Raw genomic sequence first — 229,251 nt, forward strand, 5'->3', positions numbered from 1 at the left:
TGCAGTCCCTATACGCTCTCCTATAAATGCAGCACACTTCATGTAGGCCCCATGCACTCTCCTATAAATGCAGCACACTCCATGCAGTACCCATTTACTCTCCTGAAAACACAGCACACTCCATGCAGTCCCCATACACGCTCCTATAAACACAGCACACTCCATGCAGTCTCCATATACTCACAGCATACTTAATGCAGTCTCCATACACACCCCTATAAACACTGCACACGCCATGCAGTCCCCATACACTCTCCTATAAATGCAGCAAACTCCATGCAGTCTAGACATGTGCAATACGTTTCGTAATGAATCCAAATTCGGCCGAATTTTGCATCTTTCGGACATTCGGATGCATCCGAATGTCCGAATAAAAAAATAACGAATTTCAACTAATACGAAAGAAATTATAGTGAATATAACAAATGAATTCGACATTATTTGGTAGTTCGTTAAAGATCTAATGAAACAAAAGGTCAACTCAAAGTAAATCTTACAGTCTGATCAGCTGATTAATTTTTTGCTGGAGGTTGGATTACTGGCAAAGTGCATTCCTGAAAACTGAGTGAGAAGGGTGTTGTATTGTATTTGAGCAGAGGAGAAGAGATATTGTCATTGTGTGTGTTAATAGATTCAATAAACAAACGACTTTCCAAACTACGAATCATTATCAGGAATATATATACATACATAAATATCAAATTTCAACTGATACGAAAGAAATTATAGCGGATATAACAAATGAATTCGACATGATTCGAGATTCAGTATAACGAATATCGTCACTCTACGAATGATAACAAATTATCCGAAAACGAATTAACATAACATAACAAATATAACAGAACGAAAGTATGTATTTTACGAATGACAACGAACCGAAACTAAACAAAATTTCCCATTGTGCACAAGTCTAATGCAGTCCCTATACAACCTTTTGAGCACAGTGTGCCGAAAAATATTTTCAAAGAAATTGAGAGTGCCGATTTTATAACAAAATGTCAACTTCACACTCAATCACGAAAAGGATTTTTTATAAAGTAAATGCTGTAAACTACTTGAGTAGTAGTGATAAATTAACATCCTGCACTCACGCCTCAGATCAGCCCCAATTCCTGCACCTTTACACCTCAGATCACTGGCCCCCTGCTAATCTACTCAACCACTGTAATGCCCCGTACACACGGTCGGACTTTGTTCGGACATTCCGACAACAAAATCCTAGGATTTTTTCCGACGGATGTTGGCTCAAACTTGCCTTGCATACACACGGTCACACAAAGTTGTCGGAAAATCCGATCGTTCTGAACGCGGTGACGTAAAACACGTACGTCGGGACTATAAACGGGGCAGTGGCCAATAGCTTTCATCTCTTTATTTATTCTGAGCATGCGTGGCACTTTGTCCGTCGGATTTGTGTACACACGATCGGAATTTCCGACAACGGATTTTGTTGTCGGAAAATTTTATATCCTGCTCTCAAACTTTGTGTGTTGGAAAATCCGATGGAAAATGTGTGATGGAGCCTACACACGGTAGGAATTTCCGAAAACAAGGTCCTATCACACATTTTCCGTCGGAAAATCCGACCGTGTGTACGGGGCATAACACCCTGCTCTTCTGTCCCACCACTGTAACCCCCTGCTCATCTGCCCCACCAACGTTCCCCCTTTCTCATCTGCCCTACCACTGTACCTCCCTGCACATCTGCTCCACCGTACCCCCATGCTCTTCTGTCTCACCACTAAACTAAACATCTTCTCATCTGTCCTAACACCAGTGTTGCCAACCGCCCGTAGATTTAAACCCTTTTTCGGGGCGCCCGTAAAAGTCCGTTACAGGCACCGGTACCCATAAAAATGATGGCTGCGAGCCAACCACGCAACTGCGCATGCGCCGTTCCGAAGCCGGCCTGGCTCGGGAAAGCTCTACGCTCTCGGCTGGGCGGCGCATGCGCAGTAACGTAATAGCGCCGCCCGGCGCCATTTTCTAATCGATCGAGAGAGACCACGGCAGCCAGTTGAGCCAGGCGACTCTGTCCTGTCATGCAGTGCATGACTGCACACACAGGCGGAGATACGGAGAGTGAAGCTGTGGGGGGGATAATATCCGTAGTAAAAGGAGGACAGTACTGGGACTGGAGCCGGGAGAAGTAATATGATGGTGAATAGAACACATCAGTCTCTGTCCCTGGGCCCTGGCTGCATGGCATATGCAGGGGACAGAGACTGATGTGCTCTATTCACCATCATATTACTTCTTCAGTCCACATCATCAGTGTGCTGTGTCCTCCTCCTGTGCCCCTTTCATCCCTCCACAGGTCAGGGCAGCACTGTGCTGCCCTGACCTGTGGAGAGGTGAAAGGGGTACAGGAGGAGGACACAGCACACTGATGATGTGGAGAAATAATATGATGGTGGGCAGTGGAGGTGGCAACTGTGAGGATGTATCATGTCCGCGGCCTCTGTCCACCTCCTGTAGTATGTCCGTGGCCTCTGTCCACCTCCTGTAGTATGTCCGCGTCCTCTGTCCACCTCTTGTAGTATGTCCATGGCCTCTGGCCTCTGTCCACCTCCTGTAGTATGTCCGCAGTCTCTGTCCACCTCCTGTAGTATGTCCACGGCCTCTGTCCACCTCCTGTAGTATGTCCGCAGCCTCTGTCCACCTCCAGTAGTATGTCCGCAGCCTCTGTCCACCTCCAGTAGTATGTCCGCAGCCTCTGTCCACCTCCTATAGTATGTCCGCAGTCTCTGACCATCTCTTGTCTTTTATCATGTCTGCAGTCTCTGAGGGGATCCCAGAAGGGAGTCAAGAGTGGGAGCGTCGCTGGGATGAGGGTTACGGGAAGAGACAAACGTGTAGACTGTGGAGAGGAGACTATAGAATAGCCGCCAAGCTGGAGCCATCTGACTGAGCCCTGCAAGATGCACCTGAGAGGAGGTCAGTGACAGCACCGCCAGGCCAGTCTGGGGGGGTCACTGATGTAAGGGTGGAGTGAATACAATAATGTAAGGAGGCACTGATATAAAGATTCCCCCTTATATTAGTAATCCCCCCTTACCTTAGTGTATTCACTCTGCGGAAGTAGGTCTCTGGTCACCATCCTGCACCATCTGATATAAGGGGGAACTCTCTGCTGGCCGGGTTATAGTAACCTGACCTTCATGTAAATTGAGAAATATGTTTTTTTACTTTTGTTTAACTTAAACACATTGCTAATAGCACTAGCTATGTGTTTATAGTTCAAATATTGATATTTGCACTGTTTAGCACTAAAAACATTAATTTTAGGCACTTTTTTGCAGTGGCAGTAAAAATGTGGATCTGCCAGTAAATTTCATGATTTTTTGCCAGCAAAAAAAAATTGGTGTCGTTTGTAAATTTTGGCGTTCTGCCAGTAAATTTCACTTCGGGGGCAACACTGCCTAATGCCCTGTACACACGGTCGGATTTTCCGACGGAAAATGTGTGATAGGACCTTGTTGTCGGAAATTCCGACCGTGTGTGGGCTCCATCACACATTTTCCATCAGAATTTCCGACACACAAAGTTTGAGAGCTTGCTATAAAATTTTCCGACAACAAAATCCATTGTCGGAAATTCCGATCGTGTGTACACAAATCCGATGCACAAAGTGCCACGCATGCTCAGAATAAATTAAGAGACGAAAGCTATTGGCTACTGCCCCGTTTATAGTCCCGACGTACGTGTTTTACGTCACCGCATTCAGAACGATCGGATTTTCCGACAACTTTGTGTGATCGTGTGTATGCAAGACAAGTTTGAGCCAACATGCGTTGGAAAAAATCCATGGATTTTGTTGTCGGAATGTCCGATTAATGTCCGACCGTGTGTTCAGGACATTACACTGTACTTATCTGCTCATCTGCTCCACCATTCTAACCCCCTTTCTCATCTGCCCCACCACAGTACCTCCTGCAAATCTGTCCCACCTCTTTTCCGTCTGCTCATCTGTCCCACCAATGTACCTCCTTTCTCCTCTGCCCCGCCACTGTACCCCCTGTACATCTGCCCCACCTCTGTACCCCCTGCTCTTCTGCCCAACCACTGTAACCCCCTGCTCATCTGTCTCACCAATGCACCTCCTTTCAAATCTGCCCCACCGCTGTACCCCTCTGCTCTTCTGTCCCACCTTTGTACCCCTCTGCTCTTCTGTCCCACCGCTTTACCCCTCTGCTCTTCTGTCCCACCACTGTAACCTCCTTCTCATCTGGCCCAACACTGAACCCCCCCTTTTATCTGTCCCACCACTGTAACCCCCTTCTCATCTGGCCCAACACTGAACCCCCCCTTTCATCTGTCCCACCGCTGAACCCCCTTCTCATCTGCCCCAACACTGAACCCCCCCCGCTCATCTGTCCCACCACTGTAACCCCCTGCTCATCTGCCACATCACTGTACCCACCTGCTTTTCTGTCCCACTGCTGAACCCCCTTCTCATCCCTCCCACTACTGTACCTCCTGCACATCTGTCCAACCACTGTACCCCCTTGCTCTTCTGTCCCACCACTGTAACCCCGCTGCTAATCTGCCCCATCAATGTACCACCCTGCACATCTGCTCCATGGACACAACTTCATGCTCTTCTGTCTCACAACTGAATCACCTTCTCATCTGTCCTAACACTGAACCCATCCGCCCCACCACTGTAACCTACTTTCTCATATGCCCCACCAATGTACCTCCTGCACATCTGTCTGACCTTTGTACCCCCCACTCTTCTGCCCAACCTCTGTTCCCCCTGCTCATCTGTCCCACCAATACACCCCCTTTCACATCTGCCCCACTTCTTTTCTGTCCCACCACTGAACCCCCTTGTCATCTGCCCCACCACTGAACCCTCCTGCTCATCTACCCCATCACTTTACCCCCCTGCTCTTCTGTCCCCCGCAGTTGGGCCCCTGCAGCTGAGAAAAAGTGCAGCGCTCTGTGCCGCAGCAAAAGTTGGGTGTGATTTTCATTGCACTGAATATTGGCTGTGGCTTAAAGGGACACAGAGTACAGGGGTTCAGTGATAAGTGACACAAAGGTTCAGGAATAATTTCAACAAAGTTCCCAGAAGCTCAACAGTAATTCCACAAACTCCTGGGCTGCTTTCATCTCAGATGCGAGTAAGGTGACTCTCTCCGTGTCTTTTCTCTGCTTTTCCTTCTGTAGACTTGACACTGTTCCCTTATCAATAGCGGGATCTTTATCTTCTGCTCTTCCCACTTTCATCTCTTCTTTACTCCGTGGATGTTCTGGAGCGAGGCTGTCTAGCACCTTGCTGCTCCTGGAGGATCTCCACGTGCTGCTCCTTGATCACAGCCAACAGCTTTTCCTGCTGATCCAGAAGACTTTTCTGCTGCATCTGTTACTCTTTAATGACTTGTAACAAGATGGCATGATCCAGCATCTCCACCTTCCGAGCGTCTGTTTCCAGTGGTAGGGCAGGTTCTGTTTGGTCATGGTCAAAGATCTTCTGCATAAACCCCACAACATGTTCTTTCATCTCAGGTTGTCCTGGCCAGGACGGAGCTGACAGCACGGAGTTGGATCGAGGAGAGACGCATACCATACCACACGCCATACCGGTAATTTTTATCATTTGGAAGCCTGATATAGAGTGGTGCACTCACGCACCTGTGTAATGTGAGTACCCCAGTGTGGGGAGTGTGTTTTTTAAATAAATCTTTACGGTATCACACTATTGAGTTTTTCTTGTTTATGGCTTGGAGCTGTATTGACTGAACCAGCTGGAGATCGGCACCTGCATTTCATTATAGAGCCCAGGGGTGGCTCCAAAGCGTGTTTGGACGCAGTTAGCAACTGTGTCACACGCTCTGAGGTGAGCGCAACAGCTTTGGGGGGGTCACTGGAGTGCACCGGAGCATGGTTTTGCAGCACCACAGATTGGATGAGCATGTTGGATGACACTACATATGGACACTGTTTTATACGTTTCATTTGACATTTATTATTTATGATTTTTTACTCATCACATAGGAACTTTTAATAGAATTTTTTTATGTATATGTAGAGCACTGTGCACTTCTATATTCTATGTATGCATTTTGGATCTATTGATATTGTATATGCACATTGCACTTAAAAAAAATTTTTGTCACGGATTGTCACTTATAAATTTATCACATATCACTTTATTTATTTTTATTTATTTGATTGATATTTGACGTTTATGAATTTGTCACATACGTTTCTGTATTTGATTGATACACATTTGATGCAAATTTACATTTAGGTATATATTTATTAAGATTTTTTCTAGCGCAACGCACTTATTTCTTTACATCATTATTGCACGGTTATGAAACGTGATCTGCGTCTGCAGCTGGGTATTATTATCATTTCCACTTTATAGGCATTGGACTGTGGCTCGCTAGGTCTTTTTTCTATTGGACACGAATGTGGTGGGGATCCTCTATCCCTTAGTGTCTGGAAGAATGGGGCCCCTGGTGTCCTTTTCTTCCCCCTATGGTTTCCTCTGTGATACGCAGCAGCAAAGGATAAGGACCCTTCCTTCTTTTAACCATTGATGAGATTTCATGCCTTTTTTTCCCCTTGCCTTAAATGGGTCAGTGGATATATTTATACTCTTACTTTGTTACTGTGAAAAGAAAAAATATCAAGTTTCTAAAATCATCTTCACTATTGTTTTTAAATTTTTTTGCCCCTGAAGAAGAGAAAGCTATAATGTGTTAAATCTCGAAACGTGTTGGGCTGTCATTGTCTTCATCAGATCTGTATGTCAACTGTCTAAAATGGTTATCTGTATTTCAATCACATCCAATTCCTTTTAACTAATTTTGTGTATAGAATATTTTAAACTGTTTGAAATAAAATGATATTTTTTTATATATATTTACTCTTTAAGTTGTGAATGCCCTTTAACGTCCCATAGAGAGGGGTTTGTAGTTTGGGACAGGCAAGGAGAGGGAGAGACTCTGAACACAGCGTGATGACAGAGGCATGTAAACTGACCAGGGTATCATGGATCAGCAGCCATGATTATGGTAGTCAGCATACACAGAGGGACACAAGAACAGGCAAGAGTAACCAGGTATTTTACAGTATAGGATGGGACAAATGACACTACAGAAGCACTATGCTGTTTACGGCGCTTTAAAGGAACGGGATCTTGTTACCCCAACATTTCATATTCCTGTTGTGTGCCTGTTTTACCATGTAGTTGTGTTAAAAAGTATCCAGTTCTCTTTATATTGATTCTTTTGTGTGAAATACATGGTGATCCTGCCAGTTCCTCTGCTTTCCTATTGCAACCTGACCACGCTAGGCATGGTAGCACATCCATCCCAGTGTGGTCAGTTTTCTGGCTGTGCTTGGTGTACAGCCTGCTTGTCCTCTGATGACCAAGTATTTATAATGTGTGTGTGCACCAGTATACAGTTGTGCTCATAAGTTTACATACCCTGGCAGAATTTATGATTTCTTGGCCATTTTTCAGAGCATTTGAACACAAAAACATTTCTATCACTCATGGTTAGTGTTTGGCTGAAGCCATTTATTATCTATCAACTGTGTTTACTCTTTTTAAATCATAATGACAACAGAAACTACCCAAATGACACTGATCAAAAGTTTACATACCCCAGTTCTTAATACCGTGTATTGCCCACTTTAACATCAATGACATCTTGAAGTCTTTTGTGCTATTTGTGGATGAGGCTCCTTATCTTCTCAGATGGTAAAGCTGACTATTACTCTTGGCCAAAAGCCTCCAGTTCCTGTAAAATCTTGGGCTGTCTTGCATGAACTGCACGTTTGAGATCTCCCCAGAGTGGCTCAATGATATTGAGGTCAGGAGACTGAGATGGCCACTCCAGAACCTTCAATTTATTCTGCTGTAGCCAATGACAGGTCAACTTGGCCTTGTGTTTTGGATCATTGTCATGTTGGAATGTCCAAGTACGTCCCATGTGCAGCTTCCTGGCTGATGAATGCAAATGTTCCTCCAGTATTTTTTGATAACATACTGCATTCATCTTGCCATCAATTTTGACCAAATTTCCTGTGCCTTTGTAGCTCACACATCCCCAAAACATCAGCGATCCACCTCCGTACAAGGCACTGGTGAAAACATTCTGGTAAACAATGATATCCATGATACTTTACAGCAGATAACAGCACCATACTCAGGCCTCTGGCAAATGATTGTGTGTGCTAGATGTAGAGCAGGCAAACCACAATCTAATTCATGCTGTAAATTTGTAAGTCTGCAATTGTGTCAGGGTTATTAGAGTTTAGGCCTGGATGACTCATCTCAGCAGCTCCCTGGTGCCTCCCCCTGTTTCCAGAGTTTTTGGAGAACGTTCTGGAAGATAGTAGGAGGATATTAGGAAGGGCTGCTCTGCATATTTGGAAGTCTCTGGCCAATCCCTGGGAGTGGGCCTGGCAGCAGGGAGCCTTTAAATTTTAATGAGTCATGCCAGCAGGGGCAATTGGTTGGAAAGTGGAGATACACTGTTGAGCAGGCTGTCAGTAGCCCTGAGGGATACCCCCTAGTCTGGGGAGGGGGGAGGGTGTCCTGCCTTGGGCTTGGGTGCTGGAAGTATCCTGCAAAAAACACAAAGGGAGGAGACTTTTCTGGAGGAATGGGAGCAAAGAGAGGACAGAGTGAGTAATTCAACACTGGTGGGGACTTCCCTGCCACATGTAGCCAGTTTCCCTTGAAGACAGCGGTGTGCTTAAAGTGGAACTTTAGTCCGAAAATTAAGTCCTTTTAGATCACTTCAGGCTGGCCCCTTTTGCAGGCATAGCCACATTATGCATACCTCCCAATCGTTCCAGATTCTGCTGGATTTTCCAGCGATTTCATGTAAGTCCGGGGTCCCGTGGATCAGGGCTAGGGTCCTGGATTCACCCCTCAGCGTATCATCAGTGTGGGTGCTTTCATTTATTTCCTTTCAGCAGGGCATCCTTACGCGCTGCGCTTCTGCCCCTCCCCTCCTCAATCTTCTGTGCAAGAATCGCTATGTAGGTGCACACAGCAGGAGGAAACCTCTGTCTAGAGTGGCTAGTCCTCCCAGGTCCCTCCCCCCAACTCTGTTTCCTGCTTCCTGTCTCTCCCCATGTGGCTTCTAATCTACACTGCAAGGTAAGAAAGACTCATGATTGTCAGTATAGTCTGATTAATGTATATTCTGTATATCCGTCTTGTATACTGGAACTACAAGTCCCAGTATTCTGTATATCTGTCTTGTATACCGGAACTACAAGTCCCAGCATTCTGTGTATCTGTCTTCCATACAAAAAAATACTAGGAATACAGGGGGGTATAGGGGGTCTGGTGTTATCTAGGAGTATAGGGTGGTCTGGTGTTATCTAGGAGTACAGGGGGTATAGGGGGGTCTGATGTTATCTAGGAGTACAGGGAGTATAGGGGGTCTGGTGTTATCTAGAAGTACAGGGGGTATAGGGAGGTCTGATGTATCTAGGAGTACAGGGGGATCTGGTGTTATCTAGGAGTACAGGGGGTATATCAGGGTCTGGTGTTATCTATGAGTACAGGGGGTATAGGCGGTTCTGATGTTATCTAGGAGTACAGGGGGTATAGGGGGGTCTGGTGTTATCTAGGAGTACAGGGGGTATAGGGAGGTCTGATGTATCTAGGAGTACAGGGGGATCTGGTGTTATCTAGGAGTACAGGGGGTATATCAGGGTCTGGTGTTATCTATGAGTACAGGGGGTATAGGCGGTTCTGATGTTATCTAGGAGTACAGGGGGTATAGGGGGGTCTGATGTTATCTAGGAGTACAGGGGGTATAGGGAGGTCTGATGTATCTAGGAGTACAGGGGGATCTGGTGTTATCTAGGAGTACAGGGGGTATATCAGGGTCTGGTGTTATCTAGGAGTACAGGGGGTATAGGGGGTTCTGATGTTTTCTAAGAGTACAGGGGGTATAGGGGGGTCTGGTGTTATCTAGGAGTACAGGGGGTATAGGGGGGTCTGGTGTTATCTAGGAGTACAGGGGGTATAGGGGGGTCTGGTGTTATCTAGGAGTACAGGGGGTATACGGGGTCTGGTGTTATCTAGGAGTACAGGGGGTATAGGGGGTTCTGATGTTATCTAGGAGTATAGGGGGGTCTGGTGTTATCTAGGAGTACAGGGGGTATAGGGGGGTCTGATGTTATCTAGGAGTACATGGGGTATAGGGGGTTCTGATGTTATCTAGGAGTACAGGGGGTATAGGGGGGTCTGGTGTTATCTAGGAGTACAGGGGGTATAGGGGGGTCTGGTGTTATCTAGAAGTACAGGGGGTATAGGGAGGTCTGATGTATCTTGGAGTACAGGGGGTATAGGGGGATCTGGTGTTATCTAGGAGTACAGGGGGTATAGGGGGGTCTGGTGTTATCTAGGAGTACAGGGGGTATAGGGGGGTCTGGTGTTATCTAGAAGTACAGGGGGTATAGGGAGGTCTGATGTATCTTGGAGTACAGGGGGTATAGGGGGATCTGGTGTTATCTAGGAGTACAGGGGGTATATCAGGGTCTGGTGTTATCTAGGAGTACAGGGGGTATAGGGGGGTCTGATGTTATCTAGGAGTACAGGGGGTATAGGGAGTCTGGTGTTACCTAGGAGTACAGTCAGGGGGTATAGGGGGGTCTGATGTTATCTAGGAGTACAGGAGGTATAGGGGGTCTGGTGTTATCTAGGGGTACAGGGGGTCTGATGTTATCTAGGGGTACAGGGGGTATAGGGGGGGTCTGATGTTATCTAGGAGTACATGGGGTATAGGGGGTCTGGTGTTATCTAGGAGTACAGGGGGGTCTGATGTTATCTAGGAGTACAGGGGGGTCTGATGTTATCTAGGAGTACAGGGGGTATAGGGGCTCTGGTGTTATCTAGGAGTACCGGGGGTATAGGGGGTCGGGTGTAATCTAGGAGTACAGGGGGGGGGTCTGATGTTATCTAGGAGTACAGGGGGTATAGGGGGTCTGGTGTTATCCAGGAGTACAGGGGGGTCTGATGTTATCTAGGAGTACAGGGGGTATAGGGGGTCTGGTGTTATCTAGGAGTACAGGGGGGTCTGATGTTATCTAGGAGTACAGGGGGTATAGGGGGTCGGGTGTAATATAGGAGTACAGGGGGGGGGTCTGATGTTATCTAGGAGTACAGGGGGTATAGGGGGTCTGGTGTTATCTAGGAGTACAGGGGGGTCTGATGTTATCTAGGAGTACAGGGGGTATAGGGGGTCGGGTGTAATCTAGGAGTACAGGGGGGTCTGATGTTATCTAGGAGTACAGGGGGTATAGAGTGTCTGGTGTTATCTAGGAGTACAGGGGGGTCTGATGTTATCTAGGAGTACAGGGGGTATAGGGGGTCTGGTGTTATCCAGGAGTACAGGGGGGTCTGATGTTATCTAGGAGTACAGGGGGTATAGGGGGTCTGGTGTTATCCAGGAGTACAGGGGGGTCTGATGTTATCTAGGAGTACAGGGGGTATAGGGGGTCTGATGTTATCTAGGAGTACAGGGAGGTCTGATGTTATCTAGGAGTACAGGGGGTATAGGGGGTCTGGTGTTATCTAGGAGTACAGGGGGGTCTGATGTTATCTAGGAGTACAGGGGGTATAGGGGGTCTGGTGTTATCTATTAGTACAGGGGGGTCTGATGTTATCTAGGAGTACAGGGAGTATAGGGGGTCTGGTGTTATCTAGGAGTACAGGGGGGTCTGATGTTATCTAGGAGTACAGGGGGTATAGGGGGTCTAGAGTTATCTAGGAGTACGGGGGGGTCTGATGTTATCTAGGAGTACAGGGGGTATAGGGGGTCTGGTGTTATCTAGGAGTACAGGGGGGTCTGATGTTATCTAGGAGTACAGGGAGTATAGGGGGTCTGGTGTTATCTAGGAGTACAGGGGGGTCTGATGTTATCTAGGAGTACAGGGGGTATAGGGGGTCTAGTGTTATCTAGGAGTACAGGGGGGTCTGATGTTATCTAGGAGTACAGGGGGTATAGGGGGTCTGGTGTTATCTAGGAGTACAGGGGGGGTCTGATGCAGGGGCGGACTGACCATTGAGCCACTCGGGCACTGCCAGAGGGCCCTGGGCCACTAGGGGGCCCCATCAGGGTTGCCAGCCTCAGTAAAACCAGGGACAGTATGTATAAATCTGTGTTTTTTTTACATCTGTCTGTGTATACTGTGTGTACATGTATGTGTATACTGTGTGATTGTATACTGTGTGTGTGTGTGTGTGTACTGTGTGGCCCCATAATCTCTGATTGCCTGGGGGCCCCATAATCTCCTATTGCCCGGGGGCCCCATGAGTTATCAGCAGTCTGCCCCTGGTCTGATGTTATCTAGGAGTATAGGGGGTCTGGTGTTATCTAGGAGTACAGGGGGGTCTGATGTTATGTAGGAGTACAAGGGGTATAGGGGGTCTAGTGTTATCTAGGAGTACAGGGGGATCTGATGTTATCTAGGAGTACAGGGGGTCTGGTGTTATCTAGGTGTACAGGGGGGTCTGATATTATCTAGGTGTACAGGGGGGTCTGATGTTATCTAGGAGTACAGGGGGTATAGGGGGTCTAGTGTTATCTAGGAGTACAGGGGGGTCTGATGTTATCTAGGAGTACAGGGGGTATAGGGGGTCTGGTGTTATCTAGGAGTACAGGGGGGTCTGATGTTATCTAGGAGTACAGGGGGTCTAGTGTTATCTAGGAGTACAGGGGGGTCTGATGTTATCTAGGAGTACAGGGGGTATAGGGGGTCTGGTGTTATCTAGGAGTACAGGGGGGGGTCTGATCTCTGATGTTATCTAGGAGTATAGGGGGTCTGGTGTTATCTAGGAGTACAGGGGGGTCTGATGTTATGTAGGAGTACAGGGGGTATAGGGGGTCTAGTGTTATCTAGGAGTACAGGGGGATCTGATGTTATCTAGGAGTACAGGGGGTCTGGTGTTATCTAGGTGTACAGGGGGGTCTGATATTATCTAGGTGTACAGGGGGGTCTGATGTTATCTAGGAGTACAGGGGGTATAGGGGGTCTAGTGTTATCTAGGAGTACAGGGGGGTCTGATGTTATCTAGGAGTACAGGGGGTATAGGGGGTCTGGTGTTATCTAGGAGTACAGGGGGGTCTGATGTTATCTAGGAGTACAGGGGGTATAGGGGGTCTGGTGTTATCTAGGAGTACAGGGGGGTCTGATGTGATCTAGGAGTACAGGGGGTATAGGGGGTCTGGTGTTATCTAGGAGTACAGGGGGGGGGGGTCTGATCTCTGATGTTATCTAGGAGTACAGGGGGTATAGGGGGTCTGGTGTTATCTAGAAGTACAGGGGGGTCTGATGTTATCTAGGAGTACAGGGGGTATAGGGGGTCTGGTGTTATCTAGGAGTACAGGGGGGGGGTCTGATCTCTGATGTTATCTAGGAGTATAGGGGGTCTGGTGTTATCTAGGAGTACAGGGGGGTCTGATGTTATCTAGGAGTACAGGGGGTATAGGGGGTCTGGTGTTATCTAGGAGTACAGGGGGGGGGGGTCTGATCTCTGATGTTATCTAGGAGTATAGGGGGTCTGGTGTTATCTAGGAGTACAGGGGGGTCTGATGTTATGTAGGAGTACAGGGGGTATAGGGGGTCTAGTGTTATCTAGGAGTACAGGGGGATCTGATGTTATCTAGGAGTACAGGGGGTATAGGGGGTCTGGTGTTATCTAGGAGTACAGGGGGGTCTGATGTTATCTAGGAGTACAGGGGGTATAGGGGGTCTGGTGTTATCTAGGAGTACAGGGGGGTCTGATGTTATCTAGGAGTACAGGGGGTATAGGGGGTCTGGTGTTATCTAGGAGTACAGAGGGGTCTGATGTGATCTAGGAGTACAGGGGGTATAGGGGGTCTGGTGTTATCTAGGAGTACAGGGGGGGGGGGTCTGATCTCTGATGTTATCTAGGAGTACAGGGGGTATAGGGGGTCTGGTGTTATCTAGAAGTACAGGGGGGTCTGATGTTATCTAGGAGTACAGGGGGTATAGGGGGTCTGGTGTTATCTAGGAGTACAGGGGGGGGGTCTGATCTCTGATGTTATCTAGGAGTATAGGGGGTCTGGTGTTATCTAGGAGTACAGGGGGGTCTGATGTTATCTAGGAGTACAGGGGGTATAGGGGGTCTGGTGTTATCTAGGAGTACAGGGGGGGGGGTCTGATCTCTGATGTTATCTAGGAGTATAGGGGGTCTGGTGTTATCTAGGAGTACAGGGGGGTCTGATGTTATGTAGGAGTACAGGGGGTATAGGGGGTCTAGTGTTATCTAGGAGTACAGGGGGATCTGATGTTATCTAGGAGTACAGGGGGTCTGGTGTTATCTAGGTGTACAGGGGGGTCTGATATTATCTAGGTGTACAGGGGGGTCTGATGTTATCTAGGAGTACAGGGGGTATAGGGGGTCTAGTGTTATCTAGGAGTACAGGGGGGTCTGATGTTATCTAGGAGTACAGGGGGTATAGGGGGTCTGGTGTTATCTAGGAGTACAGGGGGGTCTGATGTTATCTAGGAGTACAGGGGGTATAGGGGGTCTGGTGTTATCTAGGAGTACAGGGGGGTCTGATGTTATCTAGGAGTACAGGGGGTATAGGGGGTCTGGTGTTATCTAGGAGTACAGGGGGGTCTGATGTTATCTAGGAGTACAGGGGGTATAGGGGGTCTAGTGTTATCTAGGAGTACAGAGGGGTCTGATGTGATCTAGGAGTACAGGGGGTATAGGGGGTCTGGTGTTATCTAGGAGTACAGGGGGGGGGGGTCTGATCTCTGATGTTATCTAGGAGTACAGGGGGTATAGGGGGTCTGGTGTTATCTAGAAGTACAGGGGGGTCTGATGTTATCTAGGAGTACAGGGGGTATAGGGGGTCTGGTGTTATCTAGGAGTACAGGGGGGGGGTCTGATCTCTGATGTTATCTAGGAGTATAGGGGGTCTGGTGTTATCTAGGAGTACAGGGGGGTCTGATGTTATCTAGGAGTACAGGGGGTATAGGGGGTCTAGTGTTATCTAGGAGTACAGGGGGGTCTGATGTTATCTAGGAGTACAGGGGGTATAGGGGGTCTGGTGTTATCTAGGAGTACAGGGGGGGGGGTCTGATCTCTGATGTTATCTAGGAGTACAGGGGGTATAGGGGGTCTGGTGTTATCTAGAAGTACAGGGGGGTCTGATGTTATCTAGGAGTACAGGGGGTATAGGGGGTCTGGTGTTATCTAGGAGTACAGGGGGGGGGGGTCTGATCTCTGATGTTATCTAGGAGTACAGGGGGTATAGGGGGTCTGGTGTTATCTAGAAGTACAGGGGGGTCTGATGTTATCTAGGAGTACAGGGGGTATAGGGGGTCTGGTGTTATCTAGGAGTACAGGGGGGGGTCTGATCTCTGATGTTATCTAGGAGTATAGGGGGTCTGATGTTATCTAGGAGTACAGGGGGGTCTGATGTTATCTAGGAGTACTGGGGGGTATAGGGGGTCTGGTGTTATCTAGGAGTACAGGGGGGTCTGATGTTATCTAGGAGTACAGGGGGTATAGGGGGTCTGGTGTTATCTAGGAGTACAGGGGGGGGGGTCTGATCTCTGATGTTATCTAGGAGTATAGGGGGTCTGGTGTTATCTAGGAGTACAGGGGGGTCTGATGTTATGTAAGAGTACAGGGGGTATAGGGGGTCTAGTGTTATCTAGGAGTACAGGGGGATCTGATGTTATCTAGGAGTACAGGGGGTCTGGTGTTATCTAGGTGTACAGGGGGTCTGATATTATCTAGGTGTACAGGGGGGTCTGATGTTATCTAGGTGTACAGGGGGGTCTGATGTTATCTGGGTGTACAGGGGGGTCTGATGTTATCTAGGAGTACATGGGGTATAGGGGGTCTGGTGTAATCTAGGAGTATAGAAGGTATGTGTTTGTGAGACTCCAGCTTGTGGTACAGCAATCAAAGTATATTTTATAGGTACAAGGAAGTCCAGGTTTTGTTGCGCATAGCGTGCTGCAGGACACTATCTCCCTAAAATGACCCTCATTCTCAAGTTCCAAAGTTGGGAGGTATGCATTATGTAAACAATTAAAAATAAGTGTCTACTCTATACCGTTTAAAATCCTGTAATATGTGGTTTCACCCTGCTCTGCACATGCTCAGTTGTTCTCCATTTTTGGGCACTGGCGAGTTTGTAGAGGCCAATCTGCTGACATCCCTAAAGTGGAATTAACCACTTGCTTACTGGGCACTTAAACCCCCCTCCTGTCCAGACCAATTTTCAGCTTTTAGTGCTGTCGCACTTTGAATGACAATTGCGCGGTCATACAACACGGTACCCAAATGAAATTTTTATCATTTTTTTCCCACAAATAGAGCTTTCTTTTGATGGTATTTGATCACCTCTACGGTTTTTATTTTTTGTTAAAAAAAATTTAAAAAGACAGAATTTTTTTAAAAAAATTATATTTTTTTTAATATTTTGTTATCAATTTTTGCAAACAGTTAATTTTTCTCCTTCGTTTATGTACGCCGATGAGGCGGCACTGATTGGCACCGATAGGTGGCAGTGATGGGCACTGATGGGTGGCGGTTATGGGCACTGATGGGTGGCAGTGTTGGGCACTGATTGGGCACTGACTGATGGCAGCACTGCTAGGTGGCACTAATAAGTGGCACTTTTGGGCATTGATAGGTGGCACTTGTGGGCTTTATTAGGTGGCACTTGTGGGCTTTATTAGGTGGCACTTGTGGGCTTTATTAGGTGGCACTTGTGGGCACTGTGGGCACTGGTAGATGGCACTTGGAGGCACAGATGAGGCATCTGTGCCTCCTTCCTCTTCGGGACCGATGTCCCTTTGACATGAGCCGGTGATCGGCTTTTTTTTTCCTCCTCACGCTGTCAGCGTGAGGAGAAAACGAAACCGATCACCGAGCTTTTGTTTACATCATGTGACCAGCTGTCATTGGCTGACAGCTGATCACATGGTAAGGGGCCGGGACCGGCCCCTTACTCGGATCTGTGATCACCCGAGTCTCCGTGACTCGGTGATCACAGCGCGCACACCGCGCGCCCTGCAGGGTGCGCGTGCATAGGGGAGGACGTCATATGACGTCCTCCCGGAGATTGAGGTCCGCGCAGTAGCCGTCATTCGGCTATGGCCCGGACCTCAAGTGGTTAAACCCTCCGATCCTTTACAGCCAAGGAAGCTGCTTCTGTTTTATTTGCAACTGTCATGGATCTGCACGTGTGATCAGTTATGACACCAGCTATTTGATGGTTTGACAGTTTGGTTGAGGACACAAACAAATGTGACAGCAACCCTGGCATTCCAGGAATGTAACTGTCTTTTGAAACCGTTAAATCAATGGGTTAGTTCCACTTTATGATTTACTGCTGTTTAGGGGCTCTGGGCTTCAGTAAAATGGTAGCCTCCAGGAAGAAGAAACAGGAACAATGCTGGAGGCAATTTACAGCACACACTAATTTTGGTAGCCTAATTATTAATGTGGAATGTATGTTCATTGCTAAAGAACATTGTTTTCTTAAATCAAGTTGTTAAAGGTAAAGTTTCACTTGAAGTCTGCCTTTTCCCTGAGAGATCTCCAGTGAGTCAGCTGGGTGGGCTGGAGTAGAGGCAGCTGCAGCCAGGTGGCCTAGCATTGACTGAAGAAGTAGTGCTGGGATCGGTGGCCACAGAGGAAGCGAAAGGAAAGGTTACACGCTGTTTCACTCCACATGTGCTATTCTAAGGGACTGTAAGTTCCTGCCTGTAAAGGGCTGTTACTGAACTGACAAGGAGTCTGCGAGTTCCATCTGCGAGATTCAGTAGAAGTTCTGCTAGAAAGGAGCAAAGTGTGTGCAGGAGGAAGACTGAAGAGGAGTCTGTATATAGGAAGTCCCTGAAGTTCTTGTCAAAGTCAACTCCCATCCCTATTCAAGTTGTTAACCCCCTAATAAACAACAAAAAACAAAGCTACGGACTGTTTTCTGACTTTGTGTGGCCTGTGAAGATTCTGTGTGCCTGGCTGTGCAGGAGTGGGAGGTCCCTGTTCATCTGCAGCTCCTACGTTGGATGTGCTGCAGGATAATAGGCCGATGGATTTCGTTTTTTTTGCATAAAACAGTAATGTCCAAAGTATTGTGGTCTTTCATTTTTTGTTTCTTAACCCAGCACCTTGCATACATTTGGAAAAATGAATATTCACTGGAGATAAGGTTTTACAGATGGCTGTTGGTATAGCATAAGGCTGGCCATACATTATGCAATTTTCTTATTCAATTTCCTTTAGATTTACATTTAAGTAGGTAGTGCAAGGGGCTTCCCGATTGCATACAAATTGGAAGTGTTTAGGTTTGACCTTATAATATATGAGTTTGGTAAATCTAAAGGAAATTTGTACAAAAAAAAAAATTGTATATTGTATGGCCAGCCTAAAGCCTAGCACACACCATTAGTTTTTTTTTCAGCCCCCCCACCAGAACACTCTATTCAGTGCCCTCAGCCAGTGGCTGAGATCGCTGATCAGAAGCCGGTCGGCTGCTGGTTTTCAAGCATGCACGTCTGACAGAAGTCAGCCAAATGGCTGGCTTCTGTAGGACCGGCTGCCATACACACTGGCTGAATGTTGGCTGTTTTTTATTGAACCGGCCAATGTTGCCCGACATTTGGCCCATGTGTAGTAGGCTTTAGTGTTATAAAAGCAATATAAAAGTTTTGCTAAAAGGATTAGTAAGACCTTTAAGGACCTTTTCCAAAAACAAATTCCTATGCATTTCAGCATCTGTCAAGTAAACCTGCTCTCGCTCCGCAGCTTTGGGAGTAAAAAAGAGGAGACAAGAGCATGCGTGGGTAGAGAATAAGGCTCCATGCACACTAACTTTTTTTTATAAGCTAAATAAAAATTTTAAAAAACACTGGATCAAAAACACTGATATAGTTTTTGTGCTGGCTTGTAGTAGCGTTTTAGGAGCGCTAGCGTTTTTACAGTACATGAAGGGAAAAAAAAAAAGGCTATTGGGAGTGTTTTTGCAGCGTTCAGGGTTTTTTTTTTTCTGCCAGGAAAATGCTCCCAAAAATAGGTTTTTCTGCTCCTGAACACTGAAGCTTGAACAACACTTCTAGCAGAAAAGTTTGCGCATGGACCAATAGGATAACTCGATTGGCCTCTAGGAGCAGAAAAAAATGCCAATAGCAGCTTCTAGGAACTTAAAAGTAATTAAGATCAGGCAAATCAGATCACATTAAATTGAAAATAAAAAATAAATAAAAAAGAAGATTTAGATAATTAAAATATTAAATATTTTTTATTTGTTGGTCTAAGTGAAATATAAAACATGCCTTTATAGGACTATTCACTACCTACAAAAGTCTACTACATGTATACAGTCAGATGCAGGTTATTACAACCCTTTCTATTGGTTAAAGCTCCAACAGCAGCTTCAGCTATGCAGCTGCAGCACATTCAACACATGCAGGAATCACTATGCAGTTTAGGTCCACAGCACTGCTTTGTGGAAAAACCAGGGAAGCATTCTTCCGGAAGGCGAAGCCGGCGTCTCTCAATTCACAGAACATCAAACATCAGAGGCAGGTCGAAAGGAGTTTGAGCACAAGTCAAATACCTGGAAGAGAAAAAGAAGCTTAAAAGCAAATTTAAACCCAATCAGTAAAATCCTATATACTGCAATTTAAAGCTGAATTCTATTGATGATTTTATAGTATACTGTAGTTATATTGATTATACTTGGACCAGTGCAAGTACGCATAAGCCCTACCTGTGGAAGCTGGAAATTGCTATAGTAGTCTCTGCTACTACAGTGATCACTACTATCTTCCGGGTCCTTTGCCAAGTGGCTGCCTTACTGTATAGTGAACACGGGGGGGGGGGGGGGGGGCATTCTATGAATCGCACCAGCGTTAAGTGAACGACCCCCTGTGGTTACTATGCAGCAAAGCAGTTGTTCGGCACAGGACCCAGAGGATAGCAGGGACTACTGAAGTAGCGGAGGCTACTGTAGTGATTTTCAGCTTCCACAGGGATCCCATAGGTATGGCATATGAATATTTTTTCAAATTTAATGTCAATGAATTGTGTTAGCTACACTTATACTATGAAAATCCCAGCGCAGGTGGTATCTTAAAAGACAATATGTAAACACTTGCACAAGACTATTATTACTATTATTTTGTGCTCAGGAAATCCAGCAGCAAGGATTCTTTTCCTTGGGTTCCAAGTTCGGCATGCCAATTATGGCTGGTACGAAGGGGTCCTTCTTCTGCTGGAAAGTGGGCAGAAAGAGTTAGGAAATATAGGATGGAGATCAGTGTTGGAATCCCCAAACAGTTTAAGAACCTGCAGATCCTTTTAAGGTCCCAGGTCATGAAAAATATGGTATTCTGATAACCATGTGACTGTCACATGAGAATGGTTGTGGCTTCAAGGCCATCTGTGTCACGAGCATGAACAAGCATACAGATAGGGACTTTTGACACCCATTTACAGCATGCATATTCTCGATCTGTGACTCAAAAGTACGGTACTTAAGTACTTTGTTGTAGTGGCGTCACTAGGGTTGGTGTCACCCGGTGCGGAAAAAATTGGTGTCACCCCCCCTCCACCAACTATAGTCCCCCCTCAGCACAGACCCCCTCTCTCAGTATAGACCCCCCCCCAACTAAGTACAGATACCCCTCCTGCAGTATAGATCCCCCTCCCTAAGTACAGACTCCCCTTCCTCAGTACAGACCCCCCCTCCCTCAGTACAGACCCCCCCTCCCTCAGTACAGACCCCCCCTCCCTCAGTACAGACCCCCCCTCCCTCAGTACAGACCCCCCTCCCTCAGTACAGACCCCCCTCCCTCAGTAAGTATAGACCTCCCCCCTCAGTACAGATCCCCCTCACTAAGTACAGACCCCCCACTATGTACTGATCCCCTCCCTCAGTACAGACCCCCCTCCATCAGTATAGACCTCCCCCTCAGTACAGACCCTCCTCCCAAAGGTCAGACCCCTTTCTTCAGTACAGACCCCCCTTTCCTCAGTACAGACCCCCCATCAGTATAGACACCCCCCATCAGTGCAGACCCTCCCCCCATCAGTATAGACCCCCCCTCAGTGCAGACCCCCCCATCAGTATAGAGACCCCTCCTCAGTGCAGACCCCCCCATCAGTATGGACACCCCCCTCAGTGCAGACCCCCTCCATCAGTATAGACCCCCCTCTCCCCTCCCATAGCACCCCCCTGCACATGTCAATCTACATATAGTAAAGTGTATATGTAGATGGACATGTGCGGGGGGGTGCTATATACACAGTGGTATGTGTCCCTCGGACTCCTCCTCCTCCTGTGTGGGTGTTAACAGGGGGGGGGGGGCGGCTTCGGTCCGCTCTGCTGAGGGACACAGCTGTGAGACCCGAGAGGTGCAGATCAGTGTAGGGCAGCGGGCGGTGTTAGTGGTGCCGCTACCCACAGGTGTCACCCCTCTGGGGGGTGTCACCCGGGGTGCGGCCCGCACCCCCCGTCCCCCCTCCCCCCTCCCCCTAGTGATGCCACTGCTTTCTTGCCTCCCCTCTCCCCATAGCTATGCTGCCTACCATTTGTTAGGCCTGATTCACACCTATGCATTTTTAGCATAGCTCCCAACTGACCCTGCTTTCGAGGTACTGTCCCTCTTTCCTCCTCAATGTCCTTCATTTTGGTCAGATCTATATAGTTGTATATAAAATGCACTATTTATCTATCCAAAAGTGTTTTACAGTGCTAAACCTTTAATCCAATTTCTAAATTGCTGCTGCATTTGTAAGTTTCAAAAACCAATATAAAGGAATAGTAGTGGTAAAAAAGCACTTGTTGGTTTACCCAATCATTTATTTTTCTACAATTCTCCTTTAAGGGGGTGTGGCAGGAGGTGTGCCCTATGACTAAATAACTTTGCTAATAGATGTCCCTCATTCCCATCTCAAAAAGTTGTGAGGTATGTTTTAGTGCTTTTTGCATTTTGCAGATTTGCTCTACAGAACGTGATCCATATGAAACCATGTTAAATGGACTGTAATGCACATCTGCAAAATGCAAAAAGCACTAAAAATGCATAGGTGTGAATCAGGCCTTAGAGAGCAGCGCAAATGCTCCTCTGTGTCAGTAAGCAGCTGCTGCAGGAGATGGGAGGGAATGTTGACCAGGGAGGGGCAATGGAAGCTGGTGGGTGACATCACGGTCCCCTGAATTCGGCCTCATTGTCAAGCGCTCCCTGACACGGGAGCCACTGCTTCTGGATCATATAACTGTACCTATTGGAGAAAAAAAAAAAAAGGTATGCAGTATGGGGAGGGGTAAGGCAACATTTTTAAGCAAACTAGAGGTTAGATACTGCCATGCAACTAGTATTTTCTACAGGCCAACAATGGCCCACCCACTATAGTAAAAAATATTTAATTCATATACTGAGTTTTATTTTATTTTTTTCACAGGCCTTTATTTTTCTACACTTTACATGCAGGCCAAAGTGCCTGGAAAAAGTGACAGTTGCAATAAGCTATTATATTGACAGGGGTGCATACAACAGTCAGCTGTCCATTATAGGTTTCTTTCCTGAAAAGGAAATTACTAGGTTGCTGTGACTACTCTTAAGGGTCCATGCACACTGGGTTTAAAAAAACTCCAGTTCTTTTGGCAGAAGAAAAAACACTTGTAAAGAGAATTTTTGTACACACGTTTAAATTTCTTCATAAATGTATGTATTCTGCTACGTCTTTGGTAAAAAAACAAAACAAAAAAAAAAAACAATAAGTGTATATTAACTGGTTTGTGCGAAAGATATAGCATCTACAAACTATAGTATATATACTGGAATTTACGTAGCTATAGACACTATACTGTAATGGCAGTGATCAGCAACTTATAGTGGGACTGAGATAGTGTCTGTTAGCGCCAGATTGCCTGCCACCAGATCTGGGAGGGTCACTAATTGACAATGACATCGCTAGTGACACTAATACAGTGATCAGTGATACTGTACATTGACTGTACTGACACTGGCTGGGAAAAGGTTAACATTAGGGGCAATCAAGGGGTTAACTGTGTCTAAATGTGTAATGTGTGCTGCTTTTACTTTACCGTCTGGCTGTTTTTTCTTCCTGCTTTGCATGGAGAAGAAATAGACAGATGGCTGTTTCCTATACAGAGTTCTGTGTTTTTGTAAACACAGAACTCTGTGTGTGATTGGACACAGCCAATCAGCTGACTTCAGTCAAAAATCATTGGCTGAAATCAGCTGCCAAACTCATGCTGTGTCCAATCACAGCATGGTGCTGTGGTGCTCCTGTGTGGTAACATGTGGTGCCTACCTGTGTGCTGTGGTAAAATGCAACATGTCTATATTTTACTGCACCTCACTGCACTGCACCTTTGAATATGTGTGACTGGGACACAGGAGAAAATGGCTTTCTATGTGGCCTTGTGGTAACTGGCTATTATCCAGTGCACACAAACACCAGTCCCCACACTGTGTGAACATGTCCTCCGACACTGCCTCAGCAAAAGAAGCTGCCATGTTTCTACCCTCACTGGTTTTGTTAAAATGTTTGTTAAAGCAAAAAAAAAAAATGCAGATCCTGGTCCCTTACAGATTACATAGCACAGTGCTTGTGCCGTGTAATCTGCCCCCCCCTCTAAACTGTAAAAAAAAAACCTTGAACTTGCCACTTCCTGTATGCCCTCTCTAAACAGACCATGAAAATAAGGGCTGCTCCGCCCTTATCACCATGGTCTGATTGCGTCCCTGCATCATACGTATCTGTCCCCTCCGCTCTCCTCTCTCCCCCTCTCCTTCCTGCCTGTCATCCCCCTCTGTGTCTGTCTCCAGCCCAGCCCCGTCCCCCCCGCCGCTATTTTTGTAAAATAAAATCCAAAAATTTTCACTGCAAGCCTCTCTATTATAGGCTGGCATAGCACACTATGTCAGTAGTTTTAAAAAACAAGTATTCTAAATCACTAATTTGAGCTGTCTTAAGGCCGGTCACAGAGCTTCTGCGGAGGAGACGAACGGCCACGTGATCTCCCGGCTGACGTCACGGCCCCTCCCGCAGAAGCCATCCATTGGAGCTTTAAAGTGGCCGCCAGTCACGTGACCGGCTTGAAGACAGCTCAAATTAGGTATTTAGAACATTTGTTTTTTAAAACTACTGACATAGGGGGTTATTTACGAAAGGCAAATCCACTTTGAAATTGCACTGAAAGTGCACTTGGAAGTGCAGTCATTGTAAATCTGAGGGGTAGATCTGAAATGAGGGGAAGCTCTGCTGATTTTATCATCCAATCATATACAAGCTAAAATGCTGTTTTTTATTTTCCTTGCATGTCCCCCTCGGATCTACAGCGACTGCACTTCCAAATGCACTTTCAGTGCAATTTCAAGTGCAGTTTGCACTTGTAGTTTGCACTTGTAGTGCAAAGTGGATTTGCCTTTCGTAAATAACCCCCATAGTGTGCTATGCCAGCCTTCAATAGAGGGGCTGGCATTGTTCTATATAGATGGGTTAACAAACCCTTTAATGCAAACTCGTACTTTGGTCATTCAGGTCAAAATGATGGGCGTGTTTAAAATTCTGCTCTCGCTATCTAGGTTTCCTGGCCTTCTGCTGGTCTGTCTGCCCACTAGAGTCCAACAAACATCCTGTGCAAACTGATATGTAATGGGAGAAACTCAAATGTTCTACCCTATAATTACAAAGTATTTGAGGAGTCTCCAGTGGAGAAATCACAAGGGAAGCAAGTTCCTGTAGGCTATAAAGAATACCTGTTACCATATAAAAGTCCAACGGAATAGGAGCTACAGGACCACGATACCTAATTCAACAGCTTATACTGAAACGCATCAACATATTGCTTCTAGTTCCTGTGCTGTTCTTTGTGGATTATACTTCATTACACCATATTTTAAGGAAAAATTTGCAAGCGATTGTAAAAGTTTTTTTTTTTTCTGAAATAAACAGGTTATACTTAGCTGCTCTGTGCAATAGTTTTGCACAGAGCAGCCCAAATCCTCTTCTTCTGGGGTCCCCCGGCAGTGCTCCTGGCTCCTCCTGCCATCCAGGTTCCCCCGTAGCAAGCCATTAGCTATAGGGGCACACGTGCAGACTTGATCCTGAGCTGGGCTGTGCGCATCTATGGACACGTGCAGCGTGGCTCAGCCCTGCTCCTGCTCTCAGGATTTGATTGACTGCCAGGCCTCCTGTGAGAGGAGGGGAGAGAAGGTCAGCACTGCTGCAAATGAGCACAGTGCTGTATCGCGATCAGGCTCGGTTAACTATTTAGGGGGCTGGGGGGAAGCTGAAGTGGAAAGGTTTCTTATCTTAAAGCAGAGTTCCACCCAAAAGTGGATGCTCCGCTTATCTGACTCCTCCCCCCAACCTCTGGTGCCACATTTGGCACCTTTCCGGGGGAAGCTGGTACCTGTTTTTGACAGGTACCCGCCCCCACTTCAGATAGATCTCGCTGCGGCGAGATCACTCGGAAGTTCGCCCCCCCCCCCGCCGCTGGGCCATTTAGAAAGCGCAGCGCACTTCACACATGCGCAGTAGGGAACTAACTGTGAAGCCCCAAGGCTACACTGCCGGTTTCCCTTACAGGCAATGGCAGCGGCAGCACCAGAGAGAAGATGGATGGGGTGCCGACATTGCTGGATTCCAGGACAGGTAAGTGTCCTAATATTAAAAGTTAGCAGCTAAAGTATGTGTAGCTGCTGACTTTTAATTTTTTGCTGGGGGGTGGCGGAACTCCGCTTTAATGCAGAGAATGCATTCATTAAAAATAATCTTTTACCTTTACAATCACTTTAAAGAGAAATCTAACCAAAATGTTTTTTTGGTCTATTTTTTAGAAAAAAAGAGTTATTAAATACCACTAAAAGAAAGCTCTGTCTCAAAAAAAGGATCCAAAATGAATTTAAGTGCAGTGTTAACTGAGAATTTGTCAGTCAACATATACCGGCACTGAAAACTGTGGTTTGGTACTTAAAGTGGTTGTAAACTTCAGGCATGAAATATGAACAAAGCATATCCCTCTACAGTGTATACTTGTCTCAATCCAAAACACTAAGTGTCATTTCTGTCACCAGCCTCATTTCTCTGCTATCAGCAAGAATCACTTCTGACCAGTTTGTCTGACACCAAGAGAACAAAGATGATAGGGTAGGAATCTCCAGCACACAGCCTGTGATTGACAGCCTCAGCTCTGTTCCAATGTTATGTGTGAAGGGGTGTGTCCATTCCCTCCAATCAGGTCTCAGAGCTCTCCTCAATCACAGAGTGTAATTCAGCTCCCTGTCCCCTCTTTTCTGACAGCTCAGACATGCTTTATAAATTGCATATTATGTAAGAGGATCTTTTTCATCTCTGTGTATCACAGACATGCATAATTAATTTAGTTACGAATTGAAATTCGGACAAAATTTACGTTATTCAAGGATTCGGATGTATTCAAATTTCCGAATCACAATAGTAACAAATTTCAACGAATCCAAAATAAATTAGACCGAAACAAAATTATCTGAATTCGAAAATAAAACATACTGCAATAAATACAGTAAGGTAAAAAAGTGAAAAAAGGATGAGGATTCATACTTAGGCTGCTTTATAACACAGAATAAACTAAAATAGAATAGAAAGTAAAGGACTAGAATAGAAAATAAAGGAATAAAATAGAAGAAAATATAAAATATAGAAAAGAATAAAAAAAAATAGAAAGAATATAGCTGTATTCCAAAATCCAAAATTCAAATAGATTTAAAAATAATGAATTTACAAAATAAATCTGAATATACGTATCAAATCACTCTAACATAACAAACATGACTAAACTAAATTTTTAACTTAAAGGGTAACTCCACTTTAGTGGGAAAAAAAAATAGCAAATAAAAAATATAAATATAGCGTATACAATTGCAACTCAAATCATATTGGAACTGAATATTATTAAAAATTACCAATCTGCAGCGCTGTAATGTTCTGTAAAATGCAATATGGCTACCTGAAGGAGTCCTGTACACAGATGGTATACAGAACGGCCCCCAGATATGTCACTTCCTGTTAGTGTGATTGGCTTACTGATTTTCCCAGAAGTCTGCACTAAGATACGAATTTGATTATTGGCATCCCCTGCAACAAAAATGCTTTTGGTGAGATACTCCCAAAGGGAAATCATGTCTAAAGGGATGCAAACCCTGCCAATTTCCTCACTAGAGCCTTGCAGGTGCAGCAGCTGATTGATAATTATAAAACCACTCCCATTAGATTCACTTACCACAAACAAACAGCTATTTCTTCAGAATAACAAAAGGTAGGATTCTGCAACAACATTTGGTAAAGTCCTTGTAATGTACATAGATCACCCAGAGGGGAATGTTTTTTTTTTTCTCAACAAAAGTGGAGCTACTCTTTAATGAGCAAATCTGAAATGAAACAAATGTTTCTGTTGTGCACATCTCTAACTGAGGCCAGTCACTTCACTGGGTATATTTACAACCACTTTAAAGCCTTCATGCTTAAGCCTTTGTCTGACACTTGTTGCTTACAAGTTAACCACTTGCCGACAGCCGAACGCTGATGTACGTCCTTACTTTCGTTGTTATGGCAGCAGCTAGCTGCCATAACCCCAGTATCCCCGTGTTCGGCCAGCGGTCGGCTACAAGATAAAAGTGGTCTCTGCGCTTGTAAGACCGCTGCGCTAATACAGTGTGACAGAAAGTAACGCAACAACTGCCATTTTATTCTCTAGGGTGTTAGAAAAAAAGTGTATAATGTTTGGGTAGTAATTTTCTAGCAAAAAAAACTTTTTTTTAACTTGTAAACAACACATCTAAAGAAAAAGGCCCAGTCCTTAAGTGGTTAAAATCAGTATTTTTTGCTAGAAAAATTACTTAGAACCCCAAACATTATATATATATATATATATATATATATATATATATATATGTATGTATTTCAAACAAATACACTTTCACGAATTAAAGAAAAAACAAAAACAGTAAAGTTAGCCCAATTTTTTTTTTTTATAATGTGAAAGATGATGTTACGCCGAGTAAATAGATACCTAACATATCATGCTTTAAAACTGCGCACGCTCGTGGAATGGCAACAAACTATGGTACTTAAAAATCTCCATAGGCGACACTAAAAAATTTTAACAGTATAAAAACCGTTTGTAAACAAACAAAAACATTTTTTAGAGTTTAGAGTTACAGAGGAGGTCTAGCGCTAGAATTAGAATGATTGCTCTCGCTCTAACGATCGTGGCGATACCTCACGTGTGATTTGAACACTGTTTACAATTGTAGGCGCAACTTACGTACGCGTTTGCTTCTGCGTGTGAGCATGGGGGGATGGGGAGCTTCACTTTTTTTTTTTTTAATGTGATCACTTTTTTTGCTGTCACAAGGAATGTAAACCCCTCCTTTGCACTTAAAAGCATTCAAAACGCCAAGTTTGGCAGTTTTGAATACTGTCATTTATTAAATCTGGCGCCTTTAAGGCTTCAGTAAACCAGAAGTGATGTCATGACATCGCTTCTGGTTTACTAGATCCGAGACCTGATCAAAGCCGATTTGTGGCATTGTTTGGGTCTCCAACCAGCCCGTGTCCTGTCAGAATACCGCTACCTATCAGAAAATGTAACGGAAGTAACATTCTGAGCAAAAAATGCTTACTGCGCATGCACCATGTGGTGAAATAGTCTATTTCAGTATATAAGGCGAGTTAACTGCTAAAATAAGTGTGAAATTGAATACTTGCCTGGGTGTAAGAAGATGTCCGCTGCCACCTTCGTCTTCTGTCACATTAGAAAACCTATTGAAACACATATTGGCTATGCTGGAATGCAAGGCGCATGCGCAATAAGCAATTTTGTTTGCAACATCACTTCCGTTGCATTTTCTGATGGGTAGCGATATTCTGATAGAACACCGGCAGCTATGCCAGCTGTTCGCTTGGGCCTCCCGATGTGAAGAGAGAGCCCGGGCGAGCCGCGGAAGGCAGCGGGAGGGAGACGTTCCCTCCTACTGCTTTTGATAACGATCGAGCGGCTGCTTAGCCGCATCGATTGGTATCATAAGAAAGCCAACCGTCGCCTAGAAAAAACGGTAACTCCTCTCTCCATCCAGCAACCTAAATAAAAAGAAATCTCTCTCTAATAAATGTATATATATATATATATATATTTGCCTCTGACCCTCAATTGTTCAAAGATCAAGTAAACCTATTTCAAAGAGGCCTCATCTAACGGTTCAAAGGGAGCTCTGGTAAAAACCGTAAAAACTAACGACAGATACCAAGGGGGGGGTATGTCTAGTTCTTGCTGAGAGAAATCTTTTAAGTCAAAGGCTCCTCAGCTCTTCTGTCCATGAACAGAGACAGAGCCACCACCTGAACCCTAAGGGTGCTGACAGAAAGCCTTCTTTCCACCCCTTGCTGTAAGAACGCCAGTATACAGGTGATAGAAAAGGAATCAACTCTTGCTTTCTTCTGCCAGGAAACAAAAGTCTTCCAAACTTTCCCATAAATCTTTCTAGTGACTAACTTACGGCTATTATGAATAGTCTCACTAACTTTAACTAATCGCCCCTTTAGTTGTAGGATGCACCGCTCAGCCTCCAGGCCATCAAACAGTAGGTCTGAGGGATTCGATGGAGTAGTGGCCCTTGACAGAGAAGGTCCCTTTGCTCCGGCAGGGGCCAGGGGGATCTATTGAAAGTGCTCTCAGTGCGGAGAATTAACTCCTCCTGGGCCACCAAATCCTGGAGCAAATCAGGACAACTTATGCTTGTTCCTGAATAATCTTCCGAATTACCAGACGCAACAGAGGGAATGGAGGGAAGGCATAGGCTAGAGTGAAATCCCACGAGAAAGAGTGCATCTGTCCCTAAGGACCCCGCCTCTCTCCCCAGTGAGAAGAAAGCTGAAAGCTTCCTGTTGATACTGGCTGTCCAAAGATCCACTTTGGAAACACCCCACTCCAATATGATCTCCTGGAAAGTTTCTTGGTACAGTTCACAGTTGCTGCAGCAGATACTTATTCTGCTCAGAAAGACTGTCAGAACATTTGCAGTCCCACTGATGTGAACTACCCTGGCCAAAGAAACATTGTTCTCTGTTCAGGTAAGAATCTGCTGGCTCAACAATAGAAACCTGTCCGAGTGAGTGCCCCCCTGCTTGTTGAGGTATGCCACGGTTGTGGCATTGTCTGAAAAAAACAGGTTTCTTGCATTGGCTCTCATCTCCAGAGCTACTAAAGCCTTCCCTATGGCAAAAAGATCTCTGAAGTTTGACTGGGCTGCCTCCTCTGGCAGCCAGGAGCCCTGAGCCTGCCAGTCTTCTGAATGAGCTCCCCACCCCCACAGGCTGGCATCTGTGGTAATTTATATTGGGGAATGCTGTGCCCAAGTTTTCCCTCCTTGCAGATGTTCCAGCTGCTCCCACCAAGACAGACTGAGAATATCTTCTCCTGGAAATTGAACAAGCTGATTCAAGGTGTCTTTCCTGCAATCCCAATGATGCAGAAGACAAGCCTGAAGGAGCCTGGAATTCAATCGGGCCCGTGGCACCCCTGGAATTGCTGCAGACATCAAGCCCAATAACTGCATTATTTGATGAAGGAATGCCTGTGGTAGTAACCTGAAACTCTGCATGGAGTGAAGAATGTTTGCTATCTTTTCCCCCGGAAGAAAAAACCTTTGGGCGACTGAGTTTATCAGGTAACCCAAAAAAGAGAACATTCTGGGAGGGAAGCAAGCAAGACTTCTTCAGAATGACCTTCCAGCCCAACTTCCAAAAGGTCTGCTAAATCAACTGTAGATCCTGTAAAATCGAAGATCAAAAAATCGTCCAGATACAGAAGGCTTGAGATCTTTTGTATCTGAAAATAGACCATGATCTTGGTCATGATTTTCGTGAAAAATCTTGGGGCTGCAGAGAGACCAAAAGGTAGGGCTCTAAACTGGCAATGTTGTGGACCATTCTCCGCGAGGATCGTAAATCTCAGAAATTACTGCCGATTCCGGGAGATTGGGATATGAAGTTAAGCGTCCTGAAGATCCAGGGTTACCATGAACACTCCTGGAAGCAACATATATCTGACTGAGTAAATACTTTCCATCCGGAATCATCTGTAAACTAAGAACCTGTTTGGGACGCTTAAATCGATGACCATTCGAAAGCCGCCGGACATCGGTCTTAAAATTAGCTTTGTTCTGGAAGCTATGAAAAGTCCTCTTACTCTGAGGCCTTCCAGAAGATGGGAACCGTTTACTCTTCTCTGAGTAACGAGCTAAGACTTCTCCCTTGGGGAATCGAATAAAAGCTTGCCCTCAAAGGAAATCCCGCACAGTTTATCTTTGGAGGTTAGATGCCATGTCACTGGACGTGCATCATTCTCGCCCATCCTCTCCTCAGTCCACCCTAACAGGACGTACTCCAGATCCAAGGACGCTCAGGAGTGGGAGTCGCCAGTTTAAAGTAAAAACGGCAAGTAACCCACAATAAAACAGAAAAAAGGGAACCTTTTTTGGTATAAGAAAAAATATAGCAGACATAGCCACAACTTAGTCTAGCCATATATCAAAAGAGTGGGTCTGCTAACCACAGTTACCAGACCAATGGAAAAAAAAACGTTTTGGTGTGCACTCCTGTAGGGTCTGGAAAAACAAAACAACTGAGGGTCAGAGGCAAGGGAGGAGCCTTTTAAATTGTGTCTGATTTGTGTTTCCTGTAAAGGGCGGAGCCAATCATCTCTCAAGTAGCTGTCCTGGAAGATGAAGGAGGAAAAAGGGAGTTCCCCTTAAAATCCATACCAGACCCGAAGGGCCTAGTATGGATTTTGGGGGGGGGTTCATTTTTTTTTTACAATAAGAAATAAAAAATTAAAATAAATTAAAAAAAAGGAAAAAAGTTATATTATATTATTAGTTAAAAATAATAAATATATGTATAAGCACATACTTTCATTTGCTGCTACAGTAGGATTATGTTTTTTCTTTTTTATTAATTTTATGAAAACTGTCCCAAGATTACAGGTCCCAGAATGTCACTGTGATAATGGCATTCCATGGGGACACAGCCATACCTTACCATCTGGAAACCTTTCCTCTAGTGTCAGAACACACGCTAATTAGCCCAGGAGGAGTTTCCAAACATTCCCTGTAATTATTTATTTCTCTCTATGGGAATCCCCAGAGCTGTTCACATTCTCACAGTGGTTACTACCAAATATAAAAGCCTGCAGGAATCCACTGCATGATGGAAGAACTCAACTACCAGTGCAGTGCTACAAATCAGTCACTTACCCACTGATCTAAAAACATGGGACTCTTACAAATCTACAACCCCCCCCCCAGATTTCTGTCCATGAACTACATACATAAGCCATATAGTATGGAGTATAGACAGGGACACCGCAGTCATGTATAAACATATGACTCTGTAGAAGACCATTTATGAAGGAGGAGCTTTGTCGCCCCCTGGTGGCCTGCGGTAAACAGATGACTCCGTAGAAGACCATTTATGAAGGAGGCGCTTTGTCGCCCCCTGGTGACCTGCGATAACAATGACACACGGGCAGTCACCTGAGTAAATATCATGTCTAGTTGGAGGAGCTCCGGCTCCTGCTCCGCTTCACTTCGCTGTTGTGCAGCTTCTCTTCGATCTTCCTCTCGTGTCCGGCTGGTACGTGGCGGTTTCCGTTCTGTTCGATCTCCTTCTTGGTCCTGCCTTTGCCCCCAGCCCCGCAGCCGTATTCCTTCAGGTTGTAGTATTCGTACTGATCATAGTGATTCCGCTCAAACGCGGCTAGACTCTCTACATCGGCGGACATGATCGCTGGATACCCGTCGAAAACACTACAGCAAAGCCTGGAATCTGTGACAGCTGTTAGTCGCACTGTAAACATACCACCTTGATCGGTGATTGGCCGGCGCTGACGTTTCCAACCCATAAAGGCGGGATTTCTGGTTCTCCTCGCCAATCAGCTGGCAGATTTGGGAAGCACGCCCCCAGTGGCCGGGAAAGGCGGGGTCTTGTCGGTGGTCAGATGACTGCGGTTAGACGGTCTGTGCAGAGAAAAATTATATTTGTTGTGCACTGTAGAGCTCACATGATCACTGGGGGAGTGGCGTATACCGGATCATGTGACCTTGCTATTATTTTTACATACAGAAATTTTCACTATAGACCTGAAAAGCTGGAGCTTAATCCTGCTGTCAACACCCTCTTACCTTTTTTGCTGGGTTATGCCCTAATATTATACTCATGTCCATTGTCCTGCTGTAATTTGCCTTTCCCTTGCTGCACAATCATGTCATGGGGAGCCAGCTCTCTCTTCCATGTTCTTGCAGCCAGCCCCCAATAAGCCCCCCTTCCTTCACATGCATACCGTCAGCATAGCTGCCAACTGTCCCTGATTTCGAGGGACCATCCCTCATTCAGCACAATGTCCCTCTGTCCCTCATTCCTCATTTGTCCCTGATTTTGGTCTGATCTATATAGTTGTATATAAAATGCACTATTTATCTTTCAAAAAGTGTTTCCCAGTGCTAAACCTCCCATCCAAATTCTAAATTGCTGCATTTGTAAATTCCAAAGGCCAGTATAAAGGAAAAGTAAGGGTAAAAAAGCACTTGTGGGTTTAACCAAGCAATTTTTTTTGGACAATTCTCCTTTAAGGGAGGTGTGACAGGGGGCGCATCCTATGCCTACATACTTTTGCTAATAGGTGTCCCTCATTCCCATCTCAGAAAGTTGGGAGGTATGCCCAACTGTCCCTGATTGCGAGGGACTGTCCCTGATTCTGAACAAAGTCCCTCTGTCCTTCTTTCCTCCTCAATTGTCCCTCGTTTTGGTCTGATCTATATAGTTGTATGTAAAGTTCACTTTTTATCTTTCAAAAAATGTTTCCCAGTGCTAAACCTTTCATACAATTTCTAAATTGCTGCATTCGTAACTTTCAAAAGCCAATATAAAAGAATAGTAGTGATAAAAAGAGCACTTGTGGGTTTAACTAATTTTTTTTTGTATAATTCTCTTTTAAGGGGTGTGTCCTATGCCTACACACTTCTGCTAATAGGTGTCCCTGTTCCCATCTCAAAAAGATGGGAGGTATGCATCGTGCCCCTTATTTGTGCTTGGAATGTTCTCACTGACAGCTCCCAATCACTGTTAATGATCGGGAGCAAGGGGTTAGGCTCTGATCACACAATCACAGTGACAGCTAATCACCGTGATCACATGACCCGGAAGCCCATGTAGCACTTGTAGGAACTTTTAAAGGGCTGCCGCCTGCTAGAAAGGGTTAAAGTGATTGTAAACGAAGAAGAAGAATGCCCTGCAAGCCCCCCCCATACTTAACTGAGCACAATCTCGATCCAGCACTGTGCCCAAGAGCAGCGGCTCTCTCTTCTCTCTCTCCTCTCACAGGGTAGATTGACGGCAGTGAGTACCATTGGCGCCTGCTGCTGTCAATCAAATTCTATGATAAGAAGGGTCAGGGCCGAGCCATGCTGTCTGTGTCTATGGACAAAGGTAGCATGGCTCGGAATCGAGTCTGCACGAGAGCCCCCATAGGAAGCGGCTTCCTATGGTTGCGTACCAATAAAAGGAGGAGCTAGGAGTGCTGGGGTAGCTAGTATTACACAGACCAGGTAAGTATAACATGTTTAATGTTAAAGAAAATGTACCCTTTACAATCACTTTAAACCCTTCCCTACTCTATCCTATCTAAAACTAAAACAACGTTTTGGCTAAAGATGCACTTTATTGCATGTTGAGCTATGCTGATATCTAGCTAAGGTTACATACAGTTTATACAGCACACAGTGGGCACATCTAGAAGCAAAGGTAATAGTTTGTTTGGACCAACTTCACAAAAAGCTGGAGATCAGTCTTAATAATCACTTTTCCTGCTGCCCATGCTACTACTCACAAAGTATTGCTGAAAAAGTGCCTCTTGAAGAATCTTCTGAATCGGACACTTCCAGCAGTGTCAGATTCCTTGTACCTTGCTGTGACCCCCCCCGCTGGCTCCTATGTCACTACAGGATACAGTAGGGGTTGGTGGAAGGAACCACGGTGTGTGGTGAAGGACCAGGAATCTGTCAGATTCTGAAGATTCTTTCAGAGATAGCTTCTCTGAACTACATGGGTGATTGGCTGAATGGGCATCAAGAGAGGTAAATATTAAACACCTTCTTTACAAAGGCCCTGTTTTTTAACCGCTTCAGCCCCGGAAGATTTTACCCCCTTTCTGACCAGAGCGTTTTTTGCGATTCGGCACTGCGTCGCTTTAACTGACAATTGCGCAGGCATGCGACGTGGCTCCCAAACAAAATTGACGTCCTTTTTTCCCCACAAATAGAGCTTTCTTTTGGTGGTATTTGATCGCCTCTGCGATTTTTATTTTTTGCGCTATAAACAATATAAGAGCGACAATTTTGAAAAAAACGCATTATTTTTTACATTTTGCTATAATAAATATCCCCCAAAAATATATAAAAAAACATTTTAGGCCGATCGTATTCTTCTCAATAAATAAATCTCAATAAGCGTTTGGTTTGCGCAAAAGTTATAGCGTTTACTAAATAGAGGATAGTTTTATAGCATTTTTATTTAAAAATTTTTTTTTACTAGAAATGGCGGCGATCAGCGATTTTTATTGTGACTGCGACGGTATGGCGGACATGTCGGACATTTTTGACACATTTTTGGGACCATTGTCATTTATACAGCGATCAGTGTGATTAAAAATGCATTGATTATTGTGTAAATGACACTGGCAGCGAAGGGGTTAACCACTAGGGTTGGGGAGGGGTTAAGTGTGTCCTAGGGGAGTGATTTTTAACTGTCAGGGGGATGGGCTGGTGTGTGACGTCACTGATCTCTGCTCCCAATGACAGGGAGCAGAGATCGAGTGACACTTGTCACTAGGCAGAACGGGGAGATGCTGTTTACATCAGCATCTCCCCGTTTGTCCTCTCCATGAGGCGCTCGCGGGTATCTACGCGGCGATCGAGTCCGCGGGACCCGCGAACCGACTCACGGAGCTCCTGGCCGGCACGCCGCCGGCGGCACGCACGCAATGGCACGGCGGGGAATTTAAATGGACGTACAGGTACGCCCATTTGCCCAGCCATGCCATTCTGCCGACGTACATCGACGTGCGCCGGTCGGGAACCAGTTAAAGTTTTTGTTTTAGCACTAGAGTCACTTTTTAAAGCGGACCTTCAGTCATTTTTTAATCTTTCCATCTATTAAATCATCTGCCTTTGTTGTTTTAACCTTGGATAGTAAAAAAAATTCTGCCAGTAAATATCTTATACAGCCACTTCCTTTTTCTTGTCTGGTTATTAGCCTAGGCTTATGACATCATGCACAGCTCTCTCTCTCCTCTTTAATATCTGTGCTTCCATAACCCTGAGGATATGACATAAAATGGTGCCTGGGGATCAGACTCAGATATTGGCCACAATAAGGCCACACTTATACAAAGTGAACCTCAGTGACTAATTTCAGCCATTCTGTATTTGCAGCTATGACCTGCCACACTAGTTACAGAACATGGTGGAGATGGCTACTGCCTGCAGAATGGGGTCAGCTCAAGCCAAACCCGTACGGGCCACTACTTGCAGCAACAAACACCTGCACCTTCTTCCACCTTGGTGCTTGGAGCCAGCTAATAACCCTTAAAGCAGAGTTCCACCCAAAAGTGGAACTTTTGCTCATTTGTCTCCTCCCCCTCTGGTGCCACATTTGGCACCTTTCGGGGACAGCGGATACCTGTCTTTGACAGGCATCCTGTCCCCACTACCGGGAGACCGGGCCACAGCACATTACATCAGCAGCTCGGCTTCCTCCTCCTTCCCCCGCCGCCGGGCCAGTAGGAGAGTGCAGCAGTGCCTTACGCATGCACAATAGGGACCCGGTGTGAAACTGTAATGCTTCACTACCGGGTTCCCTCACCGGCAATGGAAACATCACCTGCGGTGCCGACATCGCTGGACTCCAGGACAGGTAAGTGTCCTATTATTAAAAGTCAGCAGCTGCAGCATGTGTAGCTGCTGACTTTTAATTATTTCCGGGTTGGGCGGACCTCCGCTTTAAGGACAGTTTTTTTAACAGTTAGGACTCATGCACATGGGTGCATTCACTCAGAGTAAACAAAGAGTGCATTTTACTGCCTGGGGGTCCCTGGTGCTGTATACAGGTGCCAATAGACATGAATGGGTGAAGGGGGTTGTGCGCAACTATGCACTGCTACAGTAAGTCCCCTACATAAACCTTTGAGTTGCACAATTTCAAAGATGTGAACATGTTTGCATAGTTTGTTTTCATTCAACCCAGTGGGCTAAAAGAAAAAAAAACCTGACAGATCGCCGTACCAACACAGTCAATGTTGGTGCAGTGATTTCCCCTGCTGTGCTACTGTGTTCTGACAGGGGGACTCCACCCCACCAGAACACACTGATCAGTGCTCACAGCCTTTGTCTGCAAGCACTGATCTTTAGTGGACTTACGAACAAGTTGGACTTACGAATGAGTCCTAGAAACAGAACTCGTTTGTAAGTACAGGACTTACTGTACTTGTGTAAAGTGGTGCATGTGCACCACTTGAGTTCAGGACAGGTCTTCCATTTTAGGCAAGTAGTAGCACAAAGCTGTGTACAGCTGCCTTCACCCATTCATGTCTGTGGGCAGCTGTACACGGCACCGGAGGCTCACGGGCACTAAAATACGCCTGTTTGTTTATGAATATGCATGAGCCCTTACAGCACTGCTACTGCTTGCATACATTTATGTATCAGCTTGCATTCTGCTGAAACCAGTTCAAGTTACTGCCTGCAGCAACAACAACAATGATGTGCACTTCTACATCATGGTCTTGCCCTTTGGAACCCCTCACTTCAAGGCAATGCAATGCAAGTCAAGGCAATGTGAAGTAATGAGGACTGTGTTCCAGTATCTACAGCTAAGTACACACTTCTGTATTTGTCTGGTGTTGCCACCAATGTTTGAGTTGCACCATCCCGCTGATATCAAGTACTTGCCCTGCTCCGCCCTTCAGCAGCAGGCCATTCAGGGAATACAGAGTCTGCATTGCATGGGTGCTGGATGTACTTCTTCTTTGCACTATCCCTTCAAATATCACAGATGTCCATCAATTCATTGAGCTATAATTTCCCTGCTATTCAATAACGCTCCAAATGTAAGTTTATCGCAGGACAGTAAAAGGACTAAGCCAAGGTTTACCTCTAATGTAAAGACAGCATTTTACTAAGGTATATATCACAGAAGTGAGTACACCCCTCACATTTACTGTATGTACATATTTTATTATATCTTTTCATGTGACAACACTGAAGAAATTACACTTTGCTACAATGTAAAGTAGTGAGTGTACAGCTTGTATAACAGTGTAAATTTGCTGTCCCCTCAAAATTACTCAACACGCAGCCATTAATGTCTAAACCGCTGGCAACAAAAGTGAGTACACCCCTAAGTGAAAATGTCCAAATTGGGCCCAAAGTGTCAATATTTTTTGTGGCCACCGTTATTTTCCAGCACTGCCTTAACCCTCTTGGGCATGAAGTTCACCAGAGCTTCACAGGTTGCCACTGGAGTCCTATTCAACTCCTCCAAGACGACATCATGGAGCTGGTGGATGTTAGAGACCTTGAGCTGCTCCACCTTCCATTTGAGGATGCCCCACAGATGTTCAATAGGGTTTAGGTCTGGAGACATGCTTGGACAGTCCATCCCCTTTATCCTCAGCTTCTTTAGCAAGGCAGTGGTCGTCTTGGAGGTGTGTTTGAGGTCGTTATCATGTTGGAATACTGCCCTGCGGCCCAGTCTCTAAAGAGAAGGGATCATGCTTTGCATCAGTATGTCACAGTAGATGTTGGCATTCATGATTCCCTTAATGAACTGTAGCTCCCCAGTCAATCATGCAGCCCCAAACCATGACATTCCCACCATGCTTGACTGTAGGCAAGACACACTTGTCTTTGTACTCTTCACCTGGTTGCCGCCACACACGCTTGACACCATCTGAACCAAATAAGTTTATCTTGGTCTCATCAGACCACAGGAAATGGTTCCAGTAATCCATGTCCCTAGTCTGCTTGTCTTCAGCAAACTCTGCAGGCTTTCTTGTGCAACATCTTTAGAAGATGCTTCCTTCTGGGATGACAGCAATTCAGACCAATTTGATGCAGTGTGCGGCGTATGGTCTGAACACTGACAGGCTGACCTCCCACCCCTTCAACCTCTGCAGCAATGCTGGCAGCACTCATATGTCTTTTTCCCAAAGACAACCTCTGGAAATGACACTGAGCACATGCACTCATCTTCTTTGGTCGACCATGGCGAGGCCTGTTCTGAGTGGAACCCGTCATGTTAAACCGCTGTATGGTCTTGACCACTGTGCTGCAGCTCCGTTTCACGGTCTTGGCAATCTTCTTATAGCCTAGGCCATCTTTATGTAGAGCAACCATTCTTTTTTTCAGATCCTCAAAGAGTTCTTTGCCATGAGGTGCCATGTTGAACTTGCAGTGATCAGTATGAGAGAGTGAGAGCGATAACACCAAATTTAACACACCTGCTCCCCATTCACACCTAATGTAACACTAATAAGTCACATAATATTGGGGAGGGAAAATGGATAATTGGGCCCAATTTGGGCATTTTGACTTAGGGGTGTACCCACTTTTGTTGCCAGTGGTTTAGACATTAATGGCTGCGTGTTGAGTTATTTTGAGGGGACAGCAAATTTACACTGTTATACAAGCTGTCCACTCACTACTTTACATTGTAGCAAAGTGTCATTTCTTCAGTGTTGTCACATGAAAAGATATAATAAAATATTTACAAAAATGTGAGGGGTGTACTCACTTTTGTGAGATACTGTATGTAACCATCTTGGTCCCTAGTGCCCAACCTGTGGCTCTGGATTGCATGTGGCCCTTTGGAACTTATTGTCCTCACAGACCCTGCAGACCTATAGTCAGTTTTCCTTACTAGGTCAGTGGAATACAAATACTCTTTAGACTTTCTTGTAGTAGAATAGTTTATCCTACTATAACACTATGTTACTTTTTTCTCTGCTGTCCATTTCTTGTTCTCCTTTTCCCTCTGATCTTTTATAAAGGATCTTATAGAAGGAAACATTAAATGTTGGACAGGTAAGTTTTAGGGGTTTGTAGGTAGGACCATACCTAGGGTAATTGTCACCTGAGGTGCCCATTTTCACCTTCTTGCTAAGCTGCTGGCACAGAAATCAATGACGATGTGGGCTGCACATTGTCATTGATTGTTAGGACACAGCCAGATGAGCTGTACAGTGTCATTGGTTATTATAGTGCGCCAGTGCCCTAAGGTTTTCACACAGGGCGTACAATACCACACGCCCATGCAGGGGCATGTTTACCCACATGGGGATGTGCAGCTGTTCCCATTAATGTCTATGCACATGGGTGTACGGATACCTGAATGCACAGTGGGAGCTTGGGGACCCACACATGGATGTCATATTAGGACAGCTGCTGTATCTGTGCAGTGGCTATGTCGCAATAGACTTTAAATGGACAGCCTGCATCAGGAAGCACTAAACACTTGTGCATCTCCATGCAGGTAAATGTGGCCCTGCATGGGTGTACGGTACTGTGTGTCATGTGTGAACGAGTCCTAACGACCATCTCAGCAACACTGTCCTGTGTATACGAGACAAGTAAGCTGCAATGAGAACAGAGTGTGAGGTATGGACAGTGTGTCCTCAGTGTTATCTGTGGTGGTTTCCTGACTGGCTGTATGGAGCGCACACATGTGGAAGCATTGACTTGTAAAAGGGCTTGTTTACAGTTGCTTCAAAATGTGGCATTGAACACACTTTTTTAAAGCTTTCTGAATGCCAATCAAAGCACCTGTTACAAAATAAAATGGTAAGCTTACAGTCCTGTTTACATGTTGTGTTTACCTTGCTTCAAAAATTATACCCAATGCTGCTTTCTTGGTGCTTCAATGTGTCTCTAAAGCATCCATAGAAGTCTATGACAAAGCTTGCTAGCAGCAACTCCAGCTTTTGAGAGGCATTTATTCAGCTTTAGCTCCGCTTTGTTTTGTAGGTATTGCAGGTATGAGCTATCCAAGGATGCACTGGTAAACCAACAAGCAAACCAGAAAGACGTAATCAGTAGTCACTTCCGGTTCATATGTATGTATTCTGAAGGCGTCTGGGGCAGATGTCACATCTGGTGTGCAGCGGGGTCCGGACTGGAGCGAAGCAGCTAGCAGACAGCACACATGGTGTGCATCATGGGAACACTATAGCGGAAGGTGAGTGGGGACCAGAGAAAGAGGACTGAGCAACAGAGGATCAGCAGAGCTGGGAGACCGAAGCAGGAGAAACTAGCAATATCACACGTGGTGCACAACATAGGAGCAATATAGTGGGTGGTGAGTGGGGACCAGAGAGAGAGGAGGATCAGCAAACCAGAGGATCAGGGGAGCTGGGAGTTACTACTGAGTGGGAGATCAGCAGAGCTGGGGGTTACTACTGAGCAGGGGCTCAGCAGAGCTGAGGGTACTATGGATCGGGGGATCAGCAGAGCTGGGGGTACTACTGATCAGGGGATCAGCAAAGCTGGGGATACTACCGAGTGGGACATCAACAGAGCTGGGAATATTACTGAGCAGCGGATCTGCAGATCTGGAGGTACTACTGATCAGGAGATTAGCAAAGCTGGGGATACTACTGAGTGGGACATCAGCAGAGCTGGGAGTACTACTGAGTAGGGGATCTTCTAAATGAGGATAATAATAATAATAATAATAATAATAATAATAATAATAAGCTAGGGATCTGCTGAACGAGGGTACCAATGAGCTGGGGATCTACTGAACAGGGGTAATAATAAGCTGGGGATCTACTGAATGAGGTAACTAATAAGCTGGGAATCTGCTGAATGAGGGTACTAATAAGCTAGGGATCTTCTGAATGAGGGTACCAATGATCTGGAGCTCTACTGAACAGGGGTAATAATAAGCTGGGGATCTGCTGAGTGAGGGTACTAATAAGCTCGGGATCTTCTGAATAAGGGTACCAATGATCTGGAGCTCTACTGAACAGGGGTAATAATGAGCTGGGGATCTGCTGAGTGGGGGTACTACTGAGCTGGGGATCTGCTGAATGAGGGTACTAATAAGCTAGGGATCTTCTGAACGAGGGTACCAATGATCTGGAAATCTACTGAACAGGGGTATAATGACCTGGGGATCTGCTGAGTGGGGGTACTAATAAGCTGGGGATCTTCTGAATGAGGGTACCAATGATCTAGGGATCTACTGAACAAGGGTACTACTGAGCTGGGAATCTGCTGAGTGGGGGTACTACTGAGCTGGGGATCTGCTGAATGAGGGTACTAATAAGCTAGGGATCTTCTGACTGAGGGTGCCAATGATCTAGAGATCTACTGAACCGGGGTAATAATGACCTGGAGATCTGCTGAGTTGGGGCACTACTGAGCTGGGGATATGCTGAATGAGGGTACTAATAAGCTAGGGATCTTCTGAACGAGGGTACCAATGATCTGGCGATCTACTGAATAGGGGTAATAATGACCTGGGGATCTGCTGAGTTGGGGTACTAATAAGCTGGGGATCTTCTGAATTAGGGTACCAATGATCTAGGGATCTACTGAACAGGGGTACTGCTGAGCAGGGGTACTACTGAGCTGGGGATATGCTGAGTGGGGGTACTAATCAGCTGGGGATCTTCTGAATGAGGGTACCAATGATCTAGGGATCTACTGAACAGGTGTACTGCTGAGCTGGGAATCTGCTGAGTGGGGGGTACTACTGAGCTGAGGATCTGCTGAGTGGGGGTACTACTGAGCTGGGGATCTTCTGAATGAGGGTACCAATGATCTAGGGATCTACTGAACAGGTGTACTGCTGAGCTGGGGATCTTCTGAATGAGGGTACCAATGATCTGGCGATCTACTGAATAGGGGTAATAATGACCTGGGGATCTGCTGAGTCGGGGTACCAATAAGCTGGGGATCTTCTGAATTAGGGTACCAATGATCTAGGGATCTACTGAACAGGGGTACTGCTGAGCGGGGGTACTACTGAGCTGGGGATATGCTGAGTGGGGTACTAATCAGCTGGGGATCTTCTGAATGAGGGTACCAATGATCTAGGGATCTACTGAACAGGTGTACTGCTGAGCTGGGAATCTGCTGAGTGGGGGGTACTACTGAGCTGAGGATCTGCTGAGTGGGGGTACTACTGAGCTGAGGATCTGCTGAGTGGGGGTACTACTGAGCTGGGGATCTTCTTAATGAGGGTACCAATGATCTAGGGATCTACTAAACATGAGTACTAGTGAGCTGGGGATCTACTGGACCCCTTTAAACCAAATAGAAAAATAAAACACATACAGGGCATTTGCCAAGCTAAAAGCATCACTGAAGCATCAAAACACATGAAAAAAGGCATGGTGAAGGGGTAGGCTCTTTAATGTGTGTTGGAGTGGAAGCGAGTGTAAATGAGCTCTAATAGTAAACTCTATCAGTGTCATAACTTGTCCCGTCTCAGACAACAGCTATTATACGTCTACTGATATTTTTTTTCAGGAGCCATAGTTGTGATAGTTGTGGTACTTGGTCACCATTTATTGATAAGCTTCACACACCCCTTCCCACTCACGGAGTCTCTTACCTCTAACAACCACGTCACTACCACTCTCGGTGACCTCACAGAAACCTCCTTGCCTGATTGGTTCGCTTCCGTAGAGGCACTCCCCCGAATTCCACGCCTACCCAGACCGAGCAACCCCCCCCCCCCCAGCTCTCGTTTGACGTCACGGAACACTCTCCCCCGGATTGGTTCCCTTTAGAAGAGGGCTCCGCCCGAGCTCCCCGCCAGGCCCCTTTGTCCACTCGCCTGAGGGAACGTCACTGCTGCGGCTGGAGCGAGCGCTGAGTGTATCTCGCTCCCGCGCGAGATTAGAGCAGGCCGGGGTTAAGATGGCGGCGCCCGTGCTCCGAGTGTCTGTGCCGCGGTGGGAGAGCGGGGCCCGGTACGCGGTGTGCGTCCTCGGCATCGTCCTGGCCCTCTATGCCTTCCACGTGGAGAGGGAGAAGGAGAGGGACCCCGGTTACCAGGCCATGTGTGACATCAGCGAGTGGGTGCGCTGCTCCAGTGTCCTCTCCTCCAGGTACCGGCCGGGGAGTATAGTGAGGGCTATGGGCTGAGTGAGCACACACCTCCCTGGGAAGGAGGAGAACTCCCCACACACATAGTATACAGTCCTATGTGAGGTGTGGGGCTCCTCATTACTTCACCTCCTCCATAGATGACTGCTGGGTAGGGCTGGGGCCACGTAGTCAGAGCTGTGATTGGTGTCAGCCTATGTCATAGTGATTAGATTAGGACCTATCCTGACCTCTGCACTCCCTCCTAGGATCTGTCCTCCCTTCCTATGTACCCACATTCCACACATAGCTTTTCATGTGTCATCCACCACTGGCATTAAAAAGCTGCCAGGCTGGTTTGGGCAGGGGGCCATTGACAACCACACCTGTGCACTGCCTGATCATTTCAGGTGGCTGCATTCCTATACAAGGGAAGACGTGTCTCAAAGAGGAGGGGATCACTAAGGGCAAGGAGCTGGCTGCTCATTGTTGACAAGCCGCTGCACCTGTCACCATAGACACTAATGGACTTTTCATTGTAGGATAGCCTAGACCAGCCTCACGTATCCCATAATTGTCACCTGTCCTGCAATCCATACTGCCAATGTTGTCCGATTCTTAACTGGATGAAATTGAAGTGTTTGGCCTGACCTCATTCAGGGCTCATTCACATTCCAACATGGTGCGTTCTGTGCACGTTTCCCACACTGTGTTTAAGGCCGTTTCACACAGGTTCGCGCTGTGCGATTTCAGCCTGTTCATTTTGACTGGGCTGAAATTGCACCAGATTAAAAGCAATGCGTACATTACTTTTGGAAACGCAACTGCATCTAAAGCTACATGAAGGGTGGAGAGGTATATAAATCTTCTTTATTGAAGTAGTACTAAAGGCTGGGACTTTTTTTGTGCATGGATATACTGTAATCATTTACTTTCAACATTTTATTTTATGTAAATGCAAAGCCAACGATAGTAACAAAAAGTACATTCACAGTACTGGCAAATGATTTGTAAGGCCTTAGGCTGCATTCACACCTGAGCGTATCGTTTTAGGGAGTAAAACACCTGTAATCTGCCCAAAAAGCTCATGTACTTTTTTTTTTTTTGCGCTTCAGGTGTTTTGCTTCAGGTGACAGAACGCTCAGATGTGAACGGGCCATTGAAATGAATGGGATTTTGCTTGTTGGGTGTTTGGGAACTTTTGAGATGAGTGTTTTAAGAGCTGAAAATGCTCAGGTGTGAATGCAGCCTTATATTGCATTTTGTATAGAGCTGCGCAAACGGTTGACTCTATAAATGCTATAAATCTTGTATTATAATACCTCCAGTCTATCGGCCTCTGTTTTCAGATGCTGATCTTCCCTTCACAGAGCCCTTAACCACTTCCAGCCCAAGGACATCATATGACGTGATTGACTCAGTGGGGATATCTGATTGATGCCTGCAGCTGCAGGCATCATTCAGATATCATTCTTTTCTGACGGCAATTCTGCGCACCATAAGAATTATCAGAGCAGCAGTTCAGCTGCTTGATCATTCTTACAGGCGACGGGAGGGGACGTCCCCGCCCTCCCGTGCTTCTCCTTGCTCTCCTGTGCCATCGGGGACCCAGAGAAAGAATCTGCCACCGCTGGATGAAGAGCATAGAGACTTCCGGTGACCAGATGGTCACCAGACATCTCCATGACCGTCAAAAGCCTGGACGCGACGTTATGGGCCACGGATGTCTATAAAGCAGGGATCTTGGCTGGAAAGCATCAGATCTCAGATCTGTAATTTTTTTTTTTTTGATCTGATGCTTTCCAGCATGGAGGAGAGATGTGGGGTCTTATAGACCCAATATCTCCCCATAGACAGGACTGTAACACACCATTCCTATTACAAGGGATGTTTACATTAAAAAAATAAAAATAAAACAAAGTATAAAAAATTTAAATCACCCCGATCCCTGTGTGCTCGCGCACAGAAGCAAGCGCACTCGTAAGTCCTGCCCACTAATGTAAACTCCGTTCAAACCACACATATGAGGTATCGCCTTGTGCATTAGAGCAAGAGCTACAATTCTAGCACTAGACCTCCTCTGTAACTCTAAACCTGTAAAAATTCTTAAAGCATTGCCTATGGAGATTTTTAAGTACTGAGGTTTGGTACTATTCCACGAGTGTGCGCAATATTAAAGCGTGACATGTTTGGTATCTATTTACTCGACGTAACATCATCTTTCACATTTATACTAAAAATTGGGCTAACTTTACTGTTTTTAATTCATGAAACAGTTTGTTTCCCAAAAAAACACGTTTAAAAAATTGTTGCGCAAATATCGTGTGACATAAGGTTGCAACAACAGCCATTTTATTCCCTAGGATGCTAAAAAACCATATATGATATTTGGTGTTCTGAGTAATTTTCTAGCAAAAAATCATATTTTTTTTTGCTAGGTTGATTTTTACAGCAAAGGGAGTTTTTGTATGTGACAGATGTTATCCCGAGTAAATAGATACCTCACATGTCACGCTTGAAAATTGCACACACTCGTGGTATGGGACCAAAACTTCGATAGTGTTTTTTTGGTACCTCACATGTGTAGTTTGAACGTCGTTTAAATATGCGTTCGCTTCTGCGTGAGAGCTTGCGGAGGGTGCTTTCATTGTGTTTTTGTCTTTTTTTTTGTTTGTTTTTTTTTTTCTTTAAATTTACACTTTCCCTTTTAAAAAAAAAAAAAAAAAAATGTGATCACTTTTATTCCTATTGCAAGGAATGTAAAGATCCCTTGTACAACCCCTGGCAAAAATTATGGAATCGCCAGTCCCTGAGGATGTTCCTTCAGATGTTTATTGTTGTAGAAAAAAAGCAGATCACAGACATGGCCAAAAACTAAAGGCATTTCAAATGGCAACTTTCTGGCTTTAAGAAACACTAAAAGAAATCAAGAAAAATAATTGTGGTCACCAGTAACAGTTAGATTTATAGAACAAGCACAGGGAATAAATTATGGAATCATGAAAAACAAACAAAATAACACTCCAACACATCGCTAGTACTTTGTTGCACCACCTCTGGCTTTTATAACTGCTTGCAGTCTCTGAGGCATTGACTTAATGAGTGATAAACAGTACTCTTCATCAATCTGGCTCCAGCCTTCTCTGATTGCTGTTGCCAAATCATCTTTGCAGGTTGGAGCCTTGTCATGGACCATTTTCTTTAACTTCCACCACAGATTTTCAATTGGATTGAGATCCGGACTGTTTGCAGGCCATGACATTGACCTTATGTGTCTTTCTTCAAGGAATTTTTTCACAGTTTTTGCTCTATGGCAAGATGCATTATCATCTTGATAAAAGATTTCATCATCCCCAAACATCCTTTCAATAGATGGGATAAGAAAAGTGTCCAAAATTTCAATGTAAACCTGTGCATTTATTGAAGATTTAATGGCAGCCATCTCCCCAGTGCCTTTACCTGACATGCAGCCCCATATCATAATTGACTGTGGAAATTTGCATGTTTTCTTCAGACCGTCGTCTGCATAAATCTCATTGGAACGGCACCAAACAAAAGTTCCAGCATCATCACCTTGCCCAATGCAGATTCGAGATTCATCACTGAATATGACTTTCATCCAATCATCCACAGTCCACGATTGCCTTTCCTTAGCCCATTGTAACCTTGTTTTTTGTGTTTAGGTGTTAGAGATGGCTTTCTTTTAGCTTTTCTGTATGTAAATCCCATTTCCTTTAGGCGGTTTCTTACAGTTCGGTCACAGATGTTGACTCCAGTTTCTTCCCATTTGTTCCTCATTTGTTTTGTTGTACATTTTCTGTTTTCAAGTCATATTGCTTTAAGTTTTCGGTCTTGACACTTTGATGTCTTCCTTGGTCTACCAGTATGCTTGCCTTTAACCACCTTCCCATGTTGTTTGTATTTGGTCCATGTTTTAGACACAGCCGACTGTGAACAACCAACATCTTGTGCAACACTGCGTGATGATTTACCCTTTTTACCTACATACTAACAAGCAGATTTAATCTGATGCAGGTGTTAGTGTTTGTAATGAAAATTTACAGGGTGATACCATAATTTTTTCCTCAGAATTGAGTGATTCCATAATTTATTCCCTGTGCTTGTTCTATAAATCTAACTGTTACTGGTGACCACAATTATTTTTCATGATTTCTTTTAGTGTTTCTTAAAGCCAGAAAGTTGCCATTTGAAATGCCTTTAGTTTCTGGCCATGTCTGTGATCTGCTTTTTTTTTTTTTTTTTTTTTTTTTCTACAACAATAAACAACTGAAGGAACATCCTCTGGGACTGGTGATTCCATAATTTTTGCCAGGGGTTGTAATAGTGCGTGAAAGGTCCTCTAAGACCCCACATCTCTCCTCCAGACTGGAAAGACTGAGATCATAACATCACGCCCGGACCTCCGAGAGCCATAGAGATTGCCGGGGACCATCTGTCCCTTGGTTTTCTCTATGGCTTCGCACAAGGCGGATTCTTTCTCTGGCTCACCAATCGCCCGGAGAAGCACCGAAGGTAAGAACGATCAGGTGGCTGATCAGTCGCTATGATTGTTTTTGTGGTGTAGGGAATCGTTGCTGAAAAAAAAAGTATCATTCAGATATCGCCACTGAAAGCCGAGTGGTTAAAGGACACATGACTGAAAAAAACATCTCCAAAAACCATTTGAGGTGCTTTCTATTAATTTCAATCCAGAGGGGAATTTTCAAGGCTTTTTTAGCTCTCTAAAGATGCTGCATGCTTGGGTTTTTCACCACACTGCCAGCGCACCAGTGATTTTTTTTAATGGGAAGCCTTTCATGAGCTTTTCAGGCGTGTGTATGGTTTTTTTATTATTTTTTTTATTTTTTTTATTTTTTTATTTTTTTTATACCAAAGCACTTGGAAAAACTCCTCAGTGTGAAAGGGGTCTTAGAATCACTTTAAACTAATTATAAAGCTTTCATTTTTATATTTTTTTTAAAAATATAACAAACATGTCTATACTTGCCTGCTCTGTGCAATGGTTTTGCACAGAGTAGCCCTGATTCTCCTCTTCTGGGGTCCCCTGCCGACGATCCAGACCCCTCCTCTTCATCGGGTGCCCCCCAGGGAAAGCCGCGTTCTCTGTGGGCATCTGTGCATCCTCGCTCCCGAGTCCCACAGTGTCTATTGACAGAGCTTGGTGTCACTGGATTTGATTGACAGCAGCGAGAGCCAATTGCTCCTGCTTGTATCAGTCTATCTAATGAGAGAGACGGCGGTGAGAGCCGCTATGCTAGTGCACATCTATGGATCAGGCTCAGGTAAGCAAAAGGGGGAGGAGGCTGGGAGTAGCTGGTTTTTCACCTTGGTGCATAGAATGCATTAAGGTGAAAAACCTTAAGGCGTTAGAACAACTTTAAACTACTTCCTTCTCCCCAGGACTACATGTCCTATGAGGCCTTGATCCTCACATTCACATGTTCTCAGGCACTTACTGACATGTATTGAACGATGTACTGTGCTGCACTGTTTCCTGAAATGTAAACAAATGCATTCTGTATGCAGGTCAACTAATCAGTAATGGAAGGAGTTGACAACTATTTTAATTATTGATAGTAATCGATTATGTTGATTAGTTGTTGCAGCTCTAATCTGTTAACTGATCTCTTCTGTGAGGCAGATGTGGTTCCATAAACAGCTGATGGGGGGACTTGCTCTCTGAAGTGAAGAGAATTCCTCTTACCCCGTTGTCACTGAAATAGTTGCCCTAATTGGGAGCTGATTCACCCTCGCCTCTTTTTTTGGCGTCCATTCTAAAATTTTGAAATTCTCATCACCCAGTGATTTGTCAATAGGACCCCCAGCAGAGACCACAATAAAAACTAGCAAGTGTTCTAATGCTTCTCTACTCTATCCCAAAACGTTTTTGCTTTACATTATTTATTTACAGTGGTAAATATAAGAAAATATAAAAACTTCCTACTATAATCCTGCAGTAAAGGTTTACAAAGTGTTTCCTATTGGCAGTTTTGTGTATAAGTTTTTTTTTCTTTTTTGCTGTATCGTACAGGGCATGTTTTTGGTCAGCACCTTGAAATATGAAGGCAATGGAACATTCTAAGAGCCAGGCAACTAGAATTAGAAAGGTCAGAAGAGCCTGCCTTTATATTTCTCATTACTTTTTTTTTTTTGCAAGATTTTCCAGGCTGTGGGAAACAAACTGTTTTTTTTTTCCCCTCAGAGTACTGACAGAAGTGCCCCGGCTGGTTTCTGGGGTGTAACATTTTGGTGGGGATGTGGAGCATCCCTCTCCTGTTATATATTGATGCTTGTAAGTACGCCCTAATTTTAAAATAAATATTTATGCTTTTACTTTGTAAGTAGTATATTTGCTTCATTGTCTTAACTCTGACACCACCATAACAATTACAGCAAGGGAGTTAATGGCTGAAACAAGTCTTTGGAAGTGAGCAAGTGATATTTAGGAAATTACCTCTTTTTAATTCTGTTTAAATTACATTTTAGGACTTGCACTATTATAGTGGAGCTTGTCCCTTAGCTCTAAACTAGTCTTTCTCAACCAGGGTTCTGTGGAATCTCAGGATACCTCTGTAGATTGTTTGAGATTAAAGCAGAGTTCCACCCAAAAGTGGAACTTCCGCGTTAAGGACTCCTGACCCCCTGACTTGCTACATTCGACATGTCATTTTTTTAGGGGAGGGAGCGGGTACCTAGTTTTGACAGGTACCCAGCTCCCACTTCGTCATGGCGCATAGTGGAAGTTCTCCTCTCCCTCCCTGTAATCTTCTGGGACACGTCATAGGTCTCAGATTGCCCGGCCATTCAGAACACGCAGTGTGACTCGCTCATGCGCAGCGTGCACCTGGCTATGAAGCCCACATTTGCAATGCCCGCTCCATAGAGAGAAGCAAGGCTTTTGGCAGCCACATCACTGGACCGTGGGACAGGTGAGTGTGTGTTTAGTAAAAGTCAGCAGCTACACTTTTTGTGGGTTGGACTCCGCTTTTAACTTCCTGCCTGATGAGCCTGTGTAGTTTCTGTTCCAGATTAGAATGACGTCAGCTAGATGGGGGATCAGGGCAAACTCTCGTCTCCCTCCTTATAGATATTGACCTACTGAGCAGTGATCTTTGTATCTGTAAGGCTCTAGTCTTTTCAGTGACAATCGATGTATAAGGCATTCAGACTGGTGGACAGTGAAAAGAATGCACAGTTGCATCAATGTCAAGAGCACCTTAACCACTTCAGCCCCGCTCACTGTATATGTACGTCATTTTTTTGAAGATGGATATCTCGGTAACGGCAGCAGCTGCTGCCACAACCGAGATATCCATCTTTTCAGTGAGCGATTCTGTACACGATAATGGTGGTCTCAGCGGCGGGTTCGCCGCGAGATCACCGTTATCGGCGGCGGGAGAGGTGCCACCCCCCCTCCCGCCGCTCTCCCGCACCCTCTGCCGCTTACCGGAGCCGTCGGTAGCAGCGGAGGCGATCGGGTCCTTTCCCTGCTGAGGTATGGAGACAAGTGAGGCCAAGATGGCGCCTACCCGTCTCCATACCATGTGACGGCCGGAGCGACGTCATTACGACGGCTCCGCCCACTCTCTTAAAGGCACAAATTTTTTTAAAGTCATTTTTTTAAACGACTTTATTTTTTTTTTTTTTTTTTTTTTTGCATTTTAGTCTAAATATGAGATCTGAGGACTTTTTGACCCCAGATCTCATATTTAAGAGGACCTGTCATGCTTTTTTCTATTACAAGGGATGTTTACATTCCTTGTAATAGGAATAAAAGTGATCCAAATTTTTTTTTTTTTTTAAAAACAGTGAAAAAATAAATAAAATAAAATAAAATAAAATAAATAATAAAAAAAAAAAAAAAATTTTTTAAAGCGCCCTGTCCCGACGAGCTCGCACGCAGAAGCGAACGCATACGTGAGTAGCGCCCGCATATGAAAACGGTGATCAAACCACACATGTGAGGTATCGCCGCGACCGGTAGAGTGAGAGCAATAATTCTAGCCCTAGACCTCCTCTGTAACGCAAAACATGCAATCTGTAGAATTTTTTAAACGTCGCCTATGGAGATTTTTAAGGGTAAAAGTTTGACGCTATTCCACGAGCGGGCACAATTTTGAAGCGTGACATGTTGGGTATCAATTTACTTGGCGTAACATTATATTTCACAATATAAAAAAAAATTGGGCTAACTTTACTGTTGTCTTATTTTTTTTTTTTCAAAAAAGTGAATTTTTTCCAAAAAAAGTGCGCTTAGAAGACCGCTGCGCAAATACGGTGCAAAAAAAAGTATTGCAATGACCGCTATTGTATTCTCTAGGATGTTAGAAAAAAAACAATATATAATGTTTGGGGGTTCTAAGTAATTTTCTAGCAAAAAAACCTGTTTTAAACTTGTAAACACCTAAAATCCAAAACGAGGCTGGTCTTTAAGTGGCTAAGAGGCCCTTTTTCCCACCGACCCCCAATGTGATCTGTGGGTTATAGTGATGTCTATAACTTGGTGATCACTAATGGACCCTGAGCTGTGTTTGTGGTATTTTGTGGCAGGGGTTTCTTGAGACCTGGAAGTTATTTCAAGGGCTACAGGAAGGCTTTATTATGTTGGTACGAAGTTTAAGGGCTTGTTAACACCAGGAGGTATGTTTTGTGCGTGTGTACCTTTTTTGCATGTTCCCGTGCTTCATGTTTAAGGGCATACTATTAGTCTGCTCTGTGTGAAAGAAAAACGCAAAAAAATGTGCTGACCCTATTACCAAGCATTTCAGCAGGTGCTAATATGCGTGTTTGCTAGATGTGTAGGGGTGCCTTTAATAGTTACTCACACCTCAGAGCGTCTGAAAAAAAGGGCAGCATGTTTTTGGGTGCAGGAAGACGTCTGATTTTTACATGTGTTCCCACACCTGGTATAAATGAGCCCTTCGTGTAAACCAGGCTGTGGCAACCTGTCATTCGATCTACCCGTTGGCAAGTGTTCGTGATCTATAGAGCTGCACGATTCTGGCTAAAATGAGAATCCCGATTTTATATTTTTTCTTAGAAGATAGATCATGATTCCTGCGGCATAACATCATCTCATAAATTGGGCTAACTTTTTTTTTTTTTTTTTCTTTGAAGTGTATTTTTTCCTAAAAAAAAATTGCGTTTGAAAGATTGCCATTTTTTTCCCTAGGGTCTCTGCTAAAATATATGTTTGGGGGTTCCAAGTAATTTTCTAGCAAAAAATATTGATTTTAACTTAAGAAGTCAGAAAAAGATTTAGACTTTAAGTGGTTAAACTTCCTGCATTTACAGGTTGTTAAAAGATTTTTTCTTTACACACTCAGGTTTATCCCTTTGATCTAAGAAGGAAGTGTTAGTTACAATGTTTCATGTTAACATCTGGGCAGACTGCCAAGTTTTTTTTTTTTTTTTCTTTTGACAGCTGAGTGAGCAGATAAGTCTCTCCACTTGTTATATGAAAGAATCGGCAATGATTAATGCCGATTAATCAAAGAAACATATGGACAGGGTTGAGCAATTCCTGGTCACCATAACAACTGGAAAAACCTTTTTGACCTGCCCCTATGAAGTAGCCAAGCAGCGTTCACAAAGCTGAAGCTGGGGATCCAAGTAGAGTTGGTAGAAAGCAGCAGACTGGCTTACTTTTGGGGCTGCTAGTGGTTGTCCTGTGTTCCTTATTTGAAGAGTGATGCCCTTACGACTTACAATTTCACTGTCTGCAAGCGGTGTCTCTGTGTAGGGAGTGGTGTCCGAGCAGTGCTGACAGGACAGTAACCACTAACACCCATGGCCTCTTGTGTTGCTAGTAGAACCTGCTGTTCAGTAATTGTGTTGGCCTTTATGAAACTGACAAACTTGGAACCTGAAAAAAAATAGAGCCAGTTTGCATCTGATAGGATACTGACGGACTGTTCATAAAATCAGTTTGTTGTACTGATGGTCAAAAAATAGTTTAGTGTTCAGTAGCTTTTTATGTACAATAATCCCTGTGCTCCTTGGCCAGCCCTGCTCTCCACTACAGTGACACTTTACAACAGTGGTTCCTCAGGAGCCACTAACAGGCCAAATTTGAACTATTACTGTGGGGAGCTGCAGACTAGAATTCTGAAATCACTGAGCAGCAAATGATATCACCTGTGATGTATTTCAGTTATCTTGCAAACCTGGCCTGTTAGTGGGTCCTGAGGACAGGAGTTTAGAGCCACTGTTCCACAGAGAACAGCAATGCTTCTTCAGGGTTCCAAGATGCTGCAGACCTTCTCCTCACAAAGGAAAATGGTGTTTTTATTTTAGTCCAGGAAGCTATTCCCTAGTACTGCACTGGCCCACTACCTGTAGAAGCATAATCCCTGCCTTCTCTTATTCTTCACACTATCAGAACCCTGCCTTTTGGGCTGCCTATGTATACTTTTTTAATTGATCATTACAACTGTGGGTTGAGTATACAGCATGTGGGGAGTTGTCAGGTAGGCTCCACAGGCTCTATGATTTCTAATATTGGCTCTGTGTAACTGTTTTAACAGCTGGCATTGTACAGGACAGACTGAGCTAAGCCTTGCCAGTGTGAGAGAGGTGAACTTGGCTCACTTTTTTCTGTAAAATAGAGCTTGTGCAACTTTTTTAAATTTTTCTTGCTATAAAGTGTAATTCTTAAAAGGCAGGCTATACATTATACAATTTTCTTCAACCACAGATTGAAGGAAAGAAAGTTGCTTGATTCCCATATCGCATTTAAGCCCTGGAGACAGGCAGTTAATAAAAAAGAAAAAAAAAAAGTGACGTTCGGCCCGTGGGTTTACCACCCTGTCCAATAGAAGCTGGCCCTCTGTCAGAACACAACAGCTCAGCAGGGGCGATCGCTATACTAACTTTCCATAGCTTAGTACAGCGGCTCAGACCGGAAAAACACTCAATGTGTACCAGACTTTAGTGTTGAGAATACAGTGATTAGTGCCACCAGCTATAAACCCAACAGGCTGATTGTACTGAAGTGGATCAAAAAAATCCATTTCAGTAGATCAGCCTTCCCATAAATGGCTAGAAAGTTCAGCAGCAACCAGCTGAATTTCGATACATCTATGGTCTACTTAAAGTGATTGTAAAAAAAAAAAAAAAAAAACACGTTATACTTACCACCCCTGTGCAGTTGGTTTTGCACAGAGCAGCCTGAATCCTCCTCTTCTCAGGTCCATCTTTGCTGCTCCTGACCCCTCCCTCCTATCGAGTGCCCCATCAACCAGCAGATTTCTATGGGGGCACACAAGCTGAGTCAGAGCTCCGTGTATACATTCAGACACAGAGTGCCGCCCCCTTACTCGCCTGATTGGCTGACTGACTTTGACAGCTGTGGGAGCCAATGGTGTCGCTGCTGTGTCTCAGCCAATGAGGAGGAGAGTCCTGGACAGCTTAGACATTCGTGGACATCACTGGAGAGAGAAGAGGCTTGGGTAAGTAATTCGGGGGTGCTGGGGCGGCTGCTACACACAGGTTTTTTTTTTTTTTTTATCTTAATGGATAGAATGCATTAAGATAAACCTTCTGCCTTTACAACTCCAAGTGTTAACATAATCCTGTGCATAAAGTTGTATTTCACAATCCTTTTATTGATCAGTATATTTTACAATTGTTCAAAATCATCCGTCCAAAAGGTTGGTTCACTGTTCTCTCTGGGTGCCACGTCCGCATACAAAATCAGTTAAGCTTATCAGAGCATGCTTTCCTTCCCATGATCTCACCTGAGTCATACTTTCATGTTTTATTTCTTATGTAGTTCTTTCTATTTATTTCTAGTAATGACTCTTATTCCTAGAGCTGAGTTCACATAGTTTTATCTTTGCATTGTGAACCTTTTCTGTATATGCTGTAATGTCTGCTGTTTTGATAACACACTAATGAAATAATGAATATGAAACCTCAAAGCATCTCTTAAGATGTAGTTTTTCAAAATCCCCTTTTTTCAATACAGAAAAAAAAAGTAGAAAAATACAAAAAACACTTTATTCATACAAGAAAAATGCCCCCTTTCCATTATCAATCATTTATTAGTACTCTCTTAAAAGCCTAGTATTTGCTAAAGTGGATATTTCTACAAAAGCGCCAACACTTAAACTTTCTGTTACGTGGCTGTCTTGCCCCCACACATTCTTAGCATGCTAGTATGATATACTGGGACAAATGGCTGTGTACATCCATGACTCTAGTAGAGGCCCTTTTTAACCACCTATTTAGTATAATTTTCAAGCCCATCGTAATTGAAATTATCATTAAACCCTTATTGGAACTTTGGATTAAACCCAAAAACACAATTTTCTTGAAGTATGACTCGTTAGTTTCCTGAGGCACTCCACTGATGTTGCAACATTCTTACAGCAGGATTTAAGTCAGCAAAAATAACAAACTACTTTTTGAACATATAATTTCTCCACATACATTAAATTTCAATAGAGATGTATGTCCTAATTATAATTTTGAAATATAAGTCTAACACACACACACACACACACACACTGCAGAGCTAGAGCACAGAGCTCCATGAAATCTGATAGCTAATTGGATGGAAGTGACACACTACCCTATAACAGGCTTATAAAGAAAAACGGTGCTGAGTCGCCTGCTGTGTACTGGAGGGGTGGGGGCAGGCTGTCTCCCAGGAGGCTGAGGTGTCTCCTTAAGACCCCTTTCACGCTGGAGGCATTTTTCAGATGCTTTAGTGCTAAAAATAGCGCCTGAAAAATGCCTCCCCTGCAATCCCAGTGTGAAAGCCTGAGTGCTTCGCTGGCAGAACATAAAAAAAAAAAAAAAAAAATCCTGCAAGCAGCTTCTTTGAGGCGCTTTGAGTGCGGTGTATACAATGCTTCTAAAGAGCCCCTGCCCATTGAAATCAATAGGCAGTGGTGCTTTGCGGGGGTTAAAAGCGCCTCTAAAATGACGGTAAAGCACCCCTAAACTAGCAGCGCATTAACGCTGAGAGTTCTATCAATGACTTGTACAAATAGAGATCAGCGAGAAACCAGACTTGGTGCTTTGGATTCAGGCTAGTACACACTATAAAGCAGGGGTTTACAAACTTTCAGAACAAAGGGCCAGTTTACTGTCTCCCAAGTAAAAAAAGATTTTTTCAGATGGCCCAGTATTGCCACTGTTTTTCCTCCTATTTCACTTTTGAGAAGTAGTTCCCTCAAAAAGCTAACCAATAACACTGCCATCATCATCCAAAACTGCAGATAAAGGGGGCGGCATTGTTATCCAAAATCGTGAGGCCTACCTTGTTGAAGCCTACAGATTACTAAGGCCTTAGCCTCTTTTCTATCCAGAGCATACAACACCCCCTATTTTTATCACCTCCCAAAAATACATAAAGATCCAAAAAATCCCCCAGGACGACCAATTGTAGCTGCCATGGAAAGCGTCGCCAGCTTCTTCTCCATATACACAACCACTAGCACAAAACCTACCAACATACATTCCTGATGGTACCCATCTCCTGGACATTCTCAAAAGTTACACCTGGGAACCCACATACCAATGGGTTTCCCTCGATGTAAACTCTCTATACACCTCCATTCCCCATGACGTTGGTCTTCGAGCCGTCAAGCATTTTCTATCCCTAGATCCATCTACTAAAACTATGCAGGCATACTTCATTGTAGACTCCACCCACTTCTGCCTGACCCACAATTACTTTTCATTTGATAACAATTTTTATCTGCAAACCCAAGGGACGGCAATGGGTGTCAATTTTGCGCCCAGCTATGCCAACCTGACAATGGGGCTTTGGGAACATCTGTCAATCTGGAACAATAACTCTTTTTCCAAATACATTGTCTACATAGGTCGATACATAGATGATATTATCCATTATATGGGACAGGACCAGACCACCTGTCGATGAGTTTGTGGCCTATTGCATTTCCAATGACCTAGGCCTCTCCTTTTCCTCCACATGCAGCCCAGACAGTTTGGCTTTGTTGGATCTCGAACTTTGCCACACTGACAACATGATCTACGCAAAAAATTTACATAAAGCCTACAGCAGGCAACTCATGTCTACATTATCAAAGCTGCCACCACCCCAGATCGATTTCCAATATCCCAAAAAGCCAATTCAACCACCTAAAACGAAATTGTACTTAAAACTGACTACATCAGACAAGGTAACCTGTTCAAAACCAAGTTCTAGGATAAAGGGTACCCTCCAGCTCTAGTAGAAGCATTTGCTAATTTCCTGGATGATAACACCACACCACCAGTTAAATTACTCAATTTTCTACCAGTACAAAAAAATGGAAAGAAATTTTCAAAAACATTGGGGTATTCTATTGGAGGATCCCATGTTAAAATCCTCTAACACTGTACCCAAGATTACATACCGTAAAACCAGAACCATCAAAAGCCTCATCGATCCAAGTAAACTCAAAACTATACACAATAGACCCACCCCATCCCGGACATTCCTTACACTAAATGGTATGTACCAATGTAAAAAGCAAAAATGTCTCACCTGCAAATTTGTCTCATCGCCAAAAATCTTTGCTACAAAAGGTAATACCTACCAGTTCAGAGAATTCTTCAATTGCTCCTCAGATTTTGTGATATATGGCATCCGTTGCCTCTGTGACCTACTCTATATTGGTCGAACCATCCAAACACTCAGAAAAAGATTTGGGGAACACCGCAGATCGATAAAAGAAAACCTCAACTTAACCATCCCTAGACACTTCAAGGAGTACCCTCAGGGCTCCACTAATGGAATGCGGGTCTGGGTAATCGAACAGATACCCAGGACTCTCTCTCGTGTAGAGCGCTTCAAACGTCTCTGTGAAAGGGAAACTTTTTGGATATATACCCTTGATGCCCTCGCGCCTGGAGGCCTAAAGGAAGATATAGAAATTAATCCAGTCCTATAATTTATCCTACATCACCCCTTCATAACATTAGAGTCCCAACATTAAATAATTTTAGACTTTTAAATATGGCCCAAGTAAGCACTTGCCAACCATACAGTCCTCCCATACCCCTTTTCCTTCCCCTTCTTTCAGCCCTCCCCCTTTTTTCTTTTTCATACACACCACTGTGTCCCTTCCACCCATCCCCAGGTAGGTGTCTATTCATCTATATCTTTTTCACATGCTCCCATTGCATAACATTGCATATTTCCAACACTTAGTCATGATAACCCCCACCCTAACAACTTCACGTATACTCTCTAGTATCCTATACGACAAATCCTTTACCCCACCCCCCTTGTACCTATGTGTATTTCAGATCCATATCCACTCCACCATGCGCCTATACATATTGTGGAGACACCAAAAGGACACCTACATGTATGTATGTGTAGGTATTTTCTCTGATGGTTTTTACCTGCACACATTTAAGACTCATTCCATATCCTTTCTAATCAATTACTTTTCCTCATTTTTAACATTTTTTTTTTTTTTTTTTTTTTTTTTTTTTTATTTAGGTGTTGGGCTCTCTCAAAGAGATCCTCCCCCCCCCCCACTTAGCTTCCCAGTGCTAGGCTGTGCAGGGGTGGCATCTCAGGGCAAGTCTGATCATTGGATACAGGGTGAATTCCCAGCATAGCTAGAAAACTGACCACAGTGTGTGCTCCTGCTTAGTGTGGTCAGTTTTTAATAGGAAACCAGAGGGACTAGCAGGAACACCTGGGATTTCACACAAAGGAAGCAATACAAAGAGAACAGGATACTTTCTTTTTTTTTTTTTTTTTAATTGATTTTTTTCTTTTTTTTTTTTTTTTTCTTGTACAAGTACATGGTACAGCAGGCACTTATCAGGAGTATGAAATGTTGGGGTGACAAACTTTAAGTTCGCCATCCTGATTGTGAAATATTAAACGCTATCCCCTGAAGAGGTCATTTCTGCTGAAACGTATGTAGGGTGGGGCATGCGATCTAACGTCACCGTGTGTGTGCACCGTATGGTTTAAACATTATGTTTACAGTTCATTTGGATTAATTTTATGGAGTTGCGCTATGTATGGCCTTTTCATTGATGCAATACATGAATGGTTTCGGAATGGAGGAGGAATTAACATGAGGCTGTTGGTGTGATTTCCTTGCCTTGTGACCTGCATAATAAGGGATCTTTTGGATTCGATAAGAGGCATATTTTTAGTAGTGGTGGCAGTGAAGGAGTGTTTCCTGATGGTCATTCGCTGGGGGTCTGAGGACTTTAGGTGTTACTAAACCCACAATAGTAAAGTAGGTCTGTATTTGTAGTAAAGCAGTGGTTCTCAACCCTGTCCTCAAGTACCCTCAACAGGCCATGTGTTGGGAATTTCTCTTAGATAAAATAGCTGTCCAAAATACCAAGCCATCGACTCGGATTTAAAGCACCTATGCAAGATAAAGGAAAACCTGCAAACCTGGCCTGTTGGGGTTGAGAACCACTGCTGTAAAGCATGCTTATTATACTCACTGTGCAACCTAAGGGGTTATTCCTCTGCATTGTGTAAAAAGGCTGTTTGATTCTGTCTTGTCTTCTCTGATCCTCCCCTACTTCCACTGATTCCAGAACATGTCTGGATAATACATAGCCTTTGGAGTCAAGCTGCACATACTCAGTTTGATGTGTATTGCTAGAGAGGGTTTTTTTCTTTTTTTTTTTTTCTTTTGGAGAGTGCATGTTATCAGCACAGGGCCAATCGGCACTGTCCAGACAGAGGGTCAGGAGTCCTGGATCCTGATAGGATATGAAAACTCCTCCTACAAGCTTTACCAGGAACTGATAAAAGTCACAAGACTGCTATATACTTCTGATGAGAAAAGGTATTTAGCAGTTTATATTTACTAAAATAATTGTATTTCCATGTTCTGTGTACTTTGGGGGACCAGATATAGTGAGTGCAGGGCCCTGGGTTTAGTGACCGCACACAAGAAGTCATTAACCGCTTCACGACCGCCTACCATAGATATACTGCGGCAGGGTGGTCGCTCTGCTCCAGATCTCATGTACCTAGTCCGTGATGTGGGGCGCGCCACCAGCGGCCCGCTCCTGTAATCACACACAGCAGGAGCCCAGTGGTGGGTACTACACACTCTGTCCACCAGCACCCGCCGATTGTTCAGTACATAGGCAGACCGGCGATCTGCCTATGTAAACAAGATCGGCGTTCTGTCAGTAAGGAAGGCATTGATCCTGTATTCCTGCAAAGCAGCGACGCATATCTATGCTGTCCCTTGGTAAAAGCACCTCCCCCACAGTGCTCAAGCACTGGATAGTAACACATTTAACCCTTTGATCGCCCCTGAGGTTAACCCCTTCCCTGCTAGTCAGTACAGTAAAGGAGATGAGGGTGCTCTGGTGGAGGTGGATGGCACTTCAGGCAGCACTTTGAGTAGAAGCAACTCTGAAGACATACTGACGCCATCAGCTTTGTGTGTCCTAGCGTGAACCCAGAACACAGGCCTCCTCACTGCCTCCTTGCTCACGCACGTATGGAAGAAATCTCACAGCTGCTGGACGGCTCTACTCTGCTCTCCATCCGCGGACAGAGGATGGACCCAGATAACAGATGAGGACTCCATGTTGACATGCTTATACTTAACTATACTTAACTATCTTGTAAGTGCTTTTAACCCCTTGTGCACTTAATTTTTTTAATACTGCACTTGGAGGCGCCTTTCTTCCTTTACGTGATTAGTAAAGTGACAGTGCATATTTTTAGCACTGATCACTTAGTGTCACTTGTCTCCAAAGAGTCTAGTGTCCGCTTTGTCCATCGTAATATCGCGGTCCCTCTATAAGTAGACCGTTGCCATTGCCAACGTTTGTACAAACTAATCAATTTACAATGTACGCTTATTGGGATTTTATTTTTTACCAAAAATATATAATGGAATACATATTAGTCTAAATCAATGAAGAAATTTGAAAAAGGGCATGCATTTCTTTTGGGTAGAGCATAAGGTAACTCAGTGCCGTGTCGCAAAAAAATGGCCTTGTCATGATGGGGGTTAATCTTCTGGAGCTGAAGTGGGTAATCCATTATATAATTCTAGCAGACTTGTACATAATGCTTTACAATTTGGAGTGGTGAACTTAAAGTGTTTGTAAACCTCAGACATGGAATATGAACAAAGCATATCCCTCTATACCAGTGTTTCTCAACTCCAGTCTTCAAGGTGCATCAATAGGTCATGTTTTCAGGAAACGCTGTTCTATACTGTGTACTTGTCTTAATCCATAGCACTGAGTGTCATTTCTGTCTGCTGCATCATTCCTCTGCTTTAAGCATGAGTCACTTCTAATGAGTTTTCCTGATGCCAAGAGATCAGGGGAGGCGACATCCAGCAAATTGACAGCGTCAGCTTCGTTTCTGTGAGCTATGTGGAGGTGGTTGTGTCCTTTCCTGCCATTCAGCTTTGAGCTCTTCTCACTGATGTAACTTCATTACCCTGCCCCAAGCTTTTCAGAGTTGAGAGATCCTGTGTAAATTCTGCACCTTGATTAGATGTAGGGGACAGACCACTTTAGATTAATGGGTACTCATTGTAGGAGGATTTGGTTCATCCCTGTATTTCATCTGAGGCCAGTCACTTCACTGGGTACAGTGAGGAAAATTATCATTTGATCCCCCTGCAGATTTTGTAAGTTTGCCCACTTAGAAAGAAATGAAGGGTCTATAATTGTTTTTATCATAGGAAAAATACATGATACAAATGTTATAAATTTAGGCTGCAGTTCAGTGAGTGAAATAAGTACCGTATTTATCGGCATATAACATGCACCCCAAGTTTAGGAGGGAATTTTAGGGAAAAAAACTTTTAGGAGTAAAGTTTGAGGAAAAAAACTTGCATTAAAATGCCCATCAATGCAGCCTCATCAGTGTCCATCTGCAGCCTTGCCCCAGTGCAGCCTTGTGTGATTGCCGCCGACATACACAGCCGTGTGTAAATTCAAATATGGCGCAGAGACTGCAGGGACTCGTCGGAGCCGAGATACACATACCCGAGTGTCCTCGGCTTTTCTCGGCGCCGCTCAGTCACGCCCAGTCCCGCCCTATGATGGACATAACACAGGTCCAATGGCGGGACTGGGCGTGACTGTGAGCGGCGCCGAGAAAAGCTGAGGACACTCGGGTATGTGTATGTCGGCGGCGATCGCTCTGATCAACCAAAATTGGCGGGGATCGGCCTATAACACGCACCCACGATTTTCCCCTGATTTTAAGAGGAAAAAGTGCGTGTTATATGCCGATTAAATACGGTATTTGATCCCCAAGCAAAACATGATTTAGTACTTGGTGTATAAAGCCTTGTTAGCAAGCACAGAGGTAAGATATTTCTTGTAGTTGGCTACCAGGTTTGCACACATCTCAGGAAGCGCTCCTGTTCCCTTATTGCAGATTAAGACTATTGCAGACAGTGCATGTGCTGCCTAATCTGCCCCTCTATAAACTGGAAAAAAACCTCGCTGATCCTGCCAGTGTCCACCCTCTGTGTACTGACCACGATAATCATGGATGCTGAGCCCTGATTACCGTGGTGAGTTTGGGCCTTCATTTGCTGCTCTGCTCCCCCCCCGGCCTGTCCGCCTTTGTGTATGTCTCTACCCCCACCTCCTGCAGCTATTCGTACATAAAACTTTCCAAAATGTCACTGCCAGCCCCTCTCCTTTATCCAGCGATGGCACACAGTGTACGTGTTTGTTTAAATTGATGCCTCTAAATACTTCCCCCATTTTTTTTTTTTTTTTTTTTTTTTTTTTTTAACCACTGCATGGAGATATTTAAGAATAAATTGCCTTTTTTTAAAAAAAAAAACTTTACATATTTAACTAAATTATACACTACACTTTTTTTTTTTTTATTACTTAAGGTTATTAACCGATTGATTTATTTAAAAAAAATAATCGGCCAATGAATTGATTATGAAAATCATTAGTTGCAGCCCTACTTTGATTGCTCCTCGATCTTGCCCATGATGGCGAGGTTTGAATGGAAGCAAGAGATTCTTGGACAGGTGTCTTTTATACACATAACGAGTTGTCGTTGGGAGCACCTTCTTATAAACTGACAGGACTAATTTGTGTACCATTCTGTAGCAGCCAGAATTATGTTGTTTGATTGGTAGGGGATCAAAGGGACCAAATACTTATTTTACTGAACTGCAACTCCATTTTATATCATTTGTATCATGATTTTTTTTTTTCTGGCTTTTTGGTTGATATTCTGTGTATCATTTAAAAAACACCTATGAAAAAAAATTATAGACCCTTCGTGTCTTTAAGTGGGTAAACTTACAAAATCTGCAAGGGATTAAACAATTTCCCCACTGTATATGCAAGGGTATACAACCACTTATATTAAGACTGTGCTTGGAGTTAGCACTAACTTTGGTTCTGAACAACTTTTTCCAAGGTCTTTTAGCAATCACCATAATGATAGCAAGGGCTCATAATGACAGGTGCATATTCCTGCATTTGACACATCATCCCGTGTGTAGGTCGTCAAAAAAAACTGTTTGCTGTGGTCCCCTTGTGAAGAAGAGGGACCCTTCCCTCAAGTGCAAGACTCCTGATATGGGACAAGGCACATTTAGGTCCTCCTAGCCAAGAGGACTGGTAGATCCTGCTTCTAATGGCCAGCTGAGTCGAAGCAATGAGTATTAGGTGTTGGGCTCTCTCAAAGAGATCCATCCCACACCCTCAAGGCAGGGGAGGAAGGAACCTAAGATCCACTTATCCTCCCCCCTAGACTTCAGGGTAACCACAAAGACCCACACCAGTGGAGAAGGCACGTAAGGTCAAATGTCAGAAAAAAAAAGAGAAAATAGGTGGCAGTGCTAGTGCAATGGCGAGACCTTGCAATCTGTAACAAACTGCCCTGGTCTCAGCCAAAAGACCTAACCCATGAGGTGTAGTACAGTAAAAAAAAGCTTTGATGACTGGCAGCGCTTCAGGAAGGACCCAAGGAACCAGTGTTAATTTTGTCGACTAAAACATTTTAGTCGACTAAATGAATACTATTTTAGTCGACTAAAACAATTGAGATGACTAAAATACGACTAATACTAAAATGGCATTTTAGTCAAAAGACTAAGACTAAAACTAAATTGAAATTTGACTTCAAAATTAACATTGGTCTGTAGTGCATGTTCATACCTCAATACCTTAAATATGAGAGTTTTCACTCCAGCAGTATATGAGTTTGGAAATTATAGAGAAATGTTAACTAATGCATTACAACTTAATTACACCCATTAGATTTTAGATGACTAAAATGTACTGGAGATTTAGTCGACTAAAATGGGACTAAAACTAAAATGCCATTTTAGTCCTAAGACTAAAACTAAATCGAAATTTGCTGCCAAAATTAACTCTGCAAGGAACCTTTCTTTGAAATGCAGCCCCAAAGTCTGAGACCCGGCGGGAGCCATGTGTGATTCCTAATCTCTGCTGCGTCACTTCTTCTGGTCTGCAGAATCTTCTGGAAATTTGCTTTCCTTTTTTAATGTATGCCTGAGAACTATCAAGGACCGCGTATAATTTATGCTTGGTTAAACATCGGGTGAAATCCTTGGATGGTAACATGACTGAGGCTAAATGTGGATGTTGCCTTTTATCCTCCCTATAACCACAGGGACATGTGGAGATAAAAAGTTCAAAGATCCAAAGTCTCTGGTAAGAGGCGTGAGTTGATGTGGGGATGGCCTTTCTATGAGCACTTTGTCACTTTTTGTTTGCTAATTTTGCACACTGAATCACTGGGATGTCTATTTGGACTGTCATTGCATGTGAATCATCATGATGGCCTGTTATAGATATAATTGACATTTTACCTTCTTTTACTTTTTCATGTTTCAATTTAATTTTGTATACAAGGTTTATGGATTTGTGATTACATTGGCCATTATTTAGAGAAGCGTCACTTTTGCATGCACTTGATTTTAGCCAAGAAGCGGTCGGAAAAATCCTGTTGAATTTCAGCAGTGCATATGGCAATTCCGGGACTGCAGCCTTTTCTTGTCATACTCTGCTTTTTTTTTTTCTTTTGAATACAGTTGCTTTTGTTTGAATAGAAAATGTGGTTGCTTTATTTCTTTAGGTTGCTAATCTGAAACAAGTATGCAGTTCTAAAAAGTGAAGTTCTTGCCTTCTTGCTTGTTTCAGGTCAGTGATTTAAAGTATTGAAACAAAAGGGTCCGCATGACAGCTAGGCAACTATAGTTTTCACAAGACCAATTTTAAAAGTGTCCAATCACAGCTGATCACATATAAGCAGATTTGCCGGTTATCAGCAGCCCATTCCTCACACGCTGTATAGAAAGAAATAACTGGAAAGCCTGTCAGCACATTGTTTTACACCAGGGATCCTCAAACTACGGCCCTCCAGCTGTTGCGGAACTACACATCCCATGAGGCATTGTAAAACTCTGACATTGACAGACATGACTTGGCATGATGGGAATTGTAGTTCCTGAACAACTGGAGGGCTGTAGTTTGAAGACCCCGGGTTTACACTGATCAGGGCATTTTCTCATCAGTCCCCTGAGTATCAGTGCTGTCTTATCAGTGAAGAAAAAAAATGACTATTTTTCTTATAAAATTTTGCAAATAAAGTTTTTTTTTTTTCTTTTTTTTGTGGGGTTTCAAAATGTTCAGGTGTTAAATTTTTTTTTGTTTTTTTTTTTTTTTTGTTTTTAGCAAAAAAAAAAAAAAAGTGGTGATTAAATACTACCAAAAGAAAGCTCTATTTGTGTGGTAGGCAATCCACTTGCAGAAGGTTGTGATCGAACACTCCCCAGGCAGAAATTCAATGCAGGTCTCTTGTTGACTTGGGTAGTGGCTGGAGATTCAGGATAATGCACAGTTGGTGGCGCTCTCGTCATGACTTACATCAGATGGCAGTGGAAGTAGCGAATGGTGTGATGCTGCATGGTAAAAATAGCAGAGCAACAGGGGCAATCCAGGGCTCTCCACATGAACATGGAGGCACTCCTTTTTGCTGTAATTTTCCATGGAATATAATGGGGTGCCCATCATGGCATGTGGACTGAATGATGATTTATAGAGTATGTGATTGGAGTGGGATTAACCAGCTGTTATATAATTCCATTTGTAATGCAGCTGCACAGGTGAATTTTCCTCTTACCCCCTTTAGGCCTCTTTTACACCAGCGGTCCAATCAGGTCCGTTTTTCAGGCAGACCCGATCAGACCCTCTATTCTCTATGAAGCGGCATATGTAAACCGACTCGTTTACATCCGCCTACCTCCAATCTGGTTCGGCATAAACAAATTGAAGGTAATCTGTTCCCCCTCTGACTGCCCATAGAGCAGAGCAGGCTGTGTCCGTGTCTGCTCTGCAAGAGCGGACACAGACCTTTCATTCGCCTGCTCAGCTCAGTAGGAAATCAATGGACGGATCCCCCTGTTGAGAAAACCATATCCAGCCCGTGTGAAAGGGGTCTTAGTGTTGGTCTTTGGAGTAGTGGGTAGGTAATGGGGGGGGGGGATTGCTCTTGAGTAGGGATGGGCTCAGGCGTGTTCGGATCCTATTCCCAACCCACCTGAGCAGTCGTGCCAGGAAACAGTCACAGCACACTGCCAATCATGAGCAGCCTAGTCAGGGTGTGGTGTATGTGCAGCTGCGTCTGGGAAATGCCTCACTGCCTATGATTGACTGTGTGCAGTAACTGCTTTCTGGTGGGATTGCTCAGGTTAGTCTAGGATCTGAATACCCCTGAGCCCATCCCTACTTGAGTATAATGTCATTGAATAGTATGGATGATGCTGCAGTTTTTGGAATTGATCATTCTTTATATACGGTTGTCCTCAGACACCCTCTAGTGATGTCATGTTTGATATCTGGGACGTTAACTTTATTACAAGATCTAAACCTAGAAGGATAATATAATATACATGCACGCTCTCCCTTTTTTTTTTTTTTTTTTTTTTTTTTTTTTTTTAATACTGCTATTTATTAGATGCAGCTATAGAAGTGGATCCAAAGGGTCAGATGTTTCCAAGATCATAACTGCTCAAACGATAACCATGGTACAGCCCAGTAGCCAGACAAGGACATATATGTTAAAGAGGTTGTAAACGCTTTAAAAATAAAATAAAATCTGTAAGACAAAGGCATAATGAGCTAGTATGCCTCGCATACTAACTCATTATGAAATACTTACCTTAGAACTAAGCCCTCGCAGTGGCACCCTCACACCGCTGAGACGGCTATCTTCCCCGGAGTTTCTTCCGGGTTCGTGGGCTCCGGTGCTGTTGGTGTCCGGAGCCGCGATGACATTGCGCATGTACGCAGCAGCCACAAATCACGGTACAGGGTTTGGAAGGAACGGCACCTGTGGCTGTTCCTTCAGAGCGAATGTGCCAGTGATTACACTGGCTGCATGTGATGTAAATATCTCTTAAACAATACACGTTTAGGAGATATTTACACTACCTATAGGTAAACCTTATTATCGGCAGATGTCAGCAGAGGAAGTTTACTGCCTCTTTAACTGCTTGCCGCCCGCCCACCGTCAAATGACGGCGGTGCGGCTCTCGTTCTGGGATGATGTCCTATGACGTCGTCCCAGAACGGCCGCTCTTGCGTGCCGCAGTGTGGCCATCACGGCCGCGCCGTGTTGCTAGGACACGGCGCAACCCCGATCTCTGTAAAGAGCTGCGTCCGTGGCTCTTTAACCATGTGATCGGCTCTGTCCAATCACAGCCGGTCACATGTACACAAGGAAGTGCCGGTAATCGGCGCTCCTCGCCTCACACTGACAGAGTGAGAGGAGAGCTGATCAGCGGCATCTCCTCACAGGGGACAGCTAGGAATGTAATCGGGGCTCTGATAATCAGTGCCCTGATTACAATAATGTAAAATAGTGTCACAAATCGGTGGCAGCAATCAGTGCCCATTAGCGATGCCAGTCATTGCTGCCCATTAATGCCCATCACTGCTGTCAATCGATGCCCATCAGTGCCACCCATGAGTACTGCCTATCTGTGCCACCTATCAGCGCCCACCAGTGCGGCATATTAGTGCCTCCTCATCAGTGCCCACCAGTTCAGCCTATCAGTGCCGCCTCATCAGTGCACAGTGAAGGCGAAAAATGACTTGGTTACAAAATTTGCTGACAGAAAAAAACAACTTTTTTTCAAGATTTTTGGTCGTGTTATTTTTTTACAAAAAAAAAGCAGTGAATAAATACCACCAAAAGAAAGTTCTATTTGTGTGAAGAAAATTATAAAAACAATTGTTTGGGTACAGTGTAGCACGACCGTGCAATTGTCATTCAAAGTGCAATAATTGCAGCTCTCAATGGGACCAGTAAATGAAGAACTTGCTGAATGATATGCTTAATCAAGTTCATTTATTGGATGCACACTAAAATTTAAAATTGAAAAGCACAACTGTCAAATAAAAAATGAGATTAAAAAAAATATAGAACTTAATAAGAAAAGCTCATTATCATAGTTGAAGTACTCCGAAACTTAGTGTATACGATACCACCCTAAGGGGTTAATGTCAGCAAGTGTGCTCCAAGTCCCGATCGTGAATAGGAGACGCGATGGCTCAATGTGCAAAGACGAATCAAGAAAGAGACACCGCTCTCTATAGTGCAACTGATGGTTTGATTACGGTTGTCCGGCTCGCTATACTCTAGGAGGTATATTGTAGACTGCACCACAGGGCGTCCACGGTCAAGCAGGCTGATCAGGCGGGCTGGAACCTGGCGTCCTAGAAGGCGCTCTGGATTGTGCACGCTGAAGCCGGAAGACAGGGTCAGGGCTGGAAACGAGGAGTACCCGGATGCTGGGCGGATCGCAAGCTCGATGTTGCCGTGGTGACTGTGACTTACATGTTTCACGCGCCTGTGCTTTGTCAAAGTCACGGGAGCCTATGGTAACGGGCAGATATATATAGAGGCACATAGATGTGGAAGGGGAGGGACTATCAACTCTTGTGACGTTACCCCCTTGTGTACACTATAACAATAAATACATACATATTAATTGCACGAAAAAAACAAACAAATTTTAAATACAACAAAGCTAGCAATCCTGAGATATTGAAAATAGAATTCGATATGATATATAAGTAATACCAAAGGTAATTAAAATGTTGTGAATTATTGTGTCCACTGAAATTACTCAAAGGAACCTCTCATGGTAATCCACATGTATGATAAAACAGCAAATATTTAAAAACTATATGTACCAATGTTACTGTATCTTGAAAAATTAATAAAGATGGACAGGAAATAAAATATTAATATATGTGTGAGATAGAGATATAGATATATAATTTTATATATATTTTCGCTATCCCTGTTGTATGATAGCTTATTGGGCAACTATATACTAAATGCCAAAAAGAAATCCACAAGACAACAATTCGTGTGGATTTCTACATCTAACTGAATAACACCCATAATTATGTTATGACTATGCATACAACAACCCATGGGTATAAAAAAAAAAAAAAAAAAAAAAATCAAAAATATGCTATTGAATCACAAGGATGTCATTTTCTTCATTGAAGCCCTCAGGCGAAAGAGAACCCAACAAATAAATCCAAAAAGTCTCCCTTTCGGCAAAGAAGGGAGAACCTTTCATTATCCGTTAGGGTGCCCCTAGGAATGGCCTCAATTGCATGTACTTCTATTTGTCAATCTTTATTGTGTACCTGACGAAAGTGACGCGGAACACTGTCTGACACATCCCTTCTTGGTCAGTCTGCGATGCTCACCCACTCTAGTACGCAGGGTGCGTATCGTGCAACCCACATATCAAAGACCACATGAGCAACGCAGAACATAAATGACAAATTCCGTAGAACAAGTAATAAATTGTTTAATCTGAAAAGACTTGCCTCTATTGGTTACTATCTCTGAACAGCCATGGGGAATTGATTGGCAAGTGAGACATCCTCTCTTCTGACATTGGAAGATCCCAATTCTATTGTCAAAGTAGGTTCTGATATCAAACAGGCGTCCACTACTGGGTTTTGTTAACTTGCTAGGGGCAATGATGTTTTTTACCGTACGAGAGCGTCTAAAGGTTACTTGTGGCTTTAGGAGGAAGTGCAGGGGCCAGTATATGATCAAGTTTTAGGATATCCTAGCGTTTGTATATTATTTTTGAAATGGCTCTATGTTTGGTTTTAAATGTTGATACAAATCTAGCCGTATTGACCATTTCCAAAGAAATGTCTATTTTTAGTTTTGTTTTAAATGGTTGTATCTTATTTGAGAAGAAAGCATTCATCACCAAATCCCTTGGGTATCCTTTTTCCTCAAACTTCTTTTGCATGTACTGTCCCTGTGCCATATAATCCTCTGTTTTAGTGCAGTTCCTTCGTAATCTGTAGAATTGACCATTGGGGATATTTTCTTTCCAAGTGGGATGATGGCAACTGTTATAATGGAGGTATGAATTACCAGATGTAGGCTTAACCCCTTGTCATCTGGAGTTATGGTGGCATCGTATACAAGTTTCGGAGTACTTCAACTATGATAATGGGATTTTCTTAAGTTCAATTTTTTTTTATCTAATTTTTCATTTGACAGTTGTGTTTTTCAATTTTAAATTTTAGTGTGCATCCAATAAATTAACTAAATTGAGCATATCATTCAGCAATAGTTCTTCATTTACTGGTCCCATTGAGCGCTGCAATTTTGTTTGTTCTTGCTGTCTACTTTTTTCTCCAGAGGTTGGCAGCTGCATTGGGGTTCAGTTATTTTTATATATTGGTTATGACATAATGTTTTTCAATGACTGCCAGTTTTTAGTGCTTAAAGGACTTGTTTCTCCAAGCGTCTTCCAGGACAGCCCATGAGACCTTGGGCTCCTCCTACCAGGACAGGAAACACGTCACCCCCACCAGATAAAAGGGCGGTCCTCCAGGCCCATGTCAGTTATTTGTGTTTCCTCCGGACGGGGGGTAACATGTTCATGGAACCTGCTCCCATAGGCCTTATAAGCAGGGGCTTTGTATGGCCTTTTTTTCTGGGGCATATCACTTACCTCTTCCTCTGCCAGAAGCAGCACACCGCTGGGGAGGTTGGCTGTGTTGCTGTTCTCTGTCCTCAGTGCCTGGAGAGGGCCAGGACCGGTGTGAGGTCGTGCCCCTAGCGCAGTGCATTGCACTCTAGCTCAGCTGAGCTTCGGTTGTCCTTCCCTGCCAACAGCCTGGCTGATCTGAGCAAGGAATGGAGGAAGCCGCAGCGTTCGAGGGGGCGGAGCTTTTGCGCTCCAAGCTGGCCCACAGGAAGTGCCTGGAGAGGGTTACTTCCGGGGCATATGACATCATCATCGGGCGCCGGAGACGAGGTTCCAGTCTTCATAAACGGCGCGAACAGAGAACGCTGGCTGCTGGTGTTTCTTGGTGTTAAGCAGCCAGGCTGTGGATGACCAAGAGGGGCAGAATGGATCCTCCTGCAGTACCTGCACAGGCAGCGGATGCAGTTCCCAACACCAGCACCTCACAGGTAAGCCTGGGGTGTTCTGTCACCACCTTATTATCCCTGTGAGTGTTCCCTCCCCCCTCTGTAGTAGTGGGTGTAAGGGGACACATTTCCTCCCTCCTGCACGTGGTGTTACGGAGTGATTGTGTGGCTTTAATTACATTGTGGGTCATTTATTTTGTCTTGCAGACCAAGACTCAGGACAAGGCCCAAGCGCAGCCACTTAAAAGGAAATGTGCGGTTTGCGCAAACAAATTGAGCTCCTCATGGAGCAAAGCAGTTTGTCGAACCTGTATAGAAGGCCTAGTAAAGGATGACCCGGTTGCCTCTTGCCAGAAGATGCTTACTTCTGTTAGGGATGAGCTTGCGTCCACCTTCAGTTCCTTTAGAACGCTTATTGACAAGCTCCAGACTCCAGGCACTCCGCAGCAGGCAGAGAGTGAAGACTCTGAGGCTGAGGTCAGATCTACCCGTTCTTCTCTGGAAGAATCAGGGTCAGATACAGAGATAGAGAATCCACTCGAGGCTCAAGATTTAAGTTATCTGTTGAGGATGTAGATGACTTATTAAAGGCTAGGGATGAGCCGAACACCCCCCTGTTCGGTTCGCACCAGAACATGCGAACAGGAAAAAAGTTCGTTCGAACACGCGAACACCGTTAAAGTCTATGGGACACGAACATGAATAATCAAAAGTGCTAATTTTAAAGGCTAATATGCAAGTTATTGTCATAAAAAGTGTTTGGGGATCCGGGTCCTGCCCCAGGGGACATGGATCAATGCAAAAAAAAGTTTTAAAAACGGCCGTTTTTTCAGGAGCAGTGATTTTAATAATGCTTAAAGTCAAACAACAAAAGTGTAATATCCCTTTAAATTTCGTACCTGGGGGGTGTCTATAGTATGCCTGTAAAGGGGCGCATGTTTCCTGTGTTTAGAACAGTCTGACAGCAAAATGACATTTTGAAGGAAAAAACTCATTTAAAACTACCCGCGGCTATTGCATTGCCGACAATACACATAGAAGTTCATTGATAAAAACGGCATGGGAATTCCCCAAAGGGGAACCCCGAACCAAAATTAAAAAAAAAAAATGACGTGGGAGTCCTCCTAAATTCCATACCAGGCCCTTCAGGTCTGGTATGGATTTTAAGGGGAACCCCGCGCCACAAAAAAAAAAAAAACGGCGTGGGGTCCCCCCAAAAATCCATACCAGACCCTTATCCGAGCACGCAACCTGGCAGGCCGCAGGAAAAGAGAGGGGGACGAGAGTGCGGCCCCCCTCCCTCCTGAACCGTACCAGGCCACATGCCCTCAACATTGGGAGGGTGCTTTGGGGTAGCCCCCCAAAACACCTTGTCCCCATGTTGATGAGGACAAGGGCCTCATCCCCACAACCCTGGCCGGTGGTTGTGGGGGTCTGCGGGCGGGGGGCTTATCGGAATCTCGAAGCCCCCTTTAACAAGGTGACCCCCAGATCCCGGCCCCCCCCCTGTGTGAAATGGTAAGGGGGTACTTATGTACCCCTACCATTTCACGAAAAAAGTGTCAAAAATGTTAAAAATGACAAGAGACAGTTTTTGACAACTCCTTTATTTAAATGCTTCTTCTTTCTTCTATCTTCCTTCATCTTCTGGTTCTTCTGGCTCTTCTGGTTCTTCCTCCGGCGTTCTCGTCCAGCATCTCCTCCGCGGCGTCTTCTATCTTCTTCTCCTCGGGCCGCTCCGCACCCATGGCATGGGGGGAGGCTCCCGCTCTTCTTTTCTTCTCTTCTTCTCTTCTTCATTTTCTTCTCCGGGCCGCTCCGCAATCCATGCTGGCATGGAGGGAGGCTCCCGCTGTGTGACGGCGCTCCTCGTCTGACAGTTCTTAAATAACGGGGGGCGGGGCCACCCGGTGACCCCGCCCCCCTCTGACGCACGGGACATGACGGGACTTCCCTGTTGCATTCCCCGTGACGTCACAGGGAAGTCCCGTCAAGTCACCGTGCGTCAGAGGGGGGCGGGGTCACCGGGTGACCCCGCCCCCCCCCCCCGTTATTTAAGAACTGTCAGACGAGGAGCGCCGTCACACAGCGGGAGCCTCCCTCCATGCCAGCATGGATTGCGGAGCGGCCCGGAGAAGAAAATGAAGAAGAGGAGAAGAGCGGGAGCCTCCCCCCAATGCCATGGGTGCGGAGCGGCCCGAGGAGAAGAAGATAGAAGACGCCGCGGAGGAGATGCTGGACGAGAACGCCGGAGGAAGAGCCAGAAGAGCCAGAAGATGAAGGAAGATAGAAGAAAGAAGAAGCATTTAAATAAAGGAATTGTCAAAAACTGTCTCTTGTCATTTTTAACATTTTTGACAGTTTTTTAGTGAAATGGTAGGGGTAAGAACCCCCTTACCATTTCACACAGGGGGGGGGGCGGGATCTGGGGGTCCCCTTGTTAAAGGGGGCTTCCAGATTCCGATAAGCCCCCCGCCCGCAGACCCCCACAACCACCGGCCAGGGTTGTGGGGATGAGGCCCTTGTCCTCATCAACATGGGGACAAGGTGTTTTGGGGGGCTACCCCAAAGCACCCTCCCAATGTTGAGGGCATGTGGCCTGGTACGGTTCAGGAAGGGGGGGGGCCGCACTCTCGTCCCCCCCTCTTTTCCTGCGGCCTGCCAGGTTGCGTGCTCGGATAAGGGTCTGGTATGGATTTTTGGGGGGACCCCACGCCGTTTTTTTTTTTTTTTTTTTTTTTTTTTTTGGCGCGGGGTTCCCCTTAAAATCCATACCAGACCTGAAGGGTCTGGTATGGAATTTAGGGGGAACCCCACGTCATTTTTTTTTTTTTTTTTTTTTTTTTAATTTTGGTTCGGGGTTCCCCTTTGGGGAATTCCCATGCCGTTTTTATCAATGAACTTCTATGTGTATTGTCGGCAATGCAATAGCCGCGGGTAGTTTTAAATGAGTTTTTTCCTTCAAAATGTCATTTTGCTGTCAGACTATTCTAAACACAGGAAACATGCGCCCCTTTACAGGCATACTATAGACACCCCCAGGTACGAAATTTAAAGGGATATTACACTTTTATTGATTGACTTTAAGCATTATTAAAATCACTGCTCCTGAAAAAACGGCCGTTTTTAAAACTTTTTTTTGCATTGATCCATGTCCCCTGGGGCAGGACCCAGGTCCCCAAACACTTTTTATGACAATAACTTGCATATTAGCCTTTAAAATTAGCACTTTTGATTTCTCCCATAGACTTTTAAAGGGTGTTCCGTGGCATTCGAATTTGCCGCGAACACCCTAAATTGTTCGCTGTTCGGCGAACTTGCGAACAGCCAATGTTCGAGTCGAACATGAGTTCGACTCGAACTCGAAGCTCATCCCTATTAAAGGCTATCTATACTACCCTTGAATTAAAAGAGGAAGAGGTTCAGTTATCCAAACATGATCTTATGTATAAAGGATTACATAAGAGAAAATCAAGAGTGTTTCCAGTTCATAGTTCTTTGGTTGATACTATTAAACTGGAATGGGATAATCCTGAGAGAAAACCATTCTTCTCCAGTAACCTAAAAAGGAGGTTTCCTTTTGATGAGGACACTGCGCAGCCATGGAATAAGAATCCCAAGTTAGACGCACCTCTTTCAAAAGTTTCAATAACTCGGACCTGGCGTTTGATGATATGGGTACGCTTAAGGATCCGATAGACAATAGGGGGGATATCCTTCTCCACAGAGCCTGGGACTCAGCAGTTGGAAACCTGAAACCAGCTTTGGCTTCCACTTGTGTGGCCAGAAATCTGGAGGTTTGGTTGACTCAGATTCAGTCTTATCTGTCAGCAGGTACCTCCAGAGAGCAAATTTTAAAGTCTTTTCCTCTCCTATTTCAGGCAGTGGGTTTTTTGGCAGATTCTTCCGCTGAGTCGGTAAGAATGTCAGCCAGGACTTCGGCTCTAGTGAACTCGGCCAGGAGAAGCCTTTGGCTTAAGACCTTGTCAGGGGACTCGGCCTCCAAGTTGCGCCTTTGTGGCCTTCCTTTAACTGGCGATTATTTACTTGGCCCAGGTCTACAGGAGGCACTGGAACGCACGGCTGATAAGAAAAAGGCGTTTCCAGAGAAAGAGAGTTCAGACAGCCAGAAAATTTTTTTCGTGGCCAAAACAGGCAACAGAGTCCTAGAGAAAAGGACAGCAGGCCGAAAAAGCATTGGACTGGCACAAAGGCAGAGGCAAAGGGGGAGTGCTATTTAACCCTCCTCAACAGCCCGCCAAGCCGCAGTGACTTGTGTTCCCCGGTGGGAGGGAGATTGAGGGCCTTCATCCCACAGTGGGCAGCAGTCACTCTGAGCCCCTTCGTCCTGGACCTAGTGACCAACGGGTACAGGCTGGAGTTTGTTCACCAACCACCAGAACGTTTGTTGGTCACATTTCCTCCACAAGATCGGGAGAAAGCAAGGGCTCTGGGTCTCCAGATCGGAGACTTATTAGATCAAAAAGTCCTGATTCCTGTTCCTCGATCGGAGCGGGGCAAGGGATTCTATTCCCATGTATTTGTGGTCAGAAAGCCAGCAGGAAAGTTTCGACTTATCCTGAATCTCCGGACCTTAAACAAGTCCATCAGATACAAGCATTTCCGTATGGAGACGGTTTTTACAATCAAAAACCTACTATACCCAAACTGCTTTATGGCCACGTTGGACTTAAGGGATGCTTATCTTCACATCCCTATCCATCCAGCCTTCCAAAAGTTTTTGAGATTGGCAGTGAAGACGGGTATGGGGACCCGACATTTTCAATTTCAGGCCCTCCCCTTCGGTCTTTCCTCAGCCCCACGCATCTTTACGAAGGTGTTGGGGGAAGTGCTGGCTCCTCTAAGATTAAAGGCAATAACGGTTATCCCTTACTTAGACGACCTCCTGATAGTGGCAAAATCATACCAAAGGCTGTTGGAAGATCTCCAGGCTGTACAGGACTTCTTACAGTCCCTAGGCTGGCTAATAAACAAAGAAAAATCGTCCTTGATTCCGGACCAGAAAGTAACTTATCTGGGTTACGATTTTTGCTCCGTGAACCAAAGAGTTTTTCTTCCTCAGGAGAAGATTACCAAAGTGTTCCAGACTATGTCAACATTGCAGACCAACCAGTCGGTCTCTCTGAGACAGGTGTCGAGGGCAGTGGGTCTTATGACCTCATGTTTTCCCGCAGTACCATGGGCGAGACTCCGTCAGCGTCCGTTTACAAAGGTTTCTTTTAAGAAACTGGGACGGGGACGTAAGGTCCCTGGAGTCAAGGATCTGGCTTCCCGACAGGATAAAAAGAAGCCTGTGGTGGTGGAGAGCTGGTCAGCACCTAGCAGGAGGTCTCCCATGGTCCTTTCCCATTTCCCGAAAGATTACCACGGATGCGAGTTCCTGGGGATGGGGGGCCCACCTCAGCAATGCAGTAGCACAAGGAGAGTGGTCCCCAGAGGAGGCAAGGGCCTCATCCAATCAAAGAGAGCTGCTTGCAGTCCAGAGAGCCCTCCAGTCTTTTCAGATGGAGATCAGGGGTCACAACCTCCAAATCCTGTCAGACAATATAGCGACAGTCGCGTATATCAACAAGCAGGGAGGCACGAGAAGCTGGAGGCTTCAGTCCATTGCCCAGGAGATCCTTTCATGGGCAGAGGGGAATCTAGCCTCCATTTCTGCTGTACACCTGAAGGGGGAAAAACAATTGCCTGGCAGATTATCTCAGCCGTCACAGGATAGACCGAGACAACTGGTCCCTTCATCCCGAAGTCTTTGCAGACCTCACCAAGAGATGGGGTTATCCTGTAGCGGATTTGTTCGCACCCGAAACAACCGCAAGACGGAGATATTCTTTTCCATGAACCCGGCAGACCAAGCCTTGGGGATCGATGCTCTGGCGAACCCGTGGCCTCCAGGCCTATGTTATGCCTTTCCGCCAATCAGGCTGATTCCAGAAGTCCTCCGGAAGTTTCGGCTGGAAGAGACAGATCTGATTCTAATTGCCCCGTTTTGGCCCAAGAGGCCATGGTTTTCCCTGCTACAGTCTCTGGTTTCAGAGCCTCTGTGGAGTCTTCCGAAAAGGGAAGACCTATTATTGCAGGGTCCAGTATCACACCCTCAGGTGGTTTCCTTAAACTTGACGGCCTGGTATCTGAAGAAAAGATACTGAGCGCCCAAGGGTTCTCTGACAAAGTAGTCAGGACTCTCGTTAATTGCAGGAAGCCAGTTACTAGAGCCATATATTCCAAAGTTTGGAAAAGGTTTAACTCATGGTTATCTGAAAATGATAGATTAACTCATGATATTCCGTCTATTTTGGAATTTTTCCAAGAGGGTGTCGACAAAGGTCTTTCTGTTAGTACCTTAAAGGTACAGGCGGCAGCTATTAGTGTGTTCCTCCAGTTTTCTCTCCTGGAAAATCCCACTATAGCCAGATTTTTCAAATCTATCTCTAGGGCCAGACCAGTAGTAGTGAGAAGTTGTCCAACGTGGGATCTGTCCCTAGTACTTCAAACTCTGGTAGAATTTCCGTTTGAACCTCTGGAAAGTATGTCAGTTAAATTACTTACATTAAAAACTGTGTTCCTTTTTATAGCTGTTACCTCAGCTCGTAGGGTAAGTGAGTTGCAGGCCCTATCAGTTAGGGAGCCCTTCCTCACGATTTTTGAGGATCGAGTTGTGTTACGAACCGATCCAGGTTTTTTGCCCAAGGTGGCAAGTACATTCCACCGATCTCAGAACATTGTATTGCCAACCTTTTGTAGTTCGCCACAGGGCGACTTAGAAAGAAAATTTAGTTTTCTAGATGTAAGAAGGATTCTCTTGGTCTATCTTGAGGTCATGAAGACCTTTAGGAAAACTGATGCCTTGTTTGTCCTCTTTTCTGGAGTTCACAAGGGGAATAGTGCATCTAAAGCCACATTGGCTAGATGGATAAAGCAAGCCATCTTGGAAGCTTACAAAATTAGGGAGGTCCCTACACCTTTTGTTACTGCGCACTCAACTAGAGCCTTGTCTACGTCTTGGGCTGAGAGGGCTGGTGCCTCACCGGAACAAATTTGCAGGGCTGCCACTTGGTCCAGTTACTCGACCTTCATTAAAAATTATCGCCTATATCTCCTATCAGCTCAGGAGCAGGCGTTTGGTCGTAAGGTCCTTCAGGCAGTTGTCCCTCCCTAGACTGGTAAGTTCTGGCTCATCGTCTCATGGGCTGTCCTGGAAGACGCTTGGAGAAAAGCTGAGTTAGACTTACCGGTAACTCCTTTTCTGAGAGTCTTCCAGGATTCCCACCCGGTATTGTCTGAAGTTATGTGTATTATGCATATGTTTTGCAGGGTTCTACGGTTCTTGAGAATACTGACATGGGCCTGGAGGACCGCCCTTTTATCTGGTGGGGGTGATGTGTTTCCTGTCCTGGTAGGAGGAGCCCAAAGTCTCATGGGCTGTCCTGGAAGACTCTCAGAAAAGGAGTTACCGGTAAGTCTAACTCAGCTTTTTTTCATTCAAAGTGCGACAGCGCTGAAAGCTGAAAAATGGCTTGGGCAGGAAGGGGGATGTAAGTGCCTGGTAGGCAAGTGGTTAAAAGGATTTTCAAATGCAACATCGGAGGACTTTTTTTTTTTTTTTTTCTTCCTATATGCTGACGCACTGGTGGATAATTATGTATGAAATTTTTTTTTTTTTTTTTTTTTTTGGGTAATCTCCAGCAGGGATCTGTTTATACATGTCTGCCTGGTGAGGATTGGTTTTTTTTTTGTTTGTTTTTGTGGTTCGGGCAAAATGTGTGTTCTGATTTTTGGCTAGTGGAGATGGATTTGAAAAACCTATTTTTGTGATTTGTTCACCCTCTCTATTTGCCCTGTTTACCATTTTGTCATTGAAAGTAAAAGAAAATCTCAAGTTTTGGGTTGTCCCCAGAAAAGTAATAGGGGGAAATCTTCCAATGGGGACACTTGTTCTGGTGACCTGGGAGGCCCTAAGGGATTTCCTTTTTTACAGGGCTTTCCTCTTCCTGTTTTGGGTATGGGACAGGAAGTGAAGGTAAATCTCCCTAATGGGATTGCAAATAAAACTAACAGAAGTTTTAACCCTCCCTTACTCTATCCAAAATGAGAGAAATGTTTTGCCTATAGTTCTACTTAAGTATGTATTTTACATGACTAAATGAGTATTCTTTGGAAATTGTTTTCACGTTCTGAAAAACTGTATTGAGTTTCACAATGACTCCATCGTTCCATCCCAAAGGATTACATCTGTGAAATGCATAGGAGAGTGGATAGTAGTCTACCATTTGCCATAACTATTTTGTACACAGATTGACTAATTGTATGGTTATGTTAGAGATGTAAATGAATATATACTGGGTAGTGGGGCTAGGCATTTCATATGGAATGAAATAAGTTGTGCAAAAACAACAATGACATAGCTGCCTGTAACCCTTTAAAGCATAACTCCACTTTTGTTGAGAGAATAACATTTCCCCCCTGGGTGATCTATGTACATTGCAAGGATTATACCAACTTTTGTTTCAGATTCCTACCTTTTTTGTTCTGAAGAAATTCCTGTGTGTTTTTGTCTGTGCCTCAGCTAAGTGGGTCTAATGGGAGTGGTTTCATAATTATCAGTCAGCTGTGCAGCTGCAGAGCACTGAGAAAAGCTGCTGGGCCTGCATCCCTTTAGACGTGTTCCTATTGAAAATATCTCGCCAAAAATTTAATTTTTGTTGCAGGGGATGCCTGAAATCTGACTTGTATCTTGGGCAGACTTGGGAAAATTGGTGAGCCAATCACACAAGCATGAAGTGATGTTTCTGGGGAGTGGTCAGTACACATTCTGTGTACAGAACAACTCCAGGTAGCCATATTGCATTTATAGAACATTACAGTGGCTGCAGATTAAAGAGGGGAGGTAATTTTTTTTAATAACCTTCAGTTACAATATGACTTGTATCACAATTGTACACGCTATATTCTTTTAATTGCTCCCCCACCCATGAAAGTGGAGTTACCCTTTGTTTTCTGGATTTTATACTTTAATATAATTTAAAAAAAGTGGTTTACATATTCACGTACAATGTATGTATTTATCCCGGAGTGATACCTTTAAAGTCTGAATGTAAATCTGGGTTTCGTTTGATATGAATACTCCGATGTGCTGGATGAGCCCCTATTTGGTGTGTGTGTGTGTGTGTGTGTGTATATCCAGTCAAAACTCTTTTTTTTTTTTTTTTTTTTTTGCAGGTTTTATATCTGGTTCTTTTCTCGAGGTATGGCATATAATATTCAAAGCTGTTAAATATTCGTCTTTGATTTCTCTGACACAACTGGCTTCTTTTTTTTTTTTTTTTTTCCCCTTTCACTTTCATCCATTGTATTCAAAGTGGAAGTCTACGCAAAGGCCTAAACCGCACATAAATGTAAGGGGGCCAAACTACATTCAACACTCCCCAGACCTGCAGCTGCTGGATGTCAGTAGGTAGTCATGGCTGTACGTGGTTATGCACTGCGAGTTGCCTAGAAAGTGTGCATGAACATATTCTCAACACGTAAAATCTGCATTTGGGGCACCAGTCTATGTGGGTGCTTTAGGCTACTTTCACACTGAGGCGCTACAGCGCTAAAAATAGCACCTGTAAAGAGCCTCTGCAGTGTCTCCAGTGTGGAAGCCCGAAGGCTTTCACACTGGAGCGGTGCGCTTGCAGGACGGTCACAAAAGTCCTGCAAGCCGCATCTTTGCAGCGCTGTAAGAGCGGTGCATTCACCGCTCCTAAAGCGCCCCTACCCGTTGAAAACAATGGGGCAGTGCCGCCAAATCTTAACCCTTTTTCGTCCGCTAGCGAGGGGTTAAAACTGCCCCGCTAGTGGCCGAAAAGCACCGCTAAAAATAGCGCAGCTTTACCGCTGGTGCCCGCCCCAGTGTGAAAGTAGCCTAACACAGCAGCTTGACACAAGTCCTGGGTGAGTGTTTAAGCATGCTTTGGACACTCAATTGTCACCTTAGGATTGTGTACATAAGCCCATAATACACCATTCAAATACATATTACATTTAGGCCCCTTTCACACTTGTGTGATATATATATTTTTTTTTTTCTCCCTCCGGCTTTGGACATCAGTCGCATGACAAGACATATACCCCATGATTCCCAATAATAACCATTCATATCAATGCGACTTCAAGTCACACCGACTTCAAAGTGTAGTCCCTTTACTACTTTGAGCTGACTTTGATGCGAGTTGAGGCCCATAGACCTACACAGGCATTCCCTGAAATGGCGTCAAAATTGCGCAACTCAAGTCGTGGCAGCATGAAAGGGGGCCCGCCCTTACTGTTTTACCTGAGATTTGTCATTTTGGCCAGCTACTATTGTGATAAACACAAGCCTCTCCTGTTAAGGTGATTTCTTCTAATTTCCTGCTTTTATCATTACTTTTTCCTGCTCATTGGATAGAGCTATTAATGCTGATTTATGGTCCAGTGAGCAGGTTTGAGGTGAAGAGGTGCCACAAAGCTGGACTGGGAAATACAGGTTTCTTGTCTGGCAGTGTGCCAGAGCCAGGGTGGATAAAAATCAATAATTTTTTTATTTTTATTTTTTTAATTTAACCACGTGCCTACTGGGCACGTAAACCCTTCCTAACCAGACCAATTTTCAGCTTTCGACGCACTCGCTTAATTGAATGACAATTACCCAGTCATGCTACACTGTACTCATTTGAAATTTTTGTCTTTTTTTTTTTTTTTCACACAAATAGAGCTTTCTTTTGGTGGTGTTTAATGGTGTTTTTTTGCACTATGAGACTAAAAATTCTGTTAAAAAAAAAAATGCATTTCTTAGTTTCTATATAATTTTGTAAATTAGTCATTTTTTTCTTCATAAATTTTGGCCAAAATGGTGCCAATCTCTGAAAATTGATCACACCTGAAGTACTGATTAATTCTTGAGACCCTAACAAGCCAGGAAAGTACAAATACCCCCCCCCCCCCCCCCATGGCCCTTTTTTGGAAAGTAGACATTCCAAGGTATTTAGTAAGAGGCATGGTGAGTTTTTTGAAGTTGTAATTTTTTCCCACAATCCTTTGCAAAATTAGGAATTTTTTTTTTTACCACAGAATTGTCATATTAGCAGGTTATTTCTCACACACAGCATATGCATACCACAAATTACACCCCAAATCATGTTCTACTCCTCCTGAGTATGGTGATACCACGTGTAAGACTTTTACACAGCGTGTGGATAAAAAAAATACAGCGCTCGCAACACACACTATAAGTGAAATCAACAAAAAAAATCCAAATAAAAATCCAAATAAATGCAACTGAAGTACACAATGAAGTAGGTGCAAAAAATGCTTCACAAACTTGCAGGAGTACAGTGACACCCCCTTTTGCATCCCCACTCACCAGAACAGGACGACCCCCAGCTTTGCAGTCCAGGGGTCACTTCAGGCTTGTAAATGGTATCCCACACACGTGGATTGGTGTCAAAACATCAGATGGTGGATCGGTGTAAACATCAGATGATAGATTCCAATAAGAGGCTCTCAACAGGATATACAGGCACCCAGAAATGAAGAGGGTGGACTAATAGTGAAGTACTGTTATTAAAGTTTTTAATGCGCATAGGGATCGGTACTTACAAAAAGACGGCTAAAAACAGGCATGGATATAGAGCTGTAGATACAGGAAGCAGCCGTTCATAGCGTGCGTTCCACAGACCGGAAGTGACGTCAATGCGTTTCGCCCTCCCTCAGGGCATCTTCAAGGACCTCCTAGGCAGGAAAAAGCAGCTTAAAATGCACCAAAAACCATGTATTGCACATGCGTTTGGTCGCATCAAGTGATAGAGCATTTATGGTTTCCATTGGCCAGAATATTTATTCTGGCCATTGGATTAAATGCATCTAGCAATTGGGTGCATTCAGACAAAAGTTTTTTTTGTTTTTGTTTTGGGGTTTGTTTTTTTTTGTTTTTTTGCCCAAAAGCTCCTTCCCTGAATGTGCTGGTTAATAAATATAATACTATATATTATATTAATTTTTTTTTTTTTTTTTTTTTATCCTGTAAACACTCCTTCTAATAAGAATGTAAACGCCTATGTGCATGGACACATAGGCTTAGATAGAGGTGCTTTTACAGTCTGAAAAAGTCAAATGCCTATAAAGTGTTTTCTAAGCCCTGTGTGCATAAGCCCTAAAACAAGTGGATCAGTGTAATCATGCGCCTCCAAGTCATTCACTTTGGTCATGCAGGAAAAATGAAATGTATCCTCAGTATATTCAGTGCCTCATGTAGGAATACAATACAAGTACCTTTTGGGATAGGAGACCAGCCGATTAGATGGTGGCTATTATAATGATGGATCATGGTCTGCACCAAGAAAGTCCCACTATTTTCCCGCTACATCAATCAGTCAACAATCCGTGCCCCAGCTTTGAACAAGCACTTAGAGCCCTTTCACACTGGGGCGGGGGTGTTGTTGGCGTAGCGCCGCTATTGTAAGCGGCGCTTTACCGTCAGTATGCGGCCGCTAGCGGGGGGGTTTTACCCCCCCTGCTAGCGGCCAAGAAAGGGTTAAAACCACCGCAAAGCGCCTCTGCAGAGGCGCTTTGCCGGTGGTATAGCCGCGCCGTCCCATTGATTTCAATGGGCAGGAGCGGTATACACTCCGCTCCTTCACCGCTCCGAAGATGCTGCTGGCAGGACCTTTTTTACCATCCTGCCAGCGCATCGCTCCAGTGTGAAAGCTCTCGGGGCTTTCCCACTGGAATTAAAGCAGCGGCTGTTTCGGGTCGGTTTGCAGGCACTATTATTAGCGCAATAGCGCCTGCAAACCGCCCCAGTGTGAAAGGACCCTTGAAGCTGAAGTGTAGCCTGTCAGTATAGTATATCTTGAAACGGTCAACATTTGTGAATAGGCCCAGCTGTCCGTTGCGACCAAAATATCAAAGTAAAATAGTATACTTCTCGGTCCAATGGGTCATTGATCAGCAATCATGGCTCCTCTATGTCCTTGTCCACCACTTGATGAATCAGTGTTAATGCGGCACAAAAGAAGATGTAGCCAGTTAAAGGTCCGCCTGACTGGTTTTGCCAGAACACCAGCTGCATCAGAGGCTATAGCGGCTGTCTGCACAGGCTGCAGCTCAGTGATATATCACTGATATTTTACAAGGTAACAACTGTTTGCAAAAGCATTTTTGTGCGCACAAAGTAGATTTATATCCTTTTGTGGCAGATTATTTTTACAGTAAGAGTTTTGTCCTTGAAGTAGTGAGAAGTCTTAATCTTTGTGCTCTGCATACTTCATTCCTTATTAGGAATCTGTTTTAAAGGAATATAGCAATTGCAACATTAACTTGTTGAATTTCCTTCTCTGCAGATGGGGTCGTGGATTTGGACTTTTGGGTTCCATTTTTGGAAAGGACAGTGTAATGAATCAGCCAAACAGTGTCTTTGGATTTATATTTTATTTACTACAGATGCTTCTTGGTGAGTATTTGTAAAAAGTGGTGTTCTACCTAAAAAGTTTACATATGTAAGTATGAAGGCTACCCACAATGGTTATTGAAAACAAAATTATTGATCTACAGTTTCTTTACAGTGAGAACTGCTAGCGGTCTGCTGATAGTCATCTGTTTGGTCAGTATTAAAGTGGTTGTAAACTTCAGACATGAAATATGAAAAAAGCACATCCTTCTAAATTGTGAACTTGTCTCTCTTCAAAGCCCTGAGTCATTTCTCTCTGCTGCCTAGTTACTGTTATCTGCAGGAGTCACTTCTGGCAGCTTTTTCTGACACCGAGTTAAAATGCAACCCTCAGCCTGCGATTTATCCACAGCTGTGTTGGTTCTCTGTACTGTGTGAAGGGGCATTTGTCCCTTCTCTTCAATCAGGGAGCTGTCTGCTTTGTGAAGTTTTCAGATTCCTGCTGCTACAACTAAAGAGATAGCTGTAGATACACAAATACAACTTTTTTATGTAGGAGGATTTGCTTCATCTGTGTATCACCTGGGACCACTTCACTAGGTGCATGTGAGGGTCTACAGGCACAGACCAGACATTTATGGCTTTATTATGTTTTTAAAAGATGTGCTCCAGGAATGTAGCAAAAACCTACCCTTGCAGTAGGACCCCACCCTGCAAGGGTTTGATGCTCATTTAGACTAGGGTGAGCTGAACATGCAGTGTTATTTACCTGACTCTTCAATCATGCTGGCTTTGGCACTCTTCTTCTCCCTAAAACTCGGGTCTGTTAATCCAGCAAGAGCATGAGCATGCTACCACAGCTCGAAGCATCCTAGAGAGGAAGCTTCGAGGGACTTGTCAAACAAAATGAGGAAGCCTGCTGGAGCCAGAAAGCAAGGCAAGCATTTCTCCTTATCTGTTCATCCCTAGACAAAAAAAGCATATAACACTTGCAGTGTGGGAAGGCAGGGTAGACTTCCTCTGGCTGAGATGGAGAAGCATGCAGTTAACCTCACGAATTCCATCTCAGCCAATCAGAGGTAGCTTTATATTCATAAAAATACAAAGCTTCCTGTGAAAGGCTGAGCAGCACTTGGCCCGAATCGATTTTATTCTGAAACCGGACAGGAAGGTTCAAGGACAGGAACACAGCAGTGTATACTGTATGTAGGATACCACATACAGATTATACAGTGCGGACAGTGGGCATATTTCTTAGTAGAGGAAATAGTGATTGTTTTTTTTGTTTGGGCCAGAATAACCCCAATTTTTTTTTTTTTTTAATGTGAAATGAAACCGGGAGTTAGGCATAACTGACTGGCCACAGGTGATAGAGATGAAACCTTCTCTTACCTTAGTTGTACTTAATTATCTGCAGTCTTCTTTTCTCTACATCCATTCAAAGTCCAGAATTAATAATGTTTGTCTGAGCTGTCAGAAAACAGGACAGAGCTGAAATTACACCCTGTAGAGCTCAGTGAGGAGAGTTCTGAGAGCTGATTGGAGGGAAGCGACACAACCACTGCACACAGGAACAGAGCTGAGGCTATCAGTCACCGGCTGTGTGCTGGAGATCACTTTGTTGGTTGTGTCATTCTTGGTGTCAGAAAAAAACTTGTCAGAAGTGACTCATGAATATAGCTGAAGAATGGGACTGCAGACAGAAATGACACTGTTCTGAATCGAGACAAGTACACATTCTAGAGGGACACACTTTGGTCATATTAAATTCATGCTTGAGCTTTACAACCACTTTAACTGCTTCCTGCCCGGCCTATAGACAAATGATGGCCGAACTGGAGCACTGCTGTATCGGGTAGACGTCATATGACATCCTCTGTCACATGCCTTGGTTGCGCAGCTGGCTGTACCTATCTGTCACCCACTGTGTCCAACAAACACAGCAGAAGACCCAGAATTGTACCGTGCCTGCCCCAGTACCTTATGTATGTTCTCGATCACATCACAGTTGTACCCAATGAATGGCTTTCATTCATAGCCATTCATTGTGTCCTATTGTGGTGATCTCTGTGATCACATCTCTGTGATTAGTCAGTGATCACATGGTACGGACAGAGCCAATCACAATGCATGTGATAACTGTGATAGTACACAATGGCTATGAATAAATGGATGCCATTCATAAGTGATTGTTTTTAACAGTGATCATCACTGCTTTTAAGCAGTCGTGTGTGTGTGTGTGTGTGTGTGTGTGTGTAAAAAAAAAAAAAAAAAAAAAAAAATGATCACTTCCTCAAAGTAGTACAGTGTCACTGCACAGGTCACAATAATTAAAAAAAAAAAATTAAAAATATAAACCGCTTTAAAAAAAAAAATTCTGAATGCCATCACAGGTCAGTATCAATGATCACTGCCACACCAGTCATATGATGACGCCGTACTCTTTTAATGTGTGTGTGTGTGTGTGTGTGTATGTATGTAGATATAGATATATAGATATATATAGATTATTCTCACCATGCCTCTTACTAATAATTGGAAATTGTACTGTGCTGGCATTTTAAGGGCCTCAAGAAGTGAGAGCCTGTCAGTACATTGGGATTGATCAATTTTCAAAATATGCCATAGTTTGTAGACTCTAACTTTCACGCAGACTAAATAATATACACTGATTTGGGATATTTTTACCAAAGAAATGTAGCAGAATACATCTTGGCCTAACTTTATGAAAAAAGATTATTTATTAGAAATTAAGAACATGGTTTTCCTTCACAATTTTTTTTGTTTTTTCATTCATATAGCAGAAAATCCAGTGGTGTTTTAAATACCACCAAAAGAAAGTTCTCTGTCAAATGATAAAAATTTTATTTGGCTACAGTATCGCATGGCTAATTGTCATTCAAATTGCGACAGCACTGAAAAATGGCCTAGACTGAAAGGGGTTGCAAGTGGCAGGACTTAAAGTGATTAAATGAGCTTTGGCCCAGAAAATAGTGCAGTTTCTGGATCATATGCAGATGTGACTTATTCTTGTGTGATAAAGCTTTAACTTGCGTTTTTGAATGTCACGGCAAACTGTGTTCAGACAGTAGTTTTTGGATTTCTTCCTGAGCAGGGTGGATTTGATTTAAATCAACTGAATTTAAATCGTAATTTTTAAAGAGCAACTGTCATCTCTGTCCTGCAGCGGCTTCTCCTCTGACCTGCTGTTGACTCACCGACAGTCCCATTCACTTTAATGGGAAAGCTGGTGATGCGGCAGTGACACAACAAGGTGAGGCATGTGGCGGTAGCAGGTGAGTGGATGCCCGCTAACAGGCGCTGCCATGATGGATCTGAAATGACAGGTGCTCTTTAAATCTAAGGACTCATTCTTGCTGGTAGTTGAGAAACCTTTCATTTTGTTTGCAAATATTTTAAAGATTCTATCTACAATAATCTGTCAGGTTAGTAAAACAGCGATATCAGAACTGATTCAATCGTACATAGATTTGCAAAACAATGAGATAAAGGAATATTCCTGAACTTTGTTTTATCTCATGGTTACTGTGAAATTGTATGAATGCATCAATGCCGTGCATGTTATCTCAGCTTGCAGACCTTGGATTCATTGAGTTTCCCAAAAAATGTAAATATTGCAGAATATACAGCCTCATGCTACATAGCTAAGCTCCATTTCATGCTGTCATATGTTTATACTGAAATATTAACAATTTTATATTTATGGAAATAAGTAAAATCCAAAAATGAGGAGATTGCCACGTGTTTCCACAAAACAACTCAAATTCTTTTATCCGTGCTAAGTTGAAGACAAAAATTATATGAACAAATATGTAAAAAAAAATAGATAACAACATAAATTTTGTTTTCCAATGCATTTTCTGCTTAACCACTTGAGGTCCGGGCCATAGCCGAATGACAGCCACAGCGCGGACCTCAATTTCTTGGAGGCCGTCATGGGACGTCCTTCCCTGTGCACGCGCTGGGATCACTGAGTCACGGAGACTTGGTTGATTACAGATCCGAGTAAGGGGCCGATCCCGGCCCCTTACCATGTGGTCAGCTGTCAGCCAATGACAGCTGATCACATGATTTAAACAAAACCTTGGCAATCCATTTTTTTCTCCTCACGCTGACAGCGTGAGGAGAAAAAAAAAAAAAGCCGATCACCGGCTTATTTTAACGGGACATCGGTCCCGAAGAGGAAGGAGGCACATATGCCTCATCTGTGCCTGCTAGTGCCGCCTGCCATTGCCACCTATCAATGCCCACAAGTGGTGCCAATCAGTGTAAGCAATCGGTGCCCATTATTGCCACCCATCACTGCCCCCCATCAGTACCCATCACTGCCACCTATCGGTGCCCATCAGTGCCGCCTCATCAGCGTACATCAATGAAGCAGAAAAATTACCTGTTTGCAAAATTTTATAACAATATAAAAAATGTTTTTAAAAATTTGGTCTTTTTCAATTTTTTTTTTTTTTTTTAGCAAAAACTAAAAACCACAGAGGTGATCAAATACCACCAAAAGAAAGCTCTATTTGTGGGGAAAAAATTATAATTTCAATTAGGGTACAGTGTTGTATGGCCGCGCAATTGTCATTCAAAGTGCGACAGCGCTGAAAATTAGTCTGGACAGGATGGGGGTTTAAGTGCCCAGTAAGCAAGTGGTTAAACATATCCTATAACCAAACCATTCACTAAAAATAGTTTCATGAAAAAAATATATCTTTTTCGCGCTCTCTCTCTTTTTCGCGCGCTTTCTCTCTTTTTCGCGCGCGCCCTTTTTCTTCTCTCTCTCACATACATAAATTATATTCTATACTTACCAAAACTTTTGAGCTCTTTTGTTTGACAAGATGTCTCCTGGGTATCCCAAGGGAACTTTCTTTATCGTACATCATGGGACACAAAGCTCCATAGTAATCTCTATGGGGGTATATAGGCACCTTTTAGGTGATGTACACTGGTATACCCAATACAGGAAGTTGATTCCCTATATAACCCCTCCTCCTACCAGCAGTACCTCAGTTTTTTCGCCAGTGTCTAAGGTGTTGGTCACGAGTGAAGATGTGCGCTGGAAGGATCCTTGCTGGATTTAAACAGCCTCCATAGACTGGATCCATCCAAAGTGCCACTGAGGCCAAGATGGATGGTACCCAGGCCTCCTATACGAAGCACGAGGTTTTGCCTGTAACGCCTCTCCTTGCAGGGCTGGACCCCAGGACCCAGAGCTTTTTGGTCATGCTTACATTACCTAAAGATTTTCCTGGCGGGGTGCTAATACAGGTCCAAGGGAGTGGAACCCCAATAAAAAGGGACCCTTGAAGGTTTGTTAACATAGCCCGCCGTGATGGGTGAAGTTTGGATCCGTCTGTCACAGCAGTATCCTGCGGCGAGGATAAGGTAAGGGAAGAAGCCTAGGAACTGTAAAAAGCCCACCTATGGTTTCTTCCATGAGTAAAATGTCATGCCTTAAAGTCTCCACTAGATGGAGTGAATGCACATAACTTGGTACGTTGCTCTGTCAGCACAGTGTCCAGCTAAAACAGCAGGTGTGTGGTCTCAGCAGCCAGGGGGAATTCCTAATCTTGAACAAAGTTTTGTATGTTCTTTTCCCCCCTGGGGGAACTACAGCAGTTTGTACTCAACGCCCACCCGGGGGGGTGCGGCGGCTTCCCCATGTTGGTTTTTATGTCCCCACAGAAGCCCATAAATCACCAGACATGCAGTGTCTCCCTTAGCCCCAATAGGCATACAGTATATGTTCTGTGGTGGGATTCTGTGTGTGAATACCGCGTCCCCAGCCTTCCCTGTTCCTCCCCTCTCACAAGTCTGCACTGGCAGATCTGAATGTCGTCTGCGCGCAGACTGCTGTTAATTTTAAACAAGAGGGGGTGGGATAATGAGCGGAGGGGGCGTGGCTTAGGCATGGGGCCGTGTGCGTGATGTAGCGTCCATGAGGAGCACACTGTGCAGGTGCTGGGGACGCCGAGCAGAGCCTCGCAACTGAGACATTAAACAGACGCTTCTCAAGCCAGGAACTGGAGAGATGGATGTCTGACACACAGGAGTGCTGGGGGTATGTAAGGCAATGCGTACAGGCATTTCCAGTACAGGAAATACGTTTTACTCAGCACCAAGCTGAATTTTATAGCAGCATTGTATTGCTAGACTATTGCTCAGCAAATAGTGCATTTACTATAGAAGGTACCAAATATTCCACCCCCAGGCGCTGGGAACTCCAGTCGTGCCTCCACACTGTCATCCTCTCCTGAAATACCAGATGTGGCAAGCCAGGGTGAGTCATTGGAACCAATTAGTGGTGCAGCTGCTTCTCACGTCTCAGCCCCTGTATACATAACTGAAGATGCATTTTCCACCGCCCTGCTGGGCCTAGAAGGAAGATTAGCGGCTTTAATCGCACCCTCCATCCAAAAGGATAGGAACTGTTAGATCCCCCTCCCCCACCTTAGACCCTCTACCAAGGGGACAGTGGGTAGAGGATGAGGTGTTGCCCTCAGGCGATCAGGAGGAAAGACAAACCGATTACTCTTGCAAAGGAAACAACGGTGGATGAACCCTTTTCAGCATCGCAATCTCAAAAATTGCTGGTGCAATCTCTTATGGAGTGGTTTGTTCCACTTTCAAGCTACCCCTAACGGAGTCAGTTGAAAGTTCAGTTTCTTCTTTGGGTTCCTTAAAACCTTCACAGCCTTTGCATGCGTTTCCTGTCCATGCATTATTAGAACAGCTTATTTTTGCTGAATGGGATCACCCGGGTAAGCATTTTCTCCCTCCAAAGAGATTCTCAGTTCTTTATCCCATGGAGGAGAAATTCACCAAAAGATGGAATGTACCAGGAGTTGACGCTATGATTTCCAGTGTGAATAAAAGTCTAACTTGTCCAGTAGACAATACAGAAATGCTTAAGGATCCCACAGATAAAAGGTTGGCGTTCCTGTTAAAATTCTTTCTTTGGCAGGTGTGGTTACTCAGCCGCTACAATAGACATCTGTCAATCCCTAAAAGATCAGTTTAGACAGGCCCTTAAAGAGGTTCCTGTACAGCAAGCCCGGGATTTGGCCAAACTACTAAGAGCTTTGTTTTTCCATAGACGCTATTAAAGATTCTATTCACCAGGCGTCCCGCCTTGCGCTTGTGCTAGTACACATGCGTAGGATCCTGTGGTTAAAAAAATGGTCAGCCGAAGCACCATGCAAGAAGCTCCAGACTGGGTTTCCTTATCATGGGGATCGGCTATATTGGGATGATTTGGACAAATACATCCAAATGATTTCTAGTGGGAAAAGTACTCTTTTGCCAGTCAAAGAATAAACGCTCTTCATTTAAGCGGACTCTTTCTCCTGCGCCAGGGGCATCCGCCTCTAGGCAGTGGCGACGGCCTCCACCATCAGACTCTAGAGGAAAGCCTCAGGCCCAGGCACAAAAGAGGTCCTGGGTGCGGAAACCTGCAAAACAGCCTCATTATGAAGGGGTGCCCCCTCCTCACCAGAGTGGGGGGAAGACTTCTGCAATACTCAGAAGTCTGGCAAGAGAAAATTCAGGAATGATGGGTCATCTCCACTGTTTCCCTAGGGTAGAAACTAGAATTTCGGGAGTTTCCACCGTCTTGTTTTCTGAGGTCAAATATTCCCAAAGATCCAGGGAAATGGCAGTCTCTTGGGGTGATCATACAAATCCCCACAGAAGAGCAAGGTTTGGGGGTTTTATTCAAACCTCTTTACGGTACCAAACCTGAATGGAGGTGTCAGACCCATTCTAGATCTAAAGAAACTCTTTAGCTCTTTTCGCATGGAGTCGATCAAGTCAGTGGCTTCTATCCTACAACGAGGAGAACTTCTGGCGTCTATCGACATCAGGGATGCATATCTGCATGTCCCTATATTGCCTGCTCACCAAAGGTTTCTGCGGTTCGAGGTAGAACAGCACCATTTTCAGTTTCTAGCTTTGCCCTTCGGGCTAGCTACAGCACCCCGGGTGTTTACAAAAGTTCTGGCCCCACCTCTAGCCAGGTTAAGGGCATAACAGTTTTGGCGTACCTAGACAATCTATTGCTAATAGACCAGTCGGTGGCTCGCTTGGAGCAAAGCATGCGTATGACAACCAGTTACCTGGAAAGTCTCTAGATTGGATTCTCAACCTAGAGAAATCTTCCTTAAAACCGCTGAAAAGGCTGGAGTACTTGGGTCTGAATATCAGACGCCGCTCAGAAAAAGGTGTTCTTGCCTCAGGCAAAGATCAACTCCATAAGAGAGCTGGTGCAGATGGTCAGGTGGAAAGGAGATCCCTCCATTCGCCTTTGCATGAGGTTGTTAGGAAAGATGGTGGCTTCATTCAAAGCAGTTCCCTATGCCCAGTTCCATTTGAGACTGTTGCAAAACAGTATCCTGTCTGCTTGGAACAAAACGATTCAAGCTTTCAAGCTTTAGACTTGCCAATGCGGCTGTCCCTAAGGGTGTCCCAAAGCCTCAGTTGGTTGCTAACACAGAATATGGTGAAGGCAAAATCCTTCAGATCAGTCATCTGGAAGGTGGTAACGATAGATGCCAGCCTTTCAGGCTGGCATGCAGTGCTAAAAAGACAAAATTCAAAAAAAATACTAAAGCGCTGAAATGGATATAAGTGAAACCATTAATTCTGGGACTGTGTCCCTGTGCAAATTATTAAATTGTGACTTGGAAGAAAGCCAAATAATAAAAGCTGCAAAACTTAAGTGTTAAGACACCTAAAACAAAATAACAAATGAAAAATGTGTTGCACTAATATTAAACTTCCAATCAATTTGTGCTCAGTGTATATATAAATCCCCCCAATTGATTGCTTGGAATAAATGTGAGTGTGATTGGGTCATTTACACTAAAACCTATACACTGCAATATTGTGCTCAAAAAATAAAAATAAATGAAATCCCAAATGCCATCTGTGATAATCATTAAATGAAAAATAGGATATAACCATTATATATTGTCCAGTATCAGTATCACGAGTATATGCAATAAAAAAGACATCATTGCGTAATAAACGATTATTTAAAAACAGCAGCACTTCAGCGAGTGTACTCGCATAAGCCTGGATGGAAGACAATCAGCCCCTTGGGGCGAGGCGAATCCTCACACCGCTCGTTACAAGCTGCTGACCAGCCTCAATACTGTGCATCACTGGTGACTCCTACGCGTTGCGTCACCCGACACGTGATTTTTTTCAGTCCTTAAAAAGTCACGTCGGGTGACGCAACGCGTAGGAGTCACCAGTGACGCACAGTATTGAGGCTGGTCAGCAGCTTGTAACGAGCGGAGTGAGGATTCGCCGCGCAATGATGTCTTTTTTATTGCATGTACTCGTGATACCTGAGAATACCCCTCTGGAAACACTTATACAGCAATATTGGGGGATCCTGGTGAATAGATTTTCGTTTTTCATCATATATAGGACTACTCCTATTAATACCGATGAGTGTAATGTATAACTAATACAACTAAGAACGGCTATCAACTAACCTAAAATTGGGAAATTTCGTTAACTTTTTCAACTATATTTCTTATACTGATACTGGACAATATATAATGGTTATATCCTATTTTTCATTCAATGATTATTACAGATGGCATTTGGGATTTCATTTATTTGTATTTTTTGAGCACAATATTGCAGTGTATAGGTTTTAGTGCTAATGACCCAATCACACTCACGTTTATTCCAAGCAATCAATTTGAGGGATTTATATATACACTGAGCATAAATTGATTGGAAGGTTAATATTAGAGCAACACATTATTTTTCATTTGCTAAAAAAAACTACTTTCCAGGGACAGTGGTCAAGAACCGAAAGGACCTTGCCCATCAAAATCCTAGAGATTCGGGCAGCGGGTCTGGCTCTAAAGGCCTGGACCTTCAGGTTACGGGGATGTCCTGTCCAGATCCAATCCAACAATGCCACAGCTGTGACTTACACAAATCACCAAGGGGACACCAGGAGTCTTGCAGCTCAGAGGGAGGTGAACCATATCCTAACTTGGGTAGAAAGGAATGTTCCATGCCTATCGGCAGTTTTCATTGCCGGGAGTAGAGAATTGGCAGGTGGACTTCTTGAGTCGCCAGCAGTTGCTCCCGGGGGAATAGTCTCTTCACCCCGACGTTTTTCAGGCTGTTTGCCAGAAATGGGGGACTCTGCACGTAGATCTTCTGGCGTCCAGGTTCAACACGAAGTTGGTAAACTTTGTGTCCAGGATGAGGGATCCACTCGCATGCCGAACAGATGCGTTGGTGACCCGGTGGGATCAGTTGTCAGTGATTTTATGCATTTCCCCCTATTCAGTTGCTGCCACGACGACTTTGCAGGATCAAGCTGGAAAGAAAGCCGGTTATTCTGGTAGCCCCAGCATGGCCCAGAAGGTCCTGGTATGCAGAAATTGTAGAGATGGCGGTGGAAGATCCATGGTCCCTTCCACTACGGCCAGACCTACTCTCACAGGGGCCAATATTCCAGCCTACCTTACGAACTCTAAATTTAACGGCTTGGCTATTGAAACCCACATTCTGAAGAAACGTGGGCTTTCTGGGTCAGTTATCTCTACCTTGATTAATGCAAGGAAGCCAGCTTCCAGAACTATATATTATATAGTCTGGAGGGCTTATGTTTCCTGGTGTGAATCCAAGGGTTGGCACCCTCGGAGGTATATCATAGGCAGAATTCTTGCCTTTCTACAATTAGGGGTAGAGATGAAGTTGGCCTTGAGTAATATTAAGGGCCAAGTCTCAGCTTTATCGGTCTTATTTCAAAGACCGCTTGCTTCACATTCTTTAGTCCGGGGTTTTATGCAACGGGTAATGTGGCTTAATCCGCCAGTTAGATCACCTTTGAACCCTTGGGACTTGAACTTGAAGTTTTGTCAGTGTTACAAAAACAGCCATTTGAACCGCTACAGCATATTCTTAGTCCTGGCAAGGAAGTTGGTGTTCTTGGTTGCTATATCCTCAGCAAGGAGGGTTTAAGAATTGACCGATCGGTACACTGTGAGCAGAGAGGGGGATGGATGGATGGCTGCAGCGCTGTGGGCTGGATGTGTAGTGCCCACAGCGCTGCACAGAGACATCCAGCCATCCATCCATCCATGCTCAGCCATCCATCCATCCATGCTCAGCCATCCATAATGCTCTGCAATGCTGTGCACTACTCTGCAGTGCCCCCGCACTACTCTGCAGTGCCCCCGCACTACTCTGCAGTGCCCCCGCACTACTCTGCAGTGCCCCCGCACTACTCTGCAATGCCCCCGCACTACTCTGCAATGCCCCCGCAGCCGTACCCTGCCGCTGTATGTGGCCAGGCTGTGGAAGTCTGACACATGTGGTATCGCCGTACTCAGGAGGAGTAGGAGAATCCAGTTTGGGGTGTCATTTTTGGTATGTACATGCTATGTGTTAGAAATATTGTATAAATGGACAACTTTGTGTTAAAAGAAAAAAATGCGTTTTAACCACTTCCTGCCCGCCGGCTGTCATACAACGTCCTTGATTTTGTGCTGGGATATCTAAATGATGGGTGCAGCTACAGGCATCATTCAGATATCAGCTTTTTCAGCCGGCGATTCCCTACACCATAAGAACGATCATATCGGCTGTTCCACTGCTTGATCGTTCTTACGGGAGGTGAGAGGGGATGTCGTGTCCCCATCCCCCCCCCGCCGCCCTCCGGTGCTTCTACCGACTCACCACTATGATCGAAACCAGGATCGTGTTTTGTTTTTTTTTTTATTTTTATTTCAGGCTTCCCAGCCTAGAGGTGAGATGTGGGGTCTTATTATCTCACTGTAAAGAGGACCTGTCATGCCATATTCCTATTACAAGGGATGTTTACATTCCTTGTAATAGGAATAAAAGTGGTCAAAAAAATGTGGTGTTTTTTTTTTTTTTTGGAAAAAAGCATCAAACTAAAATATAAATAAAGTAAAATGAACAATAAAAAAAAATTAAAAATTTTTAAAGCGCCCCTGTCCCCGTGTGCTCGCATGCAGAAGCGAACGCATACGTAAGTCCCGCCCACATATGAAAACGGTGTTCAAACCACACATGTGAGGTATCGCTGCGATTGGTAGAGCGAGAGCAATAATTTTGTCCCTAGACCTCCTCTGTAACTCTAAACATGTAACCAGTAAAAAATTTTAAAGCGTCGCCTATGGAGATTTTTGAGTAGCGAAGTTTGGCGCCATTCTGCAAGCGCGTGCAATTTTGAAAGGGGACATGTTGGGTATCGATTTACTCGGCGTAACTTCATCTTTCACATTATGCAAAACCATTGGGCTAACTTTACTGTTTTTTGTTTTTTTTTAAAGCGCAAAACTTTTTTTTTTTTACAAAAAAAGTGTTAAATTGCTGCGCAAATACCGTGCGAGATAAAAAGTTGCAATGACCACCATTGTATTCCCCAGGGTCTTTGCTAAAATAACATATATAATGTTTTGGGGTTCTATGTCATTTTCTAGCTAATAAATGATGATTTTTACATGTAGGAGAGAAATGTCAGAATTGGCCTGGGAGCTCCAGAACGCCTGAAGGTGATCCCTGCATGTTGGGCCTCTGTATGTGGCCATGCTGTGTAAAAGACTCACACATGTGGTATCACCGTACTCGGGAGTAATAGCAGAATGTGTTTTGGGGTGTAATTTGTGATAAACATATGCGGTGTGTGAGAAATAACCTGCTAATATGACAATTTTGTGGAAAAAAAAAAAAAAACTTGATTTTGCAAAGAATTGTGGGAAAAAATGACAGTTTCAAAAAACTCACCATGCATCTTTCTAAATACCTTGGAATGTCTTCTTTCCAAAAAGGGGTAATTTGGGGGGTATTTGTATTTTTCTGGTATGTTAGGGCCTCAAGATATTAGATAGGCCGTCAGTACTTCAGGTGTGATTAATTTTCAGATATTGGCACCATAGCTTTTGGACTCTATAACTTTCACAAAGACCAAATAATATCCACCGATTTGGGTTATTTTTACCAAAGATAAGTAGCGGTATAAATTTTGGCCAAAATATATGAAGAAAAATTACTAATTTGGAAAATTTTATAACAGAAATTAAGAAAAATGCATTTTTTTTTTACAGATTTTTCGGTCTTTTTTTCTTTTATAGCGCAAAAAATAAAGAACCCAGTGGTGATTAAATACCACCAAAAGAAAGCTCTATTTGTGTGAAAAAAAGGACAAAAATTTCATATAGGTACAGTGTTGCATGACTGAGTAATTGTCATTCAAAATGTGAGAGCACCGAAAGCTGAAAATTGGTCTGGTTAGGAAGGGGGTTTAAGTGCCCAGTTGTCAAGTGGTTAAGGGATAAGATTCCACCTTTTCAAGTCAAAGAGCACTCTACGGTTAGGGCGGTTAGTGCTTCTTGGGCAGTGCGTTGCCAGGCCTCCATGACTCATATCTGTAAGGCCGCAACTTGATCGTCAGTGCATATATTCACCAAGTTTTATCAGGTGGATGTAAGAAGGCATGAGGATATCGCCTTTGGGCACAGTGTGCTGCAGGCAGCAGTATAGGTACTCAAGTCTGGGGGTGCCCTTACGGGTTGTCTCCCTCCTCTCAAATAGCATTGCTATGGGATGTCCTACATAGTGATTACTATGGTGCTCTGTCCCGTGATATATACGATAAAGAAAATAGGATTTTTATAACAGCTTACCTGTAAAATCCTTTTCTTGGAGTACATCACGGGACACAGAGGTCACTCCCCTCTTTCTGGGGTTTAGGTATATTGCTTTGCTACAAAAACTGAGGTACCCCTGGTTGGAGGAGGGGTCATATAGTGAGTGAACTTCCTGTCTTGGGTATACCAGTGTCCATCACCTGAAGGTGCCTATATACCCACACAGTGATTACTATAGAGCTCTGTGTCCCGTGACGTGATGTACTCCAAGAAAAGGATTTTACAGGTAAGCCGTTATAAAAATCCTGTTTTTCCCTAGATATCCTGGAACTTCCAGCTCTTGAGCCTCCTTGATTCTCTGACCTTCCAGCTATGTGTATAGTATACACTTTTATCCCACCCAAAAAGTGGGTGTGTCACTACTACGTAACAACATCAATTGATGTGATGTTTACCATGTAACCATGGCAACGCTAATTAGTAATCCATTTTGGATTTTTTCATAATTCCCACTAGGGGTCAATGTTGTTTTACTTAACGCACCAATTTAATTCCCAAATAATCTTTGACTTAAGGTTATTAAAGAAACTATAAACTATGAGAAGATGTCATTTATATATCACTTTTCCAGACTTTTGTTTCTATCCCTGAGATATAGGTCTTCTAAGAATGTCTAATCCACACAATTGCTTAACCCTCACATATCTTGGGAGTTAAGTAACGCTGCACTAAAGCCTCATGTATTTCAGACTCCATACATTTTAGATTTTTCATAATATTACAAACGTGCATTGTCTATATGAATAAAGATATACCCATATATATTTATGAATATATCCAAATAATATATTGTGACTATTTTGGAGAAAATCTATATCTATAAAAAAAAATTTCAACTCGTGGTTCTCTTGAAATACGAGACATTGGTCTCCTACGATACGCTTATATTTAAGTGTCCAGACCCTTAATTTATGACAAGGGTGGCCAACCTTTTGGCCAACCTTTTGAGGAGCGAGGTTGCGGGCCACAATGAATGGCGGTTGGCAGGTCTGTGTCCACTCTGCATATGTAGAGCAGACACGGACGAGGCCCGCTGTACCCTAAGGGCCCTCAGATCTGCCCAGACAGGACAGATTCCCTTCTGCTTTTTTAAGCAGATCGGATTGCAGATAGGCGAGTATAAACGGACATGAGTGCGTTTTACATCTGCCGCTCTGTAGAGGTGAATGGAGGGTCCGATTGGGTCCGCCTGAAAAAAACAGGTGGACCCTATCAGACCCATCGTGTGAAAGGGGCCTAAGGCTGCTTTCACATTGCACAGCGGTTTACCTGCACCTCAACTGACCTCAATCTTCACTTCTTCCTCAGGATGCCTGCAGCTGGCTGCTGCTGTCCCCATGGCGGTTATGGCTGGTGGCTGCTACTTGCTGTCCTCGGGTGCTGGTACTGCGGGCGGGTGCTGGTACTGGTGTCCCAGATCGTGGGTTCCGTGGCCCTCCATCCCAGAGCATCAGTTTGACAGAAGTATGCGGCTGCAGTAGAGAGCAGAGCCGATGCTTCCTGTCACAGGCGGAGTACATTTGGTATCGCTCTTCCTGTGAAGGAGTCGGCGCTATACAGAAAGCGTCGGCTCTGCTTCCTCTAGCGGCGGCTCAGTTCTTCGCTGATGGCGGGTCTGGAACCCGCAATCTGGGCTTGCCGACCCGCCACCTCAGAGCATGAAGTGGCGGGCCACATCAGAGGGCATGACCGGTTGCGCACCCCTGATTTATGACTTGGGATGATTTGCAAGGAGCCTTCAAGTCTCTTAACCTCCCTGGAGGTATGATTATGTCAGATATTTGCGTCTCAAAGCAGTACAATTATTTTGCGTAGAAATTTGGCATTTATATATTGTAGGTCTGTACTTAGCAATAACACACTTAAATCTGTCCTAACAAGAGTCTAGTAGATATCCCGGGTATGATGAAGTTTGAAACACAAAATCATAAATTATAATTAATTATAAAAATTTCCCCACAATTCACGATCGCTCAAATCTGCAATTGTTGTAATTTAATATTGTTTTTTTCTAGCTGGTCTAAAAGCACTTTTGATGTAAAGGAACACTTTTTTTTTTTTTTTTTTTTTGGTTGCTATGGACAATCTCCAGTTTCCAGGCAGAAAAAACAGTATATATCATATAAAACTGCAAGCAGGGCATTGGGCAAAGCACTGGGGACAAAAGGGATGTGACATTTCATACAGTAATGTAATCTGTAAGATTAGAGTGTACTTTATGTATTATGATTTTTCACTTTTTTGAATTTGGCACCGGGCTCCGCCCCCGTGCGTCGCAACGCTAGCAGGGAACACGTCCTGGCACACAGAGGCTTCGTGCAGAGGACAGAGCCCGCAGACACAGCGGGGGGGACATTGCAGGATCCTGGGGACAAGGTAAGTACACTGCACCAGGATCCTGCAATGCAATCCCGAGTGTGGCTCGGGGTTACCGCTAATGGTGCTGAAATTTAACCCCAAGCCACACTTGGGAAAACCGCCAGGGAGGTTAAGAAAACTGTCCACCAGTATGAACTCTATTTAACCTTAAGAGGAGAGAAAAAAAATTCACAAAATGGCTCCTATGTACACACAAAAAATGTAAAATATAATTTTGTCCTACTAAATTAATCCTTTTAACCTCTAGTTCTGACGATGCTGAATAAACTAAATTATTAAATCTTAAATAGAAAACTATCTTTTAGATAGATTTTTAATTCAAAAGCATTTTATTAGAATACATTTTGATAATCAAAAATGTGATTTATTTATTTTCAAATCATTGATTTTTATCCACCCAGTTTCTGAGCCCATGCAGTGATGTCCATCACGGAACCATGCCTGTGTTTAATGCAGTGCTGTCTGAAAATCACGGGCATCCAGTATTGCGTTTCAGCCTTGTCCCTTGCACACAAATTTCTCCTGATCCTCAGAATCTGATAGTATGTACTGTGATGATATAAAGTCTTTGCAATTTTGTGTTGAACTCTATTCTGAAATTATTTGACAATTTTTAGAGGCAGTTTTTCACAGCTTGGTCAAACTCTACCCAATTTACTTCTGATGCACTGAATCTCTAACATGCTCTTTTTTAATTTTTTTTATTTTATACCCAGTCATGTTACTGACCTGTTGTCAATTAACCCAATTAGGCCCCGTTCACACCAGCGGGGTCAGATCAGGTCTGTCTGTCAGTTTTTCAGGTGGACCCTCTATGGAGCGGCAGATGTTGCGCTAAAAACAGACTGATGGAGATCCATTACCCTTTAATCTAGCAGATCGGATGGCAGTCAGGTGTAAATAAACAGGCGGTCCATTTGTTTTCAACTTCCTATAGAGGAGAGCAGGCTGTGTCTGCTCTACAGAAGTGGAGTGGACACAGACCTGCTCAGTGGGGATCAACTGCTCGCTGAGTATGTGAACTGGTGGAGTCTGCCCTGTGAAAAAAAGGGATCTTGGTTGCAAAATGTTTTTTCAGCTCTTTCTTGTTAGTACACTTTGCCAACTTTTTGTTGCCCTGTCCCAACTTTAATATTGGTTTGAGATTTGCCAATCGTTGCATTCTGTTATTTTTATATAGATTTTACAAGGCATCCCAACTTTTTTGGAGTTGGGGTTGTATGTTAGTATTTTAAAATGAATTTACTGGGCAGTCAGAAACCAGTGGAGGTGGTAGCAGGCACTTAATGGTTGGTAAGGCAGATGAGCCTGGTAGCAGCATTCATAATAGACTGAAGTGGGGAATTGCCTGTGTAGAAAGGTAGGCCTAGGAGAAGGGAGTTGCAATAGTTAAGATGAGGGATAACGAGTGAATACGAGTAGGTTTAACCCCTTGCCGCCAAGCGTACGCAGATACGCGGCCTCGGTTTTCGGGAGTTATACCGGAATGATGCCCGCAGCTGCAGGCATCACCCCGGTACCGTTTTTTAAAGCCAGCGATCGGCTATCCAGGGATGACAACCAATGCGGCTAAAAGCCTCTCGGTTGTTATCCCAGAGGAGCGGGAGGGGACATCTCTTCCGCCGTTCTTACCGGGCTTCTCGACCCACCAGGAGTCCCGTTCATTGATCTGCCTCTTCCGGTGTCTAGAGAGAGACTGGCACGAAGCCGGAAACGGCTTCGTTCCAGTCTTCTCTCTGTAAACACGGAAGTGACGTCACAACGTCACTTCCTGTTTACTTGGCTGCCAATGATGCCGACCTTTAAAAAAATATACAGTATTCAGAATCGCCGAAAATGGCAATCTGCATACTTTGAAGTGCAAAGGAGGGATTGGAGGTCTTTAGACCCCCGATCCCTCCATAAAGAGTACCTGTCACCACCTATTACTGTCACAAGGGATGTTTACATTCCTTGTGACAGCAATAAAAGTGATCAAAAAATAATTTTTTTTTTTTTTTTTTTAAGCGAGCTCGCGCAGCAAATAAAACGCATACGGAAGTCGCATCCGCATATGTAAACGGTGTTCAAATCACACATGTGAGGTATCGTGATTGTCAGAGTGAGAGCAATCATTCCAGCACTAGACCTCTAACCTGGTAACCGTTTTTTTCTTAAATGTCGGCTATGGAGATTTTTAGGTGCCGTAGTTTGTCGCCATTCCACAAGTGTGCGCAGTTTTAAAGCATGACATGTTTGGTATCCATTTACTCGGCGTAACATCATCTTTCACATTATACAAAAAAATTGGGCTAACTTTACTGTTTCGTTTTTTTTAAATTCATGAAAGTCTTTTTCCCCAAAAAAGTTGCGTGTAAAAGACTGCTGCACAAATACTGTGCGACATAAAATATTGCAACAATCACCATTTTATTCTCTAGATTCTCTGCTAAAAAAATATACATGATTGGGGGTTCTAAGTAATTTTCTAGCAAAAAATACAGATTTTAACTGGTAAACACCAAATGTCAGAAATGGGCTTCGTCATGAAAGGGTTAATTTACTCCTTTTTAGTTAAAAGGGGCAAATTTTAGAGATGTTACAGAGGAAATCTTTTGACAGTGATTGACCTGTTCTTTCAGCCCCAAATCCAGAGTCTAGGACTACACCTAGTACCCTGACACGAGGGGAGGGGCTGATGGTTCTGTTTTTGATGAAGAAGTCAGGAAGGAGGGCATGGGCAGATGAATATTACAAGCTTGGTTTTAAAAATTTGATTTAGGATGTGATTTGACATCCATGCTGATACGCCAGTTAATAAAGTATGTTGGACAAGAGTAGTGGGGCACTCTCTCTGTCAGAGTCGGATAGCGAGTATGAGCCGGTAGAAAGCAGTGGCTCTGAAATGGAAACTGGAGGACAGAATCCTAACGGAGGCTCAGGAGTTTTCAAAAATGTGATGGGTAGTCAGGAAATTGTAATTTTATGCCTTTTTTAGAATGCCTGACAGTGCTACTTGAATGTTGGGCCTCTGTATGTGGCTAGGCTGTGGAAAAGTCTCACGTGGTATTGCCATACTCGGGAGGAGTAGCAGAATGTATTTTGGGGCATAATTTTTGCTATGTTAGAAATATCTTATGTATTGGTAACTTTGTGGAAAAAAAAAAAAAATGTACTTTCCACATTTTCTAAAAACTTATGGAAAAAATGACACGTTAAAGAGACAGGTTATGCCTCATAGAATATACATTGGGGTGTTTGCTTGACAAAATTGGGTCATTTTGTGTGTAATTCCACTGTCCTGGTGCTCCAGGGCCTTCAAAAATGTGGTGGGTAGTCGGGAAACTAAATGTGTTATGCTCCTAGAACACCCGATGCCGCTCCCTGCTTGTTGGGCCTCTGCATGTGGCCAGACTGTGGGAAAGTCTCACATGTGGGATCGCCATTCTCGGGAGGAGTAGCAGAACATATTTTGGGGTGTAATTGCAAGATTACCTATGCCATGTGTGAGAAATAACTTAATATGACAATTGGAGAAAAAAAAATTATTTTCTCCAAACAATTGTGGGCAAAAAATTGTAACTTCAAAAAAAAATCACTATGCCTCTTACTAAATACCTTGGACTGTCATCTTTCAACAAAGGGGTCATTTGGGGGGGTGTTTGTACTGTCCTGGCATTTTGGGTCCTCAAGAAATGAGATAGACGGTCAGTACATCAGGATTGATCAATTTTCAGTGATGCGTAGCAAAGCTTGTAGACACTAACTTCCACACAAACCTATTATCATACACTTATCAGGATTTTTATTTACCAAAGACATGTAGCAGAATACATTCTGACCTAAATTTATGACAAAAGTTGATTTTATTGGATTTCTTTTAAAACAAAGTAGAAAATAGTGTTTTTCCCCAAAAATGTTTTTTTTTTTTTTTTTTCGCTTATCGCAAAAAAATAACCCCAGTACTGAATAAATACCACCAAAAAGCTCTATTTGTGTGAACAAAATGATACAAAATTTCATTTGGGTACAGTGTAGCATGACTGAGTAATTGTCATTCAAAGTGTCAGAGCACAGAAAGCTAAAAATTGGTCTGGGAAGGAAGGGTGGTGAAAGTGCACACAGAATGATTACCAATGCACAAACATTTAGTTAAAAATGTTCTTTATTACAAAATTAAAAGTTGCATCGGGAGTATATGTACCCCCTAAAATGAAATACTTTCACAACCCATATTCCAACCAAAGCACCCCTAAAGATAGAGGTCCTTCCCTATAAATAATGATCTTGTTGTTCAGATAATTGTGGTAATACATCAAGATGTCACACAAGGGAAGGATTGCTCATCCCAATGTGTTTTGCCTTGGCTTCTTCAGGGGGTGCGGTTGGAAAAGGTTGCTAGGAAGAAAAAACATACAGAATATTGCAGTCGGTTGTAAACGTACATGCGGCCCGCATCCATCCAAATGCCTATAAAGAACAGCAGCTGTGCAGACAAGGACCTGTCATCTGCCTGCTCAGCGGACATTGGCTAACAGATTCCCCAATGAGCAGGCGGATCAGCTGGCGGAGTCTGCCTGTCTGAGAGGGGCCTAACTGCAAATGCCATTTTAATACTTTGATAAGACTTTACCCCTATATTTGCCACCTTTTCTGTCTAGAATTATATCTTCTAATACTTTGCCTATTTTAATGAAAATCCTGCTAACTTTGAAAATGCTGTTTTGTGTTTGAACTGATTATCTCTTGTGTTTATTTTTTTATTTTTTGCAGGTATGACAGTCAGTGCTGTAGCAGCATTGGTGCTAATGTCCTCTTCTATAGTATCAGTGGCAGGGTCACTCTACCTGGCATACATCCTGTACTTTGTGCTGAAGGACTTCTGTGTTATCTGTGTCGCCACCTATTTGCTGAACTTCATTCTCCTTATCATCAACTACAAACGACTAGTTTACTTGAATGAGGCCTGGAAACAGCAGCTGCAGGATAAACAAGAATAAGAGGCCTCTTGAACTTTGACTCATGTCTGAAGGACACTGCTTCCTTAATGTTTATTTTGCAGTACATTTTTTTTATTGGTTGGGGGAAAAGACGGTTTCCAAGATAATGAACAATCTTAACCAAATTTTTTTTTTTTTTTTTTTTTTTTTTTTTTTTTAACTGAAAGGGCCCTGGATATGTGTATTTGCTATTGCACCTCGTAATTGACATGGATGAAGGCGTGATCATTTAGGAATCTGTGACAAGCTTTAACTGTACTTAACAAGTTGTTTTGAATGGCACATTGTCTTTTTGCAGCAAAAATTCTTCTTGTGCCTCCCTCTGGTCAGTGTTTGAGTGTCAAACCTCTGATGCGGGTAATGTTTGGGTTTTTTTTTTTTTTTTTTTCTTTTAAATGTGGCTAATTGGCTGGATATTCTGTTGCCATGCTTCTGTGGATACTCTAGCCATTTTATGTTTGCATAAAGCAAATGAACAGCTTTTAACCTTTCACTTGCTTGTCGTTACCACAGCCATATGGGTTTTGCCACGCTGGAGACATGTACCACAAGGATACACTCTTACAAGGGAGCATCGTTCTTGCACTAGTTTCCAATTAATCTGAATTTTACAAGGTATCTGTCTCTTTACAATTGATTGACATCTGCAATCTGACAATGTAAGGTTTCATGCAAAACGGGAATATACAAGCGAGTTTTTAAAGGAAGCCAATGTGTTATTTTATTTATTTTTTTTTTTTTCCAGTTTTTTTTTTTTTCCCCAATGTTTAGGATACATTTAACCATCCAGCATTAAAACTAATGGAAGTGTTCCCGGAACTTTAATTGGATGGTCAGTTTACATTATTTTCAAAAGAATTTTTACTAACCTGCATGATACAGAACCCTTGAGAAAAGCTGATTGAACCTGATGTGTGTTCATAATGTGGTAATACTTGTGTAGTGTATGCCTGGTTATGCTTAAAATGCAGCACCCAAGAGCGTGGGTAATAAGGATTATCCTGAGCTAGGTGGTAATGTTCTTTCTAATTTATACAACCAGAGTTGCATTCTGTTTTTCTTTTGGCAACATTAGCAAAGTGGTGCCGTTTTCCTCTACTGTGATCATGATCATATGGCAGTCATGACTGATGCATCAGCATGGTAGCATTTATGTCCAAACAGTTAGGCTTGGGCTATTTGGTCTTGCTGTTTTACAGCTTGTTGGAATTCACCTCATTTACTGCACACTCAAATCACAATGCTGCTAATGAGATGGGTGGTTATGGTAGAGCTAGTGCTGGAGCAGTGGCTTCCAGTTGTTCTGGCAGACCTTTAACTTCAGTGGGCAAGTTTGACAGGCTGTGATGCATTGCAGCTGCGGCATGTGTAATAACGTTTGACTCGTGGTTGTGGTGCAGTCCCTCCTAGATAAGTTTTAGAGGCAGTGCTCCTTGTCAAACTTGGTATGCATAATTAAATTGTCTGGGGCGTCGAAGCAAGGCATCACATCAACAGCCTTGGGCCAAGGTCCTAATCTTGGAATACCAATGGGGCCCCAGTAGGTACACAGCCTTCTTAAAAAATTCCTTAACTTTATTGTCAAACTGATGAGCCCCCTCCGATTGGCAATCCCCACATCTTGCCTTGTTGCTAGGGTGTGAAAATTGACACTCACTCCCAACATTGCAGGAGTGAAAACCAACAGTTTGCAAAAAGTCAGCATGTGGAGCTTCCTAACTGGTAGTTTTTTAAGCCAGGCTTCCAGGGGAGCTTAACTTGCCTGCAGGTGTAAGAATAAAATGGGTGAACATTTTACGAAGCTGCACAGTTTAAAACCTACTGGGGCCCCTTGACTCCATAGGCTTTTTCTGGAAAAAGGGGAACTTACACTAGGCTTTGACTTTGTAAGCCATGCTATGAGAAAATAAACTGCCATGACATGTTTTACTCAATGGTACGGTCTTGGCTGATTTTTCTCATGTATGATTGATTTATTATGTGACTTTTCTGTCCTCTGACTGCACCTGGTAAACACATATCATCATAGAATTTACGGTTGGCTTTCAACTGTCTCTCTTGCTTCTGGCTGCACCTGCTTATTGTGGCAGCAATTTTTTTTTTTCTATTCTTGTTCTCATTTAAGTCATATGTGTAACATTTCGAAGATCACCTGCTAATCCTCATAATTTGAACTGAAAGTCTTGGGTTTAGGGAATCTAGAAATAGTACATTTTTATTTATTTTTTTCAATCTTGTTTAATATTACAGAAGGCTGTAAATGCTGAACTTCAGGCCAACTGCTAAACACAGAGGCAACACATGTGGATGTCTGCCAAAGTATCTTTTTATAAATGTTTTCAGTGACTTGTGATTCACACATGTGCCACACTCCGTAGTGAGGGAAGGGGCTTTGTTCAGTGTGACCAGCATTCACCCAGCCCTGATGAATTCTGACCGTTTATTACAGCAATTTCCTATGATCCTCCGCTCTACCTTGTGGTCATATTGCAGTATTTTTTCCATTTTAGTTTTTTCAGGAAAATTAAAATACTGCATTATGGCTGTTAGAGCTAAAAATTGTTTTGGAAATTGCTGTTTTTGGGCTATATGCAGTCGGAATTTGTCCAGGCTGGGTTAAGGTTTTTTCACGTTTGTCCCAAGAATTTAGCATACATATTAAGTGTCACTACTGTTCACTTGCCAGCATTGTGTCCTATGCCTATTGGACTATAAAAGAGCAATCCTCATTTGTTGGGAAAGTTCAGTTGAAAAGTACCCAGATAGCATGTCCTCTAAATCCTAGTGCCTCAAACTTTTGGATTGGCAAACGCTTTGTGCAGTTCACATGACCTAACCGTTCAGTCTCAGTCTGACTTCTGCTGGTTGTGAGAAGATCATGAAGGAAAACCCATTGAGAGACAAGAGCGCTTTTGGTTTCTTGCATCTTCTTCTTACTGTTAGCTACTGGGCTATCATATTGCTCTTATGACTTCAATACTGTATTACTGACCTGGAAGAAGTATGCAGTTAGGAACCTCCTTGACTTTTTGGCCTTTCCAGTTGTTTATACTGGTTTGCGATAAATAACGCAGTATTTAAAGCCAATGGTTCAGTATAACCACTGGGCAGCAGGCATTTTCAGGAAGCTAGCAGAGACCACCTCCATAGTTTTCTTTATTTGCCGAGTTTTTGCCAGTACCTAACCAGACACATATTTAATAATGTGGCGTTCTGCTTTGAGAATTAAATATAAAATAAAGCTTTATCCAACTGGACAGCTTGTAGGTCCTTTACTTGCTGCTCATTTTGTCAGTTAAGCAGCTCCAGAGTATTGGTTAAAATATTCTAAACATTCCTTTTTATTGGCCACTTGTGAAAAAAACAATCCATGTGCTTTTTAGACCACTGTGAGGAAAAACTTTAAAGATGTACTGCAGATCTAAAAGTAGGTTGTGTCCTAGTTGCTGAAATATTGCTAAGGCTTCTTTGGGGTTGGTCATGTTTTTTATTTATAAAGCTGGTTGTAGATTTTCCTTAATTTAATCAGACTTCCTCTCAGGCTCGGTTCACACTGGGGCGACTTGTCAGGCGACCTAGTCGCCTGACAAGTCGCCTCCCGTTCTGTGCTATGGAACCGTTCTAATTGGAGCGACGCAAGTCGCTCCGACTTAGAAAAAGGTTCCTGTATTACTTTGGGGGCGACTTGGGGCGACTTGCATAGACTTCTATGCAGAAGTCGTCTCGCAAGTCGCCCCGCAGTCGTTTGCAGGTCGCCTCGCTGAGGCGACCTGCAAGTCGTGCCGCCCATGTGTGAACCGAGCCTCAGACTTGCCTTTTTTTTTAAATGTTCGGTGGAGAAGCTAAGATTCAGTTGCTACAAATTGTGGTTTGCATTCTGGGCAGATGGTAGTGATTGCTTGTGTTCTGTAAATGGTGCTAATTTATGAAAGTCAGACCTATGCAGCCTCATAAGAGCTGGACTCTTAAGAGACTTGCTGTGACTGCAGTACCATATTCTTGGATCTTTTTCCTTATGTGTAGCCACTCTGTGATCTGCATGGCTTGCTGTTAGAGAAAGTGCCTTCAGTTTTCTGCCTTTATAGAAATTGGAAATGTATTCTAGAGATGCATTTTTTTAGGTGCAAAACTTAGCTTTTTCCCTAGCATTCACATTCCCATTGTACATATTTTGTGACTTTTGCCTAATTTTTGCAAACCATTAAGTACCCACACATTAGTTGGTCATTGGTACTTATTGGTTTATTTTTCTTTTTGCGGAGTGGTCTACAGGTTGACGTTTCTAACCTAAACAAATTCTGATCACTTTTTTAGTGACCAATATCTGTCCAAAATTGCAATTGATGTTTAAGGTTTGTGGAATCCTTTCTTTTATACTAATATACAGAGCATACTGATGATCAGTGAAAGACTATTTGCTACAAATTTCTGCACTATGCCCATCTTAAGTGCTACCTTAAGCTGGCTATACCTGGATTAAAAGTCAACTGGTTCTGCAGGGACCAGCAGAATTTCAATTCATGAATGGGCACTCTGGTTGTATCCCTGGTCTATCGATTGACTTCTGTATAACCACCCAGGGTTTTTCTTTGGACCAGTAATGCTGCAGACTATAGAAAACACCATAGCACAGCTATGGGGGAATTTTTTTTTTTTTTTTTTTTCGTTAAGCTGGATGAATGGAAAAAAAGTGTGTGTGTGCCCTGCCTTAGTGTGTAAGATTGTTTGTTTTTATTTTGTTGGATCTGATTAATTGGCTCCAGTGACAGTTGGGGCAATGTACTGCGTTCTTGAACAAGTCCAGGATTCACAGGGGGCTTCATTTGTTAGCATTCCGATGGGTTACCTGTTGCTGGTGTTATAGGAGTAAAGCCCAACTTACTGCAGATTGTAATGTCTTCAATTGTAGGAATGACCTCTTGTCTGCTGCACACTCTCTAAATTGTGTACAATGCTTGTCACTGGCTTTATTCAAATGCATACATTCTAAAGTGTGGCCTGACATCAATTCTGCTGTCTGTGTATGTATATGTGTGGGTAAAATATTCTATAAAATATACTGTATGTAATATTTTATTCTCACAAACATTGACATGCTTTGTGCTACTAACGAATAGTTGTGTTCAGCAATTTGCCACTTTATTCTGCCCCTCCCAGTCATTTGCAATATGTCCTATTGTTTTACATTGTGTCGTGCTTTTAAAGTTTGTTTAGCTTTTATTTTTTTTAGGTTTACTTTTCATTTTTTGAACTTTCATATTGCACTGAAAAATGTGGTTGTCATTCATGCAACAGGACCATTAAAAACTGTAGCATAGTGCACTTTTTGAACACATTCGTAGAGTCCTCTCAACATGCAATGTATTATAGAAGAGGTTAATTTTGCTCCTTGAGTAAAATCTGGCACGAGCTAAGGGGCTTACAGCAAGGATTGACCATCTTCATCTGAATCAGATCATGGAAGACTTCTGTTCACCCTTTTTGGTGTTGTAACTTCCTTACCCTTTAAAGTGTTATAGCAAGTGTTACATATTCTAGATTGCTTTCAGACCTGCGATTTTATACAAGGCACTGATTATGTAATAAAAATGTAGGCTTGTTCAGTAAGGCAAAGTGCAGTAACCCATGGCCACCCAAGTCCTTTTCACTAAGCATTGCAGAAAACTGAAATCTGCCTGCTGTAGGTTGCTGCACGTTGCATATATGATAATCACTATTTGCACAGTCTTATTGAATAAGCTTCTGTGTTTTGTGAGGATGTTTACTCGAGGAAGCTAGTCTTGATACTGCACAGCCTAGTCTAAAACATTCCAATAGTTTAATATTCTTTTAATAAATGTGGGCCAAATACAGCATTTCTTTTCTTAATCACCTGCCAAAACCGTGTCTAGCATTTGTTTTTTCTTTTCAAACACAATTCAGCAAGGTATTGGTCCAGGCCCCAAAATACCTGCGCAATATCAGCTAAATTCCAGCCGAATCACTTTTATTTTTCTAATGTAACTGTTGGTACAAAGCCTATTTTTCTTCCTTCCTTCTGCCAGGTACCTGTCTCTCTGTACCATAACCCAGCATATTTAAACACTACAAATGTTGGATACTGATTGTTTATTGTGGTGTATGTATAAAATTGATAATAAATTATCATAAAGCAGTACTTTTCTAATATCTAAAGCCTGAAATATTTCTGGTTTGGCTAATATGTGCTTCCAAGGGTGTAATCATTGGTATTTGTATTGTGGTGTTTTCCCCCTAGCCACTATTCTATTTGAAAGTACAGTTAAAGCTTGTCCTTTCCAAAAAAAAATATGCAGGCAAATGCTTTGAGCATGCTTGAATCTATTTGCACTGAATTTTGTCCTGTGCTTGTAATCCGTTTGTTGGGTCCAGTTAACCAATGATTTAAAGCTGACCTCCTGTACCATCTACAATTAAACACTGTTTTAGAAATGCAAACACGGAACAGCTACAACACACACTGTAGTAGGGGTAGCTAGAAGAACAATTGGAGTCTCTAAAACTGTGTACATTTTGAATGTCATTGGATTACATAAACTGTTAAACCAAATGCCTTGATGTTTCTGAAATCTTCAATTGCCCCCATAATCTGTGTGCCATTCTGTCTATCAATATTACAGGGAATCACATGCCTACTTTTTATATAAAAGTAAAAGATCAAAAAGCATAAGGTAATATTTTTGCTTGGGCTATGTGCACAGAATGTAAGTGCATTTTATTTTTTTTTTTATGTATAGATGTGTGTGGTTGCATGCACTATCTAGACCAGGGGTCTCAAACTGGCGGCCCTCCAGCTGTTGCGGAACTACAAGTCCCACGAGGCATTGAAAGGCTGACAGTTAAAAGTATGACTTCCCACAGACAGAGGCATGATGGGACTTGTAGTTTCACAACAGCTGGAGGGCCACCAGTTTGAGACCCCTGATCTAGACACTTCTCCTTTTTAATACAGGGTAGCTTAAAAATGTGCATTAACATTATGTATTAAGGGTCAGTTCACACCATAGAAATGCAGTCTGGATGTGTTCCGGATGCTTTTATGCATGTAAGTTTTTTTGATGCAGTTCAGTGCATTTTTTTTTTTTTTTCCTAACCTTAAATAAGGACAAGTGTGTTCCAGTGCGTTTTTACAGCATTCCAGTACAGTCCAGTGCAGGAAAAATGCCGTGTGTTCTACTTACAGCAGCAGTAGATCTGTTTTGCAGGATTGTTACAATTGAAAAGAATGTATGAAATAAAAATTAGATACTCATGCAAGTAAGTAAACATTTTAAGTGGTTGTAAACCCTTAAATATACCCAGTGAAGCTACTGGCCTCAGGTGATAGACAGACAAATCCTCCTTTCTGTTTACCTATAGCCCTCTTTACCCTACATCCATTCAAATTGCAGAATGTACACAGGATCTCTCAGCTCTGAAAAGCAGTGGGTGGGAAGCTGACATTACATCAGTGAGGAGAGCTGAAGCTGATTGGAGGAAAGGGACCCCCCGGAACAGAGCTGATTCAATCAAACGGTTGGAGCTCCCTCCCCTGTCACCATTTTTCCCTTGACGTCAGGAAAACTAAGCAATTCGGAAATATATTTAAGCCTACATGGAACACATCCCAACTTCTGGAGTGAATGAGCACCACCTCTTGACAACTAATTGACCTGAAATTTTCTGATGCAATTAGGAAATGAAAGCAAATTTGTGCTTTCAGAGTATTGGTAGATTTTGTAATTTGTGCTGTTTTCCATTTTTTTTTTTTTTTTTGTTTTTTATAAATGTGTCACTAATACTTGTGTTTTTTTTTTTTTTTAAAGCCTACCAGTATTTAGTATTCCATACAGGACAGTGGAAACCTCCTGCCCAAACTTGGACAGAATTTGGAGAATTTGGGGATTAGTTAGGACTTCTCTTGTTTTTATTGCTGGGTGGAACTCTGAATTTCCCTTATCTTTCGTAGTAACTTCTGTCAGATTTCAATATGTTGCTGCCCAAAAAGATTTTCCCTCACTCCTGGGCTGAAGAACCCAAGATGGGGGAATCTTGGAAACAGGGAATCGGACAGCAATAAAAATCTGAAAATGTATCTAATTTCCCAGTTAAGTATTTAGACTGCTGCATTTTTTAACTTCTAAAAAATTGCAGTAGAGGACCTGTCGTGTGTGGGTTTTTTTTCTCTTCATGGTTTATAATTTAGACTTCTTGCTGGGCTAGGGGATTCTGATAAAGAATACCAAGATCTAAAGATCAGATCTAAAACAAACCATGGCAGTAGTAGATTTTGTGACCACCACATTTAACCACAATTCCAATTTAATATCTTTTTTGTCTTTGTACAATATGTGCACAAAGTGATATATTGCCAAGTTTCAATGTACGTTTTATAAAAAATGCTCTTTAACCTTTTGGGTTTTCTTTTTAAAGTGGTAAAATGTTGTAAAATAACCTTGTGCCATCCACATTCTCATAAAGGAATATGTAATTAAAAGACCAGCAATAAATGTCTTTTCCAAGGTTGGCCCTTTCACACAATTCATCGCTGTTTCAAACTCACACATGTTAACATGTTAAGACGAGCGTTTCAAAGCTTATTTTTTCATCTATAATTTTAAGAGCCTAGGGCAGGCTGGGAAATTATTTGGCTATAGCTTTGCTTTGACTACTCCTTGCAAAATCATTTATGTATAAGCCAGGAATTCAAAAGAAAAGGAGGGTGGGGATTTTGAAGGTGCAAAATAACATCAGATGTATTCAATAAAAAATATTTATTTTTGTTTTGAAGAGCAAAACAGAGAATGTGTACATAAAATCAAAGGACACAGGCATGTACAGTACTATTGTCGAGGTGTTAAAACGGGAGAGCATAAAAAACCCAAAGCATGCAGGGCGGCACAGAGAGGCGGGCGTCCTGCCTATTGGCAGGACACCCGCCTCTCTGTGCCAACCTGCATGCTTTGCATCGCTTATCCCTGTTTATACAGGGATGATTTTTCTGCCTCTTTTTTTGGTCACCACAGGGGGGAGCTGCTCTGCTCCGTCGGACACCTGATCCTTAGGACCCGGTGACGACGGGCGAAGCTGTGTGGTGGTGCACTGCGCAGGTGCGTCGCAGCTTCACGTCCGCTTCCGGCCCTTCGGGACCAGACAGAGGTGATAAAACACCGCTGCTCTGGCGTTTACATGCTGCTGGAGCCCCTTGGGACATGAAGTGCCACTGCTCACCTAAAGGTAACATTCTCACCCCTATTGAGGACATTTGCTTGCTTCAATTGTATGTACATATAGTCATTACTCGTTGCCAGGCTGTCTCATTTGTGACTGTCCTGGCTCCATTTGAATGACTTTACCATTTAATACAACACCATTGCTTGGACTATTGATTTTCTTCCCTTTGGACCATCATCCCCATCACTAATTTTACTTTTTTTCAGTATTAGTCCTTTGTGTTGTGAGGTGGCCCTACTAAGTCCCTCGGTTTCAAGTTTCTCCAGGGTTTATATTGTAAGTTCACTCTTTATTCATTTAATTGGATATTAGACCGTCCTACAAACTTCTTAATATATATATATATATATATATATATATATATATATATATATATATACACACACACACACATTTTATTTCTACTTTCGTACATCTTATTCCCTGTATATTGTTTTTAGCTGGCCCTTTTATCCCCTCTGTGACCCCCAGCCGCTTGTGGCCTTGACTGTTATAGTCAGCTGTGGGTGTGACTGCGGCAGGATTGCTGCCCCCGTTGCTTTGGTTGAATTGGGATAGAAGCACTGCCCTGGGAGTGGAGACACAGGTGCATATATTACTATTATTTTTTTTTCTATATGTATATCTCATGCTCTTTGGAAGATTGTTGCTGATTTATTATCAAAACCTTCAAATATGTATATTTATCCATTCATTGGTAGTTTGACACTCATTATTATTTGTATATGTTGTTTGTGTGTTTTCAGAAGGCCTGTACCTCTGCAAAGACAGCTCCCCTGAAGAAGCCTGATCTATGGGCGAAACATGTCGGGTTTTTTATGCTGTCCCGTTTTAACATTTCGACAATAGTACTGTACATGCCTGTGTCCTTTGATTTTATGTACACATTCTCTGTTTTGCTCTTCAAAACAAGAAATAAAATATTTTTTATTGAATACATCTGATGTTGTTTTGCACCTTCAAAATCCCCATCCTCTTCTTTTGAATTCCATGTTTATTTAGGGATCGGTGCTATTACCTGGCTGTCTCTTCCACGATCAATTATATATGTATAAGCCAATTTCCCTAAATGGATATGGGCAAAAAAGAACAAAATATGCCAAACAGCTCCATAATGTGCAGTTTATAACCAAAAATGATTTTTAAAAATCCTGCTGTTGAAATGGGATTAGGCTTTAGATAACTTGTGTGGCTAGTGTTACCATTAGCTGGGCATTAAATATTGAAAAGGCCCTCAAATTCCTACTTTCCCATGTATTTTCCGATGGAGGGAGGGGATCCATATTTACTTAGATTTCTGCTGTTTTCAACGTTTGTGTTTTTTTGTTTTTTTTTAATTTTTGCCTTGATAACCCTTATCCTTTAAGCAATGTGAAACAATTTGGTTGTGTATGATATGACTCTGAAAGTATGCATTCTGCAGCTTCTGTTTTCTACTAAACTAAAAACTTATGTTACCACATTAATACATTGCACATTCTCCTGATATGTGGGATGCTCAGATTTTTTTTTTTTTTTTTTTTTTTCTTCAGTGCAAATCAAGAAGAAAAAAAAATGCTGTGTGACCTAGGCTGGTACACACCAGTTATCAGGTTTGGCATATCAGCAACAGCTTTGAAGTCTACCTTATTGTACCGGAAAATTACAGGGTTAGCCCGAATGTGTCCTTCAAGCACTGGAAATGTGCATTGGAGCACAGGGGAGAGATGCATGGTCCCTAAATCTCTCATTAAAGAGAACCTGTAGCCAAAAAAAAAAAATCAAGTTGAGTAAAAAAAACTTGTTTTAATTGTAAAAAAATAATAAAAAAATTTAAATACACCCAAGCACATAATACCCTACCCCCCCCCCCCCAAAAAAAATTGAGGCACCCCCACATATATGCATGTACAATCGTAAGCACCTGCACGAGTATCAGGGCCTCTATGCCTGAAAACATTGATTGAGATACACATTCCATATCTTCACACGTGCTGGAATTCTAGCACCAGACCTCCTTTTGTAATGCTAAACTAAGCATTGCTTATGAAAAATAAAGGGTACTAAAGTCGTCATTTCACAGGTACATGCAAATTTAAGGTTTGACATGTTTGGTATCTATTTACTTGGTGTAACCTTGGCTTTTATATTTTCCCAAACAACTGGGTATTTTATTGTTTTTGTGCCCCCTAAAATTAACTTTAATGTGTTTTTTACTGAACCTTTGCAGTAATATCGTGACCTAAAAAAACTTTAAACTTGCAAAAACTTCTCTGGCAACGAGAGGGTTAAAGGATAAGTTCACCTTCGGGAACATGTTACATGTTCTACCTGTAAGCTTAGTTAAAAGGAGAAAAAAAACTAACTTTTTTTTTTTTTTTTTAGCTGGCTCTTAGATTCAAAACAAAATTTGTCAAGCCCTGATGTATGCAATACCCGTCTCCTTACTCCTAGGAGAGAGCAACGCTGACCAGTCTGTATTACAGAGGCAACATACAGGAGTTGTTTCACACTGGATTACTGCACATATCTGGAAAGGAATGCACAAAGGACATCACAATACAAACAAAAATACATAAGATTCCTATATTTAGACAATGTTTAACCACTTGCTGACCGTATAACTTGCATATATGTCGGCAAAGTGGCACTACTGCACCAGATCACACACCTAGGGCGTGATTCAATACTTCCTGCTCCCCCTGTGATTATATACAGCGGGAGCTGATCTGTGGGTAGCGCGAACTCAATGTCCGCCGGCACCTGCTGATCCAGCACAGAGGCAGAACAGCAGTCTGCCTATGTGAACATAGCAGATCACCGTTCTCACAGGAGGGAAGACATGGATCCTGTGTCTCTGCAAAGCAGGGACTAGGATCCATGTCTTCCCCTAGTAAAGGCACCTCCCACAGTACACTAAAACACTGGCTAGGCACACAGTTTAACCACTTCCCAGCCAGTGTCATTAGTACAGTGACAGTGCATATTTTTAGCATTGATCACTGTATTTATGTCACTGGTCTCCAAAAAGTGTCAGTGTCTGTCTCTGCACCGCAATATCACAGTCTCGCTATAAGTCGCTGATCGCTGCCATAACTAGTAAAAAAAATCTATCCCATAGTTTGTGGACACTAACTTTTTTGCACAAACCAATCAAAATATACGCTTATTGGGATTTTATCTTATTTATTTTTTTACCAAAAGTGTAGCAGATTACATTTTGGCCTACATTGATAAAGAAATTAGATTTTTTCTCAAGTCATCTTCCAGGACGGCACACCTGAGAGATGAGAGGCTCCTCCCGACAGGAAACACAATCAATCAACAGCTGTTTTAAGTCCACACCCTTCCCCTTGATCCTCAGTTTTTGATTGTGTTTCTCCCTACACAGCGAAACTGTTTGTTTTTTTCCAAATGACCGAAGCCTGGGGCTGGTGGTCTCCCCCTGGGAGCCGGACCAAATGCCTGGGAAGCCTCTGGGTCTGGCAGGATATATTTATCCTTCCCGGGGGGTTCCCCTATCCTTTCTTCAGGGGGGGCAGCAAAAACTGGGAAAGCCCCCCTGATAGCTGAAGGCCCCTGGGTACAGTGGTGTACCCAGAACTTCAGGGGCCCTTATCCTGTCTCCCCCCTTACCTGTCCGGGCGTCCATTCAGACGGGGGTGCTGGCCGTCGGTTCTTTCCAGGGGGATCGTATCCCCTGACTTCTGGGCCCCTGGTAGCTCGCATGGGCTGCTGGGGAGGGCACCGCCTGAACGACCCGCGTTCTTACCCAGAAGGGAAGGCTGAGAGTCAGCAGGAGCAGGCGCCCACTTCCTCCTTTCGAGGAGGCACCAATTCACTATGGTAATTGTCTGCCTAAACCACCTCAGATGGGAATGAGGAACGTATGGCATTGCCCCCCCCCCCCCCATGTGTATATACTGACTGGTACAGTGCAGGACACAGCCTAACCTTGCAGCTCCCTAAAGGGACAGCAGTTGGAGGGGGGGCACTTTGGTGGCTATCCTCCTTGCGTGTGGACCATGAGGATGGAAAAGCAAGCCCGGTGGCTGTGGCAAAAGGGGGAAGATGACAACGGTGAGTCAAAAATCCCCAATCCCAGCCAGATGGTTTCTGGGCATTTGAGATCATCTCCCCTGGGGTCTGGATTCAAATAGCCCAGAAGCTTTTGCTAAGAACACCAGCCATAGCTCCCTCTTACATCAATGATGCTGTATGGTGGACAAGTGGTGCAGAGGAACGAATGTGCCTAAACCACCTCAGATGGGAAAGAGGTAGGTAAGGCATTTTTTTCCCCTTCCACCTATATTTAGTGAGTGGTGCAGTGCAGGGCCTGGGGTCTGCATAACAAAACAGCCCAGAAGCTACTGCTAAAAACCACCAGCCACAGCTCCCTCTTATAGCAGAGACACTGTGGTTATCACAATAGTAGGTTGCCAGCCTCTCCCTACATACCCGGTTGTGGTACATTAGTAGGGGTGAATATAGCAAAGGGGGTGACCTGGTAGAACAAAGAGTTCCTTACTGGCCAGGTATACCACTGAACAAATTATTAATGGTGCAATGGTTGAAGGATTCAGGAGTAAGCTCCCTTGCTCAGCAGGTGCACTAGGTTATCTGGCCCTATTAGCCCAGCTGCTAGGAATCTGAAGTTGCTCCAAGATGCTTAAAAGCTGACCTAACCTTCAACAATGTGGCAGGGACCAAGCTTCTGTGTGGCACAGTAGGGGTTCCCTTGTGACAGATCCTCCTTTTGGGGGTTGCTTGCTATGGGTAACTTTTCATAAGCTCCAACCTCCCACTCCACTCTTACATTGTGGTTATATTTTAATGCAGGGGGTAAGAAAAACCTTTGTTGGTTTGGGCTACAGTCCACTCAGTGACAGATCTAAAAGCGATTTACCATAAATCGTTTTCCTATATCCTTTGAATAAGGATTTTCTGTGCAAACATATGCAAGAGCTAGATGGCTATATGATTGCTTGTTTAAGGCCTGCAGGTGGCTATTTACCTCCAGGCTAAATTGGTAACCACCCTTTCTAGGGGTCTTAAATTGGTCTCTAGGGCTGGGCTCATTGAGACTTTAGTTACTAATCAGCCCCACCCGTGTATGAGCTGGCTAGCGTTTGCTCAATCTACGGAGGTAAGGTAGGACAACAGCTACTATAGTAAGGTGTCCAACCATTTTAGGATTGGTTCCTTCACTGGTGGTGAAGGATTAGTATCTACAGCCCAGGCTAGGCCTATGAAATAAATTGCCCCTGTTTTGGTTATTTCATAAAGGGATACACCATGACTCCTTGGCTGCTCACCAGTAGACCTCAGTAGTGAAGGTTTGTCCTTGCTGGGGTGTTTGGTGGCACAGCAGAAATACACATTGAGATTTGTGACATCTCTGCTCATAAGGGGTATATTGCTGTACATCAGAAATGCACTGCACTGAAGCTTGTTGGGTGTCCTTTATGTCCTAAAGGTACTGCTTTGTTTGCCTACAGATCAGAAAAATACAACAGGGAAGGTGGTCTGTACTTTCTGGTTTTGTGCCGCACGGCAGAAACGCACATCATTGAGTCTGGTAAAGACATCTCTGCTCATAAGTGTTATATTGCTGCACATCAGACCTACACAAGATTGAGGTCTGTCTGTGGGGGTTTTGTGTCCTGTATTACTGCCTTATTGGTTGCTTATCAGAAAGGCAGCAGGAAAGATTGATGGTCCTGATTTGTCGGGCTCCATAACAGAAGTACAAATTGAACCTGGGCCAGGGGTAGTACATATACTGCCTTTGGTAATCGGTACAGCACCACAAAGTGGCGTCGTGCTGATTCAGACAGTGCTATTAACGGCAATGGCTGCCGATTTTAGGCATGCGATTTGACATGTTGAGTCGCATGCCAAATCGCTTGAAGATGGATGTGCTATCTCTATTCAGAATTGTTAGATTGTTGCACATCAGAGATATACACGACTGAGGTCTGTCTGTGGGTCCTGTATTACTGCCTTATTGGTTGCTTATCAGAAAGGCAGCAGTGAAGATGGATGGTCCTGATTTTGTTGGAAAATACAAAATTGAACCTGTGCCTGGGGTAGTACACATACTGCCATTGGTAATCAGTGCAGCACCACAAAGTGGCCCGTACTGATTCAGACAGTGCTATTAACGGCAATGGCTGCCGATTTTAGGCATGCGATTTGACATGTTGAGTCGCATGCCAAATCGCTTGAAGATGGATGTGCTATCTCTATTCAAAATTGTTGTTGCACATCAGACACATACAAGATTGAAGGTTGTCTGTCCTTTATGTCTTACATTTACTGCCTTATTGGCTGCATATCAGAAAGGACACAACAGTGAAGGTTGTTTGTCTTTTTCTGATTTTGTTTTTGCTGCTCAGCAGGGAGACACATTGAGCGTGATGGCATCTCTGCTCAGTATTGGTATATGCTACACATCAGACATACACAAAGATTGAACATTGTGTCCTGTATGTCCTATATTTACTGCCTTATTGTCTGTATATCAGAAAGGCACAGCAGTAAGTGGTGTTTCTCATTGATCTTCCTTGCTGTTTCTTAGGTATACACAGTAGGGGGTTGTTGGCTGCACTCCTCCAGGGAGCCACAGCATGGGGACCCCTTGTTTGTTCAACCTGAAAACTGCTTTTCCTGCGACCTGTGTAATCTTGAGGTCTGTGGTTCCGTAAGCAGGGACTGCTGGAGACGCTGCGACCTGGAGTCGCACAGTCACGAATGGTACCCTTTGGAAGCCATAGTATATGACTTCTCAGGCGTCTTGCAGTCCCAAGTGGCAGGTTGGGTCGCACGGGTGTGGGAACCCTAAGCTTATCTGTCCCTCCTGTTGAGGTTTTGCTACGCAGCAGGGATACTCATTGTGGAGTTATTGCCTTATTTTGCAGTAGACCAGAAAGATCGCAGCTGTAAAGGCTGTCTGTTGTTTCTTTGTTTTTATGTTGCTGCACAGCAGAAATACTCAACATTGAAGCTTGTTGGTGCTTTCTGTTTTATATTGCCTTACCTTATGGCACTTCAGAAAAACCCAATGCTGTAGGTTGCTTGTGTTCTTTCTGTGTTGGTTCTATGTAACTGCACTACAGAACTGCATAACAGAAAGGATGGTCTTATAACTGTACTTGGTGGTTCGTCATAAATACGCAACATAGAAGTTTGGGTCTTTCTGTCTTCTCTTTAAGGCCTTGTTTTGCTGTACATCAGTAAAACACCATTGTAAAAGGGGGTTCCCGTCCTTTTTGTATTTACCAGTTATGACCTAGCTAGCTGCACTTCAGAAATGCGCAGCATTTAAGGTGTGTTTGAGTCTTAATGTTTACATATTGGCCGCACATCAGAAAACCAGACTGTGAGGTTCAGATTTGGGTCTCTTCCCATGTTTGATATGTTGGTTTAGCTAGTCACACTCAGATACACAACATTTTTGTCTGTTTGTGTCCTTTCTGTTTAAATCTATTGTGCTATGTCCACAATCTATGATTTTTTCTTTTTATTTGTGATATTAATAATACATGTATCACCTTTTGTATTTCAGCCTTCTCTTCCGTGGAAGGGCCAGGAGTTCTGGCTGCAAATGTCACATGTCAGAAAGCCTCGACCCCTTACTTTCAGGGATGCCAGAGCCATTTCCTAGGGTTGAAGCCCGGTAGAGTTATGGGTCACTGGAGGAAGGCGATAATGAGTCGCCCTGTAATAAGAACTTAGGAAGTTCGGTTCAGAGGAGTTTTATGGCCTGAAGAAGAAGTTTAAAGATGTATACCCGACCAAATAGGTTACAGCTCGGTGCATGGCCTTCATTTTGCCCTTCTAGCAAAACTAGATGTAGCAGTATGAGTGTTCTCCTCCTGCTACGGATGTTAATCTCCTGAGTAGGCTCTCAGGCATAAGTAAAACTATAGATTGGGCATGCCTTAAACCCAGGGGTTAAGTTTTTGTTAATCTATTTCCCTTAAGTAGGTTTCCCTTCAGTCTTTGCTGACGTAAAGATAAAAATGAACAAAAAAGGGTGTCTGTCAGGGGCCCCCCTTTTGGCAGTTTTATTTCCCTGGACAGGGTTGTGTTAAGACAGGCTCCCTTATTGATCAATGTAGTGTCCTTGTCTTACAACACAGCTCTCCGATTAATCTTTTTAGTGGTTCTAAGCAGCACCTATAGGCAGAATAGGCCATTGTTGTTAGATGTGTGATAGGCAACATTGATAACCTACAAGTTTAACATGTTTTCTGATTCCATCTTTAAGAGCCCACTCCACCTAGATCCTGCATCCGAAGCAGAGAAGGCAGGGACACCGGTGGAGTAGACCGGCAGATCAGCCGCATGATCCAGCTAAGATACCTTCATCAAGCATATGGAGTGAAGGTAAAGCTCACTGCAGAACCGAGGTTCGCCAAGAGGGTCTTGCAGTGGTCCCACCCTAAAGGTAGGCCTGAGCTACTTGATTATCCTCTCAGGTGTGCCGTCCTGGAAGATGACTTGAGAAAAGTACTAGTTACTTACCGGTAACTGTCTTTCTGGGAAATCTTCCAGGACGGCAGGCCTACTTCCCACCCGTTGGAGGAGGGAAAATTTTAGAACACTAGAAGGTGAGTACCTATGAGGAATGATTTCCCTTGTGAAACAGGTTCAGGAGTTACTTCTCTACAAACTGAGGATCAAGGGGAAGGGTGTGGACTTAAAACAGCTGTTGATTGATTGTGTTTCCTGTCGGGAGGAGCCTCTCATCTCTCAGGTGTGCCGTCCTGGAAGATTTCCCAGAAAGACAGTTACCGGTAAGTAACTAGTACTTTTTTTTTTTTATTGTATGTTTTATAGCAAAAGTAAAAAAAAAAGTTTAAATGGTCAGTCTTTTGTTTTAAAGCGCAAAAAATAACCGCAGAAGTGATCAAATGCCACCAAAAGAAAGCTCTTATTTATTAGAAATATGAGGCTACTGTTCAAACTCCCTTTGAAAATGCTTGTCAGCTGTACATTTTGCTTACCTGCTGGTTTTCTTTTTTTTGAGTCAATGACCCAAAAAAAGTATGCACACCTTAAAAGTGTGAAGGCACAAGTCCATATCTGAAGATTTTGCTATGGGTTAGTGGCTAGAAGTATTGAAGCAACTGGGTCAGCATGACAGCTAGGCAACATAGGCAACGGGCATATGCAAAGACTGTAATAGAAGGATCCATGTATTAAACCCCCCCCCCAGAAAGTTCCTTTTTTAACCACTTCAGCCCCGCAAGGATTTACCCCTTTCCTGACCAGAGCACTTTTTACAATTTGGCACTGCGTCGCTTTAACTGCTAATTGCGCAGTCATGCAATGCTGTACCCAAACAAAATTTGCGGCCTTTTCTTCCCACAAATAGAGCTTTCTTTTGATGGTATTTGATCACCTCTGCCGTTTTTTTATTTTTTGTGCTATAAACGGAGAAAGACCGAAAATTTAGAAAAAAAATATTTTCTACTTTTTTTGTTTTTAAAAAAAATCCAATAATCTCAATTTTAGTCATACATTTAGGCCAAAATGTATTCGACCACATGTCTTTGGTAAAAAAAAATGTCAATAAGCGTATATTTATTGGTTTGCGCAAAAGTTATAGCGTCTACAAACTAGGGTACATTTTCTGGAATTTACTCAGCTTTTAGTTTGACAGCCTATCTGATTTCTCGAGGTGCTAAAATGGCAGGGCGGTACAAACCCCCCCCCCCCAATGACCCCATTTTGGAAAGTAGACACCCCAAGGAAATTGCTGAGAGGCATGTTGAGCCCATTGAATATTTTTTTGTCCCAAGTGATTGAATAATGACAAGAAAAAAAAAATTACAAAAAGTTGTCACTAAATGATATATTGCTCACACAGGCCATGGGCATATGTGGAATTTCACCCCAAAATGCATTTAGCTGCTTCTCCTGAGTACGGGGATACCACATGTGTGGGACTTTTTGGGAGCCTAGCTGCGTACGGGGCCCCGAAAACCAATCACCGCCTTCAGGATTTCTAAGGGCGTAAATTTTTGATTTCACTCCTCACTACCTATCACAGTTTTGAAGGCCATAAAATGTCAAGATGGCACAAAACCCCCCCCCCCAAATGACCCCATTTTGGAAAGTAGACACCCCAAGCTATTTGCTGAGAGGCATGGTGAGTATTTTGCAGCTCTCATTTGTTTTTGAAAATAAAGACAAACGAGAAAAAAAAAAAAAAAAAATTTTTTTTTTTGTTTGTCTTTCTTCATTTTCAAAAACAAATGAGAGCTGCAAAATACTCACCATGCCTCTCAGCAAATAGCTTGGGGTGTCTACTTTCCAAAATAGAGTCATTTGGGGGGGGTTGTGCCACCTGGGCACTCCATGGTCTCTGAAACTGTGATAGGCAGTGAAGAGTGAAATCAAAAATTTACGCCCTTAGAAAGCCTGAAGGCGGTGCTTGGTTTTCGGGGTCCCGTACGCGGCTAGGCTCCCACAAAGTCTCACACATGTGGTATCCCCATACTCAGGAGCAACAGAATGTATTTTAGGGTGAAATTTCACATATTCCCATGGCATGTTTGAGCAATATATCATTTAGTGACCTAAACCTGCCGGCATCATTCTGGTATAACCACTCAAAGTCCAGCAACATACCAGTACCTTGTTGGGCATATATTGTAAACTTTTTTTTCATGCAGCCTGTGGGCTGAACGAAAAAAAGAGATTGATCGGTGGGTATGCCCACCATTAGAATACCTCCCTTCATCCACCCACTTCTAATGATGGGCATACATGCACCGTTTATATATGCCGAAGCATGGGGGTATCCCCCCGCAAAAGGTAGGAGCAAATCGCTCCTCCACCCACTGCTGCCCTCACGCTTCAGCATATACGCTAAAGTATGTAACGGTGGTGGTGAAATCACCTCCGACAGCGTTGGAGTCACGGCTTTATGTATCGTGGGAGCAAACACTGTTGAGATAACTAAATCCGCGCTGCAACTCAATGGCGTACCTGCTAAGCAAATGATGGTTAACAATAAAACAAAGTAACATTACAGTAAGACTTACCATACCTGCAAAGCAAATACAAAAAAATAGTAAAAAATAAAACTTTTAACGCAACCTGTGCCTAAAATATATATATATATATGCCGAAGCATGGGGGCATCCTCCCGCAAAAGGTAGGAGCAAATCGCTCCTCCGCCCACTGCTGCCCCCACGCTTAGGCATATATGCTGAAGTATGTAACTGTGGTGGTGAAATCACCTCTGACAGCGCTGGAGTCACGACTTTATGTATCGTGGGAGCAAACACTGTTGCTGTCAAGATAAATGAATCCGCTCTGCAGCTGAATGGCGTACCTGAAAACAAAAAATGGTTAACAATAAAACACAGTAAAGTATAAAAAAAATTGCATACCTATAAAGCAAACATGAGAAAAACATAATAACAATAAAACATTGCAGAATAGAATAGAGTAAAAAAGAGCAGAACAATAGAGCGAGAACAATAAAACGACAACTTTTTTTTTTTTTATTTTATGTATATATATTTTTTTTAAACTTTTTTTTTTTGTAACTGTAACCTTTTCCAGGTTCGGGTCTCTCCAAAATGCAATGGCATCTTGGGAGACCCTGTGAAAGTGTGTCCTAGTCTGTGCAGTGCTGTACCCTACGCTAATACTCGTGTATGGTAGCGTTCAAAACATTCACCAATGCAAAGACCAGTATTGTCAGGACAGGAGGGACCATAATAGCGGGTGTCACGCCTATATCCGCGCTTTCTGCAGACACAACATTTTCTTTGGGGGGCTCGTTGGGTAGGGGTACGCGGGAGGACATAAGGAAAATGCCTCACATGCAGCCGGCTTACTGCATTTGGATTGGGAAGGTGAGGTGGAGCACCGTCTGAAAACAGAAGGGCTCTGACGACCTCTTCCTGGAATTTAAGGAAGGATCCAGTCCGCCCTGAAGCTCTGTATAGCACATGAGCGTTCAGCAAAGCCAATTGAAATTAGTATACAGACACTTTTTTTTTTTTATACCAGTGTCTGGCCTTACTGGACACAGAGGGGTTTCTCCACAACACCAGTCGCCGTAGTAATTTGGAGCGTCGTGTCTGCATGAAGGGAGGTAAGAACGAAAACATTCTTATTATCCCTCCACTTCATAGCGAGCAAATTATTACACTGCAAGCAGGCTCTCTCCCCCAGCCTAAGACGGGAATCTACAAGCCGCTGGGGAAAGCCCCGGCGATTAGGTCGCACAGTGCCACATGATCCAATCTGATGATCAAAAAGGTGACTAAAAAGTGGCACGCTCGTGTAATAAGTGTCCACATATAAGTGGTACCCCTTTCCGAATAAGGGTGACACCAAGTCCCACACAATCTTGCCAGCGCTTCCTATGTAGTCAGGGCAGTTTGTCGGCTCTATGTGGCTATCTTTTCCCTCGTAAACCATAAAACTACATTTATAGCCTGTGGCCCTGTCACAGAGCTTATACATCTTGACCCCATATCTGGCACGCTTGCTGGGAAGGTACTGTTTGAATGACAAGCAGCCAGAAAACTTAATCAGGGACGCATCAACGCAGACAACTTGATGGGGAGTAAACAAGTCTGCAAAACGTTGGTTGAAGTGGTTTACAAGGGGCCGAATTTTGTAGAGCCGATCGTATCCAGGGTCTCCACGAGGATGACAGTTCATTGTTGAAGTGCATGAATCGCAAAATCTGCTCGTATCGTGCCCTGGTCATGAAGGCAGAGAACATGGGCATATGGTGAATTGGGTCAGTGGACCAATATGACCGCAACTCACTCTTTTTAGTTATGCCCATGTTGAGGGAAAGGCCCAGAAAGATCTTAAATTCGGAAACTGTAATTGGTTTCCAATCTCTGGCAAGGGAGGACTGGGGAATAGTGGCGATGTGTTGACCAGCGTACAATTGCTTTGGTCCACAATAGATCTATAGAGATCTTTGGTGAAAAACAGCGAATAAAAATCAAGTGGCGTAAAATCAACTGTTTCCACATGAATGCCGGGTTGGCCAGTGAATGGGGGAAGTACGGGTGCTGCAGAAGTGGTGGGTTCCCAATTCGGATTGGCGAATGCAGCAGGAAGTGCACGACGGGCCTGTGTTCGTCTTCTTGGTGGCAGCGTGACACTACTTGTGCTTGCCACCTCACCAGCTTGGACTGCACTTATGGGACTCGCCACGTCACCAAGTGTTACTGCAGTGCTGGATGTATGACCAGGGTGTACTAGGCCGCTGGTGCTTGCCAGTTCACCAGAAGGAATAGCGGCACTAGTACTTCTCTGCTCCATACGAGAGCCCTGCAGTTCTTGCACCTCAACAGCAGAGGACGTTCGGGGTCTGGTACGCCTGACCTTGGCAGGGACCACAACTCCGTCATCAGAGCTATCTGTCATGGAGCCGCTGCTGTCTACAGGTTCGTATTCTGAGCCTGAATCTGACAGATGAGTGACTTCCTCTTCACTATCTGTCATGCTCAGAAACGTGTAGGCCTCTTCACTAGTGTACCTTCAATTTGCCATTTTGGGCTCTAAATTTAGTGGTACACTAGTGAGACTCACAGGCAAAAAAGCTCCTGACTGTTAGCGACTGATTCAAAACGCTACCAAAAAACTGTTAGCGATCGCAGGGATCAGGCCTGACTCTGCGAACACTGCAGTTATGGGTTTAGTGTTTTGTAAGTGACAGTGTTTGATTGATACTGCACTTGGGTGGGCTGGGCAGGGCTGGGCCGAGGGGCAAAACGCAGGTGCTAGCAGGTATCTGGGCTGATCCCGCTAACGCTGCGTTTTTGGGGACTCTAAACTGCTGGGGACGCTAGTATAGATCTGATCGGATCAGATATTGATCCGTTCAGATACTATACCACTAAGGGAGGTGTATGCTGCGTGCGTGGGTGTTAGCGGTACTGCCGCTAACCTGACGCAGCCTGGGGCGACGCAGACCTTATCTGACTCTAAAAACTTAACTTATATCACCGCCGGGCAATTAGGGGGTTAAACTTTTATTAGGTAATAAACGGCGGGTGCCCTAAAATTATAATTAACTAACGAGCGTCACCTGTAACAGTTATACGGTGATCACTGGTGAAAGGGTTAACTAGGGGGCAATCAGGGGGTTACAACCTTTATTAGGTAGTATATAGGGGTCCCTGACACTATAAAAAGCTGACGGCGAATCTATACACTTACCTCCCTAACTAGCGTCACCTGTGACACTAATACAGCAATCAGAAAAACTATCGCTTAGTGACACTGGTGACGGGGGGTGATCATGGGGTTAAAACTTTATTAGGCGGGTACCCTAGACCTAAAGGGGCTAACCCTAACTGCCCTACCACATAACTGACACCAATGCAGAAAAAAAAACTATTGGTGTCACTGTGACAGGGGGGTGATGGGGGTGAAAAGTGTGCCTGCGTGTTCTACTGTAAGTGTAGTGTTGGTGCAAACTCACATTGATGTTTACATTACAGAAGCCGAGGAAGCCTGTCATTCGCCAGGAGCGATCGCGAGGGGGTGGCCACGAATGAGTGGCCTCCCCCTCACCTCTGATGGTCCCTGACCTGAATCCGACTGCCGCAGGCACCGGGGGGGTCCGATCGGACCCCCCGCCCGCGGGCAGGCAGGAACATACAGGTAAGCCCTTATGCCTGCCCGTGCCATTGCGCCGACGTACATCGGCGGTCAGCAACTGGTTAAAGCATATTTTTAGAATGTTGGCTGCCTTCATGACTAAATCCAGTGTTAGGGCCCTTTCACATGGACATGTCTGTTAACGGGCTCCGCTTTGCTCAGCGGGGATCACTCCGTCGATCCCCGCTGAGCAGGCAGATGACAGGTCTGTCTCTGTACACTGTGCAGGGATGAACCTGTCAGAGCGCCGCTCTCCTCTATGGGGGATCTGATGAAGACGGACCGTAGAGTCTGCTTTCATCTGATCCGCCAGACGGATGGAAAAATAGGGTTTCCATCCGTCACACTTTAGTGGATCAGATGTCAGCGGACATGTCACAGCTGACATCCATTGCTCCATAGACCTATATGGAGCGTTCATTCAGGTCCGCCTAAAAAACTGAAATGTGAAAGGGGCATTAGTCTGCAAAACCAGTGCTAGACTGATATTAGAACTGTTCGTTCAGACATCAACAGACCTGGGCAGAATAAAGCACAATGATGTGCCTGCTCTGCAGTTTTTATCACTGAACGTCAATAGCCTCTGTTGCTGAATTGAAACATCACCTGAGACAAATTCCCTTAAGTCTAGGTTCACACTGAATGCGGCCTTGAAATCATGCTCCTTCACTTAAAATTGCTAAAAGTAGTTTAGGAACTACTTTTTAAAATGGGTGTGGCACTGCAAAGTTTGTCTCGTACCGATTTTTAACAATTCCATTGCCAACAATGGGATGTGACTTGTCATGCGATTTGACCTGTCAAATCACATGACAAGTCGCACTGGTGTGAACAGGGACTTAGGGTGCCAAGGCGCAGATTACCGTATATACTCGAGTATAAGCCGAGTTTTTCAGCACTTTTTTTTGTGCTGAAAGTGCCCCCCTCGGCTTATAGTCAAGTCAAGCACTTTTCTGCAGCAAAAAATGTAATTTTCCGAACCAACTTTGGGGCCCCGTATCTTGAAACCCCAAATTTGGTGTGCAAACCCAGTGGAACTAGTACCACAACACATCCAAAACTGGGGTTCCTAGCACCAAGTGGCCCTGAGATACGGGGCCCCAAAGTCGGTTCGGAAAAATGTCATTTTCTGCTGCAGAAGTGCTTGACCTTTTCTGAACCGAATTTGGGGCCCTGTATTTCGGGACCACTTGGTGCTAGGAACCCCAGCTTTGGATATATTGTAGTGCTAGTATGTAAGTCCCGCCCTATGCATGTCGTCAGACGTCTACTAGGGCGCCCTAGTAGATGTCTGATGACGAAACGCATAGGGCGGGACTTGGGTACGTCTTGCGTCACCTCAGACTAGACTAACACAGGTCGCTCAGGACGGACCTCTCTCTTTTTTTTCATGCTTAATACCTACCTTGTAAATGTCAGTACGACATTGCATCAGTCACAATAAAGTTTTCCATATACGGTTTTACACTATGGGTATTTCTCCTCTCTTTTATGCAAATCGTTAAACAACATTGCAGAGCACGGACCGGAGACACCCAAAATTGCTGCACAGGGGCACACACTGTGCCCACTCGCACCCCCGCAGGGGGAAGTGGATCCGGTGAGTGCAAGCATAATTAGAGCACGCTGTTGAGGCACAACCACCAAGCCAGCACCTGGACAAGAAATTTCCCTTGTATTTGTTTTCAATATCTCTTGGAACCATCCAAAAAGACTTTTCTGAAACAAAAAAAATTTATTTTCCAATAATACTGGTTGTTAAGCACACAAGTCACTTTTTTGATGTAAAAAATATTATCGCTTTTACACAGCACTATTTGCACTTTGTTAATTCATATATGATATACACTATAAGATTGTGGTTTTTATTTGAAGCAAGTAGCACGGTATTTTGGATTGAATGATTCACACACTTGATGCAAACACCATCACTTTTACAAGCACTATTAGCACCTTGTTAATTTACATATGATATGCATTATAAGAGTGTGGTTTTTATTTTTATTTGAAGAAAGTAGCATGGCATTTTGAACTGAATAATTTGCATTTAAGTAACCTTTGGTTTAGAATAGGATTCTATATTCATAAAAGAATTTTTTGGCAAACCACTACCAGGGACTTAACCACTTCCCGCCTGGCTCATAGCAGATGACGGCCGGGCGGTGGTTCAGTTTTCCTGACTGGGCGTCATATGACGTCCAGCAGGATAACATGCCGGCACGGGCCCGCATCGCGGCGATCGGTGTGTCAGTCTGACACAACGCTACACCGATCTTGGTAAAGAGCCTCCGGCGGAGGCTCTTTACCACGTGATCAGCCGTGTCCAATCACGGCTGATCACAATGTGAATAGGAAAAGCCGTTGATCGGCTCTTCCTCACTTGCGTCTGACAGACGCGAGGAGAGGAGAGCCGGTCGGCGACTCTCCTGGCAGGGGGGTCTGCGCTGATTGTTTATCAGCGCAGCCCCCCCCCTCAGATCATCACCCTGGACCAGCAGGGATCGCCACTAGGATGACCAGGGAAGGGGCAACATGTGGATGGGCAGGTATGTACGCCATGGCCATCCACATGTGCCCAGTCAGTGCCCATTCTGTGCCAATCAGTGCCCACAAATGGGCACTGATTGGCACCATTATGTTGCAGTGATGCCCAGCAATGCCACCCTTAGGGGCATCAGTGCAAACAATCAGTGTCCATCGGTGCCACTTGTCAGTTCCCATCCGTGCCCACCTATCAGTGCCCATCTGTGCCAACTATCAGTGCCACCCATAACTACCCATCAATGCCTAATAGGAACAAATATGGAGGTAAGTACAGTGCTGCGCAAAAAAATGCAAAAATGATATGTACCAATTAGCAGCTAACACTCCTATAGACTCAGGTTAGGGTTTAGGGTTAAAAATAAATAAAAGTGTAGCGCTAAATACATTAAACAAGAGGTCTTATGTGCATAGAAACAGTGAATAAAACCTAATCACCCCTTGTAAAACAAAGGTATGAAGTGCATAGTAAAGTGACACTATGTAATTCAAAACAGCAATTGAAATACAATATCGGTGATCAATTACAAAAAAAATTAATACGTAATTAAAAAAAACGTGAAGGTTCGGCAAATCAGCCACTCAAATTCATATAAAAAGTCCAAATATAAGATAATAATAAATTGTGAAGAGGAAACCACCACCAAAAGTCTATGGGGGTTGTGCGTTGAAAATGATGGAAATATGACTCCCAAGTTCACACGTAGAAGGAATTTGTCACATCTGGCAGGTTGGTAAACAATGAAGGAACCACAGGTGAACAGAGGGTCTAGATGGGTGGCAGTACCATCACCGGAACATCAAGAGGCTTACCGGAACTTAATGACTTGAGAAGACCTACGTCTTACAAGTCAAAAAGGCTTGTTGACCAACCGGTCTGGACAGGGTAACTCGTCAAATATCCTCAACTTGCAATGGGGAGGGAAGTATCAACACAGCTTTCCACATCCACAAACGATCCAATAAGGCCAAGCGAAAGTTTCATATGCCATGCGAGAAATAAAACTCACATAGCGTGATAACCCATCAATGCCGCCTACGAGTGCCCATCAGTGCCGCATACCAGTGCCACCTCATTGGTGCCAGTCAGTGCAGCCATATCAGTGGCTGTCATTGAAGAAGAAAACATACTTATTTACAAAAATTTTTAACAGAAACAAAGAAAAGCTTGTTTTTTTTTTTTAAATTTTCGGTCTTTTTTTATTTGTTGCGCAAAAAATAAAAACCGCAGAGGTGATCAAATACCACCAAAAGAAAGCTCTATTTGTGGGAACAAAATGATAAAAAATTTGTTTGGGTACAGTGTTGCATGACCGCGTAATTATCATTCAAATTGCGACAGCGCTGAAAATTGGCCTGGGCGGGAAGGTGTCTAAGTGCCTGGTATTGAAGTGGTTAAACACCCACACATTTGGTTTTAAAACACATTTTTTTCATTAGCATTATCTATTTCCAGCACACATTGGGATTTTTGATCTTTTATATATTTTTCATATACCTTTTGGTGTTATCTTGTAATTTTGACACCCGCACACAAAGGAATTGTGCAAAGCATTACAGTGGAGTTCACCACTGTAAATCTTCTATTTTAAAAAATTAAAAAAAAAAAACTTTCAGAAGAGCAGCGCCATATCTACTCTTGCTTTCCATACACATTTTAATATATTCCACCTAGGTGGAATTGTATTTGTAGTGGCAGCAGCTCTATATCTCAGTAGCACTATACCCATTGCGTGGATTCACCTCACACATCTAGGAACCCTTAACTACCGAGTTTGAAGTTCGGGGGACCTATGGCTGCAAATGGGCATTGTTGACCCTTTTTTCCACTTACGGTAGCTGCGCATTTCTCACCCTAGGCTTATACTCGAGTCAATAAGTTTTCCCAGTTTTTTGTGGTAAAATTAGGTGCCTCGGCTTATATTCGGGTTGACTTATACGCGAGTATATACGGTACTCAGTCATGATGATTCTGATGAAATGGACTGTCACAAACAACTGATGCCTACTTGAATATGCCTGGGTATGCTGCCACACTTACTACTACTTACCTACACCATACTTCTGTCTCCTTTCCTGTGGTTCAAGAATTTGGCTTTAGTGTTTAACAAATGTGGCTTTTTACCTATATGGACAGACCTAATGTTTTGATATTAGGAACCTCAAGTTGGGTAATTTTTAAGATGTATGTGGGCACCTGCTGTCTCAAATTGCAAAGAACATGGCCGTGCAGGGCTCTGCCTACACAACTGTGTCATTCTTTTTAGAGTTCTATGAATGACTGAACTAAAAGTACTGGCTACCAGCTTGTAGCTCTCAAAACTGCAAGGGCAGTGGAGTGCTCTGGTGGTTCATTGATTCTTCCTGTCATTCAGTAACTGCCTGCTGTACAAGGTATGGGCTGCCAGTCTGAACATGCAACTGGGTGCAATACTTTACAGGTTCCTTAAATTAAAGAAAAAAAGTGTGTTTTTTGTCTTTTTTCTGCAAAACGTGCAGTTATTTATTTATTTTTTTGGACCTGCAGAAAATGTACATTTTTATTTATAAAAAAAAAAAAAAAAAAAAGCTTTTATGGTGCCGCGTGACTGCAATTTTTAAAGTGGTTGCTAAGCCACTTAGTAAATTACATGCAACCCCATCTGTTAGAATCCTATGCTGCAGTGTATGTGTTTTGTAAAAAAAAAAAAATGACCATTTCTACCAGAATTCACAACGGCGCTCACGTGACTCCTAGCTGCTCCATCTCCTGATCTGACAGAGTGGGAGGGGCTGAGAATCCCCCACTGATGTCAGTCGGGAGAAGAGGAGGAGAGAGCCGAGATGTCAGCTGGTGAGGACGTGGGTCACTTGAGCGGCTTTGTGAACTCAGGTAGTAATGGGCAGGGGGGGGATGACTGAGGCACGTAAACTGACCACGGTGTCAGGGCTCAGCAGCCATGGTAAACCGTGGTCCATTTACAGAGGGGAGGGCAAAACCAGGCAGGCTCAAGCAGGTATTTCAGGGGATACGGGGGGTGGGGGGCAAATTGCCCAGCACAAGCACTGTCCTGTTTAACATGCTTTAAAGTAACAGGATCCAATGTTTATTTATTTTTATTTTTTTTGTCTCATTGGACTTGGGTCAGTTTTGAAAATTAAAAATCCATCTCCCATGCTATTTAACTCCCTAGCGTTTCTGATTGTGGTCATCTTGAGTAAATGATTAATGTAGCATGTACTTCCTGGTATCTATCTGAGTTTAGCTCAGGCATGCAGACAGATGGGCGTGCTTAACAGAGAACTCCTCCTGAAGACTCCTGGGATGAATGACAATATTTACCTAGGCCTGGAGACCAGAAAGTAAAGAAAGTAAAAAATGTATAAAAAAAATTGAAAACAAGTAAATATGGTATACTTTCCTCTTTACTAATTCTAAGCAGAAGTATTAAAAAGTAATTGTTGATTGAGAGAGTGAAGTTCTGCTTTAAGCTGAACAAATATTTGAGACATACGACAGTGTGGCCAGACTTGGGCTGTCATGCCCAGTTGGTGCTGCCTAATCTCATTTCCTTTCACTGTTAGGATGATCTTCTTTCTGTGATTTATAAAGATGTTGATCAATGTAAAGACCTAGAGCTGCTCGACCTGAAAGTAGAGTTAAAGGCAATACTTTTTTTGTTTTGGATATAGTGGAGATGAATAGAACCTCCTTTTAGGAGATTCATCCTCTCTCTTGTCCTGTTTACCATTATCGAAATGTGAAATAAATTCCCAAATTTTGGGTCGACCCCAGAAATGTAATGGGGGGGGGGGGAGAAGTTATGAGGACACTAGTTCTGATGACCTGGCGGTCCCCAAGAAATTCCTTTTAATTTGCAGGGATCCCCCCCCCCCTCACTTCCTATTTTGGCAATGGGACAGGAAGTGAAGGGAAATCTCTGCAATGGGATAGAGATGGTGAAAAATCTGCCTTGGGTTATAACCCTCCCTTACTCCAAAACAGAAAAAAGTTTTGCCTATAGATCTACTTGAAGTTTCCTCTTTTGTGGAAAATTGTTGCCAGCATGGCCAGAAGTTAGGTGTCTGTATGGTAAAGTTCTCTAAAGCCCCCTACACACTATCAGATTTTCTGCTGATTTTTGTTTTGAGATTTACCAAAACCATGTTAGTGCAAGGGTCTGCCTGATTGCATACAAATTGAAACGCCTAAGGTTTGACCTCATATTATATGGTTTTGGTAAATCTGAAGGAAAAAAATCATCAGAAAATCTGAGTGTGTATGGGGCTTTAGAAGGTACAATTATTCCTGGGTAATGGAGGAAAAGTAACCATGAAATCTGAAGTGCTACAAGATAACCAACTGCAGATGTGTTCAGAACTCTTTGTCAATGGGTGTATAAAACAGAACTTTATGTAAGACAAATTTATGTTGCATATGATTTTGGTATAAAATAAATGTAGAAAGAACTCTCAGGATAAATTACTTTTGTTTTTAGTATGACTGAGAAATATGCTTCTGTCAAACATTGGGAGGCAAGACTTTTTTTTTTTTATTTATTTGCCTTTTGGTATCCTATGTTTACTAGGCACCTTGCTGCCTTTGACTGCATGCTGTCTGAATACAGTAACAATCAGTGCCTATTTCCCCCATCCACACTAGAAATCTATGACTAGCTTGTGTTAGCAGATCTGAGAGAGTCCTCAAAATGTTAGAAGTTCTTATCTGCATCTAGTTTAATTACACAAAGAACTGAAGTAAGACAACAATGTTCATAAGGGCAGTTTAGCAGCATCTGTAGTTCTGTTAAAGTAGCTTGACACTTGCATTCTGATGTTTGAGTGTTTGCTGCTGTAGATCTTTCAAATGCTACAAGAAGAAAGTCGATGAAACAGACTTTGCCCATGATTTCTGTTAGCATTTGTTTCGATCCCAAATTTCAATGGAAATAAACATATCCTATTTTCATTTCATCACTAATTCAAGTGACATTTGGGGAGGTTTCTGGTCTGGTACATCATCCAGTTGGTTTCTTTCTTACAATGTAAGTCTTGAGTGGCAGAATGTTTCCATAAATTTGAACAGCTAAGAGGGAGATAACAATAGTTACATTTTTTTGTCCTGTTTTAAGAAAAAAAAAAAAAGTTAACCTGCTGTACTGTTTGGAGTTTGATCATTTATCAACATCTGCCTGAAAACTACATTGGCACACTACAGGGTGCAGCCCTGGCATCTGTAAGAAAATGTAACTTCAGCATGCATGTGCAGCAGTTATACCATTAGTACCAGCCCAATGGGCGAAATAAGAAAAGCCTTGCCTGCAAGAGCTAGTGGCAGTGGAGTGCTTGAAATTCACATCTCTACAGTGCCCCCCCCCCAAGGTAATTGTGCCATAATGTGTAAGTGTCATGGGTCTGCCGGGGCACACCCAAATCACCCCTTAGGCATCACTCTATCCTCTCAGTTCAGCATAGGGACCTGATGCCAGCGAGAGAAGTCCAAAGCCTCGTACACACGGTACGATTGTTGGCAGGGCATTGTCTGTTGACCTAAAATCTTACTGTTTAGTACGCTCCCTTTGACAATTGTTGTCCAATTTTCAGTGGACAACGGCTTGATGTCATATTTTCGTATGGTCAGTACACAAATCCATCACACAAAAGTTGAAAGTACAAACACGCATGCTCAGAATCAGTGCTCGCCAAAATGAAATTAGCAGAAGGGGCCCAAAGGGTGGAGCTCGAGAGCTGAAATGCCTCATAGAACGTCACCATGTTTGCGGCGTGACAATTGTGTAACGTTAGTATGCAAGACGAGATCCTGGCACACGCCCTTTTTACAAAAATCAGACACTGAGTTGGCCAACAATCGTACCATGTGTATGAGGCTTTACGCACATGCTCTGGGCACCTCCTGCAGCTATTTTTTTTAAAAAAATTAAACTTCCCAGGTCTTATTTTTTATCTAAGGGCCTGGGGGCAGAAGGGGGGCTGTTTTAACCACTTTGCGAGAGATGGATATGAACTTTGGGCTGCACACACCTATGGTAAGTGTGCTGTGCTAAACTGGGCATGCATAAGAAAGCATGGAGAGTTTAGCTAGGGACTGTAGCACCGAGCAGCAGGAGGAGGGATTTTACGGATTGCCTTTCCACACAGACAACTTAAACAAGACCTTGGATTCTCTGTTCTGAAAGTAGAAACAAGGCAAGCCATGGAATGCTCACAGTGCTGAAAAAAGACATGTGAATATTACTATATCAACCAGTGCTTCCAAATTAAACAAGTTCTGTCCAAACAATTTGAGTGTTCCTGGCAAGAGGCAGAAAAATATAGTTCAGTCAGACTTGGCATAGCAGCAGTTTGAAAAGCATGTTGATATAGGGCCACAGCCAGCAGGCGTGTTACAGCAGGGAAAGATATGAAGTATAATTTTAGATATAACTAAAAAGAAATGTACATCTAATATGTAGACACTTAAGGACATGTCTGTTACATTTTAAGTGCCTAAAAATTACAAGTATGCATAGATCAAAATGTTTCCTGGAGCATCATGGCAGCAAAAGATGGGCTATAGCTGCATCCCCTCACTTGCATTGGAGTGGATTTGTCATACATGCTGCATCAGGGAGGCATGAGGAGTCTGCAGTCCATCTCAGCAGATTGTTAATAAGTGCTCCTTGAATTTGAGGGCATTACTAGACTCTAAGGGTCTCCTGAAGTATACTTGGAACAATCTCCTCATAATTCCATCTGCGTTTGGTACAACACAGCAGTAGGGTGGGTTTCCATCTTTTCACCGATTCTTGATTTCCAGGTTTCTGCAAAAGTTAAAGCCTCAGGCCGTGTCAATAATAGCAATAGTTGGCACAGGAGCTTGTAGGTTCCCTTGCTTCTGGTAGCGGAGAGATCAGTGACCTATGGTTCTAGGCTTACTATTACAGAACCACATCCTAACAGCATGGATACGGAAAGGTTAGAGTACATGGGTCATTCCCAAGCAATAATAGACCCATTAATATCTACAAGAAAAGTAAAATAAAAAGATAGATGACTGCGCTTAGGAGCCTGTCTAGGTATGCTGCCTCCCCTGATATAGCTCCTCTAAGGGATCTATAAATGCAAGGTAATAATGAAAAGAGGGCGGTGATGGCGCTCCCTAGTTTGGGTAAGAGTGCCAGTTAGTGATTAACTCAAATGTGATATACTACAAATAAATATAATTAATCGTATATTATAGTGATCACATTATTCACGGATTTGCAGTTCACTGATCACTATAATATAAGATTAATTATATTGATTGGCCGCTCAGTCATCTGGGACCTGTAATGTGTCCCAGATGATTGACAAGAGGGAGGGGGCAGAGCTGAGCCCTTCCTGCGCCGAGGGAAAGTGATGTCACCAGCCCAGGCACTGAAGGAGGCAGACTACGAGGGATCCCCTAGCAACAGCCATTTAGAGGCGAGTTAAAAAAAAAAAAAAAAATTTTCCAAATTTTTTTTTTTTTAAGGCACATTCATGCATTTTTTTTGTTTGTTTTTTTTTTTGGGCGCAACACCACTTTAATAGCTCCAGATGGATTAGGTGCCAACTGCATTCAGTGTCTCACTGTAGTGGTTCTGGCTGTAAGAGGTGAGTGACCATTTTGCAGTATGACAGAGGAAAGCATTTGTTTCCCAGGTTTAGTAAAACCAAAGCAGGATAGGGCGAGTGAGCATCCCTGTGATTCGGAGAGGAGTTGGAAGATCTTCCACCAGAAGCTTAATTGCAATTTGCAAGACCACAATGTACAGTAACTACATGACCACATTCCTGCCAGCAGTACAAGGAGTTTGATGGGGAAAACAAAGATAACCGATCAAGTGTATAGTATCAGTGGAGCATTATTTTCTGTGCCAATTCCCAATGATTTACACAGTGGGATGCAGAATGAATATAGATAGATAGGCCTTACACTATTGGGCAAGAGGGAAATTTTGTTTAAATCTTTACCCCAATGTAAAATTTGGGAACATTTTTTTAATGAATCCAATGTATTTTGAAGGATATTATAGCAGAGAGATATTCCACTGCTAGGTGGGGAAGGTGAAGTAAAAAAGCTCCAGAGTTTAGTATGTGTATGTTGGTTTGGGAGATGCGTAGGATGCAAGAAAGCTAATACCCCTTGTAAGTGTGAACTGTTCAGAAGTAGGCAAATTAAATTCCTCCATCAAATCCTCTACGCTTTTGGGTATGCTGTCTTTAAGTAAATTATCTATCATGTGGATACCATATCTATGGAGCCAACCTAATGAAAAATGTGGCATAAGGACTTCCAATGCTGAAATAGGAATGTTTACATCTGGCTAGGATTGGTCTGTATGGCTCTCTGCGCTAGGATTGAGGCTCTAGTACAGTGCATCTCAACTCCAGTCCTCAAGGTGCCAACAGGTCATGTTTTCAGGATTTCCCTCAGATGAAACAGCTGTGGTAATTACTAAGGCAGTGAAAGTGATCAAATCACCTGTGCAAAATAATAGCCTGAAAACATGACCTGTTGGGGCACCTTGAGGACTGGAGTTGAGAAACACTGCTCTAGTAGGTAACAGTAAAGTTTTTAATTCAACAGGGAGCCAGAGATCCACAAGATCAGTGATGGCTAACCTTGGCACTCCAGATGGTTTGGAACTACAATTCCCATGAAGCTCATGCACTCTGCAGTATAGTTGAGCATTATGGGAAATGTAGTTCCAAAACATCTGGGGTGCCAAGGTTCGCCATCACTGCGCTAGAGTGTGCGTAGATCTAGGGCTGGTGCTAGAGCCATCTTTATATCTAACCATCGGATGTCCCCAGTAGGGTGAAACCAATATTTGAGGTGATACAATTGAGAAGCTATGTAACAGTCATGAATGTCCACCAGGTCTGCACCTCTAGCATACACATTTTCCATCCTTGTGATGATCGTTACAAAGAATGGGGTACTTCAAATGAGCCTAAATGCTTAAAGATCTCCAGTCATAAGCTGTACCAGGGGAAAAAAAAAAAATTAGAGAAAGGGTAGTATACAATTTTCTGGGGGTGTTTTTTGAAGTTTTGGATAGAGTAGGGAAGGATTAGAACTCTGTTTTTATTTATGTTTCTACTACAACCACACTTCCAAAAATGTTGGCACAGAATGCATTGATTTGCAAATCTAAATATACCATATTTTATTCACAATAGAAAATATTAAATGTTTAAACTGAGAAAATATACAATTTTAAAGGGGAAAAAATAAATAAAAAAGTGTATTTTGAAATTGATGGCAGCAAGCATCTCCAAAAAGTTGGACCAGGACAACAAAAAGCTGGCAAAGTGGTACTAAGGCAGAGCTGGAAGAACATGTTGCTACCCAGTAGGTTAATTGGCAACAGGTCTGTAATATGACTGGATATTAACAGCGCATCTGAGTTAGAGTGTCTCTGAAGATGGACACCTTTCACACAGATTGGTTCACCGATCTGTGAAAAGCGGCATCTAAAAATTGTCAAATTCCAGAATAATGTTCCTTGATGTAAAATTGCAAAGACTTTAGATATATCAATATGGCAACCATAGGCACTGCTTTCTCCAGACTAGACTTTAGTCTGTATGAAATGGGAAGCTTACACATTTGGAAAGGCACCATCAATGCTGAATGATACAGTATATCCAGGTGTTAGTGTAGCATATGATCAGGCATGAATGGGACAACATTCCTCTCCCAAAACTCGAGCAACTAGTCTCCTCAGTTCCCAGCCATTTACAGAGTGGTGTACAGAGGGGATGCTACACCGTGGTAAACATGGCCCTGCCCCAACCTTTTTGGCACTGGGGTTGTACTTTTTTCCTTACAGCTTTTTGTTGCCATCAATTTCAAAATTACCCAATTTTTTTTTCTTAAATTGTACGTTTTCTCAAATGAAACATTTGATATTTTCTATCGTTAATAAAATATGGGTTTTTAAGATTTGCAAATCATTGCATTCTATTTTTTTTGTCGATTTTACACAGCGTCCTAACTTTTTTGGAATTAGGGTTGTAGATTATTTATTACTCTGTCCTTGTGATCACCGAAACAGAAAAGTGATGGAAAAATGTGCATATCTGTTCCGCTGCTAACTGTATAAGAGCTCTTCACACTGTGGAAAAATAAAAAAATCCACTTGTCTTCCCTTCCTGTCCTGAAAAATAATAGCAAGCAAGGCAAATCTCTCAAGTATGACACAGACAGCTAAAATAAACTGCTGGCTTTATACTCTTCCTACTCAGTCTAAAACTTCAAAAATAGGATTTTGTACCGACCATAAAATCCTTTTTATGGTCTTAAACCTTTGGGTTATACTGTCAAATACAGGATGACACAATGGCACCTGCATGCCTCAGTTTAATAGAAAAGCAGCACGAAAAGGTATGATTAAAAACAGAGAGGTGTTAGGATCTATGTCCTTCTGTGCACTTCATGAAAATTTTACGGCAAGTACAAATATATTATATATATATATATATATATATATTTACTTTTTCATCCATTCATGGACATAGAAAATCAAACTTTTTGGACATCCAACTGAGGGGTTGAAAACCGTTAAAAAAAAAAAAAAAAAAAAAAAAGGAAGAAGAAGAAGAGCAAACAGCTCTAATGCCTATTAAGAACAGAGGTGTATCTGCGGCTCAAAGAGCCACCTAAAGAACCTTACGCCCAAAATTTGAAAAAAAAAAAAAAAAAGTGTGAACTGAGAACCACGTGATAGCCTTACCAACCAGAAAAACAGAGGCCTAATGCTGAAACACCCAACATGCACTCATAGCTCTGGCAAAGTTAACCTTGACTAGAGAGGGGGGGGGGGGAACCTGATCCCTGTGTCTAAAAGCTTGCACAATGGTCTATCTTAGCCACAAAGAAATGGTGGTACTAGACGCTGGGGCACCCTTCCTGCGCCCATTCGGAATGGCAAAAGTGAAAGCATCTTGCTGATTGAAAAAGTGGCAGAGAAAAAGCCCAAACCCACATGCAGAGGAAATGCATTAAGGTAAAAAAAAAAAAAAAAAGTTTAGAATTAACCACATTAAGGCTGGGTTCACACACATATGCAAATTGGATGCGGGGAAATTCGCATGACAGGAGACTGTGACCGGCTCTCACACAGTTCCGGGCGGCCGCGGTCCGCATTGAAGAAGAGTCCTGCGCGTCTTCTGGTCCGCTTCAGGTGCGAAATCAGGCAAAAATTTGGACCGGATTTGCACCTGAATCAGTGTACAGGGATGCACCGGACCCCATGCTGTGAGTCACGGCTGCAGCATGTGTGAACGGAGCCTAAGGCAGACAACCTAGGAACGAAGGTCTGAAAAGCAACCTTGTTGTAGGACCAAAAAGGGTTCCTTACAGGATAAAGCTGACAGTTTAGTAACTCATTTAGCCAAGGTGATATCAATAAGAAAAACTACCTTGTGAGCCAAAGCAGAGTGAGGGATGTCTTTAGTAGATTCAAACAAGGGCTTCTAAAGCACAAAAAGGACCAGATTCAAATCCAAGGTGGAATAGCAATAGCAAAGACCTAGCCAAACAGCAGTAAGGACCATCTGCAGAAAAGAAAGGATCCAGGACACAGAGAAACTCCTGGGGTGAAAGCCTAGACTCACACCAAGCAAAGTATGCCTTCCATGTTCAATGATAGACTGTGGTAGAAGTGTAATTCCTAGCCTTGAGCATCATAGGGATACCACTTTCGGAAATTCCTCTGTCCCTCAGAACTTGGGCATCAAAAGCCATGCCGTAAAGCCAGCAACAAAAAAATAGATATCGGTCCTTGAGACACATGACCTGGACAGTCTGGCAGAGCCCAGAATGTGTGCAAGAAGTCATACCAGATCAGCATACCACATGCTCCTAGGCCAGTGATGGCAAACCTAGGCACCCCAGAAGTTTTGGAACTACATTTCCCATGATGCTCAACTGCACTGCAGAGTGCATGAGCATCATGGGAAATGTAGTTCCAAAACATCTGGGTGCCAAGGTTCGCCATCACTGTCCTAGGCCATTCAGGGGCTATGGGAACCACTGGAATGCCCTCAATCTGAGGAAGAAATTTCAGGGTAGAAAAGTAATATGATGTTGTACTGATTCCACAGTATCACTAGTATGCATCAACTGCTTCCACCAGCTGATTCATGGATACAAATCTGTACATTTTGTTGTTAAAATTGGAAGTCAATAGGTCTACATCCTTTTCCCCCTTCTGTGACACATTTCCTTGAACACCTCTGGGTCCAGAGACCATTCTTCCAGATTCAGACACATGCATAGCTGAACCAAAACGTATTCTGCCCAAGACAGAATTCATGCTAGCTCTTTTGCTATAGCAAGACTTGTTCCTCTCCGATTATGTATGCCATACCTGTGGCATTGTCTGACTGAATCTGGCATGGATGACCTGATAATAAAAGTTTGTCCAAAGCTAGAAAGACAGCCAAATTGCTCAAAGCTCCAGGATTTTTTTTTTTTTTTTTTAAAGAGATTTCCCTGAAGACCAAGTCCACTGCACTGAGGGAGTGCCCAGCCCAACAGGCTGGCCCCCCTCATTGAGATTTTGAAAACCTGAGGTGGAAAAATTTCCCTGAGCTGTAATCTGAAGCCACCAGAACAGGGACAGTCTGATCTTTGGTGTCAAACGAATCTGGACGGACTCATATTTCCCATGATGACAGAATTGTAGCTACCTGGAATTAAACTGCCTTAAATAAAGCCATTATCATAGCCAAGACTCTCATGTAGAGTTGGACGATTCCTGGGGGAGCAATTTCCTGGTCCCGGAAGTGTCCAGAACCAGTCCTGGATATTCCAAGCGATGGGTCAAAGGCAACATTTGGTTCCATCTGGGCAGTCGGGATTGTTATTCAAGTCCTTGACAACTGCTTCAAGATGAGGCTGTCCAGGGCCAATACTGTAGCCAGCACCTTGGTGAACACCTGAAATACAGAGGCAGGGGTCAAATGAAAGGGCCACAAACTGGTGGTTCATAGGTCCCATCATAAAGTGCAGGAAGTGCTAAGATGTGTACTTGTACAGTAATTAAGCATGCTTTATGCCCACTGAGGCCATAAAGTGCCTTTGTTGAATATATATGAAAAAATGAATCTCGTTTACTTCTGGAATTTTTGGGCACCAATGTATCTAAAGGTCCTGAATGGGGGAAATGTCCCCTTTGGCCTCGGGAATGGTGAACTGGTTAGGATAAAACCCCTGAAAACATTTTGCAGTAGGGACTGAGGCAATGACCCTTGGTCCAAGAGTGCAGAGAGTGGGAGTCTTGACATGGAAGGTGCTGCAAAGTGAAGGGATGCTCTGAAAAGAGGTGGACTTACCCTCAATAGAATCCTTGATGAGAACATGCAACACTGACCTAAAGAGACAATGGCCATGCAATGTAAATGCTTTTTGCATGCAGCCCAGCACTAACGCAACAGAGGCCTGCACAAGTGCACTGACAGGAGACCAATGCAGATGGGCTTGTGCAAGCCATCACAGCTAAAAATATAAAGCCAAAGACATTTGGTCCACGCAGTCAGTGATCTGTTGTTCGATGCAAGCATCAGTCATATCAGGCTTGAGTGATTGAACCCATTCAGTCATAGTTTGGTATAAAAGAACCACTGCCAGAACTGACCAAAAGAGAACACGGCTCTAGAAAAATCTTCCGGTGCTTCATGAGTGAGGTCTTTATATTCAGTGACATTCATAGGCACCTTAATAAAGTAAGAGATGACCAGATCTACAGCTGGAACAAACCACTTAGTGACAAACTCCTCATTAAGAAGGTATAGTGCCAACAAGTGTTTGGGAGGTACGAAAAACCCAATCCAGGTGCTTCCAGTCTTCATACAGAAACAATTAAAATGTAAACCTAAGAAATTAAATATGATACATATGATGATGGAAATACATCAATCATAAAAACATAAAAGCATTGCATCATAATAGGTTTTATCAGCCAGGCTTGAGCGTAGAGAACACGGTGTCTCCTAGTGCAATATGCTGTCTTTCCAGCGCTAGTGAGCGATGTGTCTCCGAATGGCGTACTGAGGTTACTGATGGTCGTCGTTAAGCCACACCATAGGGTCCCGGTGCTCACTACTGCTGGAAAGACAGCATATTGCAGTAGGAGACACTGTGTTATCTTCGCTCGGGCCTGGCTGATATAACCCTATTATGATGCAATGCTTTGTTTTTATGATTGATGTAAGTGCAAGATCTAAAGGGGGCGTTTGTTGTGAGGAAATAAAACATTTTTAATAGGATTACACTATGGAATTTGTTTCTTTCCTTCCCTTATGATCCGAAACGATCATATCCTTGTGTGATCCATACCCTTTGATGCAATTGGTTCTGGGAGATCGCATATAACGATTCTAAACAAGTGTCATTTGCTTGCCTATTGTCTTATATCATCTAGTAAGAGTTCTTTTTTCAGAGGGGGGCGCAAGTACTCCCCTGTCTCTTCACGTGTGATGGTGTTGATGGTGTCGGTGACAGTTTTCTACTATTAGGAATTAACCACACTCTGGATTATCCCATGAACACTGTTCATATTATGGACATTTGTTCCTATGCACTGGTTTGATGCTTGATCGCACCAATATCTGTGTTTGGTATCTTTACATTTTGATTTTACCATCCAGTTTAATCGCTGCCTATATATCTGTTTTTGTTTCATAATCTCTTGTATTCTTCATACAGTATGTTTGGGCTATGGGGTAGAGTGGCTTACGAAAAACATCCACGCCTGGCTAAATTTTGCAGAAACACTTCTGAAATCTCCCAGAAGCATATGGGAAAATGTGTTATGGTCTGAAGAAACCATGGTTCAACTTTTTGGCCATAATTCCAAAAGATATGTTTATTTGGTGCAAAAACAACACTGCACATCACCAAGAGAACACCATACCCACAGTGAAGCATGGTGGTGGCAGCATCATGCTTTGGGACGGTTTTTATTCAGCTGGATGAGGGGTCTTAGTTAAGGTATAGGGGATTATGAACAGTTCCAAATACCAGTCAATATTGGCACAAAACCTTCAGGCTTCTGCTATCTTTCAGCATGACAATGACCCAAAGCATACATCCAAAACAACAGAGCCAGAACTGAATCAGATTGAAAATCTGTGGGGTGATCTAAAGAGGGCTGTGCACAGGAGATACACTCCAAATCTGTCAGATTGAGAGGGCTTTTGCAAAGAAGAGTGGGCAAATATTGCCAAGTCAAGATGTGCCATGCTGATAGACTTATACCCAAAAAGACTGAGTGCTGTAAAAAAAAAAAAAAAAAAAAAAAAAAAAAAAAACACAGATCGCTGCCATTCCTAGTAAAATAAAAAATAAAAATGCCATAAATCTATCCCCTATTTGGTAGACGCTATAACTTCTTCGCAAACCAATCAATATATGCCTATTGCGATTTTTTTTTTACCAAAAATATGTAGAATATATAAAATTGGCCTAAACTGATGAAGAAATTTGTTTTATATATATTTTTTTGGATATGTATTACAGCAAAAAAAAAAAAAAAATTTTTTTTTTTCCGTTTTCAAAATTGTCACTCGTTTATAGCGCAAGAAATAAAGACTGCAGAGGTGATAAAATACCACCAAAAGAAAGCTCTATTTGTGGGAAAAAAAAAAAAAAGACGTAAATTTTGTTTGGGTACAACGTCACGCAATTGTCAGTTAAAGCGACACAGTGCCGTATCACAAAAAATGGCCTGATCATTAAGGGTACAAATGCTTCCGGGGCTGAAGAAGTGGTTAAATGTACCGTTAGAGACTAGCACAGAAAAAAATATATTTTTAAGCACTCTCAGATGGCTAACATCTGAGAGTGCTTAAACTTAGCAATGTTAAAGCTGGACTGTTATCCTAATTTTTCAGGACCACTTACTGACTGGAATGGTACCAGCTGATTGTCGAAAATCAAACGTGGTACCAATATTCAAAAAAGGGCTGAGATATATACCTGGGAACTACAGACTAACCAGCCTAACTACAATAGTATGTAAGCTATTGGGAGGAATAAGGGCCATATTCAATAATTTTCTGATGAAAATAGTATCATCAGTAGTAACAAACATGGATTTCTGAAGGACTGTTCTTGCAAGACCAACCTTTTAACATTTTATGAGCAGATGAGCTGTAATTTTGCTAGAGGAAAGACTGCGGATGCAATGTACCAGGATTTTCCTAAGACGTATGGATACAATACCCCATAAAACACTCAATTTACAACTTGGGGTCTTTTGGCATTGATTATGTTGTAGGTACCTGGATAGAAAAGGGGTTGCAAGGGTGCGTCTAGAGTAGTGAATAATAGCATATTTTCAAAATGGTCTGCAGTTGTGAGTGGGGTACCCCAAGGCTCTGTTCTGGGACAAACTCTGTATAATTTGTTTATAAACTATATAAAAAGGTTGGAATAGTTCAGTCTCAGTGTTTGCTGATGATACAAAGCTAAGTAGGGCAATAACTTCACAACAAAATAAGGTTACAATAAGACCTAGTTAAAATAGAGGGGTGGGCAACTATATGGCAGATGAGGATTATTATTGGAAATGTAAAGTATGCAGTTGGGAGCTAAAATTATGAATGCAAAGTTACTCGCTAGGGGGAGAACCTCTTGGGGGAATCAAAGATGGAAAAGGATATGGGAGCCCTAGTAGATCACAGACTTGGCAATAGTGTGCTGTGCCAAACTGCAGCAAGCAAGGCTAGTATGCATTAAAAAGGGTATTTACTCAAGAGCTAAAACTTTAAAATTCTACCACTTTACAAGACCCTGGTACAGCCACATGTTGAGCATGCTATCCAGTTTTGGTGGCCGATCCTTAGGAAGGATATTTTTGAACTGGAGAGGGTCTAGAGAAGGGTAACAACACTAATAATGGGCTGGAGGACCAGTTTTGGGGAACGACTACAAAAATTATCTTTATTCTCCCTGGAAAAGAGTTGCTTATGAGGGGACATGATAGCAATATACAAGTCTTTGAATGGTGACCAACAATGGCAGGAAACAATTTATTCTTAAGTCTCTAAAGAAGACAGATACAGCCACACAATGAAGTTGGATGAGAGGCAGTTCATTCTTAAACTGTGTACGGTGTTCTTAAAAGTGGTAAGGATGTGGAACTCCTTCCATTGGTGTTGTCAGCATAGAGTTTTGATAAATAAAAAAATAAATAAATAAAAAAGCTTTAGGACGTGTTTCTTAGAAAACACATTGTACAGATATATTGAAAACGGCGGTGACACAATTATGTCAAATGGTCAGCACAGAAATTATTACTCGGCTACTTTTTTAAAATCAGAATTGAAAACTGAGTACAAAACGATAATCATAAAACTAGGGGGGGGGGGACGACATTTTTAAAGTAAATTAAATTGCACAAATTTCAATATATAAAATTTTTATTCATCAAAAACATTGTCGATTGATTCAGTTAAGTGCATAATTATCTAATGCAGATGCCAAAAGCAACCTCAGCAAAAATCAAAAAGTAATTTACTAAATTACATATACATAATATATATACATAATATAAGAATCAGCATCCAAAAAATTAAAGCTCTTATGTTATAAAACAAATATGAATTGTAGGATTGGTGTGCTTCAGCAATAATTATGTACATAATATATACTGCAAAGTATTGCACAGAGTGTGCAATTTTAAACATTCAAGGCACTTTTGTATCACAAGTCTTTTTATGTAACAATTGCATTGAGGTTTGGAAGGCTGGGAAGTAAACATTTCAGTACAATACCCGCTGGAGTAATCGAGTAGTCAGCCTCAGTAGGCAGGAATTCTGTAAGCCAGATTATGGCATGCTCTGAAAGCACCAAATATTATAAAGGAAACCACTTAATACCTAGAATTTGGTTGGAAGCGATACCAAGTTTCATTGGCCAGTTTCCAGTATCTGTCCCGCAGAATGAAAGCTGATGTTTTGGGCTGTCGTTGGCGAGTAAAGATGCCTTTTTTGTTGCCAACAACTCTTGTAATGCCTGAGGTGGGAAAATAAAATTATTCCATAGATCATGACAACAGGTTACATTTTAACTTGCAACTTTGTAACACAACATACCTTTGTAGACCTGTATCCTGTTAAAAGTATAGTGTAGTGGTCATGTTCCTAATAAGGCGTACTTCACCAACATAGGGCCTAGTCACTAAGACTGGCAATACACAGGACACATTTTCAGAAGAATTTATGAATAGAAAGGACAGTTGTTACATTCAAATTATAAAAACAATTTACTGATGACTGATAGCAATAGGATAACCTGGTCTGAATTATTCTCAAAGTGGATGGAAAATCATTGTCTGCTGTCATTTTCAGTACAAACTGTTGTACTGAAAATTATTTGTTCACTTTGTAAACAAATCATTTGTAAACTTTCAGATTAAAAACAAACAAACATGTCATACTTACCTGCTCTGTGCTTTGGCTTTGCACAGAGCAGCTTCGGTCCTCCGATTCTTGGGTCCCCCGCCGAGTGCCCCAATAGTAAGCCACTTGCTAAGGGGGCAGTCGTGCATAAGGACACACAGTGCGGCTCAGCCCTGACCCTCCTCACTGGCTGTGATTGAAAGTAGCAAGAGCCAATAGTTCCTGCTGCCGTGTCTGAGCCAATAGTGAGGGAGAGTGTCTCTGCTCTTGTGCATATGGCTGGATTGAGAATCAGGCAAGTATGGGGGGGGGGGGCTGTGGTGTTTGGAGGAAGCCGCATACTGAAGATTTTTTAGCTTAACCCTTTCAAACTAAAGCCTTTTTCTGACATTTGTTGCTTACAAGTTAAAATCCATATTTTTTTGCTAGAAAATTACTTAGAACCCCCATATTTTTTTTTTTTAGCAGAGACCCTGGAGAATAAAATGGCGATCATTGCAATATTTTGTCACACGGTGTTTGCACAGCTGTCTTTCAAATGCAATTTTTTGGAAAAAAAAGACACTTTCATGAATTTAAAAAAAAAAAAAAAACAACAAAAAACAAACAGTAAAGTTAGTCCAATTTTTTTGTATAAGTTGAAAGATGACGTTATGCTGAGTAAGTAGATATCCAACATGTCATGCTTTGAAATTGCGCACACTCATGAAATGGCGACAAACTACGCTACTTATAAAATCACCGAAGGCGACCCTTGAAAAATTTCTACAGGTTAGTAGTTTAGAGTTACAGAGGAGGTATTGTGCTAGAATTATTGCTCTCGCACTTATGATCGTGGCGATACCTTACATATGTGGTTTGAACACTGGTTACATTTGTGGGTGCGGCTTGCCTATGCGTTCGCGTCTACGCGTGAGCACAGAGGGCTTTAAAACAGTTTTTCTTATTAATTTTTTTACACTGTCTCTAAACATTTTTTTTGCGGTCACAAGGAATGTAAAACATCCCCTGTGAAAGTAATAGTCAGTGACAGGTACTCTTTATGGAGGGGTCGGGGGTCTATACGACCCCCGATCCCTCCTTTGCACTTAAAAGTATTCAAAAACAGCGTTTTGAAATACTAGGGATTTTTTTAAATCGGCAGCCGAGTAAATCGGTAGTGATGTCATGACATCGCTTCCGGGTTATTAAATCGGAGGCCCAATCGAAGCCGATTCCAGCTTCATTCGGGTCTTCGGCCAGCCGGCAGATGTGTCGGCTGGTCGCTTGGGTCTCCCAGTAGCACGGGAGAGGGAACAGCCTAGCTGCTTTTAGCCACATCAGTTGATATCAATAGAAAGCCAACCGCTGGCTCTAAAAAACGGTACCGGGGTGATGCCCGCAGCTGCACCCCGGTTTAACCTCTTTAAGCCAAAATTCGCGTATGGTTGGCGTGAAGGGGTTAAAAACGCAGAGATTGCCTTAAGGTGTAAAAAAAAAAAAAAAAAAAAAAAAAAAAAAAGGCCTTTAGAACCACTTTAAACCGTGAACTTTTTATGTCTTTTCAAGGCTTTAAAGTGACTGCAGCTACAAAATTAAAGTGTAACTAAAAGGCAAAACTTTTTTTTTTAAGTTTTGGATAGAGTGGAGATGGATTAGTACGCCCGTTAGTAAGATTCACTCGCTTTATTTGACCTGTTTAATGTCATCATTAAAAGTAAGAGAAAATTCCAAATTTTGGATTGATGTTGGAATAGTAATAAAGGGGAAATCTTCCAACAGAGACACTAGTTCTGGTGACCCTTCTGACACCTCAGGATTCCTTCATTTGCAGGGATTTCCTCTCACTTCCTGTTTTGCCTAAGGGACAGGACAGGAAGTAAAATCTCCCCTATGGGACATAGATGGTTAAAAAAAAAAAAAAAAAAAAAAAAAAAAAAAAAACACCCCACACAAAAACACACACACACACACACACACACACACACACACACACAAAAACACACACACACACACACACCCCTACCTGACAGTGGTTATAACCCTCCCTTTCTCTATCCAAAAAGAAAAAAAAAAAAGTTTTGCCTTTAGTTTGAAGCAGCAAAAAGCAATGACAGTAAAAGGAGGAGGCACTTTTATCGCAACACGTCTTGAAATGCCGCCACAATGCTTCACCCAAGCAGCTATTAAACCCCCCACCCCAGTGGCTTTTATGTCATTACAGAACATACAAGGTGAATGCAGGAACCACTAAGTGCAGTGGGGCAAAAGGGTATTCAAGTTATCGGACAACTGAAGTACTTGCAGTGCCCAGGGAAGCAGCATCATGGCGGTGCCGTTCGGAGGGTAACTTTAGTGTCTGTTTTTTCAGGCATGTCTGTCTTTTTGCTTTTCATGTAGTGACAGAAAAACATTAAAATTTGTCATTCAGACAAAGCAGTTGCACATTAGCCACCACCTCATTTTATTATGAATCTAGTGGTCTGGGAGCATATGATCTGTACGTAATCCAGGAAAGGCATTTCTAAAACACACTCTGCAGGCTTCTTCCCAATTCTCGCATCAGTAAAGTCAGATGTATCAGTGTCAGCAACGCCAAGCCACCAACCGTACTCAAACCTGCCTCGAAACTTTGAATCTGACTGCATATACAGCTAGGAAACATTGCTTCAACAAACAAACCGAGTGATCTGTAAAATCTAGATGCAGTGGATTACAGAGGAGTAAATAAAGCGAACCCTCTAACTTTATTGCAGTTGCAGTGTTCGCTGAATAACACCAACTATACAGTACCAGTGTGCATTCCTGCGAGATTCAGGAACCCCAGCTTTCCTAGGATCTTGCACCTTGGTGTAAAACCTAGAAATGCAGGTCTAAGAGTTTTAAATGCAAAGTGTGTAAAAAATATATTCTGCTGACTAATTGTGTGAACTAATTAACTCCAGAATTCCACATTAAATCTTGTCCACCCTGGCTATTTAGGCGCCTTTCACACGGACGGCTGTTCTGCTGCAGTTAAAAGCATATAGTATGTTCTGTGAAATTCAAGACTCCAGGCACTGCGATCAGCTGCATTTGTAGAGTGCGATTACCTTAGTTTACGTGCATTTACATGCAGCTGCGTTTAGCTGTGTTTGGAACATTCTTGCCATTTCTGATGTGTTTCCTGTTGCGTTTCTTTCCTTGTTGCTGCTGCTATCCGCAGGAGAAATAGTACACTTCGATTACCTGTAGTTATGTGCAGATAGCTGCGCTAAATCGCTCCTGGATGCTGTCAATTCTATTTTTTCTATCCGCACCAAACTGCATGTAACTAAATCGCAGCTAAACGCAGTGTGTGAATGGGGCCATAGGAAAGCATTGTGTGCTTTTAGCTGCGGTAGAAAACTAGAAAATCCGCAGCTAAAAGCACAATTCTATCCGTCCGTGTGAAAGGGGCCTAATAATATAGATAATTCTACACACAAGAGTCGCTAAGAGGGGATTTATAATTAGGGAGCAGATACTGATATCCTCAGGACACTGTACTGATTACCAATTACTAGTGAGGCATAAACTATAGATGCAATGTGGAGTAAAGCCTGGGAAGTCCTTCAAAGTTTTCTATGCATAATGCTACAGCGAAAGCCTGTCAAAGCTCTGTTTTTTTAAATGTGCTGGAGCATTTTTTCTTTAACGGCTGACATATAGCCTTGGTTATAATGGCCAAAAAAAATAGGATTTTTTATAACAGCTTACCTGTAAAATCCTTTTCTTTTGATGTACATCACGGGACACAGAGTCTCAGTAATAACTGATGGGTTATATAGGGTATCACTAGGTGATTAGACACTGGTCACACCCTAAACAGGAAGTTCAACCCCTTATATAATCCCTTCCCTTACAGGGATACCTCAGTTTTGTAGCAAAGCAATAGAAGTGTATTAGAAGAGGGGCGGGACCTCTTTGTCCCGTGATGTACATCAAAAGAAAAGGATTTTACAGGTAAGCTGTTATAAAAAATCCTATTTTCTTTTTCATACATCACAGGACACAGAGTCTCAGTAATAACTGATGGGATGTCCCAGAGCAATGCTACCTGAGGGGAGGGGAACCACAACCAAGTAGGGTGCAATCAGACCTGAGGACCCTGTACCGCTGCCTGCAGCACACTATGCCCAAAAGGCGATATCCTCATGCCTTCTCACATCCACCTGATAAAATCTGGTGAATGTATGAACTGAAGACCAGGTTGCGGTCTTGCAGATTTGAGCCATAGAGGCCCAGTGATGCACTGCCCAAGAAGCACCAATAGCCCTTGTGGAATGTGCCCTGATCTGAAACGGAGTAATCTTCTGTTTCAAACCGTAAGCTTGAATAATCAATTATCGAATCCATTTAGAAATAGTAGATTTTGACGCTGCCTGTCCTCTATTGGGACCCTCTGGCAGCACGAACTAAACATCCGTTTTGCGAATTTGAGCAGTTGCTTGCAGATAGGTCTTGACTGCTCTTACTACATCCAAAGAATGTAGTAACCTTTCTTCCAAATAACAGGGATCTGTAAAAAAGGAAGGCAGAACAATGCCTTGGTTTAGATGAAAATCTGAAACCACCTTCAGTAAAAAACTAGGATGAGGGCGCAATACCGCTCTATCCTTGTGTACAATCAAATAAGGCTCTTTACAGGAAAGAGCTGCTAATTCTGATACTCTTCTAGCAGAAATGGTTACCAGAGAAAATTAACTTTGTCAACAAGACCAGGGGAATCTGACGTATTGGTTCAAAATGCTGTTTCTATAACACAGACAGAACCAAGTTCAAGTCCCAGGGGTTTAGGGGCACCCTAACTGGAGGATTAAGATGCATCACCCCCTGCATAAAGCTTCGGACCAAAGAATGCGAAGCAAGTGGCCGTTGAAACAATACTGATAAGGCCGAGACCTGGCCCTTGATAGTACTCAAGGCCAGGTTCATCTCTAATCCCAATTGTACAAAATCTCATCTTTTCTGGGATGCCAACCCCTGGATTCACACCAGGATACATAAGCTTTCCAGACTCTATGATAAATCATTCTGGAATCTGGCTTCCTTGCATTGATCAAGGTAGATATCACCGGACCTGAAAGCCCACGGCTCTTCAGAACGTGGGTTTCAATAGCCAAACCGTCAAATTTAGCATTTGTAAGGCAGGATGGAACGCTGGACCCTGAGATAACAGGTCTGGGCGTGACGGTAGGGTCCACGGGGAACCCACCGTCATCCTTACTATTTCTGCATACCAAGTCCTCCTGGGCCAAGCGGGGGCTACCAGAAGTACCGACTTTCCTGCCTGATCCTGCGAAGAAGTCGTGGCAGTAGCAGAATAGGCGGGAATGCATAAACCAGTGAGAACAGATGCCACGGAATCACCAACGCATCTGTCCCGTATGAAAGAGGATCCTTGGTTCCTGCCACAAATTTGATATAAGCCACTGCTGTGGCATTGTCGGACTGGATCCTGACTGGGCAACCCTGTAGCCTGAGAGTCCAGGCCTTTAGGGCTAGATATGCTGCACGGATCTCCAGAATGTTGATGGCTAGAGTCCTCTCGGTCTTGGACCATACCCCTTGGACCGCAGACTGTTTCAGAACTGCTCCCCAACCCGAAAGACTGGCATCCGTTGTTACCACCATCCAGGTGACCAGTAGAAAGGATTTCCCTTTCTGCAAGCTTTCGGGTATTACCACCAATTGAGGCTCTGACGCACTGCATGAGACAAGTGCATCGGAAAATCTAATGCCTGAACCTTCTTGTTCCAGGCCGACAGGATACTGTGTTGCAACAGTCCTGAATGAAACTGAGCATAGGGAACTGCTTCGAACGAAGCTACCCTCTTTCCCAGCAGCCTCATACAAAGGGGGACAGAAGGACCCTTCTTGGTCCTGACTACCAGAATCAGCTCCCTTAAGGCAGTGATCTTTGCCTGAGGTAAAAATACCTTCTTCCTGGCTTGTATCTATGATCAGACCCAAATACTCCAGTCTTCTTACTGGTTTTAGGAAAGATCCTTCTAGGTTGAGGATCCAACCTAGGCGTTCCAGATACTTGACTGTGGTCCTCAAGTTTCCTTTCAAACAGGCTACCGACCGGTCTATCAAGAGCAGGTCGTCTAGGTATCCTATAACAGTTATACCTTGAGCCCTTAATCTGGCCAGAGGATGAGCCAAGATTCTTGTAAACACTTGAGGTGCAGTGGCTAGTCCAAAAGGCAGAGCCACAAACTGGAAATGGCGCCCTCCTATCTCGAAGCGTAAGAACCTTTGATGAGCAGGAGAAATGGGCACCTGCAGATATGCATCTCTGATGTCTATCGATGCCAGAAATTCTCCTCCCTGCAGGATGGAGACTACTGTCCGAATTGATTCCCTGCGAAAAGGACTGAATCCTTAGGAATCGATTCAGATCCCTTAGATCTAGAATGGGTCTGACATCCCCATCTGGCTTTTGGACCGTAAAAGGTTGGAATAGAAACCCAATCCTTGATCCTTCGTGGGAACCACCATAATGACCTCTTGCCACAAAAGCCGCTCTAACGCTAGAAGGAGTGACTGCCTCTTCTCAGGATCTCTGGGGACCTTTGATCTGAGGAAAGGAGGAGAGGGAAATCCTTGGAACTCCAGTTTGTAACCTAAGGTTACCGTGGAGATTACCCATCTGTTCTGGAAATCCTCCTGCCAGAGCTTTGAGAACTGTAGAAGTCTTCCCCCCACTCGAGCAAGCGGGGGCGCCCCTTCATAAAGAGGCCTTAGAGTCCTGTCTAGCAGGCTTCTTCCCCCAGGACTTCTTGTCCCCAGAGTGGACTCTTGTTTCTTGACCCAGACGGAGGAGGCTGTCACGACAGCCTAGAGGCTGATGCCCCTGGCACTGGGGAAAGAGTCCGTTTGAAAGGGGGACGCTTACTCCTCTTCTTAACAGGTAAGAGAGTGCTCTTCCCACTAGAGATCCTTTGGATATAATTATCCAAGTCTTCTCCAAACAACCTTGCACCACGCAATGGAAATCCAGCCAGAAGTTTCTTACATGGTGCTTCAGCTGACCAATCTTTGAACCATAAGATTCTACGCATATGCACCAACTGAAGTGAAAGACGAGGGGTTTGCATGATAGAATCTCTAATGGCGTCAACAGCAAACATAAGGCCGCAGGAAGGTTAGCCAACCCCTGGGCCTGCTGTTCAGGTAAACTTTGATGACCTGCTTAACATGGTCTCAAGTATTGACAGACTCCAATCGCTGCCACTGCAGGTTGAACTACTGAACCTGCTAAGGAGAAAATATCCTTCAATAGGGATTCATCTTTTTATCCACAGGACCCCTGAGCCTTTGTCTACAGGACAAGTCAGACTTTTATCTCCAGAGGAAATTGCGGCATCAAAGGCCTGGTATCCCCCACATCTTTATAAACATTTCTTCCATAGAATAAAGTGTTAAACGTTTTTTCCACCTAAAAAAGTTTTCATCTGGGTGATCCCACTCAGAATAAATGAGCTTTTTCAAGTAAATTATGAACAGGAAAAGCATATGTTGTTTGAGGAGGCTTCAGTGACCCCAAAGAAATAGAGGGTTCTTTAACCGATTCAGATACGGGTACTTTAAATGTGGAGCGGACCAATCCAGCAAGTATCTGTACTAAGACTTTCTCATCCTGAGAAGCGAAGAGGGCCCTTCTCCACTTGATTCCTCAGAGAAGGAATCATCCGTCCCATCCCGATCCTCTGAAAGGGATTTTTCTCCCCTATACCAGAGCTCCTCTCCTTAGGGTCCCGGGTAACAGAGGAAGACCTAGTGCGTTTTCTTCCACTGAGTGAAGATGCAACTACGGCCATTAATCTTTCCTTAAACCTCACAAAATGAACACTGACTGCTGAGCGATGTAGTCTGGCAAAAGCCTTGCTACCAAATGCCCAGTCTGGCGTTTCCTTAGTAAATGCTGCCTAGGAGAATGCCTGTATCCCACCTTACATGCGACCGACAGCTCTGTGTCCCTCCAAAGGCTGTGTGCACCTGTAAAGGGTGCCTCTTATAGCCTTGCAGCCGGCAATGTGAGCGTCTGAGCACGCTGGATGCGCTGACGCTCCGCCCCCGCCCCTAGTTTTTCAAAAAAAGTGCGCCTCCCGCGCGAGGCGACCCTCCGGGACAAGCATGGAGGGAAGGCTGGGGGTGCAGGAGGAAGGAGAGAGGCCGGCAGTGATGGGGCCTGCACGTGGCAATGGCGGCGGCGGTGATAGTGCGGTGTACAACCGGCTCACAGACCACCTGCGCCCTCCCCCCAGTCTGGGGGTAATATCGCTGAGGAGAGCCCCCCATCCCATCCTACCTGGAGCCGGCTGGAGGAGCTTGTGCAGCGTGAAAACACTGAGACAGACATCAGCATGAGAAGGTATGTGCTCTTGGCAGCCCCCGGTGGCGACAATAGGCATAGCATGCATTTACCTTAAAGGAGAAAACCTACTAGAATTAAAAAACTGTGGAATCTCCCTTACCTTATCCAGCCGCAGGGTTCTGTTATACAGACCCAATCTTCACCTCTCACGGTGGGCTCCGTTTGGAAAAAACCTTCAGAGACTGGGGCCCCCTACGAATAGGGGGATCCGCAGTTCTGGGCCTGTAAAGCACCCAGCCAGAAATAAGGCTAGAAAAACCTATTTCTGAAAATGCGGGGTCCAGCTCTCTAAAAAGAGGAAGCGTTACAGGTAAAACCTCGTTTCTTCGGACACGAGGCCCGGGTACCATCCAATTTGGCCTAGAAAGGACACTTTGAAATGGATCTGGTTCGCCTGGCTTGCCCCAGTAAAGGATATAGGATATTCCCTTTGGAGCTCAGCACATCTTTACACGTCCATCACCTAAGACACTGGCGTAAAAACTGAGGTATCCCTGTAAGGGGAGGGATTATATAGGGGGTTGAACTTCCTGTTTAGGGTGTGACCAGTGTCCAATCACCTAGTGATACCCTAAATAACCCATCAGTTATTACTGAGACTCTGTGTCCCGTGATGTATGAAAAAGAAATGTATTTATAAATTGGTTCACAACAATGGGATTCTAAGGAATACTCCCCAGGGAAGATGCTGTAGAAGAAACCACTTCATCTTACCCTGTGCAGTCATGAAGTCTGCAAAGTTCCAGATGAGTTCTCCAATAACGAAGGTTTTCCTCTTCTGGTCAAAAACAGAGTGATAGTTCCTTAACACCATTTCTTGGTATTCCTCTGTAAACATTGTTGGAGGGTCCTGAGGAAAAAAAAAACCAAAAACAAAAAAGCAGGATTTATAAACTTTTGAAGGGTCTTTACATTGGGCTCTACAACTAATGCTAGAATGCAGTATGCTGCTCAGCACTGGTCTGTAACACTACACTCAACAAAAAGCATGCAGGGCCTTATTTATCAAAAGGACTACAGAAACTGGAAGTCAGATTATTTATTTTCTTCTTCCAGATTAAGACCAGTTCTATTTTTAAACTGTAATGAATATCAACCATTATACCACAGCATGTCAAATTACTACTGAAAGAAAAACCACAGCAATGGACAGCTTGGATTTGCGATGACAGAAAACACAAACATACTTACTTTACACAGTGGACTCAATGTCGATGTAAAATGAGATCAAAAGTAAGCAGAACCTGGAAGTGATAAATTGGATAGGCAGACCAAAATTCTGTTACTAACTCCAAGTATAACTGGAGTATTTGCTTAAACAGTAAGCTATTACTGCATTGTACAACAGACTGGCAACATTCCTAAGATCTGCTGTGGGTCAAGGATAAATGGAGGACTATGTCACTAGCAGTCCTGTTGCTGATAAGAACGTGGCAGTGACCGGATCAATGTACAGGATACAGAGGTAAATAGCTATTTTTTCTGCAGCTTCTAGCTATTATGAGGATTGCAAGTTGTCAGCAACAGCATTGCAGTTATATCGCAACATAAAACAGTGACAGATAAAACTAGAAACATTGCATCATATTTCTGGAAAATATATATTAACTCTTAATATCATACATTTTAATTTAGCCTTCAAACTGTACTCACGCTGTGGAAACCAGGAATGGTGTCTGCTCCATATTCAGACTGTATTATTGGCTTTTGATACATTTCATGCCACTTGTCAAACTGCGTATTCAGCTGGATCTGAATCACCTCAAGATGGCCTGGGTCATGGTACCATGAGAAGTAGCTATTGACGCAGATCACATCCACATATGGGGCCTGTAAAATATATGCAGCAGTCTATCATTTTTATCTGTTATCAAACTATGCATTTCAGTTCTTCTGAGGTATCTGGCTTTCTGGCCCTTCTACAACATATGGCACTGATCTGATTATCTTTTGTCACAAAACACCCTATCGCAATAAGAAAAGACACATTGCAATTAGAGTGAAAAGGCATAATTCATTTGCTGATCCGGGCTATACTAGGTATAAATATGACTGATTTTGGCATTCAATCAGAACAACTCAGTAATAGATTAAATCAAATATATACAAAAACCATACATACTGTAAATATATGTTTTCTATTTGTAATCTACCTGATATTTGTTGTGATCATTTTATATAGTTTAAAGTGATATTAAAAACTCAATTTTATCTGTTAGTCCTTGTCTCATGTTTAAGCTGGCGATGTGACCCACTACTCTCTTCTATTGCAGTGTCAAATGAGTCACTAGTACTCATCAGCTGTAACAACCCAGAAGAGGCAGCCAAGCTCCCTGATGACATCAGAAGGAAAGATGACAGCGTGGGACCGGGGCTGTGTCACCTAAACAGTGGTTCAATGCAGGACAAAGCTGGGTTTACTGGGCAGGTGAGTATTTGAATTAAGGACAACCTTGGATTACAAATAAGAGGGGAGGAATAAAAGAAAGCATAGTGGGTGTGAAGTTCTTCATCAAGAACAAAAATATAGCAGCTCATCAGATGTGGTGGCTGAATTATTTTTCTGTTTTTGGTTTTATTTTCACCCAGTGATCCTGCCAGTAATACACTTCTCATCCTAAACTAACAATATTCACTCAATGTACAGCATCTATGGAAAAGCAGCATCATCACCCTGGGTTAAAAAAAAAAAAAAAAAAAAAGTGTATTAGGACTATAGAGCACCTTCTCCTCTCCATAACATAGGGAGAAGCTGTTCTGTAGTTCAGTGGCGAACTGGGCTGGGCTAAAAACACTGGCTGATATTTGCACAGGAAGTTATAGTCTCACTAGATGTACGCGTCTATTTTTATGTACTTATAGAACATATGCAACAAAATGCTTTCTATGGTTTATTTATCGGACCAGGTGAATGTTTTTTAGGGTCACTGTATTATGGGGATTAGGGCTCGAGACAGACTTTTATCACAGCCTCATGGCCCTGATATGTTTTGCTTGACGCAGTCCCACAAAATACCAAACAAAAAAAAAAAAAAAAAAAAAAATGGAGGGTAAAGAACAACCTACGCCTTGATCTTTATCATATCTGGCATTTGTAACATAAGTGACTGGTCTAGTCAAGTCCAGGCTTTTAGTGTGAGAGATCACTGTCCTGTGGAAAGAGAAAGATTGCAATTATACACAGATTCTGAAAAGGAAACAAATCGTGTGGTAAATAAACCAATAGATTGTACAGCCATATGTAACTGTTCTCCCTGATTTGACATCTACGTAATAATCAAACTGTATTGCAAGAGGAATGTCAGTGTATCATAAATGACTTTAAAAGATAAGTTCACCTTTTGGAAGATATTACATGTTCCACCTGATGGCTCCATCATTCAGACATACAGCTCCATGTGTCGGAATGAACTAAAGGCCCCGATATCCTTAGCGGCTGTTGGCTTGTAGTTCTCAATGAACTACCACAGCGTTGTGGAGTGCCACGAGTACCACTTCCTCAAACTCAATCTTTCTAAAACGAAGCTTGTAATATTTCCTCCTCCCCAATCCCCTTCCCATGACTTTACCATGGAGGGGATCGGCACAACCAGACTCTGACCTCTCCTTCAGCCCCCACAACAAATCACTGGCTACATCTTGCCCCCTTAACCCGCCGCAATATTTCCAGAATTTGCCCCTTCGCCACTAACTGGACCAACCTCATCTGCAGATATCGCCCAAATCGTCCTCTCCGCTCAAGACCTCTTGCTCTCTAGTTCCATTGTTACCTCCTCCCATGCTCGCCTTCAGCCACTCCCTAACCCAGCAAGTCCAGTAAGCCCCTACCCTGTCAGCCTTTAGGTGATTCTTGCAAACTCGCTTATTCAGGGAAGCCTACGCCACCTTAGTCACCTCCATCAGATCATCCCCTGTAGCTATTTCTTTTTGTACCACCTCCCCCTCCCATTAGATTGTAAGCTCCATGAGCAGGGCTCTCCTATTTTTTATGTATTGAACTGTATTGTAATCATGCTGTTCCCCTTTGTAAAGTGCTTTGTAAACTGTCGACGCTGTATAAATCCTGAACAACAACAACAACATGACTGGAAGCTCAAATATTGGTATTCTTTTCTGAGGTGGCCAGAAAGGCCTTTCTAATAGGAGAGAGAAAGAAAAGAACGAAAAGAACAGAGAGAAAACTGGTTATGGCACTAATCCCTGCGATTCATCTTACCATACCAGGTCTCAATTGAGACAAGGCAATTGAAACAAAGCCAGATAGATAAAGTCAACAAATGGCTTCTCACACCTTTCAGAATATAATTTCAATGGAAAACATAAAATGGGCTAGCTCAAACTCCAACTCTATAGAAAGTAAAACTGTCCCTTTGCAGTCGGGCAGCCCTTGCACTGCAAGGGTTCAAGGCTCATTCAGTTCTAGGGATCAGGAAAGGCAGTTTTACTTACATGACCCTTTGCCCCCACAGCAGGCAGCACTCCCCTATGCTCCAGCAGTGGACTGTTCTTTGGACACTACATTTGACATCAGGGGATTTGTGACCACAAAAACCTAGTAGAGAAGAGGCTGCTGGGACTAACTTTGCAGTACAGAGGAGCTTGCAGGAATGGAGGATTGGGCAAGTAAAACAACTTTTCCTGCTCCTCTAGACAAGTGGTCTTCAAATTGCGGCCATTTGCTTGCTTTTATCTGGCCCTTGGGGCACCATTTCAGCCACTAACACCAATAATGGGGGCACTTTTCCTCCCACTGACACCAACGATGGAGCGCTATTCCTCCCACTGACACCAACAATGGGGCACATTTTCTCCCTGTGACACAAACGGTCCCAATGACATCAATGGTGGGGCACAATTTCTGAGACAGACAGACAATGGGGCCCAATGACACCAATGATGGGGCACAATTCCTCCCGCTAATACCAAAGATAGGGAATTGTTTTTTTTCTTCCCCCTACTGACATCAGGAATTTTTCTACTCCCAATGACCACAGTTCAGCCCCCCTAAAGTCTGAGGGACAGTAAACTGGCCCTTTGTTTAGAAAGTTTGGAAACCACTGCTCTAAACCAAAACAAGTATTTAACCCTTGCAGCGTGGGGGCATTGCAAGGAAGCATTCAGTTCGGCTTTAAAAACCATATGCAAATTTTTGGAGAATGTTAAATATCACATATGGCTTTATGCAGAAAGGGGTTATTTCTGCACTACTCCTATTAATAATTGCAGGAAGTTTACAGTGGCATAAACACTGTTTGCAAAAGACGCTGCATTGTTGTCATAATGTTCCACATATAATTGGAAAAAAAATTAGGTAATTGATTCTCTAAACCGTAATACACACAATGGACTTATTCCACTGCTTACATTAGAAAAAAAAAAAAACAACACACACACACACACACACACTCTCTCTCTCTACAGGGATACATAAAGATCAAATAGTGACAAAATAATTAGCTCCCTATAGACAGCTTACTCTAAAATAGAAAAATAATTTCCTGTACTCCAAAGAATTCATTATCATTTCTATTACAAATCACAGCCAGGTACAGCATGTGGTAAAATTATCTCTACAGTTCTAAAGAAAAAGTGTATTTAGGAATGTTTTGGAATGTGATATATGCAGTGCATCTCCATTAATGAAGCTGATGTTCAGATTCATTGGCATCACATCTCACTTTACTGCTTGCTACCATGCGGGGACAAAGATTTAGATTGGCATCACTTTGCAATGCTCTAAAGAAAGACCAGCTTCTAGGTAAAAATAAACAGGGCAACATAATGGAAAACAGTCATGAGAGGAATATGTAAGCTCCACTGCTGACCTGATGAAAAATGTAGTTGCCAGACTTAAAAGGAGATGTATGGTCACATCATACTTTCGTTTTAGAGCATCAGCACTGTAATAGCAATACTAAAAACAGTTATTTTTGACAAGCCAATATAAGCTTGCTTGAAAAATCTCCCGTCATGTTGTAAGTGCTGCCGTCTTTCCACAACTTCCCTGCATGCTTTGCAGATTTTCTCCTCTGCTCATGTCTTTTGTTAATTTTGGATTTTCAAGCATATTCCAAGGTACCTTGCTGCCTGCAAGGAGTGATCAACATTTTGACTCCACCTACTGAAACTCGTCCACCCAACACCTCTGTAACTCAGAAGACAGGCACTGTTTGTGACACAGCAGTGCACAATCACAGTGAATATGGGTCACTGAATTAAAGAAAAAAAAAAAATTATATAATATATTATATATATATATATTATATAATTTTTTTAAAGATCAAGTATGCAAACCATGGAGTCAATCCCTGAACTGCATACACTTTTTTTTCCAGTTTGTTGATTCAAAGTACTGATGTCAGTGGACCAACATGACAGCCAGGCAACTAGCATTTTTAGGAGTTCAGCATTGGCAGCCTACATAATTTATTTCATGACAAGTTACGCAATGTACTTTTTTAGGACTATTGTGATGAACATAGGCAAACTGCTGTTTTTGGAGATATTAACATTCCAAAACATATGACATATTTACCAATATAACAAATGTATACATTAGTTAACTACACAGTAAAATAAACGAATGCCACTTACCTAAAATAATAACCTGCTACACCAAGCTCTGAAGATGGTTCATTGGCAACTGACCACATAACCACAGAAGGATGGTTTTTATCCCTGCGCACCAGCTCCTCCATGACAGTTAAATGATGTTCCAGTGACCGGTTACCAAAGCTTGCACTGACAAGACATAGGACACACACACCTTGTAATAGTATTAAGTTCATGAACAAAGAATGGAGAGCAAGAAAGCCAAGAATTGAATAGAAACTGCGCTCTAATCAGAGTCTGAAATATTAATGGTTTCTGCTGTCCCCAAGCAACTATTCAGATTCAGTCTGTAAACTTACATTTGAAGAATTAAGAATTTTTTATGACTGTAATTGTGCAATATAAAAGTGTCCTCCAATTACGGACTAATAAATTAACATCCCCATATGCACACGACAGACAACCTCTGAGATAGCAACAAAAATGGGCAACTAAATCATCTATTTCATTAGGTGCATAAATGATATGTACATTTAAACTAGGTTAGAATGTAAAGGAATTTTACAAGTCTTGTATACCTGTGTGGTGAAACAAGAAACTCTTCCTAGTAAAGAGTCTCAGCTCTTGTTCACATTGGAGCGACTTATCATGCGATTTGACAGGTCAAATCGCATGGACAAGTCACACCCTATTGCCAGCAACGGCACTTTTCATATCAGTGCAATGCCGACTTTGTGGTGCCACATGGATTTGAAAAAGTGGTTCCTGCACTTTTTTCGATGCGACTTGCATAGATATCTGTGCATGAAGCCACACAGATGTCTTACAAGTCACACCTGAAGTCACACTGACATGCAGCTTTGAAATTGCGCAATGTCAGATGAAGTTGCACGATTTAAAAGACACAGTAAACGTGAACGAGGGCTGTATTCTAAATGACAGGTGTTGTTTCGGATTACTCCAGTGTCCAGGATATATTGCTTATGGGCACAGCATTCTATATTTTACACAGAAAAGTACTGCATCCAGCAATTCTATTACATATTAACAGATAAATCAAAAAAATACTGGAGAATAAAAAATGGCAATGGTATTAATAGCATTTCTTACGGATATCTTATGCCCACTCCTGGACTTTCATCGATGACCACTATGCCATACTTATCACAAAGGTCCATAATTTCTTCTGCATAAGGGTAATGACTAGTGCGGAAGGAGTTTGCGCCAAGCCACTTCAGCAGGTTAAAGTCCTTGAGAACTGTAGGCCAGTCTAGTCCTTTGCCCCGGATCTGTTTAATCAAAACAGCATTAGTATGTCAAAGTCTACTAGTTAAAGCTGAACTCAAGCCGTCCCTTCAGCCTTGCACAAGTTTCACTACTGTACTGAAATTGCTTAGGCTGATGTCACTGCACATTTGAGATTCTGACTTGCGCATTAGAAGTTGCTTCAAGTCAGATTGAGCCCACTTAAGTTCCTGGCTGGAGGACATAAAACATCAATTAGTTCTTTTTACCCCTGCCTGACTGTTTAGGATTTGCCCCTTTATTCTTTGTATTTCAGTTATTTCAAATATGACCATCACATGTAGGTGCTACCTAGGGCAATCTGCACATCGAAGCAGTTTGCCTATGGATGTCCACTTCTTCAGACTAGCATACACCCATCAAGGCATGTATGTTTACACATAGTACCTCCCAATACCCAGCCTACTGCTTGCATCAGGGCTAATAGCTCTTGAGAGGAGTACTGAGGTAGGGAGCTGTGATGTTTTCAGGATTCCATGTATAGCACCCTGCTGGCTCCTCCCACTGGCCATTATTGCCAAGAGAAGCACAAAGACCCAGTTTGTAATAAAAATTAAAAAAAAAGGATTTATCTGACTGTATGCAAAAACCTCATTTGCAGATTAAGTTACCAAGGCTGCTAGCAACATTCTATTTAGAAACATGGAAATTGACTCTTTGGGCATTTTTACATGAGAAATAGCCTCTCTTACCGTTATGCCCATCTATATATGTCTACTCTTGACAAACTGGCCATTGTATTTTGACTGAGATGGAGTTGACATAATTGGTTTTGTCAACTCATTTTGAACATTTATTAAAGAAACAGTTTTGTAGCAAATCAGGCTGAAGCACCAGGAAACCAGATGCATTCATTTAATTGAGCTCTATGAACAAGTCTCTTAGATCTCTTAGCACGCACATTCACTAATTTTAGAGCATTTTACTCATCACATTTATTGTAGTCTTCCACTTACATCATAATCTTCATGTTTGTTGACTCCATGGAAGTAGAAAGGCTTTCCATTAATGAGGAACTGCTGTCCTGATACCTGAGCAGTCCTTATCCCAACATGTAAGGTGTAGAAATCTTCACTTTGGCCACTACCTGTATCTGCCATCATCTTCACCTAAAAGTAACCACAATTTATAGAAGTTTACTATCTGCATGACTTGCTGGCAAGAGAAAAGAGTGACATCTTCCCAGGTTCATTCTAAAGATCTGTCCAGACACATGAATGGAGAATGCAAAAGAAATTTTTTGCGACACTACAGGCATATTCAAAATGTTGCCTCCACTAACAGATGTCCACATCGTGCAGGCAGTGATGTGGATACCTAAAGAAGAGGTAAGGACTATTACATGTCTGTGGTACAGGTCCATTTCAATTTTTTTTCATACCAGCAGTTAGAGAAGGTGAGAGGGGGTTGCTAATATCCTGAAAGTTTAACATTTAAAATTATTTCACTTGTATTTGCTCTCTATACAACTGATCACACACTTTACAATTTGAATGTACAAAACTTTACATTTACCAACAACTATGAAAAAGAAGGGCCTATCCAAACAATCCATTCAATATAAAGCTGAACTCTGCTATGAATCACAAAATGTTTAGCTAAAGTCATAAGAAAAACGTTTTTTTTGCGGAAATACTCACCTTCAATCGTTCCTTGCAGCCAACCATGCTGATTGTTCCAATTACTTCCTTTGGGCACAGGCTGTCATGGAGCCACCCCTGGGGTGACATCATCACAGTGTGGGTTAGGAGTATTACTGCATGGAACGGTATTCACAAATTACATTAGCCGTTCATTGCAGCAGTAAGGACCGCCCCCTGCGGCTTTTACTGCTCATTAGTATATGTAAATACATTAATGTCCATAATCTGGGCAGAGGTGCACTTTAACCACTTGACCTCCGGAAGATTTATCTCCTTGACCAGGCCACTTTTTGCGATACGGCACTGCGTTAGCTTCACTGACAATTGCACGGTCATGCAATGCTGTACACAAATAAAATTATGTCAATTTCTCCCCACAAAATAGAGCTTTCTTTTGGTGGTATTTGATCACCTCTGCGGTTTTTATTTTTTGTGCTATTAACAAAATAAGACCGTCAATTTTGAAAAAAAAAAAAAAATAATCAAGCTTCTTCATAAACATTTAGGTTAATATGTATGCTGCTACATGTTTTTGGTCAAGAAAATCCTAACAAGTGTATATTGGTTTACGCAAACGTTGTAGCATCGACAAACTATGGGATAGATTATATATATATATATATATATATATATATATATATATATATATATATATATATATATATATATATATATATATATATACACATACATACATACACACATACACACACATACAGGCATACCCCACTTGTAAGTACACAATGGGGTTTATTTACTAAAGCTGGAAAGAGTCTCTATATATACACATACTAGTAATGGCGGTGATCAGCGACTTATAGTGGGACTGCGATATTTCGGCGGACAATCGAACACTGACACTTTGCAGGAACCAGTGACATCAATATAGTGATCAGTGCTAAAAAATATGCACTGTTACTGTAATAATGACACTGGCTGGGAAGGGGTTAAACATCTAGGGCACTCAAAGGGTTACCTGTGTGTCTAGCCAGTGTTTGTGTGTAATGTATGTGCTGCTTTTACTAGGAGAAGAGATGGATTTTAGTTCCTGCTTTACATGAACACAAAATCCATCTCTTCCCCCGTCAGAATAGAACTCTGCCTTGTTTACATAGGCAGCGCTCCAGTCCGAGTCTCTGCCCAATGATCAGCAGGCGCCGGTGGACATTGAGCGCCCGTCACCTGCAGATCGGCTTCTGCTGTGAATAATTACAGCAGAAGCGGCGCACGTTCGTCCCCTTGCAGGCGGAAGGGCACAATCACGTATATAGACACATGAGCCTGCTCACAGCTTCTGCCCTGTAGCAGTAAAAGTGCTTATAGGGCAGTCAACAAGTGGTTAAGTCCAATCAGGTATGCATGACTATTGGTAGATCTAAGAGAATGTCAATGTACACAATGAGATTGTAACGTGTGCGAGCAGCTTAAAGAAACTACTTATCTGGACCAAATAGTTCTCCTATTCACATCTGCTGAAACAACTTGATATCCAAGCAAATGGGCTATAAAGACCACTCTTAGAGTGCCAGCAGTAAATGTTTTGGCTTACCTCCAAAGAATATAAATATCCAGGGTGTGCAGTCATCAGATAAGGCCACCAAAAATTTGCATTGGGTACTTTTAATTGTCCCAGAGAACCTAACCCTGTGGCTACCTCTTGTCCTTCCTGGTTACGTAGTGTAACAGCCACGGAATAATAAACTGATCCAGCAACTACAACTTGATAGTTCACCAATCCTAAATAAAAACAAAAATTACCTCCATATATTTTTCTTGTTAAGTTTTATTTATTACCGTATATGTTCATGCATATAAATTATTACAGAATAGTGGTTCAGCACCACACAGTGAACTTTATAGTACGAATAGCATTAACAGTATCGACACAAGTGCTAAAAACTATTATTGCGTCCACCGACACCAATACTGGGGGGTTACTACTGCCTCCACCGACACCAATGCTGGGGGGTTACTACTGCCTCCACCGACACCAATGCTGGGGGGTTACTACTGCCTCCACCGACACCAATGCTGGGGGGTTACTACTGCCTCCACCGACACCAATGCTGGGGGGTTACTACTGCCTCCACCGACACCAATGCTGGGGGGTTACTACTGCCTCCACCGACACCAATGCTGGGGGGTTACTACTGCCTCCACCGACACCAATGCTGGGGGGTTACTACTGCCGCCACCAACACCAATGCTGGGGGGTTACTACTGCCGCCACCGACACCAATGCTGGGGGGTTACTACTGCCGCCACCGACACCATTGCTGGGGGGGGTTACTATTGCCTCCACCGACACCAATGCTGGGGGGGGGGTTATTGCCTCCACTGACACTAGTGCTGTTAGTAACTATTGCATCCACTCACACAAATGTTGTGGGGGTTATTATTGGGTCCACTGACACTAATGTTGGGGGATATTATTGCATCCACTGAGATCAATGTTGGGGGTTATTACTGAGGTCACCAACACCAATCGTCGGTCTACAGTACAAGTAAAGTCCCAGCCTAGAGAGGGAGCAGCGTGAAAGCCTCGGATAAGGTAGGGGGGTATTATAGTTTCAGTGCGATGGCAGGCATCAGATGGGATTATTGGGGGTTAAACTTTCTGCACCATGACCAGCAATGGAGGAGATTGGGGGTCAACTTTCACTGCCAGTAACCACCAATGAGGGCTGGGTTAAATTTAAATTCCAGTTACTAAATGTGTAACTGTTTGTGTCAGTATCAACACAAGTGCTAGAGGCTATTATTGTGTCTATTGACACCAAAGCTGGTGGCTACCATTGCATCCACTGATACCAATGCTGGTGATTACTAGGGGTGCAACGGATCGTCACTGATCCGTAATCCGAACGGTTCAACATGTTCGGATCGGCTCACATGTGCTCCGCGGAGCGCGCCGCTGCCTCGGCCTTAGGAAAGGCCGCGGCTTCGGCCTAGCTCCGGAGCAGCGGCCATCTTGGCATCTTGGTACACCCGGCGCCGACGGTGCGCGCTGCATCATCACCCCTCAACTCGTGGATCCGATCTGGCCGGCTTGGCGGCTTCTATTCTGTAAGGTAAGACTAAACAACACTAGTCTACCTTCCTAATGCCTATACTCATACTGTATATACAGTGGGGGAGTCTGTGGATATTTTTACAGTGGGGAGATTGTGGATATTATTACAGCGGGGGAGATTTTTTTTTTTGTTGATCTGAAAATGATCTGAACCGTGACTCCTGATCCGAGGAACGATCCGAACCGTGAGTTTTTTGATCCGTTGCACCCCTAGTGATTACCATTGCGTCCACTGACACCAATGTTGAGGGTTATTTTTGCATCCACTGACACCAATCCTTATTGGATTCAGTAACATCAGTGTTGGGGGTTATTATTGCACTCACTAACAACAATGCTGGAGCTTATTGTACTCCAACTACACACACACACACACACACACACACACACACACACACACACACACACACACACACACACACACCATTCCAGCAGTAGGCCTGCCAACCTACCATGTGCGCCACAGTTCAGTGAATTCTGGTAGCCACAGGAAGCTTCTGTGTATTTTCGGTGCAGCTCTATGCTGATCAAAAAGCTCCTATACTCACTCCAGCTACACACAAGACCCCTACTTGCAATTAGGGCCCCACTGCAGGCTCAGTCTTGCACAGACAGGCATCAGCAGCATATACAAGACCCTCTGTTGTATGCTGTCCTGCACTCCACTGGCCCCCAGAATTAGGACAAAGTTGCAAAGCTCCCTCCAACTGCTGCTCTTTATTAGTGGGAAAGCTGTAGCCTAGGATGCTTAACTTTGAGGACCGGTCAGGCACCCAGGGCAGCAAGAATTACCTCTGCATATCCACACCTATTTCAGGAGCCCCATGAAAGCGAAAGACAGTGCACTCCCGATAAGCCATAGCCCCAATCTGCTCCAAGAACTATAGCTTAGTTTGCAGAGCAGACAGGAACTACAAGGGTAGATTTTGTCACAGTCCTAGAGTTCAGCTTCAAGAAAACTATATACAGTGAGGGTTCACATACACTTTAACACATCTGAATTCCAGGCAAATAAACAGAGAACATATAGAATTTCAGAAACTCTATGCAATCTCCACTCACCCATGTCACCAATGATGTCCGTGGTTACAGTGATGTCATCAATATATACTGATGGTGTAGTGTAAAGGACTACAGGACGATGAATGCCAGCATAATTGAAGAAATCAAATTCTGTATTTTGTATGAAATATCCTTTGGGATACCTATATAAAAAAAAATAATAACCATCAATAATCCAAATTTTTCAACCAACCATGGAACAAGCATTTGACCAAACATGACTTTCAGATCTTCTGTAAAAGGGTCAGTGTTTTCTATGGTAAAAAAATGAATAACTCCACACAATCAACCAACAGCTTAAAGTATAGTTGCAGCTCTGTTTGAGCTTGCTTAATTTCCATACACCTTTAACAAACAAAATAATACTGTATAGCAAAAAAAAGATAATTGGAAGGCAAGCTGGCAATGCTATACATTTACCTTGTAGGGTCATTCATGAATTGGATAGATCCAGGAGGTAAAGTATTTAGTGTCAGGGTGTTATTCACAGCAATAGTAATGCGGCAGGAAATTCCCTTACTACCCTTCAGAATACTAGTAATGTTGGCTTCAAAAGGTAGGTGCCCTCCTTCATGTTGCGTAACCTGAACTCCATTCACCCACTGTAATCACATTAACATCAATAAAAACATTAAAAAAAAAAAAAAAAAAAAAAAAAAAAAAAAGAAGAAGAAGCAATGCCATCTCTACACATCCGAACAGTTACAAAATATCATGCAGAATAACAGAGCCACCAGAAAACAGTATAAATTCACAAAAGATTTGCTAGAATTCATGTATTTAAAAAATATCTTTATGGGTACAAATAATGATATATTGCATATTCTGTCATTGCAACATAATCCATTTTCTAGTAAACAATTAAAATGACCTATTTATTAAAAAAAAAAAAAAAAAAAAAAAAAAAAAAACTTCCATTTTAGTGCGGCAGTAGTACATACGATTCCTTCCCATCTGAATGGTTCAGCTATCCCCAGGTCTGTCCTTAGGTTTGTGTATTGAGCCTTTGATATGTGGAGTATATACTGGCCACAGGTTTACAGGAATGTTGAGGTTGCCTTTTTTCTTTGTTTACAACACTGGGACCAATCGTATGATTATATAAGGGCAGACTCTTCCCACTTACAGCAGTTGTAAAGGCTTTTTTTTTTCTCTTAAATTAACAAACCTGGTATATTTACCCTGAACCTCCTTTTCTAAGGTTGCCTGCCACTGCATTTGGCTTCTCCACTTTAGTGTCTGCCCCCATAGCAAACAGCTTGCTATGGTGGCAGACATGCGGGCTTGCTCCTGAGCTGGGCCGTGTGTATATATAGACACACACACAGCCCAGTTCAGCTCCATCCATCACAGGGCACGGTGCTGGATCAAGCGAGGACTCAGATAAGTATTTAGAGGGATGAGGAAGCAATGCTGCTACTGGGACATTTTTACCTTAAAGTGATTGTAAAGGCTTTTTTTTTTTTTTTTTTTTTTTTTTAAATAACAAACATGTTATACTTACCTCTTCTGTGCAGTTGGATTTGCACAGAGGGTCCTTCTTTGCTGCTCCTAGCCCCTCCCTCCTTTTGAGTGCCCCTCAGCCAGCAGCTTGCTACAGGGGGCACCCAGCCAAGTCAGAGCTCCGTGTATCCATTCAGACAAGGAGCCCCGACCTGGCCCCGCCCCCTCTTTCACCTGATTGGCCAACTGACTTTGACAGCTGAGGGAGCCAATGGCGTCGATGCTCTGTCTCAGCCAATCAGGAGGAGTGTCCTGGATGGCTGAGGGGATCTTGGACATCGTTGGAGAGAGATGGGGCTCAGGTAAGTATTAGGGGGGGCACTGGGGAGGCTGCTACACACAGAGGGTTTATCTTAATGCATAGAATGCATTCAGATATAAAAACCTTCTGCCATTACAACTTCTTTAATGCAGTGAATGCATTAAGGTGAAAAAAAACAAAAAAAAAACAAAACCCACACATCTTTGCTTTAGAACCACTTTTAAGCTGGGTACACACTGGCCAGAAAATAGCCGGTTCAGCAGGAACCAGCCGACTAATGACTGGCTGGTTTTCCACCATGTCCAAAGGATCAGCAATCACAGCAAATGGGGGTTGAGTCCCTCCTGTTAGAATACAAAGGCACAGCGGAAGAGATCGCTGCATCGACATGCTTGTGTTGATGCAGCGATCTGTCAGTCCCCCCCCCCCCTGCTCAACCTGCTGGCTAAACGGGAAAAAAAAAAGCAGAGTGTGCACCCATCCTAATACATACCTATCTCAGTATCTATTCAGCAGAAGTAGGACAGAGCAAATATACAATTGTATCAATTTCCCCATTGTACTAGAAGACAGCTTGTGTACACTTTGTTCCAACAGCATTTGTTTGAAAAATCCTCATCAAGAAAATTTTTGCTGCCAAAACAGATCCTAAAATGTAAGAATGTATAATATATATATATATATATATATATATATATATATATATATATATATATATATATATATATATATATATATATATATATATATATATATATATATATATATATATATATATTTTTTTTTTTTTTTAAATCAATGTAAAAAATGCAAAGTGAGCAAAACAGAAGAAAAATCTAAATCAAATCAATTTTATGTTTTGTGCGATTACCCTTTGGCTTCAAACCAGCATCAATTCTTACACTTCAACAGTTTGTACATTGTAGTATTAGATTCAGGTGTATGATTAAACAATTATATCAAGCAGGTGCTAATCATCATTAATTTCATATGTACTGTAAACTGAAACAGTCATTAGATGAAACAGAAGCAGCTGCGTAGGAGGCTTAAAACTGGGTGAGGAATAGCCAAACTCTGCTACTAAGGTGAGGTTGTGGACAACAGTTTCATGTCACAGGTCATGCACCAAGACAAGACTGAGCACAGGAACAAGACACAAGGTAGTTATACTGCATCAGCAAGGTCTATCCCAGGCAAAGATTTCAAAGCAGACTGGGTGAAACAAGTGTGCTGTTCAAGCTCTCTTTAAGAGGCACGAAAAAAAAAAAAAAAAAAATATATATTAGGTAATGTTGAGGACCGTAGATGCAGTGGTCGGCTAAGGAAACTCAATGCAGCAGATAAAAGACAAATCATACTCACTTCCCTTTGACATAGAAAGATGTCCAGCAGTACACAACAGTACAGAACTGTCAGGAACCAATGGGACCCAGTTACACACATCTACTGTCTGGAGAAGTCTGGCCAGAAGTGGCCTTCATATAAGAATTACAGACAAAAAGCCATACGGCCGATGTAAAAACAAGGCTAAGTGACTTAAAGCGTTTATTAACCCAAAGAAAAAAAAACAAACACAGATTCTGTTCCTTTAAAGCATGTTACACAGCACAGTGCTTGTACTGTGTAATTTGGCACCCTGTAACACCTGTAATACCTGGCTGATCCTGCCTGGCTATCCCCTCCCTTCTTGCTATCCCCTCCCCTCTGCAAACAGACCACGATAATCATGGCTGCTGAGCCCGACATCGTGGTCCGTTTGTGTGCCTCCATCATCGGCAGCCTGCTCCCTGTGCCCGACTCCTCTGTCCCCCCTCCCCCCTCTACGTGTCACATAGCGACAGTGCCGCTCCATCCCCCTCCTGCTGCAGGAATAAAAAAAATGTATCTGTATACTAATACAGTGTCCCGCGGTCTCTGTTTCATTAAAAAAAAAATAACTCTTTCACCGTATCTCACGGCAGCTCCCGGCGATCATGTGACCAGCCGTGTCTCCTCTCTTCCCTCCACGTCCCGCTGACATCAGTGGGGAAACCTGGGCCCCGCCCACTGCTTCTGCAAGACGAGCAGAGAGGAGACACAGCTGGTTACATGAGCGCCAGGAGCCGCTGTGAGATACTGTGATAGAGGTATTTTTTTTTAAATAAACAGACGGGGGGGGGGGGCTGTATTAGCATACAGAATGGATTAACAGCATCTTGAACTGTGCATGAAAACAAAGGAACTGGGGTGCAGAAAAATTGTAGCAGGTGCTCTGGACTGATGAGTCAAAATGTGAAATATTTGGCTGTAGCAGGAGGCAGTTTGTTCGCATAGGGTTGGAGAACGGTACAATAATAAATATCTGCAGGCAACAGCGAAGCATGGTAGAGGTTCCTTGCAAGTTTGGGGCTGCATTTCTGCAAACAGAGTTGGAGATTTAGTCAGAATCAATGGTGTCCTCAATGCTGAAAAATACAGGTATATACTTATCCATCATGACATACCATCAGGGAGGTGTGTGATTAACCCTATACAACCAATGTCATTAAGAACTATCTTCAGTGTAAAGAAGAACAAGGAGTCCTGGAAGTGATGGTTTGACCCCTACGGAGCCCTGATCTCAACATCGAGTTGGTCTGGGATTACATGAAGAGACAGAAGGATTGGAGGCAGCCTACATCCACAGAAGACCTGTGGTTAGTTCTCCAAGATGTTTGGAAGAACCTAACTGCAGAGTTCCTTCAAAAACTATGTGCAAGTATACCTAGAAGAATTGATGTGGTTTTAAAACAAAAGGGTGGTCACACCAAATATTTTGATTTGGATTTCTCTTCTGTTCATTAACTTTCCATTTTGTTGATAAAAATAAACTATTACCCTTTAATTTCTGAAAGCATTCTTAATTTATAGCATTTTTTCACACCTGTCTAAAAACACTGTTACACAGTAATGTATATCTGATGCAACACAGTAATCCATGCGCAGGGAATGCATCATAACTGTGTGTCCTGCGACTTGGGAAGAAGGAAGCTTTAATGAAGACAGCAATGCTGGCTGTTGAATGGTGAAAGCACAGGGCTGTCATCACTGTAAGGCCCCTTTCACATGAGGCGGACTCCGCCAGGGGTCTGTCTGCTCAGCGGGGAATCTGTCAGCTGATCCCCACTTAGCAGGCAGATGGCTGGTCTGCGTCTGCTCTCCTCTTTGGGGGGTTGGATGTAAATGGACCTTCTGTCCATTTACACCAGACTGCCATCTGATCCAATCTGCTAGACAGATAGGGAACATCAATCTGTTTTTAGCAGATCGGATTGATGTCGGTGAATAATGGATGGATCGGGTTTGCCTGTGTGAAAGGGGCCTAACACAACAAACTCAGAGGCAAGTTTGTCATGATGTGCACATTATTGCAAGTGCTCCTGCAGCCCCAGCCCTCTGTTCCAGTTGGGGGTTTTAATTTTTCTCACTAATGCAAAAGACAGTATTTTTCCACAATACAGTATGAGACTAGAGATAAAAGAATAAACAGAAAAAAAAGCAGTACAGCTACTCAAACATGTTGATGCCAGTCTTTCAACAAAACCAGATGAGCTTTGCCCATGTATGACTGTCCTTACACTGTCCTTGCACATTAAATGAGCAACTCCAGATGTTTAAGCCTCTCATACTCACAACAATGGAGTAATAGTGGGCACTGCCAACACGGAGAACAATTCTTGAAGAGTCTTGGTCTTCCAGCCACCTTCTCGGCAGCCAAACTTCCTTCTCGTACCAAACCCATCCGATGAAATCTCTTAAAGTGACGTCCTGAGTAATATCATTATAACTGGCAGGTACTGCCATGTCTATAACAGGGCCTGTCTGTAAGATTATAAAGGAGGTGGTCATTATAAATAAGCAACACAAAGCAATAAAAATTTAAAAAATACAGTTTAGGAAAAAAATATTTCTAGGGTAACCCCTGTTCAATAGTCCTAGGTCACCAACTCACCTTATAGTGCATCTGGTGTGGTCCTCATAACTAGTTCAATGCTGCACAACAAGAATTAAGATTCGCAGAGCCTCTATCCATCTATCTATAATAGAGATTCATCCCCCTTTTTAACCTTTTTTCTTCCCCCCCCCCCCCCCCGATTATCTTTTGTCGCTCTCAGCCCTCCTCTTTTGAGGACCCTGGATGCTTTTTACTCCGACGTTTCCCCTGACCTCTTGGAGTATCTCTCTATTTTTTTTTTGAGTGGCACTGCAATTAATAGAATGTATGCATAGCTAATGATTAGGTGGTGTGGGTGTAGGGGGGTGGGTGGGAATGGGTAGGTAAAATAACAATGACACCAGCTACATTAAGACATTTGCACAATATAAAAAAAAAAAAAAAAAAAAAAAAAAAAAAAAAAAAAAAAAAGGGGTTCACAGAGCCTACCAAATAGGTAGATACACAATGAGGACAATGCAGTATACTCAGAATACCAAAATTTTATTACAAAAAGATAAAAAGTACTGAAGCACTGCCTGTGGATTTTTTTCGTTATGTCCAACTCTGCCACTGGGTGACCTCGCTAAGACGCATTTAGACTTATTACTTTAAAAAAACAGCTTTTGAACATACCTGTCTCAACCCGGCTCCCTGGGCACCATCTCAATGATTTACTCCTCTCTGAATGCTTTTGGCTCTTCCACTTCCACCTCTTATCCTGGTGGGAACGTGACCTAGCAACCTCTATTGACCCTGATGGGTGGAGTAAGGCCTAGTCTTCTTTCAACATTGCTGCCTTAGAGGCAGCATACAAGGTCCTCTTTAGATGGTATTGGATCCCAGCCCGTATAGCAAGTTTGAACCCATTATACCTTCAGGGGCTGTGGCCAATACGGTGAGGTTGTGGATATCTGGTGGTCCTGCCCACATTTAACTGCGTTTTTGGTCCAGGGTTTTCAGGCTCCTCTACAACTTATTTCATGTGCCCATCTGCATAGGTGCTAAGCTCGCTCTACAATTCAGGGCCTATTCTCTTTCCAACAAAAGCTTGCAACCTGTTTACTGCCACCAAACATGCCATAGCTCGTGCCTGGAAGGGAAGAAACATTCTGTCTCAGCTGCAGTGAAGAGCAATTTGACCACTCTAATGGTTAGTAAAAAGATGACTAGTATTTTACATAGGTTGCCCAGACCTACCTACAGTATCTCACAAAACTGAGAACACCCCTAACATTTTTCTATCTTTTCATGTGACAACACTGAAGAAATGACACTTTGCTACAATGTAAAGTAGTGAGTGTACAGCTTGTATAACAGTAAAGGCTGGTGGGTGGAATGTCCTAATAGATATGGCACCTCATCCCTGAATAGAATAAATGTAACAAAACATGGGGGGAGGGATTATAGCGGTGCCAATGACAGTCTGAACACACTCTGTATTGTAAAAATATCAAATCTTTAATAATGTAAAGTTTAAAATCAATTCATACAAAAAATTTTAAACATACAAAAGGAGCACTATACAATTTATCTATTGACCGACACCAATGATGTTGAAAGATAGTAGCAGGTCAGTTCATCCCTACTAGTTTCGCCAAAACATTGGCTTCATCAGGGGAAAAAAAAAAAAATATAGTAGAAGGTGAATAATGACACTAAAAAAAGAAAAAAGGATCAGTCACAAAAACAGAAAAGTGGATATAAAAATATCATGACACAGATCAATGAGCGATTGAACAAGGAGATCACAATCCTGTCTAGCTAAAACCTCATGCATCCCACGTAACCACATCCCAGGCATACCCTGTCAGACTCCTGAGACAGACAAAGTGGGCGCAGTTAGGCAAGTTGGGACGAGAGTCGCACTCAGCCCTGTAATTGGCTACAGGGGGCCTATAAGGGATGCCTATAAAAACTGAAAAACAACAGATTAAATAAAATAAAAACTAAGTCCTTTTATTGCTATTGACACGGGCTGAAAAGCCTCAATACATAACAAGACCAAATAGGTGAAATAAGCGAAAATGAGAGCTGGGCAGATCAATATATTGTGCTTGAATATGTTGAGACAAAGGAATGATTGGAACAGGATGAGGGGGGGGGGGGGGGGGGGTTTAAAAGGCTGCCACTGTCTTATATTCATTTGCTGACCTCTTTGCGTGCTGTGGCTTGGCTAGTCTTAAATAAGGTAAAATTGGTTCCTTCGTTATCTCCCTTACTCTGTTGGAATTCCTGCTCCCCCTTTTTTTTTTTTTTTTATCTGTAGATGCTTATTGTAATTCATTATGCTGATTGTGGGTTTCCATTGAACTCAGACCTAGGTGATTGAGCCTTTTGGACCTCCTTGGCAGCATAGTGTGGTCTCTGCTTCCAGCTTTCCACACTGCCCGATTTGTACTTTATTGTGCTTTCAGTTGCCCTTGCTGGCTATTACTACGTAAGGGTAAGCGTTTGCTTCTTCATACTCTTAGGTTCCTTGTGTGAAATATGTAGGGCATTTTCTTGAAAGCCTCAGAAATATCCATATTTATGCCATTAATACCATGCACTTTATTGTTGTTGCAGCCTCTTTTGTTCCAATCATTCCTTGGTCTCAACATATTCAAGCACAATATATTGATCTGCCCAGCGCTCATTTTCATTTTTTTCACCTATTTGGTCTTGGTATGTATTGAGGCTTTTCAGCCTGTGTCAATAGCAATAAAAGGACTTAGTTTTTATTTTATTTAATCTGTTGTTTTTCAGTTTTTATAGGTATCCATTATAGGCCCCCTGTAGCCAATTACAAGGCTGAGTGCGACTCTCGTCCCCACTTGCCTGATTGCACCCACTTTGTCCCAGGAGTCTGACGTGGTATGTCTGGGATGCATGAGGTTTTAGCTAGACAGGATTGTGATCTCCTTGTTGTTCAATCGCTCATTGATCTGTGTCACGATATTTTTATATCCATTTTTCTGTTTTTGTGACTGATCCTTTTTTCTTTTTAGTGTCATTATTCACCTTCTACTATATTTTTTCCCTGATGAAGCCAATGTTTTGGCGAAACTAGTAGGGATGAACTGACCTGCTACTATCTTTCAACATCATTGGCGTCGGTCAATAGATAAATTGTATAGTGCTCCTTTTGTATGTTGTTTACAATTTTTTCTATGAGTTGATTTTAAACTTTACATTATTAAAGACCTGTATAAGTGTAAATTTGCTGTCCCCTCTAAATAACTCAACACACAGCCATTAATGTCTAAACTGCTGGCAATAAAAATGAGTACACCCCCTAAGTGAAAATGTCCACATTGAGCCCAATTAGCCATTTTCCCTTCCCGATGTCATGCGACTCAGTGTTACAAGGTCTCAGGTGTGAATGGGGAGCAGGTGTGTTAAATTTGGTGTTATCGCTCTAACTCGCTTATACTGGTCACTGGAATTTAAAACATAGCACCTCATGGCAAAGAACTCTCTGAGGATCGGAAAAAAAATAATTGTTGCCCTACATAAAGATGTCCTAGGCTATAAGAAGATTGCCAAGCACGGTGGCCAAGACCATACAGCAGTTTAACAAGACAGGTTCCACTCAGAACAGGCCTCGCCATGGTTGACCACAGAAGTTGAGTGCACGTGCTCAGCATCATATCCAGAGGTTGTCTTTGGGAAATAGACATATGAGTGCTGCCAGCATTGCTGCAGAGGTTGAAGGGGTGGGGGGGGTCAGCTTGTCAGTGCTCAGACCATACGCCATACACTGCATCAAATTGGTCTGCATGGCTGTCGTCCCAGAAGGAAGCCTCTTCCAAAGATGATGCACAAGAAAACCCGCAAACAGTTTTCTGAAGACAAGCAGACTAAAGACATGGATCACTGGAACCATGTCCTGTGGTCTGACGAGACCAAGATCAACTTATTTGGTACAGATGGTGTCAAGCATGTGTGGCGGCAACCAGGTGAGGAGTACAAACTCAAGTGTGTCTTGCCTACAGTCAAGCATGGTGGTGGGAGTGTCATGGTCTGGAGCTGCATGAGTGCTGCAGACACTGGGGAGTTACAGTTCATTGAGGGAATCATGAATGCCAACATGTACTGTGACATTCTGGAGCACAGCATGATCCCCTCCCTTCGGAGACTGGGCAACAGGGTAGTATTTCAACATGATAACGACCCAAAACACACCTCCAAGAGGACCACTGCCTTGTTGAAGAAGCTGAGGGTAAAGGTGATGGACTGGCCAAGCATGTCTCCAGACCTAAACCCTATTGAGCATCTGTGGGGCATCCTCAAAACAGAAGGTGGAGGAGCGCAAGGTCTCTAACATCCACCAGCTCCATAATGTCATCATGGAGGAGTGGAAGAGGACTCCAGTAGCAACCTGTGAAGCTCTGGTGAACTCCATGCCCAAGAGGGTTAAGGCAGTGCTGGAAAATAATTGTGGCCACACAAAACATTGACACTTTGGGCTCAATTCGGACATTTTCACTCACGGGTGTACTCACTTTTGTTGCCAGCAGTTTAGACATTAATGGATGTGTGTTGAGCTATTTGAGGGGACAGCAAATTTACTCTTTTATGCAAGCTGTCCACTCACTACTTTACATTATAGCAAAGTGTAATTTCTTCAGTGTTGTCACATGAAAAGATATAATAAAATATTTACAAAAATGTGAGGGGTGTACTCACTTTTGTGAGATACTGTATACCCAAGCCTTTTTGGAACCCTACCTGCCCCCTTCTCTACCCCTCCCCTATTCTTTACCCCACCCCCCCCTTTTTTTTTTTTTTTTTTTTTTTTTTTTTTTTTTTTATAAATTACCTTTTTCTTTTGGCAAATCGGTTTTGCCTGCCCTTACTCTTTCTCTCCCCAGTATGCCCCTAGGTCCCTGGACTTAGGTAATCTATGCAGACCCACAGCTCACACCACAAGGTCAACCAGCTGACATATTCCATTACAAAATCGCTAGGTTATATGTCATCCTACCTATGTTTCTACTTTATGCTCCCTTGTTATGCCCCTGCATGGGTGAACAGTTGTTGTTGTTGTTGTTATTCTAATAGGGCGGTGCACAGAACACAATAGAACAGCAGGAGAGATGGCTGTACTAATGTTGGATAGTTAGTACAGCGGCTCCTCCTGAGCTGTCACTTTTTTTTTTTCGTTCAGCCCTGCTGGGTTGAAAAAAAATACACACAAAAAAAAACAAAAAAAAAAAAACTAATGTGTATAAGGCTTAAGTTTGCTCAGCCATTATGGAAAATGCAGTATCATTCAGTAGGTTTCCTGTAAACATGTTAAGGTCAATGTACATCTGGCCGACATGTAGATTTCAGGACAAAAATACACAGCTGATGATAGGTCTGTTTTATGGACACATCAGATGTCTAACCAGAACCCTAATGTCTCCATTGCATCCTGTGATTGCAAACTGCACAGATTCCACAACTTCCTCTGACCTACCAGGATCAGGACAAAAAAAAAAAAAACCTGTACCAGGGTAGCAAGGACAACAGAGCACCATGAAGTGAAAGAGCATTGGTGAGAAGTTGTGGTTTTGTGAGGGCCCATTCTCATTAGTTTACACAGTCCTAACAGACATGGCAAATTCCTCCCAAATTTCATTGTCCAGTTCAGACTACTGAGGTGCAAAGGTCTGTGCTGAATAAAAGCAGTACATGCTTTTATTAGTTGAAATAACCCCTGTTGCACTGGAGGCAGTATGGAGGAATATTTACATAAGGGCCAATTCACACCACAATTTGTGTTATGGATGCATTTCTGAATGCATGTATTTGATGAGTTCTACTTTTGTTGACTGCACTGGAACATACTGCACTGGTGTGAACTAGGGCCATTGGAATCTATGTTAAACACGGTCCATGCTTCTTTGACGCAAAATATAAATACACTGGACTGCATCTGGCGCTAACCACCGCTAAGCCTATGTTCACACATGCAGTGCGGGAAGCGCAGAGGTCCTTATGTATTTCCTGCACTGCATTGCAATTGCACTGTGTTTATGATCCACTACAGGAGTCAGTACAAAGTTGACACCCCAGAAGTATCGCAAGCGCGGTGCGGTTTGCCCGCACCAGATTGCATGGTACAAAACTATCAAGCGATGCAGTTGCGGTGCAGCTCCAAAAAGCGTGCCTGCACTTTTTGGTGGGATGCGGGGAAAAAACAAATAGCACCGCACTGAATCTCATGTGAATTGCACAGTACTGGAAAGCACTAAAATTCAGCAGAAGGCACATGTCCCCATTTAAGGTGAAGAGAAGAAAAAAAAGGAGGGGGAAAAAAAATGCACCAGAAACGCATCAAAAACACACATGCAGAAATACATCTGGACTACGTTTCTATGGTGTGAACTGGCCTTTAGGCTTTAAAAAGGAGAAGTTCACCTTTGTACAAAAAATAATAAATGCACATCTTTTTGCATGTAAAAAAAAAAAAGTGCATTTATTATTTTTTGTATTAGGAGTCTGTGTAAAGCATTGCACCAGTGATCAGATCACATGCAGGTCTCCTCCACACTGTCAGTGTATCTGCTTACTAGGGTTGTCCCGATACCGAGCATTTGCCCAAGTACTTGTACTCGGGCAAATGGTCCCGATGCTTCCCCCGATACCTGGAAGACAGCTGTGATCGGCGCGTGGGGGAGTTAAAAGCTTCTCCCCCAGCGGCTTTCACCAGCTTTAGTGACATACAGCGGTGATCGCTCACAGCTGACTGTCACTGCATCCTCCTCCGTGCCCCCTCCTTTCCTCTGTGCCTCTCCGCTGTCCCCCTCCGTTCTGCTCTCCTTATCTGTCCCCTCCATTCCTCTCTCCTTATCTGTCTCCCTCCGTTCTCCCCCTCCGTTCCTCAGTCCCCCTCCTCCTTCCTTTGTGTATGGATAGAGTCAGCTGACTCTGTCCATTCACAATAACTGAAACATTGTAATCTCCTGTGATTACGATGTGTCAGTTTATGAATGGAGAGAAGCTGCTGTCTTCTCTCCATTCATTCTCAGTGCAGCTGACGCTGCAGAGAAAGGGACTGGGGAATCTCTATCCTCTGTCTCTTTCTCTGTCTCAAGGGGGAGATATCAGAGGTCTGTTAAGACCCCTGATATCTCACCAAAGCCCCCCAAAAGGGCTGATTAAAAAAAAAAACAAAAAAAAAAAACAATAAAGAATAAAAAAAATATTATTGTAAAAAATAAAAGTTGTAAATAAAAAAAAAAAAAAAACAAAACACACACATACACCGTTCACCCCCCCCCCCCAAAAAAAAAAGCAAGCACTGTTAAAAAAAAAAACAAAAAAAAAAAAAACAAAAAACAAAAAACACTGTCACGTGACATTTTAAAAAAAAGTATCGGTAATCGGTATCGGCGAGTACTTGAAAGAAAGTATCGGTACTTGTACTCGATCCTAAAAAAGTGGTATTGGGACAACCCTACTGCTTACCCATACATTCCCTACGGGTCGCTGACAGGAAGACTCAATTAACTACCTCAGCACCGTGGTAGTTCATTGAGAACTAGAAGCCGACAGCCGCTAAGGTACTTGCAGTTTACTCATACACAGGGCTGTGTGTATAAATGACACAACGGTGTGTAGGCAGAGCCCCGCATGGCTGCACTGTCTTTAAAAACTGGCAGCTAGTATGGGGAACTTCTCCTCATACTGCTGCCACAGCCGGCGGTGACTGCAGCACTGGGAACATGTTACATGTTCCCAAAGGTGAACTAAAGCCCCATACACACTATCAGATTTTCTGCTGATTTTTGTCTTCAGATTTACCAAAACCATGTAGTGCAAGGGCCTGCCTGATTGCATACAAATTGAAACTCCTAAGGTTTGACCTCATATATGCTTTTGGTAAATCGGAAGGAAAAAAATCAGCAGAAAATCTGATAGTGTGTATGGGGCTTTATCCTTTAACCACTTCAATACCAGGCACTTAGACACCTTCCCGCCCAGACCAATTTTCAGCTTTCAGCGCTGTTGCAATTTGAACGACAATTGCGCAGTCATGCAACACTGTACCCAAACAAATTTTTTATAATTTTGTTCCCACAAATAGAGCTTTCTTTTGGTGCTATTTGATCACCTCTGCGGTTTTTATTTTTTGTGCAACAAATAAAAAAAGACCGAAATTCTTTAAAAAAACAAACAAGTTTTTCTTTGTTTCTGTTAAAATTTTTTGTAAATAAGTATGTTTTCTTCTTCAATGACAGGCACGGATATGGCTGCACTGACGGGCACTGATATGGCTGCACTGACACGGCGACACCAATGAGGTGGCACTGATGGGCACTCGTAGGCGGCACTGATGGGTACTGATGATACTGATTGGTGGCACTGATAAAATGTATTGATGGCATTGCTGGGCATAACTAAAACATAATGGTGCCAATCAGTGCCCATTTGTGGGCACAGATTGGGCACATGTGGATGGCCATTGGGTACATACCTGGCCATCCACATGTTGCCCCTTCCCTGGTGGTCCTAGTGGCGATCCCTGGTGGTCCAGTGTGGTGATCTGAGGGGGGGGGGCTGTGCTGATAAACAATCAGCGCAGACCCCCCCCCCGTCAGGAGAACCGCCGATCGGCTCTCCTCTACTCGGGTCTGTCAGACGCGAGTGAGGAAAAGCCGATCAACAGCTCTTCCTATTGACAGCGTGATCAGCCGTGGTAAAGAGCCTCCGCCGGAGGCTCTTTACCAAGATCGGTGGAGCGGTGTGTCAGGCTGACACACCGCTCCACCGATCGCCACGATGCGCGCCCCGCGGGCGCGCGGTGGCATGTTATCCAGCTGGACGTCATATGATGTCCAGTCAGGATAACGGACCCACTTCCTGGACGTCAATCCGCTATAGGGCAGGCAGGAAGTGGTTAAATTATGACTAAAGGCAAAACGTTTGTTTTAGTTTTGGATGGAGTGGAGATGGATTAGAACATCTGTGAGGTTTTTATTGCCGTCTGTGTCCCCGTTAGGGAGATTCACCGTGTATATACGGTGCTACTTTGACGTTAAAGCTAGCTATACCTCGGTAATTTTTTTACACAGTGGGCGATCCTCTTTCACATAAAAGTGGTCCCAGCGGTGGATTTGCCACGGGATCATTTAATAGGCAGCAGGAGAGGTGCCCCGCCTCTTGCGAGTCATTTCCGCAGCTTACCAGAAAGGTCAGCGTTGGCGGAAATGATCTGATCGGGTGGAGTGATGGGCAGGAAATTGAGTGAGGGCAAGATGGCATAATCAAACAATAAGATGACATTAGAAAAAAAAAATAAAAAATGTAATGCTTTTAAGTGTAAATGTGAGATCTGAGGTCTTTTTGACCCCAGATCTCACATTAAAGAGGCCCTGTCCTGCTTATTTCTATTAAAAGGGATGTTTACAGTGATCAAAAAACATTTTTTTTTTTTAACCTCCCTGGCGGTAATCCTGATCGCTTTTTTTCATTACCAAAAGCGGTAACCAGGAGCCACGCTAGAGATTGCATCGCAGGATCCAGGCAAAGTTACTTACTTACCTTGTCCCCAGGATCCTGCAATGTCTCCCCGCTGTATCTGCGGGCTGTAATACTCCGCCTGATGTATTACTGTGCCGGGCTCCGTTCCCTGCGAATGTAGCGACACATGGGGGCGGAGCCCAGCGGCAAATTCAAAATAGTGGAAAAAAAAATAACATACAGTACACTGTGATCTGTAAGATTACATTACTGTATGAAATCATTTCACCTCCCTTTTGTCCCTAATGCTTTGTCCAATGCCCTGCATGCAGTTTTATGTTATATATACTGTTCTTTCTGCCTGGAAACTTGAGATTGTCCATAGCAAACAAAAAGTGTCCCTTTACGTCAAAAGTGGTTTTAGACCAGCTAGAAAACAGCTATAGCGAGTTAGAATTGCTTGCAGAATTGAGAGATAGTGATTTGTGGGGAAATTTGTCAAACACTGAAAGTAATGACAGCGACAATTCTGCAACTGATCAAATTTCTCTGTTTTTGATTTGATTACATTATTGAATACAATTTATTATAATTTATGATTTTTTGTTTCAAACTTTATCATACCCTGGATGTCTACTAGACTCTTGTTTGGACAGATTTAAGTGTGTTATTCCTAAGAATTACAGGCCTACAATATAAAACGGCAAATTTCCATGCAAAATAATTGTACCGCTTTGAGCTTCAAAAATCTGACATAATCATACTACCAGGGAGGTTAAAAAGGGACAGTGTAAAAATAAAAAGTAAAAAATATATATGTAAAACCCCCTCCGTGCTCACACGCAGAAGCGAACGCATACGTAAGTCACGCCCACATATGTAAACAGTGTTCAAACCACACATGTGAGGTATCGCCGCAATCATTAGAGTGAGAGCAATAATCCTAGCCCTAGACCTCCTCTGTAACTCTAAACAGGTAATCTGTAGAAAATTTTAAAGTGTCACCCGTGGAGATTTTTAAGTACCGTAGTTTGTCGCCATTCCAGGAGCGTGTGCAAATTTTAAAGTGTTAGGTATAAATTTACATAATCTGTGTGTTTGTAAGACCACTGCGCAAATACGGTGTGACATAAAGTAATGCAACGACTGCCATTTTATTCTCTAGTGTCTCTGCTTCAAAAAAATATATAATGTTTGGGGGTTCTAAGTAATTTCCTAGCAAAAATTACTGATTTTAGCTTGTAAAAACCAAATGTCAGAAATAGGCTTAGTCCTTAAAGTGGTTGTAAACCCTTACAGACCACTTTTACCTACAGGTAAGCCTAGATTAAGGCTTACCTGTAGGTGCAAGAAATAGCTCCTAAACCTACACGGTTTAGGAGATATTTTCAAAAGACAGGCAACAATGTCAACGGTGCGCAGGCACACTGAGCGTGCCGTTTCTAACAGCGATCATTCTGTTAGTGACGTCATCGCGGCTCCGGCCAATCACAGCGCCCGGAAGGAATATGGACGCTTCGTGGAAGCGGGAACAGCAGTGACATTGCAGGCTCCTGTATCAGGTAAGTGACACATAATGGGCTACTATGCGATGCATAGTAGCCCATTATGCTTTACCTTTGCAGGGAAACAAAGAGGAAGTAAACCCATCAGGGTTTACTTCCTCTTTAAGTGGTTAAAGCGGAGTTACACTTAAAAAAAAAAAAATTTAAAAAAGTCAGCAGCTACAAGCTGCTGACTTTTAATAATCGGACACTTACCTGTCCCAGGGTCCAGCCCCGGTCGTCTCCCCCCAACCCCCCCCCCGCTCGGCGGTGCCGGCATTGTAACTGTGGACACCCGGCTTCACAGCCGGGCATGCACTGCGCATGGTCGCGCAATCATCTGGGGCCTGTCACGTGTCCAAGATGATTGCCTAGTGCAGGGATATGCAATTAGCAGACCTCCAGCTGTTACAGAACTACAAGTCCCATGAGGCATAGCAAGACTCTGACAGCCACAAGCATGACACCCAGAGGCAGAGGCATGATGGGACTTGTAGTTGTGCAACAGCTGGAGGTCCGCTAATTGCATATCCCTGGCCTAGAGGGAGGGGGGAGAGCTGATCTCCCTTCCTGCGCCAAGGGAAGGGACGTCAGGAGCCCAGGCGCCGAAGGAGGCAGATTACGAGGGACCCCCTAGCAACAGGCATTAAAGAGGTGAGTAAAATAAAAAAAATTTTCTCCAAATTTTTTTTATTCATTTTTCCATGCACATTAATGATTTTTTTTTGTTTTGAGTGGAATTCCACTTTAAGAAGGACTATACTGTAGTAGAGTGTCATGTGAGGTCTTACCTTCCATAGCGGACTCCTATACCACTCCTTGCGGATGCCTTCATTCCTGTCAGAAGAGGTGTCAGCCCGGAAACTCCACATCCCGCTCAGCTCTTTGACTTCCCTGGTGGGGGTCTCCCGGGGATATAACATCCCCCCAGTCACTGCTTGTGTCAGGACAGGGCTGACAAGCAGGACAGACAGCCAGCTCCATAGTGCACACATCCCAGCGGAGGACAGCAATGCTCCTTTTCTTCTTCCTCACATGAAGCTGAGGATCATGTGCCCCGCTCTGTCACATGACCCGCTCTGTCACATGACCCCCCCCTTCTGCTGGCCTTACTTTGTTACCCGGAAACTAGAACGTTTTTCCAAGTCACGTCAGACAGCACCATTAGCTCTTTGTTTTAAATAGTATGTCCGAAACAAATGATCATTAAACCTAGTAGCAGCGCTCATATGTTTCACTAAGGAGTTGGCGCTCTGCTGCCCTCTACAGCCTGCCTTAGCTAATTACATCTTCTGTCCGCTCTAATGACAATAAATCAAATTTTTACACATAATGCAAAGATCCCTTTAATCCAGGACACATATGAATTACACAGGTTCTGAGGATAATTTAATGCAGATAAGGCACCAAGTGACTTTAATGACCACCTTAATCAGCCACAGAACCTGTGTAATTAATGTGTGCCCTGGATTAAAGGGATAATGTGGCAAGATTTGGAACAAAGTCCCTCTTTCCTCCTTATTTGTCCCTCATGTTGGTCTGATCTATATAGTTATATATAAAATACAACTGTCATCCAATTTCTAAACTGCTGTGTTTGTAAACCTCAAAAGCCAATATAAAGGAATCAGTGGCGGCTGGTGTTTTTTTTTGGGGGGGGACAACCACCCATCCCTCCTGAGCAGCACCAGCTCGTCCCCTCCTCCTTCCAGATGTCCAATAGGATTGCCTGTCCTTTCAGCCAATTGGGTGACCGGTGTCAAAACCCGCTTCCTGATTGGCCGGGGGGAGGATCAGTGTTACAACAGCGAATATTGGTTCACTGTTGTAACACACCTGGGTGGGCTCAGAGCGCACTCTCTGCTACCCGAGCCAATCCTATATTGAAGCCTATTAGAGCCTCTGGCTCTAATCGGTGCTTTAAAAAAACAGCTCTTCCACATTGGAATCCATGCCTCGGTGTCGTGAGAGGGGCCAGACGCATGGATAGGGGAGGCGGTGATGGACGGGGGGCAGCGCCCGTGCGCCCTTAATGGACGGGCCGCCCCTGAAACGAATACTAGTGGTAAAAAAAGCATTTGTGGGTTTAACCAAACTTTTTTTTTTTTTTTGCACAATTTTCCTTTAGGGGGGCTTGACAGTGGGTGTGACCTACCGTATGCCTGCATACTTTTGCTAATAGGTGTCCCTGGTTCCTATCTCAGAAAGTTGGGAGGTATGATAGTGTTAGCTAATATTTATGCTGCTTTCACACTGGGGCATCTGCAGCGTCGGCGGTAAAGCACCGCTATTTTTAGGGGCGCTTTACCGTCATTTTTGCAGAGGTTTTTATTTTCGTCTGCTAGCAGGGTGCTTTTAACCCCCGCTAGCGGCCGAAAAAGGGTTAAAACAACCCTCAAGGCGCCACTGCAGCAGCACTTTGCCGGCGGTTCGGCGGAGCTGCCCATTCATTTCAGGAGTGGTTATACACCGCTCCTTCACCGCTCCAAAGATGCTGCTTTCAGGAGTTTTTTAACATCCTGCCAGTGCATCGCCTCTGTGTGAAAGCACTCGGGCTTTCACACTGAGACTGCAGGGGAGCCGTTTTTCAGGCGCTTTACAGGAGCTATTTTTAGCCCAAAAGCGCCTGAAAAACGCTTCAGTGTGAAAGGGATGTTAGAGATGGGCTGAACACCCCCCCCCCCGGCTTGGTTAGTGTCAGAACTCTCAAACATCGCAAAAGTTTGGACCTGAACCATGAACCCTAATAAAGGAGTTGTAAAGGCAGGTTTTTATCTTAATGCATTCTATGCATTAGGATAAAAAACCTTCTGTACGTAGCAGCCACCCCAGCACCCCCCATAATACTTACCTGAGCCCCCTCTCTGTCCCACGAGTACTTCGGCCATCCGGGACTCTCCCTCCTGATTGGCTGAGACACAGCAGGGGCGTCATTGGCTCCTGCTGCTGTCAAGTGCCCCCATAGCAAGCTGCTTTGATGGCTTATATGCAAATTATTGGCCATAAAAAGGGTATGGGGACCCAGGTACCAATGCATTTTTTTTTTTAAGTAGCAGTGATTTTAAGGATGCTTAAAATAAAACAATAAAAATTAAAAATTCCTTTAACCACTTGAGGTCTGGGCCATAGCCGAATGACGGCCACAGCGCGGACCTCAATTTCTGGGCGGCCGTCATAGGACGTCCTCTCCTGTGCGCGTGCACCGCACCGCTGTGATCACCTAGTCACGGAGACTCGGATGATCACAGATCCGAGTAAGGCCCCATTCACACTAGCGCGTTTTTTGATGCATTTTGCATTTTGCAGAAATGCACGGGAATTTTTTAACATGGGTTCCTATGGAACATGTTCACATCAATGCTTTTTTGTATCTCAGCGTTTTTGGAAAGGGTCGGGGACTTTTTTTCATGCAAAAAGCAGCGTTTTGCATGTAATGGTTTTCAATGGACAAGCATCAAAAACGCAAGTGCACCGTTTTTGCAGCGTTTTTGATGCGTTTTTGGTGCGTTTTGGTGCGTTTTTGCCGTTTTTTTTTTTTTTGTTTTTTTTTATTTTTTTTTTTTGTAATTTTTTTTTAAGACTGTAAAAAAAAATGAAAAAAAAAAAAAAAACGCAAAACGCAAATCGCGGCAAAAACGCGGCTCAAAAACGTGCCAAGCATGAAAAAAAAACCTCCAAAAACGCTCAAAAGCAACATGCATTTTTTTTTTTTTTTTTTCATTTTTTTTTACAGTCTTAAAAAAAAATTACAAAAAAAAAAAAAAAATAAAAATAAACGGCAAAAACGCACCAAAAACGCACCAAAAACGCATCAAAAACGCTGCAAAAACGGTGCACTTGCGTTTTTGATGCTTGTCCATTGAAAAACATTACATGCAAAACGCTGCTTTTTGCATGAAAAAAAGTCCCCGACCCTTTCCAAAAACGCAGAGATACAAAAAAGCATTGATGTGAACATGTTCCATAGGAACCCATGTTAAAAAATTCCCGTGCATTTCTGCAAAATGCAAAATGCATCAAAAAACGCGCTAGTGTGAATGGGGCCTTAGGCTCCATTCACACCTATGCATGTTGCTTTTGAGCGTTTTTGGAGGTTTTTTTTTCATGCTTGGCACGTTTTTGAGCCGCGTTTTTGCCGGGTTTTTGCCGCGATTTGCGTTTTGCGTTTTTGTTTTTTTTTTTTTTTTTTCATTTTTTTTACAGTCTTAAAAAAAAATTACAAAAAAAAAAAAAAAAACGGCAAAAACGCACCAAAAACGCACCAAAAACGCATCAAAAACGCTGCAAAAACGGTGCACTTGCGTTTTTGATGCTTGTCCATTGAAAACCATTACATGCAAAACGCTGCTTTTTGCATGAAAAAAAGTCCTCGACCCTTTCCAAAAACGCAGAGATACAAAAAAGCATTGATGTGAACATGTTCCATAGGAACCCATGTTAAAAAATTCCCGTGCATTTCTGCAAAATGCAAAATGCATCAAAAAACGCGCTAGTGTGAATGGGGCCTAAGGGGCCGATCCCGGCCCCTTACCATGTGATCAGCTGTCAGCCAATGACAGCTGATCACGTGATGTAAACAAAAGCTCAGTAATCGCTTTCAGCGTGAGGAGAAAAAAAAGCCGATCACCGGCTTATGTTAAAGGGACATCGGTCCCGAAGAGGAAGGAGGCACATATGCCTGCCATTGCCACCTGCCAGTGCCCACAGTGCCCAGCAGTGCCACCTATCAATGCCCACAAGTGCCACCTATAAATGCCCACAAGTGCCACCTATCAATGCCCACCAGTGGTGCCAATCAGTGCCACCTAGCAGTGCTGCCATCAGTGTAAGCAATCAGTGCCCATCACTGCCACCCATCAGTGCCCATCACTGCCACCTATCAGTGCCCATCAGTGCCGCCTCATCAGCGTACATCAATGAAGGAGAAAAATTTTATAACAAAATATTTTTAAAAATATATATATATTTTTTTTAATTTGGTCTTTTTCAATTTTTTTAACAAAAGCTAAAAACCGCAGAGGTGATCAAATACCACCAAAAGAAAGCTCTATTTGTGGGGGAAAAAATGATAAAAATTTCATTTGATTATAGTGTTGTATGACCGCGCAATTGTCATTCAAAATGCGACAGTGCTAAAAGCTGAAAATTGGTCTGGACAGGAGGGGGGTTTAAGTGCCCAGTAAGCAAGTAGTTAAATATAGTGCCTGGGGGGGGTTGCCTTAGTCTGCCTGTAAATTGGCGCATCTCTAACGTGTATAGAACCCGCTGCAGCAAAACTGACATTTCTAAAGGAAAAGAAAAAATGACATTTAAATAGATTTTCCCTGCAAGTCTATGTTGCAGACTTTGGATAGAATAACAGGTGCGGAAAAATTGGTCTTTGGGTGTTGGTGGTGTCTTCACACCGTAATCCTATAAAGGTACTCTTTATGAAAGCAAGAATTGACCTTGCTCTAAAAATTGGAATTTGATGCCCCTGTCACACACTTGTGGAAAAATTTGTCCTTGGGTGTTGGTGGTGCCTTCACCCCGTAACCTTCTAGAGACAGAATAGGCCACTCTGGCAGCTGCAGTGGACTGTGCACTAGTGTCAGCTTGGGTCATGAATGATGAGGAGTATGAGGATGGTTTAGTAAGCCATTCCACCACCTCCTCTGCATGCTGTGGCTGCATAGCACGGGCAACATTACTAAACAGAGGAAATGATGCCCTGCCTGAGGACGGACCATGTCCACCTTTGCTTGTGGACACTGATGCTGCTGGCCCCCTCATAGTGACGTGGGAACGTCTGCCTCTTCTTGGTCTCCCAGGCATGATAGGGGGGCTTATTACCCAAATGTAATAGAAAATGGGAAATTTGTAATTGGATGCACTTTATTGAATGAAACTATATAAAAAAAAAAAAGTGGGGGGGGGGGGACATCTATGCCACAGTCAGAAAAACTGCAGCTGACAATTAAAAAACAAGGGGACAGGCAGGAGACAAAAAACAAAACAAGACAGCAACAAAAAAAAAGGGGGGCATACAGCACTGTATACAGCACTAAATGTTATCTAAAGCTGTGTTAGACACTGCACTACACTAATACACTATACTAACACTACACTAACACTCTACACTCAGAGTCACAATAAGTGAACACACTAACTCGCTAGTAGCAAACAGAGCCCTGGCTCTATCTATCTCCACTCCAACAACCCAATGCAAAAGCTTCCTGTGGGAAAGAACCTTTTATAGTGTGGGGTGGGACTTTGAGCACTGAGCCATGATTGGACAAAGTCATCATCACTTTGTCCAATCAGCGCTCTGACAGTGCTCTGTGACCTAATTGGCAAAGCCTTGCATCTGACCAGCGGTCATCCCGCCGAGCACCCTGCAAATTCAGATGTTAACTGAACGGGTGAACAGGCGATGTTCTGGTCAAACTTTTGTTGACCCGCACTGTTCGCCCAACACTACTAATAATATAGAATTTTCCTGGCGCCAGCAAGGCAGTATACTACCCCATGAATGCTGCCATGGATTGGCGCCAGGAAAGGAAAATTATGATATGTTTGATACAATTTTCCATTTTAAAACATTAACAACTCTCTATAGCCATTCAGGCTGCATTCACCTGAGAGAAGCAATTTTCAGCCATTTTATTTGAGAGTTTTTGAGCATTTGTTGTAGTGTTTTACAAGCATCTGTAGAAATGTATTACAAGCAGGGAGTCTAATCTCGGGAGGGGCTCTGCCAAAATTTTTGTGGGCAATTTGTCGGGGCAATGGCTGGTGTTGGCGCTTCAATCATCACGGCACCATGGTTAATATGGTGTCAGGATGATTGAAGCGCATTATTTCTATTATTACATTGTAATATAAAATAAAATTAAATAGTTTAACTCACCATAATGCAGAATCACTGGGAGCCCTGAGTGTGTCACTTGCTACATCGCCTGCCACCAGATGCAGATTGTCACTGCCAGTGGCCAGTGACAGTGTCCCTGTTGTTCCAAAGTAAGGGCGGGCAGTGAGAGATGATGTCATCTTTCTGCTGCCTGCGCCTGCACAGTAATGGTAGTCTTCTTTTAGATGCGGAAATGCGGTGATGCAGGGGGGCGGTGAGAGACAGTGGCGTCTCCAGCTTTCATCTTTAGGGGGGCACATGGGGGGACAGGGAAAAAAGTAGGGGGGCCAACTATAAAATGCAATTATATACACACACACACATAAATACACAGTGACTTTAAAAAGTATTGGTGGTTGCAGCCAGGTGGAGGGGAGGACAGGGTGGATGCAGCCAGGTAGAGGGGAGGACAGGGTGGGAGCAGCCAGGTGGAAGGGAGGACAGGGTGGGAGCAGCCAGGTGGAGGGGAGGACAGAGTGGGAGCAGCCAGGTGGAAGGGAGGATAGGGTGGGAGCAGACAGGTGGAGGGGAGGAGAGAGTGGGAGCAGCCAGGTGGAAGGGAGCACAGGGTGGGAGCAGCCAGGTGGAAGGGATCACAGAGTGGGAGCATCCAGGTGGAGGGGAGTTGTCAGGAACCATGAATCAGACCGAGACAGAAATATAATTAAATCACACTTGTTTATTAATAATAATAATAAAAAAGTAAACAGAGTAAGCGTAGTCAAAACAAGCCAGAGTTCAGTAACCGGATTGGCTAGTCAGCCAAGCAAATGTCAGAAAGCCAGAGATAAACGTAGTAGTACAGCAAGCAGGATCAGAAGCCAGAAGGAACGTGAGCCAAACAAGTCTTCAACAGGAACGCAGGAGAAAATCTCTGTGATGTTGACAAAGGCGAAGGCAGAGATCAAGTGAGCTGGATGACTTTAAGTAGGCAGGACTAATGAGCAGAATCAACAACAGCTGGGTAACTGTGGAGAGAGAACGGAACTGACAATTAGCCAACAGCTGAGTGGCCAGCTCAGAGAAGGAAGGGCTGAGCCCAGCCGTGACAGGAGGACAGTGTGGAAGCAGCCAGATGGAGGGGAGGACAGGGTGGATGCAGCCAGGTGGAGGGGAGGAAAGGATGGGAGCAGCCAGGTGGAGGGGAGGACAGGGTCGGAGCAGCCGGGTGGAGGGAAGGACAGGGTGGATGCAGCCAGGTAGAGGGGAGGACAGGGTGGATGCAGCCAGGTGGAGGGGGGAAAGGGTGGATGCAGCCAGGTGGAGGGGAGGACAGGGTGGGAGCAGCTAGGTGCAAGGTAGGGATGAGCCAAACACCCCCCCGGTTCGGTTCGCACCAGAACCTGCAAACGGACCGAAAATTTGCGCGAACTTTAGAACCCCATTGAAGTCTATGGGACTCGAACGTTAAAAATCAAAAGTGCTAATTTTAAAGGCTAATTTGCATGTTATTGTCCTAAAAGGGGTTTGGGGACCCGGATCCTGCCCCAGGGGACATATATCAATGCCAAAAAAGTTTTAAAAAGGGCCGTTTTTTCAGGAGCAGTGATTTTAATGATGCTTAAAGTGAAAAAAAAAGTGAAATATTCCTTTAAATATCCTACCTGGGGGTTGTCTATAGTATGCCTGTAAAGTGGCACGTGTTTCCCGGGCTTAGAACAGTCCCTGCACAAAATGACATTTTTAAAGGAATAAAAGTCATTTAAAACTGCTTGCGGCTTTAATGTAATGTCGGGTCCCAGCAATATGGATGAAAATCAGACAAACGGCATGGGTACCCCCCACCCCCCAGTCCATTACCAGGCCCTTTGGGTCTTGTATGGATATTAAGGGGAACCCCGCACCCAAATTAAAAAAAGGAAAGGCATGGGGCCCCCAGGCCCTATATACTCTGAACAGCAGTATACAGGTGGTGCAAACAAGACAGGGACTGTAGGTTTGTTGTTAATAGGGATGAGCTTCGTGTTCGAGTCGAACCCATGTTCAACTCGAACATCGTCTGTTCGCCCGTTCGCCGAATTGCGAACGATATGGGCCGTTCGCGCCAAATTCGTGTGGCGCGTCACGGCCCATAATTCACTGCGGCATCGTAGTGCATTGCTGGCTGATGATTGGCCCTATGACCCGCATGCTTGGCCAACCACAGCGCCGCCTGAACAGAGAGCCGTAATTGGCCAAAGCCAGGGAGGCTTTGGCCAATTATGGCTCAGGGGATTTAGTACACGCCCCATACTATATAAGGCCGCCTGCACGGCGGTCCTGTGTAGTGTGTGTTCCGGCGTTCATTGAGAGAGAGAGAGAGACAGACAGTGACATTTGATTTGAGTTAGATAGATTAGGCAGAACAGTCAGTCAGTTAGCTGCACTTACAGTGTATTGTGTATATATATGCAACCCAGGTGTTGCATATATATATATACACTGTATTCAGTTTAGCTAGATCCGTTCTTGTTATCTTCCTACTGACAGGCAGGCTTGTCTTGTTACAGTATTTACAGCTACCTGAAGAAAATTACTGGTGTTCTTTTGATCCTATTAGTACCACAGTCAGGCAGCTAGACTATTTACAGTTAGTGCAGTGCGTCCTGCTCACAGTGTTCAGCTAGATCAGTTCCTGCTATCTTCTTACTGACAGGCAGGCTTGTCTTGTTACAGTATATACAGCTACCTGAAGAAAATTGCTTGTGTTCTTTTGATCCTATTAGTACCACAGTCAGGCAGCTAGACTATTTACAGTTAGTGCAGTGCGTCCTGCTCACAGTGTTCAGCTAAAACTACAAGTTAGTGGGGTGCGTCCTGCTCACAGTGTTCAGCTAAACCTACAAGTTAGTGGGGTGCGTCCTGCTCACAGTGTTCAGCTAAACCTACAAGTTAGTGCGGTGCGTCCTGCTCACAGTGTTCAGCTAAACCTACAAGTTAGTGGGGTGCGTCCTGATCACAGTGTTCAGCTAAACCTACAAGTTAGTGGGGTGCGTCCTGCTCACAGTGTTCAGCTAAACCTACAAGTTAGTGTGGTGCGTTCACCTCACAGTGTTCAGCTAAACCTACAAGTTAGTGGGGTGCGTCCGGCTCACAGTGTTCAGCTAAACCTACAAGTTAGTGGGGTGCGTCCTGCTCACAGTGTTCAGCTAGATCCGTTCCTGTTATCTTCTTACTGACAGGCAGGCTTGTCTTGTTACAGTACATACAGCTACCTGAAGAAAATTACTGGTGTTTTTTTGATCCTATTAGTACCACAGTCAGGCAGCTAGACTATTTACAGTTAGTGCAGTGCGTCCTGCTCACAGTGTTCAGCTAAACCTACAAGTTAGTGGGGTGCGTCCACCTCACAGTGTTCAGCTAAACCTACAAGTTAGTGCAGTGCGTCCTGCTCACAGTGTTCAGCTAGATCCGTTCCTGTTATCTTCTTACTGACAGGCAGGCTTGTCTTGTTACAGTATATACAGCTACCTGAAGAAAATTGCTGGTGTTCTTTTGATCCTATTAGTACCACAGTCAGGCAGCTAGACTATTTACAGTTAGTGCAGTGCGTCCTGCTCACAGTGTTCAGCTAAACCTACAAGTTAGTGGGGTGCGTCCTGCTCACAGTGTTCAGCTAAACCTACAAGTTAGTAGGGTGTGTCCTGCTCACAGTGTTCAACTAAACCTACAAGTTAGTGGGGTGCGTCCTGCTCACAGTGTTCAGCTAAACCTACAAAGTTAGTGGGGTGCGTCCACCTCACAGTGTTCAGCTAAGCCTACAAGTTAGTGGGGTGCGTCCTGCTCACAGTGTTCAGCTAAACCTACAAGTTAGTGGGGTGCGTCCTGCTCACAGTGTTCAGCTAGATCCGTTCCTGTTATCTTCTTACTGACAGGCAGGCTTGTCTTGTTACAGTATATACAGCTACCTGAAGAAAATTACTGGTGTTTTTTTTATCCTATTAGTACCACAGTCAGGCAGCTAGACTATTTACAGTTAGTGCAGTGCGTCCTGCTCACAGTGTTCAGCTAAACCTACAAGTTAGTGTGGTGCGTCCTGCTCACAGTGTTCAGCTAAACCTACAGGTTAGTGGGGTGCGTCCTGCTCACAGTGTTCAGCTAAACCTACAAGTTAGTGCGGTGCGTCCTGCTCACAGTGTTCAGCTAAACCTACAAGTTAGTGGGGTGCGTCCTGCTCACAGTGTTCAGCTAAACCTACAAGTTAGTGGGGTGCGTCCTGATCACAGTGTTCAGCTAAACCTACAAGTTAGTGGGGTGCGTCCTGCTCACAGTGTTCAGCTAAACCTACAAAGTTAGTCTGGTGCGTCCACCTCACAGTGTTCAGCTAAACCTACAAGTTAGTGGGGTGCGTCCTACTCACAGTGTTCAGCTAAACCTACAAGTTAGTGGGGTGCGTCCTGCTCACAGTGTTCAGCTAGATCTGTTCCTGTTATCTTCTTACTGACAGGCAGGCTTGTCTTGTTACAGTATATACAGCTACCTGAAGAAAATTACTGGTGTTTTTTTGATCCTATTAGTACCACAGTCAGGCAGCTAGACTATTTACAGTTAGTGCAGTGCGTCCTGCTCACAGTGTTCAGCTAAACCTACAAGTTAGTGGGGTGCGTCCACCTCACAGTGTTCAGCTAAACCTACAAGTTAGTGCAGTGCGTCCTGCTCACGGTGTTCAGCTAGATCCGTTCCTGTTATCTTCTTACTGACAGGCAGGCTTGTCTTGTTACAGTATATACAGCTACCTGAAGAAAATTACTGGTGTTCTTTTGATCCTATTAGTACCACAGTCAGGCAGCTAGACTATTTACAGTTAGTGCAGTGCGTCCTGCTCACAGTGTTCAGCTAAACCTACAAGTTAATGGGGTGCGTCCTGCTCACAGTGTTCAGCTAAACCTACAAGTTAGTGTGGTGCGTCCTGCTCACAGTGTTCAGCTAGATCCGTTCCTGTTATCTTCTTACTGACAGGCAGGCTTGTCTTGTTACAGTATATACAGCTACCTGAAGAAAATTGCTGGTGTTCTTTTGATCCTATTAGTACCACAGTCAGGCAGCTGGACTATTTACAGTTAGTGCAGTGCGTCCTGCTCACAGTGTTCAGCTAAACCTACAAGTTAGTAGGGTGCGTCCTGCTCACAGTGTTCAGCTAAACCTACAAGTTAGTGGGGTGCGTCCTGCTCACAGTGTTCAGCTAAACCTACAAGTTAGTGCGGTGTGTCCTGCTCACAGTGTTCAGCTAAACCTACAAGTTAGTGGGGTGCGTCCTGCTCACAGTGTTCAGCTAAACCTACAAAGTTAGTGTGGTGCGTCCACCTCACAGTGTTCAGCTAAACCTACAAGTTAGTGGGGTGCGTCCTGCTCACAGTGTTCAGCTAAACCTACAAGTTAGTGGGGTGCGTCCTGCTCACAGTGTTCAGCTAGATCTGTTCCTGTTATCTTCTTACTGACAGGCAGGCTTGTCTTGTTACAGTATATACAGCTACCTGAAGAAAATTACTGGTGTTTTTTTGATCCTATTAGTACCACAGTCAGGCAGCTAGACTATTTACAGTTAGTGCAGTGCGTCCTGCTCACAGTGTTCAGCTAAACCTACAAGTTAGTGGGGTGCGTCCACCTCACAGTGTTCAGCTAAACCTACAAGTTAGTGCAGTGCGTCCTGCTCACAGTGTTCAGCTAGATCCGTTCCTGTTATCTTCTTACTGGCAGGCAGGCTTGTCTTGTTACAGTATATACAGCTACCTGAAGAAAATTACTGGTGTTCTTTTGATCCTATTAGTACCACAGTCAGGCAGCTAGACTATTTACAGTTAGTGCAGTGCGTCCTGCTCACAGTGTTCAGCTAAACCTACAAGTTAGTGGGGTGCGTCCTGCTCACAGTGTTCAGCTAAACCTACAAGTTAGTGTGGTGCGTCCACCTCACAGTGTTCAGCTAAACCTACAAGTTAGTGGGGTGCGTCCACCTCACAGTGTTCAGCTAAACCTACAAGTTAGTGCAGTGCGTCCTGCTCACAGTGTTCAGCTAGATCCGTTCCTGTTATCTTCTTACTGGCAGGCAGGCTTGTCTTGTTACAGTATATACAGCTACCTGAAGAAAATTACTGGTGTTCTTTTGATCCTATTAGTACCACAGTCAGGCAGCTAGACTATTTACAGTTAGTGCAGTGCGTCCTGCTCACAGTGTTCAGCTAAACCTACAAGTTAGTGGGGTGCGTCCACCTCACAGTGTTCAGCTAAACCTACAAGTTAGTGCAGTGCGTCCTGCTCACAGTGTTCAGCTAGATCCGTTCCTGTTATCTTCTTACTGGCAGGCAGGCTTGTCTTGTTACAGTATATACAGCTACCGGAAGAAAATTACTGGTGTTCTTTTGATCCTATTAGTACCACAGTCAGGCAGCTAGACTATTTACAGTTAGTGCAGTGCGTCCTGCTCACAGTGTTCAGCTAAACCTACAAGTTAGTGGGGTGCGTCCACCTCACAGTGTTGAGCTAAACCTACAAGTTAGTGCAGTGCGTCCTGCTCACAGTGTTCAGCTAGATCCGTTCCTGTTATCTTCTTACTGGCAGGCAGGCTTGTCTTGTTACAGTATATACAGCTACCTGAAGAAAATTACTGGTGTTCTTTTGATCCTATTAGTACCACAGTCAGGCAGCTAGACTATTTACAGTTAGTGCAGTGCGTCCTGCTCACAGTGTTCAGCTAAACCTACAAGTTAGTGGGGTGCGTCCTGCTCACAGTGTTCAGCTAAACCTACAAGTTAGTGTGGTGCGTCCACCTCACAGTGTTCAGCTAAACCTACAAGTTAGTGAGGTGCGTCCACCTCACAGTGTTCAGCTAAACCTACAAGTTAGTGCAGTGCGTCCTGCTCACAGTGTTCAGCTAGATCCGTTCCTGTTATCTTCTTACTGACAGGCAGGCTTGTCTTGTTACAGTATATACAGCTACCTGAAGAAAATTGCTGGTGTTCTTTTGATCCTATTAGTACCACAGTCAGGCAGCTAGACTATTTACAGTTAGTGCAGTGCGTCCTGCTCACAGTGTTCAGCTAAACCTACAAGTTAGTGGGGTGCGTCCTGCTCACAGTGTTCAGCTAAACCTACAAGTTAGTGGGGTGCGTCCTGCTCACAGTGTTCAGCTAAACCTACAAGTTAGTGCGGTGCGTCCTGCTCACAGTGTTCAGCTAAACCTACAAGTTAGTGGGGTGGGTCCTGCTCACAGTGTTCAGCTAAACCTACAAGTTAGTGAGGTGCATCCACCTCACAGTGTTCAGCTAAAGCTACCTGTAGAAGGTTGGTGGTGTTCTCATACTACAGGCAGGCAGTTGATTTTGCTAGCTGCAGTATCAGTACATATATATATATATATATATATATCCCAGCTTAGTGCAGCTACAGGCCATTAGTATGTCTGGAAGGCCAAGAAGGAGAGAGGCAGACAGTCACAAGCCAATAAGAGAGGGCAAGCAGGCTCTGTGTCTAGTGCTGGTCGTGGAGACGGTGCATCCTCATCAGCACGTGGCCGTGGGACACGCTTGGCCTTTTTTTCGGCAGCTGGCCGTGTTGAGCCGCAACATTCGGAAGACTTGGTCGAGTGGATGACCAAGCCGTCCTCATCCTCCTCATCCTCTCTCACCCATGCCCAGGGTACTTTGTCTGGCAAAGCAGCGGCCTCTTCCCTCGGCTCAATGTCATCAGTGACTCCTTCCCTAGCCCCACCATGTCCTCCTGAGGGGTCCCTCGAACTGTTTGACCACGGTGTTGGGTACATGCTCCAGGAGGATGCCCAGCGTTTGGAAGGCTCTGATGATGATACTGAGCTCGATGAAGGCAGTAACATGAGCACGGACAGAGGGGGTGCCCAAGAAGGACAGCAATCTGGCAGTCATGCTCCCTCTGCTGCAGCATACTGCCAGGTTTGCTCCAGTGATGAGGAGGGAGGGGATGATGAGGTCACTGACTCAACGTGGGTGCCTCATAGGAGAGAGGAGGAGGAGGAGGTGGCACATCATAAGGGCAGCACATTGACTGCATCACACCCCAAAGCTCCACATGTGCAGGGCGCTGCAGTCTCTGCGCGTTATTCAAAAAGTTCTTTGGTGTGGGCCTTTTTTGAGATGAGTGCATCAGATCGCACCGCTGCTATTTGCAACATATGTCTCAAGCGTATCTCGCGTGGCCAAAACATCTCCCGCTTGGGTACCACATGCTTGACCAGACATATGTTGACCTGCCATGCAGTTCGTTGGCAAGCGTATCTAAAAGACCCACACCAAAGAACAAAGAGGACCTCTCCTTGCTCCTCATCAGCTGAGATTTCCAACCCCACTATACCTTCAGTCCTCTCTGAGACCTGCACTGAGAGGAATGAAGGTGTAGAATTAGGTGTGTCACAGCCAAGTACTTGTGGGCAATCTGCCGACGTCAGATTGTACCAGGCAAATTTCCCTGCCCCAGCTGCTGCACCGCCGAAAGAAGTTTGCTCCCAGCCATCCACATGCCCAGCGGTTGAATGCTAGCTTGGCAAAATTGCTAGCACTTCAACTGCTGCCTTTTCAGTTGGTAGACTCTGCCCCCTTCCGTGAGTTTGTGGAATGTGTGGTTCCTCAGTGGCAGGTACCCAAAATGCCACTTTTTCTCACGGAAGGCGATTCCGGCTCTCTACCGGCATGTGGAAGGCAATGTCCATGCCTCGCTGGACAGGGCGGTCAGCGGTAAGGTGCTTATTACCGCTGACTCATGGTCCAGCAGGCATGGACAGGGACGTTACCTAAGTTTCACGGCGCATTGGGTGACTCTGCTGGCAGCTGGGAAGGATGCAGGACAAGGTGCAGTAGTGTTGGAGGTTGTTCCGCCACCACGCCTCCAAAATGCTAATGATTGTGACACACCTCTCTCCTCCACCCCCTCCTCTTCTTCTTCCTCCATGGCCTCTTCCTGTGCTTTGTCCTCGGAACCAGCGGTGCTCCGTAGCCGTTCAAGGGGCTACGCAAGTACGCAGGCCAAAAGATGCCATGCGGTGCTTGAGCTGGTGTGCTTGGGGGACAGGAGCCACACTGGGGCAGAGGTTCTGTCAGCTCTGCAGGGGCAGGTTCAGAGGTGGTTGACACCACGCCAACTTAAGGCAGGAATGGTGGTTTGCAACAATGGCACCAACCTCCTCTCTGCCCTCCGACAGGGACAAATGACCCATGTGCCCTGTTTGGCTCACGTCCCTAACTTGGTGGTGCAGCGGTTCTTGGGCAGGTACCCGGGCTTACAGGATGTCCTGAGGCAGGCCAGGAAAGTCTGTGTGCATTTCCGCCGGTCATATAATGCCAGTGCTCGGCTGACGGACCTCCAAAAGGAGTTTAACCTGCCCAAGAACCGCCTAATCTGTGACATGCCCACCAGGTGGAACTCAACGTTGGCCATGCTGCAGCGGCTGCACACGCAGCAGAGGGCCATCAATGAGTACCTGTGCGACTATGGCACCAGGGCAGGGTCAGGGGAGCTTGTTTTTTTTCCCCACGCCAGTGGGCCATGATCAGGGATGCATGCACTGTCCTGTCACCATTTGAGGAGGCCACGAGGATGGTGAGCAGTGACAGTGCATGCATCAGTGACACTGTCCCCCTTGTCCACCTGTTGGAGCACACGCTGCGTGGAATAATGGACAGGGCACTTGAGGTAGAACAGAGGCAGGAAGAGGAGGACTTCCTTAGCTCTCAAGGCCCCCTTTATCCAGACAGTGTTCCTGCGTGCCCGTCGATCACACAGGAAGAGGACGAGGAGGAGGAGGAGGAGGAGGAGGAGGAGGAAGATTGTGTCAGTATGGAGGTGGAGCCTGGCACTCAGCATCAGCAGCAGTCTTTAAGGGATCAGTCCCAAGAAACACATGGACTTGTACGTGGCTGGGAGGAGGTGGCTGTGGACCATGTCGTCCTTAGTGACCCAGAGGACTCCGGACTGAATGCCTCAGCAAACCTATGCTGCATGGCCTCCCTGATACTGCAAAGCCTGCGTAAGGATCCTCGTATTCGTGGTATCAAGGAGAAGGACCAATACTGGCTGGCAACCCTCCTTGATCCACGTTACAAGGGTAAGGTTGCGGACCTTATCTTGCCATCGCAGAGGGAGCAGAGGATGAAACATCTTCGGGAGGCCTTGCAGAAAGGTCTGTGCAACGCGTTCCCAGAGACTGGGAGGTTACAAACTCCTGTTTCTGGACAACGTGTTGCTGAGGCTTCGGTCAGTCAAAGAAGGAGCGGTGGAGAAGGTGGCCGTCTGACCGATGCGTTCAGACGATTTTTGGTCCGCAGCCCCAAGGTATGATCGGTTCCAGCAACCATCGCCAGCGTCTGTTTTACATGGTGCAGGAATATCTAGGGGCAAGATCAGACTTGGACACCTTTCCCACCGAAAATCCTCTGGGTTACTGGGTCTTGAGGATGGATCACTGGCCAGAGCTTGCACAGTATGCAACTGAGCTACTGGCCTCTCCTGCATCCAGCGTTCTTTCGGAACGCACATTCAGTGCTGCTGGAGGCGTGGTAACCGATCACAGGGTGCGTCTGTCCACCGACTTGGTCGATCGACTGACCTTCATAAAAACGAATCAGCTACCAAGCACCTGATGCTGATGTAACCGAATAATTTTTTTTAAAATCTCAGATCCCTTCAAAGACTGCCTATGCTGATGCTGAGTGACTATCCCTGAGTAATTATCCTCTTCCACCTCAATCATCACGCTGATAGCTTGTAAGAACATTTTTGGTTCTGGGCGCCACCACCAGTGCCTAAGGCACAATTTGTCAGCCCCTGTTTAACAGGGGCGTGTAATTACAATTTTTGATGCAATACTTTGCAGCAGGGCTCGTTCCTGCGTTCCAACTAGAGTGTCTGTGAGGGGTTGCAGTGTTGTGGCACCAGCACCAGTGCCTAAGGCCCAATTTTTCAGCCCCTGTTTAACAGGGGCGTGTAATTACAATTTTTTATGCAATACTTTGCAGCAGGGCTCGTTCCTGCGTTCCAACTAGAGTGTATGTGAGGGGTTGCAGTGTTGTGACACCAGCACCAGTGCCTAAGGCCCAATTTTTCTGCCCCTGTTTAACAGGGGCGTGTAATTACAATTTTTGATGAAATACTTTGCAGCAGGGCTCGTTCCTGCGTTCCAACTAGAGTGTCTGTGAGGGGTTGCAGTGTTGTGGCACCAGCACCACCACCACCACCACCACCAAAGGCCCAATTTTTCTGCCCCTGTTCAACAGGGGTATGTAATTACAATTCTTGATCTAATATTTCACAGCAGGGCCCATTTCTGCACCCACCAAGAGCGAGTGAGGACTTACAGTGTTGTGGCACCAGCACCACCACCACCACCAAAGGCCCAGTTTTTCTGCCCCTGTTCAACAGGGGCATGTAATTACAATTCTTGATCTAATATTTCACAGCAGGGCCCTGTGAGGGCTTACGTTGTTGTGGCCACAACAACACCTAAGGTCCAAATTTCTGCTGAGTATATAGGGCAGGCCCCTACTTTCAAACATCTAACTTACAAACGACTCCTACTTGCAAACGGAAGGAGACAACAGGAAGTGAGATGAAATCTACCCCTAGGAAGGGAAATTTTCTCCTGTAAGAGTTAATATGGGAAAAACATTTCTCCTTTCCACTGATGCTTTCCAATCCTTGTTCCACAAAAAACCCCAAATTCTCAAAAAACATTTGTCATTGGGACAAAAAGTGAGGTGAAATCTTCTAAAGAGGAGGAAAGACAGCAAAACAAATGTCACAGGGGTGATAACCCTTCCCTATGTTTTCCAAAAAGCTTAAAAAAGATATTTTGGCTGGAGCTAAACACGTTAAAAATGTACCCGTTCAAAATGACAAACAGATTCTACTTAACAACAAACCTACAGTCCCTGTCTTGTATACTGCTGTTCATAGTGTGTAGGGCCTGGTGGCCCCACACCTTTCCTTATTTTAATTTGGGTGCGGGGTTCCCCTTAATATCCATACAAGACCCAAAGGGCCTGGTAATGGACTGGGGGGTACCCATGCCGTTTGTCTCACTGATTTTCATCCATATTGCCAGGACCCGACATTACATTAAACCCGCAAGCAGTTTTAAATGTGATTTTTTCCTTTAAAAATGACATTTGGTGCAGGGACTGTTCTAAACACGGGAAACACACGCCACTTTACAGGCATACTATAGACACCCCCCAGGTACGATATTTAAAGGAATATTTCACTTTTTTTTTTTACTTTAAGCATCATTAAAATCACTGCTCCCGAAAAAACGGCCGTTTTTAAAAGTTTGTTTTGCATTGATACATGTCCCCTGGGGTAGGACCCGGGTCCCCAAACCCTTTTTAGGACAATACCATGCAAATTAGCCTTTAAAATGAGCACTTTTGATTTCGAACGTTCGAGTCCCATAGACGTCAATGGGGTTCTAACGTTCGTGCGAACTTTCGGTCCGTTCGCAGGTTCTGGTGCGAACCGAACCGGGGGGTCTTCGGCTCATCCCTAGTTGTTAAGTAGAATCTGGTTGTAATTTTTGAACTGGTACATTTTTAAAGTGTAGCTCCAAAAAATCTATTTTAAGCTTTTTGGAAAACATAGGGAAGGGTTATCACCCCTGTGACATTTGTTTTGCTGACAATTTGGGGATTTTAGTGAAACAAGGATTGTTGATAAAGCATCAGTGGAGAGGAGACACGTTTTTCCCATATTAACTCTTACAGGAGAGAATTTGCCTTCCTAGGGGTAGATTTCATCTCACTTCCTGATGTCTCCTTCCGTTTGCAAGTAGGAGTCATTTGTAAGTTGGATGTTTGAAAGTAGGGGCCTGCCCTATATACTCTGCAGAAATTGGGGCCTTAGGTTTTGGTGTTGCCACAGCACTGTAAGCCCTCACAATTACTCTTGGTGGGTGCAGGAACGGGCCCTGCTGTGAAATATTAAATCAAGAATTGTAATTACATGCCCCTGTTGAACAGGGTCAGAAAAATTGGGCCTTTGGTGGTGGTGGTGGTGGTGCTGGTGCCACAACACTGTAAGTCCTCACAGTTACTCTTGGTGGGTGCAGAAATGGGCCCTGCTGTGAAATATTAGATCAAGAATTGTAATTACATGTCCCTGTTGAACAGGGGCAGAAAAATTGGGCCTTAGGCACTGGTACCACAACACTGCAACCCCTCGCAGATACTCTAGTTGGAGCGCAGGAATGAGCCCTCCTGCAAAATATTGCATCAAAAATTGTAATTACACGCCCCTGTTAAACAGGGGCTGAAAAATCGGGCCTTGGGCACTGGTGCTGGTGCCAGAACACTGCAACCCCTCACAGATACTCTAGTTGGAGCACAGGAACGAGCCCTGCTGCAAAGTATTGCATCCAAAATTGTAATTACACGCCCCTGTTAAACAGGGGCTGAAAAGTTGGGCCTTAGGCACTGGTGCTGCAACCCCTCACAAATACTCTAGTTGAGCACAGCAACCAACGCTCCTTGCAAAATATTGCATCAAAAATTGTAATTACATGCCCCTTTTAAACAGGGGCTGAAAAATTGGGCCTTAGCCACTGGTGAAGGCGCCCAGAACCAAAAATATTCTTACAAGCTATCAGCATGATCATTGAGGACTCAGCCTAACAGGATAGTCACTCAGCATCAGCATAGGCAGTCTTGAAGGGATCTGACATTTCACAGTACACAGTACACTAACTGTAAATACTTCAAGAGCCTGCCTGTGCTATTAATAAGATCAGAAGAACAACACAAGCACTTATCTTCAGGTAGCTATACTGTAGGTGCAACTGTGCAGGGTACACAGTACACTAACTGTAAATACTGCAAGTGCCTGCCTGTGCTATTAATAGGATCAGAAGAAGCACACAAGCACTTGTCTTCAGGTAGCTATACTGTAGGTGCAATTGTGTAGGCTACACAGTACACTAACTGTAAATACTTCAAGAGCCTGCCTGTACTATTAATAGGATCAGAAGAAGAACACAATCACTTGTCTTCAGGTAGCTATAGGTGCAACTGTGCAGGGTACACAGTACACTAACTGTAAATAATTCAAGAGCTTGCCCGTGCTATTAATAGGATCAGAAGAAGAACACAAGCACTTGTCTTCAGGTAGCTATACTGTAGGTGCAACTGTGCAGGGTACACAGTACACTAACTGTACATACTTCAAGAGCCTGCCTGTGCTATTAATAGGATCAGAAGAAGCACACAAACACTTGTCTTCAGGTAGCTATACTGTAGGTACAACTGTGCAGGGTACACAGTACACTAACTGTAAATACTTCAAGAGCCTGTCTGTGCTATTAATAGGATCAGAAGAAGAACACAAGCACTTGTCTTCAGGTAGCTATAGGTGCAACTGTGCAGGGTACACAGTACACTAACTGTAAATACTTCAAGAGCCTGCCTGTGCTATTAATAGGATCAGAAGAAGCACGCAAACACTTGTCTTCAGGTAGCTATACTGTAGGTGCAACTGTGCAGGGTACACAGTACACTAACTGTAAATACTTCAAGAGCCTGCCTGTGCTATTAATAGGATCAGAAGAAGCACACAAGCACTTGTCTTCAGGTAGCTATAATGTAGGTGCAACTGTGCAGGGTACACAGTACACTAACTGTAAATACTTCAAGAGCCTGCCTGTGCTATTAATAGGATCAGAAGAAGCACACAAGCACTTGTCTTCAGGTAGCTATACTGTAGGTGCAACTGTGCAGGGTACACAGTACACTAACTGAAAATACTGTAAAAACACCTGCCTGCCTGTCAGTATATCAGGAAGAAAATAACAGGAACGGATCTAGCTAAACTGAACACAGTATATATATATATATATATATATATATATATATATATATATATATATATATATATATATATATATATATATATATATCTCACCTAAGATGCATATATATATATATATATATATATATATATATATATATATATATATACACAATACACTGTAAGTGCAGCTAACTGACTCGACCTGCCTACTCTATCTAACTTAAATCAAATGACACTGTCTCTCGGTCTATCTATCTCTCTCCGCCACCGCAACACACTACACAAAGCCGCCACGCAGGCGGCCCTTATATAGTGTGGGACGTGTACTAAACCCCCTGAGCCATAATTGGCCAAAGCCTGGCTTTGGCCAATTAGGGCTCTCTGTACACATGGCGCTGTGCACTATGACCTGCATGCTTGGCCAATCATCAGCCAGCAACACACTGCGATGCCGCAGTGAATAATGGGCCATGACGCGCCACTCGAATTTGGCGCGAATGGCCCATAACGTTCACAATTCGATGAACGGTCGAACAGGCGATGTTCGAGTCGAACATGGGTTCAACTCGAACTCGAAGCTCATCCCTAGTGGAGGGTAGAACAGGGTGGGAGCAGCCAGGTGGAGGGGAGCACAGGGTAGGAGCAGCCAGGTGGAGGGGAGGACAGAGTGGGAGCAGCCAGGTGGAGGGGAGGACAGAGTGGATGCAGCCAGGTGGAGGGGAGGAAAGGGTGGGAGCAGCCAGGTGGAAGGGAGCATAGGGTGGGAGCAGCCAGGTGGAGGGGAGGACAGAGTGGGAGCAGCCAGGTGGAAGGGAGGACAGAGTGGGAGCAGCCAGGTGGAAGGGAGGACAGAGTGGGAGCAGCCAGTGATAAGGTCCTGTACCTCTATGGAAGCCTGCATCCCTGCCCCCCCCCTCACCCGCCACCTGGAGGTAAGTTTTTACCTTGGGGGATATATAGTAGAATCAGATCACTGGCACTTTCTCTCTGGCTCCCTCCACTCGACAACCTCGTGGTCCCTCTTCTCCTCTCACGGTCCTCCTCTCCCCTCCTCCCGCTCAGTATGTTGGGGGCTGCAGTGCACTCTCAGGGAATCGTCCTGGGCCTGCTGGTATCCGGGACTACATGTCCCATAATCCTCTTGGTGTTAGTTTCACAGCCATTGACCCTGAATGTAGCCAATAGAAGCGGGCATTGCCGGTTGAATGAGAGCTGCTCAGCTCAAGGAGGAGAAGGAGGGGTGGAAATCCCCCGCAGCTACGGCTCTGTCTGTGTCCCTTCACAGAGCCTGTCAGTTTCGGTGCCACTGCCCTGTGTGCTGATGGGGGTCGGCATGCTCACTATTTTCTCGGGGGGGCTACAATTGACCCGTTGCCACCTCCCCTGGATCTGCCTCTGATTCCAAGCATTTTAGAAGTGTATTCCAAGCATTTTAGAAGTGTATTTCAAGCGTTTTACAGCCCCAGGTGTTTTTGTTTAGACATGGGGGGACAGGGACAAAAGTAGGGGGGCATAAATACACACATAAATACACAGTGTCTTTAAAAAGTATTGGTGGTTGCAGCCAGGTGCAGGGGAGGACAGGTTGAATGCAGCCAGGTAGAGGGGAGGACAGGGTGGGAGCAGCCATGTGGAAGGGAGGACAGGGTGGGAGCAGCCAGGTGGAAGGGAGGACAGAGTGGGAGCAGCCAGGTGGAAGGGAGGACAGGGTGGGAGCAGCCAGGTGGAGGGGAGGACAGAGTGGGAGCAGCCAGGTGGAAGGGAGCACAGGGTGAGAGCAGCCAGGTGGAGGGAAGGACAGAGTGGGAGCAGCCAGGTGGAAGGGAGGACAGAGTGGGAGCAGCCAGGTGGAAGGGAGCACAGGGTGGGAGCAGCCAGGTGGAGGTGAAGACAGAGTGTGAGCAGCCAGGTGGAAGGGATCACAGGGTGGGAGCAGCCAGGTGGAGGGGAGGTGTCAGGAACCATGAATCAGACCAAGAAGTATAGTTAAATCACACTTGTTTATTAATAATAATAATAATAATAAAAAGGTAAACAGAGTAAGCGTAGTCAAAACAAGCCAGAGTTCAGTAACCGGATCGGCTAGTCAGCCAAGCAAATGTCAGAGAGCCAGAGATAAATGTAGTAGTACAGCAAGCAGGATCAGGAGCCAGAAGGAACGTGAGTCGAGCAAGTCTTCAACAGGAATGCAGAAGAAAGTCTCTGTGATGTTGACAAAGGCGAAGGCAGAGATCAAGTGAGCTGGATGACTTTAAATAGGCAGGACTGACGAGCAGAAGCAACAACAGCTGGGTAACTGTGGAGAGAGAAGGGAGCTGGCAATTAGCCGACAGCTGAGGGAGCAGCCAGGTGGAGCGGAGGACAGGGTGGATGCAGCCAGGTGGAGGGGAGGACAGGGTGGGAGCAGCCAGGTGGAGGGCAGGACAGGGTAGGAGCAGCCAGGTGGAGGGGAAAACAGGGTAGGAGCAGCCAGGTGGAGGGGAGGACAGGGTGGATGCAGCCAGGTGGAGGGAGGACAGGGTGGATGCAGCGTTATAACATCAACATTTCTATTTGTTATTACTTACTCTACTAGAGACTAACTGCCAAACGTAAAGATTTCAACATTCGACAAAACATGTGGCAGCTATCTACATAGAATTGTATAATTATACTTTCTTTGAGTGTTAGCTAACAAAGCCATCTTTTCCAACGAAAAGGGGGGGGGGGGTATAAATTAGGGGAAAAAAAGGGGGGGATATAAGGCCAATGAGAGAAGTGGCCGAGCCACCCTTCCATGTTTATTATAGAGGGGAAAAACTTTTGTAAATATATATATATATATATATATATATGCCTATGCATTTATCTATCTATCTATCTATCTATCTATCTATCTATCTATCTATCTATCTATCTATCTATCTATCTATCTATCTATCTATCTATATATGAATTTAACTAATAATTAAACTCAGAGTGTCAAACCCAGAACGTCAAGCCAGTATATCGATTCATGTAGGGGTGCCTATGTCTTTTAACTCATGAAAGGTAAAAATATAGGACATTCAAGAGACTGCACCCATTGGGTCCATACCTCCCTGAACTTAGAATCCTTTTCTTTGACTAAAGCTACCAACTCTTCCATGCACATGGTGTGGCTTACTTCTGCAACCCGTTCCCGTATTGTTGGTATTACTGTCGATTTCCAATATCTGGGTATCAGAGCTCTACCTGCAATCAGCAAAAATCTAAATATTTCCTTTTTGATAGATGTAATTGTACACAGGATCAGAGATAAAAGGCAACCTCCGGGGTCTCCAGCCAGTTCTTGCCTGTGATCAAGTGGCTTAGATGAAATATAGCAGACCAGTATGGTTTTGTTGCCAGACAAGAACACCACATGTGTAGATGTGTACCGCCAGGCTCACCACATCAACATTGGTGTGATATGGCTGGGCTGATTTTATTTAATAAGGCCGGGCAACAATACCATCTGGTTATGGTTTTATAGATTCTCTCTTGTGAGTGGGAAGCTAAGGTTGATTTAAATGCCAGTCTCAGATATAGAAGGGAAGGGAAATGTATGGGATAGAAGAATTACGCCTATTTTGGAAAGGGTATGTATACATTTTTGATCAGAAAGACACAGCTCCTCAAATTTGGTAAGGTCACTACAAAGCCACTCCTTGTCCAGTCCCTCATAAAAATGACGTAGTTGGAAATATTGAAGCCAATCTTTAGCTGTGAAATAATTCCAGTTCCTTTAATAGCAACGGGAAAGCTATTATCTGATTGGTAATATGGAGCAGGAGGTCATCTGCAAATAAGCTAATCTTATATTGTTGTCCATGCCTTGTATTGAATTGTTCAAACGCAAAGCTACCGCCAAGTGTTCAATTGCTAATATGTACAGAAGCGGTCTAAGCGGTGAAATTAGATCTGTGAACTGGGTCTGAAAGTAAGCTTTTTACCCTAATCTGAGCTCTAGGGCAGGAATAAAAGGCCATTATTTCTTAAATAATACCTGGGGATAAGCCGATTTGCTCCAATGTTGCTTTCAAGAATGCCCAGTCTGGAGAATCCAACGCTCTTTCCGCGTCGAGGGAGAGGAGACAAAGAGGGATCTTTCATGATTGATAATGAGAAATAAACAATATTTTTTTTCATTAGTATTATCTCGTGCTTCATGAGTGGGGACAAAACCAACATGATCAAGACTAATAATAGAAGGAATGACCGATTGAAGTCTATTTGCCAATAATTTGGCATATATTTTAAGGTCAACATTAATTAAAGATATTGGGCGGTAACTTGAGCATTCGGCTGGGTCTTTCTGATCTTTTTGAATAAGAGTAAGACCCCTTTCACACTGAGGCATTTTTCAGGCGCTAAAGGGAGACAAAAATAGCACCTGTAAAGCGCCTGAAAAATGCTTCCTCCTCTGAAGCCCCAATGTGAGAGCTAGAGTGCTTTCACACTGGAGCGGTGCGCTTGCAGGACGTTAGAAAAAGTCCTGCAAGCAGCATCTTTGGAGCAGTTTAAGAGCGGTGTATACACCGCTCCTCCACCACCCCTGTCCATTGAAATGATTGGGCAGCGCTGCCAAAGTGCATGTAAAGCGATTCGGCAGTGCCGCTTTTTGGGCACATTTAACCCTTTCTTCGGATGCTAGCGGGGGATGAAAGTACCGCTAGCGGCCGAAAAGCGTCGCTAAAACTAGCGGTGCTTTACCGCTAACGCGGCCCACTGGCAGTGCGAAAGGGGTCTAAATTGAGCCTTCTGTGATTGCCAAGAAAAAGCGCACAAGTCAGAGATCGAGTTGAATGTAACATCCATAATGGGAGCTAAAGTATCTTGAAACAGTTTATAGAAAACTTTTGAAAAACCATCTGGGCCCAGGTTCTTGCCCAAGGGAAGCGCATTAATGGTTAAGAGTCCTATAATACTCATGAACCAATATCCTCAGAGCATTGTACCTGCCCCTTCTTAGGACATCGCAGTTTAGGAATATATGTACGTCCTATTTTTGTATGTATAGAGTTAGCAAACGGTCTGTCAATCTTATTCCCAAGCTCATAACTAGTTCTGCGTATGCAGTCCTTATGTCAATAGTACATCTGATCGAATAGCTGAAGAAGATCCTTGAGTGTCATTTTCAGTTGGTGGTAAAGATTAGCCACAAGGGTACGTTTATGTGCAAGTTCTAACGCATGGACTTCTTGTATAAGCCGTGTAATACCCAAAGAGTGTTCTTTTTTCAAGTGGGCATCCTCTGAAATAAGAGTCCCTCTAAATAACACATTTCAAGGCCTCCCATTTAAGCGGTTGTGCTGTTGTGTCTTGCATATGATCTAGTATAAATTGAGAGATTGTGCGCCTGATTGCCTTGTAGGTCACTTTGTCTTTTAGGGGGGTCTCATTCAGCCTCCAAGATGCTATTGATTTAGAGAAATGCGATAGATTGACCACAAAAAAAAGTGGAAAATGGTCCGACCAGAGTTGGGATCTGATAGATGCCTGTGGTTGCCAACTAAGCATGTTATGAGAAACAAAAAATAAATCTATTCTACTGTAGGTGAAGTAGGTTAGAGAATGGCAGGTGTAGTCCCGTTCAGTTGGATGTAATACCTACCACATATCTACTAATTGCAATTCATGTAGGCAGCGCTTTAATCGATTAAGTTGCGAAAGAGAAAAGCGATGACAGGATGAGGTTGAATCTAATAATGGATCAAATATTATTTTTAGATCTCCCTTCTGCCAAGGTGCCTACTTTACATAAAAGGGCGAGCAGCATAGGTATCTGTCCATGGTTAGGAGCATACACATTGATCAAAGTAAATGGTATTTTGTTAATTTTACATTTAAGAATAAGAAATCTTCCCCTGGGTTGCAAACCTCCTGGACATCCGAAACCGAGGTATGGAAACCTATGGCCACACCACACCATACCATACTTATTAGGTTATTTCAAAAATACCACTTAACATAATGTCGAGTGGGCATAACAGGGGCTAATGATGTTTTAAAATGCGTCTCCTGTAGGAAAAGCACATGCACTCTGTTTGTGCATGTCATATAGAAGTTGTGATCGTTTCTGTGGTATATTGAGCCCTCTTACATTAAGGGGCCCAAATTTAATTGAAGACATGGTAATTTAGAAGTCACCATCGTAAATATTGGGAGGTCCAGCCGTGTCCGTTGGACGCCATGGGAGAAAAAAAAAATTAAACAAAGGGAAAAGGATCTGGGTGTGGGGGAAGAAGGGACTCCATTACTAACTGGACCCCCAAACAAAAACAAAAAAAAGGCGTGTTTCTAAATCTGACGCTAAAACCACCTAGGCAAAAACCTATAGGGGACAAGAGCCTGTCAAGGGTCCTGGGCCCTCCTGGGCCCATTCCTACTCTTAGTTTTAATACAAAAAAGAGAAAAGGAAAACTAAATAAATAAATAAAAAAGGGGGGAAAAGGATGAGGGAGCTCTACGGGAGTGTTAGAGAAGGACTTCTCCTACCTTCACTCGCCATGCTCCTGCGCGCATGCGCGGCGGATTGGCGCTTTGGCGCACACACGTGTGTGGCACGATGGTGCAGCGCATGCACAACAGTTCCCATATGCGTGCAGTTGCTCGTGCGTGCGCACGGTAGCGCACGCCGATGCGCACACTGTGGCAGGGCTATTTCAGACAGCCCTGGCGCCCAGATGGGTTGCTGGTTTGTCGTCAGCTTCCTGTTTGTGCCTGTTTCCAGTTTTGCCATATCTGATCACCTGCCTTGACCCAGATTGTTCCTGACTATGCTGCTTCTCTCCTCGATCTGACCCCTGGCTTGTTTTAACGGACTTTGCTTGATCTGCCTACCTGTGTATGACCCTCGGCCTGCCTAACGGACTTTGCTTGATCTGCCGACCTGTGTTTGACCCTTGGCCTGCCTAACGGACTTTGCTTAATCTGCCTACCAGTGTCTGACCTCTGGCCTGTTTCACGGACTTGTTTGCTTGTCTTGCACCTGATCCCTCTGTCCTGCATTGGACCCTCAGCCAGTTCCTGAAGCTCAGCTACCCTTCATACAGCTCCTCAGATTCTTCAGGAACTCACACCTGCTGGTGGCCCACCTCCGCGTGCCACCTGTTCCCTGTATCACCTCCGGGGGACAGGGAACGCGTGGTCGCAAGGGCGAGCCGCTCTTGGCATCTCGGCCTCGGTAAGTACTATCCGTGACAGTACAAACCAGCCAGATCTCAGCTCTTACTGACTCCATCCAAAAGCTGCAAGAAGGATATACACAGATTGATAACCGTCTCCAGCAACTCTCGGGATCACCTTTACCTACAGCCACAGCTCCCGCACCTATCAGTGGGGTTCCCTCTTCTCAGGCTACCACTAACCCTACTGTAGTAATGGCACTTCCAGAGCCCAGGGTTCATACCTGAGCGTTTTTCAGGAGACCACAAGAAGTATAGGGCTTTTAAAAACACCTGTTCCCTCTATTTGGCCCTTCAGCCCAGAACTTTTTTGTCAGAAATTGTAAAGGCGGGTTTTGGCGGAGGAACCCCAAGCTTGGGCCCACAGCCTGATGGAACAAAGTAGTCCTGTGCTGAATTCAATTGATTTTTTTTTGAGAGTATGTCCCAACTCTATGACGACCCACAGCGCACGGCCACAGCTGAAGCAATCTTACACAGCCTGTCACAAGGAAGAAGACCAATAGAGGACTATACGGTGGAATTCCATAAATGGGCAGCTGATACAGGCTGGAATGAGCCTGCCCTAAGATACCAGTACCGCAAGGTCTGTGTGAGCTCCTTAAGGACGAATTAGCCAGGATGATGCGCACGGTGTGGTGGGGCTATTTCAGACGGCCCTGGCGCCCAGCCTCTTTGGATGAGCTGATCCAATCAGCCACCAAGCTGGATAGGCGCTTGCGTGAGCGACGCTCAGAGCGTCTTCAGGGGCCGCGTCCAGCTTGGACATCACCCAGGCCAATTCCGACCCATGTATCATCTCCGGCTGCAGTCTCCTCTTCAGCTCCTGAGGTCGAGCCTATGTAGCTTGGCTTGGTCCGTGCCCCTCTGACCCCTGAGGAAAGGCAACGCAGACGTCAATCCAACCTGTGCTTATACTGCGGGGGTACCGGACATTTCCTACGCAGCTATCCAGTAAGACCCAGTAAGTTCTACCCGCAAAACTTGATGAACTGTCGAGTCAGTAATGTTCCTAAAACTTATGTGATTCTGTTTGTCTCCTTACAGCTAACGGAAGGGGAAACTCGTCTGCCGGCTATAATTGACTCAGGAGCTTGCAGCTGTTTCCTAGATGTTACCCTGGCTCACAGTCTGCATATCCCCCTTCAAACCAAGGCACGAGGTTTACAAAAACACCTGGCAGACGGGTCGCTTCCTCGCTCAGGACCCATCACCCATAAGATTCAACCCATTCTTGCTACCACGGACTCTGGGCATCAGGAGTTCCTACGATTCGATCTCATCCATTCTCCAATCTTTCCTATTATACTAGGCCTGCCCTGGCTCCAGGCGCACGACCCTCAGATAAACTGGAGTACCAAGAAAGTATCTTATTCATCTCAATATTGCTCCCAGCACTGCCTCTCCCCAGCTCCTAGTGTCTGCTCAACCGTCACAACCACAACGCCTGACAACCTCCAACATGTCCCTTCTGTATACCTCGAGCTCCAGGATGTGTTTGACAAACAGAAGGCCGACTGTTTACCACCACAACGGCCATATGATTGCCCGATTGACCTCCTGCCTGGCTCAGATGTTCCGTTCGGGCGTATTTTTCCATTATCAGAAACTGAGCTAAAAGCCCTCAAGCAGTATATTGATGAAAACCTTGAGAAAGGCTTCATTCGTCCCTCTTCTTCACCAGCCGGAGCTGGTATCTTTTTTGTGGGGAAAAAAGATGGGTCCCTAAGGCCATGTGTGGACTACAGACAACTTAATAATATAACAATCAAAAACAGATACCCGCTGCCACTCATCCCTGAGTTATTTCAACGGTTCCGATCGGCCCGAATTTTCTCCAAATTGGATCTCAGAGGTGCCTATAATCTCATCAGGATCCAGGCTGGGGATGAGTGGAAGACTGCTTTTAGGTCCAGGTTCAGACATTTTGAATACCTGGTGATGCCGTTTGGGCTCTGCAACGCCCCGGCCACCTTTCAACATCTGGTGAACGATATATTTCGGGAATACCTTGACAACTTCTTAGTTGTCTACCTGGACGACATTCTCATCTTCTCCACCATTATTGAACTGCACTGAGGGCATGTAAAAAAGGTTCTCAGCATACTCAGGCAGCATAAGTTGTACCTCAAAGCCCAGAAATGTGAGTTCGAGAAATCTGTTGTGCAATTTTTGGGATTTATTATTTCTACCAACGGGGTCACAATGGACCCACAAAAGGTCAAAGCAATCCAAGAATGGCCAGGTCCATCTGATAAGAATGGGGTGCAACGTTTTATAGGGTTCGCCAACTTCTATAGGAGATTTTTTTGTTGGATTTTCTTCTATCGTGGCACCCATTACCCAGTTGACGCACCAACACAGTCATTCTCAATGGTCTCAAGCAGCACAGGAAGCCTTTATCAAGCTAAAAGCTTTATTCATCTCCACACCAATTCTCCGCCATCCTGACCCAACTCTACCATTTGTATTTGAGGTAGATGCGTCAGAAACCGCTACAGGGGCCATTCTCTCCCAGAGACATGGGCCCAAAGCTATTCTACACCCTGTAGCCTTTGCATCTTGGAAGCTCAGCCTACCAGAACTCAACTATGATGTAGGTGATAGGGAGCTGCTGGCCATCAAGTTTGCCCTAGAAGAATGGAGGTACTTGTTGGAAGGCGCACTTCATCCGGTTATGATCTTTACAGATCACAAAAATTTAGAGTACCTCCGGACAGCGAAACTCCTAAAACCCAGACAAGCATGTTGGGCCCTCTTTTTCTCTCATTTTAACTTCCACATTTCTTACAGACCAGGCTCAAAGATTGGAAAGGCAGACGCACTCTCGGATGTTCTCTGCAGATCCTCAAATAGCTGAACCCAGTACCATCCTTTCTTCACAAAACTTCCTTGGCCTCACCCAAGCAGACTTAATAACCTCCATCAAGTCTTCATCCGGTCACTGCTCCGACTCAGAGATACATACCCTAGAGAAACATTATGATCTACTCTGGGCCCGGGGAAAAATTTTTGTACTACGTGAAACATGGCCTTTGGCTCTCAAGACTTGTCACGACCATAAATTGGCAGGTCACTTCGGGACAAGGAAAACGACTGAATTGATCTCTCGTTCCTTCTGGTGGCCAGGGTGGAGACGAGATTGTAAGGATTACGTCTCTTCCTGCCCCCTTTGCCAGCGTAACAAGGGTCAAAACACCAAGTCCTGGGGGCTACTCAAACCCTTGCCCATCCCAGAACGACCATGGGCTGATGTGTCCATGGATTTCATTGTGGGCTTACCTGCCTCAGAAGGGTTAACTACCATCCTGGTTGTTGTTGACCACCTCTTCAAGATGGCTCACTTTTTGCCCATGATGGGCACCCCTTCTGCCTCGGAAACAGCCAATATCTTTCTCAAAGAAGTAATCAGACTCCATGGTGTGCCTAAAAGTATTGTGTCAGACAGGGGCGTTTAATTTAATTCCAAATTCTGGAAAGAACTCTGCAAAACCTTGGATATTAAGACTTGCCTCTCTTCAGCGTACCATCCTCAGAGCAATGGCCAGACGGAGAGGACAAATCAAACCTTGGAACAGTACCTCCGTTGCTTCTGTTCTGGCTCTCAAGACGATTGGGCAAGTCTCCTCCCGTACGCCGAGTTCGCTTACAATAACTCTATCCATTCCGCCACTAACCAAACACCCTTCTGGGCGAACTTTGGGTTCCATCCTACCTTCCTCTCTAACAACATCCCTGAAATGTCCGTTCCTGCTGTTCAAGACCGGATAACTTCCCTACAGTCCAACTTTCAAAAAATCCTGGATACATTACAAAAGGCTCAGGATAGCTATAAGAGACAGTATGACCGGGGGAGGAAGAGAACCCAATCTTCAATGTTGGCAAGGAGGTCTGGTTGTCAACTGCGAATCTTAAGCTACCCCTGCCCTCACGAAAACTTGGACCAAGGTTCATCGGGCCCTTTCAAATTAAGAGGATAATTAACCCCGTGGCGTTTGAACTGGCATTACTGAACTCTTATAGAATTCACCCAGTCTTTCATGCATCCTTGTTGAAGCTTGTTGTGTCCGGCCCTTTTCCCGGGAGAAGGGAACTTCTTCCCCCGCCAGTTGAAGTGGACGGGGAGAATGAGTTTGAGGTGGAGTCCATTTTGAATTGCAGAAAAGGGGGCAGGCAGCTTCAGTACCTAATCCATTGGAAAGGATATCCTCCTGAGGACAATTCCTGGGAGCCCGCTAGGAACCTGCATGCTCCACGCTTAATTCAAGCCTTCCACCGGGAACATCCAGAGCTGATGTCCAGGTTGGGCGTCCAGTATCCACCTCTAGGGTGGGGCTCTGTTAGAGAAGGACTTCTCCTACCTTCACTTGCCATGCTCCTGCGCGCATGCGCGGCGGATTGGCGCTTCGGCGCACACACGTGCGCGGCCCTATGGTGCGGCACGTGCGTGTGCATAACAGTTCCCGTGTGCACGCAGTTGCTCGCGACTGCGCACTGTAGCGCACGCCGATGTGCACGCCGTGGCGGGGCTATTTCAGACGGCCCTGGCGCCCAGATGGGTTGCTGGTTTGTCGTCAGCTTCCTGTTTGTGCCTGTTTCCAGTTTTGCCATATCTGATCACCTGCCTTGACCCGGATTGTTCCTGACTACACTGCTTCTCTCCTCGATCTGACCCCTGGCTTGTTTTAATAGACTTTGCTTGATCAGCCTACCTGTGTATGACCCTTGGCCTGCCTAAGGGACTTTGCTTGATCTGCCTACCTGTGTTTGACCCTCGGCCTGCCTAACGGACTTTGCTTAATCTGCCTACCAGTGTCTGACCTCTGGCCTGTTTCATGGACTTGTTTGCTTGTCTTGCACCTGAACCCTCTGTCCTGCATTGGACCCTCAGCCAGTTCCTGAAGCTCAGCTATCCTTCATACAGCTCCTCAGATTCTTCAGGAACTCACACCTGCTGGTGGCCCGTGCCTCCGCGTGCCACCTGTTCCCAAGGCGCGCATGGTCGCAAGGGCGAGCCGCTCTCGGCATCTCGGCCTCATTAAGTACTATACGTGACAGGGAGGCATTAATCAACAACTAGGCAGCTAGATATAGCTGACCAGATGCCACTTATCCTCAATCACAGATATCATAGTCAATTTGTGACATTTCTCCCACAGAAAAACTATATATACTGTACAGCCCTCAGTTCTGGTCCTGCATCCCAAAGCAGGACAGAGGCGATTGTGGGGAAAGCATTCTCCCATCAAATATTTAGGACCCCCCCTGAAAAAAAAAACAAAAAATCCAAACAACCAGCTGCCCCATCTTATTTTTAACCACTTGCCGACCACCAACCATCGTTTGATGGCCGCAGAATGGCACTCCTGTGTCACTTAGGAGCCGATGCACATGCCCGGCGGCCGCGATGTCCGCCGGCAACCCGTGATCGCTCCTGACAGAGACAGAATGGACATCTGTCAATGTAAACAGACAGATCTTGATTCTGTCAGGGGTGAGGAGACTGATTTGTTGTTCCTACTGCTTAGGAACAACAATCGGTCTCCTCCCCCATGCAGTCCTATCCCCCCACAGTTAGAAACACTCCCTAGGACGCACATTTAACCCCTTGATCGCCCCCTAGTGTTAACCTCTTCCCTGCCAGTGACATTTATACAGTAATCAGTGGCTATTTTTAGCTCTGATCGCTGTATAAATGTCAATGGTCAAAAGTGTCAAAAGTGTCGGATCTGTCCACCACAATGTTGCAGTCCCGATAAAAATTGCAGATCGCCGCCATTACTAGCATAAAAAAAAAATAATAATAATAAAAATGCCATAAATCTATCCCCTATTTTGTAGACATTATAACTTTTGTGCAAACAAATCAATATACGCTTATTGCGATTTTTTTTAACAAAAATTTGTAGAAGAATATATAATCGGCCTAAACTGAGGAAAAAAATAGTTTTTTTTAATATATTTTTTGGGGATAATTATTATAGAAAAAAGTAAAAAAATATTGTGTGTTTTTCAAAATTGTCGCTCTTCTTTTGTTTCTAGCGCAAAAAATAAAAACCGCAGAGGTGATCAAATACCACCAAAAGAAAGCTCTATTTGTGGGGAAAAAGGGACATAAATTTTGTTTGGGTACAACTGCGCAATTGTCAGTTAAAGCGTCACAGTGCCTTATCGAAAAAAAAAAAATGGCCTGGTCAGGAAGGGAGTAAATTCTTCCGGGGCTGAAGCGGTTAAGGTAATCTTGTTGGCAAAAGTGCATAGAATGGGGACAGACTCAACAACATTCCACACTAGGGTGTACGTTTATCAAACAAAGAAAAGCCAAGATCCTGACGATCACGGCTGATCTCTCAGGTGTGCCGGTTTATGAGGCGGAGATGAGGAGTGGAGAACATGTTCTTCACTTCTCATCACAGGACACACCCTTCTGTCATTCACTTTTACACAGATGACCAGTTTATGAAGGTGAGATCTGAAGATCTCACTGGCCATCTCTGTAAAATATCTCCGTCCCAGATTCTCCAGCTCAGAGGTGGAGAATATGGGTGAGAAGCTGCTGTGATGTGAGGAAGGAGGCTTCTTTCTTCCTAATATCAGCAACAGTAAGCTTAAAGTGGATGTAAACCCACTCCCATCTTTTTTAAAGTACTGCCATAGGGGTGATCTATAAGGATATACATGCCTCCTGCATGTATCCTTACCTTTCAAATGTCTCCCCTTTAGCTGTTTGGAGCCCCCAAAAACGCCAGATTCAGAGGGCGGGTCCATTGTACGGCGCTCGGTGGGCGGAGTAAAAAAAAAAAATCACGATGATAATAATAATCATTTTTTACTATATAAAAGAAAAATTACCAAAAAATTTGAAAACAAATGTTTCTTCTACAAAAAATTAGAAGTATTTAAACACAAAAGTAAATGGTACCTCCCTCCCAGCGCTCATAGAGTAACAATACTATTTTTTTCCACCAGAAACATAAGCAGCCACTATAAATATAAACAGATAATCTCAAAATATGCGGCTTGGAAAAATCAAAGCTGTAGAAATTGTGTCCCAATTCCAATACATGTGTCATAAGTCCATCAATAAAGTTCATATGGGGTCTGAATCCAACTGAATCCCGTCACCACACCGTGTGTGAGAAATCCCCTAAGGTAATGAACTTACCAGATAGATCAAAGCAATTTGCCTGTATTAATCAATTCTTTTAAGCAGGAACTGCATCCTTCCATCTAGATATTGCTCATGACAAGCAAGAGAAATGTACACATAGCGTAATCCAATAAAGATTTATTTGGTAATTAAAAATCCCCCCTTACAAATGCGCACTTACAAATCATAAATATTAAACAGGCATATAGTATTGCAATGACTCCCGTCTCACTTGCATGTCTATCTCTCTCTTTGAGATATCAGCAGAGTGGTGAGAGATAAGAAGAATTGATTAATACAAGCAAATTGCTTTGATCTATCTGGCAAGTTCATTACCTTAGGGGATTTCTCACACGGTGGTGTGGTGACGGGCTTCAGACCCCATATGAACCTTATTGATGGACTTATGACACGTATTGAAATTGGGACACAATTTCTATAGCTTTGATTTTTCAACACCGCTAATTTTATAGCTTGACTGTACCATATTTTGAGCTTAAATCTTTCTTCTAGTTTCCATTATAAAACTTTGCTAATAAATAATCTTTCTTCAAAAATTTGAGACAAAATGTATTCTGCTAAATTTCCTTGGTATAAATAACCCAAATCAGTGTATAATATTTTGTCTGTGTCGAAGTTATAGACTCAATAACCTGTGATGTACACTGTTTATATTAAATTTATCCACCCTGATGCCTCTCTAAATTCTTTGGAGGCCCTAAAATGCTAGGATAGTACAAAAAAAAAAAAAACACACTAAAAAAAAAAATAAAAAAAAATACTAAAAACACCCATTTTTGTAAAGTAACAGTCCAAAGTATTTAAGAGGCATAATGAGTTTTTTTATGTTTAAGTTAAGTTTGTGCCACATTTTTTGAAAGATTAGGGAAACTAAATAAAATTTGATTTTATTTCACAAAGTTCTCATTTTAACATGTCATTTCTCACACACAACATTTGCAAACTTACAGCTACACCCCCAGACACATTATTTTCTCCTACTGAGTACTTTGAACATTTTTTGGAAAAATTAAAATGTATTTCTTTTACACACAGCTGTCAATTAATAAGATATTTCTCACTCACAGCATAGGCATATTTAGAAGCATACTAAGAAGCACCTTCAGGCTTTCCAGGGGCATAATTTAGGCATCTAATTTCTTGACTACCCATCATGTTTGGAGGCCCTGATGGGCCAGGACAGTAGAAACACCAACAAAATGACCACATTTTGTAAATGCAGTTCCCCCATGGTATTTTTAAGAGGCATAGAGGTCGATTTACTAAAGGCAAATATACCGTGCACTTTAAGTGCAGCTGCTCTAGATCTGGGGGGAAGCTCTGATGATTTCTATCATTCAATCATGTGCAAGCAAAAATGCAGTTTTATATTTTCCTTGCATGTTCACCTCGGATCAAGAGCAACTGCACTTGCAGTGCACAGACTATTTGCCTTTAGTAAATCAACCCAATAGGGAGTGTTTTGAAAAATTATTTTTGGAATATGCGGAAAGAAAATTATTAATATTTTTTTTTTTTTTTTTTTTTACACAAAGTTGTAAATGAATAAGGTATTTCTAACACACATCATGAACTACATTAGAACTACATTCCAAAACACATTCTGCTACTCCTCCCAAGTATAGGAATACCACAAATGTGAGAATTTTACCTAACCTAGTCACATAAAAGGGGCCCAAAATCCAAAAAGCACCTTTAGGCTTTAAAGTGGCATAAATTGCACATCTATATGCCTAAATACCTATCACATTTTTAGAGGATGAGTACCAGGGCAGTATAAACACCCTCAAAATACCACATTTTGGAGAGTAAAACCCCAAAAGATAAATTTTTAGAGCCATAGGGAGCCTTTTGAAGATTTATTTTTTTTTGCCACAGGTTTTTGGAAAATGCATAAAGAAAATGAAAACTATATTTTTTTTATTACACAAAGTTTTTAATTTAAAAAGGCTTTTTACATACAGCATGGACATATAATTACACCCCAGAACATATTCTGCTACTGCTCCTGAGTATGGGGATACCACATGAGTGAGACATTTTTAATAGGGCTGTTACTGATTAAAATTTTTGTGTTTGATTAATCGATTTTTTAAAATCGATTAATCGACTACTTTCGATTAATTATAACGCACATACAGATCCAACTACTTTTAGCTGATGGCAATGGCCGAAGCCGGAGATAGCGGGGCATGGCTAGGACGTCACACGTCATAAACTCAGGCTCACCGTGCCCATAATCTCAGCCTTACCGTGCCCATAATCGCAGTCTCACCGTGCCTATAATCTCAGTCTTACCGTGCCCATAATCTCAGTCTTACCGTGCCCATAGTCGCAGCCTCACCGCTCCCATAATGCAGTCTCACCATGCCCATAATCGCAGCCTCACTGTAGTCAGTGCCTGGATTACAGAGTCTGCGGGCATCTCCCGCTGTGTGTCTCAGAGCTGAGTGTGAAAACTTTGGCCGCGCTGTGAGAAAAGTTCCGCCCTCCTCCTAGATCAGCTTGTGTGATAGA

At 43.7% G+C, this 229,251-nt stretch overlaps 2 protein-coding genes across 9 annotated transcripts; one reads left to right on the top strand and one right to left on the bottom strand.

The window, feature by feature from the left end:
- The first annotated feature begins 43,922 nt into the window (after positions 1-43,922).
- VKORC1L1 (vitamin K epoxide reductase complex subunit 1 like 1) lies at positions 43,923-164,464 on the top strand. Of its 5 annotated transcripts, XR_012241636.1 has the most exons (5): positions 43,934-44,234; positions 86,041-86,150; positions 106,949-107,532; positions 107,689-107,790; positions 117,153-117,343. XR_012241636.1 is itself a non-coding variant. In XM_073615105.1 (3 exons), the coding sequence occupies exons 1-3, from the start codon at positions 44,044-44,046 to the stop codon at positions 162,822-162,824; spliced, it is 468 nt and encodes a 155-aa protein (XP_073471206.1). In that variant the 5' UTR covers positions 43,923-44,043; the 3' UTR covers positions 162,825-164,464. The 5 variants fall into 5 exon arrangements, 2 of the variants coding, with proteins under 2 accessions (XP_073471206.1, XP_073471205.1); XR_012241635.1 differs by lacking the exon at positions 117,153-117,343 and adding an exon at positions 162,658-162,793 and having other exon boundaries at positions 106,949-107,790; XR_012241634.1 differs by having other exon boundaries at positions 106,949-107,790.
- Positions 138,142-191,929, bottom strand: GUSB (glucuronidase beta). Of its 4 annotated transcripts, none has more exons than XM_073615099.1 (13): positions 191,507-191,929; positions 179,436-179,624; positions 174,440-174,621; positions 174,020-174,162; positions 171,434-171,621; positions 169,198-169,350; positions 168,047-168,225; positions 166,979-167,125; positions 163,451-163,535; positions 162,038-162,214; positions 161,099-161,234; positions 151,480-151,615; positions 138,142-138,685 (listed from the first exon to the last, which is right to left on the bottom strand). In XM_073615099.1, exons 1-13 carry the CDS (start codon positions 191,708-191,710, stop codon positions 138,541-138,543), a joined length of 2,064 nt encoding a protein of 687 aa, XP_073471200.1. In that variant the 5' UTR covers positions 191,711-191,929; the 3' UTR covers positions 138,142-138,540. The 4 variants fall into 4 exon arrangements, with proteins under 4 accessions (XP_073471200.1, XP_073471202.1, XP_073471203.1 ...); XM_073615101.1 differs by having other exon boundaries at positions 138,143-138,649; positions 191,507-191,928; XM_073615102.1 differs by lacking the exon at positions 138,142-138,685 and adding an exon at positions 150,684-150,744 and having other exon boundaries at positions 191,507-191,927.
- Positions 191,930-229,251: the final 37,322 nt, after the last annotated feature.

Source organism: Aquarana catesbeiana, linkage group LG02, assembly GCF_042186555.1.
Source record: "Aquarana catesbeiana isolate 2022-GZ linkage group LG02, ASM4218655v1, whole genome shotgun sequence".
NCBI classification, from domain to species: domain Eukaryota; kingdom Metazoa; phylum Chordata; class Amphibia; order Anura; family Ranidae; genus Aquarana; species Aquarana catesbeiana.

Coding starts and splice junctions, on each gene's coding strand:
- VKORC1L1 (XM_073615104.1), top strand. CDS start 44,044: ATGGCGGCGCCCGTGCTCCGAGTGTCTGTGCCGCGGTGGGAGAGCGGG. Junction 44,235..86,040: donor TCCAGTGTCCTCTCCTCCAG/GTACCGGCCGGG, acceptor CCTTCTCTGCAG/ATGGGGTCGTGGATTTGGAC. Junction 86,151..106,948: donor TTTACTACAGATGCTTCTTG/GTGAGTATTTGT, acceptor TATTTTTTGCAG/GTATGACAGTCAGTGCTGTA.
- GUSB (XM_073615099.1), bottom strand. CDS start 191,710: ATGTGTGCACTATGGAGCTGGCTGTCTGTCCTGCTTGTCAGCCCTGTC. Junction 174,163..174,439: donor TTCATGAATGACCCTACAAG/GTAAATGTATAG, acceptor TTTTTTATATAG/GTATCCCAAAGGATATTTCA. Junction 138,686..151,479: donor CGCTTCCAACCAAATTCTAG/GTATTAAGTGGT, acceptor TTCTTAAAACAG/GACAAAAAAATGTAACTATT.